This window comes from Salmo salar, chromosome 01 (genome assembly GCF_965601325.2).
Source record: "Salmo salar chromosome 01, fSalSal1, whole genome shotgun sequence".
NCBI classification, from domain to species: Eukaryota; Metazoa; Chordata; class Actinopteri; order Salmoniformes; family Salmonidae; genus Salmo; species Salmo salar.
In genome coordinates this window covers 95,367,949-95,656,306 of record NC_138291.1, presented here as the reverse complement: position 1 = coordinate 95,656,306, position 288,358 = coordinate 95,367,949, and the positions used below count along the sequence as shown (strand labels likewise).

The 288,358-nt window shown below is 43.0% G+C and overlaps 1 protein-coding gene across 1 annotated transcript; it reads right to left on the bottom strand.

The window, feature by feature from the left end:
* Positions 1-63,419: 63,419 nt before the first annotated feature.
* On the bottom strand, positions 63,420-185,607 carry LOC106610530 (heparan sulfate glucosamine 3-O-sulfotransferase 3A1). The gene is made up of 2 exons (XM_014209920.3): positions 184,856-185,607; positions 63,420-65,599 (listed from the first exon to the last, which is right to left on the bottom strand). Exons 1-2 carry the CDS (start codon positions 185,497-185,499, stop codon positions 64,978-64,980), a joined length of 1,266 nt encoding a protein of 421 aa, XP_014065395.1. The 5' UTR covers positions 185,500-185,607; the 3' UTR covers positions 63,420-64,977.
* Positions 185,608-288,358: the final 102,751 nt, after the last annotated feature.

Genomic DNA, 288,358 nt, shown 5'->3' with positions numbered 1-288,358 from the left:
TCTATCCATATGTAATAAGTATATGCATATTCTAGTTACTGGGTAGGAGTGGTAACCAGATGAAATCGGGTATGTTTTTTATCCAGCCGTGTCAATACTGCCCCCTAGCCCTAACAGGTTAACAGGAAATGTGTGGAGTGGTTGAAAAGCAAGTTTTAATGACTCCAACCTAAGTTTATGTAAACTTCTGACTTCAACTTTATGTATATGAGTTCCTGCGAGAAAGGACATCTCCATAATTATCTGAAATGACAGTAAATACTGTAATTGCTGTATAGTAAAGTTCACTGGTGACATCAATGAGTCTCTAATGTTTCAAGAGTGTAATACTAGTACATGACTTGCACATATTCGTAGAGTATCCTTCACTCTTTGTGAATTCCCTTCAAATTGGACTCTGTAGATTTGCTTCATCCGGGAAATGGTGTTTCTTAAGGCGGGCTAGGATTGATAAGCTCACTATGATTTTATGGAAGTTGGCAGGGTTTTAAATAATCTGTTGTTGGATTTCCCGCAGTCTTATGGCATTAATTTCAACTACAATTTGCACAATAGCAGCCTCCTGTTCGTCTGTAAATAGATGCGTTCTACCACCACGTGGTGGTCGTCTTTCAGTTCTACAAAAACAAAATAGCATACAGTACAGTAAACACTACAGTAATACAGTATACAAGATTAACATGTTACAAAATAGTATAGCTCCCAATTTCATAAATACAGTAATACATGAAACATTTACTGTGATTTCCCTTACAGTATGTATTGGAATCTACAGTCTCTACTGTGTTTTATGCTGTACTACTAGTTTAAGGCCTTGTAAGTAAGCATTTCATGGTAAGGTCTATTACACCTGTTATATTCAGCACATGTGACAAATACAATTTGATTTGATTTGATTTCCTCCATCTCCACCTCCAACTCTACCTCCACCTCTACCTCTACTTCCACCTTTCCCTGCTGTTTGCCTCCTTTCCCTGCTAAGTAGAGTACTCCCCTATAGCCTTTTTATCCATACCAAAAGTCTGATTTCAAAGTGAACATTTACGCAATTAGTGTTTGCACATGTGAAGAGTGAAAGTGATCAGTTGGTAATTGAGCTTAGCTTGTTGAACAGTGTTGCTTTTCATTTGCACACAGTATATTTTAGTTGTGAAGGTTGTGCCAAACGTAGAGAACTGTGTCTTGCCAAATAGTTGTTATGGAATTGCAATCTGAAAGTAAAGCAAAACATGTTCCAGTAGTATTGCAGATTTAGTGTATGGTTCTACAAAATGAGCTAAATGCATTTAGAATCATATAATGCCCATATTTTGAATCATATGATGTTGCATTTTGAATCATATGGTGCTGCATTTTGAATCATATGATGTTGCATTTTGAATCATATTATGCTGCATTTTGGATCATATGATGCTGCATTTTGAATCATATGATGCTGCATTTTAAATCATATGATGCTAAATGCATCACACCAGCTGTATTGCTGTATTTTGAAAGTTATGTACACTACAGGTCACAAGTTTTAGAACACCTACTCATTCAAGGGTTTTTCTATATTTTTACTATTTTCTACAATGTAGAATAATAGTGAAGACATCAAAACTATAACACTTACGGAATCAATTAGTAACCAAAAAATATATTTGAGATTCTTCAAATAGCCACCCTTTGCCTTGATGACAGCTTTGCACACTCTTGGCATTCTCTCAACCAGCTTCATGAGGTAGTCACCTGGAATGCATTTCAATAACAGCTGTGCCTTCTTAACCCTTGTGTTTTGTTAAGGGTTAAAAATGACCCTCCACTATGTTTAACGGCAGAGAAAACCCACTAAATGATCTTTTTTCAACTTGAAATTTTATGAATTATCCTAGAGTGACCCCAACATTAGAAAAAGTGAAACATTGCCTTTGTTCATATTTCCATGAAAGCTGTACACCACCAGGGTACAAAGATTGACTTAGGGTCATTTTTGACCTGGCATTTATAAAATAATTTACACACCACAAAAACCACAAAGATGCCCCCCCCCCCACACACACACACAATTTGAAATTGAGATTGTGTGCTTCTAATTGAATCACCCTGGTTGGCACAGTTAGAAAGAACAAGCCTGAGCTCCCCCTGCACTCCTCACAACAAGGGGAGAGAGGCCTTCTCATCAAAGTTTGCCTTCACCCACACCACCACTCTAGTTTCTTAGCTCCCAAAGAGGAACAAGAATATGGTCCTCCAGAGGACACTGCACAAAACGGCTGAGATCAGTGATTGGGAGGACAGGATGCCAGCCATCATCCTGGAATACAATCACAACAAAGGAGGTGTGGACAACCTGGTGATTGGAACTTACAGCTGCAGGAGGATGACTGCCCGCTGGCCCCTGGTCATCTTCCATAACATCATTGATGTGTATTCATACAATGCCTTCGTGACATGGAAGAAGATCAACCCTACCTAGGTGCCTGATAAGCAGAACAAGAGGAGGGGGATCCTGGAGCAGCCGGGAAAGGCACTTGTAACCCCACACATTCAAAGAAGGGAGAGCCTCCCCTGCACAGCAACCTTTGCAGCACTTGTGAAAGCTGTTCCGGGGGCTGCATCTTGTCCTGATCTACCTGAGGCTGCAGCTGTGGCAGGCAAGAGGGGGAGATTCCAATTCTGCCCCCCCCCCAAAGAAGGACTGTAAAACAAATACTATGTGCTGCACATGTCAGAAATACATCTGCAAAGTCCACGCACACACACTTGCATACTGTCCTACATGTGCTAGTTAAAGTTGATTGATTTATGTTCTTCATGTTTTTGTTTTGTATCTATTATCTTAGTTTATTCTTATTTATTGTTGTTGTTTATACACCTTGTGGGTGGGTGCAATGGTTAAAAAAGAAGAGAAGACTAGTATTTTGTAGTTCAATTTGTCATTGCAAGTATATAACAATATATCACTATTTTGCCAAAAAAGTTCAAAACTGTTATTGTTTACCTTCAATAAAAATGCATTCCAATCTACTTTCTGCACATTACTGCTACTTTCTTAGGCTGTACAAGCGCTATCGCTTGCAATTTTTTTTTATGTTTACACCCATGCAGTACCCTCAGCAGTAATAATAATAATAAACCTCTACTTTACTAAAGAAAACAATTATGACAGGTGTGTTGTAATAAAAACGAGTGGTATCCTCTGATTAAATGCAGTCATTCTGCATTGTGAAGAGGGAAAACACAGATATTCACAAAGTTTGTGAGGAACGACATGTTGTTTCTTCATGCAATATTGATTTGGGGTTAAAAATTCAATTAAGCTGCTTCTTTTAAGGGTTTAGTGAAGGCGGGTCATTTTATAACCTTAGGACAAGGGGAGTAAACAGAATGCTAAAACAAATATTTTTAACTTCACACACTCTTGCTATTCTCTCAACCAGCTTCATGAAGAAGTCAACTGGAATGCATTTCAATTAACAGTTGTGCCTTGTTAAAAGTTAATTTGTGGAATTTCTTTCCTTCTTAATGCATTTGAGCCAATCAGTTGTGTTGTAATAAGATGGGGGGGGGGGGGGGGGGGGGTATAGAGAACATATCCCTATTTGGTAAAAGAACAAGTCCATACTATGGCAAGAACAGCTCAAATAAGCAAAGAATAGGACTGACCGAATCTTTAATGTATAGGACTGACTGAATCTTTAATGTAGAGGACTGACTGAATCTTTAATGAAAAGGACTGGATGAATATTTAATGTATAGGACTGACTGAATCTTTAATGTATAGGACTGACTGAATCATTAATGTATAATACTGTTTGAAACTTTAATGTGTAGTACTGACTGAATCTTCAATGTGTTTTACTGACTGAATCTTTCATGTTTAGGACTGAGTGAATTTTAATGTATAGGACTGATTGAATCTTTGATGTATACATGTAAGACTGACTGAATCTTTAAAGTGTAAAAGTAACACTGACTGACTCTTTAATGTATAGGACTGACTGAATGTTTAGTGTGTAAGACTGACTGAATCTTTAATATATCGAAATGACTGAATCTTTAATGTATTCCTATAAGACTGACTGAATCTTTAATGTGTTGGACTGACTGAATCTGTAATGTGTTGGACTGACTGAATATTTCATGTCTAGGACTGACTTAATGTGTAGGACTGATTGAATCTTTGATGTATACATGTAACACTGACTGACTCTTTAATGTATAGGACTGACAGAATTTTTAGTTTGTAAGACTGACTGAATCTTTAATATATCGGATTGACTGGATCTTTAATGTATACTTGTAAGACTGACTGAGTCTTTAGTGTGTAGGACTGACTGAGTATTTAATGTATTTGTTTGAATGAATCTTTAATGTATTTGTTTGACTGAATCTTTAATGTGTAGGACTGACTGAATCTTTAATGTGTTGGACTGACTGAATCTTTAACTTATATGACTGACTGAATATTACATTTGTAGGAATGTTTGAATCTTTAATGTATACGACTGACTGAATCTTTAATGTGTATAACTGACTGAATCTTTAATGTATAGGACTGACTGAGTCTTTAATGTATATTGACTGACTGAATCTTTAATGTGTAGGACTGACTGAACCTTTAATGTATACATGTAAGACTGACTGAGTCTTCAATGTAAAGGACTGACTGCATATTTAATGTGCAGGACTTACTGAATCTTTAATGTTTCGGATTGCCTTAATTTTTAATGTGTTGGACTGACTGAATCTTTAATGTGTAGGATTGACTGAATCTTTAGTGTGTAAGACTGACTGAATCTTTAAAGTATAATACTGACTGAATCTTAATGTGTAGGACTGACTGAACCTTTGATGTATAGGGCTGATCGAATCTTTGATGTATCCATTTAAGACTGACTGAATCTTTAATGTGTCGGATTGCCTGAATGTTTAATGTATACATGTAAGACTGACTGTATAAAACTGACTGAATCTTTAATGTGTAGGACTGATTGAGTCTATAATGTTTAGGACTGACTGAATCTTTAATGTATAAAACTGACTGAATCTTTAATGTGTAGGACTGATTGAGTCTATAATGTATAGGACTGACTGAATCTTTAATGTGTAGGACTGACTGAATCTTTAATGTGTAGGACTAACTGAATCTTTAATGTGTAGGACTGACTGAATCTTTAATGTGTAGGACTGACGGAATCTTTAATGTGTAGGACTGACTGAATCTTTATTGTGTTGTATCTGTTGGATAATGTTATTTATGTTAAAAGGACATGACAACGCTAGAAAGGGAGATCAGGTACAATTTCTCAATTTGCCTTCGAACATGTAGGCTGCGTTAAAACTGGAAGCCAAATTCTGATATTTTTTTCTTCACTAATTGGTCTTTTGATCCATCAGATGAACTCTTTCGCCAAATTTAGTGTAAAATATCAGAATTCGGTTGCCTGTGCAAACACAGCCTTAGATGTTCCACATTCAAGTTATATCATGTCACGTGTAAGTAAGAACGTGACACATTTTATGCCATGCCACGTTTGATGTCACAGTTTCAAATTGTCACTCGCTCACGTTTCAATCGAGCACGGCATATGTAAGCAAGCAAGCCTCAATTCAGGATAAAACGGTTGAACTGTAACCCACACTGATAATTATACAATTCTGTTTACATGATGTGTTCAAGTGTTGGAGTCTGCAACTTCTTTTCTGCAATTTCAGCCACTTACAAGACATCCAGAGGCTAGAGTGATTACTCTTTCCTTCCTGCAAATTTCATTAGGCCTTCAGTTTGTAAATTGGACCAACTCAATAGTCAAATTGTGTTTCCTTTTTGAATTACACTCTCTTTGTTCTGTCTCACTAGAATGACCCACCAACACGGTATCATGAAGATCAATAAAATGTAGCTCTGTAATTCTTACAATACAGTATGTCTAAACTTCTCATTAATTCTGTCCACCCCCAGCCCTTACATTTTTTAAATACAAAAAATCCTATCCTCTGAAGTAGATCTCTAAACATATCCTTAAATAGGTTACTCCTGGGGTCGAAACATCCCCAGAGCCCTTAGAAGCCTGTAGATGAAACAACCTTCCATGAGGGCAGCATATGTTAGTGGTGAGGAGGAAAAGAAAAACTCTAAACATCAAGGCAAGGAGAAGTTGTTCTGGAGGAGGAGAAGAGAGCAGGTGGCTGCTGAGTTCAGACTGTCAGGACAAAGCTGCTTTCAGGATGAGGCTGTTTTCTTTTCTCCCTCACTTTTTCTTCCTTCCATCAAGTCTTGTCCTGCTAGGCTTCCAATGTTCTTCCTTCTGTCTGTCTGCCTGCCTGCCTGCTCTGTCCGTCTGCCTGTCCGTCTGCCTGTCCGTCTGCCTGTCCGTCTGCCTGTCCGTCCGTCCGTCCGTCCGTCCGTCTGTCTGTCTGTCTGCCTGCTCTGTCCGTCTGCCCGTCTGTCTGTCTGCTCTGTCCGTCTGCCCGTCTGTCTGTCTGCTCTGTCCGTCTGCCCGTCTGTCCGTCCGTCTGTCTACCTCTATTTGCCTGCCTGCCTGCCTGCCTGCCTGCCTGCCTGCCTGCCTGCCTGCCTGCCTGCCTGTGCCTTCCTGTCTGTCTGTTCTGCTTCAGAGTGGCATTATTATCAGTAAAGTGCTTCTAAATCCTTCTAGCGCTCAACAACAGGATGTCTTCTGCATGGTAATCCCCTAGGATACTGATCCGTCACTCCTCCCTCACTCTCTCTTGCCTTGCATGCCTAAGACAGCTGGGAAAGCAGTCTCTGCCCAATGATCCCCGCACTGCACACAATGGGGATCTCTCAGACAGGGCAGGCCATTGAGGCCACGGACCAGACAGAACACTGACTGGTCTGTACAGTGGTTTTACAGTAGGGTTGTCTGTGTGCTTGAGAAGAATAACATGAACTCTTCACAGAGTCAAGGGAGACTCTGGGGGAATCAAGGCAGGACAGGAGGGGTATCAAAGGACAGACACTGATGTCCAGCCCATCATCCTCAGATCCCTCAGAGAAGATCATGGAGTTCTTGGTCTACGTCCCAAATGGCACCCTGTTCCCTAATAGTGCACTACTTTAACATAGGTTAGTGTAATCCTAGCTCCACCATAATGACCAGAAACTAAGAACAATCACTTCAGCGGTATATACTTTATTCTGCCCGGTAACACCACTATACCTTCCCCTAATACTTTTCAGTCAATGATCTGAATGTCTTCTATTGAGAAGCCTACAGCAGTGTTGTCAAACTCATTACAGGGCTGAGTGTCCGCAGGTTTTAGTTTTTTCCTTTCAGTAAAGACCCAGACAACAAGGTAAGGGGAGTTCCTCTCTAATTAGTGACCTTCAATCAAGTACAAGGGTGGAGCGAAAACCCACAGTTTGACACGTGATATAGAGGATGGCTGTAGAAGAGAAAGTGATAGTCTACTCAGGACTCCTTAGGACTGAAAAACATCCACTGAGATTGAGAGTGAGAGCAGTAGAGAGAGAGAGAGAGGTGGAGAGGGGGAGAGAGAGAGACGGAGAGACAAATTAAAGAGGTATTCATCTGTACTCTAAGCATATTTATACACAGTATTATTAGGAGTAAGGAGATGAGTGGAGTCTACACAGAAAGCCTCTCCTCTGCTCCCCTATCTTGGCATAACGCCCAGCCCTATCATTCTTAAGTACTTAAGCCAGTTTCAAGGTTTTTGCTGATTCAGTCTTTCAGCTGATAAATAGGCCATTGAAAGAGTCACAAATTAAAGATATGATGTGTAAGTAAGAGTTTTATTTCCGCTCCCTTCCCCTCCCTTCCACTCCTTCTACTCTTTTTATTGTCCTGTCTCTCATTTGTTCTGTATTAGTTGAGCTGTCGTTTGCTTATCAGGGACTCTTTGACTTAGTCTGTGAACTCGGTCTTTGAGTTTGTCTTGAAAGCTTTGCTTGTTCATGAAACCTGCATCCTTTCTTGAACATCAATATTCAACCAAAACATAGACACAAACCACACTACCAAGAATGTGACCAAGGACAAACGGATATCTAACTTCATAAAGACAAACTACAGGATCCTGTCTACACAACATGATCCTTGTTGTTTGACTGAGAAGATAATGCCACAATGAATCTGACAGATAGGGGGCAGCGTACTCAAAGGGACTATACTCATCCTTATAGCAGCCAAACGTGGCTTTGATAGAAGAGAGAGCTTCAGAGGGCTACAACAGTCCTTGGAGAACAAACAGAGCATTTTATCCAACTCCATTAACACAACAGTGTGGTTAGGTGGCAACTTAAAGAGTGTATCAGAGACTTTAAAACATACATGGTAAAGACTTCTCAACTGCACTGCACAAAACTGATTCCGTTTTACTAAAATATGCATTGAAATTACCTTGTAATTAATCTGTAATAAAAATGTACATTAACATTATGTGTAAATCATATTAAATGCTTTAATATTGTCCTACTTGTGTCATCTATGAGAGACCCCAATCATATCAGATGTAGTGACTGGTTTATGTGTGTATGAGCTCCCGAGTGGAGCAGCGGTCTATAAGGCACTGCATCTCAGTGCAAGAGGCGTCACCACAGTCCTTGGTTTGAATACAGGCTGCATCACATCCGGCCGTGATCGGGAGTCCCATAGGGCGGCACACAATTTAACCAGCGTCCAGGTTTGGCTGGGGTAGGCTGTCATTGTAAATAAGAATTTGTTCTTAACTGACTTGCCTACTTAAATGAAGGTTACATTTCATTTTTCACTGCAAGCAGTAGGCTGAGAAGAACATCACTGAAAAAAGGGCCAGAGGCAAAACCTTGCTATATCACCACTCACAGGAACGCCTTACCTTCACAATTCTGCTCATGGCTGAAATGAACCATACACATCTAACTTGCTATATTATGTTCATTATATATAATTTTATTATCAGTATGTTTGCATCCCAAATGGCACTCTATTCACCATAGGTATCTGGTCAAAGGTAGTGGACTATTTAGGAAAAAGGGTGCCATTTAGGACACATTCCATAAAACAAACAGGAAAAGGGTGAATTTGCATCAGTGGGCTGGCTTCGCCTTGAAGCTCAGTTGAAATGCATGATTGGAGGATTTAATTATAGAGTATAGAGCAGTGGATGCTGCTGAGGGGAGAATGTCTCATAATAATGTCTGGAACAGAGCTAATGGAATGGCATCAAACACCTGGAAACCATGTCTTTGATGTATTTGATACCATTCCAGAACTGTGAACTGTGTAGGTAGAGATATAATCTCCTATAGCTTACCATCAGAATGGTGTACTGTACTGTAGGTAGATATATCATCTCCTATAGCTTACCATCAGAATGGTGTACTGTACTGTAGGTAGAGCTATCATTTCCTATAGCCTACCTTCAGAACAGTATACTGTAGGTAGAGATATCATCTCTTATAGCCTACCTACCATCAGAATGGTGTACTGTAGGTAGAGATAATATCTCATATAGCCTACCATCAGAACGGTATACTGTAGGCAGAAATATAATCTCTTATAGCCTACCTACCATCAGAATGGTGTACTGTAGGTAGAGATATCATCTCTCTCTCTCTCTCTCTCTCTCTCTGTTTCTCTCTCTTTCTGTGTGACACGGGTCTAGCCTCTCGAGGTCACTCCAAGTCACTGAAGTCATTGGCCACAAATGACTTAGAGCACACTAGTTATAGAACACATTGAGTTCAGCTTGGAAATGTTTCCCTCCTCCTAGATGTGACTAGCCACTGTTATCTCCAACCCTGTGTCTCTCCCCTGTAGCCTACCCCAGGTGTTCCTCTACCACAGCCCCTCATAAGTCCCTCATCCCATCAACCCAATACCTGCTGCTGCTGTGACTGAACACACACACACACACACACACACACACACACACACACACACACACACACACACACACACACACACACACACACACACACACACACACACACACACACACACACACACACACACACACACACACACACACACACACACACACACAGGGTGCATTGACGTCCCAATAGGCAGTCTCTATTCCCCCTGCTATCAACTTACATGCTATAATCATAGCCAATCATATTGGATCAGGCTTGTCTGCCTGAACAGCCCAGCGCAGCATCTGCTGCCTCCATGTGTGTGCGTTCATTCACCTGCTCCAACAGGCTGCAAGCCAGGGATGCTCTGATAAGTCCCATAATTAATAAACCTGATAATTGTGTTTGTTGAAGGGGGAGGAGAGGTATGTTAACAGGTACGATATGTAGACATATAGCTGTGGTATGTTTTTGTAACAGGTGCTCTGAGGCAGTGCTTATCTTTATCTTTATGCCAGTGTAACGGTATGTTTTAATTACATATGGAAAATGATTTAGGGCATTGAGTAAAAAAAAAAGTATGGAATATTTGAATCACAATAAAAGGAATAGTTACTGCTGTGAAACTGTTCTGAGTTGTTTACCTATGAGAGCGAGGTTACCTAAGGAGTTGTTTACCTAGGGGAGCTAGGTTACCTAAGAAGTTGTTTACCTAGGGTAGCTAGGTTACCTAAGGAGTTGTTTACCTAGGGGAGCTAGGTTATGTTAGGGATAGGGGGAAGTATTTTCACGTTCGGATGAAAAGCGTGCCCAGAGTAAACTGCCTGCTACTCGGGCCCAGAGTCAAATATTTGCGTTAGTAGATTTGGATAGAAAACACTCTGAAGTTTCTAAAACTGTTTGAATTATGTCTGTGAGTATAACAGAACTCATATGGCAGGCAAAAACCTGAGAGAAATCCAACCAGGAAGTGGGAAATCTGAGGCTTGTAGTTTTTCTTTCTTATCCCTATCGGAACTACAGTGTCTGTGAGGTCATATTGCACTTCCTAAGGCTTCCACTAGATGTCAACAGTCTTTAGAACCTTCTTCTACTGTTACTGGGCAGAGAATAGGAGCTCAGTTAATCAGTGGACTGCCTGGGACCAGTGAGTTGTTTACTGCGCGAGCAAGCAGGTGCGCCGCTCCTTTTTTCCTCTGTAATGAATACGCTATTGTCCGGTTGGAATATTATCGAAGATTTATGTTAAAAAGACCCTTAGGATTGATTGTAAACATCGTTTGACATGTTTCTACGAATGGTAATGGAACATTTTGACTTTTGGTTTCTGGTTTTACGTTCGCACATTTTGCCTTTGGATAGTGATCTGAACACGCGAACAAAAGGAGGTATTTGGAGTTTTTCGAACAAAAATAACATTTCTTGTGGAAGTGGGAGTCCTGGGAGTGCATTCCGATGAAGATCAGCAAAGGTAAGTGAAGATTTATAATACTAATTCTGATTTTAGTTGACTCCAGAACTTGGCGGGTAACTGTATAGCTTGCTTTGATGGCTGAGCTCTGTACTCAGAATATTGAAAAATGTGCTTTCGCCGTAAAGCTATTTTGAAATCTGACACATCGGTTGCATTAAGGAGAAGTGTATCTATAATTCTTTCAATAACAGTTTTAAAGTTGATCAACGTTTATGATGAGTATTTTTGTAAATTGATGTTCTCATTCACCGGAAGTTTTGGGAGGCAATACATTTTCTGAACATCACACGCCAATGTAAAATGTTTTTTTTTTATATAAATATGAACTTTATCGAACAGAACATGTATGTACTGTATAACATTGAGTCCTGGGAGTGTCATCTGATGAAGATCGTCAAAGGTTAGTGATACATTTTAGCTGTATTTCTGGTTTTTGTGATGCCTCTCCTTGCTTGGAAAATGGCTGTGTGGTTTTTCTTGTGAAGTTGATGTCCTAACATAATCTAATGTTTTGCTTTCGCCATAAAGCCTTTTTGAAATTGGACAATGTGTTTGGATAAACGAGAAGATTATCTTTAAAACGGTGTATAATAATTGTATTTTGAGAAAATTGAATTATGAGATTTTTGCTGTTTTGTATTTCGCACCCTGCTATTACATTGGCTGTTGGCGAGGGGTTCCGCTAGCGGAACTCCTGTCCATAACTTAAGGAGTTGTTAAAACCTCTTAGGGCTAGGGGGCAGTATTTTCACGGCCGGATGAAAAACGTGCCCATATTAACCTGTTAGGGCTAGGGGGCAGTCTTGACACGGCCGGAAAAAAACGTACCCGATTTAATCTGGTTACTACTCCTGCCCAGTAACTAGAATATGCATATAATTATTGGCTTTGGATAGAAAACACCCTAAAGTTTCTAAAACTGTTTGAATGGTGTCTGTGAGTATAACAGAACTCATATGGCAAGCCAAAACCTGAGAAGATTCCATGCAGGAAGTGGCCTGTCTGACAAGTTGTGTTTCATCTTGGCTCTTTTTATTGAAGACTGAGGATCTTTGCAATAACGTGACACTTCCTACGGCTCCCATAGGCTCTCAGAGCCCGGGAAAAAGCTGAACGATATCGAGGCAGCTTCTGGCTGAAACACTTTATCGCGTTTGGCAAGTGGCCGATCAGAGTACTATGGGCTTAGGCGCGTGCCCGAGTCGACCCCATGCTTTATTTTCTTTCGTCTGTTTACCTAAACGCAGATTCCCGGTCTGAATATTATCGCTTTTTTATGAGAAAAATGGCATAAAAATTGATTTTAAACAGCGGTTGACATGCTTCGAAGTACGGTAATGGAATATTTAGAATTTTTTTGTCACGAATTGCGCCATGCTCATCACCCTTATTTACCCTTTCGGATAGTGTCTTGAACGCACGAACAAAATGCTGCTGTTTGGATATAACTATGGATTATTTTGAACCAAACCAACATTTGTTATTGAAGTAGAAGTCCTGGGAGTGCATTCTGACGAAGACAGCAAAGGTAATAACATTTTTCTTATGGTAAATCTGACTTTGGTGAGTGCTAAACTTGCTGGGTGTCTAAATAGCTAGCCCTGTGATGCCGGGCTATCTACTGAGAATATTGCAAAATGTGCTTTCACCGAAAAGCTATTTTAAAATCGGACATATCGAGTGCATAGAGGAGTTCTGTATCTATAATTCTTAATATAATTGTTATGCTTTTTGTGAACGTTTATCGTGAGTAATTTAGTAAATTCACCGGCAGTGTTCGGTGGGAATGCTAGTCACATGCTAGTCACATGCTAATGTAAAAAGCTGTTTTTTGATATAAATATGAACTTGATTGAACAAAACATGCATGTATTGTATAACATAATGTCCTAGGTGTGTCATCTGATGAAGATCATCAAAGGTTAGTGCTGCATTTAGCTGTGGTTTGGGTTTATGTGACATTATATGCTAGCTTGAAAAATGGGTGTCTGATTATTTCTGGCTGGGTACTCTGCTGACATAATCTAATGTTTTGCTTTCGTTGTAAAGCCTTTTTGAAATCCGACAGTGTGGTTAGATTAACGAGAGTCTTGTCTTTAAAATCGTGTAAAATAGTCATATGTTTGAAAAATTGAAGTTTTAGCATTTTTGAAGTTTTTGAATAACGCGCCACAGGATTACACTGGCTGTTACGTAGGTGGGACGATTTGGTGCCACCTACCCTAGAGAGGTTAAACTGTCTCCTACTCAAACTCAGAAGCTAGGATATGCATATTATAAGTAGATTTGGATAGAAAACACTCTGAAGTTTCTAAAACTGTTTGAATGATGTCTGTGAGTATAACAGAACTCATATGGCAGGCAGAAACCTGAGAAAAGTTGAACCAGGAAGTGGGAGATCTGAGAATTGTAGTTCTTCTTTTGAATCCCTTGAGAAACTACAGTGACATAGGGGTCACGTTGCACTTCCTAAGGCTTCCATTGGCTGTCAACAGTCTTTAGAAACTGGTTTCATCCCTCTCCTGTTACCGGGCAGAAAATAGTAGCTCAGTCAATCAGTGGCCTGTCTGAGGACAGGTGTCTCGTGATGCGCATGCCCGCGAGCTCGCTGTTCATTCTTTTTCTTCTGGGATGAATACCTATTGTCCGGTTGGAAAATTATCGCAATTTTACGTAAAAAAATACCCTAAAGATTGATTGTAAACATTGTTTTACATGTTTCTACAAACGGTAATGGAATTTTTGAACTTTTCGTCAATGGATTTGCGCCCACGACTCATGGCTTTGTAATAGTGTTCTGGATGCGCCAACAAAACGGAGGTATTTGGACATAAATGATGGACTTTGCAGAACAAATGAACATTTCTTGTGGAAGTGGGAGTCCTTCCGAGTGCATTCCGCCGAAGATCAGCAAAGGTAAGAAAATATTTCGAACATATTTCAGAGATTTGTCGACGCCGTGGTTGTAGGCTAACTGTATAGCTTAGCATTGAAGGCTAAGTTCTGTACTCAGAATATTGAACAATGTGCTTTCTCCGTAAAGTTATTTTGAAATCTGACAAAGCGGTTGCATAAAGGAGTAGATTATCTATAATTCTTTAAATAATTGTTATAAATTTTGTCAGCGTTTATGATGAGTATTTCTGTAAATTGATGTGCCCATTCACTGGAAGTTATGGGGAGAATACATTTTCTGAACCTCACGTGCCAATGTAAAATGGGGTTTTTGGATATAAATATGAACTTGATCGAACAAAAAATGCATGTATTGTCTGACATGATATCCTAGGAGTGTCATCTGATGAAGATTGTCAAAGGCTAGTGCTAAATCTTAGCTGTATATCTGGTCCATTGTGACGGCTATCCGTGCTTGGAAAATGGCTGTTTTTTTTTTTTTGCTAAAGTGCTATCCTAAAATAATCTAATGTTTTGCTTTCACCGTAAAGCCTTTTTGAAATCGGACAATGTGGTTGGATTAACGAGAAGATTATCTTTAACCTCTTACATCTAGATGTTCCGCTAGCGGAACACCTGCTCCAATATCCAATGATGGGCGTGGCGCAAAATACAAATTCCTCTAAAATCCGAAAACTTCCATTTTTCAAACATATGACTATTTTACAGCATTTTAAAGACAAGACTCTCGTTAATCTAACCACACTGTCCGATTTCAAAAAGGTTTTACAGCGAAAGCAAAACATTAGATTATGTCAGCAGAGTACCCAGCCAGAAATAATCAGACACCCATTTTTCAAACTAGCATATAATGTCACAAAAACCCAGAAGACAGCTAAATGCAGCACTAACCTTTGATGATCTTCATCAGATGACACACCTAGAACATTATGTTATACAATACATGCATGTTTTGTTCAATCAAGTTCATATTTATATCAAAAACCAGCTTTTTACATTAGCATGTGACGTTCAGAACTAGCATACCCCCCGCAAACTTCCGGGGAATTTACTAACAATTTACTAAATTACTCACGATAAACGTTCACAAAAAGCATAACAATTATTTTAAGAATTATAGATACAGAACTCCTCTATGCACTCGATATGTCCGATTTTAAAATAGCTTTTCGGTGAAAGCACATTTTGCAATATTCTCAGTAGATAGCCCAGCCATCACGGCTAGCCATTTAGACACCGACCAAGTTTAGCCCTGATCAAACTCCGATTTACTATTACAAAAGTTTCATTACCTTTGTTGTCTTCGTCAGAATGCACTCCCAGGACTGCTACTTCAATAACAAATGTTGGTTTGGTCCAAAACAATCCATCGTTATATCCAAATTGCGGCGTTTTGTTCGTGCGTTCCAAGACACTATCCGAAATGGTAAATCAGGGTCGCGAGCATGGCGCAATTCGTGACAAAAGATTTCTAAATATTCCATTACCGTACTTCGAAGCATGTCAACCGCTGTTTAAAATCCATTTTTATGCCATTTTTCTCGTAAAAAAGGGATAATATTCTGACCGGGAATCTTCGTTTAGCTAAACAGACAAAGGAAAACAAAGCTTTCGGTCGACGCGGGCACGAGCCTGAGTCTCACAGTACTGTAACCAGCCACTATCCAAACGCGCTACTTTGTTTCAGCCAGAGCCTGCAAAGCCACGATTCAGCATTTTGCCGCCTTCTGAGAGACCATGTGAGCCGTAGAAAGTGTCACGTAAGAGCAGAGATCCCCTGTAATAGATAGAGATAATCAACAAGGCCAAGAAATGGTCAGACAGGGTACTTCCTGTACAGAATCTTCTCAGGTTTTGGCCTGCCAAATGAGTTCTGTTATACTCACAGACACCATTCAAACAGTTTTAGAAACTTTGGAGTGTTTTCTATCCAAAGCTAATAATTATATGCATATTCTAGTTTCTGGGCAGGAGTACTAATCAGATTAAATCGGGCACATTTTTTATCCGTCCGTGAAAATACTGCCCCCTAGCCATAACAGGTTAAAGATGTGATTGACAGACAATGTCATACAGACAAACACAAACCTCCCGGACCACAGTGCAACACTGGAGAGGGAAACCCCTCTTTCTCTGTCAGGGACGATACACAAACACCTCCCAACTAAAATCTAATATTGTCTGTGAAGCCAGAGGTTTTACCATAGACTGTATTTATGAATGGACGAAGCCATTTATATTTTATTTTTTATTTAACCTTTGTTTAAAAGGTCAAAGAGTTCAATTTTGGTTTCATCAGACCAGAGAATCCGACCATTGAGTTCAGAGAAAATGATGGTTATCATCCCAACACCCCTGAGACATTGACGTTAGCCTTGAGAGTAGAGGATGGACTTGATGATAACCCTGAGTGCTAGCCTAAACTCAGCATTTAGGAAAACTCCATCATATAACCCTCAGGGTGTTGGCTGTGTCTCTGGATTCATATGGTTCTTCTAAAGAACTGGAGATGTGGATTTAGTATATAATGATAATACAATATGCCATTTAGCAGACGCGTTTATCCAGAATGAATTACAGTCATGCGCACAAACATTTTACAAATGGTTAGTCCTTGGAATCGAACCCACTATCCTGGCATCACAGGTGCCATGCTCTACCACCTGAGCTCCATATATACATCTTCACTGGATCAAAAAATGGATTTTCATTCATGGCAGTTGTATGGGGTGTCAGGTGGTTAAGAGTTTTGGACATTTAACTAAAAGGTTGTTGGTTCGAATCCCTGAGCGAACTAGGTGAAAACTCTGTCGATGTACCCTTGAGCAAGGCACTTAACCCTAATTGCTCCTGTAAATCGCTTTGGATAGGAGCGTGTGTAAAACATAGTCATTTGCATACTAGAGAGCATTTTACAACATACACTTTAAATATGCATGGCATCAAAATCCATTCTGTCTCCACGAAATGTGGAATCAGATTAACAATGAGAAAAAGCCTTTCCAGATTTCTGGGGAAATGTGATTAATTTGCTAACTGGGGTAGGGGAATGGGCTACAGTTTAGTAACACACAAACACAGAAAAAGTGTTGGACCCTGAAAAATACAGTTCTCTCAATCGTAACCATCTTTAAGTATTGTAAAGCATGTTGCATGTTAGCCATCTATCTCCCCTTTCCCTTTTTCACTGCACTCATCATTATTCTATGGCTAGTTGTTTTTCCATCATGGTCACTGGCAAGCTGCATGTAACAACAAGGAAGTGTCATTTGCTTTGTCTCAGCTCCTCAATCCTGTGAGGACGCATTCACGCACGCACGCACGCACGCACGCACACACACACAAAACCAACCCCCCCACAAACACACACCCCAACCCTCCATCTCACACAACAAATTAGTCTGTGTTGATTTTTCTTTGTAACATTTCTAGCGTTGATTCAGGAGTTAAATTCACCCTGTAAGAGTGAAATTAACACTCAGTGGTGTAAAAGAACCCGAGAGTTGGCATTAATAACTAGAGCTGGTGTTAATAACCAGAGTTGGTGTTAATAACTAGAGCTGGTGTTAATAACCAGAGTTGGTGTTAATAACTAGAGTTGGTGTTAATAACCAAAGTTGGTGTTAATAACCAGAGCTGGTGTTAATAACTAGAGCTGGTGTTAATAACCAGAGTTGGTGTTAATAACCCGAGTTGGTGTTAATAACTAGAGCTGGTGTTAATAACTAGAGTTGGTGTTAATAACCAGAGTTGGTGTTAATAACCAGAGTTGGTGTTAATAACCAGAGTCACTGTTTAAACAGTCCCATCAAAACCACACCCACATCATTATCATATATCCCAGCATGCACAAAAAAACACCCACATGCTGTAGGAATCTATGGTCTGATGTCCGGTTGAAGTCCTCCTCCCAGCCCAGAGCTTGGACTGAGGCCTGCTCTAATCCCTCTGCTTAAGAGTTGCACCACCCTGGATTTTTCTGCACCACCACAGGTATGTTGCTGGCCACATGGAGCCCCAACCCTGCCCCTACCCCTACCCTTACCCCTACCCCACCCTTACCCCTGCCCCTGCCCCTGCCACTGCCCCTGCCCTGCCCCTACCCTTGCCCCTGCCCCTGCCCCTACCCCTGCCCCTGCCCCTACCTTTACCCATTACACGCTTACACTAGCTCTACTCTATATGGGCTGCCTCTTAACTGGCAACCTTTTCCCTAGTCAAAAGGCTATGTAGGGAATAGGTTGCCATTTGGGTTGTAGTCAAGGATATCCTCTGACACCTGATCTACTCTTGCATCGGCAATGTCCATACCCTTCACTGCATGAGTGCACAACTTGATAGCTATCTGGATAAAACCTTTAGTCACAGCACCTGGGTTGGTGCGGCTCAGGTAACTGCTCCTCTTCCTGGACACTGTTACTACCTCTACACTATTACATTCATTAGGGAAAGGGGATACCAAGTCAGTTGCACAACTGAATGCATTTATCCAAAATGCGTCTTCCACATTTAACCCAACCCCTCTGAATCAGAGAGGTGTGGGGACTGCCTTAATCAAAGTCATCGGCACCCAGGGAGCAATTGTTGTTTGGTGTTAACTGCCTTGCTCAAGGGCAGATTGGCAGATTTTTTCCCACCTTGCCGGCTCGGGGATTCGAACCAGCAACCTTTCGGTTACAGGCCCAACACTCTTGACCGCTTTGCTCCCTGCCATCCCTACTATAACTTGTTACATAATGCTTCAGTGGACTGATTGTCAGCGCTTCATGTTCTCTTCAGCCAGTTCGGAACCTGCCATCTCCTAAAGCCTAACCACAAGTCTCAAACAGAACCAGAGACTGACAGGCGCAGAGGTGGGACGTAAAGTGACAGGAATGCTGGGTAAAAGCTAGGCTAGCTCCAATAGCCACCAAGCAAAGTTAACTGAGTGAGGACCTAGTCTGCTCTAAACAAACAGACCACAGAGGAAAACATACACTGTACAGTCTCCTCCATGCCACTGCTTCCAGCCGCCACCACCACAAAACAAGGCATGAAATACTACTGCCTGCCAACTACACAACACATGAAATACTACTGCCTCCCAACTACACAACACATGAAATACTACTGCCTCCCAACTACACAACACATGAAATACTACTGCCTCCCAACTACACAACACATGAAATACTACTGCCTCCCAACTACACAACACATGAAATACTACTGCCTCCCAACTGCACAACACATGAATCATCTCAGCATGACATCACTCAGCGCCCAGAGCCAGATTCTCATCTTCCGTCCCTTCCTCCCTCCGTCTCGTAAATGAACCAGGGGAGAGAGAAAGCCAGAGCCAGGGCAGGGGGAGAGAGAAAGCCAGGGCAGGGGGAGAGAGAAAGCCAGAGCAGGGGGAGAGAGAAAGCCAGGGCAGGGGGAGAGAGAAAGCAGAGCAGGGGGAGAGAGAAAGCCAGGGCAGGGGGAGAGAGAAAGCCAGGGCGGGGGGAGAGAGAAAGCCAGGGCAGGGGGAGAGAGAAAGCCAGAGCCAGGGCGGGGGGAGAGAGAAAGCCAGAGCCAGGGCATGGGGAGAGAGAAAGCCAGGGCAGGGGGAGAGAGAATGCCAGGGCAGGGTGAGAGAGAAAACCAGAGCCAGGGCAGGGAGCTTCTTTCCACTTCTGTGCTGCAGTGATGAACCAAGGGAGTTGAAGGGTCATACAGGAGTTAGGCAGCACAAAAACAGCCCCCCAAAAGAGGCATCCTGACTCAAGTAGTGTCATATCAAGAGACACAGGCCCATGATGTGATTGTCTCTACACTTTCAGTAGATTACTATGTGGGATGGACGGATGGACTCTCACTTGAAGAGATAGCCAGGGTGTCCTTTCTGTCTGCTGGATGAGTTACACGTCTAAGCACATTTTAAATCCTCCACTTATCACTGGAGCTGTAAAAGACATGGTAAGCTCTCTACGAGGAACACTCAAAATGAGACCGGATATCTCTCCCTCGAAAGATGCTCGAAAGAATTGTAAAGTAAGCAAAACATAAGGATTTGGCTTCTTCTCCTTGCTGAAGAATCAATAGGTTTTGCAGTGTTCTTGACAAAGCGTACTGGACCATGCTCAGGTTAATGGTCCAGAAAGCTCCCATCTGTCTGCAAAAGAGATCCCAGCATGTCCTCTCTCTGCTGTGTGTGTGTGTGTGTGTGTGTGTGTGTCACAAGATGTGATGACTTTCATTGGATTTCCAAATGCAGGTCAAGCACACGGCCATTAACCTTGAAACCATGAGGCAGAAAGAAACAAAAAACACGTTTATGAGAAGAAAGAAACCAGGATGTTATTATTCATTGTTGTTTTGGTTTGTCTTGTCTTTCTCTCTCATGATGGTGGTGGATCCCAGTTCAAATGTCCCACACCTGTTGTTACTGTTTGACATCCAAAGCAGGATCCACGTCTCTCTCTCTCTCTCTCTCTCTCTCTGTCTCTCTCTCTCTCTCTCTCTCTCTCCCTCTCTCTCCTCTCTCTCCTCTCTCTCTCTCTCTCTCTCTCTCTCTCTCTCCTCTCTCTCTTCTCTCTCTCTCTCTACTTTCTCTCTCTCTCTCCCTCTCTCTCCCCTCTCTCTCTCTCTACTCTCTCTACTTTCTCTCTCTCGTTCTCTCTCTCGATCTCTCTCTCCCTCTCTCTCTCTCTCTCTCTCTCTCCCTCTACTCTCTCTCTCTCTCTCCCTACTCTCTCTCTCTCTCTACTTTCTCTCCTCTCTTTCTCCTTCTCTCGCTCTTTCTCTCTCTCCCTCTTTCTCTACTCCCTCTCTCTAGCCCTCTCTCCCTCTCTCTCCTCTCTTTCTCCTTCTCTCTCTCTCTCACTCTTTTTCATCTCTCCCTCTCTCTCTACTCCCTCTCTCTAGCCCTCTCTCTCACTCTCTCTCTCTCTTTATCTCCCTCTCCACTCTTTCTCTCTACTCTCTCTCTCGCTCTCTCTACTCTCTCATCTTTCTTTCTCTCTCTCTACTCTCTCCCTCTCTCTCTCTCCCTCTCTCTCTCGCTCTCCCTCTCTCTCTACTCCTTCTCTTTAGCCCTCTCTCTCTCTATCTCTCCACTTTTTCTCTCTCTTTACTCTCTCATCTCTTTCTCTCTCTCTCTACTCTCTACTCCCTCTACTCTGTCTCTCTGTGCCTCTTGTCATTCGGTCTTCATTCTCATTATGGTATCTATTTGTGGTTCTTTTGTATGATAGATAGAAAAATCATATGTCCATCTGTCCCTGTCCTAACTATCCTTGTCTCTTTCTGTTTCAGCCACAACACATGTTTCCTTTGGCACCTGCTCTTCCTATCCCTTTTCTCCATGGCTTCGGAAAACCTCACGAAAACTCCACAATCACAGGATACAGCATCAATGGGACTATAGCATACTACTTTTAACCTATGTGCCCTGGTCAAAAGTATGCAGTGCCTTAATGAGTTAACAGGGTGCCATTTGGGATGCAGCCCATGTAATGATTACCCTGATGTAATGATGCTGTGCCACAGCCCTGTCACAGGATAGACATGCAAGGCAGAACTCTAATTATTTAACCAAGACACAACACGACCAGACCATCACATCACGGAACATCCCCTCCACCTCTCCTCACCTTAGCCTGGTCCTTCTCCCTTCCCTTTTCAGGGGTTCCATTGAAACATTACACTGCGACATGTTCTAAAAGGAAACTCCAAGCTAAGAGGGAATATCCCTCATTAACCAAGAAACCAGGATGTTATTATTCATTGTTGTTTTGGTTTGTCTTGTCTTTCTCTCTCATGATGGTGGTGGATCCCAGTTCAAATGTCCCACACCTGTTGTTAATGTTTGACATCTAAAGCAGGATCCACCTCTCTCTATCTCCCCCTCTCCCCTGCTGTGCCCTTCCCTGGGCCTGTAATAGATGGCCTCACCCTGACATGGGGTTTTAACAGTATTGCAAACATTCATCTGAAGGACTGTCCTTTATTCATGAGTCTGAAACTTGGAGCTATCTGCCATTGATGAAAGAGACGGTGAGAGGGAGGGAGAGAGTAGAGAGGAGAAAGACATTGTGGTCTCTCACCAAACAGCAAGTGCGGAGAGACAAACATGTTCCCACTGACTGCATAAGGCTTTGATGGGATATGACTGGATGACCTGATTATCTGATGTAGGAGGCATGGGGAGATAGGAGATACAGTACATGGCATTCCAAAATTCTGGTAACTTTCCCAATATTCACAGGTTTTACCGAAATCCTGGTTGGAAGATTCCTGGAATCAGGAAAGAATCAACCAGGTGTAATGGCTGTCTGGAAGAGGGAACCAAGGTGCAGCAGAGGATGTGTTCATCATTAGAATTTTAATTCAAATAAACAAGAGAACACTACAAAATGAACAAACGACAGCAAACAGTCCTGTTAGGAAAATACTCAAAAACAGAAACAATTACCCACAAAACCCAAAGGAAAAACATGCTCCTTATGTGTGACTCCCAATCAGCAGCAACGAGCTTCAGCTGTGCCTGATTGGGAGCCACACACGGCCCAAAACAAAGAAATACCAAAACATAGAAAAAGGAACATAGAACGCCCTGCTCAATGTAACACCCTGGCCTAACCAAAATAAAGAACAAAAAACCCCTCTCTATGGCCAGGGCGTTACAGTACCCCCCCCCCCAAAGGTGCGGACTCCGGCCGCAAAACCTGACTCTGAAGGGGAGGGTCCGGGAGGGCCTTCTTACGGCGGCGGCTCAGGTGCGGGACGTGGCCTCTGCTCCACCCTTGACGTCGCCCTCTTAGGTGGCGCACCTGGCCGCGCCGAAGGTCTGGTGGGCGACGCTGACTGCGCCCGGCTGGCGGGCGGCGATGGCTGCGCCCGGCTGGCGGGCGACCCTGGTTGCGCCCGGCTGGCGACCGGCGATGGTTGCGCCCGGCTGGCGGGCGGCGATGGTTGCGCCCGGCTGGCGGGCGACCCTGGCTGCGCCCGGCTGGCGGGCGACCCTGGCTGTGCCCGGCTGGCGACCTTGGCGGCACCCGGCTGGCGGGCGTCCCTGGCGGCGCCCGGCTGGCGGGCGTCCCTGGTGGCTCCGACTGCACTGACCCAGGATTCACCAGGCTGGGGAGACATGATGGATGCCTGGCCCTGGGCACCGGCACAGGACTCACCAGGCTGGGGAGACATGACAGAGGCCTGGCCCTAGGCGTAGGCACAGGACTCACCGGGTCTGGCCACTCCGGCAGTTCAGCGCAGTCTGGCCACTCCGGCAGTTCAGCGCAGTCTGGCCACTCCGGCAGTTCAGCGCAGTCTGGCCTCTCTGGCGACTGTTGACTGGCGGGCAGCTCTGACGACTGTTGACTGGCGGGCAGCTCTGACGACTGTTGACTGGCGGGCAGCTCTGGACAGGTGAGACCCACTGGAGGCCTAGTCCTGGGAGGTGGCACAGGATGGACCAGGATGGGGAGACCCACTGGAGGCCTGGTCCTGGGAGGTGGCACAGGATGGACCAGGATGGGGAGACCCACTGGAGGCCTGGTCCTGGGAGGTGGCACAGGATGGACCAGGATGGGGAGACCCACTGGAGGCCTGGTCCGAGGAGGAGGCACAGGATAAACCGGGCTGTGGGGGAGCACTGGAGTTCTGGTACGGACACTCTTTACCGACACTCCAGGCTGAATGCCCACTTTGGCCCGGCACGGGCGGAGAGCAGGTATTGGGCGAACTGGACCCTCCCAGCGCTCTGGAGACACAGTGCGCAACGCCGGCGCAGGATAACCTGGACCGAGGAGGCGCACTGGAGACCAGACGCGCTGAGCTGGCACCATCCGCCCTGGCTCGATGCCTGCACTCGCATGGCACTTGCGGGGGGCTGGTATGTAGCGCACCGGGCTTTGAACGCGCACTGGGGACACCGTGCGCTCCACAGCGTAACACGGTGTCTTACCAGTACCACGCTGCTTCCGGTAAGCACGGGGAGTTGGCTTAGGTCTACCACCTGACTCTGCCAATCTCCCCGTGTGCCCCCCCCCAAAAAAATAGTGGGGCTGCCTCCCGTGTCCGTTGCACTCCCTCTCCTCATACCAGCGCCTCTCAGCTCTCGCCGCCTCGATCTCCCACTGTGGGCGGCGATAATCCCCAGCTTGAGTCCATGGTCCTTTCCCGTCCAGGATTTCCTCCCAAGTCCATGACTCCAGATAGCCTTTCTCCTGGTGCCTCTCCTTGTGCTGCTCCTTCCTCTGCTGCTTGGTCCGTTGTTGGTGGGTAATTCTGTAACGGCTGTCTGGAAGAGGGAACCAAGGTGCAGCAGAGGATGTGTTCATCATTAGAATTTTAATTCAAATAAACAAGAGAACACTACAAAATGAACAAACGACAGCAAACAGTCCTGTTAGGAAAATACTAAAAACAGAAACAATTACCCACAAAACCCAAAGGAAAAACATGCTCCTTATGTGTGACTCCCAATCAGCAGCAACGAGCTTCAGCTGTGCCTGATTGGGAGCCACACACACACACACACACACACACACACACGGCCCAAAACAAAGAAATACCAAAACATAGAAAAAGGAACATAGAACGCCCACCCACTTTAACACCCTGGCCTAACCAAAATAAAGAACAAAAAACCCCTCTCTATGGCCAGGGCGTTACACCAGGATTTCTGGAAAACCTGGGAATATTGGGAAAGTTAACAGAATTTTGGATCCCAACTTCCAGAACATTGTGGCCCTAACCCTAAACCCTTTGTATCTATATTTCATGCTCCTCTTAATTAAATGTGAAAGGCTAATCAAAGTGTCTGAGCCAAGGCAAAATGCCTGAGGGTGTAACGCCCTGGCCATAGAGAGGTTTTTTTTGTTCTTTATTTTGGTTAGGCCGGGGTGTTACATTGGGTGGGCGTTTTATGTTATTTTTCTAGGTTTTTTGTATTTCTTTGTTTTGGGCCTTGTGTGGCTCCCAATCAGGCACAGCTGTAGTTCGTTGTTGTTGATTGGGAGTCACACATAAGGAGCATGTTTTTCCTTTGGGTTTTGTGGGTAATTGTATTTTGTTAGTGTGTTTCTGTTTACTTTTGTACCTAGCAGAACTGTAGTCTGTCGTTCATTTTCGTGTTTTGTTTAAAGTGTTTCTATTAATTAAATATTGAATATGAACATTCACTCCGCTGCGTATTGGTCCACCTTTTCCGACGATGACTTCTCTGTTTCATCTGACGACGAAGATAGCCGTTACAGAGGGTCAGGACAGCACAGATTTTCTCGGATATTGACATCTCTTTGTGGAGGGTTCCCCTATGCTGTTGGATCATCTGTAAGAGGCTGCTGTTCTGCTGTTCCTTCCCATCAGTCCCTTCACCTCTTCCTCACCATCTGTGATGTCATCAGCCACTAAGCCTGCCACTAAGCCTGCCTTGTTTATTTGGACAGGCCTTTCCAAACAGGAATGGCTACGATGAATCAGCAAACAGGATAACATGACGCAGATGTGGTGGGTCGATGGTCACGGGCAGGTTTGATGGTCAATTAATTAAGACCCGGTAATAACCTGGTTCCTCTCTGCCCCAGGGTTCCATATGTAGGGAATAGGGGTGCCATTTGGGACAAAAACAGTGTAATGGAATGTCTGTGTCGTGAGGCTGGTTTCCTGGTTTCCTGGTCTGTAACCCCAGCAGGACTAATGGGATCAGCAACACTGTGGTCTATTGACTGGCTTAACTCTGCCTTAATCCATCCTGCATGTTCAGCCCCCCCTAGCTCAGTCCTGCTCGCTCTCTCATATGCACACACACACACACACACACACACACGCACACAAAGCACACACACTACACATACACACACACACACACACGATTGCCTGCCACTGTCACAGCTCTGACGCCCACTCCACTTGCTCCTCACCTCCCCTGTCCAACATGTGGTCCACAACTATACGCACAGGGGACCAGGGTTGCTTTTACACACTCCTACCCACCTTCCCCTTACCCATAAACGCCCACCCGGCTTCCCTCTACTTCCAGCATGCTTCCCTGCCCCGCCAATCTTCACTCCAGGCTAGCACAGAACCGTAGCCTGGATTACTGAGGTAATGCATGCATGTTTTGATGTGTGCAGCGAACAAAATGTTGTTATCTCAGTGCCAAGCCTCTGCCCCACCAGCAGCTCTGCAACTTGTGTGATCCACATTCACCACAACCTGGACCCTCTCTCTATACATAATGTGGCATCCACTTAATTAAGCTCCTCTCAACCCCTCCATGCTCTTGTTCACCTGTCAACCTTTCCTTTATCGTCCTTTCAACATTCATACCGTCATCTCTTCACATAGTTCAGGCATCGCTCAGTGCTCTGATAGAGTCATCAACAGCTCCACCCATGAGACCAGTTGTGTTTCTGTTTTGTCACACAGCCACTCCCTCTGACCATTTGGAAATGGTGCCTTTGTTCTGAGTCTGTGAAAGAAAGGATGAGGGGAACTAGGCCTCAGAGAATATTAAACATCAGTGTTAACGCAGGCAGTAAGCTGTGGAGACTGCGCTGTGCCAAGGTGGCACTGTGTGTCTGTGTGCGTGCATGCATGTCTGTGTGCCTGCGTGCGCATGTGTGCTTGTGCCCATGCCTTTGTTCCTGCATGTGTGTGTGTGGATGAAGAAAGTGAATGAGTGGTTGAACATCAGCACTTCTTCCTCATCTGTCCTCACCTACATGTGTTACATGTAACTAAAGCATCTAGATCAATATGGCAGATGTATATATATATATATATATATATATATATATATGAGAGAGAGAGAGAGAGAGAGAGAGAGAGAGAGAGAGAGAGAGAGAGAGAGAGAGAGAGAGAGAGAGAGAGAGAGAGAGAGAGAGAGAGAGAGAGAGAGAGAGAGAGAGAGAGAGAGAGAGAGAGAGAGAGAGGAGAGAGAGGAGAGAGAGAGAGAGAGAGAGAGAGAGAGAGAGAGAGAGAGAGAGAGAGAGAGAGAGAGAGAGAGAGAGAGAGAGAGAGAGAGAGAGAGAGAGGAGAGAGAGAGAGAGAGAGAGATCACCCTGAATAACACTGACTCCATGCTGCAGCTCATCAATTCCCTAACGTAACAATATTCATTGTATTCTCTCCCATTATGCGTGTCACAGCATCATCAGAGAGACAAATAATTCTGCCATTTAGACATAGAAAGTCTAGACTATATCCGGGCCAGAGGCTCATTCTGACATTCAACAGGCCATTCATGGGATATCACCAGTAGGTCCTCTAAACTCATATCAACATCTGTACCTGTAGGACCTCAACATAAACTCATATCAACATCTGTACCTGTAGGACCTCAACATAAAATCATATCAAGCATGTTCAGCAATTATGAAGGGATTAATATTGTAGCTAAGTCAACTATAGGACTTGTTGTCTTGTCTCTCTACATGATTGTCCCTTCCAGTGTCAGGAATCCCTCTTCCTGAGTTTTTTGTTTGGAGTGTTGTCTAAGGTTCCTGAACGCACCCTGTCTGGTTGCTAGGCAACGAAGTTAGGCGGGAGATCTAGTAATTACCTGCATCTCATCAACCTTCTGCACACCTGGTCCTGATCATCACCTCTTCTTAACCTGTTTGGGCTAGGGGGCAGTATTGACACGGCCGGATAAAAAACATACCCGATTTAATCTGGTTACTACTCCTGCCCAGTAACTAGAATATGCATATAATTATTGGCTTTGGATAGAAAACACCCTAAAGTTTCTAAAACTGTTTGAATGGTGTCTGTGAGTATAACAGAACTCAAATGGCAGGCCAAAACCTGAGAAGATTCCATGCAGGAAGTGGCCTGTCTGACAAGTTGTGTTTCATCTTGGCTCTTTTTATTGAAGACTGAGGATCTTTGCTCTAACGTGACACTTCCTACGGCTCCCATAGGCTCTCAGAGCCCGGGAAAAAGCTGAACGATATCGAGGCAGCCTCTGGCTGAAACACATTATCGCTTTTGGCAAGTGGCCGATCAGAGTACTATGGGCTTAGGCGCGTGCCCGAGTCGACCGAATGCTTTATTTTCTTTCGTCTGTTTACCTAAATGCAGATTCCCGGTCGGAATATTATCGCTTTTTTATGAGAAAAATGGCATAAAAATAGATTTTAAACAGCGGTTGACATGCTTCGAAGTACGGTAATGGAATATTTAGACATTTTTTGTCACGAATTGCGCCATGCTCGTCACCCTTATTTACCCTTTCGGATAGTGTCTTGAACGCACAAACAAAACGCCGCTGTTTGGATATAACTATGGATTATTTTGAACCAAACCAACATTAGTTATTGAAGTAGAAGTCCTGGGAGTGCATTCTGACGAAGACAGCAAAGGTAATAACATTTTTCTTATAGTAAATCTGACTTTGGTGAGTGCTAAACTTGCTGGGTGTCTAAATAGCTAGCCCTGTGATGCCGGGCTATCTACTGAGAATATTGCAAAATGTGCTTTCACCGAAAAGCTATTTTAAAATCGGACATATCGAGTGCATAGAGGAGTTCTGTATCTATAATTCTTAAAATAATTGTTATGCTTTTTGTGAACGTTTATCGTGAGTAATTTAGTAAATTCACCGGCAGTGTTCGGTGGGAATGCTAGTCACATGCTAGTCACATGCTAATGTAAAAAGCTGGTTTTTTATATAAATATGAACTTGATTGAACAAAACATGCATGTATTGTATAACATAATGTCCTAGGGTTGTCATCTGATGAAGATCATCAAAGGTTAGTGCTGCATTTAGCTGTGGTTTGGGTTTATGTGACATTATATGCTAGCTTGAAAAATGGGTGTCTGATTATTTCTGGCTGGGTACTCTGCATACATAATCTAATGTTTTGCTTTCGTTGTAAAGCCTTTTTGAAATCGGACAGTGTGGTTAGATTAACGAGAGTCTTGTCTTTAAAATGGTGTAAAATAGTCATATGTTTGAAAAATTGAAGTTTTTGCATTTTTGAGGTTTTTGAATAACGCGCCACGGGATTACACTGGCTGTTACGTAGGTGGGACGATTTGGTGCCACCTACCCTAGAGAGGTTAAGCCCTGACCTGAAATCCATTCCCTGCCGGATCGTTAGCAACGAACAGTATGTTGTGCCAGCGTATCAGCCTCATGTTTCCTGAGCTAGTTTTGTTGTGTTGTGCTTGTTACTGGTTACTCACTCCCGTTTACTCTGTCTACAGTCATTCTCACGGAACATTCAACTCCCTTGCCTGGCCATCGGTGGATACAGTGACTTCATTGGCTCAACCCATTTACTCACATCAACTCACTTCCGCTGCCGCTCCGTCTCCTGGATTACTCAAATTACACATCAAGACTACCAATAAATACTCACCTTCATTTTACTCACCTTGTCCTGGTCTGCTTCTGGGTTCTGTCTTAGAGAATCGTGACATCCAGAGTACTTAACAAAGTCTGGGTTGGAATAACTCCCGCAATAATAATACATGTCATTTAGCAGAGGCTTTTATCCATCAATGAATAAATCAATCAATCAATCATCAGTTTATAAAGCCCTTCTTCCATCAGCTGATGTCACAAAGTGCCGTACAGAAACCCAGCCTAAAACCCCAAACAGCAAGCAATGCAGGTGTAGAAGCAACTTGCGTACATACATTTTATGAATGGGTGACGCTGGAATCAAACCCATTACCATGGTGATTTAAGCACCATGCTCTACCAACTGAGCCGTACAGGACCAATCGATAGTTAGGAAACAACAATCACCAGAGGAAGGGAATTCAATCTGTAACTGGCTTCGACTTCAGGGGTCACTGCTGACAAATTAGTCTGTTGACGGTGGGAAAGGTCGTGACCTACAGGAAGAAGGATCAGGATCCGGTTTCTGTAGACACAGTGACACAGGCTCCACACACGTACATCAGTCACAGTCAGAAACTTTCTTAGACTTCATCTTCGTCAACATCATTACCGTAGTAATATTTATCATCATCCTTAGCATCGTCATCATCATCATCATCATCATCATCATATTCACAGAATAGAAAGGGGTCAGAGGTCAACTTCAGTTGATTTCATTTGCCATTCAAAAACGAAATAAGGAGAAAAAAAACAAATGAAGCTGCAACATTATTGACAGAATATATTTAGCGGTGGCCTGTTAAATTCCCTAATCCACTGGGGGCCTATAGTCTATAGTCTAGCTATCCAGTCAAGGCTGACAGACAGAGGACTGAGGTATTTAAACTGTGTAGGGCCTAGCTAGCCAGTCAAGGCTGACAGACAGAGGACTGAGGTATTTATACTGTGTGGGGACTACAGTAGCTAACCAGTCTATCACTAGGCTGACAGACAGAGGACTGAGATATTTAAACTGTGTACGGCCTAGCTAGCCAGTCTATCACTACACTGACAAAAAGAGGACTGAGGTATTTCTACTGTGTAGGGCCTAGCTAGCCAGTCTAGGCTGACAAAAAGAGGACTGAGGTTTTTCTACTGTGTAGGGCCTAGCTAGCCAGTCTAGGCTGACAAAAAGAGGACTGAGGTTTTTCTACTGTGTAGGGCCTAGCTAGCCAGTCTAGGCTGACAAAAAGAGGACTGAGGTTTTTCTACTGTGTAGGGCCTAGCTAGCCAGTCCAGGCTGACAAAAAGAGGACTGAGGTTTTTCTACTGTGTAGGGCCTAGCTAGCCAGTCTAGGCTGACAGAAAGAGGACTGAGGTTTTTCTATTGTGTAGGGCCTGGCTAGCCAGTCTAGCCTCTATGGGCTAGGTGGGACGCACAGCCACTGCCAGCCTGTGGCGCGATTTTCAAAACCTTAAAAATCCTATTACTTCAATTTCTCAAACATATGACTATTTTACAGCCATTTAAAGACAAGACTCTCGTTAATCTAACCACACTGTCCGATTTCAAAAAAGCTTTACAACGAAAGCAAAACATTAGATTATGTCAGCAGAGTACCAAGCCAGAAATAATCAGACACCCATTTTTCAAGCCAGCATATAATGTCACCAAAACCCAGAAGACAGCTAAATGCAGCACTCACCTTTGATGATCTTCATCAGATGACAACCCTAGGACATTATGTTATACAATACATGCATGTTTTGTTCAATCAAGTTCATATTTATATCAAAAACCAGCTTTTTACATTAGCATGTGACGTTCAGAACTAGCATACTTCTGGGGAATTCGCTAACATTTTACTAAATTACTCACGATAAACGTTCACAAAAAGCATAACAATTATTTTAAGAATTATAGATACAGACCTCCTCTATGCACTCGATATGTCCGATTTTAAAATAGCTTTTTGGTGAAAGCACATTTTGCAATATCCTAAGTACATAGCCCAGGCATCACGGGCTCGCTATTTAGACACCCGGCAAGTTTAGCACTCACCATAATCATATTTACTATTATAAAAGTTTGATTACCTTTTGTTGTCTTCGTCAGAATGCACACCCAGGACTGCTACTTCAATAACAAATGTTGGTTTGGTCCAAAATAATCCATCGTTATATCCGAATAGCGGCGTTTTGTTCGTGCGTTCCAGACACTATCCGAAATAGTAAAGAAGTGTCGCGCGCATGGCGCAATTCGTGACAATAAAATTCTAAATATTCCATTACCGTACTTCGAAGCATGTCAACCGCTGTTTAAAATCAATTTTTACGACATTTTTCTCGTAGAAAAGCGATAATATTCCGACAGGGAATCTCCTTTTCGGCAAACAGAGGAAAAAATCCCAAAGGCGGGGGCGGTCGGGGTCACGCGCATAAGCCCAGTGTCCCTTGATCGGCCACTTGAGAAAGGCGATAATGTGTTTCAGCCTGGGGCTGGAATGACGACATTCTGTTTTTTCCCGGGCTCTGAGCGCCTATGGACGACGTAGGAAGTGTCACGTTAGAGCAGAGATCCTTAGTAAATGATAGAGATGGAAAAGAAGTTCAAGAAATGGTCAGACAGGCCACTTCCTGTAAAGGAATCTCTCAGGTTTTGACCTGCCATTTGAGTTCTGTTATACTCACAGACACCATTCAAACAGTTTTAGAAACTTTGGAGTGTTTTCTATCCAAAGCCAATAATTATATGCATATTCTAGTTACTGGGCAGGAGTAGTAACCAGATTAAATCGGGTACGTTTTTTATCCAGCCGTGAAAATACTGCCCCCTAGCCATAACAGGTTAACACAGTGTCCAAAGAAGGGTCAGAAGTTTACAGAATGGTGTCATCTGCGTAGAGGTGGATCAGAGAATCATCAGCAGCAAGAGCGACAACATTGATGTATACAGAGAAAAGAGTCGGCCGAGAATTGAACCCTGTGGCACCCCGATAGAGACTGCCAGAGGTCCGGACAACAGGCCCTCCAATTTGACACACTGAACTCTGTCAGAGAAGTAATCGGTGAACCAGGCGAGGCAGTCATTTGAGAAACCAAGGCTGTTGAGTCTGCCGATAAGAATGTGGTGATTGACAGAGTCGAAAGCCTTGGCCAGGTCGATGCATATGACTTATGATATTGTTTATGAACTTGAGCATGGCTGCGGTGCACCCATGACCAGCTCGGAAACCAGATTGCATAGCGGAGAAGGTACGGTGGGATTCGAAATGGTCGGTGATCTGTTTGTTAACTTGGCTTTCGAAGACCTTAGAAAGGCAGATAGGATAGATATAGATCTGTAGCAGTTTGGGTCTAGAGTGTTACCCCCAAGCTAGTAATAGGGGTTGCAACAATTTTGGCTGATAATTTTAGGAAGAGAGGGTCCAGATTGTCTAGCCCTGCTGATTTCTAAGGGTCCAGATGTTGCAGCTCTTTCAAAACATCCGCTATCTGGATTTGGGTGAAGGAGAAATGGGGAGGCTTGGGCAAGTTGCAGTGAGGGGTGCAGGGCTGTTGACCGGGGTAGGGGTAGCCAGGTGGAAAGCATGGCCAGCCGTAGAAAAAAGCTTATTGAAATTCTCAATTATCGCGGATTTATCGGTGGTGACAGTGTTTCCTAGCCTCAGTGCCGTGGGAAGCTGGGAGGAGGTGCTCTTTTTCTCCATGGACTTTACAGTGTCCCAGAACTTTTTTGATTTGTGCTACAGGATGTACATTTCTGTTTGAAAAAGCTAGCCTTAGCCTCTCTGGGCTAGGCGGGACGAATTCGTCCCACCTACGCAACAGCCAGTTGAATCCCGTGGCGCGATTTTCAAATACCTTAGAAATACTATTACTTCAATTTCTCAAACATATGACTATTTTACAGCATTTTAAAGACAAGACTCTCGTTAATCTAACCACACTGTCCGATTTCAAAAACGCTTTACAACGAAAGCAAAACATTAGATTATGTCAGCAGAGTACCCAGCCAGAAATAATCAGACACCCATTTTTCAAGCTAGCATATAATGTCACAAAAACCCAAACCACAGCTAAATGCAGCACTAACCTTTGATGATCTTCATCAGATGACAACCCTAGGACATTATGTTATACAATGCATGCATGTTTTGTTCAATCAAGTTCATATTTATATCAAAAACCAGCTTTTTACATTAGCATGTGACGTTCAGAACTAGCATACTTCCGGGGAATTTACTAACAATTTACTAAATTACTCACGATAAACGTTCACAAAAAGCATAACAATTATTTTAAGAATTATAGATACAGAACTCCTCTATGCACTCGATATGTCCGATTTTAAAATAGCTTTTTGGTGAAAGCACATTTTGCAATATTCTAAGTACATAGCCCAGCCATCACGGGCTAGCTATTTAGACACCCAGCAAGTTTAGCCTTCACCAAAATCAGATTTACTATTACAAAAGTTTGATTACCTTTGTTGTCTTCGTCAGAATGCACTCCCAGGACTGCTACTTCAATAACAAATGTTGGTTTGGTCCAAAATAATCCATCGTTATATCCAAATAGCGGCGTTTTGTTCGTGCGTTCCAGACACTGTCCGAAATGGTAAATCAGGGTCGTGCGCATGGCGCAATTCGTGACAAAAAAAAATCTAAATATTCCATTACCGTACTTCGAAGCATGTCAACCGCTGTTTAAAATCAATTTTTATGCCATTTTTCTCGTAAAAAAGCGATAATATTCCGACCGGGAATCTCCGTTTAGGTAAACAGAGGAAAGAAAACAAAGCTTTCGGTCGACGCGGGCACGAGCCTGAGTCTCACAGTACTGTAACAAGCCACTACCCAAACGCGCTACTTTGTTTCAGCCAGAGCCTGCAAAGCCACGATTCAGCGTTTTGCCGCCTTCTGAGAGCCCATGTGAGCCGTAGGAAGTGTCACGTAACAGCAGAGATCCTTTGTAATGGATAGAGATAATCAAGAAGGGGAAGAAATGGTCAGACAGGGTACTTCCTGTACAGAATCTTCTCAGGTTTTGACCTGCCATTTGAGTTCTGTTATACTCACAGACACCATTCAAACAGTTTTAGAAACTTTAGGGTGTTTTCTATCCAAAGCCAATAATTATATGCATATTCTAGTTACTGGGCAGGAGTAGTAACCAGATTAAATTGGGTACGTTTTTTATCCAGCCGTGTCAATACTGCCCCCTAGCCCTAACAGGTTAACTTTCCTAACTGCTTGTGTATATTGGTTCATAACTTCCCTGAAAAGTTGCATATCGCGGGGGGCTATTCGATGCTAATGCAGAACGCAACAGGATGTTTTTGTGCTGGTCGCTTGACCACAGACCCATTACGGACGCAGGCAATGAGGCAGTGATCACTGAGATCCTAGTTGAAGACAGCAGAGGTGTATTTCGAGGGCAAGTTGGTTAGAATGTGTCACGACTTCCGCCAAAGTCGGTCCCTCTCCTTGTTCGGGCGGCGTTCGGCGGTCAACGTCACCGGTCTTCTAGCCATCCCCGATCCACCTTTCATTTTCCATTTGTTTTGTCTTTGTTTTCTACACATCTGGTTTCATTCCCTAATTACATGTTCATGTATTTTACCCTCTGTTTCCCCCATGTTTTTGTGCATGATTGTGTCTATGTTCATTCTGTACGTTATGGCTGGTTTTCGACAGGTGCTGTTTTCACCCTTGCGTAATTGATTACCGTTTATTGTTGGTCAAGTGTATTGTTACCTTGTGCCTTTATTTTGAGTAAAGTACATTGCTCACTCATTCGGCTCTCCTGCGCCTGACTTCATGCACCAGCTACACCCACCTTCTGACAGAATCACGCACCACAATCATATGGAGTCAGCAGGAGCAGACACCCCCGTATTAGGGGTCGAGGAGCGCGTCCAGCAGCATGCGGCCATGCTACAACATCTCGGCACTGACATGGATCACGTCCTGCAGACTATGGATCGCTGGGAGAGAAGAGGAGTTCCTTCAGCGCCTCCACCAGCACCACCAAGGGCACCACTACACACCCCTCCTTCACCCGGTCCCAGTGGGATTCGGCTCACTCTTCTGAGGGAGTATGATGGGCCGGCTTCGGGATGTCAGGGGTTCCTACTCCAGCTGGAGCTCTACCTGGCAACCGTCCACCAGGCTCCTTCGGGCCGTGACAGCGTGTCCGCCCTCGTCTCCTGCCTCTCAGGGAAAGCCCTGGAGTGGGCCAACGCCGTATGGGGGGAAGGAGAAGCGGTGTTGGACCAATTAGAGGATTTCACCCGCCGCTTCCGGGCAGTTTTCGACCATCCGCCTGAGGGTAGAGAGGCGGGTGAACTTCTCGTCCACCTTAGGCAGGGGACGAGGAGTGCACAGGAGTTCGCTTTGGACTTTCGGACTCTGGCTGCCGGCGCGGGATGGAACAACAGGGCCCTGATCAATCACTACCATTGTAGTTTGCATGAGGACGTCCGTCGGGAGTTGGCCAGCAGGGACACCACTCTCACCTTTGACCAGCTGGTGGACCTGTCCATCCGGTTGGATAACCTGCTGGTTACCCGCGGACGTCCAGATCGCTGTCTGGCGATTCCATACCCCAGCACCACCGCTCCTACTCCCATGGAGCTGGGATGTGCTGCACTTAGGGCAACCGGAGGAGGTGCCGGTCCATGCACCATCTGTGGCCGCAGAGGGCACACTGCCGGTCGGTGCTGGGGAGGTTCCTCTGGGAGTCGAGGCAGCAGGCAGGGCACTCTCGTGTCACCCCAGGTGAGTCAGCACCAGGCTCACCCAGAGCCCTCTGTTGCACACATGTTTTTGTATATTAATTTTCCTGAGTTTTCCCCGCATTCCCAGCATAAGGTGCTCGTAGACTCAGGTGCAGCTGGGAACTTTATTGACAGCTCATTTGCGCATAGTTTAGGGATCCCTATTGTTCCAGTGGATATGCCCTTCCCAGTTCACGCCCTAGATAGTCGACCATTAGGGTCAGAGCTAATTAGGGAGGCCACCGCTCCACTGGGCATGGTGACGCAGGAGGGTGACAAGAAGAGAATCAGTCTCTTCCTTATTGATTCTCCTGCGTTTCCCGTGGTGCTGGGCCTACCCTGGTTGGCCTGTCATGACCCCACTATTTCGTGGCAACAGAGGGCTCTCACGGGGTGGTCACGAAAGTGCTCGGGGAGGTGTTTAGGGGTTTCCGTTGGTGCGACTACGGTGGAAAGTCCAGACCAGGTCTCCACCGTGCGCATCCCCTCTGAATATGCCGATTTGGCTCTCGCCTTCTGTAAGAAGAGGGCGACTCAATTACCACCCCATTGACGGGGGGATTGTGAGATAAATCTCCTGGTAGACGCAGCACTCCCAGGAGGCACGTGTATCCCCTGTCACAGGAGGAGACGGCAGCTATGGAAACATATGTCTCCGAATCCCTGGGCAGGGGTACATTCGGCCCTCCATTTCACCTGCCTCCTTGAGTTTATTTTTTGTGAAGAAGAAGGATGGTGGTCTGCGCCCGTGCACTGTTAGGTACAGTTACCCGCTACCTCTCATAGCCAGTGCGATCGAGTCAATGCACGGAGCGCGCATCTTCACCAAATTGGATCTCAGGAGCGCTTACAACCTGGTGTGTATCCGGGAGAGAGACGATTGGAAGACGGCTTTCAGTACCACCTCAGGGCACTATGAGTACCTCGTCATGCCGTACGGGTTGATGAATGCTCCATCAGTCTTCCAGGCCTTTGTAGGCAAGATTTTCAGGGACCTGCACCGGCAGGGTGTAGTGGTGTATATAGATTACATCCTGATATATTCCGCTACACGCGCCGAGCATGTGTCCCTGGTGTGCATGGTGCTTAGTCGACTGTTGGTCCATGACCTGTATGCCAAGGCTGAGAAATGTCTGTTCTTCCAACAGTCCGTCTCCTTCCTAGGGTACCTCATTTCCACTTCAGGGGTGGAGATGGAGAGTGACCGCATTTCAGCCGTGCGTAATTGGCCGACTCCCACCACGGTAAAGGAAGTGCAGAGGTTTCTAGGGTTTGCCAACTACTCCCGGAGGTTTATCCGGGGCTTTGGTCAGGTAGCGGCTCCCATTACCTCACTGCTGAAGGGGGGACCGGTGCATTTGCAGTGGTCAGCTGAGGCAGACAGGGCTTTTGGTCACCTGAGGGCTCTGTTTACCTTGGCTCTCGTGTTGGCTCATCCGGATCCCTCTTTGGCATTCGTAGTGGAGGTGGACGCGTCCGAGGCTGGGATAGGAGCCGTGCTCTCTCAGCGCTTGGGTATGCCACCAAAGCCACGCCCAGTGCAAGGCCCCAAGGCACCTGCCCAGAGGGAAGTTACAACCCTTACCCGTTCCACAACGGCCGTGGTCGCACCTGTCGGTGGATTTCCTAACGGATCTTCCTCCCTCACAGGGTAACACCACGATCCTGCTCGTTCGGTTTGGATCGGTTTTCTAAGTCCTGCCGTCTCCTCCCGTTGCCCGGTCTCCCTACGGCCCTACAGACTGCGGAGGTCCTGATAACACACGTCTTCCGGCACTACAGGGTGCCTGAGGACATAGTATCTGATCGAGGTCCCCAGTTCACGTCAAGGTTATGGAGGGCATTCATGGAACGTCTGGGGGCTCGGTCAGCCTTTCCTTGGGTTTTCACCCCGAGAGTAACGGGCAGGTGGAGCGAGTAAACCAGGATGTGGGTTGGTTTCTGCAGTCTTATTGCCAGGAGAGTGGGCGGCGTTCGTGCCCTGGGCAGACATGGCCCAGAACTCGCTCTGCCACTCCTCCACTAACCTCTCCCCCTTCCAGTGCGTACTGGGGTACCAGCCGGTTCTGGCGCCTTGGCATCAGAGCCAGATTGAGGCTCCTGCGGTGGACAACTGGATTAGGCGCGCTGAGGAGACATGGGGCGCCGCTCATGTGCACCTTCAGCGGGCCGTGAGGCGCCTGAAAACCAGCGCAGATCCCCACCGCAGAGAGGCCCCGATTACAGCTCCCCTCTGATTGTCGTATTAACCCCTCGTTCCATGTGTCTCTCCTCAGGCCGGTGGAAGCTGGTCCACTCCAGGAGTCTGAGGTGCGGGAGGTTCCTCCGCCCCCTCTGGGGGGGCCCCGGCGTATGCAGGGGGCCCCGGCGTATGCAGTTCGATCCATACTGGATTCGAGGCATCGGGCGAGGGGCCTCCAGTACCTCATGGAGTGGGAGGGGTACGGTCCGGAGGAGAGATGCTGGGTGCCGGTGGAGGTCGTGTTAGACCTGTCGATGCTGCGTGATTTCCACCGTTTCCATCCGGATCGCCCTGCACCTCGCCCTCCAGTTCGTCCCCATGGCCGGTGACGGCGCGCTGCTGGAGCCGCGTGTCAAGGGGGGTACTGTCACGACTTCCGCCGAAGTTGGTCCCTCTCCTTGTTTGGGCGGCATTCGGCGGTCGACGTCACCGGTCTTCTAGCCATCGCCGATCCACCTTTTATTTTCCATGTGTTTTGTCTTTGTTTTCTACACACCTGGTTTCATTCCCCAATTACATGTTCATGTATTTTACCTATCTGTTTCCCCCATGTTTTTGTGCGTGATTGTTTCTATGTTCATTCGGTACGTTATGGCTGGTTTTCGACGGGTGCTGTTTTCACCCGCGTGTAATTGATTACCATTTATTTGTTGGTCAAGTGTATTGTTACCTTGTGCCTTTATTTTGAGTAAAGTACGTTGCTCACTCATTCTGATCTCCTGCGCCTGACTTCATGCAACAGTTACACCCACCTTCTGACTAGGATGATATCTATGAGGTTGCCCGTGTTTACGGATTTGAGGTTGTACCTGGTGGGTTCATTGATCATTTGTGTGAGATTGAGAGCAGATTGTGGGATGACTGGGGTTTTAGGCATGTCCCAGATTAGGTCACCTAACAGCACGAGCTCTGAGGATAGGGGGGCAATCAATTCGCATATGGTGTCCAGGGCACAACTGGGGGCAGAAGGTGGTCTATAGCAAGCGGCAACGGTAAGAGACTTGATCCTGGAGAAGTGGCCACACCCACCACCCTGCCCATGTTTAAATACAATACCCACAATCCTACCCATGTTTAAAGAATACACCCACTACCTTACCCATGTTTAAAGAATACACCCACCAACCTGCCCATGTCTAAAAACAACACCCACCACCCTACCCATGTTTAAAGAATACAACTACCACCCTGCCCATGTGTAAATACCACACCCGCCCACCTACCCACATTTAAAGACCACACCCACCACTCTGCCCATATTTAAATATAACACCCACCACCCTGCCCATGTTTAAATACAACACCCACCACCCTGCCCATGTTTAAAGACTACACCCACCACCCTGCCCATGTTTAAAGACTACACCCACCACCCTGTTCATGTGTAAAGACTAGACTACACCCACCACCCTGCCCATGTTTAAAGACTACACCCACCACCCTGTCCATGTGTAAAGACTAGACTACACCCACCACCCTGCCCATGTTTAAAGACTAGACCAGACCAGACTAGACCAGACTAGATGACATTAGACCAGACTAGACCACACTAGACTAGTCCAGACTAGACCAGACTAGACTAGAACAGACTAGACCAGACCTGACCAGACTAGACCAGACTAGACTAGACTAGACTAGAACAGACTAGACCAGACCAGACCAGAACAGATCAGACCACACTAGATTAGACTAGACCAGATCAGACCACACTAGACCAGACCAGACCACACTTGACCAGACCAGACTAGACTAGACTAGACTAGACTAGACTGGAACGGAACGGAACACACAAGACTAGACTAGACTAGACTAGACTAGACCAGACTATCTAACATGAAAACACTTTAAAGTAGACAGATGCGAATTATTCAGAGCCTGTTTGAAGACTTTATTAAGTCTCCTCTTCCATCTGTCTTTCAAATGTTCCCTTCTTCTCTCCGTTTTTCCCCAGCAGTCTTTGTTGCTTAGTGCTCACAACACACACATATGTTACCGAGGACTGATGTGGAGTATTTTTCAAAAACAGCTGGTGCTGTTTACATGTCTGATGAGATGGAAAGTAAATAGAAGGGAGAACGATGGGCCGCTGATGGCAAACGTGCATTTGTGTGCCTTTACACTACCTGACTAAACACTTTAGTTTGTTTGTGAACATGTTTCCAAATCCTGTATGTCCCATGATGTTGTGAGTGAAATGAACTGTTGACTAATTCCATAAAAAAATCATACAGACAGGGTGTCTGCACACGTGTGTGTGTGTGTGTGTGTGCCATTGCGCACGTGTGTGCATGTGTGCCTGTGCTCTCATGTTCTGAGGTTTTGAGACATTGTGTGTACGTCTGTGTGAATGCTTGTGTGTCTGTGTGGGCAATGCTTGCATGTGTGTGTGTTGGTTCTGAGAGACTGTTCCATCTAATTTAAAGCTTCTGCACTGGGACCTGTTGTTTTGTTCAGACCCGTCCCACAACCCACCCTACCCTGTGGTGTAGTGGTGAACACTTACAGCCAGGCAGGTGGATTCTCTCTCTCTCGCTCTCTCTCGCTCTCACTCTCTCTCTCGCTCTCACTCTCACGCTCGCTTTCTGTCTCTCTCTCTCGCTCTCTCTCTCTCTCTCTCGCTCTCACTCTCGCTCTCACTCTGTCTCTGTCTCTCTTGCTCTCACTCTCGCTCTCTGTCTCTCTCTTTCTGTTTGTCTCTCCTCCAACGTGTCACACACCAACACACATTCGTCGCCAAACCCACTGGCTCCAGGTCATCTATAACATTTACATTACATTTAAGTCATTTAGCAGACGCTCTTATCCAGAGCGACTTACAAATTGGTGTCTGGTTAGACTGTAAAGTCTCCTTCCAGACTCACATTAAGCATCTCCAATCCAAAATTAAATCTAGAATCGACTTCCTATTTCGCAACAAAGCATCACCATCTGCTCATCTATCACTCCAGTGTTAATTTGCTAAATTGTAATTACTTCGCTACTATGGTCTATTTATTGCCTTACCTCCTCACGCCATTTGCACACACTGTATATAGACTTAATTTTTTTGTATTTTGTTATTAACTGTACGCTTGTTTATTCCATATGTAGCTCTGTGTTGTTGTTTGTGTCGCACTGCTTTGCTTTATCTTGGCCAGGTCGCAGTTGTAAATTAAAACTTGTTCTCAACTAGGTTAAATAAAGGTGAAATAATTTTTTTTTTAAAACACCAAACGCCAATGATTGACTGTGATTGACATGCATGCTTGTTTGCAAAGGAAAGTGGTTGCAAATCTTGTAACCAGATGCAACCTGTAATATACCTCAGGCCTCCCATGTTGTCAGTTTGATGTGCCTCAGAATGCCGTCTCCTCTCCCTTTGTTTTGACGGGGCTTCTTCTCCCCAAAATTGTCGATAGACATCAGTGCAAACCCATGCTTCTTATTTCCTACTGTTGACATATTTAGTCCAAAATAGCATAACTTATGTTTAAGTATAATATATTTCTGCTACTGTCAGAGGACTCCCCCTCGATCATTTGCTTGTACAATTCAGTTGCAGTGATGCTGTCAAATGAGCGAGTGCACACACACACTGAAATGGCTGATGCTTTCCAGAGCACCTTATAGATTGACATAAAGCAGCATTCGCACGGAAGCGCCGCCACCCCTCCCCATGAATCAAAGAGTGGACCAGGGAAAGGTTAAAAGCTGCTGAGGCCCACAGATACATCTTGCGTAATAAGATCAGGGCTTCCATAAATCTGGTGAAGAGCAATTCCTCCCTCATTTCTGCCTGTTCAGCCTTCAAAAAGAAAGCCAAGATGGTGTAGCAGTCAGACATCTTTGTCCTCGTCTTTGTAGTGTCCCATGTATATATCTTTTATATCTTTTTTCTTCGCATATCTTTTTTATATTTTTTTCTAAACCTCAACTTCAAAATACTATACTGCAACCTGCCTCACGCAATGTGGTGTGGATCTGCTTTTTTCTAAAGTATTTTCTTTACTCCTGAATCGGAACCCCAACAGTAGCTAGCCAGCTGACTAGCTACTAGCTAGTAGTCAGCTAACCCCTGCTAGCGGTCATCAGCTAACCTTTAGCTTGGAAAACTCGCCAGTTTGCACAACGCGATTCAAACCAGAGCATACTGGACCTATTTTCTCTCCATATCCCCGGACTCCCACCGCAAGCTCTGAAACTTATCACCTGCATCATCGCAGCTGGCTAGCTGCGATCCGAGTGTCTACTCCTGGCTAACGTCTCTGTTCCGAAGCAAGCACCAACGAGCCTGGAGATAGCCCATGCTAGGCCCATCTCCTGGCTAGCTGAAGAGTTCCATCAGCCACTCCTGGGCTACAATACCTATTTTTCCAATTGGCCTGGACCCATTTTACTGCCGGTGTGGAGCCCCACCGGTACTTCACGACTGGACTACCAACGTAATCTGCCCGAGGGGGTTATTCAACTGGCCCCTCCGTTGCGACGGCCCCTGAATGCCCATCTGCTAGCCTGCTAGCCGCGGCCCGCTAGCTGTCTAGAGCATATCAGCTGTTAGCTTAATAGGTCCATCGGACAATTTCTTGGTCAACTATACCTATTTTGCCAATTGGACTGGTCCCCTTTACCACACGTAACCCTACTAATCCATCACAACTGGTCTACCGATATAAACGCACGAGGAGGCTATAAACAGACTTCCCCGTCGCAACGTCCCTCTGAGACCCTTCTGCTAGCTTGCTAGCCCTGGCCTGCTAGCTGTCTGAATCGCCGTGTCTCCAACCAGCCTCATTACTCACTGGACCCTTATGATCACTCGGCTATGCATGCTTCTCCTTAATGTCAATATGCCTTGTCCATTGCTGTTCTGGTTAGTGATTGTTGTATCATTTCACTGTAGAGCCTCTAGCCCTGCTCAATATACCTTAGCCAACCCTTTAGTTCCACTTCCCACACATGCGATGACATCACCTGGTTTAAATGATGTCTCTAGAGACAATATCGCTCTCATCACCACTCAATGCCTAGGCCTACCTCCACAGTATTCACATCCTACCATACCTCTGTCTGTACATTATGCCATGAATCTATTCTATCGCACCCAGAAACCTATTTTTTTTTACTCTCTGTTCCGGACGTAATAGATGACCAGTTCTTATAGCCTTTAGACGTACCCTTATCCCACTCCTCCTCTGTTCCTCTGGTGATGTAGAGGTGAATCCAGGCCCTGCAGTGCCTATCTCCACTCCTATTCCCCAGGTGCTCTCATTTGTTGACTTCTGTAACTGTAAAAGCCTTGGTTTCATGCATGTTAACATTAGAAGCCTCCTCCCTAAGTTTGTTTTATTCACTGCTTTAGCACACTCTGCCTTCCCGTTTCTGAATCCTGGCTTAGGAAGACCACCAAAAACCCTGAAATTTCCATCCCTAACTATAACATTTCCCGACAAGATAGAACTGCCAAAGGGGGCGGTGTTGCAATCTACTGCAGAGATAGCCTGCAGAGTTCTGTCTTACTATCCAGGTCTGTACCTAAACAATTCGAGCTTCTACTTTTAAAAATCCACCTTTCCAGAAACAAGTCTCTCACTGTTGACGCTTGCTATAGACCACCCTCTGCCCCCAGCTGTGCTCTGGACACCATATGTGAACTGATTGCCCCTCATGTATCTTCAGAGCTCGTGCTGCTAGGTGATCTAAACTGGGACATGCTTAACACCTCGGCCATCCTACAATCTAAGCTTGATGCCCTCAATCTCACACAAATGATCAATGAACCCACCAGGTACAACCCCAAAGCCGTAAAACACGGGCACCCTCATAGATATCATCCTAACCAACTAGCCTGTTCAACTTCTCTTTCTTATCATCTGGGATTCCCAACAATTGGAAAGCAACCACGGTCATCCCCCTCTTCAAAGGGGGTGACACTCTAGACCCAAACTGCTACAGACCTATATCTATCCTACCCTGCCTTTCTACTGTCTTTGAAAGCCAAGTTAACAAACAGATTACCGACAATTTCGAATCCCACCATACCTTCTCCGCTATGCAATCTGGTTTCAGAGCTGGTCATCGGTGCACCTCAGCCACGCTCAAGGTCATAGACGATGTCATAACCGCCATCGATAAGAGACAATACTGTGCAGCCATATGCATCGACCTGGCTAAGGCTTTCGACTCTGTCAATCACCACATTCTTATCGGCGGACTCAACAAACAGCCTTGGTTTCCCAAATGACTGCCTCGCCTGGTTCACCAATTACTTCTCTGACAGATTTCAGTGTGTCAAATCGGAGGGCCTGTTGTCCGGACCTCTGGAAGTCTCTATGGGGGTGCCACAGGGTTCAATTCTCGGGCCGACTCTTCTCTGTATACATCCATGATGTCGCTCTTGCTGCTGGTGATTCTCTGATCCACCTCTATGCAGATGACACCATTCTGTATACTTCTGGTCCTTCTTTGGACACTGTGTTAACTAACCTCCAGACGACCTTCAATGCCATACAACTCTCCTTCCTTGGCCTCCAACTGCTCTTAAATGCAAGTAAAACTAAATGCATGCTCTTCAACCGATTGCTGCCCACACCTACTCGCCCGTCCAGCATCACGACTCTGGACGGTTCTGACTTAGAATATGTGGACAACTACAAATACCTAGGTGTCTGGTTAGACTGTAAACTCTCCTTCCAGACTCACATTAAGCATCTCCAATCCAAAATTAAATCTAGAATCGGCTTCCTATTTCGCAACAAAGCATCCTTCACTCATGCTGCCAAACATACCCTCATAAAATTGACCATCCTACCGGTCCTCGACTTCGGTGATGTCATTTACAAAATGGCCTCCAACACTATACTCAACAAATTGGATGCAGTCTATCACAGTGCTATCCATTTTGTCAACAACGCCCCATATACTACCCACCACTGCAACCTGTACATTCTCGTTGGCTGGCCCTCGCTTCATACTCGTCGCCAAGCCCACTGGCTCCAGGTCATCTACAAGTCTTTGCTAGGTAAAGTCCCGCCTTATCTCAGCTCACTGGTCACCATAGCAGCACCCACCCAAAGCACGCGCTCCAGCAGGTATATCTCACTGGTCACCCCCAAAGCCAATTCCCCCTTTGGCCGCCTTTCCTTCCAGTTCTCTGCTGCCAATGACTGGAACGAATCGTAAAAATCACTGAAGCTGGAGACACATATCTCCCTCACTAGCTTTAAGCACCAGTTGTCAGAGCAGCTCACAGATCACTGCACCTGTACATAGCCCATCTGTAAATAGCCCATCCAACTATCTCATCCCCATACTGTATTTATTTATTTATCTTGCTCCTTTGCTCCCCAATATCTCTACTTGCACATTCATCTTCTGCACATTTGCCGTTCCAGTGTTCTATTGCTATATTGTAATTACTTTGCCATCATGGCCTATTTATTGCCTTACCTCCCTACTCTTACCTCATTTGCACACACTGTATATAGACTTTTTGTACTGTATTATTGACTGTATGTTTGTTTATTCCATGTGTAACTCTGTGTTGTTGTATGTGTCGAACTGCTTTGCTTTATCTTGGCCAGGTCGCAGTTGTAAATGAGAACTTGTTCTCAACTAGTCTACCTGGTTAAATAAAGGTGAAATAAAAAATAAAAAAGAATAAATAAAATTACAAAAAGGTTGGTGTGTCTGTGAAAGGCTTTGTCATGAGGAAAAAAGCGTATTTTTCGGTCGCAAACTCAATTTCCTCGGTACACTGGAGAGACCACACTTTAAAACCCAGGTCATGAAGCTCTTTTAATTTGTCCCATGTTATCCCTACTGAACCTCTCACCCTGGTTTAGGGAGGGTGAGCACAGATTGAAGGATCTTGACAACCCAAATAGATGGAATGGAATCTGTGTGAAGTATATAACCCTGCCTGTCTGTCCTACTGTGGACCCCTTTCAACAATTCCCTGTCAGGTTCTGTCTCATGTTCCTCTGTCAAGTTATCTAGTTACCATTTAAGAGTGAGGGAACTAGTTAGACCACACTGCTTTAGCATCTCAATCATCAATCATCTTCTGCAAATATTATTTCATGACTGACTGATTATGACATGTCAAAAATTGTAGATATCCATAAAAATAACTGGTGTGTATTACAGATGGTCAAGTTCCCTAAGTACTGGAAAGTCCTGAAGCAAAGAGTGAGGGCCTCAGGTTGAGGCCAGGCATTTGTGGAGGTCAAAAAGAAGTCCATACAGGGCCCCATACTGTGCTCTGCACAACAATACTCAAGTCTCCTGAATCCATGGAGCAGACCAATCCCAACACAGACTTTCCCAAGACACCTACTGTGTAGGAATGACACGGGGCTGACCTTGACCTCAGTCTAACACAGGTCTGACCTTGACCTCAGTCTAACACAGTGCTGACCTTGACCTCAGTCTAAACCTCTGGGTTGGCCCTATTTGTTGCCTTTTGGTCTAGGGAAACCCATTGCGGAAGCCTGGTGTTGAAGCCTGTTGTGGAAGCCTAGTGTGGAAGTCCGGTGTGGAAGTCCGGTGTGGAAGCCCGGTGTGGAAGCCCATTGTGGATGCCCGTTGTGGAAGCCTGGTGGGGAAGCCCAGTGTGGAAGCCTGGTGTGGAAGTCCGGTGTGGAAACCCGGTGTGGAAGCCTGGTGTAGCCTCGGCTCTGCAGCGTCATTTGTCATGGTAGTGAGGGGCCTGTCAGTACTGAGTATGTTAGCTGTATAGAGGTCCAACATCGGGGAGAGAGAGTGATGCTTCAGGCAGGCAGACAGGCCAGGTTAGTCAGACTTTCGCTGTTGAAAGAGACTTCAGCATGTTGTTGGTTATGACAAGCTGGCCCTGTAATATGGCCCAGATAGAGTGGCTAAGTAACCCCAGACTAAGGGGGTCGATGTCTGTGGGACGCTCCAAAAGGAACTACAACTCCTATTCATTCATATTTGGCCCGATCATGGCTTCTATGGCCCAGGTTCTAGATTTCTTAAACACTTCACATTTCATCAACGAAGAAGCCGGTGTGGTAGTTGGTTGTAACTATCTTTGTCTACCAGGTCATTGTTTAACCCAGTCTATCAAATGATCAGTTATCATAGTACCTGAATGGCTGTACTGTAAGTCCTGTGACAGGGACATACACCTCTCCCTCATCCATCTCTCCCTCATCATCACTGGAGCGAGGGAGGCCTTCATCCATTGCCCGCTAATTAAAAGAGCTCCACTGTCACGTGGACAAACTACTGCTCTCCTCTGTGTGGCAGCTCAGATCAGATGACTGTGATGACAGGTGATGGTGGAGTGGAGCTATAGAGCCAGGAGGCAGTGGGGTGACCTCGGGAGGGAGGGGGGGGGGGGGGTCGGGGTTGCTACGCTCAACACCTGTTTTCTGAAACGAGAAACCCTTACGATCCACCTGGATCACCTGGACTCACCTGCACACATACACAGCACCGCCCATCCTGACTACAAAGTTCATGTCCTAAACAGACATTTTACAGTGTCTTGAAAAATGTTTTAGTTAAAGAATGCGATAAATTCATTGGATTCACATTCTCATACTGCATATACTAGCAACATAGACTAGCAATACACTCTTACTGATTACTACTTCAGTCACTTTCAGAAAAATATTAATCGCTGGTCACATACTAAGAGCTAAAGAAACACACTCCTTTGGAAAGAAATAACAAAGTGCCGTACCTGTGGTATTTCTGAGTCTGAGGCCTGAGCTTAAAACAGTCACAGCTAGTACATGCTTCCCAGAAAGACCCCTCGGGACACTCATCTGTCATTATAACAAGCCCTAGCTTAACATAGAACAGGGGAGTGGGGGAACGGAAGAATGAAAGAGTGGAGAACCCCCACAGGGTGAGTGTAGTGGGTGATCTGAAAGTGATGTTAGATAAACAGACAGATATGTTACGATGTGTGTGTGTGTGTACGTCGTTGGATAAAAACACACAGAGCTACATGTTACGGCTGTATCAGATTGCCTGACATATTCAGTATTAAACCCCAACAGGTTGACACACACACACACACACACACACACACACACACACACACACACACACACACACACACACACACACACACACACACACACACACACACACACACACACACACACACACACACACACACACACACACACACACACACACACCCCCACAACTTCAGAAGGCACAAAGATAGAAGTCAGGGCTAGCTTCAACCACACCTGCATTCCCCCCATTTGGCTTAGTTCAGATTTATCATGGCATTGACTCCAGCCATACATACAGTGCTTTCGGAAAGTATTCAGACCCATTGACTTTTTCCACATTTTGATAGTTTACAGCCGTATTCTAAAATGGATAACAAAAGATACACTTCAGCAATCTAAACACAATACACCATAATGACAAAGCGAAAACAGGTTGGTAGAATATTTTAGCAAATGTACTACAAATAAACAACATAAATACCTTATTTACATAAGTATTCAGACCCTTTGCTATGAGAAATTGAGCGGAGGTGCATCCTGTTTCCATTGATCATCCTTGAGATGTTTCTACAACTTGATTGGAGTCCAGCTGTGGTAATTTCAATTGATTTGTCATGATTTGGAAAAGCACACGCCTTTCTATATAAGATCCCACAGTTGATAGTGCATGTCAGAACGAAAACCAAGCCATGAGGTCGAAGGAATTGTCCGTAGAGATCCAAGACAGGATTGTACCTCGGCACAGATCTGGGGAAGGCTACCAACATTTTTTTGGGAAATTATTATAAGACTCTTCCTAGAGCTGGCCGCCCGGCCAAGCTGAGCAATCGGGGGAGAAGGGCCTTAGTCAGGGAGGTGACCAAGAACCCGATGGTTACTCTGACAGAGCTCTAAAGTTCCTCTGTGGAGATGGGAGAACCTTCCATAAGGACAACCATCTCTGAAGTACTCCACCAATCAGGCCTTTATGGTAGAGTGGCCAGAGGGAAGCCACTCCTCAGTAAAAGGCACATGACAGCCCGCTTGGAGTTTGCCAAAAGGCACCTAAAGATGAGAGGAAATAATGATTTAATACATTTTGGAATAAGGCTGTGACCTAACATCGCATTGTACCATGTCTTTTTGAAACATGCATTCATCATTCCATATGGTATGTAGGGTTATGTAATGTTGCCTCCTTCTTGAGCCGCTTTATAAGTATTTCTGTTTATCAAATAAATTGATTAATTTCATATTGATTCGTTTTATTTATGCTCCAACTCCACCAATGTCCAGCGTACATGTCTGGAGTCATGTATTGAGGCCACCTTACAGTAAACAACTTATAGTATTCCTAATAACCCTACTCTGCCATGTCGACTCTGTAACATATTACCTCGACCCACCTGCCACACTTCTAAACTAACACATTACCCCGACCCACCTGCCCCCAAGGCCCACCTGCCCCCACAGCCAGCTCAGCTAATGAATAATTACTAATTGAGGCACTGACTTTTCTTCTGGCCTGTTTTTATGTTGCCCCTTTGTGCAGCACTTTGGCGTTCTGATGGCAGTAAATATTGATAACCTCCAATGCCTTGGGGAACTTTCTGTGTGTTTGGAGTTTAGCTGTGTACAGAGTGGAAGTTGGTGGTTTGTTTGGAGTCTAGCTGTGTACAGAGTGGAAGTCGGGGGTATGTTTGGAGTCTCGATGTGTACAGAGTGGGAGTCTGGGGTTTGATTGGGGTCTAGCTGTGTACAGAGTGGAGTCTGGGGTTTGTTTGGAGTCTAGCTGTGTACAGAGTGGGAGTCTGGGGTTTGTTTGGGGTCTAGCTGTGTACAGAGTGGGAGTCTGAGGTTTGTTTGGAGTCTAGCTGTGTATAGAGTGGGAGTATGGGGTTTGTTTGGAGTCTAGCTGTGTACAGAGTGGGAGTCTGGGGTTTGTTTGGGGTCTAGCTGTGTACAGAGTGGGAGTCTGGGGTTTGTTTGGAGTCTAGCTGTGTATAGAGTGGGAGTCTGGGGTTTGTTTGGAGTCTAGCTGTGTATAGAGTGGGAGTCTGGGGTTTGTTTGGGGTCTAGCTGTGTACAGAGTGGGAGTCTGGGGTTTGTTTGGAGTCTAGCTGTGTATAGAGTGGGAGTCTGGGGTTTGTTTGGGGTCTAGCTGTGTACAGAGTGGGAGTATGGGGTTTGTTTGGAGTCTAGCTGTGTATAGAGTGGGAGTCTGGGGTTTGGTGGTAGTCTAACTGTGTGCAGAGTGGGAGTCTGGGGTTTGTTTGGAGTCTAGCTGTGTACAGAGTGGGAGTACAGAGTGGGAGTGCAGCTGTGAGTGCAGATGTACATGTGAGGACAGCTGTGAGTGAGTGTTTGAGATAGAGAGAGTGGGTAAGAGAAGGGCTGGATATAAGGCACAGTGGTTGGTGAAATAGTGTGTGTGTGTGTGTGTGTGTGTGTGTGTGTGTGTGTGTGTGTGTGTGTGTGTGTGTGTGTGTGTGTGTGTACCTCATTACACAGTCTGTAATGAGGGGGAGGGGCAAATATAAACTGCTCACTGAATAGGAAAAAGTGTTGTTGATTTCTTTACAGCTATTAGTTTCAGACCACCAAGGATGACTTTTTCCGGAGAAATAATACAACTGTAATGTTTCTATCTGTGGATCTCTATCACCTCGTCGTTCTCTGTTGTCATACTTTCAATACATCAAACAAAACTAGGGTACAGTCAAATAACATATATTTTCAGTCTATGTTTGTCCTGAGCTATGGTATTGTATTGTACTTTCACTCTAATAGAAATACACAAGAAATCAACTAAGATGACAGTCAACAATTTGAAAAGCTGTCTAGTCAAAGGTAACTTATGAGAAAAGGAGAAAGAATAACATTAGCAGCCCCTTACTGTGCTGTCACCAGGGCCAGTGGGATGTCATGTCAGTCAGGACCACAGAGGATTCAGGGAGAGAGTGGCAGGGCTACACAAGGCCTGACAGAGCCTTCAGCTGACTGAGCAGGGCCCCTCTGTCTCTGGGGAGCCTTCCACTACCCCAGGCCCCTCCAGCCTACCTGTTTAGACTACTGTCCCCCTGGTTTTCATCCCAGGGAAGGAACATGTCAGTTTAACATGAATACGGCTTTCATCAAGTGTCAGGACAAATTAAGCCTCTTCTGAAGAGGAGTTGTTTCTTCTCCTTAGGAAGGATGCGTGAAAACTACTGCAGAAGTCGAAACGCATATGTTTGGAAAGTGTCCTGCTCTCCAGATTAATTTAATTGCCCAATGTTTTGGTGTGCTGTCTAGTAGGCACAGAAGTGCCCATTGAAAAGGAGACCAGAGATATTTTTTTCCCCGAGTTGCATGCAAAACATTAGTGAAATGTTCTTTTGATCATACACAAACAATTGGGCATTTCATGAGAACCACCAATGCATCTTTAAATGCTAAACCAACAATTATTTTGACAGGGAGAGAGACACATATTTCCAATGTATTTCACAGCAGGCCACTGTCCTTCTCTTCTGTCACGATAGGGAACATATGCATGTGGTGGTGTTTGCTGCTCCGGTCCTTCAGACAGAGGCTGCATCCCAAATGGCAGCCTGTTCCCTTTATAGTGAACTACTTTTGACCAGGGCAGTGCGCTATATAGGTAATAGGCTGCTATTTGGGACAGGAGAAACACCAAAGAGAACAGAACAGAGAAAACAGAACCCTGTAGGTAGTGTAGGGCCCTCAGTCTCTTCCTGTTTTATTAATGCAGGGTCTGGAGCATGCCTCACACAGATATTTTCTCAGATGATTAGAGTCTAAGCCCTGTCTAAGGTCATACCAAGGATAATTTTTCAATTTGATTTAGAATTGTAAGACCAATTTAAGTAAAATAAAATGTGTATATACATTTAATTAAGCATTTTATTTGGGCTTAGTGCTATCAGCCCATACAAATGCATTGAATAACAGATTCACTACATGGAACAACAGATTGTCCTCCAAAGAAAAATGTAAAGGAAGTTTGCTCTGAAGTGTCTATCCTACATCTGAGAGATCTAAGAAAGATTAGGAAACGTTTGTTATTTCTTTCTAAATGTATTTAACCTCTTCAGATGAGTCTTGTGAGGCCTGTGGGCATCCTAGAGCTACAGACAGAAGTTGGCAGATCGGCTGTACCGACTTCAGACGAGTCCCAAGACATTTGTGGGGATTGTAGAGAAAAACAGAGAACATGATTGTGTTTGTGAGAGTCTCATCGACCTTAGGGGGTTAAAGGGCTCTTTCCTGACATCAAGAGAAAACAGAAGGCTGATCTCCTCCATGTTCCTCTGCGGGGCAGGACCAAGCTGTGTGGTGGTGAGTTTGGCGCTCTGTGTGTGTGTGTGTGTGTGCGTGAGTGAATGCGTGTGTGTCTGTGTGTGAGTGTGTGTGTGTTTCTGTGTGTGTGCGTACATTTCTCTGTGTGCGTCCCTCTCCAACTCAGGCAACCACAACAGTCTCTCCTCCATCCTTCAAAAGGGCTGTTCTCTGATCCGCCCGTCTCATCAGATTACTGGTGGCGGAGTGACATATCTGGAGCCCCCGGCAGGCACTTCAATGGAGCGCCACATGCAGGACCCAGTTTTCTGGGGAGCCGCCTGGACTGTTTCTGCTCTGCTGTGTGGAAAACGAAAGGCAGTGTGCGTGTGGAGAGTGGAGGGTCTGTGTGATCAGAGAGGCTGAGAGGGGCTGGTGGCTTACTCAGGGCTCTGGGGGCTCTGGGGAAGAAGGGAGGGTTAATTGTGCACAGGTGACTCTGTGCAGGTGCTTCAGCACACCAGATGCTGCCCTGGCATGCACAGACACAAACAGATGGAGGGGAGAAGAGAGACGATTTGTTTGTGTGTGTGTGTGTGTGTGTGTGTGTGTGTGTGTGTGTGTGTGTGTGTGTGTGTGTGTGTGTAAGAGAGAGAGAGAAAATAAAGACAGAGGGATAGAGACCCAGCTGAAAAAACAGCATAGACCTGCATACATTTCAGGCTGGTCCATGCTGGTCCATGCTGGTCTATGCTGGTCCATGCTGGTCCATGCTGATCCATGTTGGTCCATGCTGATCCATGCCGGTCCATGCTGATCCATGCCGGTCCATGCTGATCCATGCTGGTCCATGCTGATCCATGCCGGTCCATGCTGCTCTATGCTGGTCTGTGCTGGTCCATGCTGGTCAGATGCTGGTCAAGCTGATCGGATGCTGGTCAAGCTGGTCGGAAGATGTCAAGGTAGTCCATGCCGGTCCATGCTGCTCTATGCTGGTCTGTGCTGGTCCATGCTGGTCGGATGCTGGTCAAGCTGATCGGATGCTGGTCAAGCTGGTCGGATGCTGGTCAAGGTAGTCCATGCTGGTCCATGCTGGTCAGATGCTGGTCAGATGTCACCCTATTCCCTTATGTTTTTCACTCTCAATTGCCCGTAGACAAACAAAGAAATGTGATATTCTGAGTCCATGTCATGGCATAAATCACATTAGAATAACTTTTTTTTTAAGCCTTGAAGAAAACAATTGTAATTTTTTTGTGTAATTCCCCTTTAACTGCACATCTGGCACTTTAATTGCGCATCTAGTGAGGAACGTGCCATCTAATGTGCTGTCTAATGTGTCAGTCTAGTGATGGTTCTGTACTGCTGCTACTCATTTCAAGTTAAGGTTTGTAAATAACAAATAATAGATTCACATGATATACTCACTCATGATATACTTCTGCCAGGTAAGCCTACTTGAAGGTAACATTTAATTGAGTAGGTTTTGGGGAAAATATTTCTGTCAGCTCACAAGAAGCTTATCACTTCAACTGGCTACACACAGAGTGATGGACAAACGTGAACACCACATAGACATACAGGGGCAATATTGCTGGGAATTAATTGGCAGATATTGCATTGTTTGGCTTTTTAAGCCAATGGTGGCTAACCAGGGTTGGGACAATGTTACCTTGATTAGATAGTAGCTGGGGGCTTGCTGTATCTGATACTTGTGAGATTTGATTATGACAGTTTACAGTGGAACATGTGAAATGAATGGTCCAGCTGGTTATGCTGGCAGACCAGCCTTCATTGTGTTCTTGCTAGTGACCAGCATTCGAAAGCACAACAAAGGCTGTTCACGAAGGCTGGTCACCAGTGAAAGCACAAAGAAGGCTGGTCACCAGCCTATGCTGGTATGTGCTGTTTTTTTACGCAGGGGAGAAGAATAGCAAAACATAAATGCCTTTCTTTCAGACTGTTTAAAATCAACCACATGCAGTCAAGCTCATTGAACAAACAGTGGTCTTGTTTTCTCTCTGTTCGTGCTGCTGTTGATATTGAGCTGAATATTCTCTGACAGTGGTGGTCTGTCTCTGTCTGTCTGTACAGAACATAGCTATATCCCAAATAGCATCTTATTCCCTACGTAGTGCACTACTTTAAAGCAGGGCCCATAGGTCTTTGGTCAGAATAAGTGCACTATGAAGGGAATAAGGTTTAGGACACAAGCCCATATCACACAGTAGATGTTACGCTTTCATTTCCTCCTTCTTGCTTCGTTAACCTCTCCCTCCTTCAGAGAGTTAGACAAGAACATATAGTATGCATCCCAAATGGCACCCTATTCGCTATATAGTGCACTATGTAGGGAATCGGGTGCTATTTGGGATTCAGTTGCTGTTTATGTCCCTGACAGATTTCTCTGAAGAGGCTCGCTGTCCCAGTCAGAGAGGAATAAGAAACAGCATCCAGAATGCTAATGATCTAACTCAACAAATGAACATACGCCTTTAGGTCTGGCTCGTGTAGTCTCCATCTCCATGATGATCAACACGGTTTAGCTTCACAGCTGTATTCATACGCTTCGATGTTCAACAGACTTCCTTCTGTCTACTAAGGGCTTCCCACAGTGTCAGACAGTGACAGGCTTTTATTATGTATTCAACTCAACCGTAAGTGATTTGAAAGTGCAGGTGTTAAGGGTGTAATTAATGTAACATCTTCTAAATTTGGAGCAGAAGAAGAGGTAGAAATGATATGATGCTGAGATTCCTTGTGCATATGAAAACAAAATTGAGAGAGAGCGAGAGATAGATTCAATCCTCACACTGTATAGCGTGATTGAAATTTAAAGGCAACATTCCTGGGTTCACGGAGACTGCATTCACGGTAAACACTGTGTCCTTTGTGTCCTATGGCCTTTACAAGATGGCGCCAATAGAGACGGCAGCTTCGCTTCAAGTTCTTAGGAAACTGTGCAGTATTTCGTTTTTTTTAATGTATTATTATTTCTTACATTGTTAATGTGAGTGTAGCGAAATGCCAGATTTGCCAGAAGGATGGCAGGGGAGGGCCTTGTATGCATCGCAGAAGTTTGAGTAGCTGTGGTCGAGTGTGTTACTCGCTCGTGTACTGCAATCGATATGCTGATAGCATTTAGGTAGCCTTGTTTTCAGATTAGCATTGTTAAAATGACCATCTACAATCAATGCAGCCTCAGGATATATGGTTTCCAGTTTGTATAAAGTCCAGTGGAGTTCCTTGATGGCCATCTTGGTATCCGCTTGCAGGGGGATTTACACGGCTGTGACGATAACCGAGGAGAGTTCTCTTGGGAGATAATACGGTCAGCATTTGCTTGTGAGGAATTCTATGTCAGGTGAACAAAAGGAGTTGAGTTATTGTATGTTGTTACAATTACACCATGAGTCGTTAATCATGAAACATACACCCCCGCCCTTCTTCTTACCAGAGAGATGTTTGTTCCTGTCGGCACGAAGCACTGAAAATCCCGTTGGCAGTACGGACTCTGACAGCATGTCCCCAGCTAGCCATGTCTCCGTGAAATAGAATATATTACAATCCCGGATATATCTTTGGACAGCAACTCTGGCCCTAATTTCGTCGACTTTGTTAACTAGTGACTGTACATTATTGAGTAATATACTCGGAAGCGGTGGGTGGTGTGTGCGCATCCGAAGCCTCACTAGAAGACTGCTCCGGCACCCTCTCATCCGACGCCATTGTTTTGGGTCGGCCTCTGGAATCAGTTAAAATGCCCTCGGAGGACAAAGGATTCGCTTTGGGAAAGTCGTACTCCTGATCGTAGTTCTGGTTGTGCTGTTAATTAAGGTAACGTCTCTCTGATATCCAATTGTTCTTCAAGGCGATATGTAATAAGACTTAAGGTTTTCTGGGTTAACCTCTTACATCTAGACGTTCCGCTAGTGGAACAGTTGCTCCAATATCCAATGATAGGCGTGGCGCGAATTACAAATTCCTCAAAAATACAAAAACTTCAATTTTTGAAACATATGACTATTTCACAGCATTTTAAAGACAAGACTCTCCTTTATCTAACCACACTGTCCGATTTCAAAAAGGCTTTACAGCGAAAGCAAAACATTAGATTATGTCAGCAGAGTACCAAGCCAGAAATAATCAGATACCCATTTTTCAAGCTAGCATATAATGTCACAAAAACCCAGAAGACAGCTAAATGCAGCACTAACCTTTGATGATCTTCATCAGATGACACACCTAGGACATTATGTTATACAATACATGCATGTTTTGTTCAATCAAGTTCATATTTATATCAAAAAACAGCTTTTTACATTAGCATGTGACGTTCAGAACTAGCATACCCCCCGCAAACTTCCGGGGAATTTGCTAACAATTTACTAAATTACTCACGATAAACGTTCTCAAAAAGCATAACAATTATTTTAAGAATTATAGATACAGAACTCCTCTATGCACTCGATATGTCCGATTTTAAAATAGCTTTTTAGTGAAAGCACATTTTGCAATATTCTAAGTACATAGCCCAGCCATCACGGGCTAGCTATTTAGACACCCGGCAAGTTTAGCACTCACCAATATCAGATTTACTATTATAAAAGTTTGATTACCTTTTGTTGTCTTCGTCAGAATGCACTCCCAGGACTGCTACTTCAATAACAAATGTTGGTTTGGTCCAAAATAATCCATCGTTATATCCGAATAGCGGCGTTTTGTTCGTGCGTCCCAGACACTATCCGAAATGGTAAATCAGGGTCGCGCGCATGGCGCAATTCGTGACAAAAAAATTCTAAATATTCCATTGCCGTACTTCGAAGCATGTCAACCGCTGTTTAAAATCCATTTTTATGCCATTTTTCTCGTAAAAAAGCGATAATATTCCGACCGGGAATGTCCATTTAGCTAAACAGAGGAAAGAAAACAAAGCTTTCGGTCGACGCGGGCACGAGCCTGAGTCTCACAGTACTGTAACCAGCCACTACCCAAACGCGCTACTTTGTTTCAGCCAGAGCCTGCAAAGCCACGATTCAGCATTTTGCCGCCTTCTGAGAGCCTATGGCAGCCGTGGGAAGTGTCACGGGACAGCTAAGATCCTCACTCTTCAATAAACAGAGATAAGAAGAACGACACCTTGTCAGACAGGCCACTTCCTGCATGAAATCTTCTCAGGTTTTTGCCTGCCATATGAGTTCTGTTATACTCACAGACACCATTCAAACAGTTTTATAAACTTTAGGGTGTTTTCTATCCAAAGCCAATAATTATATGCATATTCTAGTTACTGGGCAGGAGTAGTAACCAGATTAAATCGGGTACGTTTTTTATCCAGCCGTGAAAATACTGCCCCCTAGCCATAACAGGTTAACCTCTTACATCTAGACGTTCCACTAGCGGAACACCTGCTCCAATATCCAATGATAGGCGTGGCGCGAATTACAAATTCCTCAAAAATCCCAAAACTTCAATTTTTCAAACATATGACTATTTTACACCATTTTAAAGACAAGACTCTCCTTTATCTAACCACACTGTCCGATTTCAAAAAGGCTTTACAGCGAAAGCAAAACATTAGATTATGTCAGCAGAGTACCAAGCCAGAAATAATCAGACACCCATTTTTCAAGCTAGCATATAATGTCACAAAAAACAAAACCACAGCTAAATGCAGCACTAACCTTTGATAATCTTCATCAGATGACACTCCTAGGACATTATGTTATACAATACATGCATGTTTTGTTCAATCAAGTTCATATTTATATCAAAAACCAGCTTTTTACATTAGCATGTGACGTTCAGAACTAGCATTCCCACCGAACACTTCCGGTGAAATTACTAAATTACTCACGATAAACGTTCACAAAAAACATAACAATTATTTTAAGAATTATAGATACAGAACTCCTTTATGCAATTGCTATGTCCGATTTTAAAATAGCTTTTCGGTGAAAGCACATTTTGCAATATTCTGAGTAGATAGCCTGGCCATCATGGCTAGCTATTTTGACACCCACCAAGTGTGGTACTCACCAAACTCAGATTTACTATAAGAAAAATTGGATTACCTTTGCTGTTCTTCATCAGAATGCACTCCCAGGACTTCTACTTGAATAACAAATGTTGGTTTGGTTCCAAATAATCCATAGTTATATCCAAATAGCGGCGTTTTGTTCGTGCGTTCAAGACACTATCCGAAGGGTAAAGAAGGGTGACGCGCCCGGCGCGTTTCGTGACAAAAAAATTCAAAATATTCCATTACCGTACTTTGAAGAATGTCAAACGCTGTTTAAAATCAATTTTTATGCGATTTTTCTCGTATAAAAGCGATAATATTCCGACCGGGATACCCTGTTTTCGTTCAAAGACGAAAAAATTAAAACATGGAGTCGTCTCGTGCACGCGCCCCCAGTCTCATTGTTCTCAGATCGACCACTATCTAAATGCGCTACTGTTTTTCAGCCATTGCCTGCAAAGTCATCATCCAATGTTCTGCCGCCTTCTGAGAGCCTATGGGAGCATTAGAAAATGTCACGTTACAGCAGAGATCCCCTGTTTTGGATAGAGATGATCAAGAAGGCCAAGAAATAGTCAGAGAGGGTGCTTCCTGTTTGGAATCTTCTCAGGTTTTGGCCTGCCAAATGAGTTCTGTTATACTCACAGACACCATTCAAACAGTTTTAGAAACGTTGGAGTGTTTTCTATTCAAAGCTAATAATTATATGCATATTCTAGTTTCTGGGCAGGAGTAATAATCAGATTAAATCGGGTACGTTTTTTATCCGGCCGTGAAAATACTGCCCCCTATCCATAACAAGATAACATCTGCTAACTGTGTCTTTGTTGATTTGATTTGATGTCAGCTTAATCAAAAATGTCCTTCACATTTCAATAGGGTCTCTGCGATAAGTGTTGAATCTAGCCCAAGGTCTAAACACTAGCAGAATAAGCGAAGGTACCAAGCGGTGTTGTAGAGTGGTGAGGTGTCTCTCTTGAAAGAAGACAAACCTTTCTTCCCCTGGAGCATCCCCTGGAGTGTCATCTGTGTTTGCCAGTGCAACCTCTTAACCATACACATTAGCAACCAGTTCCACACAGTGTTTCAGAGCCAGGGGACATGAGGAGTGCTGTTACCAACTTCCTAATCAAATCAAATCAAATCAAATGTATTTACATTGCCCTTCTTACATCAGCTGATATCTCAAAGTGCTGTACAGAAACCCAGCCTAAAACCCTCTTAAGGCTGTGCTCTACAAGCCTCCTGGACTAGGTCCTCACCCCACAAGGGATAGCAGCAGTCCAAAAATAAGCCTTTTAGATAGAAAGCATATTTTAGCATGGTTGGAGCCTCCCAGGGGCGAAAATCTGATATCAACTTTGGAGGGAACAATTACATGAAATTTTCTCAAGAGCAATTCCTGAGGGGGACACCAAAAGTAGTGCTGTAACACATAGCCTACATTGTAATATGGTAAATGTATATTGAGGAACCAAAGAAATAAGGTGTTTGCCGTACTCCTAACTACCGGTACCCAAAACTACACAACTAATCACCACAGCAATACCATTGCCTTTAACACATCTTAGTTCAGTCACCAGTTTAAGTTGAGAGTGGGGGTATCCATGGCATTTTCCAATTATGCTCCTATTTTACAAGTCAAAAAACTGAGAACCTTTCATAATGTTGTCAAACAAAGACTCAACAAACTTACCTGAGACTCCCTGTCTCTGCTAGTCTGTCCCTGCATATCTGTCCCCAACTCTGCTGTCTGTGTGCCATCTGTAGCCTGCTCTGCCTAATGACATCATTGTGAAACATTTCCATTAGAATTTCATTTCTTTCTTATGAACATTTTATCAACTTGTCTTTGAGATATTAGGCTACTAGGGTTCTTACTATGCGTTTTGGTGTATTGAAAAATACTCTGATGTCCGTCTTTTATTTTTCTGCCATTTTTCTACCTGGCTGGCTGGCTGGCTACACACACAGTGTGTAGGTTATTTACAGTAGGAGATGGGCTTCTATCATCTTCAATCATTCTATTTGGGCTTCGATCTAAAAGGTAGCTAGCAAATGTGAAATGGATTAAAATGACAAGAGTTGACAGCTGTATGAGTTCACCATTTACACAACATTTGCTGCAACCTTTTGTAATTTTAATAGTTTGTTTCATATTGGCTGGCTTCCAACAATAGCTGAATTTGCAAAGCTAGCGAGCACCAATTCAGTTTCAGTGGTGTTTGCTATAATCTTTGCTACCCGGGTTAAATAAAGGTGAAATAAAATAAATAAATAAAAGTTCCCTTGCGACAATTTAGCTTTTGCAACGAGACCATTAAATATATTTAAGACAATGGTAGAAGAGAGTGTAGTTCTGTTCAGTTTGGATTTCAGTTTATCGCTAACCTTATCACAGGGACTTTGAAGCACTAACTTACATCATCTGCATGCTGATCTTGGAATAAATTGATGATAGCAAAGATTCCATCTTTGACGACGCCACATAAATGGAATAGGTACTAGCTAGCTTAATAGTTAATATTTGCGCGCTAGCTCTGCATATTCAGCTAGTGTGTGTGCGCGATTGACTGGATTAACCTCACGTCAGTTACGTGCATTGAGTGCCTTTCAGACAGTAGATACGACCTCTCTGTTACCTAGCAAGCTAAGGAACTGGCAGTGGATCAAACCATTGTGAGGCAAAGGGTGGGGCGCTATTAACCTCTATGGGCTAGGTGGGACACTAGCGTGCCTCCCGTGGTGTTCTCCATCTACAGCTGGTGCATTTCAAGAGCGGCAAATTTGAATCCAAATAAATGTCAAAATTCAAATTTTTCAAACATACAACTATTTTACACCCTTTGAAAGATAAACATCTCTTTAATCTAACCACGTTTTACGATTTCAAAAAGGTTTTACGGCGAAAGCATAAATTTAGAGTATGTTAGGACAGTACATTTACAAGAGTTGTGTGTAATGTTTTGTCAATTCAAAGACAGGGTCACCAAAACCATAAAACCAGCTAAAATGATGCACTAACCTTTTACAATCTCCATCAGATGACACTCCTAGGACATTATGTTAGACAATGCATGCATTTTTAGTTCTATCAAGTTCATATTTATATCCAAAAACAGCATTTTACTATGGCATTGATGTTGAGGAAATCGTTTCCCTCCAATAACCGGCAGTCAAGTCAGCGTCACAAATTAAATAATTAAAATTAGAAAACATTGGTAAAATATTATATTGTCATTTAAAGAATTATAGATTTACATCTCTTGAACGCAATCAACTTGCCAGATTTAAAAATAACCTTACTGGGAAATCACACTTTGCAATAATCTGAGCACTGCGCCCAGAAAAATACGCGTTGCGATACAGACTAGACGTCATGTTGGGGAGATCTAAAATCGAAAATACTATGTAAATAATCCATTACCTTTGATTCTCTTCATCAGATGTCACTTCCAGGTATCACAGGTCCATAACGAATGTAGTTTTGTTCAAAAAAGCTCATCATTTATGTCCAAAAATCTCCGTCTTGTTAGCACATGATCTAAGCCAGCCGGACTTCTCGTCATGAACGAGGGGAAAAAATATATTTACGTTCGTTCAAACATGTCAAACGTTGTATAGCATAAATCATTAGGGCCTTTTTTAACCAGAACATGAATAATATTCAAGGTGGACGAATGCATACTCTTTTATAACGTATTGGAACGAGGGTACCCAACATGAACTCGCGCGCCAGGTGTCTAATGGGACATCATCGTTCCATGGCTCTTGTTCGGTCAGATCTCCCTCCAGAAGACTCAAAACACTTTGTAAAGGCTGGTGACATCTAGTGGAAGCAATAGGAAGTGCCAAAATATTCCTCAGCCCCTGTGTTTTTCAATGGGATAGGTTTAAAGGTAATACAACACATCAGGTATCCACTTCCTGTCAGAAAATGTCTCAGGGTTTTGCCTGCCAAATGAGTTCTGTTATACTCACAGACACCATTCAAACAGTTTTAGAAACTTTAGAGTGTTTTCTATCCATATATAATAAGTATATGCATATTCTAGTTACTGGGTAGGATTAGTAACCAGATTAAATCGGGTACATTTTTTTTATCCAGACGTGCAAATGCTGCCCCCTAGCCCTAACAGGTTAAGTGTCTATAATCAGCACAATTGCTTTCATTGTGTATTATTAATATTATTTAAATTACATAGTTATGTTTCAGTGATATATTCGGGGGGGACAAATCATATTTTTCCCAGGAAGGGGGGGTCGTGTCCCCCCCGTCCCCCCCGGGATTTCCGCCCCTGGAGCCTCCTTTGACATCCTGTAAGCTTGGTAGAGATGAGCAGAGACAACTAGAGAAGGTGTAGTGGGGAGATGGGAGAGGGTTTATAATTGAGGGGCTGCACACAGATCTTTGCTACGCAGGATCACCATTTCGCCTAGCTAGTTGTAGTTCTTTGCTGTGTAAATAAGCCTTTACTCAAAATAACTTTGACGCAACAGTACCTTAACACTGTAACCTCATAGGAATACATCTGCTGTACTGTGGTCCATTGAGTGACTGTTCTGAAGCATACCAACAGGCCCACTGGTGAGGATGATAAGGCAGGATCAGGACTTCACAAATGTCACTCACCATATGTTTATAGAACTGTTTATAAAGTGTGATTAGAAATCCAACATGACTTCAAATGAAATAGACAAAATTATAACGTACGTATGATAAAGAGTGATGGCAAATTGATATGTTTCCCCCTGAACTCATATTGAAAACACTGAGCATGATGAAGTTTCCCTTTGAGGAACATTTGAAAGGGGAGAGGCTCTTTGGAAGCTCACAACCAGGCAGATACAAATCAAAAACACAACTTCACAATTGTTCTCTGGCTCCTTTATAAAGACACAGAGAGACACCTCCATCCACGGATGCCTCCTAGGCAAGGAAAGGCTGGATGACAGCAACTGTTTTCAGTTCACAAGGAGGCATGATAAAGAGGAAATCTGAGAAATCGTTTGGTTAGGCCCACTAGAGGTCTCATTATAACATTAGTTGAGGAGTTGCTGTTACTGATACAACAGTTGATTCACTATGCATCCCAAATAGCACCCTATTCCCTATGGGCCCTAGTCAAATGTCACCCTATTCCCTATGGATGCTGGTCAAATGGCACCCTATTCCCATGGGCCCTGGTCAAAAGTAGTGCATTCTATAGAGAATAGGCTGCCACTGGACACTTCCATTGAGTGCTATCTTTACTCTGTCTCGCTCTCTACACTGTAATTCAATCAACTCCATTAACTCAGCGTGGGGAAACTGCCCTCAGAATAACAAACCTTCGCAGGGTTATAATTAGAAGCTCAGCAGGAAAATAGTGCGGGAATCGCATATACAGATTAAAATGAATAACCTAAATAAACATGATAAAGAAAAACAATGTGTACAGTATAAAACAACATTCTATAAGCACAGAAAACATAAAGCATATCAACATGTATATTATATACTGCATGTGTACACCATCTTAAATAAATTACATGTATTTTTAACTTTTCAAAATGTTTCTAGAAAATGCAAATCTTTGAATAGCATCTGGGTTTGCTTTAAAATATGGTATAGAATCACTCAGACTTTTTATCCAAAGTCTCTGTGTGATTTCATATAACCTCCTATACAGTAACAACATATTTGTCTTTTGCAACACTGAAAGGTTCCAAAACAGAAAGCCCTCTGACAGGAACTACAGGGAGAGGTAGAGATGCAGTATCTCTCTGTATTAGAACCACCACATGCACTATAAGGGATAATCCGGCTCCATTTCCTTCAACCAGCCTCAGCTGATATTGGTTCTGAGACACAGTAAACACGTTAAGTATCTGGATTGCCAGTAAGAGCAGATAAGGCTTTTTCCCCGCTCTCACAGACACATAATGCCTCTAGGCTTAGTGTTGTTGCTGTCCCACGGTTATACTACAGTGTCAACAGTCATCTGTGTTCTCTGGTCATCTGTATTCTGGGGCGGCAGGTAGCTTAGCGGTTAAGAGTGTTGGACCAGTAACTGAAAGATCGCTGGTTTGAATCCCTGAGCCGACTAGGTGGACAATCTGTTGACCAAGGCACTTAACTATAATTGCTCCTGTAAGTCACTCAATATGAGTATCTGCTAAATGACTAAAATGTAAATCCACCAATGCAAAATCAGTCGTCCCAACCAAACATACGTCCCGTCATCTGGTAGAACTTCATGTTGAAAGGCCTGTAGAAGTCCCGTAGCCTCTGCACCACCTCTGGGTGGATGTTGGGGTGGATCCGCCCTTTGGTTTTTCCCAGGCAATGGGGCTTGCTGCTGCCCTCAGCCTTCTTGAGGCAGGAGAAGCCCTTGGTCTGGTTGAAGTAGAAGTGTTTGTCTGTGATGATCCTCTTGAGTCCCAGGAAGTCCTGCACCCGGCCCAGCTCTCCGGCCGGGTCGCTGATCAGACGCTCCCCGCTCACAAACAGGATCTGGCCCATGGGGAAGTACTGCAGCCAGTTGTCTAGGTGCTTGGCATAGATGCCGATCTGGATGGCGCTCCAGGATGTGTCGATGAGCCGCGTAGTCCTGTTTTTGAAGGTCAAGCTCTCGAAGGTGGGAATATTTGGGTTCTTGGACAGCGTCTGTGTGTAGTCAGAGATGGCCCTGGTGATGGGGTCCCTCACAACCACGATCAGCTTGGTGTCCCGGGACATGGCGGAGATCCGGGCCGGGGCCTCTCTGGTCACAAAGTAGCTGGGGGTCTTCTCCATGGTGATCTGGCCCTCCAGGGTCTTGGGCATCAACTCCCTGAAGAGAGGAGAGGGATACGTTGAGAAGACCATGATTGACTGACTGTCAGACCTACGTATAAACTTTGACAAGAACAACAAGTACAACAAACATGTGAGACTGAGAAAACCCAAAACAAACACATCTAACACTTTATTTTCATTGGATTTGACTTGAATTTTCTTTATCATGCAGCTACAGAGTCTGCAAGCTTTAAAACCAGCCAGAAAAGCAGGGCCAAATGTACAGTATCACATCTACACTTGTTGATAGTTGTGTAGTGCATCTGAGAGTATTGATAGATGTGTAGTGTGTCAGAGTATTGATAGCTGTGTAGTGCATCAGAGCATTGACAGTTGTAAAGTGAGTCAGAGTTTTGATAGTTGTGTAGTGCATCAGAGTATTGATAGTTGTGTAGGGTGTCAGATTATTGATAGTTGTGTAGTGCGTCTGAGAGCATTGATAGATGTGTAGTTCATTGCGACTGCACTACGACGACCACGACTGGACTACGACGTAATCTGCTCGAGGGGGTACTTAACTGGCTTCTACATCGCGTCGTCCCTCTAAGGCCCTTCTGCTAGCTTGCTAACGCCGGTCTGCTAGCTTGCTAGCCCCGGTCTGCTAGCTTGCTTGCCCCGGTCTGCTAGCTTGCTAGCGACGGCCTGCTAGCTGTCTGAATCGCTGTGTCTCCTGCCAGCCCAACCACTCACTGGACCCCTATTGATCACTCGACTACGCATGCCTCTCCCTAATATCAATATGCCTTGTCCATTACCGTCCTGGTTAGTGATTATTGTCTTATTTCACTGGAGAGACTCTAGCCCTGCTCAATATGCCTTAACCTGTTAGGGCTAAGGGGCAGTATTTTCACGGCCGGATAAAAAACGTACCCGATTTAATGTGATTATTACTCCTGCCCAGAAACTAGAATATGCATATAATTATTAGCTTTGGATAGAAAACACTCCAAAGTTTCTAAAACTGTTTGAATGGTGTCTGTGAGTATAACAGAACTCATTTGGCAGGCAAAACCCTGAGACATTTTCTGACAGGAAGTGGATACCTGATGTGTTGTATTGACTTTAAACCTATCCCATTGAAAAACACAGGGGCTTAGGAATATTTTGGCACTTCCTATTGCTTCCACTAGATGTCACCAGCCTTTACAAAGTGTTTTGAGTCTTCTGGAGGGAGATCTGACCGAACAAAAGCCATGGAACGATGATGTCCCATTAGACACCTGGCGCGCGAGTTCATGTTGGGTACCCTCGTTCCAATACGTTATAAAAGAGTATGCATTCGTCCACCTTGAATATTATTCATGTTCTGGTTAAAAAAGGCCCTAATGATTTATGCTATACAACGTTTGACATGTTTGAACGAACGGAAATATATTTTTTCCCCTCGTTCATGACGAGAAGTCCGGCTGGCTTACATCATGTGCTAACGAGACGGAGATTTTTGGACATAAATGATGAGCTTTTTTGAACAAAACTACATTCGTTATGGACCTGTGATACCTGGAAGTGACATCTGATGAAGAGAATCAAAGGTAATGGATTATTTACATAGTATTTTCGATTTTAGATCTCCCCAACATGACGTCTAGTCTGTATCGCAACGCGTATTTTTCTGGGCGCAGTGCTCAGATTATTGCAAAGTGTGATTTCCCAGTAAGGTTATTTTTAAATCTGGCAAGTTGATTGAGTTCAAGAGATGTAAATCTATAATTCTTTAAATGACAATATAATATTTTACCAATGTTTTCTAATTTTAATTATTTAATTTGTGACGCTGACTTGACTGCCGGTTATTGGAGGGAAACGATTTCCTCAACATCAATGCCATAGTAAAACGCTGTTTTTGGATATAAATATGAACTTGATAGAACTAAAAATGCATGCATTGTCTAACATAATGTCCTAGGAGTGTCATCTGATGGAGATTGTAAAAGGTTAGTGCATCATTTTAGCTGGTTTTATGGTTTTGGTGACCCTGTCTTTGACTTGACAAAACATTACACACAACTCTTGTAAATGTACTGTCCTAACATACTCTAAATTTATGCTTTCGCCGTAAAACCTTTTTGAAATCGTAAAACGTGGTTAGATTAAGGAGATGTTTATCTTTCAAATGGTGTAAAATAGTTGTATTTTTGAAAAATTTGAATTTTGACATTTATTTGGATTCAAATTTGCCGCTCTTGAAATGCACCTGCTGTTGATGGAGTGCACCACGGGTGGCACGCTAGCGTCCCACCTAGCCCCAAGAGGTTAACCTCTCTAGGGTCGGTGGGACGAAATCGTCCCACCTACGTAAAAGTCAGTGGAATCCTGTGGCGCGTTATTCAAATACCTTAGAAATGCTAATATTTCAATTTCTCAAACATATGACTATTTTACACCATTTTAAAGACAAGACTCTCGTTAATCTAACCACACTGTCCGATTTCAAAAAGGCTTTACAACGAAAGCAAAACATTAGATTATGTCAGCAGAGTACCAAGCCAGAAATAATCAGACACCCATTTTTCAAGCTAGCATATAATGTCACATAAACCCAAACCACAGCTAAATGCAGCACTAACCTTTGATGATCTTCATCAGATGACACACCTAGGACATTATGTTAAACAATACATGCATGTTTTGTTCAATCAAGTTCATATTTATATCAAAAACCAGCTTTTTACATTAACATGTGACGTTCAGAACTAGCATACCCCCCGCAAACTTCCGGTGAATTTACTAAATTACTCACGATAAACGTTCACAAAAAACATAACAATTATTTTAAGAATTGTAGATACAGAACTCCTCTATGCACTCGCTATGTCCGATTTTAAAATAGCTTTTCGGTGAAAGCACATTTTGCAATATTCTAAGTAGATAGCCCGGCATCACAGGGCTAGCTATTTAGACACCCACCAAGTTTAGCCCTCACCAAAGTCAGATTTACTATAAGAAAAATGTTATTACCTTTGCTGTTCTTCGTCAGAATGCACTCCCAGGACTTCTACTTCAATAACAAATGTTGGTTTGGTTCAAAATAATCCATAGTTATGTTCAAATATCCTCTGTTTTGTTCGTGCGTTCAAGACACTATCCGAAGTGTAAAGAAGGGTGACGCGCACGACGCGTTTCGTGACAAAAGAATTCTAAATATTCCATTACCGTACTTCGAAGCATGTCAACCGCTGTTTAAAATCAATTTTTATGCCATTTTTCTCGTAAAAAAGCGATAATATTCCGACCGGGAATCTGTGTTTTAGTACAAAGAGAGAGAAAATAAAAACATGGGGTCGCCTCGTGCACGCGCCTCAGTCTCATAGTACTCTGACCGACCACTATCCAAACGCGCTAATGTTTTTCAGCCAGGGCCTGCCTCGACATCATTCAGCCTTTTCCCGGGTTCTGAGAGCCTATGGGAGCTGTAGGAAGTGTCATGTTACAGCAAAGATCCTAAGTTTTCAATAAAAAGAGTCAAGAAGCTCAAGGAATGGTCAGAGAGGGCACTTCCTGTACAGAATCTTCTCAGGTTTTTGCCTGCCATATGAGTTCTGTTATACTCACAGACACCATTCAAACAGTTTTAGAAACTTTAGGGTGTTTTCTATCCAAAGCCAATAATTATATGCATATTCTAGTTTCTGGGCAGTAGTAATAACCAGACTAAATCGGGTACGTTTTTTATCCGGCCGTGTAAATACTGCCCCCTAGCCCTAACAGGTTAACTAACCTCCAGATGAGCTTCAATGCCATACAACTCTACTTCCGTGGCCTCCAACTGCTCTTAAATGCAAGTAAAACTAAATGCTCTTCAACCGATTGCTGCCCGCACCCGCCCGCCGATCCAGCATCACTACTCTGGACGGTTCTGACTGAGAATATGTGGACAACTACAAATACCTAGGTGTCTGGTTAGACTGTAAACTCTCCTTCCAGACTCACTTTAAAAATCTCCAATCCAAAATTAAATCTAGAATCGGCTTCCTACGTCACAACAAAGCATCCTTCACTCATGCTGCCAAACATACCCTCGTAAAACTGAACATCCTACCGATCCTCGACTTCGGAGATTTCATTTACAAAATAGCCTCCAACACTCTACTCAACAAATTGGATGCAGTCTATCACAGTGCCATCCTTTCTGTCACCAAAGCTCCATATACTACCCACCACTGCGACCTGTACGTTCTCGTTGGCTGGCCCTCGCTTCATACTCGTCGCCAAACCCACTGGCTCCAGGTCATCTACAAATCTCTGCTAGGTAAAGCCCTGCCTTATCTCAGCTCACTGGTCACCATAGCAGCACCCACCCGTAGCACGCGCTCCAGCAGGTATATCTCACTGGTCACCCCCAAAGCCAATTACTCCTTTGGCCGCCTCTCCTTTCAGTTCTCTGCTGCCAATGACTGGAACGAACTGAAAAATCACTAAAGCTGGAGACACTTACCTCCCTCACTAGCTTTAAGCACTAGCTGTCAGAGCAGCTCACAGATCACTGAACCTGTACATAGCTCATCTGTAAATAGCCCATCCAATCTACCTCATCCCCATACTGTATTTATTTATTTATCTTGCTCCTTTGCACCCCAATACCTCTACTTGCACATTCATCTTCTGCACATTCTACCATTCTTGTGTTTAATTGCTATATTGTAATTACTTCACCACCATGGCCTATGTATTGCCTTACCTCTCTTATCCTACCTCATTTGCACATGCTGTATATAGATTTTCCTACTGTATTATTGATTGTATGTTTGTTTATTCCATGTGTAATTCTGTGTTGTTGTATGTGTCTAACTGCTTTGCTTTATCTTGGCCAGGTTGCAGTTGCAAATGAGAACTTGCTCTCAACCAGCCAACCTGGTTAAATAAAGGTGAAATAAAAAATAAAAATAAAATCAGAGTATTGATAGTTGTGTAGTGCATCAGAGTATTGATAGTTGTGCAGTGTGTCAGAGTATTGATAGCTGTGTAGTGTGTGGGAGTATTGATAGGGGTGTAGTGCATCAGCGTATTGATAGTTGTGTAGCATGTCAGAGTATTGATAGTTGTGTAGTGTGTCAGAGTATTGAGAGTTGTGTAGTGCGTGGGAGCGATATCTGTTCTACGGTAGTGTTTCCTAATGCAGCCTATTCCCTGATTATATAGTGCACTACTTTTGACCAGGGCGCATCACAAGTAAAATATTGCAGTTTTCAGCTAAATTCCTTCAGTTCTACACATTTAGGCATGATTTTTGTTATGTTAATCTGATATCTGAGTGAGAATGACTAACAAAATCAATGGGGGCCCACTGGAGGTCAGGGCCCAGGGGACGTGCCTGGTCAGCATTTGGTCATGATTACAACAAGTTTAGATACCTGGCTAGACTAACTACCATTGTTAGCTGACATGTTTAATAATACAATATGGCATCTAACAAATCATAGGTAGTCAGTGAGTGACTGTCTGTGACTGACATAACAAGAGAAAACCTGCCGAATGATGAACAACCACATTTCTAAATTGCATCTGATGTATTCTACTATTCTTACTCTCTACAGTAGTTGAGACCCCGACTGAGTTCCCCAAAAAGCTTTTGTCTCTTATGCTTGGAGCCGGCCCTGAATGCCCTGTACCACTATAAAAATACAACAGCGTTAACAACCTTTCCAAAGCAGAAAAAAACTCATCCTTCGTTCGTGACACGCAGCAGTGGAAGAACATGTTTCTAAGCTTATCTGAATCTGGATCTGGAACGTCATCAAATAGACTATTTTAGAACCACAATTTGATTAATTGCTGCATGGACCTATTCGCTGTTTCTTATTCAGTAGATATTAAAAATGAAAAGTGTTCGTATCAGGCCGCATAATATTGTGATTAGAGATTTTTTTTCTTCTCAGTTTTAATATCACATTTATTGGACACTTGATTTGGAAAAGAGAAACCCTATGTTTCGGGGCGCCTTCTAAACAGCTGCAGATGAGTGAACAGACCATAGCAGAGACATGGTAGTCACAGCAAAAGCCCTTGAGTCCTGTTGGACTCAAGGGCTGTTTCCACAATGGCATCACATTCCCTATATTGTGCACTACTTTAGACTTCTGGTCAAAACCAGTGTACTATGTAGGGAATAGGGTGCCATTTGGGACAAAGCCTAGGAAATGAAATCCTGGTGATGAAAGAATACCCATAAATCCCACCTCAAATATTTACAGCAAAAAAGTTAAAGTGGGAAGGCCGCTCAGCCTTAATATTTGCTTTAACATTTTCTTTGGCAATATTTCTTAATCTGTGCGGGCCCATTTTTCACAAAATCTATTCGGCCATGACACCCCACCTTTCCAGCTTCTCTCCCCTGTCTCCCCTTCCTTCTCCACCCTCGCCTCTCCTCCGCTGCCCCGAGTGCCTTCAGGACAGTGACCTGAACCAAAGCAGATAAAAGCAGCCCATGAATCATTAACGTCTCCTTCTCCCAGCCATTTAGAGCCTCTGCAGAATGCACACTTCAATTATTCATCCTAGCTCTCTCTATCACTCTGCTGGTGTGGCTCTGCTTAAAACCTCTTACATCTAGACGTTCCGCTAGCGGAACACCTGCTCCAATATCCAATGATAGGTGTGGCGCGAATTACAAATTCCTCAAAAATACAAAAACTTCAATTTTTCAAACATATGACTATTTCACAGCATTTTAAAGACAAGACTCTCCTTTATCTAACCACACTGTCCGATTTCAAAAAGGCTTTACAGCGAAAGCAAAACATTAGATTATGTCAGCAGAGTACCAAGCCAGAAATAATCAGACACCCATTTTTCAAGCTAGCATATAATGTCACAAAAAACAAAACCACAGCTAAATGCAGCACTAACCTTTGATGATCTTCATCAGATGACAACCCTAGGACATTATGTTATACAATGCATGCATGTTTTGTTCAATCGAGTTCATATTTATATAAAAAACCAGCTTTTTACATTAGCATGTGACGTTCAGAACTAGCATACCCCCGCAAACATCCGGTGAATTTACTAAATTACTCACGATAAACGTTCACAAAAAACATAACAATTATTTTAAGAATTATAGATACAGAACTCCTCTATGCACTCGATATGTCCGATTTTAAAATAGCTTTTCGGTGAAAGCACATTTTGCAATATTCTCAGTAGATAGCCCAGCCATCACGGCTAGCCATTTAGACACCGACCAAGTTTAGCCCTGATCAAACTCCGATTTACTATTACAAAAGTTTCATTACCTTTGTTGTCTTCGTCAGAATGCACTCCCAGGACTGCTACTTCAATAACAAATGTTGGTTTGGTCCAAAATAATCCATCGTTATATCCGAATAGCGGCATTTTGTTCGTGCGTTCCAGACACTATCCGAAATGGTAAAGAAGGGTCGTGCGCATGGCGCAATTCGTGACAAAAAAATTCAAACTATTCCATTACCGTACTTCAAAGCATGTCAACCGCTGTTTAAAATCAATTTTTATGCCATTTTTCTCGTAGAAAAGCGATAATATTCCGACCGGGAATCTCCTTTTCGGCAAACAGAGGAAAAAAATCACAAAGACGGGGGCGGCCAGGTCACGTGCCTAAGCCCACAGTCCCTTGATCGGCCACTTGAGAAAGGCGATAATGTGTTTCAGCCTGGGGCTGGGATGACGACATTCTGTTTTTTCCCGGGCTCTGAGCGCCTATGGACGACGTAGGAAGTGTCACGTTAGAGCAGAGATCATTAGTAAAAGATAGAGATGGCAAAGAGGTTCCAGAAATGGTCAGACAGGCCACTTCCTGTAAAGGAATCTCTCAGGTTTTGACCTGCCATTTGAGTTCTGTTATACTCACAGACACCATTCAAACAGTTTTAGAAACTTTAGGGTGTTTTCTATCCATATATAATAAGTATATGCATATTCTAGTTACTGGGTAGGATTAGTAACCAGACTAATTCGGGTACGTTTTTTATCCAGCCGTGAAAATACTGCCCCCTAGCCATAAGAGGTTAAAGCCCAGGGTGTGTGTGTGTGTGTGTGTGCTGACAAAGTGGCCTGCCTGCGCTGCTCCCATGGCAGATGCATTTTACTGTCCATGACGGAACTACTGAGCTGTGCTAGGGGAAGGAGGCGGGCCCAGCCTCTGTCAGGTCCCCTGGCTGGTCAAAATGGGGAGGAAGAAAAGATGAGAGGAGGGTGAGGCCTACTCATCTTTTCAATCTCAGGGCCTTTATAAAGCGACACACAGTAGCAGATATGCCTCGGCTCCCCACAGCCATCCTCCGCCACCAAACTTGCTACTTTCCTAATGTGATGGCAGCACCGTTTTTCTGTCTCACAAACAGGCAGGTAAAAGATTATGCTCAGTTTAACCTCCATGCAGCTAAAGAAAACGAGGCATCTGAGATGCCACTAAAGAGATGTGTTTATCAGAGTGAGAGTGCTTCTGAGAGATGCCAGCTGTCAGACTGTGAAGTGGATGACTTCACCACGCCCTTAAGCTTGTCTCCAAGATTTTCCTCTTGCTCTGATGCTGGGAAAGTCAAGATATTTGAATAAATGTCAATATCCAGCCTGAAAACAGAGGATTTGGTTTCACCCAAAAAATGACCACGTTCAATTTGGCCAGTGTCTTTTTGGTTCCACTATGACACCTAAATGTGTTTAAAATCGTTTATGTTTTGCCAAGATTTATCCACCACAGGAGGCTACTGAGGGGAGGACTGGAAGTCAAGAATGGAGTGAATGTAACTGTATCAAACACATGGACACCATGTGTTTGATATATGTGAGACCCGTCCTCCCCAATTAAGGTGCCACCAACCACCTGTGTGATACACAGAGAGCTTTCACTTTGAAGTGTCCCTCCATGGTTTATGTGCCTTTCCTGCCCTTCAGGGTGCAGATGCTTCCAAGGTATAAAAGGCTTAGCATCCTGAGTGACTCTAACCGGGCAGCCTCATGTCACAAGATCAGGGTGAGGCAGCACACCTACACACAGTTAGTTCTCCAGTTTTAAAATATATATTTACACTAAGAGTGTTAAATCAACACTGAAGGTTTTGAGTCTGTGGACCCATTTTGACACCGGAACAGTGTTAAATTAACACTCTGCCTCATTCAAATATTTCACAGAGTGTCTTGCCTTTCGAGTTTATTGTAACAGTTACCGCCCATGACTGTACTTGTTAGTGACAGAGACATGGTTGTTGCACTAATTTTCAGTCTTATGGACTTCACCAAGTGAGATCCTAAGCGAATATGTTATTGTAAAAAATATATTTACTGTATTTAACATAATACCATACATATTTTGTGAGGACTTATTTTGAGGGCCTAGTTTTACCATAATACTGGGGCCTAAAACTAATACACATCACTTTGAATCAAAACCACACCCATCATCATACCCATCACTATCATATTTCCCAGCATGCTCTATTGCATGCTGTATTGCAGAGAGATTTTTGAAATAGTTTGTTTCAATATCTATGTTTCTGCCTGGAATTCTTTGCCCCATCACCTCCGTGGCCTGGCTATCACCCTGGTCCGTGGTCTGCTCTCCTATGTGCAGTGCAGAGTTACAACATTCTGGTAACTTTCAAAAAATTCCAGGGTTTTTCAGATATCCTGTTTGGATGAATTCAGATTTCCTGCTTATTCCCTCCTGATTCCAAGAATATTCCAATCAAGATCTCTGGAAAAACTGGGAGTTTTGGGAAAGGGGGGTACTGAAGGAGGTGCAGAGTACAGGAATGGGACTGTGGTTCTTTGAGGCTATCCACCAGCCCCTGAACATAAGCATCAGATATAAGTTGTGTTGCAAATGGCACACTGAGCCCTATGGGCCCTGGTCAAGTGTAGTGCACAGTGCACAATAAAGGAAATACGGTGCAGTTTGGAATCCAACCACTGAGGTTAATGCAACCTGATTACAGTAAGAACAGAATCAGAATAGAATCAGTACAGTATCAGGACAGTATCAGGACAGTATCAGGACAGTATCAGGATTGTATCAGGACACTATCAGGATAGTATCAAGATAGTATCAGGATAGTATCAGAATAGTACGAGGATAGTATCAGGACAGTATCGGAACAGTATCATGATAGTATCAGGATAGTATCGGGTTAGTAACAGAATAGTATGGGTATAGTATCATGAGAGTATCTAGATAGTTTTAGGAGAGTATCAGGACAGTATCAGGACTGAATCAGATCAGTATCAGGATAGAATTAGGATAGTTTCATGAACATATCAGGAATGTATGAGAATAGTATGAGAAAAGTATCAGAATAGTGTCAGGATAGTATCAGAATAGTATCAGGATAGCATCAGAATAGTATGAGGATAATATCATGATAGTATCGGATACTATCAGGATAGTATAAGGATAGTAGCAGGACAATAATAGAATAGTATCAGGAAAGTATCAGGATTGAATCAGAAGAGTATCTGGATAGTATCGGGTAAGTACCAGAATGGTATGAGGATAGTATCATGATAGTAACATGATACTATCTGGAGAGTATCAGGACATAATCAGAACAGTATCAGGATAGTATTAGGATAGTATCATGATAGTATCAGGATAGTATCAGGATACCATGAGAATAGTATCAGGATAGTAACATGATGGCATCAGGATAGTATCAGAATATTATGAGGATAGTATTATGATAGTATTGGGATACTATCAGGATAGTATAAGGATAGTATCAGGACAGTATCAGAAAAGTATGAGGATAGTATCAGGATAGAATCAGAAGAGTATCAGGATAGTATCGGGTTAGTATCAGAATGGTATGAGGATAGTATCATGATAGTATCATGTATCATGATCATGATAGTATCGGGATAGTATAAGGATAGTAATAGAAAAGTATCAAGATAGTTTCAGAATAGTATCAGGATATAATCAAAATAGTTTTAGAAAAGTATCAAGATAGTATCAGGATAGTTTCAGAAGAGAATCAGGATTGTTTCTGAATAGTATCAGGATAGTATCAGGATACTATCAGAATAGTATCAAGATAGTATCAAGATAGTATCAAGATAGAATCAGAAGAGTATCAGGATAGCATCAGGTTAGTATCAGAATGGTTAGAGGATAGTATCATGATGGTATCATGTATCATGATCATGATAGTATCGAGATAGTATCAGGATAGTGTCAGAAGAGAATCAGGATTGTTTCTGAATAGTATCAGGATAGTATCAGGATCAGTATTATATCAGTATCAGGATAGTATCAGATAAGTTTCAAGATAGTATCATAATCGTATCAGGATAGAATCAGAAGAGTTTGAGGATAGTATCATGATAGTGTCATGATACTATCAGGAGAGTATCAGGATAGAATCAGAACAATATCCGGATAGTATAAGGATAGTATCATGATAGTATCAGGATAGTAACAGGATAGATAGTATGATAATATTATCAGGATAGTATGAGAAAGGTATCAGGATAGTATCAGGATACTATCAGAATAGTGTTAAGATAGTATCAGGATAAAATCAGAAGAGCATTAGGATAGTATCGGGTTAGTATCAGAATGGTATGAGGATAGTACCATGATACAATCAGGAGAGTATCAAGACAGAGTCAGAACAGTATCAGGATAGTATTAGGATAGTATCATGATAGTATTAGGATAGTATGAGAATATTATCAGGATAGTATGAGAATAGTATCAGGATAGCATCAAGATAGTATCCATAAACTATCCCAATACTATCAGAAAAGTATCAAGTTAGTTTCAGAATAGTATCAGGATATAGTCAAAATAGTTTTAGGATAGTATCAAGATAGTATCAGGATCGTGTCAGAATAGTATCAGGATATAAGCAGAAGAGTATCAGGATAGTATCGGGTAAGTATCAGAATGGTATAGGATAGTATCATGATAGTATCATGATACCATCAGGAGAGTGTCAGGACAGAATCAGAACAGTATCAGGATAGTATGAGAATAGTATCAGGATAGTATGAGAATAGTATCAGGATAGTATCAAGATACTATCAAGATAGTATCAAGATAGTATCAGGGTGGTATAAGGACAGTTTCAGAAAAGTATCAAGATAGTTTTAGAATAGTATCAGGATATTATCAAAATAGTTTTAGGATAATATCGAGATAGTATCATGATACTATCAGGAGAGTATCAGGACGGAATCAGAACAGTATCAGGATAGTATTAGGATAGTATCATGATAGTATCAGGATAGTATGAGAATTGTATCAGGATAGTATGAGAATAGTATCAGGATAGTGTCAGGACAGTATCAGGATACTATCAGAATAGTATCAAGATAGTATCAAGATAGTATCAGGGTAGTATCAGGATGTATCAGAATAGAAACAGGATAGTATTGGGATAGTTTAAGGATAGTATCAGAAAAGTATCAAGATAGTTTTAGAATAGTATCAGGATATAATCAAAACAGTTTTAGGATAGTATCAAGATAGTGTCAGGATAGTGTCAGAAGAGTATCAGGATTGTATCTGAATAATATCAGGATAGTATCAGGATCAGTATCAGGATAGTATCAGGATAGTATCAGAAATGTATCAAGATAGTATCAGATTAGTATCAGGATATTATCAAAATAGTTTTAGGATAGTTTCAAGATAGTGTCAGAATAGTATCAGGATGGTATCTGAATAGTATCAGGATAGTATTAGGATAGTATCAGGATAGTATCAGGATAACATCAGGATAATATCAGGGTACTCTCAGGATAGTATCAGGATAGTATCAGGACAGTATCAGAAGAGTGTCAGGACAGTATCGGGTTAGTATCAGAATAGTATGAGGACAGCATCATGATAGTATCAGGATATTATCAGGATAGTATCAAGACAGTATCAGAACAGAATCAGAACAGAATCAGAATAGTGTTAGGATAGTATCAGGATAGTATCAGAATAGTATATTAATAAACATAATACTATTCATAGCCATTAAAGTAATAAAATAAAAAACGTAATAATAACCATAACCATTACAGTAATATAATAATAAACATAGTAATAACCATAACCATTATAGTAATATAATAACAAACATGATAATTACCATAATTGTTATTTAATACACATAATAATAATAACCATAACCATTATAGTAATATATGAATATTCGTAACCATTATAGTAATATAATAATAAACATAATAATAAACATAACCAGTATAGTAATATAATAATACACATAATAATAACCATAACCATTATAGTAATATAATAATACACATAATAATAACCATAACCAGTATAGTAATATAATAATACACATAATTATAACCATAACCATTAGTTATAATTAACAGCCATAACAATTATAGTAGTATAATAATACACATAATAATAATCATAACCATTATTGTAACCATAACCAGTATAGTAATATAATAATGCACATACTAATAACCATAGCCATTACAGTAACACATTAATAACCATAATAATAACCATCACCTTTATGGTAATATATTAATAACCATAACCATTATTGTAATATAATAATAACCATAACCATTATAGTAATATAATAATAACTATACCCATGGTCTTCTTCTACAAAGCAGAACTTTCCAGATGTTTGGCTCCCATGCATATTTCAGTATATGGAGGATTTGTAGTTTGAATAAACTCTGCAATGCTAAAGAAAGACAATCATCTCTAAATGTCTTCCCAAGGAATAAAGACTGGGGATTGAGTGGGGATAGAGTTTGAAGTTGATCAATGATAGATTCATTCACAGGTCTGGGATGACTATACATGGAAGAGAAAAGAGAGTGGCTGTTGTTCATGTAGGCTACACAAGAGCATTTATTTCAATTCCAACAGGAACCGCATGCAGTCTAATTAAACTTTATTGGCAGCGTAGGTGATGTAACGAACGAGGTACCTTCCAAGTGCCTAAGATTTACTGCATCTCCAAAGAGCTGCTTTGATGTCTTCTTTGCACTGCTAAAATATGACTCCCCATACACACTGATGCATGAAATACAGACAGCAGGCATCAACTCATGAAACAACGTGACTACAGAGCAGAATGGAGTACGGATATACAGTATGTAAGTCTAAGCAGTTTTTATATTAACATTTTGATGCTGAAACTCACTTAAAGATATGGCGGAAAGTGGAAAGTGAATTGAGGATTTATGGTGTCAGATTTTCATTAGAAAATGAACATGACAGGTTGAGTGGGAAATTTATGAGAGCACAAACAAATAACCAACATCATTTTTATGGAGAAAGTATGTGCGACAGAACATGGCATAAATTGTACTCTGTGAGAATACCCTCATATGGTTCTACTAACTAGGCAATGTAGCCTGCCAAAACTCATTGGGGGTTACTCTATTCCCTGTTTGAACACATTCTGAAGGACAAGGTAATGCTAGAGGAGATCAGTCAATGAGTCCTTTGTAAGGTTGTCTATAAAAAGAGTACTTTGGCACAAGTGGTCTGATGCATCACGGCTTTTGTTTCCCCTGCCTCCCTCCATCCATGTTACTTCGCTTACAAAACCCATGCAGCCGATATATATGTAGTGGTAAAAATGAGGAGGAAGAGTGGGTAGTGGTACTGTATGATGGGGGATCCCTAATAAATACAAATATATACAGTACCAATACCCATTCCTCCTCCTTCTACTCCTCATCTTCCTCTTCATTCTCCCTCCCTCCCTCCCTCCCTCCCTCCCTCCCTCCCTCCCTCCCTCCCTCCCTCCCTCCCACTACATACAATTTTTCAGGCTGCATAGAGTACATATTGAGGTATAGCACAAATTATGAACAGAAACAAATATATAACAAAAAAACTAAACTAGCAAGTAAGCAAATCCCTCCTGCTTTACTCACAGATCAATCAGAAAGGGTCTGGGGTTTGACTGGGGCTGGGTTTGGATTGGGTCTCTGGTTATACTGGGTCTGGTGTTGGACTGGGTCTGTGGTTGGACTGGGTCTGGGTTGGACTGGGGCTGGAGTTGGACTGGGGTGGAGTTGGACTGGGTCTGGGGCTGGAGTTGGACTGGGTCTGGAGTTGGACTGGGGCTGGGGTTGGCTTGGGTCTGGGGTTGGACTGGGGCTGGAGGGTGACTGGGGCTGGGGTTGGATTGGGTCTGGGGTTGGACTGGGTCTGGGGTTGGACTGGATCTGGGGTTGGACTGGGGCTGGAGTTAGACTGGGGCTGGAGTTAGACTGGGGCTGGGGTTCATGGGGTTCATCTGGCTGCGTCTGGGTCTGGGGTTGGATTGGGTCTGGGGTTGGACTGGGGCTGGGGTTGGATTGGATTGGGGCTGGGGTTGGACTGGGGCTGGGTTTGGATGGTGGCTGCGTCTGGGTCTGGGTCTTGGGCTGGGTCTGGGGTTGGACTGGGTCTAATGTCTGGTCCAATTAATGTGTGTCTGGTGACCTGCAGAGAAGGGGGTCCCTCATTTACGTCTACAGATGTAGGATCTTAATTTGATCGTTAAATGAAAAACTGCACTAACACACGGTTAAATTAACAGTACTCCACTTTTAATTTAGCCTCATTTGACCAGCTAATAGCCTAACCACCAATCCCGCAACATTATGAACTAAACGTTAAAATCCTGTAGGATTATTTTTGTTGTAACAATACAGGTCATATTAAAGACCTCTCTAGGCTAGGTGGGACAGTAGCGTCCCACCTGACCAACATCCAGTGAAAGTGCAGGGCGCCAAATTCAAACTACAGAATTGTAAATATTTAACATTCTTGAAAATACACATGCAATATGTCAAAATAAAGCTTACCTTCTTGTTAATCCAGCCGCGGTGTCAGATTTCAAAAAGGCATTATGGCAAATGCAAACCATGTGATTATCTGAGGACAGCACCCCACCATACAAATGCATAACAATAATTTTCAACCAGGCAGGTGGCAACACAAAAGTCAGAAATAACGATATAATTAATTCCTTACCTTTGAAGATCTTCTTCTGTTGGCACTCCAATATGTCCCAGAAACATCACAAATGGTCCTTTTGTTCGATAAACTCCTTTTTTTATATCCCCAAAATGTCCATTTATTTGGCGAGTTTGATTCAGAAAAACGCCGGTTCCAACTCGCCCAACATGACTACAAATTATCAAATAAGTTACCTGTAAACTTTGTCCAAACATTTCAAACAACTTTCCTAATCCATCCTTAGGTATCCTAAAACGTAAATAATCGATACAATTTAAGACGGAATATACTGTGTTCAATAGCGGATAAAATCAAAGTGGAGCGAGCTACAGGTCGTGCGCCCCAAACAAAAGAGTTAACTTGGCTTGACTCTCATTCTGAATAGCCATACCTTTTCATTTCTCAAAGGAAAAACATCAACCAATTTCTAAAGACTGTTGACATCTAGTGGAAGCCATAGGAACTGCAACCAGGTGCCTCATAAATCTAGTTTACCATAGAAACCCAATTGAAAACACAGTGAACTAAAAACAAAAGATATTGGATGGTTTGTCCTCTGGGTTTTGCCTGCCAAATAAGTTTTGTTATACTCACGGACATAATTGTAACAGTTTTAGAAACTTTTGACTGTTTTCTATCCAAATCTACCAATTATATGCATATCCTAGCTTCTGGGCCTGAGTAGCAGGCAGTTTACTTTGGGCATGCTTTTCATCCGGACGTCAAAATGCCGCCCACTATCCCAAAGAAGTTTTAAGATCCTACATCTGTACATGTCTGTCAATGGAGGTATAGAGGGGCACTAAGAACCATCCCGGTCCACTTGTCCCCATGTAGAAGCCTTTGATTCTTTCTTCTATTCCAGTGTGAAGCATACTGTACATCCACTCATCCACTCCCAGAGTGTTTTCCACATGGCCGCCATGGCCGGTGTTGTGACCAGATAATCATCTGGTAAGTGTCTCAGTATTTCTGCTGTTTGCAGGGGAGGGAAGGGGAGGGAGAGAATAGCTCTGCTTAGCAGACATTTTCCAGGTCACTGGTTTCTAGCTGAAGTCATGAGGAGGATGGAGCTGGGGAGAGGAGGGTCAGTCAGTGATTTAGAGTAATGACTGCTGTGTGTGGTGGTATGTCTGCCTGCGTCTGTTCTGTTGGTTCTGTTGGGCGTGCTGCTTTACTGCTCTGTCAACCTCTCTGGTAACAGTGTAGCACCTCAACTGACCCTGGAGGCAGCAAATGCCCCAGGCACTGGAACTGGGCCGGGCTGGCATAGGAGCTGTGATGTGAGAGGGGAGTATGCTATGGTGGGAGAAACACCTGTTTTCTCTAACCTCTTATGTATGTTACTAAACATCAGGGATTCCAACTGTAAAATCCAACGAATGACAAAATAAAAGGACAGGTGAGCTAGCTATAAAATTAAATCTATCTTCTTTTCATTCCAGCCCACGGTTATTTAGATATAGCTGTGCTAGTAGTTGGTGTATAAGCTATGGTACTGGGCAATGGTAGTCCAACAGCTCCGGTGGTGAGAGATCCATCCGTTTATCATGCTGGTAGGGGTCAGGGGATTACAGGTGTGAGCTTAACCCCAAATCCTACACTCCATTTGGGTTTAGTGTCGCTCCTTGTGCCCCTGTCAGCTGTGACACACCTTGAAGGGGCTTCATTGCCAAAATCCCAAAGTATCCCTTTAATATATTGTTGAACATAATATACTCTACGGGTATATCAAAGTTCAGGAGTGGGATCTCTGCTACTTTTAGAGTTCTGATCCAATGTCTAAGCATTATGGTTTGCTCAGCTATACCAGATACGGTCCTTATATTGCCAATTTGAAATGTCTTTCTCATGCAATTATTTTTATTTATTTATTTTTTATTTAACTTTTATTTAACTAGGCAAGTCAGTTAAGAACAAATTGTTATTTACAACGACGGCCTAGGAACAGTGGGTTAACTGCCTTATTCAGGGGCAGAGCGACATATTTTTACCTTGTCAGCTCGGGGATTCAATCTAGCAACCTTTCAGTTACTGGCCCAACACTCTAACCGCTAGGCTACCTGCCACCCCTAGACTGAGTCTAGTTGACTGGCACTTTGAAGAAAACAACATTTGACAAAAAAATGACCTACAAACACATGAGTGATTCCATTTCTAACGAGTACGAAAAAAAAGATCCATAAAATGGCCTTTAGATTGACATACTAAATGGCATACTGTATATCTAAAAGCATAAAAGCATAATTGAGAAATAATGTTCCAAAGTTGGCATATTTGTGACATTTTGGCCTTACCCAAGCCTACTTTAATACACCATAGTGTTTCATCTGTAGCTACTTTAATACTCCATATTGTTTCATCTGTAGCTACTTTAATACTCCATAGTGTTTCATCTGTACCTACTTTAATACACCATAGTGTTTCATCTGTAGCTACTTTAATACTCCATAGTGTTTCATCTGTAGCTACTTTAATACTCCGTAGTGTTTCATCTGTAGCTACTTTAATACTCCGTAGTGTTTCATCTGTAGCTACTTTAATACTCCATATTGTTTCATCTGTAGCTACTTTGATACTCCATATTGTTTCATCTGTAGCTACTTTAATACGCCAAAGTGTTTCATCTGTAGCTACTTTAAAACTCCATATTGTTTCATCTGTAGCTACTTTAATACTCCATAGTGTTTAATCTGTAGCTACTTTAATACTCTGTAGTGTTTCATCTGTACCTACTTTAATACACCATAGTGTTTCATCTGTAGCTACTTTAATACTCCATAGTGTTTCATCTGTAGCTACTTTAACACTCCATAGTGTTTAATCTGTAGCTACTTTAATACTCCGTAGTGTTTCATCTGTAGCTACTTTAATACTCCGTAGTGTTTCATCTGTAGCTACTTTAATACACAATAATGTTTCACCTGTAGGTGATGTCATATGAAGCTTTACCACTGGCTCTGTAATTTCAGTAGTATTTTGAGTTCAATAAAATTATTTTCTTTTGATGGATGAATATTGAAAAATATAATCAGTAATATTATCCTGAGGCATATCAAAGCTCCGCTAGTTGTAAAGTTTTACACATAGAAATTGGCACAGTAGGCAATGTAACCGATCACAGCCCTCCTTTTAGTTCTAGCGTTGCACATCCTGCAAATCACCAGGGCGATCATTTTGAATCCATTTTCACAAATTGTTCATACATGTCACGTCCTGACCATAGTAAGTGGTTATTTTCTATGGTAGAGTAGGTCAGGGCGTGACAGGGCGTGTTTGTCTATGTTTTGTATTTCTATGTTCAGTTTCTAGTTTTGTATTTCTATGTTGGTTTTGTTTGGTATGATCTCCAATTAGAGGCAGCTGGTCATCGTTGTCTCTAATTGGAGGTCATATTTAAGGTGATGTTTGTCCCACCTGTTTTTGTGGGTGATTATTTGTGAGTAGTGTTTGTTTCTCCTCTGCGTCACGGTTTGTTATTTTGTAGATTTCAGTTATTTGATGTATTGCATAGTTTTCACAGATTAAATAAATATGTGGAACGAAACACACGCTGCACTTTGGTCCGATCCTTTCGACAACCGTGACAGAATCACCCACCACCAAAGGACCAAGCAGCGTAGTATGGATCAGCAGGACAAATGGACTTGGGAGGAGATATTGGACGGGAAAGGACCCTGGAGGCAGGCTGGGGAGTATCGCCATCCTAAGGAGGAGATCGAGGCAGCAAGAGCGGAGCGGTGATACTACGAGGCGCTATATCCACCAAGAGGCAAGTGCAAGAGGCACCCTCAAAAATTGTTTTGGGGGGGGGCACACGGAGAGATTGGCAGAGTCAGGTTGGTGACCTGAGCCAACTCCCCGTGCTTACCGTGGGGAGCGAGTGACCGAGCAAGCACAGTGTTATGCGGTGATGCGCACTGTGTCGCCAGTGCGCACTCACAGCCTGGTGCGCTCGGTGCAAGCTCCTCACCGTTGCCGTGCTAGAGTTGGCCGTCAGCCAGGAAGAAGTGTGCTGGCTTAGCGTATTTGGTCTCCAGTGCGTCTCTTCGGCCCAGGTTATCCTGCGCCTGCTCTACGCACGGTACCCCCCGTTCACCAGCACAGCCCAGTTCGTCCTGTACCAGCGCTCCTCCCTTGCTGGGCTCAAATAACCATCCAGCCAGGATGGGGTGTGCTTCAGACCTCCAGGGCGCCTCCACGGCCCAGTATACCCTGTGCCTGCTCTGCGCACCCAGTCTCCTGTGCGTCTCCCCAGTCCGGTGAGACCGGTTCGAGCTCCACGTAGGAAGCCTCCAGTGATGATCAATGGTCCGAAGCCTCCAGTGATAATCCATGGCACGAAGCCTCCAGTGATGATCTATGGCCCGGAGCTTGTAGTGATAATCCATGGCACGAAGCCTCCTGGCAGATCTCCAAGGCATTCGTAGTCAATCACCAAACATTTCTGAAAAAACCCAAAGATAATGCCTTGCGTTCCTATTTTTTTATTCATTTCGCGTTATTGGCGGTAGGTGCACTTGATTCAGCTGCCCTGCGCGCCGGGTAGGTGAAGTGTTCCCATTTTGAACGGCATAACAAAAAGCTAAAGCAAAGTTGATACTGTGAGATTTCACAACTTTTAAAAGTATGACTAGAGAGACTGTCTGTCATGCCTACTCCCGCTCCAGCGCTTGATGTCGCCGGTCTACTTACCACCTGTCACGCCTGACCTTGGAGATCCTTTAGTCTCTATTTTGGTTAGGTCGGGGTGTGACTAGGGTGGTTTCTTTATTTCTATTTTGGCCTGGTATGGTTCCCAATCAGAGGCAGCTGTTTATCGTTCTCTCTGATTGGGGATCATATTTAAGTAGCCATTTCCCCACTGGTTTTTGTGGGATCTTATTTTGAGTAAGTGCATGCAGCACCTCTGTCATCACGGTTCGTTGTTTGTTTATTTTGGTTGTTTCTAAAGTTTCACTAAATAAATATGTGGAACTCAGAGCACGCTGCGCCTTGGTCCGTCTCTACACACAAACGTGACACCACCGGTCCTGGCAACCATTATTACCCCCACCTGCTCCCCATCGTTACACACACCTGGACCTCATCATCACCTTGATTACTCTCCATTTATTTAGCCCTCAGTAGCCTCAGTGATCAGGCAGTCTTGGTTTTGGTCACGTTCAGTACGCTTCCCCTGTTTTGTTAATCTGCCTTTTTCATTAAACTCTCCTTCTGCACCTCCTTCCTGACTCTCAGCGTATACGTTACATTGTCAAAAAATACAACAAAGAGCTGCTATTTTTATGTGTGTTTAAGTTTTTACTCAGCACTGTCCACACTTTTTATTCAACACTTTTACGAACCATAAAACGCACATTCTATTTCCACTCATGCTACAACCAGCACTGCAGCTGTAATGAATGAGTAGGAAAGTGTATCTACTGTATAGGCTTCTGTTGTTATTATTACTGGCTTGGGTCTTTTTTTATTATCAAGGAATATTTCACTTTCTCAACATGAATTTGTGCATGAAGCAGAAATAATGCGGTGCGACTCTCGTTTCACCATCAGCTGGAAGACGGTGTCCATTTTTGATCACTGTCAGCGGAGGAAAGGTAGGGCTGAGGGATGTTGAGAGGCGGACCCTTAGTCTGCTGCTCTCTCCCTCCGCTGAGACTGTCCATCAGAGGCAGGCACCATCAGCCCAGTAAAATAAAAATAAAAATAAAATGATTTAAATGTATGCTCATTCAGCTGTGCCTCACAAGTAATACAACATTAATATATTATCGGTGTGATCATATAGCCAACCTCATATACTGAAATATAATAAAAAATGGCCCGAACAATAATGCATTGGCAGGGCAATTCAAGCAAAGCCAATATTCGGTGGTAAAAGGAGCACACACCCATTTTCATGGACGGTGCTGTAGTGGACCAGGTTGAGAGCTTCAAGTTCCTTGGTGTCAACATCACCAACAAACTATCATGGTCCAAACACACCAAGAAAGTCAAGAAGAGGGCACGACAAAGCCTATTCCCCCTCAGGAGAGTGAAAAGATTTGGCATGGTTCCTCAGATCCTACAACTGCACCATCGAGAGCATCCTGACTGGTTGCATCACTGCCTGGTATGGCAACTGCTCGGCCTCTGACTGCAAGCACTACAGAGGGTAGTGCGTACGGCCTAGTACATCACTGGGGCCAAGCTTTGCAATACACCAGTCTTAACGTCAACAGTGAAGAGGCGACTCCGGGATGCTGGACTTCTAGGCTGAGTTCCTCTGTCCTGTGTCTGTGTTATTTTTCCCATCTTAATCATTTATTTTTAATTGCCAGTCTGAGATATGGCTTTTTCTTTGCATGCTGGAGTCACCTCTTCAATGTTGATGTTGAGACGGGTGGTTTTTTTGCGGGTACTATTTAATGAAGCTGCCAGTTGAGGACTTGTGAGGCATCTGTTTCTCAAACTAGACACTCTAATGTACTTGTCCTCTTGCTCAGTTGTGCACCTGGGCCTCCTACTACTCTTTCTATTCTGGTTAGAGCCAGCTTGCGCTGTTCTGTGGGGGAAGTAGTACACAGCATTGTATGTGATCTTCGGTTTCTTGGCAATTTCTTGCATGGAATAGCCTTCATTTCTCAGAACAAGAATAGACTAATGAGTTTCAGAAGAAAGTTCAATGTTTCTAGCCATTTTGAACCTGTAATCGAACTCACAAATGCTGATGCTCCATATACACAACTAGTCTAAAGAAGGCCAGTTTTATTGCTTCAGAACAACAGTTTTCAGCTGTGCTAACATAATTGCAAAAGGGTTTTCTAATGATCAATTAGCCATTTAAAATTATAAACTTGGATTAGCTAACACATTGTGCCATTGGAACACAGGAGTGATGGTTGCTGATAATGGGCCTCTGTACGTCTATGTATGTCACGTCCTGACCAGTGTAGGGGTTATTTGTGATTGTAGTTTGGTCAGGATGTGGCAGAGGGTATTTGTTTTATGTGGTTCGGGGTGGTGGTTTGTTTAGAAGGGTGTTTGATTTATTATTTCCGGGTTATGTTCTTTCTAGTTTAGTAATTTCTATATTAGGTAATTGGGTGTTGGACTCTCAATTGAAGGCAGGTGTTTGTAGTTGCCTTTGATTGAGAGTCCTATATATAGGGATGTGTTTTGTTTGTTAATTGTGGGTAGTTGTCTTTAGCACTGCTGTTAAGTGTATAGCATGCTAAACTGTTTCCTGTCGTCGTTTCTTTCTTTGTTTGTTGTTTTTCCGTGTTCACAGTCTTTATTTAAAATATAAATTAAGATGAGCACGCAACCCACTGCGCCTTGGTCCTCTCTACCCGAAGACAGCCGTTACAATGTAGATATTCCATAAAAAATATGTTGTTTCCAGCTTCAATGTCTACATTGTATTTCTGATCAATTTGATGTTATTTTAATGGACAAAAAGTTATTTTCTTTCAAAAACAAGGACATTTCTAAGAGACCCCAAACTTTTGAACTATAGTGTAGTTGTTGCATTTTTTTGAAACTTCCAATTATCCAGCAAATGCAGCAAGCTAGATTAGCCTACTCAAACACCCAGCTCAAACAGAGAGAGAGGCTATGTTAGCTAGCTGGCTATGGCTATCCAACACTGGAACTCTTCCAAGTCAAGGTAAGCTTTTGGTTTTATTAATTTATTGCCACAGGGGTCCGCCGGTGAAACTGCTTTCTGAATGAACACTGTACTGCATGCTAGTAGTGGGTTTACTAACACATTAGTTCTTGTAGTTCTAGTTGACTAAGACATGACGATGTAGGCTGTGTGTAGCGGTTATCGTCATGATATGAAGGTTTGGCTTGGAAAGGTTTTTTTGCCTGGTCACAGACAGCTGATGTGTTGTGCACTGAATAAAAAAGATGAGAGGAGGAGAGCATCAAGGTAAGCTTGCGAGATGGAATTATATTATATATATATATATATATATATATATATATATATATATATATATATATATATACAACAAGCAAAGTGATCATGCTATTTGTATGTTTATGCTATGAAAGTGAACTGTTTGCGCGTGATCAGGGGTGTATTCATTTCACCGATTCTGTTAAATCGGTTCTTACAACGGAAGCAAACGGAACAAAATGGGGATAAACATACCTGAATTGGTCCAATATAATACAATAGGTAATGCGTACAAAGCAGAAAGGCGACCGTTGCCAAATAGTCTGCAGGACAACAAAAACATATTCATCCCAAAGTTGTCTGACCTGACCGCCCACTTCCAACCGCAACATGAAACATGACGACCATGCAGCAATGATCTCTTTCGGGACCTGCAGGTCCTGCGGGAATGCAGCCCTCTACACCATTAGACAATCGACATTGACAAATGGATTCATGATTTTCTGCACCAGTTTAGTGAAACCTTTTTGAGTTGGGTTTAGTCTGGCAACACCCTGAAAAAGAACAGAGGAAAAATAATGTATCCCCTCCACACAAACTCATAATATGAGAAAATGAATCAATTTTGAACAGAGATGGAGGAAAAAATAGAACCCTATCTGGTCTTTTAAGGTTAATATTGGGCATACATTGACGAGAGGGTGGTGTAATAATACCCTGCCTTAAAATAAAAAAATACCCAACACATACAGTAGATGTACATTTCCCTGTTAGACACTCTCTGTTAGACACTCTCTGTTAGACACTCTCTGTGAGACACGCTCTGCTAGACACTATGTTTTAGACACTCTCTGCTGGACACTCTCTGCTGGACACTCTCTGCTGGACACTATGTTTTAGACACGCTCTGCTAGACACGCTCTGCTAGACACGCTCTGCTAGACACTGTTTTAGACACTCTCTGCTAGACACTCTCTGCTAGACATTTTCGGCTAGACACCCTCTGCAAGACTCTCTCTGCTAGACACCCTCCGCTCTGCTGAGAGCTGAGTGGTTTTTGTCTCCTTTTTATTCTTCCATATTAACTACTGCCATGCAATTCAGTCATTTTTTTATAGAGTTAGCTTTCCAGCATGTTCTTGTAAATTCATCAGTGTTTTAAGTAGACCAGTTTTTCCTGAGGGAATGTAAGTCCCCAGTTTATTAAGGGAATAATAACTAAGGCTTATCTTTGCGGTAACCCAGCCTGGTCTCATAGAAGTAACCTGCTAGTGATTTATTCAGCCATTAACTGTGAAGCAGGAAGAAGAGAGATGGACTGAGAAGACAGAGAGGCTACCTTATACACTCGATCCATCCCAGAACTCAACAACCCTTTAGACATTGAATAACAGCAGAGATGAGATGCTTAGTTCCAAACGGCACCCTTATTCCGTTTATAGTGCACTTATTTTGATCAGGGCTCTTGATAAGGTTTTAGATAGGGCTCTGGTCAAAAGTAGTGCACTACATAGGGATAGGGTACCATTTGAGACTAGACCGAGTGGAGGATAGATGAGTCCCCACACTTTTAGTTCCTTACTGGAGTTCAGCATCCACTGTAGAGAGTAAACTTTCCTAATTCACTATCCAACTCAAACAAGGTCTCACTCTGTGACCGTTCTCTCCTCTCTCTCAAGGGAACGCTGAACTAGGAGCTGAACTAGGAGCTGAACTAGGAGCTGAACTAGGCTACAGTATAGGACCTGAAAGGTCATTTACCTGAGTTGAGTGTGACTGAGGACAGAAGATCAATCCATGTTTCGTTCCTTTAAACTGTGACCCCACAGAGTCTCAAATGTGACCCCACGGGGTCTCTGAAACAAACATAACAGAAAAAGGTATTGTTTGAACAGTTGTGTGTATGTCTGTGTCTGTGTCAGAGGAGACTGGTGGGAGGAGCTATAGCAGGACAGGCTCATTGTAATGGCTGGAATGGAATTAATGGAATGCTATCAAACACATCAAACATATAGAAACAAAATGTTTGACTCTCTTCCATTAATCTCATTCCAGCCACTACAATGAGCCTGTCCTCCTAGCTCCTCCCACCAGCCTCTTTGTTTTGTGTGTAGTGTGTAGTGTATGTTATGTGCAGGTTTTAAGACATGGCGCGCACACACACACACACACACACACAGTTGTAGGAGGTTTTAAATGGGGTTGAGTGGAGGAAGGATTCAGTACAGAGCTACGGGAATCAGCTTCAGTAACAGGAGGGCCACAGTACAGATCTATGGGAATCAGCTTCAGTAGCAGGAGGAAGGCCACAGCACAGATCTATGGGAATCATCATCAGTAACAGGAGGAAGGCTGCAGTACAGAGCTATGGGAATCAGCTTCAGCAATAGGAGGAGGACCACAGTACAGAGCTATGGGAATCAGCTTCAGTAACAGGAGGAAGGCCACAGCACAGATCTATGGGAATCAGCTTCAGTAACAGGAGGGCCACAGTACAGATCTATGGGAATCAGCTTCAGTAACAGGAGGAAGGCTGCAGTACAGAGCTATGGGAATCAGCTTCAGCAATAGGAGGAGGACCACAGTACAGAGCTATGGGAATCAGCTTCAGTAACAGGAGGAAGGCTGCAGTACAGAGCTATGGGAATCAGCTTCAGTAACAGGAGGGAGGCTGCAGTACAGAGCTATGGGAATCAGCTTCAGTAACAGGAGGGAGGCTGCAGTACAGAGCTATGGGAATCAGCTTCAGTAACAGGAGGGAGGCTGCAGTACAGAGCTATGGGAACAGCTTCAGTAACAGGAGGGAGGCTGCAGTACAGAGCTATGGGAACAGCTTCAGTAACAGGAGGGAGGCTGCAGTACAGAGCTATGGGAATCAGCTTCAGTAACAGGAGGGAGGCTGCAGTACAGAGCTATGGGAACAGCTTCAGTAACAGGAGGGAGGCTGCAGTACAGAGCTATGGGAACAGCTTCAGTAACAGGAGGGAGGCTGCAGTACAGAGCTATGGGAACAGCTTCAGTAACAGGAGGGAGGCTGCAGTACAGAGCTATGGGAACAGCTTCAGTAACAGGAGGGAGGCTGCAGTACAGAGCTATGGGAACAGCTTCAGTAACAGGAGGGAGGCTGCAGTACAGAGCTATGGGAACAGCTTCAGTAACAGGAGGGAGGCTGCAGTACAGAGCTATGGGAATCAGCTGTAAATTGAGCCTGTTACAGAGAGTGATCGTTTGAATTTCACGGGATTTTAAAGTGTGATTTTCAACTAAAGTGTCATACGCATGGGAGCATAATTAAGTGGGAATTAGTAGAAGGCTGTTAGTAGAAGGCTGTTCCTCTGTAATTACCCATGATAAAAGGAAACCGCTTCTGTCTTTGGGAACATTACCATGGTATTTCCACCCCACTCAAATATTGCATCTAAATATTCCATTCCAGTCTTTGGTGAATGTATCTAACTGCCACTACAAGCTATCACTGAAAGACATCTGTTTCAAGACATTTTTTGGCCAGCACAGATCCTCAATACCATCCTCGACCCCATCCTCCATGATGTTTAGAATTACAAGACAGAGGAAGAAATAGAAGCAGTTAAGCTTCAGGAAGATCCCACAAAAAGCTTGTGATTTATTAATATTAGTGCTAACTGAGTCTGATAGCAGATTACCCCTCTGTGAGTCAAGATGTGTTTTCTCTGAGTGAATTTCTAGAATATATCCGTAAAAATATGCGCTGCCAGAAAGATAATCCAATCCTCCTTATCTGGGTACAGTGTGATGCAGTCTATTACTTCTACATCCACAGTAGAGCTTTATATTGAGAGAATATAAGTCGTATCCACTGTATGTATGCTGTTTACTTTTCTGCTGCTGAATGTTCTGGGGGGGGGGGGGGGGGGGGCGTTCCAATCATCTCTCATAGCTTCCTGTCTGATTGTGGTGGGGTTCTGGTTCATCCTCTTTGATCGTCTGTGTTTTAGGAGGTTCACTAAATACATGACTGAAGAGGAGGAGAGTATAAAGGCTTGTTTAGAAGTTTAATCTCAGCCCATTCTGTTTCCTTTCAATGGTTCAGTAGAGGGGTGTCTACCCCGGCCACTGCTTCATGGTTCCTCTCTCCCAACCCCTTCCTCTATGATCTTAAAGGTATTCCAGCGTGCAGAGGCCCTATTGGTCTGGGTAACATTCCACCCCTTGCCACTGTTTGTCATATGACAAGGAGTGGGAAGGAGCGGAAAGTCAGCACAAACATGTCTGGTACCCAGGCTAGGACATTATGCCAAGTATCATTCAGTATAAAATGCCTCAATCAATGGTACAAAAAGGGCACCTTCTTCAATGATTTGTTCCTTCCTCAATTATTCAATCACTCCAGTAGCCCTGCACATTGTAATAATGGGATTGATATTATTTTCTTATTTGTCCTTCTTTTTTCATTCACCTGCTTTTTATCTGTATCATTACCTTTACTGTGCATTGTTAGGAAAGAACTTTCAAGATAAGCATTGTAATGTTTTACACCTGCTGTATCCTGTGCATGTGACAATAAAACTTGAAATTGATTGCAAATGTATCCAATAAGAGTTTACTTCATAGAACCCAAGTAAATATATCTAAATTTACTTTCCTGGTTAAATAAACACAACATTTTGTTAATTTAATCATATGTGTATGCTATTCCCACTACATTACATGATTTATTCACGACATTATTAACCAACCATTATGTTAGCCTACTGTGGTCGCTATCAAACCTTGTGCACTCTCCCCATCCCCTTCTAAACAGCAAACATAATGTAAAATAATACACTGCGTAACATTCAAACCCTGGCTTACCTACATTCAACAGTACTTTCTAACCATCATTGGTTTCAGTTTTCACCTGCATCTTTTTGACATTCGAACAGGGACATAACAATAGAACACGAATAGCTTTTCGGCGTATCAAATGGCACCTTATTCCCCACAGGGCTCTGGTCAAAAGTAGTGCACTACTGTACTGTAGATGGAATAGGGAGCCATTTGGGATGCATATCATAAACTCAGCAACAACAAAAAAGTCCCTTTTTCAGGACCCTGTCTTTCAAAGATAATTTGTAAAAATCCAAGTAACTTCACAGAACTTCATTGTAAAGGGTTTAAATACGGTTTCCCATGCTTGTTCAATGAACCATCAACAATTAATGAACATGCACCTGTGGAACGGTCATTAAGACACTAACAGCTTACACACATCAGGCAATTAAGGTCACTGTTATGAAAACTTAGGAGACTAAAGAGGCCTTTCTACTGACTCTAAAAAACACCAAAAGATGCCCAGGGTCCCTGCTCATTTGTGTGAACATGCCTTAGGCATGCTGCAAGGATGCACAAGGACTGCAGATGTGACCAGGGCAATAAATTGCAATGTCCGTACTGTGAGACGCCTAAGACAGCACTACAGGGAGACAGGACGGACAGCCGATCACCCTCACAGTGGCAGACCACGTGTAACAACACCTGTACAGGATCGGTACATCTGAACATCAAACCTCTCGGACAGGTACAGGATGGTAACAACAACTGCCCGAGTTACTCCAGAATCGCACAATCCCTCCATCAGTGCTCAGACTGTCCGCAATAGGCTGAGAGAGGCTGGATTGAGGGCTTGTAGGCCTGTTGTAAGGCAGGTCCTCACCAGACATCACCGGCAACAACATTGCCTATGGGCACAAACCCACCATCACTGGACTATACAGGACTGGCACAAAGTGCTCTTCACTGATGAGTAGTGGTTTTGTCTCACCAGGGGTGATGGTCGGATTCACGTTTATCGTCGAAGGAATGAGCTTTACACCGAGGCCTGTACTCTGGAGCGGGATCGATTTGGAGGTGGAGGTTCCGTCATGGTCTGGGCTGGTGTGTCACAGCATCATCGAACTGAGCTTGTTGTCATTGCAGACAATCTCAATGCTGTGCGTTACACGGAAGACATCCTCTTCCCTCATGTGGTACCCTTCCTGCAGGCTCATCCTGACATGACCCTCCAGCATGGCAATGCCACCAGCTATACTGCTCGTTCTGTGTGTGATTTCCTGCAAGACAGGAATGTAAGTGTTCTGCCATGGCCTGCGAAGAGCCCGGATCTCAATCGAATTGAGCAAGTCTGGGACCTGTTGGATCGGAGGGTGAGGGCTAGGGCCCCCAGAAATGTCTGGGATCTTGCATGTGCCTTGGTGGAAGAGTGGGGTAACATCTCACAGCAAGAACTGGCAAATCTGGTGCAGTCCATGAAGAGGAGACGCACTGCAGTACTTAATGCAGCTGCTGGCCACACCAGATACTGACTGTTACTTTTGATTTTGACCCCCCCCCCCCCTTTGTTTAGGGACACATTATTCCATTTCTATTAGTCACATGTCTTTGGAACTTGTTCAGTTTATGTCTCAGTTGTTGAATCTTGTTATGTTCATGCAAATATTTACACATGTTAAGTTTGCTGAAAATAAACACAGTCGACAGTGAGAGGATTTTCCATTTTTTGCTGAGTTCATGTCTTTATCACACTGGAGTTATATTCCATGAAGGTGGAGCTCCAGCAAATATGAAGGAATTACTGTCGCTGGAGTTATATTCCATGAAGGTGTAGCTCTAGTAAATATGATGGAATTACTGTTACAGTTTCCTACTGTCACGTCCTGACCCTTGTAAGAGGTCATTTTCCATAGTAGCGCGGTCAGGGCATGACAGGTGGGTGTTTTGGGTGGTTTTGGTTTTCTGTTTCTATGTGGGGTTTTCTAGATTTCTATTTCTATGTTTTTGTTTTCTATGTTTTGGTCAGGTATGGTTTCCAATCAGAGGCAGCTGTCTATCGTTGTCTCTGATTGGAAGCCATACTCAGGCAGCCTGTTTTTCATGTGTGGGTAGTTGTTTTCCGTTTTGTCAAAGTGTACCTTACAGAATTGTTGTCGGTCGTTTTGTTGTTTTGTTCAAGTGTCTTCATTAAAAGTCAAATATGAGCACTATACACGCTGCGCCTTGGTCTCCTTTAGACGACCCTTGTTACAGAACTACCCACCATGACTGGATCAAGCGGCGTGCCCAGGCAGAAATAGACACCTGGTCACATACGGAATGGATGGAGAGGAGGAACTGGACTTGGGGCCAGGTAATCGATAGATATCGGAGCCTACCTGGGAAAAACGAGAGGCAGCCCCCCCCCCCCCACACGGGTAGTTTGGCTGGGCCGGGGGTGAGGCCTGAGTCAACTACCCGTGCTTTTTGTGGTGAGCATGTGCCTGCCTCTCGCACTCTCTCTCCAGTGCGCCTCCATAGCACAGTACGTCCTGTGCCTGATCCTCGCGCTCTCCCTTCAGCGCGCCTCCAGAATCCAGTACATCCTGTGCCTGTTCTTTGCACTCTCCCTCCAGTGTGCATCCAAACCCAATACGGACGGACGGTGCCTGCTTTGAGCACATGGCCCTCAGTGTGTCTCCCCAGTCCGGTGAGACCGGTTTCCTGCTCCACGTACAAAGCCTCCAGTGATAATCAATGGTCCGACGCTTGTAGAGATGATCCATGGCACTAAGCCTCTAGTGATGATCCATGGCCCGGAGCCTGTAGGGATATTCCATGGCACAAAGCCTGAAGAGGTAATCCATGGCCTGGAACCTGAAGAAATAATCCTTGGCAAAAAGCCTGGTGGGATTATAAATGGTCCGGAGCCTGTAGGGATAAAACATGGCATGAAGCCTGTAGCAATAATCCATGGCCCAGCACCTATAGAGATAATCCATGGTAAGAAGCCTCCAGTGATGATCCTTGGCGCGGAACCTGTAGAGATGATCCATGGCATGGAGCCAGCAGCAACGGTCACTAGTCCGGAACCTGTTACAACGCCTCCCAGTCCGGAGCATCCGGCGACGCTTTTCCGTCCGGAGCCTCCAGCGACACTCCTCAGTTCGGAGCCTCCAGCGGCGCTCCTCAGTCCGGAGCCTCCAGCGGCGCTCCTCAGTCCGGAGCCTCCAGCGGCGCTCTTCAGTCCGGAGCCTCCAGCGGCGCTCTTCAGTCCGGAGCCTCCAGCGGCGCTCTTCAGTCCGGAGCCTCCAGCGGCGCTCTTCAGTCCGGAGCCTCCAGCGGCGCTCCCCAGGTCAGAGCCTTCAGCGGCGGCCCGCAGCCCAGAACCTTCAGCGGCGGTCTACAGCACAGAGCTTCCGGTAATGATCTACAGTCCGATTCCTCCGATAATGATCCACAGGCCAGTGTTACAGAAGCGGAGGGATCTGCGGGCGGAATGGGGGGGGGGGGGGGGGGGGGGGGGGGGTACTGTCATGTCCTGACCCTTGTAAGAGGTCATTTTCCATAGTAGAGTGGTCAGGGTGTGACAGGTGGGTGTTTTGGGTGGTTTTGGTTTTGTGTTTCTATGTGGGGTTCTCTAGATTTCTATTTCTATGTTTTGGCCAGGTATGGTTTCCAGTCAGAGGCAGCTGTCTATCGTTGTCTCTGATAGGAAGCCATACTTTGGCAGCCTGTTTTTCATGTGTGGGTGTGGGTAGTTGTTTTCCGTTTTGTCAAAGTGTACCTTACGGAACTGTTGTCGGTCGTTTTGTTGTTTTGTTCAAGTGTCTTCATTAAAAGTCAAATATGAGCACTATACACGCTGCACCTTGGTCTCCTTTAGACGACCCTTGTTACACCTACGGAAAAACATGTGAGAAGGTGTTTCTGTCATTGCCGATTCACATCAACAAAGTGAATAAAGTCTAAGGTTTTCTCTCACAGAGAATATATATAAACTGAGGAGACGTGGAAACCATGGGGGATATATTCAAACTTTGTTCTATGAGGAATGAGAAAGAGAGACAAACCGAGAGAGAGAAAAAAAAGAGCGTGTGTGTGCATGTGTGCGTGAATGTACGCAGCTGCAGGTAATACGATTACATAGTGCTTTAGATTGCACTTTATCTGTCAATTACAGAAGGCTTTAGAACCTGACTCTTGTCTGTTAGTTGCATTACAGAAAGCTTTAGGACCTGACTCTTATCTGTTAGTTACAGAGAGCTTTAGGACTTCACTTTTCTCTGTTAGTTACACTACAGAAAGCTTTAGGACCTGACTCGTATCTGTTAGTTAAATAAATCTTTAGGACCTGACACATATCTGTTAGTTACAAAAAGCTTTAGGACCTGATTCTTATCTGTTAGTTACATTACAGAAAGCTTTAGGGCCTGACACTTGTCTGTTAGTTACATTACAGAAAGATTTAGGACCTGACTCTTGTCTGTTAGTTACATTACAGAAAGCTTTAGGACCTGATTCTTATCTGTTAGTTACATTACAGAAAGCTTTAGGGCCTGACACTTGTCTGTTAGTTACACTACAGAAAGCTTTAGGACCTGATTATTTTCCGTTAGTTAAATTACAAAAAGCTTTAGGACCTGACACTTACCTATTAGTTACACTACAGAAACCTTTAGGACCTGACTCTTATCTGTTAGTTACATTACAGAAAGTTTTAGGACCTGACACTTATCTGTTTGTTACAGAAAGCTTTATGACCTGAAACATATCTGTTAGTTAGACTACAGAAAGCTTTAGGACCTGACTCTTATCATTTAGTTAAATTACAGAAAGTTTTAGGACCTGACACTTCTCTGTTAGTTACCCTCAAGCTTTATGACCTGTCGTGTCTTTGGCTATGCCGGATTAAGTGACATGACATGCTATTCTATTAAATCCTTTCTCTGTAATTAATATTACTTGATTGACTAATCATGTAAATGTAATTAATTAACTAGAAAGTCGGGACACCACGGAAGAGTGTTTATAGAGCCGTTATCTTACGAATAAACTCTTAAAGACCTAGTAATATTTTACATCAATAGCAGTCATTATTAATCGTCACCTTATTTTCAGTCTCATATGAAAGTTGTAAAATCTTGGTTCTCTTCACGAACCCTTGCTAACAAGTTGAATCAGTAATACAAAATTGGGTTTAATTATTTACTTACCAAATACCTAACTAATCACACAGAATTACATATACACAGAATACAAACTATGTCAGACAGAAAACGTCCCTGGTGGACGTTACCTGTATGAGGCTTGTTTCACAAAGAAAGGGGGTTGGGCTTGAATGAAAGAGCGGGAAGACTGAGGAACAAAGGAAGCAGCTATGCTATCATAAATAAATCTCATGCATTATAAATTACCGCCCATTTGTAAAAGGAAAATGCAATAAATATTTACTCTGAGCTGCGCTTCGGTAGGTTGGTCGTACACTTCCTGTCCTCGGAAGAATGTCACTGGTGGTAAATTGGATACGTCCTTTCCTAGCCCACGTTTACAGCGGCCGCTGCTAACTCAACGGCTAGGAAGTATCACTTCTGTAGTGAATAAGAGTTCAAAGTTCATACCATTCACAACCAAAGCTCACGCTGAGGTTGGCTTAGTTCTGTACTTGACATGTTAGTCCTTTTAACGCAGAGGCTGCAGACCTCACGTACCCGGAACAGGCTGGTTACATTTTCGTCAAAGGCTTATATAGTGGAGAGGGGAGGAGGGTGTGTTTCATCGTTTATAACCCATGTCTTTTCACAGGGGCGGGCCACTGATTGAGTAGGGCTCTTTCCTTATGAAAACCCAATTCTCTCAATTGGAAGCTAAAATTACATTTAATCTCCTAACAAACAGTTTCAATATCAAACACTTAAATTGCACAACAATTCCATGTGAATCTGATAACTAGAATGTGTAGACTTTCCCAGGTACAGTTTGTCGTCCTGTCATCAGTCATAATGTCTCAGATGTCAACCGAACTGACATCCATACTCATTAAGTACCTGGTATATTTCCAACTGGTTCTATTACCGAAATATGGTTCCTTTCCCCCCACTTGTTTGATGTTCCCAGACTCTCTATGTTTAACAAAGGCTATTCGAGAGTCCTTCAGTAGGGTCAGAGAGAGAGGGGAAGGGAGAAAGGTATTTATGGGTGGTCATAAACCTTACCCACAGGCCAACGTCATGACAGACCTGACTCTTATCTGTTATTTACATTACAGAAAGATTTTAGGACCTGACTCTTATCTGTTAGTTACATTACAGAAAGCTTTAGGACCTGACACTTATCTTTTGGATACAGAAAGCTTTAGGACCTGAAACTTCTGTTAGTTACACTACAGAAAGCTTTTAGGACCTGACTCTTATCTGTTAGTTAACCTGTTAGGGCTAGGGGGCAGTATTTACATGGCCGGATAAAAAACGTACCCGATTTAATCTGGTTATTACTACTGCCCAGAAACTAGAATATGCATATAATTATTGGCTTTGGATATAAAACACCTTAAAGTTTCTAAAACTGTTTGAATGGTGTCTGTGAGTATAACAGAACTCATATGGCAGGCAAAAACCTGAGAAGATTCTGTACAGGAAGTGCCCTCTCTGACCATTCCTTGAGCTTCTTGACAAATTTTTATTTAAAACGTAGGATCTTTGCTGTAACGTGACACTTCCTACGGCTCCCATAGGCTCTCAGAACCCGGGAAAAAGCTGAATGATGTCGAGGCAGCCCCTGGCTGAAAAACATTAGCGCGTTTGGATAGTGGTCGGTCAGAGTACTATGAGACTGAGGCGCGTGCACGAGGCGAACCCATGTTTTTATTTTCTCTCTCTTTGTACTAAAACACAGATTCCCGGTCGGAATATTATCGCTTTTTTACGAGAAAAATGGCATAAAAATTGATTTTAAACAGCGGTTGACATGCTTCGAAGTACGGTAATGGAATATTTCGATTTTTTTGTCACGAAACGCGTCGTGCGCGTCACCCTTCTTTACACTTCGGATAGTGTCTTGAACGCACGAACAAAACAGAGGATATTTGAACATAACTATGGATTATTTTGAACCAAACCAACATTTGTTATTGAAGTAGAAGTCCTGGGAGTGCATTCTGACGAAGAACAGCAAAGGTAATAACATTTTTCTTATAGTAAATCTGACTTTGGTGAGGGCTAAACTTGGTGGGTGTCTAAATAGCTAGCCCTGTGATGCCGGGCTATCTACTTAGAATATTGCAAAATGTGCTTTCACTGAAAAGCTATTTTAAAATCGGACATAGCGAGTGCATAGAGGAGTTCTGGATCTATAATTCTTAAAATAATTGTTATGTTTTTTGTGAACGTTTATCATGAGTAATTTAGTAAATTCACTGGAAGTTTGCGGGGGGTATGCTAGTTCTGAACGTCACATGCTAATGTAAAAAGCTGGTTTTTGATATAAATATGAAGTTGATTGAACAACATGCATGTATTGTATAACATAATGTCCTAAAATTGTCATCTGATGAAGATCATCAAAGGTTAGTGCTGCATTTAGCTGTGGTTTGTGTTTATGTGACATTATATGCTAGCTTGAAAAATGGGTGTCTGATTATTTCTGACTGGGTACTCTGCTGACATAATCTAATGTTTTGCTTTCGTTGTAAAGCCTTTTTGAAATCGGACAGTGTGGTTAGATTAACGAGAGTCTTGTCTTTAAAATGGTGTAAAATAGTCATATGTTTGAGAAATTGAAGTAATAGCATTTCTAAGGTATTTGAATAACGCGCCACGGGATTCCACTGGCTGTTACGTAGGTGGGACGAAATCGTCCCACTGGCCCTAGAGAAGTTAAAGAAATCTTTAAGACCTGACACATATCTGTTAGTTACATTACAGAAAGCTTTAGGATCTGACTCTTATCTGTTAGTTAGAGAAAGCTTTAGGACCTGATTATTTTCTGTTAGTTCAATTACAGAAAGCTTTAGGGCCTGACTCTTATCTGTTAGTTACAGAAAGCTGTAGGACTTCACTCTTATCTGTTAGTTACATTACAGAAAGCAACAGGACCTGACTCCTGTCTGTTAGTTACATTGCAGAAAGCTTCAGGACCTGATTCTTGTCTGTTACTTACATTATTTAAAGCTTCATGACCTGACTCTTATCTGTTAGTTACAGAAAGCTGTAGGACCTGACTCATATCTGTTATCTACATTACCGAAAGCTTTTGGACCTGAGTCTTATCTGTTAGTTACAGAACACTTTAGGACTGACTCTTATCTGTTAGTTACAGAAAGCTTTAGGAACTGACACTTACCTGTTAGTTACTGTCATAATCTGTGTATGTAGGTGGCAGAGAAGTCAGGCACAGGAGATACCAAAGTGGTTAAAAAATAGTATTAAAAAAAATTCAACAACTCCAAAACCAAGGTTGAAAATAATCCGGGTAAACAATAACCCGTCGCACACCGATACATAAACAACAGGTACATAACATAACAAACAATCACCGACAAGGATATGAGGGGAAACAGAGGGTTAAATACACAACATGTAATTACTGGGAAAGGAAACAGGTGCGTAAAGGAGACCAGACAAAACCAATGGAAAATGAAAAACTGATCAATGGTGGCTAGAAGACCGGTGACGTCGATCGCCGAGCACCACCCGAACAAGGAGGGGCATCGACTTCGGCAGAAGTCGTGAAAGTTACAGAAAGCTTGAGGACCAGACTATTCTCTGTAAGTTACATTACAGAAAAGATCAAGACCTGACTCTTATCTGTTAGTTACATACATGAAGGGCACTTTTTGGCATTTGCTGTATGATCGATGAGAAACTCTATTGCAAATGTACGGTCTAGATGTCCGCGAATGTTTGTAAAATTCGCGGACGGCGGCGAGCCATGCACCGGGGCCAGATCTTCCGGGATGTCATCGAACGAAGTCTCTCGGACATTCGGTTTCCGTTTTATAAAATGTTCAAATATTGGTTATTTTTCTGCTGTCCCGGTAAATTCCAGCAGATGGCGAATGGAATCTTATTGCAAATGTACAAAACATCACCAATCACGACATGGCCATTTCTCCTAAACGGAAAAGACTTTGAAGACGAAACTTGGTGAGCATAGGTTTGGCATAATGGGCAGTTAGCCCCGAACAAGATGGCATTGAGGCCTCAACGCTTTTTGAGTTAAGGCCATTCTTCTGGGATTAAAGGTCAAAAACTAAAATAGAGCGCTAATTTGACCGCTTCACGTCAAAGTACATGAACCAACGGTGTCAGGAAAAAAAGAACCAGCATTTATCTATCGTAATTTAAGAGAATTCGTACAATGTACAATTGGTGATGATCAAATAAATGTGTTTTTTTCCCCAAAAGTTTACTGATCCAGTTGCGGCATGTTCAGATGAATCCGTTAAGGTGGGTTTCGGAACTCTACGTGATTTCTTTGATTTTCTGTGATTTTCTGAAATAACACTGAATCATTCAACCCTCTGTAAATAAGTCAGTTCTTAATAACGTAAAGACTTAAAACTCACAATTCTGTAAGAGCCTACCCCAAGGAGGATATGTGCCTTAAAACCTGTTGGGGCTCGGGGGCAGTATTGAGACATTTTGATAAAAATATGTGCCCATTTTTAACTGCCTCCTACACCAACTCAGAAGCTAGGATATGCATATTATTAACACATTCGGATAGAAAACACTCTGAATTTTCTAAAACAGTTTGAATGGTGTCTAAGTATAACAAAACTCATATTGCAGGCAAAAACCTGTGAAAAATAGATGAAAAAAAATGTGAATTTTGTGACTGTACTATTTAGTGTCATTGTTTTATAGATACCATAGTGAGAAAGGATTCATTTCGCAACACCTACGGCTTCCACTAGATGTCAACGATCTTTATAAAGTTGTTTGAAGCGTCTATGATAAACAGAGAGAAAATTAGAATGCAAGGAAGTTGACATGTCATCACTTCATTTTTTTGCGCCTGCGCATAAATCTGAGAAGCGTGAGTTTGTCATCATTGTTTATCTAGACATAGGATAGGTTGTGTGAAAATATTACTGATGTTTAACGTTAAAAATGGACCAAAAGATTAATGCTAAACAACATTTGACATGTTTGAACGAACGTAAATAGATTATTTACTAGTTTTTTTTAGCTTTTCGGCGTGATTTTACACCCCCCCACCACGTTTTGTGGGAGCATAATGAACGCTAAGTACTTGGTGTTATTTGGACATAAATTATGAACTTTGTCAAAAGAAACCACATTTGTTCCGGACCTGGGAAATCCTGGCAGTGCCTTCTGATGGAGATAATCAAAGGTAAGGGGATATTTACAATGTTATTATCGATATTAGATGATGCTAACTGTATAGCATAGCTTATTGTTCTTAGCATAGCACCCCGTTTATTGCAAAATGTGATTTCCTAGTAAAGTTATTTTGAGATCTGGCCATTCGGTAGCAATTACGAGATGATAATATATTATTCTTTGAATGACAATATTATAATTTACCAATGTTTTCGAATAGTAATTTTGTTATGTTCACCGGAAGCATTTCAGAGAAGAAAAAAATCTGAATTTCACGCTACTGTAAAATGCTGTTTTTGGATATAAATATGAACTTGATGGAACAAAAAATGCATGTATTGTATAACATAATGTCCTAGGAGTGTCATCTGATGGAGATTGACAAAGGTTAGTGCATAATTCTAGCTGGTTTCTGCTTTTGGTGACGCCTGACCTTGAATTGAAAATGGATGTTTGTACTTTTGTGGCTATGTACTGTCCTAACATAATCTAACTTTATGCTTTTGCCGTAAAGCCTCTTTGAAAATCGAACAATGTGGTTAGATTAAGGAGATGTTTATCTTTTAAATTGTGTAAAATAGTTGATTGTTTGAGAAATTGAAATTATTAGATTTTTGATGTTTTGAATTTCCAGCCTTGTTAGCAATCCCGACTCGGGGTTCATTGCTAACCTGTAGCCCCAACAGGTTAAACATATTGCAAATGTACAAAAGTCAGCCAGCAAGTCACCATCCATCAGTCAATTAGATATCATTCTGACACCAAACTGATACCATCTGACACCAAACCCACTTTTTCCAACTTGTTTAGAAGCCAACTATCACATATTTCAGAGCAGGCCCATAATTCACAGCTCCTTCAGTTTAAACCATGATAAAAACATAAAGTACGTAGTTACATTCTAACTGCCAGTCCAGTTCTGACATTATGTGTAGGCCTATGTGAGGCGACCCCGAATCCTGAGTTTCAGCTCGATAGGTCATTCGGTGCCCGAGCAACGACCTTAATTGGTGCTGAAAATCCACTTTTTCCGGGCGTTGCTATGGGGTCCTTGAATGAGCTATAGGACAGAAACGTTGAGGTCCGTCTCTATGGGCCGAGGCGGTTTCAATGCACCTAGTCTTGCGACTCTGGGACTTTTCTAAATGTTGTTGTTTTCGTAATGGTCAAAATGAATTGAAGTTAAAGCAAATGTACGAGGCTGTTTCTCAGTCTGACAACCTTCTAGAGCAACATAACTCACCACACACTATCGATGTGAGCTCTAGAACAGGTTTCTAAAGTTTCAGAGCTCTAGGTCTGACGGTTCTTTGATAGTTCGAACGAAGGTAACTGTTGCAGGCGCTGTGTGTCTGTAAGCCCCACACTGTCACTCCGTCCTTGCTGTGTGTGTGTGTGTGAGTTTTTCTTGGAAATCTGATGGGAGACATGACTGATTTACAGTTCATGAGGGTTGCCTAATCACACATATGAAGTTTTGGGAAGGTGACTTTTTTAACCCTTCGAAACAGCCCCTGTGCCCCCAATTTAAGGCATTTCCGGTTGGCACAGGAAGCTAAAATTAAACACATATCCTCATTGGGTTAGGCATTTACAGAATGCTGAGTTTAAAGTTTTTATGTTAAGTATTGGCTGATTTACACAGGGTTGAATGCAGTGATTTTCACAAACTGCAGGTTTGGTACATCAAAACACCTTTAGGGTAAATTTAACCACTTCTGGTTGCTCCAGGAAGCTTAGAATCGACACAGGTAGACCTCATAGTGGCCTGATGGATTGTTATCAAAGACAGGTTCATAAGGCATTCATAACTCACATAGGTTTGAGGTTGAATTTAGGGGAGCAGGCAATGTATTCCTATGGGGAGAGAAGACATTGCAAACTGTTTGATGTAAACACCTTCTTTTCACTATTAAGGGTTAATGCCACATGGTCAAGGTTAGGCTTGCACAGATCGGGACGACCTTAGGAATGTTCATGAGGTCGAATTGTGCTTCTAACCCTAAGGGTTCTCCTGCTGTCACCCAAAAGCACCTGCAATTTAGGGCCAGGCTTCATTTTGGGCCTTCTTTTTTTCACGGTCGCTGAGCTCAGACCGAGCGAGCTATGGTCAAGCGGAGCATCTCGTTGAACTCGTCCCTGCCTAGAGTATGGTAATGCCATTGCAGGCTCTGTGTGTCTTTAAGCCCCGCACTGTGTCACTCCATCCTTGCTGTGTGTGTGTGTCTGTGTGTGTGTGTGTGTGTGTGTGTGTGTGTGTGTGTGTGTGTGTGTGTGTGTGTGTGTGTGTGTGTGTGTGTGTGTGTGTGTGTGTGTGTGTGTGTGTGTGTGTGTGTGTGTGTGTGTGTGTGTGTGTGTGTGTGTGAGAGAGAGTTTTTTCTTTGACATCTGTTGGGAGAAAAGACTGATTTACAGTTCATGAGGGTTGCCTAATCCCACATATTAAGTTTTGAAAAGATCTGACCTTTTTAACCCTTCGAAACAGCCCCTATGACCCCATAGTGACAGGGGGCAGTATTCGGAAATTTGGATGAATGACGTGCCCAAATTAAACTGCCTACTACTTGGGCTCAGAAGGTAGGATTTGCAAATTATTAGTAGATTTGGATAGAAAACACTCTGAAGTTTCTAAAACTGTTTGAATGATGTCTGTGAGTATAACAGAACTCAAATGGCAGGCAAAAACCTGAGAAAAAATCCAACCAGGAAGTGGTTTGTAGTTTTTCAAGACTGGGCCTATTCAGTATACAGTGACTTAGGGTTCATTTTGCACTTCCTAAGGCTTCCACTAGATGTCAACAGTCTTTAGAAAGTTGTTTGAGGCTTCTATGGTGAACAGAGAGTGAACAAAGGAAGTTGGAAGTTGTTGACTCAGGAGTGGACATGAGTTCATTGGTGCGCGTTCACGTGAGAGTTAGCTGTGTTCCATTACATTTTTCAAGACAATAGAATCGTCCGGTTGGAATATTATTGAAGTTTTATGTTAACTGTTAAGGATAGGGGGCGTTATTTCACGTTCGGATGAAAAAATCTGCCCAAATTAAACTGCCTCCAACTCAGACTCAGAAGGTAGGATATGCATATTATTAGTAGATTTGGATAGAAAACACTGACGTTTCTAAAACTGTTTGAATGATGTCTGTGAGTATAACAGAACTCATATGGCAGGCAAAAACCTGAAAAAAATCCAACCAGGAAGTGGGAAAATCTGTGAATTGTAGTTCTTCTTTTGAATCCCTATCGAAACTACAGTGTCTGTGGGGTCACGTTGCACTTCCTAAGGCTTCCATTGGCTGTCAGCAGCCTTTAGAAAGTTGTTTCATCCTTCCCCTGTTACTGGGCAGAGAATAGTAGGTCAGTCAATGAGTGCACTGCCTATGGACAAAGGGCTTGGTTATGCGCGAGCCCGCGAGGGCACCGTTCCTTCTTTTCATTCTGGAATGAATACGCTATTGTCCGGTTGGAATATTATCGCATTTTTATGTTAAAAATACCCTAAAGATTGATTGTAAACATCGTTTGACATGTTTCTACGAACGGTAATGGAACATTTTGACTTTTCGTGTCTCTATTTACGCTTGCGCATTATGCCTTTGGATAGTGATCTGAACGCACGAACAAAACGGAGGTATTTAGACATAAATATGGAGTATTTCGAACAAAACAAACATTTGTGGAAGTAGGAGTCCTGGGAGTGCATTTTGATGAAGATCAGCAAAGGTAAGGAATGATTTATAACACTAATTCAGAGTTTTGTTGATGCCAGAACTTGGCGGGTAGCTGTATAGCTTGCATTGATGGTTGAGCTATGTACTCAGAATATTGAACAATGTGCTTTATCCGTAAAGTTATTTTGAAATCTGACTCAGCGGTTGCATCAAGGAGTAGTGTATCTATACTTCTTTAAATAATTGTTATATATTTTGTCAATGTTTATGATGAGTATTTCTGTAAATGCATGTGCTCATTCCCAGGAGTTTTGGTGGGAATACATTTTCTGAATATCACAGGCCAATGTAAAACGCTGTTTTTGGATATAAATATGAACTTGATAGAACAAAACATACATGTATTGTGTAACATGATGTCCTATGAGTGTCATCTGATGATCGTCAAAGGTTAGTGCTTCATTTTAGCTGTATTTTGGGGTTTTGTGACACATCTCCATGCTTGGAAAATGGCTGTGTGGTTATTGTTTGTCAATGTACTGTCCTAACATAATCAAACGTTTTGCTTCCGCCGTAAAGCCTTTTTGAAATCGGACTATGTGGTTAGGTTAAACAGTGATGAACCATCTCCAAAATAACAAACTGAAATCAACACAAAAAATGGCATCACCATGGTCTCTAGGCAGGGACGAGTTCAACGAGACACCCCACTTGACCGTAGCTCGCTCTGAGCGCAGCGAACGTGAAAAAAAGTAGGCCCAAAATGAAGCCTGGCACTACATTTCTGGAGCTTCCTTGGCATCAAAACAACTCGCCGTGTTTGGAGGAGGAATGCTGCCTATGACCCCAAGAACACCATCTCCACCGTCAAACATGGAGGTGGAAACATTATGCTATGGGGGTGTTTTTCTGCTAAGGGGACAGTACAACTTCACCGCATCAAAGGGACGATGGACGGGGCCATGTACCATCAAATCTTGGGTGAGAACCTCCTTCCCTCAGCCAGGGCATTGAAAATGGGTTGTGGATGGGTATTCCAGCATGACAATGACCCAAAACACACGACCTAGGCAACAAAGGAGTGGCTCAAGAAGAAGCATATTAAGGTCCTGGAGTGGCCTAGCCAGTCTCCAGACCTTAATCCCATAGAAAATCTGTGGAGGAAGCTGATAGTTCGAGTTGCCAAATGTCAGCCTCGAAACCTTAATGACTTGGAGAAGATCTGCAAAGAGGAGTGGGACAAAATCCCTCCTGAGTTGTGTGCAAACCTGGCGGCCAACTACAAGAAACATCTTACCTCTGTGATTGTCCACCGGGGGTTTTGCCTCCAAGTGCTAAGTCAATCAATTTATAAAATTTTTGACATGCATTTTTCTGGATTTTTTTGTTGTTATTCTGTCTCTCACTGTTCAAACAAACCTACCATTAAAATTATAGACTGATCATTTCTTTGTCAGTGGGCAAACGTACAAAATCAGCAGGGGATCAAATACTTTTTTTCCCTCACTGTATCAACACCAACTGCTCAGAGGAGACTGTGTGAATCAGGCCTTTGTGGTCAAATTGCTGCAAAGGAAGCACTACTAAAGGACAACAATAAGAAAAAGAGTCATGCTTGGGCCAAGAATCACGAGCAATGGACATTAGACCGGTGGAAATCTGTCCTTTGGTCAGATGAGTCCAAATTTGAGATTTTTGGTTTCAACCGCCGTGTCTTTGTGAGACACAGAGTAGGTGAAAGGATGATCTCCACATGTGTTGTTCTCACCGTGAAGCACATAGGAGGAGGTGTGATGATGTTGGGGTGCTTTGCTGTTGACACTGTTGGTTTATTTAGAATTCAAGGCACATTTAACCAGCATGGCTACCACAGCATTCTGCAGCAATACACCATCCCATCTGGTTTGTGCTTTTATTTAACCTTTATTTAAGGACTATCAGCGTTTTACTGTGGCGTTTTACTGTGGCGTTGATGTTCAGGAAATCGTTTCCCTCCAATAACCGGCATTCAAGTCAGCACCACAAATTAAATAATTAAAATTAGAAAACATTGGTAAAATATTATATTGTCATTTAAAGAATTATAGATTTACATCTCTTGAATGCAATCAACTTGCCAGATTTAAAAATAACCTTACTGGGAAATCACACTTTGCAATAATCTGAGCACTGCGCCCAGAAAAATACGTGTTGCGATACAGACCAGCCGTCATGTTGGGGAGATCTAAAATCGAAAATACTATGTAAATAATCCATTACCTTTGATTCTCTTCATCAGATGTCACTTCCAGGTATCACAGGTCCATAACGAATGTAGTTTTGTTCAAAAAAGCTCATCATTTATGTCCAAAAATCTCCGTCTTGTTAGCACATGATCTAAGCCCGCCGGACTTCACTTCATGAACGAGGGGAAAAAATATATTTACGTTCGTTCAAACATGTCAAACGTTGTATAGCATAAATCATTAGGGCCTTTTTTAACCAGAACATGAATAATATTCAAGGTGGACGAATGCATTCTCTTTTATAACGTATTGGAATGAGGGTACCCAACATGAACTCGCGCGCCAGGTGTCTAATGGGCCATCATCGTTCCATGGCTCTTGTTCGGTCAGATCTCCCTCCAGAAGACTCAAAACACTTTGTAAAGGCTGGTGACATCTAGTGGAAGCAATAGGAAGTGCCAAAATATTCCTCAGCCCCTGTGTTTTTCAATGGCATAGGTTTAAAGGTAATACAACACATCAGGTATCCACTTCCTGTCAGAAAATTTCTCAGGGTTTTGCCTGCCAAATGAGTTCTGTTATACTCACAGACACCATTCAAACAGTTTTAGAAAATGTAGGGTGTTTTCTATCCATATATAATAAGTATATGCATATTCTAGTTACTGGGTAGGATTAGTAACCAGATTAAATCGGGTACATTTTTTTATCCAGCCGTGCAAATACTGCCCCCTAGCCCCAACAGGTTAAGAAGCACATAAAATTAGTGTCTTTTGTCACGAATTAAGCCACACAAAAACGCACGAAATTTGCTGTGATGAATTATGTGCATATATGCACGAATTGATTGTGAGACTGTGTTGGTTATTTCATAGTTTTGATGTCTTCACTTTTATTCTACACTATAAAATATTACAAATAAATAAAAAACCTAGAACGAGTTAGGTGTGTCCAAACATTTAGCTGGTAGTGTATATATTATTATTATTATTATTATTATTATATCCATTATTATATCCAGAAGCTGAGGTTAGTACAGGTGCATCAAAGCTGGGAACAAGAGATTGAAAAACAGCTTCTATCTCATGGCCAACAGACTGCTTAACAGCAATCACTAACTCAGAGGCTGCTGCCTACATTGAGACCCAATCACTGGACACTTTAAGTGGATCACTAGTCACTATAAACAATGCCACTTTAGATAATGCAACTTTAATCATGTTTACATATCTTACATTACTCATATCACATGTTTATATACTGTATTTTATACCATCTATTGCACCTTGCCTATGCCGCTCGGCCATCGCTCATCCATATACTTACATGTACATATTCTCATTCAACCCTTTATATATGTGTGTATTAGGTAGTTGTTGGGGAATAGTTAGATTACTTGTTAGATATTACTGCACTGTCAGAACTAGAAGCACTGTCATGTATACTCCCTCTCCGGCCTCTTGGTCATCAGGCTGCTGATTATCCCGCACAACTGTCACCATCGTCAAGCGCACCAGCGCCTCATGACACTCCCCTGGACTCCATCACCTCCTTGATTATCTTCCCTATATCTGTCACTCCCCTTGGTTCTTTCCTCAGGTGTTATTGACTCTGTTTCATGTCTTTGCGTTGTTTGTGTTTCGTGTTTATTGTTTTGTTTATTTATTTAAAACACTCACTCCCTGTACTTGCCTCCCGATTCTCAGCGCACTCGTTACAAGCACAAGCATTTCGCTACACTCGCATTAACATCTGCTAACCATATGTATGTGACCAATAAAACGTGATTTGATATATTAGGGTGCCATTTGGCACACAGCCTGTCTCTTCCTTACAGTCAATGTGTGCCCTCTGCCTTAAGATGCGTCCGAACACAACTAATTATCATATGTCACAGAGCAGAGCGCCATAACACAGCAAAGGATTGAAACGAAATAATATCACAATGCAATGATACATGATAGATTTAAAGACAACTGCTCAGCATTCATTATTTGATATGGATAAGTGAGCTTTGTAAATTAAGATGCTAATATGTATCTAGCTCAACGAAAAACTGTTAAGATAACATATTGCACATGAGCCCTTTGCCCATCTGGGGGGGGGGGGGGGGGGAAGCTCCCTCACATCACCCTCCTCATCCATATGCCAGCCCTTACCATCCCTCACAAGCCTCTCTTTCCATCCCCCCTCTCCTCACCCTCCATCCCCTCTTAGCAAACTGTTGGAGAAAATCTATTAAAATGGCTACCCCCCCCCTTCTACGTTGTTACTACTCTCTGTTATTATCTATGCATAGTCACTTTAATAACTCTACATACATGTACATATTAGCTCAATTACCTCAACATCGGTGCCCCCGCACATTGACTCTGTACCGCTGCCTGTGGTATATAGCCCAGCTATTGTTATTTACTGCTGATCTTTAATTACACTGCGTGCACAATTATTAGGCAAATTGTATTCCTCTGGATTCATTTTATTGTTGAACAAACACAATGCTCTCAGTCATTCCAAAATATTATTGAATCTCAAACCTGAATGTTTAACAAAGGAAAGGTGAGTTTTGTCTTTCTCAGGGAAATATATAAGTGTGCACAATTATTAGGCAACTATTAGTGTGCAGAATTATTAGGCAACTAAATTATAAAAATAATTTCTCTCAACTCACTTGTTTATTCTAAATTTTTAGAGTAAGTGTAACAGATAAGTAACACAAAATGACAATTATATTACATTTTTGGCCTTTAAAAAATATTCAGTGACCAATATAGCCACCTTTATTTTCAATAACTGCCATGAGCCTTCCATCCATGGAGTTTGTCAGTTTCTTGATCTGTTCACGATCAATTTTCGCTGAAGCAGCAACCACAGCCTCCCAAATGCTGTTCAAAAAGGTGTATTGTCTTCCATCACTGTAAATCTCACGTTTGAGAAGGGCCCACAAGTTCTCAATAGGAATTAAGTCAGGTGAGGAAGGGGGCCAGGTCATTATTTAGGCATCTTTGAGGCCCTTGCTGGCTAGCCAAGCAGTGGAGTACTTGGATGCATGTGATGGAGCATTGTCCTGCATAAAGATCATGGCCTTCTAGAATGCTGAGGACTTCTTCCTGTACCACTGTTTGACGAAAGAATCTTCCAGAAACTGGCAGTAGGTTTGGGAGTTGAGTTTCAGTCCATCTTTAACCCGAAAAGGTCCAACTACCTCACCCTCAATGATAGCAGCCCATACCAGTACCCCTCCTTCACCTTGCTGGCACCTGACTCAAAGTGGTGCCTGTGTCCATTACTGATCCAGCCATAGGTCCATCTATTTGGTCCATCAAGAGTCACTTTCATTTCATCTGTCCATAAAACCTTTGAAAAATCTGTCTTCAGGTATTTCTTTGCCCAATCTTGACGCTTCAACTTGTGAATCTTATTCAGTGGTGGTCTTGTTTCAGTCTTCTTGACCTTGGCCATGTCTCTGAGCACTTGACCCCTTGTACTTCTGAACACTCCAGGTAGGTTGCAGTTCTGGAATACGGTGGCACTGGAGGATAATGGGTTCCTGGTAGTTTGACGTTTAATTCTTCTCAAGTCTTTTGCAGTTAATTTGCGCCTTTTCTTCCCCATGCGTTTTTGCGCCCCAGTTGACTATTCGCAACAAAACGTTTGAATGTCCGGTGGTCACACCTCAATAGTTTAGCTATTTAAAGAGTGTCGCATCAGTCTGAAAGGCATTTTACATTTTTGGCTTTTCAGTGTCAGTTAAATTTCTTTTTTGGCCCATTTTACCTGAGGTAATGAGGCTGCCTAATAATTATGCACACCTTGATATAAGGTGTTATTCACTTTCACCACACCCTCCCTCATTACACAAAGACATATCACCTGAAAATTATTAAATCCAATAAGCATTCAAGTTTATATGGTTTGGAGTTCGAAAATGTGAATAGAAACAATGATAAGATCAGAATACTCACTTGACTAATAATTGTGCACGCAGTGTATTTTGTATTTTTATCTCTTACTTTTTTTATAGGTATTTTCTTAAAACTGGGCTTGTAAGTAAGCATTTAAGGTAAAATGTATTTGTACCTGTTTGTATTTGGAGCATGTGACAAATACCATTTGATTTGATTTGATTTATAGAGAAGGGGACTGATGACTGGTTGAAAGAAATGGATAATAAGAATATTGTGGGAGCTGTACTGTTAGATTTCAGTGCTGCCTTTGACATTATTGACCATAACCTGTTGTTGAGAAAACTTTTAAGGCTTTTCAACCTCTGCCATATCGTGGATTCAGCACTGTCTATCTAATAAAACTCAAATGGTTTTCTTCAATGGAAGCTTCTCTAATATCAAACATGTAAAGTGTGGTGTACCGCAGGGCAGGTCTCTAGGCCCTCTGCTCTTTTCTATTTTTACCAATAATCTGCAACTGGCATTAAACAAAGCATGTGTGTCCATGTATGCCGATGATTCAACCAAATCAACTCAGCAAAAAAAGAAAAGTCCTCTCACTGTAAACTGTGTTTATTTTCAGCAAACTTAACATGTGTAAATATTTGTATGAACATAACAAGATTCAATAACTGAGACATAAACTGAACAAGTTCCACAGACATGTCACTAACAGAAATTGAAAACGTGTCCATGAACAAAGGGGGGTCAAAATCAAAAGCAACTGTCAGTATCTGGTGTGGCCACCAGCTGCATTAAGTTGCATTAAGCTGCATTAAGTACCACAGTGCATCTCCTCCTCATGGACTGCACCAAATTTGCCAGTTCTTGCTGTGCGATGTTACCCCACTCTTCCACCAAGGCACCTGCAAGTTCTCAGACATTTCTTGCAGGAATGGCCCTAGCCCTCACCCTCCAATCCAACAGGTCCCAGACGTGCTCAATGGGATTGAGATCCGAGTTCTTCGCTGGCCATGGCTGAACACTGACATTCCTGTCTTGCAGGAAATCATGCACAGAATGAGCAGTATGGCTGGAGGCATTGTCATGCTGGAGGGTCATGTCAGGATGAGCCTGCAGGAAGGGTACCACATGTGGGAGTAGGATGTCTTCCCTGCAATGCAGAGCGTTGAGATTGCCTGCAATGACAACAAGCTCAGTCCGATGATGCAATGACACACCGCCCCAGACCATGACGGACCCTCTACCTTCAAATCAATCCTGCTCCAGAGTAGAAGCCTCGGTGTAACACTCATTCCTTCGACGATAAACTGAATCTGACCATCACCCCTGGTGAGACAAATCCTCACCTCGTCGCTGAAGAGCACTTTTTGCCAGTCCTGTCTGGTCCAGCGACGGTGGGTTTGTGCCCATAGGCGACACTGTTGCCAGTGATGTCTGTTGAGGATCTGCCTTACAACAGGCCTACAAGCCCTCAGTCCAGCCTCTCTCAGCCTATTGCAGTCTGAGCACTGATGGAGGGATTATGCACTCCTAGTGTGACTTAGGCGGTTATTGTTGCCATCCTGTACCTGTCCCACAGGTGTTATGTTCGAATGTATCGATTCTGTGCAGGTGTTGTTACACATGGTCTGCCACTGCGAGGATAATCAGCTGTCTGTCCTGTCTCCCTGTAGCGCTGTCTTAGGCGTCTAACAGTACGGACATTGCAATTTATTTCCCTGGCCACATCTGTAGTTCTCATGCCTCTTAGCAGCATGCCTAAGGCACATTCACGCAGATGAGCAGAGACCCTGGGCATCTTTTTTTCGTGTTTTTCAGAGTCAGTAGAAAGGCCTCTTTAGTGTACTAGGTTTTCATAACTGTGACCTTAATTGCCTACCGTCTGTAAGCTGTTAGTGTTTGAACGACCGTTCCACAGGTGCATGTTCATTAATTGTTTATGGTTCATTGAACAAGCATGGGAAACAGTGATTGAAGATCTGTGAAGTTATTTGGATTTTTACAAATTATCTTTGGTGTCCTGAAAGTTTGTGTTTATGTGACCCGTTTTAGGAAACTAGGCGTATGTCGCAGGTCACTACTTCATAGGAGAGCTGTTTGAACATACATTTCTTTTTTATAAAAATGTGATTTTGTTTGACAGAAATGCCTTTTCGAACACATTAACTTTCATGTGCCTTAATAACAAACGTGTATGCCATCTGTAAATACGAATACAATTGTTAACCTGTTGGGGATAGGGGGCAGTATTTGCACGGCCGTATAAAAAACTTACCCGATTTAATCTGGTTACCACTCCTGCCCAGTAACTAGAATATGCATATAATTGTTTGATTTGGATAGAAAACACCCTAACGTTTCTAAAACTGTTTGAATGGTGTCTGTGAGTATAACATAACTCATATGGCAGGCCAAAACCTGAGAAGATTCCAAACAGGAAGTGCCCTCTCTGACCATTTCTTGGCCTTCTTTGTCATCTCTATCCAAAACAGAGGATCTCTGCTGTAACGTGACACTTTCTAAGGCTCCCATAGGCTCTCAGAAGGCGCCAGAACGTTGAATGATGACTCTGCAGTTACTGGCTGAAAACCAGTTGCTCATTTGGTAAGTGGTCGATCAGAGAACAATGAGACGGGCGCGCGCGTGCACGTGAAGAGTCAAAATGTCACGTTACGTGTACTGTTACCTAGCTACCGTTAGCTGGCTGGCTCGCTAGCTAATGTTACGTGTATGATCTTATTATTCGTATCTCAGAGCCATTTGCTTAAAACCTGTTTGGGCTAGGGGGCAGTATTGAGAATTTTGGAAAAAATATGTGCCCATTTTTAACTGCCTCCTACACCAACTCAGAAGCTAGAATATGCATATTATTGTTCAGGTTTGGATAGAAAACACTCTAAAGTTTCTAAAACTGTTTGAATGGTGTCTGTGAGTATAACAGAACTCCTATGGCAGGCAAAAACCTGACAAGGTTTCATGCAGGAAGTGGCCTGTTTGACAAGGAGTCGTGCGTCTTGCATCTGTTTATTGAAGAGTAAGGATCTTAGCTGTAACGTGACAATTCCCAGGGCTCCAATAGGCTCTCAGGACCCGGGAAAATCATGAAGGTTGACGAGGCAGCCTCAGGCTGAAACAGATTATCACCTTATCCAAGTGTCCCATTAGGTGACAATGGAATGAGGCGCGTGCGCGATTAGCCCCCGTGGAGTATTTTAATTCGGCTGTTTAGTTTATTGCAGATTCTGCAGAAATTGAAGTAATAGTATTTCAAACGATTCAAAAATCGCGCCACTGGATTAGACTGGCTGTTACGTAGGTGGGACGAATTCGTCCCGCCTAGCCCATAGAGGTTAAACCTCTTACATCTAGACGTTCCGCTAGCGGAACACCTGCTCCAATATCCAATGACAGGCGTGGCGCGAATTACAAATTCCTCCAAAATACAAAAACTTCAATTTTTCAAACATATGACTATTTCACAGCATTTTAAAGACAAGACTCTCCTTTATCTAACCACACTGTCCGATTTCAAAAAGGCTTTACAGCGAAAGCAAAACATTAGATTATGTCAGCAGAGTACCAAGCCAGAAATAATCAGACACCCATTTTTCAAGCTAGCATATAATGTCACAAAAACCCAGAAGACAGCTAAATGCAGCACTAACCTTTGATGATCTTCATCAGATGACACACCTAGGACATTATGTTATACAATACATGCATGTTTTGTTCAATCAAGTTCATATTTATATCAAAAAACAGCTTTTTACATTAGCATGTGACGTTCAGAACTAGCATACCCCCCACAAACTTCCGGGGAATTTGCTAACAATTTACTAAATTACTCACGATAAACGTTCACAAAAAGCATAACAATTATTTTAAGAATTATAGATACAGAACTCCTCTATGCACTCGATATGTCCGATTTTAAAATAGCTTTTTGGTGAAAGCACATTTTGCAATATTCTAAGTACATAGCCCAGCCATCACGGGCTAGCTATTTAGACACCCGGCAAGTTTAGCACTCACCAATATCAGATTTACTATTATAAAAGTTTGATTACCTTTTGTTGTCTTCGTCAGAATGCACTCCCAGGACTGCTACTTCAATAACAAATGTTGGTTTGGTCCAAAATAATCCATCGTTATATCCGAATAGACACTATCCGAATGGTAAAGAAGGGTCGTGCGCATGGCGCAATTCGTGACAGAAAAATTCTAAATATTCCATTACCGTACTTCGAAGCATGTCAACCGCTGTTTAAAATCAATTTTTATGCAATTTATCTCGTAAAAAAGCGATAATATTCCAACCGGGAATCTCCTTTTCGGCAAACAGAGGAAAAATCACAAAGACAGGGGCGGCCAGGGCACGCGCCTAAGCCCACAGTCCCTTGATCGGCCACTTGAGAAAGGCGATAATGTGTTTCAGCCTGGGGCTGGGATGACGACATTCTGTTTTTTCCCGGGCTCTGAGCGCCCATGGTAGACGTAGGAAGTGTCACGTTAGAGCAGAGATCCTTTGTAAAAGATAGAGATGGCAAAGAAGTTCAAGAAATGGTCAGACAGGCCACTTCCTGTAAAGGAATCTCTCAGGTTTTGACCTGCCCTTTGAGTTCTGTTATACTCACAGACACCATTCAAACAGTTTTAGAAACTTTGGAGTGTTTTCTATCCAAAGCCAAAAATTATATGCATATTCTAGTTACTGGGCAGGAGTAGTGACCAGATTAAATCGGGTATGTTTTTTATCCAGCCGTGAAAATACTGCCCCCTAGCCATAACAGGTTAACTAGTTATAGCCTAATGGGTAGTAAATGGGTAATAAGTTAACATCATGAGTTGGGATTATGGTTCATTGCTTAGCCAGCTAGCTACATGTCTTAACAAATACACCACTATGCAAGTATCCATTTCAATAGAATGTCTCTGCAACAACTGTTGATAGACATACTTGGCTATCTATTCCGATTTCAGACCACGGGTAAGACAGTCTAGCAAACTACATTTTCAGATATTACATGTTTCTAATTTTGACATCCAGTCTTTTCATTTCATTTTAAGAGTTCTGTTAACTAGCTAGCTACCATTAGCTTGCTGGCTCGCTTGCTAATGTTATGTGCATGATTCAGATTCATGCAGGGTAGTAACGTCATGAGTTGGGATTATGGTTCATTGTTTACCTAGCTAGCTAAGTTACATGTCTTAACAAAAGACTCTCGTCTGGGTGTGCCAGAGCGCAGAATAACTGATGAATTTACGAACGCTCAACAACCGTTGAATATGGCCGGTGCCAGTAAACATCTCTCAAAAAGCGCAATTAAATTGTTGCCAGCAGCACAGTTACAGTCATCAAAGCTCTGGATAACATGAAACAGCCTAACCAGCTCTGCTAGGGCAAGTAAAATAGTTAGAGTGGGGTGTTCTCTCATTATGTGTCTGGAAGTAGCTAGCAAGCTTGCCAATGTTAGCCAGTTAGCTTGGGTGCTTGACTGCCATTGTGAGGTCAGAACGCTCTGATCAACCCTACTCCTCGGCCAGAGCGTCCAGTGTGCGCTTGAATGCTCCGAGAGAAAAATGCTCTGAATTTATGAATGGACAGCACAGTTGCAGTCACCTATGCTTTGGATAACATAACAACCTAACCAGCTCTGCTAGGGCAAGTAATGTTCAGTGAGCTGTTCTCTCATTTGTGTCTGGAAGTAGCAAGCAAGTTAGCTTGGGTGCCTGACTGCTTTTAATTTAATTTTTATAATTATTATTATGAACAAAACAAATACAAAAACAGAAATATACAAACAAGAGTACATAAACCTAACAGACTTATTACAAATCAAGATACTTTTTCAATTTGTCAAAAAGTTTTATGGTATGTATTGTTTTTTTGTTTGTACACTTACTAATTTCAAAATAATATTTATATTTTATCTTAAACAATGTGAAAAGGGGTTTGTTATTCACCCACATCATTTTATGGTTAAAGAATCTGCCATGAAAAATAAACGAACAACGAAAGTTAAGTCAAGGTCCATATCATTTGGATCAAAATAAAACATAATATCAATCTTTCAAATTAACATTAATAATAGTTTATTTTAAAATAAAATCTTCTAACTCACTCCAAAATCTTCTGACATAAGAACAGTCCAAAAAAATAAATGGTCAAGAGTCTCCCACAAAAATACACGTTTGTTATCAATAGCTATTTTGAATCTGTGTATAATAAAGGTCTTTACAGGTGTGTTTGACTGCTGTCGTTAGTACAGAATGCTCAGATCAACCCTTAAAGAGATGGGTGGGGCTAAAGCTTGTGAGGGTGTGAATGATGCTGAATGAGTGTAGACAAAGAAGGGCTCTCCAGTAATAGTACCAGAACATTCAAAGGCCATTTTCTCAAAAGTGAGTTTACCATTTTATCAACTTTCAAAGCAAAATTACTTCCCCATTGTTCCTCAACTGTAGTGTATGATATACCATTTTGTATCTCTGAATCTCTCCTTTTATCCAATGTAAAAAAACACAATTTCAAATCTTAACATAAGACAGATTTGAGCCGGTCGGTCACATATGCATCAGCAACCAGAGCTAATGAAGTCACTGAAACCCTCAACAAAGAGTTGCTGTCACTTTTAGAATGGGTGGCCAGTAATAAATTGGTCCTGAACATCTCTAAAACTAAGAGCATTGTATTTGGTACAAATCATTCCCTAAGTTCTAGACCTCAGCTGATTCTGGTAATGTGGCTGTTGAAGAAGTTGAGGAGACAAAATTACTTGGTGTTACCTTAAATTGTAAACTGTCATGGTCAAAACATAGAAATTCAATGGTTGTAAAGATGGGGAGAGGTATGTCTGTAAAAAAGACATACTCTGCTTTTTTGACACTACACTCCAAAAAGCAAGTCCTGCAGGCTCTAGTTTCGTCTTATCTTGATTATTGTCCAGTTGTGAGGTCGAGTGCTGCAAGCAAATACCTTCTTAACCTGCAGCTGGCCCAGAACAGAGCGGTACTTCTTGCTCTTCATTGTAATCGGAGTGCTAATATAAATACTATGTATGCCAGTCTGTCTTGTCTAAGAGTTGAGGAGAAACTGACTGCATGACTTCTTATTTTTATAAGAAACATTAATGTGTTGAAAATCCCAAATTGTTCACATAGACAACTTACACACAGCACTGACACACACACTTACCCCACCAGACATGCCACCAGGGGTCTTTTCACAGTCCCCACATCCAGAACAAATTCAAGAAAGCGTACACTATTATATAGAGCCATTGTTGCATGGAACTCCGTTCCATCTCATATTGCGCAAATTAACAGCAAACCTGGTTTAAAAAAACAGACAAAGCAACACCTCACAGCACAAAGCCTCTCCCCAATTTGACCTAGACAGTTTGGATATAGATATATATTGATATGTAGGCTACATGTGTCTTTTTTAAATTGATGTAGTTCTGTCCTCTATTATTGTTCGGTATTATGTCATGTTTCCTGCTTTGTGTGGACCCCAGGAACAGCTAATGGGCATCCTAGTAAAATAGCAAATACCAAAAAATGCCCTCACCCTCCATCCCCCCACTCTTCCCCCCCCCTCCCCCCACTCCTCATCCTCCATCCCCCCACTCCTCACCCCCCACTCCTCATCCTCTATCCCCCACTCCTCATCCTCCATCCCCCACTCCTCATACCCCACTCCTCATCCTCTATCCCCCACTCCTCACCCTCCATCCCTCACTCCTCACCCTCCCTCCCCCACTCTTTATCCTCCATTCCCCCACTCCTTACCCTCCATCCCCCCACTCCCCACCCTCCATCCCCCCACTCCCCACCCTCCATACCCCACTTCTCATCCCACATCCCCCACTCGTCACCCTCCATCCCCCCACTCCTCACCCTCCATCCCCACTCCTCACCCACCATCCCTCCACCTTCCCCACCATCCTGGCATCACTCCCTCTGGAAGCAGCTCTGGAGAGGGGTTCAGATTAGCATGTCTAAAACTGGCTTCTTATCGCTTCTCTCGACATTACACTCACGCCAGGCTTCTCATTATACCCACGCCAGGCTTCTCATTACACCCACGCCAGGCTTTTATCCTCTCTCTAGGCGAGAGAGAGCGGCTGAGGCAGAGCGGAGCGATAGAGGGACAGAGAGAGAGACGGACGGAAAGGGACGGACGGAGAGAGACAGACAGAGATGGATGGAGACAGATGTATGGAGAGGTGGAGAGAGAGACAGAGAGAGAGACAGAGAGAGAAAGAGGGATGGAAGGAAGGAGAGGAACAGATAGGCTCTTTACTGGATCCAGACAAAGAGCGAGAGAGAGAGAGAGACAGAGAGGCTCGTTGCTGGATCCAGACAAACAGAGAGACTCTCTCTACTGGATCCAGACAGTCACAAACATTCTTTTCAGCTTTAACATCTGAAACGTGTTTCCGTTTAACATTGGGAGGAATAAATCAAGAGATGCGGTAATAATAATTACTAAATTAATGTATTCTTAAATGTAAATGTAGCACTGCATGGAGGGTTGGCAGTGGTGGGGGAGGCAAGCAGGGTTAACAACATGGTTGGATGCACGATTTCCATTCTGAGCCCCCTGCATTATCCATTCAGTTAATAGCCCGGGAAAAAAAGGAACTTAAAGCACCTCTTTTGTTTCTGTCGAGGCAGCTAACAGTGGTGCTGGCACTGTGCATAACGAACAGGTGATTATGAGGTATGAGAAGGGGGGGCCCATGCTATCATGATAACAGTAAGTAATGCCAATAGAGGGACAAGGAGGAGAAGGGATGAGAGGATGGAGTGAAGGAGGGAGGAAAGGAAGGAGAGGGTGTCCACTGCAGAACAAGTCTACTGTAGAATGTCACAGTTGGTAAAATGACACAAATGGCTAAAGCAGAACCAGGCTGGGCAGCAGTTGACTGGGCTCCAGCCCAACTCAATAGACCCTGGTAAGAACCTGAAAGCCACAGCACCCTATCGGCAGGCTAAACTGACCATGTATGCATCCCAAATGGCACCCTATTCCTATGTAGTGCACTACCTTTGACCAAGGACCATATGGCTCTGGTCAAAAGTAGTGCCCAATATAGGTAATAGGATGCAATCTGGGGTGTAGCCTATACCATCTGGGATGCAGCCTATGCAAACAACAGATAGACAGGATTGTGAGTTTCTTTGCAGAGCTACCCCATACAGAAGAAAACACATGCAAAGCAATGTGGACAAAGAAATGAATAAAAACATTATCTTTAGCTCTCATGCTCTGCATCAGCATCTAATGGGTTAACCCTCACAACACAAATGGTACGCAAAATTGACAAGGTCCTTTAACATGAACTACTAGGCTATAGATGAACAGTTATCTGCATGAGGGATGTTTCCCTTCATTCATTTACCAGCAGGTCTCTGTATTTATGTATGGCCTTATAATATTCAGTCCCTTGTAACTGTCTGCCTGTATTATCTGGCTAGTAACTAATTCTGACCAACCCAGCCCACACACACCCTGATCTCTGGTGAGAAGGTGATCATATGCACACACACACACACACACACACACACACACACACACACACACACACGCACACGCACACGCACACGCACACGCACACGCACACGCACACGCACAGGCACAGGCATGGATGTACACACACACATACACACACTGCTCCCTATATGTTGACAGCACGATGCTAAATGAGGTGTTCAAGAAGCATCGGACAGCTTCTTGATGATTCATATGATCAATCAGGGTGTCATTTATTTATTTTTTCACATTGATGTAATGGTCCTAAAACATATTAACATTGAGGGAGTATTCTGGAGAGGGATAATGTGTGAATATTTTAAGTGTTATTGAGTCATACTCTGCCAGCCTTGAATGACGTCTTCCATACCACACAGTATACCCCCATTAATAAATATACTCCATCAAAACTGTGATTAGAAAATGTTTTAAGTAGTGTGGAAAGAAAAAAATAATGGGCTATGGTACAAAATAATATGAGTGTCACGACTTCCGCCGAAGTTGGTGCCTCTCCTTGTTCGGGCGGCGTTCGGCGGTCATCGTCACCGGCTTTCTAGCTGCCACCGATCCATGTTTCTTTGTCGATTGGTTATGTCTTGATTGTTCACACCTGGTTCCCATTTGGTTATGATTACTTCCCTATTTAAACCCTCTGGTCATCATGATGTTTTGTGCGTTATTGTTTTACTGTTGGTATTGTTCGTTGTGTTTGTAGTTCTTGTTTTCCCTGCGTGGATTTTGTACACTGAATTTTTATTTGAGTAAATTACTTAATTTTTACTCAGTTCGGTGTCCTGCAATTGACTCCTTTCCTCATCACCTATACACGGACACTGACAATGAGTACAAGAACAGAATGCATAGTCCCATTAATATTCATCATAAATGAATCACATTGGCATTTACATTAGTGTTCCAACATGTAAATACTAAACATTCAGTATTGGAAGAAGGAATTTGTGCATCAGGACAGTACCTTGGGGCTAGAGACTATACGTGTGGAAATGTCATGTGAAATCATGTGATTTTGCACATGTGAAATCAGATTGTTTTTCCATTAGGGACGTTTCCATAAGTGACTCAATGCATTATTTAAAGATACTTTCTGCTGTAATGCGCATGGAGGTGATCACTAGGAGAGTTAGACATGAACAGGACTACCACATGGCAGATCCAAAAAGGTTTGTGGGATAGGGAAAGTCTGGTGGGTTTAAGCCTTGGCAAAGCAGAGCAGACCTCGGTTAAAGTAGAAGCCAGTTGGACAGAAGAGAAAAGGAGAAAGAGAAAGAGAGGAGAAACATAAGAGATAAACAGGGCAGTAAAAGGAATGATTCACTGGTGCTGGCTAAGTGGAAAATAATATGATGTAATGAATGGTATGTCAGAAACAGCCCGGCCCATGGCCTCCTGAGTGGCGCAGGGATCTAAGTCACTGCATCGCAGTGCTAGCTGTGCCACTAGAGATCCTGGTTTGAATCCAGGCTCTGTCGCAGCCTGCTGCAACCGGGAGACCAACGGGGCGGCACACAATTGGCCCAGTGTCGTCCAGGTTAGGGGAGGGTTTGGCCGGCAGGGATGTCCTTGTCCCATCGTACTCTAGGGACTCCTGTGGCGGGCCGGGCGCATGCACGCTTACAAGGTCGCAGGTGTACGGTGTTTCCTCTGACGCATTGGTGTGGCTGGCTCCCAGGTTAAGTGGGTATTGTGTCAAGAAGCAGTGTGGCTCGGTTGGGTTGTGTTTCGGAGGACGCAGGGCTCTTGACCTTCGCCTCTCCCGAGTCCGTACGGGAGTTGCAGCGATGAGACAAGACTGTAACTACAAATTGGATACTATGAAATTGGGGAGAAAAAGGATTAAAAAATAACTGCCAGGCCCAATGCCCAATGAAGCAGGAGGTGTAGGGTGGTGTGTCCGTGCTTGTGAATGTGTGTGTGAGAGGAGGTTCCCCCACATTAGCCCGCCCATTACCGCTGGCCGGGAGGAGGGTGAAGTGAAAACCCAATGGCAGGCATCATGCTTTGGGGGACACTACTCCTGAGACATCACAGTGACCATCTAAAATAACGATAATTTCAACTGTCTCTTTCTCAGCAGGCAAACTAATCATTGGTTGGGAAGGATCTCTACAACCTAATCAATACTAAGCTTCTCAAGGAGGACCGCCCATAATAAGAATGTAGTTCATGGTGAAAGTTCTCAATCACCCACTGATTGGTTCATCAAAGCTGACTTACAACTCAATAAGGTGTGAAACAATACAAACACACTATCAAGCATACACACAGAGTAACTGCTAACTGGTATTAGTTAACGCTAGAATCCTTCATTGAAACATAACAAAGCAGCCGCCATCAAGCCTCTGTTTGGGCAAAAAGCTGAAGGACGGGCCTGGAGAAATGTAACAACTATCAAATTCATAAACAGAGCTATGGATGCAAGGACTGACCATCCATGATATCAACATTCTATTTTTAACCATGTTTTGAAGCTATAAATTGTTTGTTTAAATTTACATTGTTTACAAACATTGGAGCAAAGCAAGCTTATATTTTGGATTCTGATGGGGTACAACGGTTAAACTACCTGGTTTTAGTTTAAGCTAAAAGCATACATTTTTAGGTCCAGAAATGTATGTAGCAACAAAGGATTTTAGCTTTAAGGAGGTCCAACTAGAAGCACATTTTTATATAGAAATATAAAAAATTACATTTCCAAGACCCTCAGTGGTGATATGCAATTAAAAATAATCTTTCTCTCTCTCCAAACACTGTAATGTAAATGTAATAACCAGCTATGAAAAATATCTGCTTCATGACTTAAGATAATAATGTGAAAAAAACTATTTGATTAAATGGATTCCATTTGTTATTGCTAAATAATTGGATTTAGAAACTTTTTTCACTGTAAGAAAATGTTTCCTCAGTTACCAAAGTGAGATAAATACATCGGACCTCGGCCAAGTGATTTCTTGGCTTTTATTCAGTTACTCACTTTTCATTTGACTTATTTCCCAACATATTATACATTCATAGATTTGGAACGAAACATCATATTGTGTTTTTACACAGTGTAACGCTATGCTGTTTGGCACACGGAAATCTTTTGTAGCACTCTTTCACCATTTCCACCCTCATTCATTGAAATCCCCCAGAAAGGGATATGTTATGTTTACTGTCAGAGACAAATATTTATCTAAGAGATAAATAGACAGACAAATAATGAGATTCCTTCCCTCCTTACATTCTGCCCTCTGTGTTAGAGAGTTGGTTATTAATGACCCTAGGCCAAGGCCTTGCTTGGCTCAGACAGAGATAATGTAAGAAACAGTGAAGAATGTGTCGACGTGAGAAACAGTGAGGATCAACTAAGGCCGTCAATGTGTGGGAACAACATGGGATACGCAGTGGGGAGCCTTGAACTCTCATTTGTGTTAATAAAACTTATCTAAATTGTTTGTGTAATGAAATGAACGTTGTCAGGGCCAGGGGGGCCTGGGGGACATCAATTAAGCAGATAAGGAAATTAAAATAAATCCCTTCTGATGGTGACTTGCCGGCTGGTCGCTGTGCCGACTGCACATCCAGTAAACAACAGGGAGGAAACAGGAAGCAGGAAGTAATTTTGCTGAGCGATTTGATCTTTAAGACATCGAGCAGCAGCCTAGATACTAGTCTGTCTACTAGTCTGTCTATAGTCTGTCCTCTCTTCAGGACAGCTTTTACTACTTACTCATCAGAGATCAACAGTGTGGTCATACTGTGTCTGTCTCTAAAAATGACTTGATCCTTGAGGCCATGACACCATACATGAGTTTACATAATATAATGATGATAATGAGTGAGGTAATAGTCTATAGATGTAAATGTGTGGGGACACAGATTGACAGAGTGAAACGGGTTATCCTAGTAGAGACCAAGAGGACAGGATCAGCTTTTCCTCTCCCAACCATAACCTTAACCATTAGTGGGCAAAATGCCAAACTGACCCAAGATCAGTGTCTAGGGGTAACTTCACCGTAGTGTGTCCCCTGAGTGGGGATTTCTGGGATGTGTAGAAGTGGGTGGTGGAGATGATTACAGCATCTGCTGAATGGGCCGCGATCCACAGTTAAGGCGAGGCAATGCAACAACCAATGGTTGAGTGCCACGTCATCGACTGTGTTATCAACTGACAGATTTTTATAACATGTGACGTGGTAAGCTGATACTTAAAATACCTATCCAGGCATTGTAACATCAGCAACTTCTAAGCTCTGGAATGCTGCCAATAATGCAGGTCACCTAATTGGCAAAATTAATAATGTATGGCGGTGTGTTTGGGGAGGAGGTGGTGGTGAGAGCCAACATAGTTCAGAAAGAGGAACTACCACTGCTGCTGAACTTGTTCTAGGTACTGTCGTAGGAGAGAACTGGAGTTGATAGGCAGAGTTGATAGGTGTGACGAAGGAATGAATGGGACACAAGAGGGTAAGAACATTTTTATTTTACTGCAAACGTGAATTAATTGCCATTCTCAAGGTGTCCATTGTCAAGACGATGCATAAAAACCAGCTAATAAAAACGCCCTCTCTTCCTGTCTCTAGGAGTCAGCACCTTAGATCCATTGTTTTACCCTCCATTCAAAATGTCACGTGCGCTCCCTCTCCGGCCTCTAGGTCACCAGGCTGCTCGTTATGGCGCACACCTGTCACCATTGTTACGCCCATCTGCGCATAATGACACTCACCTGGACTCCATCACCTCCTTGATTACCTGCCCTTTATGTCACTCCCTTTGGTTTCTTCCCCAGTGGTCATTGTTTCTGTATCTGTGTCATGTTGGTGCGCTGTTCATGTTTCTTGTTGTGTTTGTTTATTTATTAAATGTATTCACTCCCTGAACATGCTTCCCGGCTCTCAACGTACATCATTAAAAAAAAAAAAGGATCAACATTATTCAAAGGATTTTCAGGGGTGGTTTAAAGCATTTGTTGTCAAGACACAAAGGGACCGAAAATGATGGATGTTAAAACCTGTTAGGGCTAGGGGGCAGTATTGACACGGACGGATAAAAAACGTACCCGGTTTAATCTGGTTACTACTCCTGCCCAGTAACTAGAATATGCATATAATTATTGGCTTTGGACAGAAAACACCCTAAAGTTTCTAAAACTGTTTGAATGGTGTCTGTGAGTATAATAGAACTCATATGGCAGGCCAAAACCTGAGAAGATTCCATGCAGGAAGTGGCCTGTCTGACAAATTGTGTTTCATCTTGGCTCTTTTTATTGAAGACTGAGGATCTTTGCAATAACGTGACACTTCCTACGGCTCCCATAGGCTCTCAGAGCCCGGGAAAAAGCTGAACGATATCGAGGCAGGCTCTGGCTGAAACACATTATCGCTTTTGGCAAGTGACCGATCAAAGTACTATGGGCTTAGGCGCGTGCCCGAGTCGACCGAATGCTTTATTTTCTTTCGTCTGTTTACCTAAACGCAGATTCCCGGTCGGAATATTATCGCTTTTTTTATGAGAAAAAATGGCATAAAAATTGATTTTAAACAGCGGTTGACATGCTTCGAAGTACAGTAATGGAATATTTACAATTTTTTTGTCACGAATTGCGCCATGCTCGTCACCCTTATTTACCCTTTCGGATAGTGTCTTGAACGCACGAACAAAACGCCGCTGTTTGGATATAACTATGGATTATTTTGAACCAAACCAACATTTGTTATTGAAGTAGAAGTCCTGGGAGTGCATTCTGACGAAGACAGCAAAGGTAATAACATTTTTCTTATAGTAAATCTGACTTTGATGAGTACTAAACTTGCTGGGTGTCTAAATAGCTAGCCCTGTGATGCCGGGCTATCTACTGAGAATATTGCAAAATGTGCTTTCACTGAAAAGCTATTTTAAAATCGATCATATCGAGTGCATAGAGGAGTTCTGTATCTATAATTCTTAAAATAATTGTTATGCTTTTTGTGAACGTTTATCGTGAGTAATTTAGTAAATTCACCGGCAGTGTTCGGTGGGAATGCTAGTCACATGCTAGTCACATGCTAATGTAAAAAGCTGGTTTTTGATATAAATATGAACTTGATTGAACAAAACATGCATGTATTGTATAACATAATGTCCTAGGTGTGTCATCTGATGAAGATCATCAAAGGTTAGTGCTGCATTTAGCTGTCTTCTGGGTTTTTGTGACATTATATGCTAGCTTGAAAAATGGGTGTCTGATTATTTCTGGCTGGGTACTCTGCTGACATAATCTAATGTTTTGCTTTCGTTGTAAAGCCTTTTTGAAATTGGACAGTGTGCTTAGATTAACGAGAGTCTTATCAATAAAATGGTGTAAAATAGTCATATGTTTGAAAAATTGAAGTTTTTGCATTTTTGAGGAATTTGAATAACGCGCCACCGGATTACACTGGCTGTTGAGTAGGTGCTAGCCCATAGAGGTTAAACACAAAAGAAAAAGAAAAGAATAATAAAACATTTCATAAGTTGGCATGTGTTCTAAATGACAAAATTCAAAAAACGATAATAGATATTAACAGAAATTATCCAATATAATTTCTTGCAATAGCTCTTTGTGATTGAAAAAAAATATTTCTCTCAAAATTGTGATTCCTAAAAGATGTGTCTAGAGATTTTGATCAAATCTTTAAGATTTGTCTAAAATGTATCAGGAATGAGCAGGGTCAGCTATACCAAGCCTACCAGCGTTTTTCCCCTTGCTCCTGTCTTTTTCTATTTCCTGTTTTCTAGTTTTCCCGGTTTTGACCATTCTGCCTGCCCTGACCCCTGCTGTTCTCTACCTTATGGACTCTGATCTGGATTACTGACCTCTACCTGTCCTTGTCCCCAGATGAACGGCTATACTTCACACGAAAAGTTACCTGTATTGCGAGGTTCCTGATAATTTTGTGGCCACCTGTCCACTAAAAGACCAGGCTCACCAGTTGGAGCAAGCACTCTGGTGGGCCATATGGAGAACTTTTCCTCTCCCCTTACTCGCACCCTTTTTCAAGCCATCTTGCTGTGGGGGAACCACTCAAAATCACTCCGGGTACTCATCGACTCTGGGACCGATGAGAGCTTTATCGATGCTACCCTGGTGTCCGAGCTGGGCATCCCCACTCAGCCCCTCTCCATTCCCATGGATGTTAGAGCACTGGACGGGCGCTCTATAGGCCAAGTCACCCACAATACCACCCCCATCAACCTACGTGTGTCAGGGAACCATAGCGAGACGATCAAATTCCTGCTTATTAAGTCTTCTCAGGTTCCCGTGGTATTGGTATTATCTTGGCTCGAGCGACACAATCCCCTTATTGACTGGTCTGCTGGTGCCATCATGGGCTGGAGCCCTATCTGCCACGCTCATTGCCTGAAGTTAGCGCAGCCTGCCCTGGGACGTCTTCCTGGGTACTCGGAAATTGCTCCGGACCTCTCCACCATTCCCGCAGAGTACCAGGAACTCCGGGAGGTGTTCAGGAAAGGCCCAGGTCACTTCGTTTCCACCGCACCGACCATATGACTGCGGGATCAACCTTCTCCTAGTCACCACTCTGCCCCGGGACGACTGTACTCTCTGTCGGCTCCGGAGACCAAGGCTATAGAGACCTACATTGTGGAATCCCTAGCTGCAGGGTTCATCCGTCCTTCTGCCTCCCCTGTCAGCGCAGGGTACTTCTTTGTGGAGAAGAAGGACAAAACCCTGTGATCATGCATCGACTACCGGGGCTCCGCGTTTGTCACATGCACGATCTGTGTGCAGAACAAGACTCCCCGGCAAGCTCCGGCTGGTCTCCTTCAACCTCTGGTTGTTCCTCACCGTCTCTGGTCTCACATATCACTGGACTTTGTCACGGGTATCCTCCCGTCTGATGGCAGCACCACTATCCTGACAGTAGTGGACCGGTTATCTGAAGCCGCCCACTCTCCCCAAGCTACCTTCTGCTAAAGACTCTCCATGGACTCCAATACCGTTGGCCTGGATATTTGTCCGCCGCTGTCGTCGTACCTGCAAGAGACCTCGGTCGGCTCTTCTCAAGAACACCTCCAGGTATCGATGAGAAGCGGATCGCCACTGGACCCCAGTATCGTCTCGGGCAGAGGGTATGGCTGTCCACCCAAGATCTGCCCCTCCGGGTGGAGTCCTGCAAACTTCCCCCCGGTTTTTCTGCCCTTTCCCCATCTCCAAGATCATTAGCCCCTCTGCTGTTCGTCTTCTGTTACCTCGTACCCTCTGTATACAAACCACTTTTCATGTGTCTATGATCAAACCTATGTCTCACAGCCCTTTGTGTCCTGTTTCCTGTTTCAATTCTGTCTGCCCTGACCCTGAGCCTGTCTGCCGTTCTATACCTTGTCACACCAACCTGGATTATTGACCTCTGCCTGCCCTGACCCCGAGACTGCCTGCTGTTCTGTACCTTATGAACTCTGATCTGGATTACTGACCTCTGCCTGTCCTTGACCTGTTGTTTTGCCTGCCTCCTGTTCTTGTAATAAACTTTGGTACTTCGACACTGTCTGCATCTGGGTCTTCTCCTGAAATGTGATAATATTTAAATGATCAAATGTTATAATTAAACAATCAAGGCCTTTAAACAGTAGTTGGACAATTATTGGAAAAATGAAATACCTTTTATGGGGTCTGACGGAGTTTAGATACCCCATTTTTATAATTATCCCTCATATTTTCTTCTCTTCATTTCTCTGCAGTATCACAGCCTATCCAAGCCTCTTGCTCTGATCCAAGCTTCATTTATTAGTATGCAATAGCTCATATTTAGGAGAAAGGAGAGACAGAGCCCTATGACACCAGGACCAAGAAGTCAGACCACATCACCCTCACACTTTAAATGTATGTTCTTTCTTTTTTCTCAGTAGAGCTCTGAGATAACTCTAATGAAAAGTGCTATGCAAATTCAATGTATAATAATAATAATTATTATTACTACATTGCAGAAAGAACCTATTTTGTTCAGGAACTGGATCTCTGGAACATTGAAGATGTTCCTTGTCTCTATCACCATCCGGGTACAGCGACATGCTTTTGTGGCAGCAGCAATCTCCCCCTGCCTCAGCCTCATGTATAGTCAGGGCTAGTTACATTAGCAATTACAAGTGTTCAGGTTAAAATTCACTGAATTACTGGGTGACTTCCCCCATGCCCCACTGTGGCCATATCAATCACATCCTGGGAGCCAGAGAGACCCTGAATCACCACACACACACACGCATGCGCATACGCAATCACACAAAACACACACACACAAAACACACACACACACACACACACACACACACACACACACACACACACACACACACACACACACACACACACACACACACACACACACACACACACACACACACAACAGCGCCTCTTCAACCTCAGAAGGCTGAAGAAGTGTGGCTTATCACCCAAAACCCTGACTAACTTTTACAGATCTACACTTACAGAGCATCCTGTCTTGCTGGTATGCTGGTATGGCAACTGCTACACCCTCAACCGCAAGGCTCTCCAGACGGTGGTGCGGTGTGCACAACAGCTCACCAGTGGCAAACTTCCTACCCTCCATGACACTTATAGCACCCGATGTCACAGGAATGCAAAAAAGATCATCAAAGACAACAACCACCCGAGCCACTGCCTGTTCACACCGCTATCATCCAGAAGGTGAGGTCGATACAGATGCATCAAAGCTGGGACCGAGAGACTGAAGAACAGCTTCTATCTCAAGGCCATCAGACTGCTAAATAGCAATCACTAACTCAGAGAGGCTGCTGCCTACATGGAGACCCAATCACTGGCCACTTTAACAAATGGATCACTACTCACTTTAACAATGACACTTTAAATAATGCCACTTTAATAATGTTTACACATCTTCTGTTACTCACATGACATGTATATACTGTATTTTATACATCTATTGCACCTTGCCTATGCAGGTTGGCCATCGCTCATCCATATATTTATATGTACATATTCTCATTCACCCCTTATATATTTGTGTGTATTAGGTAGTTGTTGGGGAATTGTTAGATGACTTGTTAGATATTATTGCACTGTCGGAACCAGAAGCACAAGAATTTCGCTGCACTCGCATTAACATCTGCTAACCATGTGTATGTGACCAATAAAATTTGATTTGATTTGACACACACTCCCTCCAACTTTATGGAAAATGGCTGAGCTGCTGCTCTCTATCTGTCAATAAACAACCCCTTTCTAACACATTTTTCTCTTTAATCAAGCCACTGTATGGCACAGGGGGAGTCAGCAAGGATCTTCTATCCTTTTTCTTTCAAAGGATTAAAATAAGGCAACGAATGAAGAAGAAACAGAGCAGTTGTGGCTCTGTGTATAAATGTATGAGAGATCAAGGGTAAACATAGGCCTGTACACAAACCTCTAACATTCACCGACACAGCTCTGTTTACCAATATACTAACAATCTTTCCATAGTTAATCTTGTAAACCCGACCCTAGGCAAAGTGACGTAGCATTGATACACTGTGGGATGCAACAAGTCTGCCTATGGAGGTTATAATATGACTGACTGTCTCTTAAAACATGTAGATTTATTTTATTTCAGTCCAATACAATACATATTGTGAACAGCTGGGTTTCTACTTGAGAGAAACCCAGGTATGTCTTTCAGAAACCACAAATGTAATGAATCTATGGTGCTTCTGTTTTATAAAATGCCTTGCAGGCCTGCTGGAGGTCATTTTGCAGGGCTCTGGCAGTGCTCCTCCTGCTCCTCCTTGCACAAAGGTGGAGGTAGCGGTCCTGCTGCTGGGTTGTTGCCCTCCTACGGCCTCCTCCACGTCTCCTGATGTACTGGCCTGTCTCCTGGTAGTGCCTCCATGCTTTGGACACTACGCTGACAGACACAGCAAACCTTCATGCCACAGCTCGTATTGATGTGCCATCCTGGATGAGCTGCACTACCTGAGCTACTTGTGTGGGTTGTAGACTCCGTCTCATGCTACCACTAGAGTGAAAGCACCGCCAGCATTCAAAAGTGACCAAAACATCAGCCAGGAAGCATAGGAACTGAGAAGTGGTCAGTGGTCACCACCTGCAGAACCACTCCTTTATTGGGGGTGTCTTGCTAATTGCCTATAATTTCCACCTGTTGTCTATTCCATTTGCACAACAGCATGTGAAATTTATTGTCAATCAGTGTTGCTTCCTAAGTGGACAGTTTGATTTCACAGAAGTGTGATTGACTTGGAGTTACATTGTGTTGTTTAAGTGTTCCCTTAATTTTTTGAGCAGTGTATATACAGTACCATTCAACATTTTGGACACACCTACTCATTCAAGGGTTTTTCTATATTTTACTATGTTTTACATTGTAGAATAATAGCGAAGACATCAAAACCATGAAATAGCACATATGGAAACATGTAGCAACCAAAAAGTATTTTTTATTTATATATTTTATATGTGTGATTCTTCAAAGTAGCCACCCTTTGCCCATCTTAATTGGGTTGAAGTCGGATGATTGTGGAGGCCAGGTCATCTGACTCCATCACTCTCCTTCTTGGTCATATAGCCCTTACACAGCCTGTAGGTGTGTTTTGGGTCACATGATTCCATATGTGGTATTTCAGACTTTTGATGTCTTCACTATAATTCTACAATGTAGAAAATAGTAAAAATAAAGAAAAACCCTGGAATAAGTACTCCATACTTTTATACTGTATATATACAGTTGAAGTTGGAAGTTGTCACAACGTCGACTGAAGGTGGCGCCTCTCCTCGTTCGGCGGTCGTCGTCGCCGGCCTACTAGCTGCCACCGATCCTCTTTTCATTTTCTTTTGGTTAGATCTGGTTAATGTGTGTACCTGTATCGTGTTAGATCATTAGTGGGGGGGGGGGGGGGGGGGTATTTAGTCTTTCTGTTTATGTTTGGGTATTGTTCGTGATTGTTTTTTGTCTGGTTCGGTTAGGTTGAGTTTAAGGCATTTTCCTCTGCCTTTTGTGTATGTAAGGCTGTGTGTTTTGGGATGCGACCCTACGCAGTTTTCGGGCTATTCTGTGTTTGTATTTTTGCCCTGCCTACATGTTGTTGGCAGTTTTTGGACTATTGCCTATTAAACGTGTGTTCACGGACCTTGGTCTCCTGCACCTGACTTCACCCCTCCTGCTGCTTTGAGTCCCCTGACTGAAGTTTACATACACTTAGGTTGGAGCCATTAAAACTTGTTTTTCAACCACTCCACAAATGTCTTGTTAACAAACTATAGTTTTGGCAAGTCGGTTAGGACATCTACTTTGTGCTTGACACAAGTGATTTTTCCAACAATTGTTTATACAGACAGATTATTTCACATATAATTCACTGTATCACAATTCCAGTGGGTCAAAGGTTTACATACACTAAGTTGACTGTGCCTTTAAACAGCCTGGGAAATTCCAGAAAATGATGTCATGGCTTTAGAAGCTTCTGATAGACTAAATTACATAATTTGAGTCAATCGGAGGTGTACCTGTGGATGTATTTCAAAGCCTACCTTCAAATTCAGTGCCTCTTTGCTTGACATCATGGGAAAATCTAAAGAAATCAGCCAATATCTCAAAAAAATATTGTAGACCTCCACAAGTCTGGTTCATCCTTGGGAGCAATTTCCAAACACCTGAAAGTACCACGTTCATCTGTACAAACAATAGTACGCAAGTATAAACATCATGGACTACGCAGCCATCATACCACTCAGGAAGGAGACACGTTCTGTCTTCTAGAGATAAACGTACTTTGGTGCGAAAATTGCAAATCAATCCCAGAACAACAGCAAAGGACCTTGTGAAGATGCTGGAGGAAACAGGTACAAAGTATCTATATCCACAGTAAAACAAGTCCTATATCAACATAACCTGAAAGGCCGCTCAGCAAGGAAGAAGCCACTGCTCCAAAACGCCATAAAAAAGCCAGACAAAGATCATACTTTCTGGAGAAATGTCCTCTGGTCTGATGAAACAAAAATATAACTGTTTGGCCATAATGACCATCGTTATGTTTGGAAGAAAAAAAGAGGAGGCTTGCAAGCCAAAGTACACCATCACAACCGTGAAGCACAGGGGTGGCAGCATCATGTTGTGGGGGTGCTTTGCTGCTGGAGGGACTGGTGCACTTCACAAAATAGATGGCATCAGGAGGATGGAAAATCGCATGGATATACTGAAGCAACATCTCAAGACATCAGTCAGGAAGTTAAAGCTTGGTCGCAAATGGGTCTTCCAAATGGACAGTTACCCCAAGAACACTTCCAAAGTTGTGGCAAAATGGCTTAAGGACAACAACGTCATGGTATTGGAGTGGCCATCACAAAGCCCTGACCTCAATCCTATAGAAAATGTGTTGGCAGAACTCAAAAAGCGTGTGCAAGCAAGGAGGCCTATAAACGTAACTCAGTTACACCAGCTCTGTCATGAAGAATGGGCCAAAATTCACCCAACTTATTGTGGGAAGCTCATGGAAAGCTACCCGAAACGTTTGACCCAAGTTAAATAATTTAAAGGCAATGCTACCAAATACTAATTGAGTGTATGTAAACTTCTGACCCACTGGGAATGTGATGAAAGAAATACAAACTGGAATAAATCATTCTCTCTACTACTATTCTGATATTTCACATTCTTAAAATAAAGCGGTGATCCTAACTGACCTAAGACAGGGATTTTTTACTAGGATTAAATGTCAGGAATTGTGAAAAACTGAGTTTAAATGTATTTGGCTGAAGTGTATGTAAACTTCCCACTTCAACTGTGTATTTTTTTAACTGCCAAGTTTTCTTTGCACCCCATGACAATGTGTAGAATTGCAGGAAAATAGCATTAAACCTGCAATTTTCTCTCCACCAACAAGAGGGGTGTGAACAGTTTGTGTCATGAACAGTGCTTGTGCCCACAGAAATATACCCACAGTGAAGAGGATGACTGTTTGTCCCTACAGGTTCTGCGACAGGACTTACTGCTAGACTCTATCAGATACGCTCTAGCCGACACCTGCATGGTGGCTGTTTTGGCAGTGTTTGGGGTGGAACTGCGTTAGAGCTGTCAAATCCACAAGCGGCTCCCAGCATTATACCTAAAGCGGACATTGCCATTGGTTGCACCGAGTCGCATTATGAGAAATCCCATGCAGCCTTGTTTACAAGTTTGAACACTGGAATGTGAAATAATCTACACATTGATTAAGCTGATACAAATCCTAATTATCTTGTTTGTGATTTTGTATTTGAGGGTCATCATTTCAATATGGCCCACACTTTCTTGTTCTGAACTTCTAACGTGACGGGTGTGGCTTCCTGACAATGATCACTAGAGCAGCTGCTCGCTGATTTGACGGATCTAAAGCAGTTACACCTCCAACACAAAAATAAGCAATGCAGGTGTTGGCTTTCGCCGGTTAACGATTGATCTGATTGAATCTAGGCCTTACTCAAAGACAGTCTGACTGTATGGTACATCCCTAGTGTGCTCGTACAGTAGATAGAGGTTGTGCAGTGGGTGTATGTCTGAGGAATAGAGGGTTTTCTCTCCATGTTCTAGCAGAGTCTGGCCTGCAGAAAGGAGCAGGGGAGGTTCAGACTCTGCCAGAGCATCTGGCTGGCTCTCCACATGCCCCTCTGGAGCAGGAGGGGAAAAGGAAGTATGGTTTGAAGGTTTGGAGGCATTCTATTGCAACACGGACGGCTGCAGATAACACACACATGACAAATATGTCAGCATCCAAGCCTCCAGGGAGGCAGGGAGGCGGGCAAGCACTAAAAGCAGAGTGTGTTGTTTTCATGTTTGAACAGATGAATAGGACCAGTGGAGGAGAAGAGAGCAACAACTTCACTGTAGAGGTAATTAAGGAGCTGTGGACTTGTAACCTCTTGAGAAGTCATTATTTATCTGACCAAAACTGCTGTTAATTTTTACAGGCACTCCAAAAACTGTGCCAAATAGCTGGACACATTGGAAGAGTGGCAAAGTCATTATGGTCAAAACTGAAAACAGAACACTCAAAAGTTGAGGGCTTCCTTCTTTTTATTAGTTGCCAGGCTTTCCAAAGCTCCGGGTTCTCTCTTTCTCTCTCTCTCTTCTCCCCCCACCTCTTTTTTTTCTATTTCATGGAAAACACGGTGGACGGCTCCCTGTCCTGTGATAAAGCTGTTGCCTGTGTGATGGGAGAGAGAGATCCATCATACCGAGGCGGAGAGTTTATTCCATAACACGTATGTATCACGCATCATTTACCCGGCCTTCTCTCTGACTAAATAACACGGTTTTGGCTCACCTCTATGTGCAAAAATATTGTAGCTTTCTGGCTAAAGAAATTCTCCGTTTGCATAAATGTTTTTGTTACTTTAGCGGTTTGTTTAGTGGAGAGACCATAGAGACCATGCATGTAGCCTCAAGCGCTCTCAGAGGCTGTGGTCCAAACACTTAAAAGACACACCCTATCCCCTCAGCCCTTAAATTAAATGGACACTTCTGATGACGTATCATGAGCATCACTGACGAGTAAACACTTGCAGAGTAAGGGGCGAGGGAGGAAGGAATGATTTTTAAATGGACCACCCTTGGCCTGAAATCTGTCACTCGTTTATCCCACAATGATTGTGATTTCAGCCACCGGTGACTTGCTTTATATGCGCTACATTCAGTTATGAGTGCATGTCAACTTATATTAAATATATAATTATTAATATAGGACTACTGTATGATAGCTACCAAATTAATTTGCTAACTAACGTTAGCCTGCCTAGCTGGATAACCAAACAAAAACATATTTACTTTTTCCATAGTAGCAAAATGTCAAACTTATTTTGCATTTGTTTTTACTTACACTTGTATGTTGACTTCTCCATTGATGTTGTTTTTAAGTTTTCGCTGACTTTTCTTAGCAGATGTACAGTAGTTGTAAATTGAATTATGGGGAGTTTCAGGCCCCGGAGTGAACACAATTGTACACTCGCAAAGCGGACTTAAAACGAGTGACGAGGGGCTTACGTTGCAAACTTCCCTTGCTTGACTAATCATTTGGACCACCCTCCATGATGGTGACGGGGATTCCCCCAAGGGCATAAGGCGAGGGTAAGTGGACGAGGGTGTGTCTTTTAAGTGTTTGGACCACAGCCAGAGACTTGAACGCAACTATTCTCCCATGCCAAATGATAGGTTTAAGATTTCACTTTACTCCCATCCTTCTCGGGTTGCCAGAAAAACTGAAATACCAGAGGAGGGAAGTATTAATGGCAGTGAGTGAAATTACTGACATGGGTCCTTTTCATTCAGACTCATATCAAGTGGATACACTGATTTATAAGAGAAGTGCCACAGACGGAGCTCAAGAAGAATAAATAACTTTGACATTTACGGACATGCCCTGAAAAAGTAACGCTATGACTATAACTGATGTTCCCTGAAGGAGGGAAACAAGGTACAGCATACTATGGGGAGTCACACTCTCGCGACTTCTGTTGAAGGAACTATAATCATGCCTGACAAGGCCAATGAAATCCACGCCTTGCTGGAAGCCCAGCCTTCCATAGGTAATAAGAATGAGGCACGGATTCATTCCTTCAATTTAATAATGTTCTCCACTGAGCCCAGGAACAGACGGCGCAGGCCCAAACCGGTCTACAACTACTGTTCCCTCCTTCAGGGAACAGTAGTTGTAGTCATAACATTACGTTCCCTTTCAGTCAGTCAACTTTGGTAAAACATTCTACGGGGAAATATAATCACGCCCCAAGCCAACCCCAACGGATACTAAATGAAAGGGCTATCTGACCCCGCCAGATATGGCAGAATGGGTATTGCGGGAAACGGCACTGCCTAGTGACTTTCCCCTTTCCCAGTCGTAGGCACACTGTGTGCTATACTGGGAGAAGTGACATCCAAATGATCAAATTTCACACGATTGTGTGGTGACGCCCAACTTGCAACGGCACAAATATCTCCTCCAGTTAACCCTTTAAGCAAAGCCCAAGATGCTGCCAGACCCCTGATGGAATGGGCGCAAACACCTCTAGGTAACCCTTGCCCCTTGATGTTATATTCCAGGGAGGTCCAGTGGGAGAGATGCTGCATAGAGAGCACCTTGCTGCGAGCTGGATTAGCAAAACAGACCAAAAAATTGGGCACATAACCAGGGTCCTTCAATGTTTTTTTTTAACTAGGCAAGTCAGTTAAGGACAAATTCTTATTTAGAATGGCGGCCTAGGAACAGAGGGTTAACTGCCATATTCAGGGGCAAAATGACAGATTTCTACCTTGTCAGCTCTGGGATTTGCACTAGCAAGCTTTCGGTTACTGGCCCAACACTCTAACCACTAGGCTACCTGTATGCCTGTAAAGCTCCCACTGGACACAGAGCATGTAACCTCTGTTGCTCTTCAGAAGCAAAAGGAGGAGGTGAAAAGGGAAATAGCTTAAATCTAAGGACCTGTAGGACATTGCCACGACTTTCAGAGCACGGGCCACATTTGGATTCAACGTCACCTTAAGAGTCACCCGGTGCGAACTGAGTACAGGACGGGTGTACGGATAACGTGTGGAGGTCCCCAATACATTTAGCCGAGGCCAAAGCCATGAGCAGGGAGGTTTTGTAGTAGAGGATCTTCAGATTCACCGACTCCAGAGGCTCAAAGGGGGCTGCACACAGTGCTTCCAAATCCAGCGCCAAGTCCCATGTGGGCACAATAGGTTTAGATACCGGTCTGAGAGGACGTACACCTTTCAGTAACCGCACAACCAAGTGGTGGGCCCCCGGTGTGGCTCTGTCAATTTCCACACGGCACGCTGGGATAGAGGTCATGTAAACTTTGAACATGAAGAATGCCTGCCCCTGCTCGAAAAGCTCCAGTAGGAACATAAGGATGTCCCTCACAGAGCACTGAAAAGGAACCAGTCCTTTATCTTGGCACCAGAGCTCAAAGCTTGCCACTTATACCCATACAGCCCTATCATGTAGGGAGCCCTTGCGGACTGAATGGTAGATATAGCATTTGGAGGTACAACTCTAGGCATCAGATTGACCCTCTCAGGGGCCATGCCCATAGGAACTAAACCACCGGCCTCGCATGCCAAGCCTACTCCTAGGAGTTGGAGTTGCCATGGGTCCCCACCTAAAAAGGGAATGATCTCCATGAACCAAGGCTCCCTGGGCCAACAGAGAGCCACAATAATCAATGGTAAGCCCTCCGGGTGCACCCTCTCCAACATGGGCTGAATCAGAATCACTGGCAGAAACACATAAAGGAAGGTTTGAGGCCACTGGTGCATCAGAGCGTCCGTTCCCAAAGGGGAACTCTGGTCCCTCATTCGAGAAAAATAGACGACGCTCTGCATTTTCTCGTGTTGCGGAAATATCTGCGTCGGCCCTGTCACACCTCTTCCATATCTGTACAAACACCCAGGGGTGAAGTCTCCACTCCTGAGGAAGAGGGCCCCACCTCCAAGACATACAAGACAACAACGTGACTATCATTGGGGCATGGTCACGAACCCGAACCCAGCTTGTTAGCCTTCGTCGTTTTGGTCGCATTATAGTCTTCTTACTTTTTAATATAGCCAGACCAAGCAATTCCAAGGAAAACTATTTCTTAATGATTAGGAAACTTATGAGAATTATAGAAACTTCAGCACCCAACATCCAAGGAGTGAGCACACTCAACCACTTTAGTTGGCACAACATAAGACAGTCTCGTGTTACAGTTGTTTGTTTTAGTAGCTTGATTTTATCCTGTTCACAATGAGGTGAAGAGCGGAATAATTGAAGGAATGAATCCGAGCCTCACTCTTATCACCTGTGGAAAATGGGGCTTCCAATCAGGCATGATTGTAGGGCCTTCAACCGGGCCTTCAACCGAGAGTGTGACTTCCCATAGTATGTTGTACCGAAGTTGACAGAAATGTTGATGAAACATGGTGAAGCTCCAAAATTGCCTACCCTGGAAGCCTGTGTTTCAGACATAAGGAAGTGGATGGTGGCAAATGTTCTAATTTTAAACTCGGACAAAACAGAGATGCTAGTTCTAGGTCCCAAAAAACAAAGGGATCTGCTGTTTGATCTGACAATTCATCTTGTTGCTTATACAGTCGTCTCAAATAAAACAGTGTTGGAGCGTTACTCTGGTCCCTGATCTCTCTTTTGTTGAACTAATCAAGAATATTTCAAGGGCAGCTTTTTTCCTTCTTCGTAACATTGCAAAAGTCTGAATCTTTTTGTCAAAACATTATGCAGAAAAGCTAATCCATGCTTGTCACTTTTAGATTAGACTACTGCAATGGTCTATGATAAATAAACTTAAGTTATAGCTAAATACAGCTGCTAGAATCTTGAGTAGAACCAAAACATTTGATCATATTACTCCAGTGCTAGCTTCTCTGCACTGGCTTCCTGTTAATGCTGGGGATGATCTCAAGGTTACCTGCTAACCTACAAAGCAATACATGGACTTTCTCCTACTCCTATCTCTTCGATTCGGTCCTGCTGTACATACCTACATATATGCTACAGTCACAAGACGCAGGCCTCCTTATTGTCCTTAGAATTTCTAAGCAAACAGCTGAAGGGAGGGCTTCCTCCTATAGAGCAACATGTTTATGGAATGGTCTGCCTATTCAATGTGAGAGATGGAGACTCTGTCTCGACCTTTAACCTGTTATGGCTAGGGGGCAGTATTTTCACGGCTGGATAAAAAACGTACCCGATTTAATCTGGTTACTACTCCTGCCCAGTAACTAGAATATGCATATAAGTATTGGCTTTGGATAGAAAAGACCCTAAAGTTTCTAAAACTGTTTGAATGGTGTCTGTGAGTATAACAGAATTCATTTGGCAGGCAAAAACCTGAGAAGATTTCATGCAGGAAGTGGCCTGTCTGATAAGGTGTCGTTCTTCTTGTCTCTGTTTATTGAAGAGTGAGGATCTTAGCTGTCCCGTGACACTTCCTACAGCTGCCATAGGCTCTCAGAAGGCGGCAAAATACTGAATCGTGGCTTTGCAGGCTCTGGCTGAAACAAAGTAGCGCGTTTGGGTAGTGGCTGGTTACAGTACTGTGAGACTCAGGCTCGTGCCCGCGTCGACCGAAAGCTTTGTTTTCTTTCCTCTGTTTAGCTAAATGGACATTCCCGGTCGGAATATTATCGCTTTTTTACGAGAAAAATGGCATAAAAATGGATTTTAAACAGCGGTTGACATGCTTCGAAGTACGGTAATGGAATATTTAGATTTTTTTTTGTCACGAATTGCGCCATGCGCACGACCCTGATTTACCATTTCGGATAGTGTCTGGGACGCACGAACAAAACGCCGCTATTCGGATATAACGATGGATTATTTTGGACCAAACCAACATTTGTTATTGAAGTAGCAGTCCTGGGAGTGCATTCTGACGAAGACAACAAAAGGTAATCAAACTTTTATAATAGTAAATCTGATATTGGTGAGTGCTAAACTTGCCGGGTGTCTAAATAGCTAGCCCGTGATGGCTGGGCTATGTACTTAGAATATTGCAAAATGTGCTTTCACCAAAAAGCTATTTTAAAATCGGACATATCGAGTGCATAGAGGAGTTCTGTATCTATAATTCATAAAATAATTGTTATGCTTTTTGTGAACGTTTATCGTGAGTAATTTAGTAAATTGTTAGCAAATTCCCCGGAAGTTTGCGGGGGGTATGCTAGTTCTGAACGTCACATGCTAATGTAAAAAGCTGTTTTTTGATATAAATATGAACTTGATTGAACAAAACATGCATGTATTGTATAACATAATGTCCTAGGTGTGTCATCTGATGAAGATCATCAAAGGTTAGTGCTGCATTTAGCTGTCTTCTGGGTTTTTTTGACATTATATGCTAGCTTGAAAAATGGGTGTCTGATTATTTCTGGCTTGGTACTCTGCTGACATAATCTAACGTTTTGCTTTCGCTGTAAAGCCTTTTTGAAATCGGACAGTGTGGTTAGATAAAGGAGAGTATTGTCTTTAAAATGCTGTGAAATAGTCATATGTTTGAAAAATTGAAGTTTTTGTATTTTTGAGGAATTTGTCATTCGCGCCACTCCTATCATTGGATATTGGAGCAGGTGTTCCGCTAGCGGAACGTCTAGATGTAAGACTGAAGACTAATCTCTTTAGTAGTGTCACATCCTGATCTGTTTCACCTGTCCTCGTTATTGTCTCCACCCCCTCCAGGTGTATTTATCCCTGTGTTTCCTGTCTCTCTGTGCCAGTTCGTCTAGTATGTCTAAGCCTACCAGCGTTTTTCCCGTTTTCCTTCTTTGCCTTTTCTCCTTTTTCTAGTCCTCCCGGTTTTGACCCTTGCCTGTTCTGGACTCTGTACCCGCCTGTCTGACCATTCTGCCTGCCTGACCTCGAGCCTGCCTGCCACTCTGTACCTCCTGGACTCTGATCTGGTTATGACCTTTTGCCTGTACGCGACCATTCTCTTGCCTATTCCCTTTGGATTTATTAAACATCTTAAACTCCAAACATCTGCCTCCTGTGTCTGCATTTGGGTCTCGCCTAGTGTCATGATAAGTAGGTCCTATGATTGAGCGCAGTCTGGACCAGGGTTGCGAAGGTGAACGACACGGCCCTGGAGTGACAAACTGCCGTTACTGTCTCTGCCTAGCCGGAGGAGATCTCCATGGTCTATACTCAGCCTTGTCTCAGGGTAGTAAATTGTTGGTCTGCTGATATCCATTTAGTCGTGTGGGTGCTGTGCTTTGGCAAAGTGGGTGGGGTTATATCCTTCCTGGATATCCCTGTCTGGGGGTATTGTCGTACACTTAGTCTATGTGTAGGGGGATAAGGTCAGTCTGTCCTATCTGGTGAAATTCTCCTGCCTTATCTGGTGTCCTGAGTGAACTTAAGTGCTCTCTCGCTCTCTCTCTCGCTCTCTCTCTCTCTCTCTCTCTCTCTCTCCACCTCTCTCTCTCTACCGCTCTCTCTCTACCTCTGAATGCTCAACTATGAAAAGCCAACAGACATTTACTCCTGAGGTGCTGACCTTTTGCACTCTCTACAACCACGGTGATTAATATTTGACCCTGCTGGTCATCTGTGAACGTTAGAACATCTTGAAGAACGATCTGTCCTTAATGGCCAGGTACTCTTATAATCTCTACCCGGCACAGCCAGAAGAGGACTGGCCACCCCTTAGAGCGTGATTACTCTCTAGGTTTCTTCCTATGTTCCTGCCTTGCTGGGGAGTTTTTCCTAGCCACTGGTGCTTCTACATCTGCATTGCTTGCTGTTTCTGGTTTTAGGCTGGGTTTCTGTACAGCACTTTGTGACATCTGCTGATGTAAAAAGGGCTTTACAAATACATTTGATTGATTGATTGATTGATTGATTGATTGATTGATTGATTGATTGATTGATTGATTGATTGACTGATTGACTGAAAGGGAACCGGTAAATCACTATCGTTCTATTTAGGAGTTACACATATTGCCTTACAGTGGAACAGAGTTGCAGACTTGTAGGCAAAGGCTAGAGAGGTCTAATGTTGGGACTATTGCTTCAGTAAATTGCTTCAGCTCTATAACATTTCAAACAGTCAGATTAGAGTTGCAGGTCTTGTACTTTTGTTGGCCTAAAAAAAATTTTTCCTTTTGTAATCTGAGTCCTAGCACAGATAATGCTAAGTACTGTAACTCATACCCCATAAAACAAGAACAACAGCTGTTTAACTGAAGTGGTCTAAAGTTCAGAAAGGGACAAACAGGTTTCTGCCTGACTAGTGTACGCAAATCTCCAAAGCAAATAAACAATAAGCAGAATGCAGCAAGAAGTGTAACTCTATTCCCAAGATGACCATCTGCTGTCTGCTATAGTGACGTCTGAACTCTGTGAGGTGGCACATTCTGTTGGTAGACATCTAGGTGGCCCTCGCTGACCTAACCCTGATCAATTATACTTTCTCTCATCAAAGCCTCTCAGCGGTCCCAGGCTTCGGACATTTGTACCAAAGTTACCATTAGACCCCCACGGGGACGAACGACAGATTGATGGAGAGACAACAAACAGGTTGTTATTTTGGTTGCCTTGGTCCGTCAGACCGTCAGTCAGGTGAAAACATCAGGTGTGAGTGTCGGGGGATTCTGAGGGTGTCTGAGGAACACCCTGTACCTCCTGCCTGTCCTCACCCTCCCATTCCCTACATGCCAGAGAGCAGCTGCTGACAGCCAGGACTGTGGCCCAACCTACACTGCCTCCTCTATATGGGGGCCTCCTAGGGGTGTGCAGGGGTGGTGGTGTGGGTTCGAAGTGTGTGTGTGTGTGTGGTGTGTGTGTGTGTGTGTGTGTGTGTGTGTGTGTGTGTGTGTGTGTGTGTGTGTGTGTGTGTGTGTGTGTGTGTGGGGCGTGCGTGCGTGGTGTTGGTGGGTTACATTCCTCCAGCGGGAGATGAGGGGCCTTCTGTCCCATTGTAGAATTATACTCCATAATAATCACTTTACAACCCTGACGTGGGCAGGGGCTCATGCTCAGGAGGTCTCTCTATCTCTCACTCTTTCTCTCTCTCTCAATTCAATTCAATTTCAATTTAATGGCTTTATTGGCATGGGAAACATATATTTACATTGACAAAGCAAGTAAAGTAGATAATAAACAAAAGTGAAATAAACTATAAAACTTTACATTAAACATTACACTCACAAAAGTTCCAAAAGAATAAAAACATTTCAAATGTCATTATGTGCAAATATTTAAAGTACAAAAAGAAATAAACATAAATATAGGTTGCATTTACAACCTATATTTACCTGCCACCCCTGAAGTTTTAAATGTACAACATTTAAAACTTCAGGGGTGGCAGGTAGCCTAATGGTTAGAGTGTTGGACTTGTAACTGAAATGTTGCAAGATCAAATCTCTGAGATGACAAGGTAAAAATCTGTTGTTCTGCCCCTGAACAAGGCAGTTAACCCACTGTTCCTAGGCTGTCATTGAAAATAATAATTTGTTCTTAAGTGACTTGCCTAGTTAAATGAAGGTAAACAAAAATAACTGGTTGCCCTTTTCTTGTGGCAACAGGTCAATAATCTTGCAGCTGTAATGGCACACTGTGGTATTTCACCCAGTAGATAGAGTTGATCAAAATTGGGTTTGTTTTCAAATTCTTTGTGGATCTGTGTAATCTGAGGGAAATATGTGTCTCTAATATGGTAATATATTTGGCAGGAGATTAGGAAGTGCAGCTCAGTTTCCACCTCATTTTGTGGGCAGTGTGCACATAGCCTGTCTTCTCTTGAGAGCCAGGTCTGCCTACGGTGGCCTTCTTCAATAGCAAGGCTATGCTCACTGAGTCTGTACATAGTCAAAGCTTTCCTTAATTTTGGGTCAGTCACAGTGGTCAGGTATTCTGCCACTGTGTACTCTCTGTTTAGGGTCAAATAGCATTCTAGCTTGCTCTGTATTTTTTGTTAATTCTTTCCAATGTGTCAAGTAATTATCTTTTTGTTTCTCATGATTTGGTTGGGTCTAATTGTTTTGCAGTCCTGGGGCTCTATGGGGCCTGTTTGTGTTTGTGAACAGAGCCCCAGGACCAGCTTGCTTAGGGGACTCTGCTCCAGGTTCATCTATCTGTAGGCTTTTTATGGAAGGTTTGGGAATCGCTTCTCTCTCTCTCTCTCTCTCTCTCTCTCTCTCCCTCTGGGGATCTGTTACCACCCTGTCCAGCACTGTTCTGGGTACCTCAATGCAGCTTTGTGTTTCCCAGTAAACCAGTAGACCAGCACCTTCATGCCAAGGAAAATCAGATAAATCAACTGAGCCATAGTATTGAATCTATACCAAACACCCAGAGAGACTGTACCGTATGTGAGTGAGAGAGAAAGCCGTAGTATTGCATCTATTTCAAACACCCAGTGAGATAATACTGTACGTGAGTGAGTGAGAGAAATACAGAAAAAGAAAGGGAGGAGAGAGACGGTGGACATTGAGCCCATTTTCAACTCAATGGCTCTGTTTAAAACTGGAAGGAATATGTCATAGTTGCACTCTTGACCAAGCCAGATCAAAGACCAACGTCGACTGCCAGCTGTACACTGCGGATGCATACAGCACATATGTAGCAAGTACACACACGCATGCACACATACACACACACACACACGCAAACACACACACACGCGCGCACACACACGCGCATGCATGCACACGCGCAAAAACACATACACACACGCACACACACATACACACATGCACACACACATACACACACGCACACAAACACACACACACGCGCGCACACACACGCGCATGCATGCACACGCGCAAAAACACATACACACACGCACACACACATACACACATGCACACACACATACACACACGCACACAAACACACATAAACAAACAGGTAGGACTCCATGTTTCAGCTGGTGTCCTGCATTCACATGACTATCTGCAGCAAGCAGGGACTCTCAGTCAGCCAGGTACAGAGCCACTGGAGGAGGGGGGTGGGGGGATGCACACCATATCTCATTTCTGGAGGACGTCAAGTAGTCAAGACATTACTTGAGTACAGAGATAACTGCCTGCCTGCTTTATCATGATTTGTGACAAAGTACAAGGGTAGACCTACTATTACTGAACCTTACAGTCTGTTTCAGACTACCACAATAAAGGCTAACTAATTCATTTTTGGACTATAGATAATTGCAAAGTCCCATAAATGCATTGTTTCTGTGGGCCTGTATAAACTTTGCTATAATGGAAAACTCTAGAAATTCCTCCCACCACTCAAGGCATCCACAGTAATGGAGCTAACTACTGAGATGCTTCTCCTCCCGACCAATAAGTTGCCAGCATTTCCTTTCCACAGATCCTCCAGACCTCTTCACAGGCCCAATGACGAGTGAGATGTCTGACAGCAACAAACAAGGCTACACTCTCAACTCTGCCACCCATTTAATTTATACCTAACCTTGACAAAATATGAACAACTTGGAAGTGGAGCTCAAAGCAAATGCTGGGAATTTAAACCACTTTTCACCAACAGCTCTGACGACTGAGTGAATGTATTTTCTTGGTGCAACTTTTCATACATGGAACAGCATCAGTGAAGCTCTTTGGCTTGACGAGTAGACTGATCTAGGAAAGAATGATAATCACAAAAAAGTTATACAAATTAATGTTTCAAAAATTCATACATGGGAGGAGACAAAGTAATATTCCACATATTTACATCTGGATCTTGTAATGTATGCCTGGCATTTGGAGCACAAACCAGCATTACATACTTTGATATTTGCACCGTCTACCTCCACATCTGACGGCATCTCACCACAGGCCACTACAGAGACAGGGCCAGCCAGAAGAACAGAGAGTAGCACTACAGAAAATCCACAAAGAACCATTCAATACGGGTCCCGACTGGGTCACTGTTTTTATTACCAAGAATACTTTTAGTGCCATTAATGAATTTACTACAAAATACAGCCAGTTCAGTTAATAGGGAAAGGCCAGTTCAGTTAACAGGGAAAGGCCCGTTCGATTAACAGGGAAAGGCCTGTTCGATTAACAGGGAAAGGCCAGTTCAGTTAACAGGGAAAGGCCAGTTCGATTAACAGGGAAAGGCCAGTTCGATTAACAGGGAAAGGCCAGTTTGATTAACAGGGAAAGGCCAGTTCAGTTAACAGGGAAAGGCCAGTTCGATTAACAGGGAAAGGCCAGTTCAAGTAACAGGGAAAGGCCAGTTCAAGTAACAGGGAAAGGCCAGTTCAGTTAACAGGGAAGGCCAGTTCGATTAACAGGGAAGGGCCCGTTCGATTAACAGGGAAAGGCCAGTTCGATTAACAGGGAAAGGCCAGTTCGATTAACAGGGAAAGGCCAGTTCAGTTAACAGGGAAAGGCCAGTTCGATTAACAGGGAAAGGCCAGTTCAAGTAACAGGGAAAGGCCAGTTCAAGTAACAGGGAAAGGCCAGTTCAGTTAACAGGGAAGGCCAGTTCGATTAACAGGGAAGGGCCCGTTCGATTAACAGGGAAAGGCCAGTTCGGTTAACAGGGAAAGGCCCGTTCGATTAACAGGGAAAGGCCCGTTCGATTAACAGGGAAAGGCCCATTCGATTAACAGGGAAAGGCCGTTCGATTAACAGGGAAAGGCCAGTTCAGTTAACAGGGAAAGGCCAGTTCGATAAACAGGGAAAGGCCAGTTCAGTTAACAGGGAAAGGCCAGTTCGATTAACAGGGAAAGGCCAGTTCAAGTAACAGGGAAAGGCCAGTTCAGTTAACAGGGAAAGGCCAGTTCAAGTAACAGGGAAAGGCCCATTCGATTAACAGGGAAAGGCCAGTTCAGTTAACAGGGAAAGGCCAGTTCAAGTAACAGGGAAAGGCCAGTTCAGTTAACAGGGAAAGGCCCGTTCGATTAACAGGGTAAGTCCATTTCAGTAAACAGGGAAAGGCCAGTTCAGTTAACAGGGAAAGGCCAGTTCAGTTAACAGGGAAAGGCCCGTTCGATTAACAGGGAAAGTCCATTTCAGTAAACAGGGAAAGGCCAGTTCAAGTAACAGGGAAAGTCCATTTCAGTAAACAGGGAAAGGCCAGTTCAGTTAACAGGGAAAGGCCAGTTCAAGTAACAGGGAAAGGCCAGTTCAGTTAACAGGAAAAGGCCAGTTCAAGTAACAGAGAAAGGCCAGTTCAGTTAACAGGGAAAGGCCCGTTCAGTTAACAGGGAAAGGCCAGTTCAAGTAACAGGGAAAGGTCAGTTCGATTAACAGGGAAAGGTCAGTTCAATTAATTTTACTCCATTTAAATTTTTGGGAGATTAGCTTTTTCATTGATACTACAGTCCTTCATTCCTTGTTTTTGGTACAACAAACTTTCCATCCAAACAACTGAATCCAAAACAATACTAGCAAAACGTGGAAAGACAAAAACATGGGTTTCTGGAAGTATACTATGCATGGGATGGAGTATGCAATGTATGGGATGGAGTATACCATGGGATGGAGTATGCTATGTATTGGATGGAGAACACTCTGGGATGGAATATACTATTGGATGGAATATACTAAACTCAGCAAAAAAAGAAACGCTGAGCCTGCAGGAAGGGTACCACATGAGGGAGGAGGATGTCGTCCCTGTAACGCACAGCGTTGAGATTGCCTGCAATGACAACAAGCTCAGTCCGATGATGCTGTGACACACCGCCCCAGACCATGACAGATCCTCCACCTCCAAATCGATCCTGCTCCAGAGTACAGGCCTCGGTGTAACGCTCATTCCTTCGACGATAAACGAGAATCCGACCATCACACCTGGTGAGACAAAACCACGACTCGTCTGGTCCAGCGACGGTGGGTTTGTGCCCATAGGCAACCTTTTTGTCAGTGATGTCTGGTGAGGACCTGCCTTACAACAGGCCTACAAGCCCTCAGTCCAGCCTCTCTCAGCCTATTGTGGACAGTCTGAGCACTGATGGAGGGATTGTGCATTCCTGGTGTAACTCGGGCAGTTGTTGTTGCCATCCTGTACCTGTCCCACAGGTGTGATGTTCGGATGTACCGATCCTGTGCAGGTGTTGTTACACGTGGTCTGCCACTGCGAGGACGATCAGCTGTCTGTCCTTTCTCCCTGTAGCGCTGTCTTAGGCGTCTCACAATACGGACATTGCAATTTATTGCCTTGGCCACATTTGCAGTCCTCATGCCTTCTTGCAGGATGCCTAAGACACGTTCACACAGATGAGCAGGGACCCTGGGCATCTTTCTTTTGGTGTTTTTCAGAGTCAGAAGAAAGGCCTCTTTGGTGTCCTAAGTTTTCATAACTGTGACCTTAATTGCCTACCGTCTGTAAACTGTTAGTGTCTTAACGACCGTTCCACAGGTGCATGTTCATTAATTGTTTATGGTTCATTGAACAAGCATGGGAAACAGTGTTTAAACCCTTTACATTGAAGATCTGTGACGTTATTTGGATTTTTATGAATTATCTTTGGTGTCCTGAAAAAGAGACGTTTCTTTTTTTGCTGAGTTTATATGACCCGTTTTAGGAAACTAGGCGTATGTCGCATGTCACTAATTCATAGGAGAGCTGTTTGAACATACATTTCTTTCTTTTTTTAAATGTTATTTTGTTTGAAATGAATGCCTTTTCGAACACAGAGTTATCTTTGAAAGACAGGGTCCTGAAAAAGGGACATTTCTTTTTTTGCTGAGTTTATGTATGGGATGGAGTGCAATACGGGATGGAGTAAACTATGCATGGGATATAGTATACTATGGGATGGAGTATAATATGGGATGGAGTATAATATGGGATGGAGTATACTATGAATGTGATGGAGTATACTATCGGATGGAGTATACTATGTATGTGATGGAGTATAGTATGGGATGGAGTATAGTATGTATGGGAAGAAGTGTAGTATGGGATGGAGTACACTATATATGGGGTGGAGTATACAATGGGATGGGGTATTCTATTGGATGAAGTAAACTATTGGATGTAGAATATTGTGGGATGGAGTAAACTATGGGATGGAGTAAACTATGGGATGGAGAACACTATGTTTCAGTTGGAGTATACTATATATGTGATGGAGTATTCTATGGAATGAGCATACTACATATTGGTTGGCGTATACTAAGTAAGGGCTGGAGTATACTATGTATTAAATATACTATATTACGGGATGGAGTATACAATGTATGGGGTGAAGTGTACTATGTGATGGAGTACACTAAGTGTGAGTTGGAGTATAGCATGTATGTGATGGAGTATACTATCGGATGGAGTATACTATGTATGTGATGGAGTATACATTGGGATGGAGAAAACTATGTATGGGATGAAGTGTAGTATGGGATGGAGTTATACTATATATGGGATGGAGTATAAAATGGGATGGATTATTCTATGGGATGAAGTAAACTATTGAATGTAGAATACTGTGGGATGGAGTAAACTATGGGATGGAGTAAACTATGGGATGAAGTATACTATGTATGACTTGGAGTATACTATGTATGTAATGGAGTATGCTATGGGATGGAGCATACTACATATGGGATGGAATCAGAATCAGAATTTCACATTGAGCTAGCTAAATAAGGCAGGTCGTAGCTAGTGTTTCTATATGGATATAGAAAAGGTCTAACGTTTTAGATATGACTTGTCCGTGGCTCAATTCATACCTGCATGCTACCGATTGTATACTCCTAAGTAAGGGCTGGAGTATACTATGTATTAAATAGAGCATATTACGGGATGGAAAATACAATGTATGGGATGAAGTGTACTATGGGATGGAGTATACTATATATGGAATGGAGAACACTATGGGATGGACTATAATATGTATGTGACAGAGCACACTATATATGGGATGGCTCATACTAAGTACTGGATGGAGAATACTATGTACGGGATGGAGTATACTATTTATAGGATGGAGTATACTAGTTTATAATCCATCCAATACATAGTATACTCCAATCTATAGTATTCTCCATCTCATGTATATTATACTCCATCCGATATTATACTTAAACCAACACAAAGTATACTATATACCATATATAGTAAAATCCCCTTCCGAAGTATACTCCATCCCATATGTTGTATACTCCTTCCCACACATACTATACTCCATCATATGGTTCACTCCATACCATACACAGTATACTCCATACCATACTTAGCATACTCCATGAACATAAATAGTATACTACATCCTATACATAGTAAACTACATAATACACATAGTATACTCCATCCCATACGTAGTATACTCCATCCCATACTTTGTATACTCAATCCCATACATACTATAAGCATATTATGGGATGGAGTCTACTATGTATTACCGGAGTGTATTATGGGATGTAGTACAGAATGTATGGGATGGAATATACTATGGGATGACGTATAATATATATGAGATGTAGTATAATATGGGATGGAGTATACAATGTATGGGATGAAGTATACAACAGGATGGAGTATCCCATGGGATGGAGTGTTCTATGGGATGAAGAAAACTATTGGATGTAGAATACTGTGGGATGGAGCAAACTATGGGATGGAGTATACCATGTTTGAGTTGGAGAATACTATGAATGTGATGGAGTATACTATGGGATGGAGCATACTATGTTTGTGATAAAGTGTATTAAGTAAGGGCCGGAGTAAACTTTGTATTAAATATAGTATATTATGGGATGGAGTATACCATGTATGGGATGAAGTGTACAATGGGATGGAGTATACTATATATGGGATGGAGAACACTATGGGATGGAGAATAGTATGTGATGGAGTATACTATATCTGGGATGGCGTATATTAAGTATTGGATGGAGCATACTTTGTATGGGACGGAGAACAATATTTATAGGATGGAGTATAACACTTTATAATCCATCCAATACATAGTATACTCCATTCTGTAGTATACTCTAACCCGTACATAGTATACTCCATCCCTAAGTATACTCCATCCCATATGTTGTATACTACTTCCCATACATACTATACTCCATCACACACATAGTATATTCCATCCCACAAATAGTATACTACATCCCGTAAATAGCACGCTACATCATATACGTAGTATACTCCAAAACCTAAATAGTATACTCTATCCCATGGTATACACCATCCCATACATTGTATACTCCATCCCATACATACTATACACCATCCCATACATAGTATACTACATCACATACATACAGTAATATACTCCATCCCACACTCTGTAAACTAATTTCCATTAATAGTATACTCCATCTCATACACAGCATACTCCATCCCATGGTATAATCCATCCCATACATAGTTTACTCCAACCCATACTTAGCATACCCCATTTACATAAATAGTATACTACATCCCTTTAAAAGTATACTACATCATATACTTAGTAAACTCCATCTCATATGTAGTATACTCCATCCTATACGTAATATACTCCATCACATAAATAGTATAATCCAAATATAATACATCACATAAATAGTATAATCCATCTCATACATTGTATACTCCACCCCCTAGTATACTCCATCCCATACATTGTATACTCTATCCCATACATAATATACTACATCCCATACTAAGCATATTATGGGATGGGGTATACAATGTGTTAATGGGGTATACTATGGTATGGAGTATACTATGGGATGAAGTATTCTATGTATGAGATGGAATATAATATGGGATGGAGTATAACATGGGATGGAGTGTACTACTATGTATGGGATGTAGTATACTATGTATGGGATGGAGTATACCACGTATGGGATGGAGTGTACAGTGTGATATACTACACTATGGGATGGAGTACACTATGGGATGGAGTATACTATGCGATGGAATATACTATGGGATGGAGTATAATATGGGATGTAGTACATTATGTGATGGAGTATACTACGGGATGGAGTATACTATGTGATGGAGTTTACTACGGGACAGAGTATACTATGGGATGGATTTTAATATGAATGGGATGGACAATACTATGGGATGGAGTATAATATGTGATGGACTATACTATGGTATGGAGTATATTATGGGACGGATTTTAATATGTATGGGATGGAGTATACTATGTGATGGACAATAACATGGATGGAGTATAATCTGGATGGAGTATACTATGGGATGTAGTATACTATGTATGGGATATAGTGTACTATGGGATGGATTATACTATGTATGGGTTAGAGTATACTATGTGATGGAGTATATCATGGGTTAGAAAATACTATGGGGTGGAGTATACTATGGAATGCAGTGTATTATGTGATGGAGTACATTATGGAATGGAGTACACTATGGGATGGCGAATATTACGGGATGGTGAATAATATGTATGGGATGGAATAAACTATGGGATGGAGTATATTACGTGAAAGAATATGCTATGTGATAGAGTATACTACGGGATGGAGTATACTATGGGATGGAGTACTAGGGGGGGGGGGCTATGCGGGATGGAGTATACTATGGGAGGAGACGGAGGTGGAGTATACAATAGGATGGAGTTTTCTATGTATGGGATGGCGTATTATATGTATGGGATTGAGAATAACATGGGATGGAGTATACTAGGGGATAGAGTATACTATGGGATATAGTATACTAAAGGATGGACCGCTAGTGGAATTCCTGCGATAGAGTAACGGGTAATGTGAATGGATGTTAATTATTTGACTCCTCTACCTGTATTTGACATTGTGTGGATATTTCAATGAACAGTAGATGGTTTAATTTTATTTTTGGCAGTGAAACGAGGCTACTCAGGCAGGAAAAAAACTCACACAGGAAAATATAAATGGACTGTTTGAAAATCTGAAAAAATAAATAAATATATACACTGCTCAAAAAAATAAAGGGAACACTTAAACAACACAATGTAACTCCAAGTCAATCACACTTCTGTGAAATCAAACTGTCCACTTAGGAAGCAACACTGATTGACAATAAATTTCACATGCTGTTGTGCAAATGGAATAGGCAACAGGTGGAAATTATAGGCAATTAGCAAGACACCCCCAATAAAGGAGTGGTTCTGCAGGTGGTGACCACTGACCACTTCTCAGTTCCTATGCTTCCTGGCTGATGTTTTGGTCACTTTTGAATGCTGGCGGTGCTTTCACTCTAGTGGTAGCATGAGACGGAGTCTACAACCCACACAAGTGGCTCAGGTAGTGCAGCTCATCCAGGATGGCACATCAATGCGAGCTGTGGCAAGAAGGTTTGCTGTGTCTGTCAGCGTAGTGTCCAAAGCATGGAGACACTACCAGGAGACAGGCCAGTACATCAGGAGACGTGGAGGAGGCCGTAGGAGGGCAACAACCCAATTAGCAAGAAACCCACAATAAAGGAGTGGTTCTGCAGGTGGGGCCCACAGACCACTTCTCAGTTCCTATGCTTCCTGGCTGATGTTTTGGTCACTTTTGAATGCTTTCACACATATATATATATATATGTGTGTATTTTTATTTTTTTTATGTGAATCACATTTTTATTTGGCAAATCCCCGAGAACACCCCCAGTTTGGGAATAACTGGAGGATAATATTGGATGGAATATAATATGTATGGGATGGAGAATACTATGTATGGGATAGGGTGTACTATGGGATAGAGTATGCTATGGAATGGAGTATACTATGGGATGGATTATAATATATATGGGATGGAGTATATTATGTATAGTATGGAGTATAATATGTGATGGAATATACTATAGGATGGGAATACTATTTATTGGATGGAGTATACTTTGGGATGGAGTATACTATGTATGGGATTGAGTATACTATGGGATGGAGTATACTAAGTACGAGATGGAGCATACTATGTGATTGAGAATACTATAGGATGGAGTATAGTATCTATGGGATGGAGTATACTATGGGATGGAGTATACTATGTATGGGATAGAGAATACTATGGGATGGAGTATACTGTGTATGGGATGGAGTATACTATGTATGGGGTGGAGTGTACTATGTATAGGATGGAGAATACTATGGGGTGGAGTATAATATGTATGGGATGGAGTATACTATGGGATGGAGTATACTATGTATGGGATGGGATATACTATGGGATGCAGTATACTATGTATGGGATGGAGTATACTATGGGGTGGAGTATACCGTACATGGGATGGAGTATACAGTGTATGGGATGGAGTATACTATGGGATGGAGTTTACTATGTATGGGATGGAGTATACTATGGGATGGAGTATACTATGTATGGGCTGGAGTATACTATGTACGGGATGGAGTATACAATGGGATGGATTATAATATACATGGGATGGAGTATATTATGTATAGTATGGAGTATAATATGTGATGGAATATACTATAGGATGGGTATACTATTTATGGGAAGGAGTAAACTATGGGATGTATACTATATATGAGATGGAGTATACTATGTGATTGAGAATACTATTTGGATGGAGAATAGTATCTATGGGATGGAGTATAATATGGGATGGAGTATACTATGTATGGGATAGAGAATACTATGGGATGGAGTATACCGTGTATGGGATGGAAAATACTGTGTACGGGATGGAGTATACTGTGTACGGGATGGAGTATACTATGGGATGGGGTATACTATGTGGTGGAGTATACTATGTATGGGATGGCGTATAATATGTATAGGATGGAGCATACTATGGGGTGGAGTATACTATGTAGTGGAGTATACTATGTATGGGATGGAGTATACAGTGGGTGGAGTATACTATGGGATGGAGTATACTATGTATGGAGAGGAGTATACTATGGGATGGAATATACTGTGTATGGGATGGAGTATACTATGTATGGGGTGGAGTATACTATGTATGGGATGGAGTATACTATTGGATGGAGTATACTATGGGATGCACTATACTATGTATGGGAAGGAGTATACCGTTCATGGGATGGAGTATACAGTGTATGGGATGGAGTAAACTATGGGATGGAGTATACTATGTATGGGATGGAGTATACTATGTATGGGATGGAGAATACTATGGGATGGAGTTTACCGTGTATGGGATGGAGTATACTGTGTATGGGATGGAGTATACTATGGGATGGAGTATACTATGGGGTGGGGTATACTATGTGGTGGAGTATACTATGTATGGGATGGAGTATACCATGGGGTGGAGTATACTATGGGATGGAGTATACAATGTATGGAGAGGAGTATACTATGGGATGGAGTATACGATGTATGGGATGGAGAATACTATGGGATGGAGTATACTGTGTATGGGATGGAGTATACTATGTATGGGGTGGAGTATACTATGTATGGGATGGAGTATACTATTGGATGGAGTATACTATGGGATGCACTATACTATGTATGGGAAGGAGTATACCGTTGATGGGATGGAGTATACAGTGTATGGGATGGAGTAAACTATGGGATGGAGTATACTATGTATGGGATGGAGTATACTATGGGATGGAGTATACTATGTATGGGATGGAGAATACTATGGGATGGAGTTTACCGTGTATGGGATGGAGTATGCTGTGTATGGGATGGAGTATACTATGGGATGGAGTATACTATGGGGTGGGGTATACTATGAGGTGGAGTATACTATGTATGGGATGGAGTATACTATGGGGTGGAGTATACTATGGGATGGAGTATACTATGTATGGAGAGGAGTATACTATGGGATGGAGTATACGATGTATGTGATGGAGAATACTATGGGATGGAGTATACTGTGTATGGGATGGAGTATACTATGTATGGGGTGGAGTATACTATGTATGGGATGGAGTATACTATTGATGGAGTATACTATGTATGGGATGGAGTATACTATGGGATGCACTATACTATGTATTGGAAGGAGTATACCGTACATGGGATGGAGTATACAGTGTATGGGATGGAGTAAACTATGGGATGGAGTATATTATGTATGGGATGGAGTATACTATGGGATGGAGTATACTATGTATGGGCTGGAGTATACTATACACGGGATGGAGTATAAAATGGGATGGATTATAATATATATGGGATGGAGTACATTATGTATAGTATGGAGTATAATATGTGATGGAATATACTATAGGATGGGTATACTATTTATGGGATGGAGTAAACTATGGGATGGAGTATACTATATATGAGATGGAGTATACTATGTGATTGAGAATACTATTTGGATGGAGAATAGTATCTATGGGATGGAGTATAATATGGGATGGAGTATACTATGTATGGGATAGAGAATACTATGGGATGGAGTATACCGTGTATGGGATGGAAAATACTGTGTACGGGATGGAGTATACTGTGTACGGGATGGAGTATACTATGGGATGGGGTATACTATGTGGTGGAGTATACTATGTATGGGATGGCGTATAATATGTATAGGATGGAGCATACTATGGGGTGGAGTATACTATGTAGTGGAGTATACTATGTATGGGATGGAGTATACAGTGGGTGGAGTATACTATGGGATGGAGTATACTATGTATGGAGAGGAGTATACTATGGGATGGAATATACTGTGTATGGGATGGAGTATACTATGTATGGGGTGGAGTATACTATGTATGGGATGGAGTATACTATTGGATGGAGTATACTATGGGATGCACTATACTATGTATGGGAAGGAGTATACCGTTCATGGGATGGAGTATACAGTGTATGGGATGGAGTAAACTATGGGATGGAGTATACTATGTATGGGATGGAGTATACTATGTATGGGATGGAGAATACTATGGGATGGAGTTTACCGTGTATGGGATGGAGTATACTGTGTATGGGATGGAGTATACTATGGGATGGAGTATACTATGGGGTGGGGTATACTATGTGGTGGAGTATACTATGTATGGGATGGAGTATACCATGGGGTGGAGTATACTATGGGATGGAGTATACAATGTATGGAGAGGAGTATACTATGGGATGGAGTATACGATGTATGGGATGGAGAATACTATGGGATGGAGTATACTGTGTATGGGATGGAGTATACTATGTATGGGGTGGAGTATACTATGTATGGGATGGAGTATACTATTGGATGGAGTATACTATGGGATGCACTATACTATGTATGGGAAGGAGTATACCGTTGATGGGATGGAGTATACAGTGTATGGGATGGAGTAAACTATGGGATGGAGTATACTATGTATGGGATGGAGTATACTATGGGATGGAGTATACTATGTATGGGATGGAGAATACTATGGGATGGAGTTTACCGTGTATGGGATGGAGTATGCTGTGTATGGGATGGAGTATACTATGGGATGGAGTATACTATGGGGTGGGGTATACTATGAGGTGGAGTATACTATGTATGGGATGGAGTATACTATGGGGTGGAGTATACTATGGGATGGAGTATACGATGTATGTGATGGAGAATACTATGGGATGGAGTATACTGTGTATGGGATGGAGTATACTATGTATGGGGTGGAGTATACTATGTATGGGATGGAGTATACTATTGATGGAGTATACTATGTATGGGATGGAGTATACTATGGGATGCACTATACTATGTATTGGAAGGAGTATACCGTACATGGGATGGAGTATACAGTGTATGGGATGGAGTAAACTATGGGATGGAGTATATTATGTATGGGATGGAGTATACTATGGGATGGAGTATACTATGTATGGGCTGGAGTATACTATACACGGGATGGAGTATAAAATGGGATGGATTATAATATATATGGGATGGAGTACATTATGTATAGTATGGAGTATAATATGTGATGGAATATACTATAGGATGGGTATACTATTTATGGGATGGAGTAAACTATGGGATGGAGTATACTATATATGAGATGGAGTATACTATGTGATTGAGAATACTATTTGGATGGAGAATAGTATCTATGGGATGGAGTATAATATGGGATGGAGTATACTATGTATGGGATAGAGAATACTATGGGATGGAGTATACCGTGTATGGGATGGAAAATACTGTGTACGGGATGGAGTATACTGTGTACGGGATGGAGTATACTATGGGATGGGGTATACTATGTGGTGGAGTATACTATGTATGGGATGGCGTATAATATGTATAGGATGGAGCATACTATGGGGTGGAGTATACTATGTAGTGGAGTATACTATGTATGGGATGGAGTATACAGTGGGTGGAGTATACTATGGGATGGAGTATACTATGTATGGAGAGGAGTATACTATGTGATGGAATATACTGTGTATGGGATGGAGTATACTATGTATGGGGTGGAGTATACTATGTATGGGATGGAGTATACTATTGGATGGAGTATACTATGGGATGCACTATACTATGTATGGGAAGGAGTATACCGTTCATGGGATGGAGTATACAGTGTATGGGATGGAGTAAACTATGGGATGGAGTATACTATGTATGGGATGGAGTATACTATGTATGGGATGGAGAATACTATGGGATGGAGTTTACCGTGTATGGGATGGAGTATACTGTGTATGGGATGGAGTATACTATGGGATGGAGTATACTATGGGGTGGGGTATACTATGTGGTGGAGTATACTATGTATGGGATGGAGTATACCATGGGGTGGAGTATACTATGGGATGGAGTATACAATGTATGGAGAGGAGTATACTATGGGATGGAGTATACGATGTATGGGATGGAGAATACTATGGGATGGAGTATACTGTGTATGGGATGGAGTATACTATTGGATGGAGTATACTATCTGTGGGATTGAATATACTATGTGATTGAGAATACTATAGGATGGGGTATAGTATGCTTGGGATGGAGAATACTATGGGAAGGAGTATACTATGTATGGGATGGAGAATACTATGGGATGGAGAATATTATAGGATGGAGAATAGTATCTATGGCATGGAGTATAATATGGGATGGAGTATACTATGTATGGGATAGAGAATACTATGGGATGGAGTATACCGTGTATAGGATGGAGTATACCGTGTACGGGATGGAGTATACTATGGGATGGGCTATACTATGTGGTGGAGTGTACTATGTATGGGATGGAGTATAATATGTATAGGATGGAGCATACTATGGGGTGAAGTATACTATGTAGTGGAGTATACTATGTATGGGATGGAGTATACAGTGGGGTGGGGTATACTATGGGGTGGAGTATACTATGGGATAGAGTATACTATGTATGGGATGGAGTATACTATGGGGTTGAGTATACTATGGGATGGAGTATACTATGTATGGAGAGGAGTATACTATGGGATGGAGTATACGATGTATAGGATGGAGAATACTATGGGATGGAGTATACTGTGTATGGGATGGAGTATACTATGTATGGGATGGAGTATACTATTGGATGGAGTATACTATGTATGGGATGGAGTATACTATGGGATGGAGTATACTATGTATGGGATGGAGAATACTATGGGATGGAGTTTACCGTGTATGGGATGGAGTATACTGTGTATGGGATGGAGTATACTATGGGATGCACTATACTATGTATGGGAAGGAGTATACCCTTCATGGGATGGAGTATACAGTGTATGGGATGGAGTAAACTATGGGATGGAGTATACTATGTATGGGATGGAGTATACTATGTATGATATGGAGAATACTATGGGATGGAGTTTACCGTGTATGGGATGGAGTATACTGTGTATGGGATGGAGTATACTATGGGATGGAGTATACTATGGGGTGGGGTATACTATGTGGTGGAGTATACTATGTATGGGATGGAGTATACTATGGGGTGGAGTATACTATGGGATGGAGTATACTATGTATGGAGAGGAGTATACTATGGGATGGAGTATACGATGTATGGGATGGAGAATACTATGGGATGGAGTGTACTGTGTATGGGATGGAGTATACTATGTATGGGGTGGAGTATACTATGTATGGGATGGAGTATACTATTGGATGGAGTATACTATGTATGGGATGGAGTATACTATGGGATGCACTATACTATGTATGGGAAGGAGTATACCGTACATGGGATGGAGTATACAGTGTATGGGATGGAGTAAACTATGGGATGGAGTATACTATGTATGGGATGGAGTATACTATGGGATGGAGTATACTATGTATGGGATGGAGAATACTATGGGATGGAGTTTACCGTGTATGGGATGGAGTATACTGTGTATGGGATGGAGTATACTATGGGATGGAGTATACTATGGGGTGGGGTATACTATGTGGTGGAGTATACTATGTATGGGATGGAGTATACTATGGGGTGGAGTATACTATGGGATGGAGTATACTATGTATGGAGAGGAGTATACTATGGGATGGAGTATACGATGTATGGGATGGAGAATACTATGGGATGGAGTATACTGTGTATGGGATGGAGTATACTATGTATGGGGTGGAGTATACTATGTATGGGATGGAGTATACTATTGGATGGAGTATACTATGTATGGGATGGAGTATACTATGGGATGCACTATACTATGTATGGGAAGGAGTATACCGTACATGGGATGGAGTATACAGTGTATGGGATGGAGTATACTATGGGATGGAGTATACTATGTATGGGCTGGAGTATACTATGCACGGGATGGAGTATAAAATGGGATGGATTATAATATATATGGGATGGAGTACATTATGTATAGTATGGAGTACAATATGTGATGGAATATACTATAGGATGGGTATACTATTTATGGGATGGAGTAAACTATGGGATGGAGTATACTATATATGAGATGGAGTATACTATGTCATTGAGAATACTATAGGATGGAGAATAGTATCTATGGGATGGAGTATAATATGGGATGGAGTATACTATGTATGGGATAGAGAATACTATGGGATGGAGTATACCGTGTATGGGATGGAGAATACTATGGGATGGAGTATACTGTGTATGGGATGGAGTATACTATGTATGGGGTGGAGTATACTATGTATGGGATGGAGTATACTATTGGATGGAGTATACTATGTATGGGATGGAGTATACTATATATGAGATGGAGTATACTATGTCATTGAGAATACTATAGGATGGAGAATAGTATCTATGGGATGGAGTATAATATGGGATGGAGTATACTATGTATGGGATAGAGAATACTATGGGATGGAGTATACCGTGTATGGGATGGAGAATACTATGGGATGGAGTATACTGTGTATGGGATGGAGTATACTATGTATGGGGTGGAGTATACTATGTATGGGATGGAGTATACTATTGGATGGAGTATACTATGTATGGGATGGAGTATACTATGGGATGCACTATACTATGTATGGGAAGGAGTATACCGTACATGGGATGGAGTATACAGTGTATGGGATGGAGTATACTATGGGATGGAGTATACTATGTATGGGCTGGAGTATACTATGCACGGGATGGAGTATAAAATGGGATGGATTATAATATATATGGGATGGAGTACATTATGTATAGTATGGAGTACAATATGTGATGGAATATACTATAGGATGGGTATACTATTTATGGGATGGAGTAAACTATGGGATAGAGTATACTATATATGAGATGGAGTATACTATGTCATTGAGAATACTATAGGATGGAGAATAGTATCTATGGGATGGAGTATAATATGGGATGGAGTATACTATGTATGGGATAGAGAATACTATGGGATGGAGTATACCGTGTATGGGATGGAGTATACTGTGTACAGGATGGAGTATACTATGGGATGGGGTATACTATGTGGTGGAGTATACTATGTATGGGATGGAGTATAATATGCATAGGATGGAGCATACTATGGGGTGGAGTATACTATGTAGTGGAGTATACTATGTATGGGATGGAGTGTACAGTGGGGTGGGGTATACTATGGGGTGGAGTATTCTATGGGATAGAGTATACTATGTATGGGATGGAGTATACTATGGGGTGGAGTATACTATGGGATGGAGTATACTATGTATGGAGAGGAGTATACTATGGGATGGAGTATACGATGTATAGGATGGAGAATACTATGGGATGGAGTATACTGTGTATGGGATGGAGTATACTATGTATGGGGTGGAGTATACTATCTATGGGATGGAGTATACTATTGGATGGAGTATACTATGGGATGCACTATACTATGTATGGGAAGGAGTATACCGTTCATGGGATGGAGTATACAGTGTATGGGATGGAGTAAACTATGGGATGGAGTATACTATGTATGGGATGGAGTATACTATGGGATGGAGTATACTATGTATGGGAAGGAGAATACTATGGGATGGAGTTTACCGTGTATGGGATGGAGTATACTGTGTATGGGATGGAGTATACTATGGGATGCACTATACTATGTATGGGAAGGAGTATACCGTACATGGGATGGAGTATACAGTGTATGGGATGGAGTAAACTATGGGATGGAGTATATTATGTATGGGATGGAGTATACTATGGGATGGAGTATACTATGTATGGGCTGGAGTGTACTATACACGGGATGGAGTATAAAATTGGTTGGATTATAATATATATTGGATGGAGTACATTATGTATAGTATGGAGTATAATATGTGATGGAATATACTATAGGATGGGTATATTATTTATGGGATGGAGTATACTTTTGGATGGAGTATACTATCTGTGGGATTGAATATACTATGTGATTGAGAATACTATAGGATGGGGTATAGTATGCTTGGGATGGAGTATACTATGGGAAGGAGTATACTATGTATGGGATAGAGAATACTATGGGATGGAGTATACCGTGTATAGGACGGAGTATACCGTGTACGGGATGGAGTATACTATGGGATGGGCTATACTATGTGGTGGAGTATACTATGTATGGGATGGAGTATAATATGTATAGGATGGAGCATACTATGGGGTGGAGTATACTATGTAGTGGAGTATACTATGTATGGGATGGAGTATACAGTGGGGTGGGTTATACTATGGGATGGAGTATACTATGTATGGAGAGGAGTATACTATGGGATGGAATATTCTGTGTATGGGACGGAGTATACTATGTATGGGGTGGAGTATACTATGTATGGGATGGAGTATACTATTGGATGGAGTATACTATGGGATGCACTATACTATGTATGGGAAGGAGTATACCGTTCATGGGATGGAGTATACAGTGTATGGGATGGAGTAAACTATGGGATGGAGTATACTATGTATGGGATGGAGTATACTATGTATGGGATGGAGAATACTATGGGATGGAGTTTACCGTGTATGGGATGGAGTATACTGTGTATGGGATGGAGTATACTATGGGATGGAGTATACTATGGGGTGGGGTATACTATGTGGTGGAGTATACTATGTATGGGATGGAGTATACCATGGGGTGGAGTATACTATGGGATGGAGTATACTATGTATGGAGAGGAGTATACTATGGGATGGAGTATACGATGTATAGGATGGAGAATACTATGGGATGGAGTATACTGTGTATGGGATGGAGTATACTATGTATGGGGTGGAGTATACTATCTATGGGATGGAGTATACTATTGGATGGAGTATACTATGGGATGCACTATACTATGTATGGGAAGGAGTATACCATTCATGGGATGGAGTATACAGTGTAGCTCAGTTGGTAGAGCATGGTGTTTGCAACACCAGGGTTGTGGGTTCGTTTCCCACGGGGGGCCAGCACAGAAAAAAAAAATGTATGAAATGTATGCATTCACTACTGTAAGTCGCTCTGGATAAGAGCGTCTGCTAAATGACTAAAATGTAAAATGTAATGTATGGGATGGAGTAAACTATGGGATGGAGTATACTATGTATGGGATGGAGTATACTATGGGATGGAGTATACTATGTATGGGAAGGAGAATACTATGGGATGGAGTTTACCGTGTATGGAATGGAGTATACTGTGTATGGGATGGAGTATACTATGGGATGCACTATACTATGTATGGGAAGGAGTATACCGTACATGGGATGGAGTATACAGTGTATGGGATTTAGTAAACTATGGGATGGAGTATATTATGTATGGGATGGAGTATACTATGGGATGGAGTATACTATGTATGGGCTGGAGTATACTATACACGGGATGGAGTATAAAATGGGTTGGATTATAATATATATTGGATGGAGTACATTATGTATAGTATGGAGTATAATATGTGATGGAATATACTATAGGATGGGTATATTATTTATGGGATGGAGTATACTTTTGGATGGAGTATACTATCTGTGGGATTGAATATACTATGTGATTGAGAATACTATAGGATGGGGTATAGTATGCTTGGGATGGAGTATACTATGGGAAGGAGTATACTATGTATGGGATAGAGAATACTATGGGATGGAGTATACCGTGTATAGGACGGAGTATACCGTGTACGGGATGGAGTATACTATGGGATGGGCTATACTATGTGGTGGAGTATACTATGTATGGGATGGAGTATAATATGTATAGGATGGAGCATACTATGGGGTGGAGTATACTATGTAGTGGAGTATACTATGTATGGGATGGAGTATACAGTGGGGTGGGGTATACTATGGGGTGGAGTATACTATGGGATAGAGTATACTATGTATGGGATGGAGTATACTATGGGGTGGAGTATACTATGGGATGGAGTATACTATGTATGGAGAGGAGTATACTATGGGATGGAGTATACGATGTATAGGATGGAGAATACTATGGGATGGAGTATACTGTGTATGGGATGGAGTATACTATGTATGGGATGGAGTATACTATTGGATGGAGTATACTATGTATGGGATGGAGTATACTATGGGATGCACTATACTATGTATGGGAAGGAGTATACCGTACATGGGATGGAGTATACAGTGTATGGGATGGAGTAAACTATGGGATGGAGTATATTATGTATGGGATGGAGTATACTATGGGATGGAGTATACTATGTATGGGCTGGAGTATACTATGCACGGGATGGAGTATAAAATGGGATGGATTATAATATATATTGGATGGAGTACATTATGTATAGTATGGAGTATAATATGTGATGGAATATACTATAGGATGGGTATATTATTTATGGGATGGAGTATACTTTTGGATGGAGTATACTATCTGTGGGATTGAATATACTATGTGATTGAGAATACTATAGGATGGGGTATAGTATGCTTGGGATGGAGAATACTATGGGAAGGAGTATACTATGTATGGGATGGAGAATACTATGGGATGGAGTTTACCGTGTATGGGCTGGAGTATACTATGCACGGGATGGAGTATAAAATGGGATGGATTATAATATATATGGGATGGAGTACATTATGTATAGTATGGAGTATAATATGTGATGGAATATACTATAGGATGGGTATATTATTTATGGGATGGAGTATACTTTTGGATGGAGTATACTATCTGTGGGATTGAATATACTATGTGATTGAGAATACTATAGGATGGGGTATAGTATGCATGGGATGGAGAATACTATGGGAAGGAGTATACTATGTATGGGATGGAGAATACTATGGGATGGAGTATACCGTGTATGGGATGGAGTATACTGTGGGATGGAGTATACTATGGGATGGGGTATACTATGTGGTGGAGTATACTATGTACGGGATGGAGTATACTAAGTATAGGATGGAGTATACTATGGGGTGGAGTATACTATGTAGTGGAGTATACTATGTATGGGATGGAGTATACTGTGGGGTGGGGTATACTATGGGGTGGAGTATACTATGGGATGGAGTATACTATGTATGGGATGGAGTATACTATGGGGTGGAGTATACTATGGGATGGAGTATACTATGTAAGGAGAGGAGTATACTATGGGATGGAGTATACAATGTATGGGATGGAGTATACTATGGGATGGAATACTATGAATGGGGTGGAGTATACTATGTATAGGATGGAGTATACTATGGGGTGGAGTATACTATCTATGGGATGGAGTATACTATGGGATGGAGTATACTATGTATGGGATGGAGTATACTATGGGATGCAGTATACTATGTATGGGATAGAGTATACTATGGGGTGGAGTATACAGTACATGGGAAGGAGTATACAGTGTATGGGATGGAGTATACTATATATGGGATGGAGTATACTATGTATGGACTGGAGTATACTACGTACGGGATGGAGTATAAAATGGGATGGATTATAATATATATGGGATGGAGTATATTATGTATAGTTTGGAGTATAATATGTGATGGAATATACTATAGGATGGGTATACTATTTATGGATTGGAGTATACTTTGGGATGGAGTATACTATCTATGGGATTGAGTATACAAGAGATGGAGTATACTATGTGATTGAGAATACTATAGGATGGAGTATAGTATGCATGGGATGGAGTATACTAATGGAAGGAGTATACTATGTGTGGGATGGAGAATACTATGGGATGGAGTTTACCGTGTATGGGATGGAGTATACTGTGTATGGGATTGAGTATACTATGGGATGGAGTATACTATTGGATGGGGTATACTATGTGGTGGAGTATACTATGTATGGGATGGAGTATACTATGTATAGGATGGAGTATACTGTGGGGTGGAGTATACTATGGGGTGGAGTATACTATGGGATGGAGTATACTATTTCTGGGATGGAGTATACTATGGAGTGGAGTATACTATGGGATGGAGTATACTATGTATAGGATGGAGTATACTTTGTATGGGATGGAGTATACTACGTATGGGGTGGAGTATACTATGTATAGGATGGAGTATACTATGTTGTGGAGTATACTATGTATGGGATGGAGTATACTATGGGATGGAGTATACTATGGGATGCAGTATACTATGTATGGGATGGAGTATACTATGTATGGGATGGAGTATACTATGTATGGGATGGAGTATACTATGGGATGGAGTATACTATGTATGGGATGGAGTTTCCTATGTATGGGATGGGGTGTACTATGGGATAGAGTATGCTATGGGATGGAGTATACTATGGGATGGATTATGATATATATAGTATGGAGTATACTATGTGATGGAGTATACTATAGAATGGGTATACTGTTTATGGGATGGAGTATACTATGGGATGGAGTATACTTTATATGAGATGGAGTATACTATGCGATTGTCAGGTGCATCGTAGAAAGTGGACCAAGGCGCAGCAGGTATTGTGCTGATCATCTTTTATTTATATAAGTGAACACTTAAACAAAATAAAATCTATATACTATGTATACTATGTAGTGGACTATACTATGTATACGATGGAGTATACTGTGGGGTGGGGTATACTATGGGGTGGAGTATACTATGGGGTGGAGTATACTATGTATGGAGAGGAGTGTACTATGGGATGGAGTATACGATGTATGGGATGTAGAATACTATGGGATGGAGTATACTGTGTATGGGATGGAGTATACTATGTATGGGGTGGAGTATACTATGTATGGGATGGAGTAGACTATTGGATGGAGTATACTATGTATGGGATGGAGTATACTATGGGATGATCTATACTATGTATGGGAAGGAGTATACCGTTCATGGGATGGAGTATACAGTGTATGGGATGGAGTAAACTATGGGATGGAGTATACTATGTATGGGATGGAGTATACTATGGGATGGAGTATACTATGTATGTGCTGGAGTATACTATGCATGGGATTGAGTATAAAATGGGATGGATTATAATATATATGGGATGGAGTACATTATGTATAGTATGGAGTATAATATGTGATGGAATATACTATAGGATGGGTCTACTATTTATGGGATGGAGTATACTTTTGGATGGAGTATACTATCTGTGGGATTGAATATAATATGTGATTGAGAATACTATAGGATGGAGTATAGTATGCATGGGATGGAGTATACTATGGGAAGGAGTATACTATGTATGGGATGGAGAATACTATGGGATGGAGTTTACCGTGTATGGGATGGAGTATACTGTGTATGGGATGGAGTATACTATGGGATGGAGTATACTATGGGGTGGGGTATACTATGTGGTGGAGTATACTATGTATGGGATGGAGTATACTATGGGTTGGAGTATACTATGGGATGGAGTATACTATGTATGGAGAGGAGTATACTATGGGATGGAGTATACGATGTATGGGATGGAGAATACTATGGGATGGAGTATACTGTGAATGGGATGGAGTATACTATGTATGGGGTGGAGTATACTATGTATGGGATGGAGTATACTATTGGATGGAGTATACTATGTATGGGATGCAGTATACTATGGGATGCACTATACTATGTATGGGAAGGAGTATACCGTACATGGGATGGAGTATACAGTGTATGGGATGGAGTAAACTATGGGATGGAGTATATTATGTATGGGATGGAGTATACTATGGGATGGAGTATACTATGTATGGGCTGGAGTATACTATGCACGGGATGGAGTATAAAATGGGATGGATTATAATATATATGGGATGGAGTACATTATGTATAGTATGGAGTATAATATGTGATGGAATATAATATAGGATGGGTATATTATTTATGGGATGGAGTATACTTTTGGATGGAGTATACTATCTGTGGGATTGAATATACTATGTGATTGAGAATACTATAGGATGGGGTATAGTATGCATGGGATGGAGAATACTATGGGAAGGAGTATACTATGTATGGGATGGAGAATACTATGGGATGGAGTGTAACGTGTATGGGATGGAGTATACTGTGTATGGGATGGAGTATACTATGGGATGGAGTATACTATGGGATGGGGTATACTATGTGGTGGAGTATACTATGTATGGGATGGAGTATACTATGTATAGGATGGAGTATACTATGGGGTGGAGTATACTATGTAGTGGAGTATACTATGTATGGGATGGAGTATACTGTGGGGTGGGGTATACTATGGGGTGGAGTATACTATGGGATGGAGTATACTATGTATGGGATGGAGTATACTATGGGGGTGGAGTATACTATGGGATGGAGTATACTATGTAAGGAGAGGAGTATACAATGGGATGGAGTATACAATGTATGGGATGGAGTATACTATGGGATGGAGTATACTGTGTATGGGATGGAGTATACTATGAATGGGGTGGAGTATACTATGTATAGGATGGAGTATACTATGGGGTGGAGTATAATATCTATGGGATGGAGTATACTATGGGATGGAGTATACTATGTATGGGATGGAGTATACTATGGGATGCAGTATACTATGTATGGGATAGAGTATACTATGGGGTGGAGTATACTGTACATGGGATGGAGTATACAGTGTATGGGATGGAGTATACTATGGGATGGAGTATACTATATATGGGATGGAGTATACTATGTATGGACTGGAGTATACTATGTACGGGATGGAGTATACAATGGGATGGATTATAATATATATGGGATGGAGTATATTATGTATAGTTTGGAGTATAATATGTGATGGAATATACTATAGGATGGGTATACTATTTATGGATTGGAGTATACTTTGGGATGGAGTATACTATCTATGGGATTGAGTATACAAGAGATGGAGTATACTATGTGATTGAGAATACTATAGGATGGAGTATAGTATGCATGGGATGGAGTATACTAATGGAAGGAGTATACTATGTGTGGGATGGAGAATACTATGGGATGGAGTTTACCGTGTACGGAATGGAGTATACTGTGTATGGGATTGAGTATACTATGGGATGGAGTATACTATTGGATGGGGTATACTATGTGGTGGAGTATACTATGTATGGGATGGAGTATACTATGTATAGGATGGAGTCTACTGTGGGGTGGAGTATACTATGGGGTGGAGTATACTATGGGATGGAGTATACTATTTCTGGGATGGAGTATACTATGGAGTGGAGTATACTATGGGATGGAGTATACTATGGGATGGAGTATACTTTGTATGGGATGGAGTATACTATGTATGGTGTGGAGTATACTATGTATAGGATGGAGTATACTATGGTGTGGAGTATACTATGTATGGGATGGAGTATACTATGGGATGGAGTATACTATGGGATGCAGTATACTATGTATGGGATGGAGTATACTATGGGGTGGAGTATGCGTACATGGGATGGAGTATACTATGTAAGGGATGGAGTATACTATGTATGGGATGGAGTATACTATGTATGGGATGGAGTATACTATGTATGGGATGGAGTATACTATGGGATGGATTATACTATGGGATGCAGTATACTATGTATGGGATGGAGTATACTATGGGGTGGAGTATGCGTACATGGGATGGAGTATACTGTGTATGGGATGGAGTATACTATGTATGGGATGGAGTATACTATGTATGGGATCGAGTATACTATGGGATGGAGTATACTATGTATGGGATGGAGTTTCCTATGTATGGGATGGGGTGTACTATGGGATAGGGTATGCTATGGGATGGAGTATACTATGGGATGGATTATAATATATATGGGATGGAGTATATTATATATAGTATGGAGTATACTATGTGATGGAGTATACTATAGAATGGGTATACTGTTTATGGGATGGAGTATACTATGGGATGGAGTATACTTTATATGAGATGGAGTATACTATGCGATTGTCAGGTGCATCGTAGAAAGTGGACCAAGGCGCAGCAGGTATTGTGCTCATCTTCTTTTATTTATATAAGTGAACACTTAAACAAAATAAAATCGACGTCAACCAACAGTTCCGTAAGGACACAAGGACTATACGAAAAACAACTACCCACAAAACCCATGAAGGAAAAAACCCTACTTAAATATGATCTCTAGATTTGGATAGAAAACAGTCTAAAGTTTCTAAAACTGTTTGAATGGTGTCTGTGAGTAAAACAGTACTCAAATGGCAGGCCAAAACCTGAGAAGATTCCATACAGGAAGTGCCTTGTCTGACAATTTTTTGTCCTTCTGTTGCATCTCTATCGACATTACAGCATCTGTGCTGTAACGTGACACTTTCTAAGGCTTCCATTGGGTCTCTGAAGCCTCCAGAAAGTGGAATGGGGTGTCTGCTGTTTCTGGGCAAAGAACAGCAGCAGAGATTGTAAGTGGTCAGCCCGGGGACAGTGACACTAGAGATGCGCATGCACGAGAATTCTCCATTTTTTTCTTTCAGCCTTTGAATGAATACAACGTTGCCCGGTTGGAATATTAACGCTATTTGACGAGAAAAATAGCATAAAAATTGATTTTAAACAGCGTTTGACATGCTTCTAAGTACGGTAATGGAATATTTTGACATTTTTTGTCACGAAATGCGCTCACGCGTCACCCTTCGGATAGTGACCTGAACACACAAACAAAACGGAGGTGTTTGGATATAACTATGGATTATTTGGAACCAAAACATTTGTTGTTGAAGTAGAAGTCCTGGGAGTGCATTCTGACGAAGAACAGCAAAGGTAATCAAATTTTTCTAATAGTAATTCTGAGTTTAGGTTGTCCCAAACTTGGTGGGTGTCAAATTAGCTAGCCTGTGATGGCCGAGCTATGTACTCAGAATATTGCAAAATGTGCATTCGCCGAAAAGCTATTTTAAAACTGGACATAGCGATTGCATAAAGGAGTTCAGTATCTATAATTCTTAAAATAATTGTTATGTATTTTGTCAACGTTTATCATGAGTAATTTAGTAAATTCACCGGAAGTTTTCGGTGGGTATGCTAGTTCTGAACATCACATGCTAATGTAAAAAGCTGGTTTTTGATATAAATATGAACTTGATTTAACAAAACATGCATGTATTGTATAACATAATGTCCTAGGAGTGTCATCTGATGAAGATCATCAAAGGTTAGTGCTGCATTTAGCTGTGGTTTTGGTTTTTGTGACATTATATGCTAGCTTGAAAAATGGGTTTGTGATTATTTCTGGCTGGGTACTCTCCTGACATAATCTAATATTTTACTTTCGTTGTAAAGCCTTTTTAAAATCGGACAATGTGGTTAGATAAAGGAGAGTCTTGTCTTTAAAATGGTGTAAAATAGTCATATGTTTGAAAAATGGAATAGTCTGTCCTCAACAGGTTAAACAAAATAAATCGACGTCAACCAACAGTTCCGTAAGGACACAAGGACTATACGAAAAACAACTACCCACAAAACCCATGAGGAAAAAAACCCTACTTAAATATGATCTCTAATCAGAGGCAACGAGATTCAGCTGCCTCCAATTAGAGATCAACCCAAAATACACAACATAGAAATATAAGAACTAGTATAAACACATAGAAACAGATAACATAGAACATAAACCAAAAACCCCGAAACACACAAAAGAAACCTTCCCTGCCACGCCCTGACCAAACTACAATAACAAATAACCCTTTTTACTGGTCAGGACGTGACAGTGATGAGAATACTATAGGATGGAGTATAGAATGTATGGGATGGAGTATACTATGGGATGGAGTATACTATGTATGGGATGGAGAATACTATCGCTCTGGATAAGAGCGTCTGCTAAATGACCTGAAAATTTTTTTTTGAAAATGGATGGAGTATAATATGGGATGGAGTATACTGTGTATGGAATGGGGTATACTATGGGATGGAGGATACTATGTATGGGATGGAGTATACTATGGGGTGGAGTATACTATGGGATGGAGTATACTATGTATGGGATGTAGTATACTTTGGGGTGGAGTATACCGTACATGGCATGGAGTATCCTGTGTATGGGATGGAGTATACGATGTATGGGATGGAGGATACCATGGGATGGAGTATACTGTGTATGGGATGGAGTATACTATGAGATGGAGTATACTATGGATGGGATGGAGTATACTATGGGGTGGAGTATACTATGTATGGGATGGAGAATACTATGGGATGGAGTATACCGTGTATGGGATGGGGTATACTATGGGATGGAGTATAATATGGGATGGAGTATAATGTGTATGGAATGGGGTATACTATGGGATGGAGGATACTATGTATGGGATGGAGTTTACTATGTGGTGGGGTATACTATGGGGTGGAGTATACTATAGGATGGAGTATACTATGTATGGGACGGAGTATACTATGGGGTGGAGTATACTATGGGATGGAGTATACTATGTATGGGATGGAGTATACTATGAGATGGAGTATACTATGGATGGAGTATACTATGGATGGGATGGAGTATACTATGGGGTGGAGTATACTATGTATGGAATGGAGTATACTGTGGGGTGGGGTATACTGTTTGGTGGAGTATACTATGGGATGGAGTACACTATGTATGGGATGGAGTATACTATGGGATGGAGTATACTATGGGATGGACTATACTATGGGGTGGAGTATACTATGGGATTGAGTATACTATGTATGGGATGGAGTGTAGTATGGGGTGGAGTATACTGTGTATGGGATGGAGTATACTGTGGGGTGGGGTATACTGTTTGGTGGAGTATACTATGGGATGGAGTACACTATGTATGGGATGGAGTATACTATGGGATGGAGTATACTATGGGATGGAGTATACTATGGGGTGGAGTATACAATGGGATTGAGTATACTATGTATGGGATGGAGTGTTGTATGGGGTGGAGTATACTGTGTATGGGATGGAGTATACTGTGGGGTGGGGTATACTGTTTGGTGGAGTATACTATGGGATGGAGTACACTATGTATGGGATGGAGTATACTATGGGATGGAGTATACTATGGGATGGAGTATACTATGGGGTGGAGTATACTATTGGATTGAGTATACTATGTATGGGATGGAGTGTAGTATGGGGTGGAGTATACTGTGTATGGGATGGAGTATACTATGGGATGGAGTATACTATGGGATGGAGTATACTATGTCTGGGATGGAGTATACATTGTATGGGATGGAGTATACTATGAATGGAGTATACTATGGGATGGATATACTATGTATGGGATGGAGTATACTATGGGATGGAGTATACAATGTATGGGATGGAGTATACAGTGTATGGGATGGAGTATACTATGGGATGGGGTGTACTGTGTATGGGATGGAGTATACTATGGATGCAGTATACTATGTATGGGATGGAGTATACTATAGGATGGAGTATTCTATGTATGGGATGGAGTATACTATGGGATGGGGTATACTGTGTATGGGATGGGGTATGCTATGGATGGAGTATACTATGTATGGGATGTAGTATACTATGGGGTGGAGTATACTATGTATTTTCTATTAAATATGATGGAAATAATGACAATGTATCTTGGGAACTCCTACACAAACAATGACAACGTTACTTGTGGATTTGGGGGCTTCAATATGTCTGTCTATGTTTCCACTGGGGAAGCAGGATGAACACAGACGGCTAGATGTTGTTGTAACCACGTCACATTAGGGCTGAGAAGTCTTGACAAGTAGAATTATTTAACAGTGTCGTGACAAGTAGAATGAATTAACAGTGTCTTGACAAGTAGAATGAATTAACAGTGCCTTGACAAGTAGAATTAATAAAAAGTGTCTTGACGAGTAATGTGAATTAATAGTGTTTTGACAGGTAGCATGAATTAACAGTGTCAATACAAGTAGATTGAATTAAAAGTATTGGCAAGTACACTGAATTAACAGTGCGTTGACAAGTAGAATTATTTAACAGTGTCGTGACAAGTAGAATGAATTAACAGTGTCTTGACAAGTAGAATTATTTAACACTGCCTTGACAAGTAGAATGAAATAATAGTGCCTTGACAAGTAGATTTATTTAACAGTGTCTTGACAAGTAGATTTATTTAACAGTGTCTTGACAAGTAGAATGAATTAACAGTGTCTTGACAAGTAGATTTATTTAACAGTGTCTTGACAAGTAGAATGAATTAACAGTCTTGACAAGTAGTATGAATTAACAGTGCCTTGACAAGTAGATTTATTTAACAGTGTCTTGACAAGTAGAATGAATTAACAGTGTCTTGACAAGTAGATTTATTTAACAGTGTCTTGACAAGTAGAATGCATTAACAGTGTCTTGACAAGTAGAATGCATTAACAGTGTCTTGACAAGTAGAATGAATTAACAGTGTCTTGACAAGTAGATTGAATTTACAATGGCTTGACAAGTAGAATGAACCTACAGTGTCTTCACAATTACTAAGAATTAACAGTGTCTTGACAATTATTATGAATTAACTGTGTCTGGACAAATCAAATGAATTAACAGTGTCTTGACAAGTATAACTAATTTACTATGTCTTGATAAGTAGTATGAATTAACAGTGTCTTGACAAGTACATTTAATTAACAGTGTCTTGACAAGTATAATTAATTGACTGTGTCTTGATAATTATTATGAATTAACAATGTCTTGACAAGTATAATGAATTAACAGTGTGTTGACAATAAGCATGGATAAATTAACAGTGTCTTGACAAGTAGAATAAATTAACAATGGCTTGACAAGTTTCAGGAATTAACAATGTCTGAACAAGTAGCAAGAATGAATAGTGTCTTGACAAGTAGGATGAAGTAACAGTGTCTTGACAAGTGGTGTGAATTAACCTCTATGGGCTAGGTGGGACGATTGCGTCCCACCTACTCAACAGCCAGTGTAATCCCGTGGCGCGTTATTCAAATTCCTCAAAAATGCAAAAACTTCAATTTTTCAAACATATGACTATTTTACACCATTTTAAAGACAAGACTCTCGTTAATCTAACCACACTGTCCGATTTCAAAAAGGCTTTACAACGAAAGCAAAACATTAGATTATGTCAGCAGAGTACCAAGCCAGAAATAATCAGACACCCATTTTTCAAGCTAGCATATAATGTCACATAAACCCAAACCACAGCTAAATGTAGCACTAACCTTTGATGATCTTCATCAGATGACAACCCTAGGACATTATGTTATACAATACATGCATGTTTTGTTCAATCAAGTTCATATTTATATTAAAAAACAGCTTTTTACATTAGCATGTGACTAGCATGTGACTAGCATTCCCACCGAACACTGCCGGTGAATTTACTAAATTACTCACGATAAACGTTCACAAAAAGCATAACAATTATTTTAAGAATTATAGATACAGAACTCCTCTATGCACTCAATATGTCCGATTTTAAAATAGCTTTTCGGTGAAAGCACATTTTGCAATATTCTCAGTAGATAGCCCGGCATCACAGGGCTAGCTATTTAGACACCCAGCAAGTTTAGCACTCACCAAAGTCAGATTTACTATAAGAAAAATGTTATTACCTTTGCTGTCTTCGTCAGAATGCACTCCCAGAACTTCTACTTCAATTACAAATGTTGGTTTGGTTCAAAATAATCCATAGTTATATCCAAACAGCGGCGTTTTGTTCGTGCATTCAAGACACTATCCGAAAGGGTAAATAAGGGTGACGAGCATGGCGCAATTCGTGACAAAAAAATTCTAAATATTTCATTACCGTACTTTGAAGCATGTCAACCGCTGTTTAAAATCAATTTTTATGCCTTTTTTCTCATAAAAAAGCGATAATATTCCGACCGGGAATCTGCATTTAGGTAAACAGACGAAAGAAAATAAAGCATTCGGTCGACTCGGGCACGCGCCTAAGCCCATACTACTCTGATCGGCCACTTGCCAAACGCGATAAAGTGTTTCAGCCAGAGGCTGCCTCGATATCGTTCAGCTTTTTCCCGGGCTCTGAGAGCCTATGGGAGCCGTAGGAAGTGTCACGTTATTGCAAAGATCCTCAGTCTTCAATAAAAAGAGCCAAGATGAAACACAACTTGTCAGACAGGGCACTTCCTGCATGGAATCTTCTCAGGTTTTGGCCTGCCATATGAGTTCTGTTATACTCACAGACACCATTCAAACAGTTTTAGAAACTTTAGGGTGTTTTCTATCCAAAGCCAATAATTATATGCATATTCTAGTTACTGGGCAGGAGTAGTAACCAGATTAAATCGGGTACGTTTTTTATCCGACCGTGTCAATACTGCCCCCTAGCCCTAACAGGTTAACAGTGTCTTGACAAGTATAATGAATTAACAGTATCTTGACAAGTAGTATGAATTAACAGCAGAGATGGGACCAAGTCATTGTTTTACAAGTCACAAGTAAGTCTCAAGTCTTAGTACTCAAGTCCCAAGTCAAGTACAAAGTCAAGACAGGCAAGTCCAAGTCAAGTCTCAAGTCAAGACCAACAAGTCTCGAGTCAAGTCTCAAGTCCTAAACTTTGAGTTTCGAGTCCTAAACAAGTCATAATGTGCTTTTCACAAAATGTAATACCATTTCATAGTTTTAACACGAGTAATAGTTAGTATATTACATTTACGCAAATCACGAATGCTTTTAAAAATATATTTATTACTTTCCAAATAAATGTTATATTTCCAAGGAAATACATGGGTAGCCATAAGAAAGATCCCCTCCCCCCATAGAGATCGACTATCGAGGATCGCTATGGGGCGCAATCGGGCGATGTAGGCTTGTACACAATCGCCCAAGCTTAACACACACACACACACACACACACACAATGGCTTTAGGAACAGCAGTAACATCAGGCAGGATTTAGGCTACCAACAGCCTAGCCAGTTGTAGCTCAATCTTGGGTGCAATGATCATGTTCCCACACTGACTGACTGTGTGGAGGCTCATTGATTTAACATTACTTTAGCCAACATGCTACACTAGCAAAGTTATGAACTTACCGTTCTTTGTGCAGCTTCACATGTCGAACAAAGTTGGAAGTTGATGTGCCTCCTTCTGTCATTTTCTTCCCGCATGTTTTGCAAGTTACAATCCGTTTTTTGTTGATACAACGTAGTCTTTATATCCGCAAATAATAATTTGGGGTATCATCTTTCCAAGGGCTCCATCTGAATTCACTCGCCGACGTTCCTCTGCACTGCCACGCACAACTTTTTCTCAGCTGGCACAATTTGATTGGCTGCTGTCCGATTCAAACTGTAATCCGTTAAATTAAGAGTTGATGCGCTGCACACTTTTTTTAATAGCATAATTTTTTATATTTGGTCTTGGGGAGGGTATCAAGTCAGTTCGAGTCAAAAGGCTCAAGTCCAAGTTAAGTCACGAGTCATTGGTGTTAAAATCAAAGTCGAGTTGCAAGTCATCATATTTGTGACTCGAGTCTGACTCGAGTCCAAGTCATGTGACTCGAGTCCACACCTCTGATTAACAGTGTCTTGACAAGTAGGTTGAATTAACAGTGTCTTGACAAGCGGAATGAATTAACAGTTTCTTGACAAGTAGGATGAATTAATAGCGCTGGACCGTTTGTTTGCGTATTTCTTATTCATTTGCACACATCCATCAAATTGTTGTCTGTTGTACAATCTGTGGAACATTGTTTTTGCCATTCCATTCAGCAGTTCAAAAGACAAAAAAAGAGAAGTAAAACATTTCCAGAGCTTTTTGGTTCTTCCTATCAAAAGCGTCCACACACAGACTATTAATAAAGGGTCTCTCTCTCAGACTCCCTGAAACAGAGTTGACAGGAGTGTTCCTCCACACAGCAGATCCACTCCCTCAGGTTGACTAGTCAGTCACGTTGTTGTAGCTCTTCTTTATGTCTTCTGCTCCGGCCATTTTAATACAAGGGCACGTTCCCCATTTTAATGGAAGGCACTAAGCGTAACTGGCCCTGACGTTGAGTTTGTTCAGTTTCTCCTTGGAGCCCATGGACCCAATTCCATGCAATAGCATCTTGGCACCTCCTCGGAAAAGATGGAACCTTCATGTATATACACTCCCACAATGAATGAATAGGTAAACAGAAGGGTGTGAAAGAGTGATGGCCAAAATATATAGTATTCACTCTCAGAGAGGCACAAAGAGGGATGTATCTGTGTGTGGGGAGAGGGTAGGTGTGCTAATGTATGAGAGGGGGCTAAGGCTGGATGGGGAGTTTGGGGGAGTTAGAGGGAGGGGCCCGGGTGAGAGCAGAAGTTTCTCCAGGCTTTTAAAGTGAGCTGCTTGGTGTTAACTCAATCAAAAGGTGAATTATAACTCTGGAGACACTCAGCTAACCCTTCATTATAACCCTAATCCTTCTTACAACCCTTAGCCTTCTTACCAACAGAGCTGCAGTGTGGGCAATGCCCCGTTACACACAGACACAGTGAGAGGGGAGAGACATTATTCCCTGGAGAGAAAACACACACACACACACACACAGACACACACACACGAAAATGAAGCTACTGATAAAAATCAATCACAAATCCATTTAACACAGAGAGAGAAAAGTGAGATAAAATACGCTAACTCTCAAAGAAGAGAGGGGATTGAGGGGGAGCGAGTGTCTGTGTGTATTTATGTGTATCTAGAGTTTGTTCAGAATATTTATTTCAGGTCAGACATTGACCCTACTCTATCAGCACTTTAATAAAGTGCTACTCACTTTGGAAGCGGTATTTTGCTTGTTACTTAAATCTGGGCCTTTTCCATATAATCCTTGAAATTGAAAATGATTACTTTTAGCTCCCAATTCAACTGTTGATGTTGAATAGGCCTATGAAAAACAGTTGTTCTATTGTATTTTTTAAAAATATTATTTCATATTAAATTCTTTACAAGTCAGCAGTTAGGTAAAACATTTTACATTGAATGTATTTACTTTATTTCATATCGAAAGTGTCCTGATTTATGTTAATAGTCATATATTTCTGTAGGAAACTTTTTTCGATACATTGTATAAGGTGATATTATAGCAGAGCTCTGCCATTAAGCCTAGACAGTAGATTACTTTAACGAAATTCACCAAGATAAGTTTTGATAAATTAATAAAATATTTACTTATTGCTTAGGTTGGCTACTTAGGCATGTACACTACTGTTACAAATGAACATGTAAACAATATGTAATTGGGTAGGACAACCATCTCATTAGTCTATAGGTCATAATTATGCAGTGTTCATTTTAGGCTACAGAAAATATCGAATGAATCCGTAGTGAATTACAAGTTATATGTTGGCGTGATTAGAGCTTTCCCACAACTTTGACACTGGTTGAACAGCTGAATAAAGTAGAACTATAGAGCACCAGGTTGTCCATGATTTCCAAGTAAATATCTTTATATATATATATATATATATATATATAGTAATCAAAAGATGATCATATACTGTAATAAAAGGCAATTCAAACAGAAAATGCAACAAAGTAATAGCAAAGAAGCGTGCTATAAAACCTGGGCCATTTGAATTATTCCAATGGTGAACAAGTGTTGCCAGTGAGAGGCACTGGCGTTGCGTTTAACAGCACAACTTTGAAAACTTTTCAGCAAACACTATTTAACTCAGCAGTTAGTTTTGGAAAAGTATACATAAGGCACAGGCTGCACATAATCGTATAATATTACTACTAATACTACTACTACTACTACTCATAATAATAATAACAATAAAAGTATTATTATTTCACCTATATTTTTTTAATTTTTTTTTTACATTTACCTGTACCACTCCAGTCCATTCTCGTAGTTACGGTCGAAGAAGTGCGGTTCGGCTCCCACGGCTCTGAGGTCTGGGTGTACACGGAGGAACTCGAGTAGCGCGCGCGTCCCTCCTTTCTTTACCCCGATGATTAGCGCCTGGGGCAGCTCCTTTCTCCCCTCTCCAAGCGGACTGAGTTTACCGGTACTTCCAGTCTTCACTGTAAACTGATGTGACAATCTCTTCGAAGAAACGATGTCATCCAAAGAAAGCTGTATATCACGCGACAATTCCCGGTTCTCGCTATCGCTGTCTACCTGAGGTCCCGATTTGTACAAAACCTGTCCCTTATCAGTATCGTCGAACCGGGAGTCCTCAGAGATCAATTTAGTGTCGTCAGCGCTCTCGTAGCTCAAGCGCGCCTTGGACTCCGTGGTCCATTTCTTTAACAGTCTTTTCCTCCTCAGCGACTTCAAGTCTTGTAGTTCCGATGTGAAGAAGCCCACGACTTGGCTGGAGGCTTTCACCAGCGTGGGCATGCTGCTACAGCGGTCCGTGAGGCAGTGGAGGAGGTACAGGGAGGTGAGGAGAGAACACAGCATAACCACGAATTTCTTGAAAATGCTTCGGGACAGGGGGTCCGAATAGACTCTTCTAAAAGCCATAACGGTCCTTGGGTCGCCGGTTCAGGAGCCACAGCCATGCTAAGCAGACATTCTTGGGTCTTGCCATTAAGAAATAGAGAGGACAGCTCTTAGGCTACCGGAGCTCGCTCCGCATCCAGCAGTGGATTAGACCTTGCACGCGCATCACACCAAAATAACCCTCACATGTGTCCCAGAGCTCGAGCTGTTATTCTCCTTATAATGAATAATATTGTAAGTCTATGTCAACATTAAAAAAAAAATGTTGAATATGCAGTGCAATTCTAAATGTCAAATTCTGTTTATATAGGCTAGCAATCCCGCATAAAACGAATCCTTTATTAAGAAAACAGAATTATAAGTAGCCTAGCCACGACTAAAATATGACATGTAGGCTATGTTTGTTTATTGTTTAAATGAAATGACCATGCATAATGCCAGGTCAAAAAGACAAGGCAATGGTAACTTCAGCACCTCTGTCTACTCCACATTGCGGTTGTTGTATCAAACTTCTGCAAAACATCAGAGGTAGAATGTCATGTCTTCTGCCATGTCTTCTGCCACACACACACACAGTTACATATTGCTATGCTTGTGGGGACCAAATAATTGATTCCCATCCAAAATCATATTTTCCCTAACCTTAACACTTAACCTAACCCTGACCTTAACCCTAAGCCTAACATTAACTCCAAATCCCTAACCCTAAAATGATACCTAACCCTATACCTAACCTGAACCACAACCTTAATTCTAATCTTAACCCTAATTGTAACCCTAAACCTAACCCCTAAGCATAAAATAGCATTTTACCTCATGGGGACCGACAAAATGTCCCCACTTATCCGAATGTTACATGTTTTACTATCCTTGTGAGGACTTTTAATACCCACAAGGATAGTTCAACAAAAACACACACAGACACACACACACACACACACACACACACACACACACACACACACACACACACACACACACACACACACACACACACACACACACACACACACACACACACACACACACACACACACACACACACAGTTGTATTAAGTCATTGTTAACATTTTCCTTATAGTATAATTAAATGACTGTGGTTTACCCTTGTTCTGGAGCTAAATGTTTTTGTTTTTTTCACTGAGTCAACCTAAGAACGATTGGGACTGTCTCTCCATCACTCTCCTTAGATTTTCCATTTCCCAACAGTCACAGTCACACGTAAACTCAAACCTCTCTCTGCGTCAGGCCACCTAAGAAGATGGCCTCCATTGTAAACTTTCTGTCTCTCTGTTTTATAATACAGAGCGGAACAGCAGAAAGTAAAATAATGATAACAGGCACATTATTACTTTACAAGTGAACAAGAACCAAATGTTTCCCATCTGCTGTCAGCCATTTGTGTATTAGCATGAGAATGCCTGGGCAGTGCTTCAAGGCTGCACAGCTCACTGGTCGAGAAAGAGGACAGATACCACAGAGACCATTACACAGGGCTGTATTACTAATGCCAGATGCCCCCACAATACAGGCAGTGCCGCCTGCCTTATTTACCTTCCTAAAGAAGGAGGGTGCTTCCCGGCCCCCATGCCGCCCCGCGGATGCCCGTGGGTCAAATCACATCGTTACCATCAGGATGGAGGAATGCAAAAGAGAAAGATAATCAAATCAAATGTTATTTGTCACATGCGCCAAATACAACAGTTGAGGTTATCGTGAAATGCTTACTTACGACACCTTAACCAACAATGCAGAGTTTTAAAAAGGTAAGTAAGAAAAATGTGCTATATAAACTAAAGGAAAATAACAATAACTATAATGAAGATACAGTGCAATTGGAAAGTATTCAGACTCCTTGACTTTTTCAAATTGTTGTTACTTAACAGCCTTATTCTAAAATGTAATGAATTGTTTTGTTCCATCATCAAAGGAAATATCACATTTACATAAGTATTCAGACCTTTTACTCAGTACTTTGTTGAAGCACCTTTTGAAGCCATTACAACCTCAAGTGTTCTTGGGTATGACACTACAAGCTTGGCACACTTGTATTTGCGGAGTTTCTCCCATTGTTTTCTGCAGATCCTCTCGAGCTCTGTCAGGTTGGATGGGGAGCGTTGCTAAACAGCTATTTTCAGGTCTCTCCAGAGATGTTCGATCGGGTTCAAGTCCGTGCTCTGGCTGGGATACTCAAAGACATTCAGAGACTTGTCCCAAAGCCACTCCTGCGTTGTCTTGGCTGTGTGCTTAGGGTTGTTGTCCTGTTGGAAGGTGAACCTTCACCCCAGTCTGAGGTCCTGAGCGCTCTGGAGCAGGTTTTCATCAAGGATCTCTCTGTACTTTGCTCCATTTATCTTTTCCCTCAATGACTAGTCTCCCAGTCTCTGCCGCTGAAAAACATCCCCACAACATGATACTTCCACCACCATGCTTCACCGTAGAGATGGAGCCAGGTTTCCTCCAGACGTGATGCTTGGCATTCAGGACAAATAGTTCAATCTTGGTTTCATCAGACCAGAGAATCTTGTTTCTCATGGTCTGAGAGTCTTTAGGTGACTTTTGGCAAACTCCAAGAGGGCTGTCATGTGCCTTCTACTGAGGAGTGCCTTCCGTCTGGCCAATCTGGGTGTGAGAAGAGTGTGAAGGAATGTGAATGCATGTGTGTTTGTGTTTTGTGTGTTTGTCCATGTTTGTGTGTGTGTTGGAGTGTCAGTGTATTATGTGTGGGTGTGTGGTTATAGTCCACTGAGTGTACATTGAGCCTGTGCAACAAAGTCAGTGCATTTTTTTTTTATAGATAATAAGAAAATAAGGGGGGGGGGGGGGGGGGGTCAATGCAAATAGTCTGGGTAGCCATTTGATTAACTGTTCAGCAGTCTTATGGCTTGGGGGTAGAAGTTGTTAAGGTTCCTTTTTGTCCCAGACTTGCCATGCGGTAGCAGAAAGAACAGTCTATGACTTGGGTGGCTGGAGTCTTTGACAATTTTTAGGGCCTTCCTCTGACAGGGTCTGGACGGCAGGGAGCTCGGACCCAGTGATGTACTGGGTCATACGCACTACCCTCTGGAGCGCCATTGCGGTCGGATGCTGAGCAGTTGCCAAACCAAGAGGTGAGGCAAACCAGTTAGGATGCTCTCGGTGGTGCAGCTGTATACATTTTTTGAGGATCTGGGTGAACAGAGTACAGGAGGGGACTAAGCACGCAGCCCTGAGGGGCCCCTGTGTTGAGGGTCAGCATGGTGGATGGGTTGTTGCCTACCCTTACCACCTGGGGCAGCCCATCAGGAAGTTCCAGGAGGGAGGTGTTCAGTCCCTGGGTCCTTAGCTTACTGATTAGCTTGGCGGAGTAAAAGAGCTTGATGGCGCTGGAGAAGAAGGTGCATGTTTTACGTGCCCCCAGCTGATTGTGTTTTTTTGTTAGTTTATTTGCCACCCACTAATGCTGATGCTCCAGACACTCAGTTGTATTGCTTCTTTAATCAGGACAACCGTTTTCAGCTGTGCTAACATAATTGCAAAAGGGTTTTCTAATGATCAATTAGCCTTTTTAAATGATAAACCTGGATTAGCTATCACAATGTGCCATTGGAACACAAGAGTGATTGTTGCTGATAATGGGCCTATGTACGCCTAAGTAGATATTCCATAAAAAATCAGCTGTTTCCAGCTACAATAGTCATTTACAACATTAACAATGTGTACACTGTATTTCTGATCAATTTGATGTTATTTTAATGGAGAAAATTTAGCTTTTCTTTCAAAAACAAGGACATTTCTAAGTGGCCCCAAACTTTTGAACGGTAGAATGTATTCACCCCCTTAGCATTTCTCCTATGTTGTTGCCTTACAGTGGTTCCTCCTTTAAAAGTTGCGAGCTTACACCGTGAGACTTAGCGGTACCCAGCATCACGGTTTCATTGCTCCAGACTACCACAAGGGGGATTTAGACCACTTATAATGCATTTGGGTCTCAAGGTTTTTACATGACCAATCATATCCCATGGTTCCAATGATGAATTTGATGCGAGCCACCCGTCCCTGGTGACTTTCTTCAGCAACAATGGCTGACAAAACATTATACGGGGGAAACAAATGTAAGTAGTTATAACGTCATAATGAGTCAATCAAAATATGTACAATTGATAAGAATGTGTTATTTAATGTAGAGATACACGATTGTGCATATTCTTTTGTCATAAAGTTAATTTACGAAAATCGCTATTTAGCAAGTTTTTTTTCAGTCATATCCAATACCAGGTGTATCAAACTCCATTATTTGAATGATGCTGAGTTTGCATGTATGCAATTATACACTTCAACAGTGTTTACCAAACCTGCTCCTGGGACATCAAGGATTACACATTGTAACTATACAATAGACTAGAACAATGATTTAAGTAAAGGCTGATTTGTAATTCATATATTCAGAAGAAAAAACACAGTACATCCTGCCAGCACACCCACAGTGTGCTGAATGACGCGTGGAAGAGAGCGAGGGACGAGATGGGAGTAACAATCCAGGCTATTTGCTCTGAGACCGGCATAATAATGTAAAGAAACAAGCAGGGAGCAGGTTTCGAACCCTCAACATTCAAGCCCGAAGTCCAGCACGCTATCGACTGTGCCTAAATGTATTAGCCCTGCTCAATATGCCTTAACCAACCATGTTGTTCCACCTCCTTCATATGCGATGACATCACCTGGTTTCAACGTCTCTAGAGACTATATCTCTCTCATCATTACTCAATGCCTAGGTTTACCTCCAATGTACTCACATCCTACTACACTATGCCTTGAATCTATGCTATCGTGCCCAGAAACCTGCTCCTTTTACTCTCTGTTCCGAACGTGCTGGCCTGCCAGTTCGTATAGCCTTTAGCCGTACCCTTATCCTACTCCTCCTCTGTTCCTCTGGTGATGTGGAGGTTAATCCAGGTCCTGCAGTGCCTAGCTCCACTCCCACTCCCCAGGTGCTCTCATTTGTTGACTTCTTTAACCGTAAAAGCCTTGGTTTCATGCACGTTAACATTAGAAGCCTACTCCCTAAGTTTGTTTTACTCACTGCTTTAGCACAACCCGGATGTCTTAGCCGTGTCTGAATCCTGGCTTAGGAAGACCACCAAAAACCCTGAAATCTCCATCCCTAACTATAACATTTTCCGACAAGATAGAATTGCCAAAGGGGGCGGTGTTGCAATCTACTGCAAAGATAGCCTGCAGAGTTCTGTATTACAATCCAAGTCTGTGCCCAAACAATTCGAGCTTCTACTTTTAAAAATCCACCTTTCCAGAAACAAGTCTCTCACTGTTGCCGCTTGCTATAGACCACCCTCTGCCCCCAGCTCCGCCCTCGACACCATATGTGAATTGATTGCCCCCCATCTATCTTCTGAGCTCGTTCTACTAGGTAACCTAAACTGGGACATGCTTAACACCCCGGCCATCCTACAATCTACCGTAATTTCTGGACTATAAGCTGCAACTTTTTCCCCACGCTTTGAACCTCGCGGCTTAAACAATGACGTGGCTAATATATGGATTTTTCCAACTTTCACATTTCTTTTCTCCAAAAAAACACATTCTGTGACGTGCTCAGTTTTTTGGCGGCATGAAGCTTTCATTAGACCAATGAAATTGCCGAACGGGTTAAGGTCAAACAACTTTTTTGTTTACTGTTTAGATTAAATTGAGTGCTCTCAAACTTCCCATCATTCTGATTACGGTAGTCATTTTGTCACCCTCATCATGGCAAAGACACAGAGAAATGCATATGATGCAGCTTTCAAGTTGAAGGCGATTGATCTGGCTGTTGGAAAAGGAAATAGAGCTGCTGCACGGGAGCTTGGTCTTAAGGGTGAGAAATGGACAGAGGACAACTGAACTGCACATGACCTGGTTATTACTCTGAAAACTGATAACAGGAAAGAGGGCCCTTCCTAGGCCTCTCTAATCTGGGGAGGAGAGGAACGGCGAGAAACTGCCAAGAATGGAAGAAAAGTGTGTGTGTGCGTGTGTGCGTATGTGTGTGTGTGTGTGTGTGTGCGTAGGTGGGGATGAGAGTTATAAAATGACTGTGTATGCATTTTTGACGGGAGAACGTTCTCTGAATAAAGAGTTTACCTTTTGCAGTATGAGACTTTGCCTAATTCTTATTTTGAACCCGGGACTTACAACCCCGGGTGAATTGGTCAATGCTATAAAATAGTTCGATTAGAACATTGAGGTAAAATTCTCGTGACACTAACCTCCAGACGAGCTTCAATGCCATACAACTCTCCTTCCGTGGCCTCCAACTGCTCTTAAATGCAAGTAAAACTAAATGTATGCTATTCAACCGATCACTGCCCGCACCTGCCTGGCCGTCCAGCATCACCACTCTGGACGGCTCTGTCTTAGAATACGTGGACAACTACAAATACCTAGGTGTCTGGTTAGACTGTAAACTCTCCTTCCAGACTCACATTAAGCATCTCCAATCCAAAATTAAATCTAGAATCGGCTTCCTATATCGCAACAAAGCATCTTTCACTCATGCTGCCAAACATACCCTCGTAAAACTGACCATCCTACCGATCCTCGACTTCGGCGATGTCATCTATAAAATAGCCTCCGACACTCTACTCAACAAATTGGATGCAGTCTATCACATTGCCATTCGTTTTGTCACCAAAGCCCCATACACTACCCACCACTGCGACCTGTACGCTCTCGTTGGTTGGCCCTCGCTTCATACTCGTCGCCAAACCCATTGGCTACAGGTTATCTACAAGTCTCTGCTAGGTAAAGCCCCGCCTTATCTCAGCTCACTGGTCACCATAGCAGCACCCACTTGTAGCACGCGCTCCAGCAGGTATATCTCACTGGTCACCCCCAAAGCCAATTCCTCCTTTGGTTGCCTTTCCTTCCAGTTCTCTGCTGCCAATGACTGGAACAAACTGCAAAAATCACTGAAGCTGGAGACTCATATCTCCCTCACTAGCTTTAAGCACCAGCTGTCAGAGCAGCTCACAGATCACTGCACCTGTACTTAGCCCATCTGTAAATAGCCCATCTATCTACCTCATCCCCATACTGTATTTATTTTATTTATCTTGCTCCTTTGCACCCCAGTATCTCTACTTGCACATTCATCTTCTGCACATCTACCATTCCAGTGTTTAATTGCTATATTGTAATTACTTTGCCACCATGGCCTATTTATTGCCTTAACTCCCTTATCTTACCTCATTTGCACTCAATGTATATATACTTTTTGTTTTCTTTTTTCTGCTGTATTATTGACTACATGTTTTGTTTATTCCATGTGTAACTCTGTGTTGTTGTATGTGTCGAATTGCTATGCTTTATCTTGGCAAGGTTGCAGTTGCAAAGGAGAACTTGTTCTCAACATGCCTACCTGGTTAAATAAAGGTGAAATAAAAAAATTAATACAAAAATTAATTGGGATTGGGGCCGATTGTGGCTAAAAACACTTTATCAATTGGAATCTTTAACATGTGGAAAGGGGGAAAAGTATTATGATTCATTTTTCACAAGCGTAGCAGGATGGGCTATTAGCTGAACAATAGACTATTCAACCTTTACTAAAGAATTGTCTAATAACCAAGCTAGGTGTGAACTAGGTGTCAACCCCCCCCCCCCCCCCAACAAATCGTTTTTATCTATTTCACATTTACATTTAAGTCATTTAGCAGACGCTCTTATCCAGAGCGACTTATCTTTCCACATCAACATACCTACAAACATTTTTTTTGCTAAGTTTCTGAGAGAGAGAGAGAGAGAGAGAGAGAGAGAGAGAGAGAGAGAGAGAGAGAGAGAGAGAGAGAGCGAGAGAGAGACAGAGAGAGAGAGAGAGAGAGAGAGATGGGGCTCTTCCTCCTTCATGGCTGCATATCTTACCCCATAGAGTTGCTGCTTCCTTATGCAGGAGTACAGTCGAGTAAGACACACAGATTTTGTAGTGATTCAGGAGAACTATCCATCTAGCAGCTTTTCTATATTTTTCGAGACTTAGCCTGTGTGATCTGGGGTTTGTCTTTGTAACATAGTCATTTGGAGAATGTAAAATGTTTGTTCAAGGAGTGCAAGGATACACATTTTCTTAAAAAACAAAAAACAGCATTTAGAGTGTAATTATACACCCAGACTTTGGTGCTTAAGCAAAAATGTGCAAACAGTCTAGAAGGCATGTTAGAACGAAATCCCACTTTCATCTTTGCTATTTATCCAAATTACTGTACTATGGTTACATCGACGGAGCCTTGTTGGAATCTTGGATGCAGAGTTGAGTTTTAAGTTTAAAGGGAGTGCAAAACACAAAGCTGTTTATTATCCTCAGAATAAAGACTTACACTTTACTTTGCATACTGAATAAATTCAAAGGGCCACGGCGAGGCAAAGTCAACACTGTCCACAAAGAAGACAAATACCAACATCATTAAATAATCTGTCCCTGATTGTTGTTTTAAGTTATAGTTCTACAGATTTTTATGTTTTCCTGTTAATAATACTATGTATTAATAATAATGAAACCGTGGTTGCGCCAACATTATTGCATTGGCCCAGTAGTCTTGGTACAGCAAAATGGCACCCAATTCCTTATATAGTGCACTACTTTTGATCAGGGTTCATAGGGCTCTGGCCAAAAGTAGTACACTAAAGCCTAATGGGCCTTGGTCAAAAGTAGTGCCCTGTACACTGAGTGTATAAAACATTAGGACACCTTCCTAATATAGAATTGCCACCCCTTTTGCCCTCAGAACAGCCTCAATTCGTCATGGCATAGACTCTACAAGCGTTCCACAGGGATGCCGGCCCATGTTGACTACAATGCTTCCCACAGTTGTGTCAAGTTGGCTGGATGTACTTTGGGTGGTGGACCATTCTTGATACACATAAGAAACTGTTGAGCGTGAAAAACCCAGCAACGTTGCAGTTCTTGACAAATACTGATGCACCTGGTACCTACTACCATACCCCGTTCAAAGGCACTTCAATCTTTTGTCTTGTCCATTCACCCTCTGAATGGCACACATACACAATCCATGTCTCAATTGTGTCAAATCTTAAACATCCTTCTTTAACCTGTCTCCTCCCCTTCATCTACGCTGATTGAAATGGATTTAACAAGTGACATCAATAAGGGATCATAGCTTTCACCTGGATTCACCTGGTCAGTCTGTGTCATGGAAAAAGTGGTGTTCTTAATGTTTTGTATAATTGTGTATAATGTCAGTGTATAGTGAACAGGGTGACATTTGAGATGCGGACTGTGCATCTCAGGCCTGCATATCATTGTCAGCTTTATGAGATTTGGGACCTGTCTGTCACAAGAGACATCTTTACTGCCACATACTGCTGGAGGTTTCTGGAAATTCAAGGCTGTAAAACAGAAATACTAATTTCATCAGAAATGTGGACAACAACACAACTCCCTGGTGGGATTTGGACGTGGTCAGACGTTTCCTACTGTTAGAAGACGCTGAACAGCTTCCACCCCCAAGCCATAAAACTGCTAAATAGTTAGTTAAATAGTTAACCAAATAGCTGCCCAGACTATCTGCATTGGCACTTTTTAAAAACTTTTTTGACTAATCACATAAACTGCTGCTACTGTTTATTATCTATCCTGTTTGTTGCCTAGTCACTTTATTCCTAGTTATATGGACATATCTACCACAATTACCTTGTACCCCTGCACATTAAGTTGGTACTGGTACCCTGTGTATGAAGCCAAGTTAACATTACTCATTGTGTATTTATTATTACTTTTATTATAAAGCATTTTACTTTTCTATTAGTTCTCTATTTTCTTTCTCTGCATTGTTAGTCTACCTGTTATTTACAAAGCATGTGACAAATACAAATTGATTTGATTGGATTTGAGGATGACACAGGATAAATAAGTCTGAGGCCTACACAGTGTAAACATTGTTATACGAATATACTACCATTAAACTTTGGATGAATGGATGAATTTAAATTATGATTCACAATATGTTCCCTGGGGTGAGTTATGAGCAACATTAAACACTTTCCAAACAAGCTCAGTATTTGTTCTTTGGCTGAAACAGAGCAACTCAGCAATAAAAAAAAGGAAAACGTGAATTGAAGTGCCATCGTACACTTAAGAGTTCAATTAAGACAGTAAGAGCTAAGTAAAAGACAGAGCTTAAAATGTCACCCAGTGTGATATCATACCCTCTTCAGCACCCAGTAATGAACTACTTTATATTATGTGAGTGGTGATTAAAGCAGACCTGACTTCAAATAGTATTTGAAATCTGTTGTTATAGTCTGTCTGGAATGCCAGATTGTTTTGCCCTTTTGTAACTATTCTTTTGGTTCCAATGGTCCAGGCAAGCTCAATCAAGCCCAGCTAAAGTACTTAAAATGATTTCAAATAGTATTTGAACCCAGGTCTGGATTAAAGTAACAGGCTTCAGGGAATAATGAAATCCATCTTTCCTGATACACAACATATTTATCACATGATATAATACCAACATATCATTCACTGTATATCCTGGTGGGCAGACCTAAAGTGTTGCATAGCTGCGTATTGCAGGCTTTTTTTCTGTGGAGACAGGGAGGAAATCTATTGGGTTGTATATACACAGCTGTGGGCCAGTCACTGGGGTGGTGTTTTCACTGTCATCATCTTGGCCTGAATAGGAGGAAGGGTTCCTATTAAGTAACCACAGAAACACAAATAAATCAAACTCTAAATCAGATTACTGCTCAAGTGAAGTTGATTGTTTTGCCATGGATTTACAATACAATTTACAATGTCTTTACTATACGTCAAAAACAATATAATTAATCTGTGACTTATCTTGAAAGTTTGTAACTGTGTGTGTGAGCGGTAGGCACCCGGCAGGGGATTAAAGATGCTACTTGATCAGGAAGATTCTTTTTTTAGAATGGGAGGATATGATGGAGGTCCGTTCACTACTTCCCATGGACTCTAAAGGTCTATAGCTCATCAATTTAAAGAGGTCTTCAAAAAGATCTAGATTGTTTTATTTATTTGTGTTTGCATGACCTGTATCACAGTGTCACAAATATATATTTTATGAAGCAAGGTACCCTGCAATTTTTGTCAGTTGAATTGGGTTAAAAGGATCGGACTCTTTTTTTAAATTTTTGCCTAAAATGACATAACCAAATCTAACTGCCTGTAGCTCAGGACCTGAAGCAAGGATATGCCTATTCTTGATATAATTTGAAAGGAAACACTTTGAAGTTTGTGGAAATGTGAAATTAATGTAGAAGAATAGAACACATTAGATCTGGTAAAAGATAATACAAACAAGAAAATATGCTTTTTATATATATTGTTTTGTTCCAACATCTTTGAAATGCAAAGAGAAAGACCATAATGTAAATAGGAGTTTAGGCGCAATATAGATTTTGGCCACTAGATGGTAGCAGTGTGTATGCAAAGTTTCAGATTGATCCAGCGAAGCATTGCAATACTGCACAATTTCTTTTTAATCAAGTCTGCCCAAATGTGCAGAATTGATCAATTAATACATTTTCAATTACATAACTATAGAGAACATAGAAAAATGATAAGGGAATACAAAATTGCAGTTTACACACTCCCAGGAATGTCATACATGATGGATCATTAACTTACGCACTAACTTTCACACATCTAGATGGCCAGGCAAGGTGGGTGTGGAGACAGAGACAGTAGGGGTTCAAACTGTAGAACCCAGTTCCTACATTTGAATATAAAAATGGATTTTATCAAACAAAACTATGCTACATTTTATCTCTGAGACCCTCAGGATGACAAATCAGAGCAAGATTACTGAATATAAGTGCATTATTTACCTTCAGAGGTGAATGTATCAAACAGGTTGCTGTGATAATTTGTTTGTTGTTGTTATGCATTCTCTTCAAACAATAGCATGGTATTTTTTCACTGTAATAGCTACTGTAAATTGGACAGTGCAGTTAGATTGAAAAAATAGTTAAGCTTTCTGCCCATATAAGACATGTCTAAGTCCTGGAAAGTTTTCTGTTACTTACAACGTCATGCTAGTCACATTAGCGCACATTAGCAACAACAATCCCGTTATAGGGACACCAATCCCGTAGAGGTTAATTAATTATTCCCAGTGTTTCGATTGGATAATATCTTAAAATGACAAGACCTCATTGGTTCACTCATGCTTTTACAACAAAGACCTAATAACATGAATTGTTGACAGTATTATTGCAGAACAGAAAATAACATTCACCACATCATTAACATTCAAATCTAAGACTGTTTGTTCAGTGTGTGTGTGCGTGCATGTTTGTGGGTGTGTGTGGGTGGGTGTGTGTGGGTGTGTGTCCCATTCCGTAACTTAAGATGAAGCGGGATGCAGAGAAAGAGAGAGAGAGAGAAAGAGAGAGGGTGGGTGGAGGTTAGGGAGTCCTTCCAGCACGGAAGGCCCCCATATTCAAGTAAGCAGCACAAGGTTAAAAGACAAGCTGGTTTGAGTCACAGAAGGCTAACAACACATATGGTATATTATATCAAAACAGGAGAACAATCTCCAAATGCACTCTGCAAATCACGGTTCAAACGTCACGGTGACATTAACTTTACTGTCTCTGCATAACAACGTAACCTTAAAATGTTCCATGTGGGTGGTGGGTGGTGGTTGGTGGTGGTGGGTGGTAATGGTGGGTGGTGTTGGGTTGTGGTGGTGGGTTTTGGAGGTTGATGCTGGAGTGTTTTCATGGTGGGTGGTAGTGGATGGGTGGTGGTGGTGATGGGTTTTGGGTGTGTGTAGTGGGTGGTGTTAACAGATGGATCCTGATGCCTAAATGGCGGTCATTTGATGGCGATAAATGATGATGCGTCACATGCTAGTCCATTATTGTGCAGCTGGACAGAGCTGGTGATCCATTATAGTGCAGCTGGACAGAGCTGGTGGTCCATTATAGCGCAGCTGAACAGAGCTGATGGTCCATTATAGTGCAGCTGGAAAGAGCTGGTGGTCCGTTACAGTTTAGCTGGACAGAGCTGGTGGTCCATTATTGTGCAGCTGGACAGAGCTGGTGGTTCATTATAGTATAGCTGGACATAGCTGGTGGTCCATTATAGTGCAGCTGGACAGAGCTGGTGGTCCATTATAGTGCAGCTGGACAGAGCTGGTGATCCATTATAGTGCAGCTGGACAGAGCTGGTGGTCCATTGTAGTGCAGCTGGAAAGAGCTGGTGGTCCGTTACAGTTTAGCTGGAAAGAGCTGGAGGTCCTTTATAGTTTAGCTGAGAAGAGCTGGCGGACCATTATAGTGCCGCTGGAAAGAGCTGGTGGTTCATTACAGTGCAGATGGAGAGAGCTGGTGGTCTAATATAGTTCAGCTGGACAGAGCTGGTATTTCATTATAGTGCAGCTGGACAGAGCTGGTGGTCCATTATAGTGCAGCTGAACAGAGCTGGTGGTCCATTACAGTTTAGCTGGAAAGAGCTGGAGGTCCTTTATAGTTTAGCTGAGAAGAGCTGGCGGTCCATTATAGTGCCGCTGGAAAGAGCTGGTGGTTCATTACAGTGCAGATGGAGAGAGCTGGTGGTCTAATATAGTTCAGCTGGACAGAGCTGTTGGTCCATTATAGTGCAGCTGGGAAGAGCTAGTAGTCCATTATAGTGCAGCTGGACAGAGCTGGTGGTCCATTATAGTGCAGCTGGTGGTTCATTATAGTTCAGATGGACAGAGCTGTTGGTTAATTGTAGTGCAGCTGGATCGCACTGGTTGTTCATGATAGAGCACGTGGACAGCTCTGGTGGATTTTTATTGTGCAACTGGAAAGCACTGGTTGTTTATTAAAGAGCAGCTGGACAGTGCTGTAGGTCCATTATAGTGCAGCTGGACAGAGCTGGTGGTCCATTATAGTGCATCTCGAAAGCGCTGGTGGGTCATTATAGTGCAGCTGGAAAGCGCTGGTGGGTCATTATAGTGCAGCTGGACAGAGCTTTTGGTCCATTACAGTTTAGTCGGACAGTACCGGTGGTCCATTATAGTGCAGCTGGACAGAGCTGGTGGTCCATTGTAGTGCAGCTGGACAGAGCTTTTGGTCCATTACAGTTTAGTCGGACAGAGCTGGTGGTCCATTGTAGTGCAGCTGGACAGAGCTTTTGGTCCATTACAGTTTAGTCGGACAGTACCGGTGGTCCATTATAGAGCATCTGGACAGTGCTGGTGGTCCATTATAGTACAGCTGGACAGAGCTTTTGGTCTATTATAGTACAGCTGGACAGAGATTTTGGTCCATTATAGTACAGCTGGACAGAGCTGGTGGTTCATTATAGTATAGCTGTACAGAGATGGTGGTCCATTATAGTGCAGCTGGGCAGAGCTGGTGGTCCATTATTGTGCAGCTGGAAAGAGCTGGTGGTTATTACAGTGCAGATGGAGAGAGCTGGTGGTTCATTATTGTGCAGATGGAAGAGCTGGTGGTATAATATAGTTCAGTTGGACAGAGCTGGTGGTCCATTATGGTGCAGCTGGACAGCACTGGTGGATTATTATAGTGCAGCTGGACAGCACTGGTGGATTATTATAGTGCAGCTGGACAGCAATGGTGGATTATTATAGTGCAGCTGGACAGCACTGGTGGATTATTATAGTGCAGCTGGATAGCACTGATGGATTATTATTGTGCAGCTGGACAGCACTGGTTGTTCATTATAGTGCACCTGGACAGTGCTGGTGGTCCATTATAGTGCAGCTGGACAGAGCTGGTGGTCCATTATTGTGCAGCTGGACAGAGCTGGTGGTCCATTATAGTGCATCTGGACAGAGCTGGTGGTCCATTACAGTGCAGCTGGACAGAGCTGGTGGTCCATTACAGTGCAGCTGGACAGAGCTGGTGGTCTGTTATAGTGCAGCTGGAAAGAGCTGGTGGTCCGTTATAGTGCAGCTGGACAGAGCTGGTGGTCCATTATAGTGCAGCTGGACAGTGCTGGTGGTCCATTATAGTGCAGCTGGACAGAGCTGGTGGTCCATTATAATGCAGCCCGACAGAGCTGGTGGTCCATTATAGTGCAGCTGGACAGAGCTGGTGGTCCATTATAGTGCAGCTGGACAGATCTGATGGTCCATTATAGTGCAGCTGGACAGAGCTGGTGGTCCATTATAGTGCAGCTGGACAGAGCTGGTGGTCCATTACAGTGCAGCTGGACAGAGCTGGTGGTCCATTATAGTGCAGCTGGACAGAGCTGGTGGTCGATTATAGTGCAGCTGGAAAGAGTTGGTGGTCCATTATAGTGCAGCTGGACAGAGCTGGTGGTCCATTATAGTGCAGCCCGACAGAGCTGGTGGTCCATTATAGTGCAGCTGGACAGAGCTGGTGGTCCATTATAGTGCAGCTGGACAGAGCTGGTGGTCCATTATAGTGCAGCTGGACAGAGCTGGTGGTCCATTATGGTGCAGCTGGACAGCACTGGTGGATTATTATAGTGCAGCTGGACAGCACTGGTGGATTATTATAGTGCAGCTGGACAGCAATTGCGGATTATTTTAGTGCAGCTGGACAGCACTTGTGGATTATTATAGTGCAGCTGGATAGCACTGATGGATTATTATTGTGCAGCTGGACAGCACTGGTTGTTCATTATAGTGCACCTGGACAGTGCTGGTGGTCCATTATAGTGCAGCTGGACAGAGCTGGTGGTCCATTATAGTGCAGCTGTACAGTGCTGGTGGTCCATTATAGTGCAGCTGGACAGAGCTGGTGGTCCATTATTGTGCAGCTGGACAGAGCTGGTGGTCCATTATAATGCACCTGGACAGAGCTGGTGGTCCGTTATAGTGCAGCTGGACAGAGCTGGTGGTCCATTACAGTGCAGCTGGACAGAGCTGGTGGTCCATTACAGTGCAGCTGGACAGAGCTGGTGGTCCATTATAGTGCAGCTGGACAGAGCTGGTGGTCCATTATAGTGCAGCTGGAAAGAGCTGGTGGTCCGTTATAGTGCAGCTGGACAGAGCTGGTGGTCCATTATAGTGCAGCTGGACAGTGCTGGTGATCCATTATAGTGCAGCTGGACAGAGCTGGCGTCCATTATAGTGCTGCCCGACAGAGCTGGTGGTCCATTATAGTGCAGCTGGACAGAGCTGGTGGTCGATTATAGTGCAGCTGGAAAGAGTTGGTGGTCCATTATAGTGCAGCTGGACAGAGCTGGTGGTCCATTATAGTGCAGCCCGACAGAGCTGGTGGTCCATTATAGTGCAGCTGGACAGAGCTGATGGTCCATTATAGTGCAGCTGGACAGAGCTGGTGGTCCATTATAGTGCAGCTGGACAGAGCTGGTGGTCCATTATGGTGCAGCTGGACAGCACTGGTGGATTATTATAGTGCAGCTGGACAGCACTGGTGGATTATTATAGTGCAGCTGGACAGCAATGGCGGATTATTTTAGTGCAGCTGGACAGCACTTGTGGATTATTATAGTGCAGCTGGATAGCACTGATGGATTATTATTGTGCAGCTGGACAGCACTGGTTGTTCATTATAGTGCACCTGGACAGTGCTGGTGGTCCATTATAGTGCAGCTGGACAGAGCTGGTGGTCCATTATAGTGCAGCTGTACAGTGCTGGTGGTCCATTATAGTGCAGCTGGACAGAGCTGGTGGTCCATTATTGTGCAGCTGGACAGAGCTGGTGGTCCATTATAATGCACCTGGACAGAGCTGGTGGTCCGTTATAGTGCAGCTGGACAGAGCTGGTGGTCCATTACAGTGCAGCTGGACAGTGCTGGTGATCCATTATAGTGCAGCTGGACAGAGCTGGTGGTCCATTATAGTGCAGCTGGACAGAGCTGGTGGTCCATTATGGTGCAGCTGGACAGCACTGGTGGATTATTATAGTGCAGCTGGACAGCACTGGTGGATTATTATAGTGCAGCTGGACAGCAATGGCGGATTATTTTAGTGCAGCTGGACAGCACTTGTGGATTATTATAGTGCAGCTGGACAGAGCTGGTGGTCCATTATAGTGCAGCTGGAAAGAGCTGGTGGTCCGTTATAGTGCAGCTGGACAGAGCTGGTGGTCCATTATAGTGCAGCTGGACAGTGCTGGTGATCCATTATAGTGCAGCTGGACAGAGCTGGTGGTCCATTATAGTGCAGCTGGACAGAGCTGGTGGTCCATTATGGTGCAGCTGGACAGCACTGGTGGATTATTATAGTGCAGCTGGACAGCACTGGTGGATTATTATAGTGCAGCTGGACAGCAATGGCGGATTATTTTAGTGCAGCTGGACAGCACTTGTGGATTATTATAGTGCAGCTGGATAGCACTGATGGATTATTATTGTGCAGCTGGACAGCACTGGTTGTTCATTATAGTGCACCTGGACAGTGCTGGTGGTCCATTATAGTGCAGCTGGACAGAGCTGGTGGTCCATTATAGTGCAGCTGTACAGTGCTGGTGGTCCATTATAGTGCAGCTGGACAGAGCTGGTGGTCCATTATTGTGCAGCTGGACAGAGCTGGTGGTCCATTATAATGCACCTGGACAGAGCTGGTGGTCCGTTATAGTGCAGCTGGACAGAGCTGGTGGTCCATTACAGTGCAGCTGGACAGAGCTGGTGGTCCATTACAGTGCAGCTGGACAGAGCTGGTGGTCCATTATAGTGCAGCTGGACAGAGCTGGTGGTCCATTATAGTGCAGCTGGAAAGAGCTGGTGGTCCGTTATAGTGCAGCTGGACAGAGCTGGTGGTCCATTATAGTGCAGCTGGACAGTGCTGGTGATCCATTATAGTGCAGCTGGACAGAGCTGGTGGTCCATTATAGTGCTGCCCGACAGAGCTGGTGGTCCATTATAGTGCAGCTGGACAGAGCTGGTGGTCGATTATAGTGCAGCTGGAAAGAGTTGGTGGTCCATTATAGTTCAGCTGGACAGAGCTGGTGGTCCATTATAGTGCAGCCCGACAGAGCTGGTGGTCCATTATAGTGCAGCTGGACAGAGCTTGTGGTCCATTATAGTGCAGCTGGACAGAGCTGGTGGTCCATTATAGTGCAGCTGGACAGAGCTGGTGGTCCATTATGGTGCAGCTGGACAGCACTGGTGGATTATTATAGTGCAGCTGGACAGCACTGGTGGATTATTATAGTGCAGCTGGACAGCAATGGCGGATTATTTTAGTGCAGCTGGACAGCACTTGTGGATTATTATAGTGCAGCTGGATAGCACTGATGGATTATTATTGTGCAGCTGGACAGCACTGGTTGTTCATTATAGTGCACCTGGACAGTGCTGGTGGTCCATTATAGTGCAGCTGGACAGAGCTGGTGGTCCATTATTGTGCAGCTGGACAGAGCTGATGGTCCATTATAATGCACCTGGACAGAGCTGGTGGTCCGTTATAGTGCAGCTGGACAGAGCTGGTGGTCCATTACAGTGCAGCTGGACAGTGCTGGTGATCCATTATAGTGCAGCTGGACAGAGCTGGTGGTCCATTATAGTGCAGCTGGACAGAGCTGGTGGTCCATTATGGTGCAGCTGGACAGCACTGGTGGATTATTATAGTGCAGCTGGACAGCACTGGTGGATTATTATAGTGCAGCTGGACAGCAATGGCGGATTATTTTAGTGCAGCTGGACAGCACTTGTGGATTATTATAGTGCAGCTGGACAGAGCTGGTGGTCCATTATAGTGCAGCTGGAAAGAGCTGGTGGTCCGTTATAGTGCAGCTGGACAGAGCTGGTGGTCCATTATAGTGCAGCTGGACAGTGCTGGTGATCCATTATAGTGCAGCTGGACAGAGCTGGTGGTCCATTATAGTGCAGCTGGACAGAGCTGGTGGTCCATTATGGTGCAGCTGGACAGCACTGGTGGATTATTATAGTGCAGCTGGACAGCACTGGTGGATTATTATAGTGCAGCTGGACAGCAATGGCGGATTATTTTAGTGCAGCTGGACAGCACTTGTGGATTATTATAGTGCAGCTGGATAGCACTGATGGATTATTATTGTGCAGCTGGACAGCACTGGTTGTTCATTATAGTGCACCTGGACAGTGCTGGTGGTCCATTATAGTGCAGCTGGACAGAGCTGGTGGTCCATTATAGTGCAGCTGTACAGTGCTGGTGGTCCATTATAGTGCAGCTGGACAGAGCTGGTGGTCCATTATTGTGCAGCTGGACAGAGCTGGTGGTCCATTATAATGCACCTGGACAGAGCTGGTGGTCCGTTATAGTGCAGCTGGACAGTCCTGGTGGTCCATTACAGTGCAGCTGGACAGAGCTGGTGGTCCATTACAGTGCAGCTGGACAGAGCTGGTGGTCCATTATAGTGCAGCTGGACAGAGCTGGTGGTCCATTATAGTGCAGCTGGAAAGAGCTGGTTGTCCGTTATAGTGCAGCTGGACAGAGCTGGTGGTCCATTATAGTGCAGCTGGACAGTGCTGGTGATCCATTATAGTGCAGCTGGACAGAGCTGGTGGTGCATTATAGTGCTGCCCGACAGAGCTGGTGGTCCATTATAGTGCAGCTGGACAGAGCTGGTGGTCGATTATAGTGCAGCTGGAAAGAGTTGGTGGTCCATTATAGTGCAGCTGGACAGAGCTGGTGGTCCATTATAGTGCAGCCCGACAGAGCTGGTGGTCCATTATAGTGCAGCTGGACAGAGCTTGTGGTCCATTATAGTGCAGCTGGACAGAGCTGGTGGTCCATTATAGTGCAGCTGGACAGAGCTGGTGGTCCATTATGGTGCAGCTGGACGGCACTGGTGGATTATTATAGTGCAGCTGGACAGCACTGGTGGATTATTATAGTGCAGCTGGACAGCAATGGCGGATTATTTTAGTGCAGCTGGACAGCACTTGTGGATTATTATAGTGCAGCTGGATAGCACTGATGGATTATTATTGTGCAGCTGGACAGCACTGGTTGTTCATTATAGTGCACCTGGACAGTGCTGGTGGTCCATTATAGTGCAGCTGGACAGAGCTGGTGGTCCATTATAGTGCAGCTGTACAGTGCTGGTGGTCCATTATAGTGCAGCTGGACAGAGCTGGTGGTCCATTATTGTGCAGCTGGACAGAGCTGGTGGTCCATTATAATGCACCTGGACAGAGCTGGTGGTCCGTTATAGTGCAGCTGGACAGAGCTGGTGGTCCATTACAGTGCAGCTGGACAGAGCTGGTGGTCCATTACAGTGCAGCTGGACAGAGCTGGTGGTCCATTATAGTGCAGCTGGACAGAGCTGGTGGTCCATTATAGTGCAGCTGGAAAGAGCTGGTGGTCCGTTATAGTGCAGCTGGACAGAGCTGGTGGTCCATTATAGTGCAGCTGGACAGTGCTGGTGATCCATTATAGTGCAGCTGGACAGAGCTGGTGGTCCATTATAGTGCTGCCCGACAGAGCTGGTGGTCCATTATAGTGCAGCTGGACAGATCTGGTGGTCCATTATAGTGCAGCTGGACAGAGCTGGTGGTCCATTATAGTGCAGCTGGACAGAGCTGGTGGTCCATTACAGTGCAGCTGGACAGAGCTGGTGGTCCATTATAGTGCAGCTGGACAGAGCTGGTGGTCCATTATAGCGCAGCTGGAAAGAGCTGGTGGTCCGTTACAGTTTAGCTGGACAGAGCTGGTGGTCCATTATTGTGCAGCTGGACAGAGCTGGTGGTTCATTATAGTATAGCTGGTCAGAGCTGGTGGTCCATTATTGTGCAGCTGGACAGAGCTGGTGGTTCATTATAGTATAGCTGGACAGAGCTGGTGGTCCATTGTAGTGCAGCTGGACAGAGCTTTTGGTCCATTACGGTTTAGTCGGACAGTACCGGTGGTCCATTATAGAGTATCTGGACAGTGCTGGTGGTCCATTATAGTACAGCTGGACAGAGCATTTGGTCCATTATAGTACAGCTGGACAGAGCTTTTGGTCCATTATAGTACAGCTGGACAGAGCTTTTGGTCCATTATAGTACAGCTGGACAGAGCTTTTGGTCCATTATAGTACAGCTGTACAGAGCTGGTGGTCCATTATAGTGCTCTGGAAAGAGCTGGTGGTCCGTTACAGTTTAGCTGGAAAGAGCTGGAGGTCCTTTATAGTTTAGCTGAGAAGAGCTGGCGGTCCATTATAGTGCTGCTGGAAAGAGCTGGTGGTTCATTAGATTGCAGATGGAGAGAGCTGGTGGTCTAATACAGTTCAGCTGGACAGAGCTGGTATTTTATTATAGTGCAGCTGGACAGAGCTGGTGGTCCATTATAGTGCACCTGGATAGTGCTGGTGGTCCATTATAGTGCAGCTGGACAGAGCTGGTGGTCCATTATAGTGCAGCTGTACAGTGCTGGTGGTCCATTATAGTGCAGCTGGACAGAGCTGGTGGTCCATTATTGTGCAGCTGGACAGAGCTGGTGGTCCATTATAATGCACCTGGACAGAGCTGGTGGTCCGTTATAGTGCAGCTGGACAGAGCTGGTGGTCCATTACAGTGCAGCTGGACAGAGCTGGTGGTCCATTACAGTGCAGCTGGACAGAGCTGGTGGTCCATTATAGTGCAGCTGGACAGAGCTGGTGGTCCATTATAGTGCAGCTGGAAAGAGCTGGTGGTCCGTTATAGTGCAGCTGGACAGAGCTGGTGGTCCATTATAGTGCAGCTGGACAGTGCTGGTGATCCATTATAGTGCAGCTGGACAGAGCTGGTGGTCCATTATAGTGCAGCTGGACAGAGCTGGTGGTCCATTATGGTGCAGCTGGACAGCACTGGTGGATTATTATAGTGCAGCTGGACAGCACTGGTGGATTATTATAGTGCAGCTGGACAGCAATGGCAGATTATTTTAGTGCAGCTGGACAGCACTTGTGGATTATTATAGTGCAGCTGGATAGCACTGATGGATTATTATTGTGCAGCTGGACAGCACTGGTTGTTCATTATAGTGCACCTGGACAGTGCTGGTGGTCCATTATAGTGCAGCTGGACAGAGCTGGTGGTCCATTATAGTGCAGCTGTACAGTGCTGGTGGTCCATTATAGTGCAGCTGGACAGAGCTGGTGGTCCATTATTGTGCAGCTGGACAGAGCTGGTGGTCCATTATAATGCACCTGGACAGAGCTGGTGGTCCGTTATAGTGCAGCTGGACAGAGCTGGTGGTCCATTACAGTGCAGCTGGACAGAGCTGGTGGTCCATTACAGTGCAGCTGGACAGAGCTGGTGGTCCATTATAGTCTAGCTGGACAGAGCTGGTGGTCCATTATAGTGCAGCTGGAAAGAGCTGGTGGTCCGTTATAGTGCAGCTGGACAGAGCTGGTGGTCCATTATAGTGCAGCTGGACAGTGCTGGTGATCCATTATAGTGCAGCTGGACAGAGCTGGTGGTCCATTATAGTGCTGCCCGACAGAGCGGGTGGTCCATTATAGTGCAGCTGGACAGAGCTGGTGGTCGATTATAGTGCAGCTGGAAAGAGTTGGTGGTCCATTATAGTGCAGCTGGACAGAGCTGGTGGTCCATTATAGTGCAGCCCGACAGAGCTGGTGGTCCATTATAGTGCAGCTGGACAGAGCTGGTGGTCCATTATAGTGCAGCTGGACAGAGCTGGTGGTCCATTATAGTGCAGCTGGACAGAGCTGGTTTTCCATTATGGTGCAGCTGGACAGCACTGGTGGATTATTATAGTGCAGCTGGACAGCACTGGTGGATTATTATAGTGCAGCTGGACAGCAATGGCGGATTATTTTAGTGCAGCTGGACAGCACTTGTGGATAATTATAGTGCAGCTGGATAGCACTGATGGATTATTATTGTGCAGCTGGACAGCACTGGTTGTTCATTATAGTGCACCTGGACAGTGCTGGTGGTCCATTATAGTGCAGCTGGACAGAGCTGGTGGTCCATTATAGTGCAGCTGGACAGAGCTGGTGGTCCATTATTGTGCAGCTGGACAGAGCTGGTGGTCCATTATAATGCACCTGGACAGAGCTGGTGGTCCGTTATAGTGCAGCTGGACAGAGCTGGTGGTCCATTACAGTGCAGCTGGACAGAGCTGGTGGTCCATTACAGTGCAGCTGGACAGAACTGGTGGTCCATTAAAGTGCAGCTGGACAGAGCTGGTGGTCCATTATAGTGCAGCTGGAAAGAGCTGGTGGTCCGTTATAGTGCAGCTGGACAGAGCTGGTGGTCCATTATAGTGCAGCTGGACAGTGCTGGTGATCCATTATAGTGCAGCTGGACAGAGCTGGTGGTCCATTATAGTGCTGCCCGACAGAGCTGGTGGTCCATTATAGTGCAGCTGGACAGATCTGGTGGTCCATTATAGTGCAGCTGGACAGAGCTGGTGGTCCATTATAGTGCAGCTGGACAGAGCTGGTGGTCCATTACAGTGCAGCTGGACAGAGCTGGTGGTCCATTATAGTGCAGCTGGACAGAGCTGGTGGTCGATTATAGTGCAGCTGGACAGAGTTGGTGGTCCATTATAGCGCAGCTGAACAGAGCTGGTGGTCCATTATAGCGCAGCTGGAAAGAGCTGGTGGTCCGTTACAGTTTAGCTGGACAGAGCTGGTGGTCCATTATTGTGCAGCTGGACAGAGCTGGTGGTTCATTATAGTATAGCTGGACAGAGCTGGTGGTCCATTATTGTGCAGCTGGACAGAGCTGGTGGTTCATTATAGTATAGCTGGACAGAGCTGGTGGTCCATTGTAGTGCAGCTGGACAGAGCTTTTGGTCCATTACAGTTTAGTCGGACAGTACCGGTGGTCCATTATAGAGTATCTGGACAATGCTGGTGGTCCATTATAGTACAGCTGGACAGAGCTTTTGGTCCATTATAGTACAGCTGGACAGAGCTTTTGGTCCATTATAGTACAGCTGGACAGAGCTGGTGGTTCATTATAGTATAGCTGGACAGAGCTTTTGGTCCATTATAGTACAGCTGGACAGAGCTGGTGGTTCATTATAGTACAGCTGGACAGAGCTTTTGGTCCATTATAGTACAGCTGGACAGAGCTTTTGGTCCATTATAGTACAGCTGTACAGAGCTGGTGGTCCATTATAGTGCTCTGGAAAGAGCTGGTGGTCCGTTACAGTTTAGCTGGAAAGAGCTGGAGGTCCTTTATAGTTTAGCTGAGAAGAGCTGGCGGTCCATTATAGTGCTGCTGGAAAGAGCTGGTGGTTCATTAGATTGCAGATGGAGAGAGCTGGTGGTCTAATACAGTTCAGCTGGACAGAGCTGGTATTTCATTATAGTGCAGCTGGACAGAGCTGGTGGTCCATTATATTGCAGCTGGACAGAGCTGGTGGTCCATTATAGCACAGCTGAACAGAGCTGGTGGTCCATTATAGTGCAGCTGGAAAGAGCTGGTGGTCCGTTACAGTTTAGCTGGACAGAGCTGGTGGTCCATTATTGTGCAGCTGGATTGAGCTGGTGTTTCATTATAATGCAGTTTGTCAGCACTGGTGGTCCATTATATTGCAGCTTGACTGTGCTTTTGGGTCAATATAGTGCAGCTGGACAGCGCTGGTGGGTCATTGTTTTGCAGCTGGACGGCGCTGGTGGTCCATTGTAGAGCAATTGAAAAACGCTGGTGGTTCAATATCATGCAGCTGTACAGAGCTTGTGGTCTATTATAGTGCAGCTGGTCTGCACTGGTGGTTCATTATAGTGCAGCTGGACAGAGCAGGTGTTTCATTATAGTTTAGCTGGACAGAGCTGGTGGTTCATTATAGTGCAGCTGGACAGAGCTGGTGGTCCATTATAGTGCAGCTGTACAGTGCTGGTGGTCCATTATAATGAAGGTGAACAGATCTGGTGGTCTATAATATTGCAGCTGGACAGAGATGGTGGTCCATTATAGTGCAGCTGGACAGAGCTGGTGGTCCATTATAGTGCAGCTGGACAGAGCTGGTGGTCCATTATAGTGCAGCTGGACAGAGCTGGTGGTCCATTATAGTGCAGCTGTACAGTGCTGGTGGTCCATTATAATGAAGGTGAACAGATCTGGTGGTCCATAATATTGCAGCTGGACAGAGATGGTGGTCCATTATAGTGCAGCTGGACAGCACTGGTGGATTATTATAGTGCAGCTGGACAGCACTGGCGGATTATTATAGTGCACCTGGACAGCACTGGCGGATTATTATTGTGCAGCTGTACAGCACTGGGTGTTCATTATTGTGCAGCTGGACAGCACTGGTGGATTATTATTGTGCAGCTGGACAGCACTGGTTGTTCATTATAGTGCAGCTGGACAGCACTGGTGGATTATTATTGTGCAGCTGGACAGCACTGGTTGTTCATTATAGTGCAGCTGGACAGCACTGGTGGATTATTATTGTGCAGCTGGACAGCACTGGTCGATTGTTATTGTGTAACTGGAAAGCACTGGTTGTTCATTAAACAGCAGCTGGACAGCACTGGTCGATTATTATAGTGCAGCTGGACAGTGCTGTGGGTCCATTATAGTTTAGCTGGACAGAGCTGGTGGTCCATTATAGTGCATCTGGACAGAGCTGGTGGTCCATTATAGTGCAGCTGGACAGAGCTTGTGGTTCATTATAATGCAGTCTGTCAGCACTGGTGGTCCATTATATTGCAGCTTGACTGTGCTTTTGGGTCAATATAGTGCAGCTGGACAGCGCTGGTGGGTCATTGTTTTGCAGCTGGACAGCACTGGTGGTCCATTGTAGAGCAGCTGAAAAGCGCTGGTGGTTCAATATCATGCAACTGTACAGAGCTTGTGGTCTATTATAGTGCAGCTGGTCTGCACTGGTGGTTCATTATAGTGCAGCTGGAGAAGCTTGTGGTTCATTATAGTGCAGCTGGACAGAGCTGGTGGTCCATTATAGTGCAGATGGACAGAGCTGGTGGTCCATTAAAGTGCAGCTGGACAGCGCTGGTGGTTCATTGTAGTGCAGCTGGAGAAGCTTGTGGTTCATTATAGTGCAGCTGGAGGAGCTGGTGGTCCATTATAGTGCAGCTGGACCGAGCTGGTGGTCCATTGTAGTGCAGCTGAAAAGAGCTGGTGGTCCATTATCGTGCAGCTGGACAGAGCTGGTGGTCCATTGTAGTGCAGCTGGACAGTGCTGGTGGTCCATTGTAGTGCAGCTGTACAGTGCTGGTGGTCCATTATAGTGCAGCTGGACAGTGCTGGTGGTCCATTGTAGTGCAGCTGTACAGTGCTGGTGGTCCATTATAGTGAAGTTGAACAGATCTGGTGGTCCATAATAGTGCAGCTGGACAGAAATGGTGGTCCATTATCGTGCAGCTGGACAGCACTGGTGGTCAATTATAGTGCACCTGCACAGCACTGGCGGATTATTATTGTGCAGCTGGACAGCACTGGTTGTTCATTATAGTGCTGCTGGACAGCACTGGTGGATTATTATTGTGCAGCTGGACAGCACTGGTTGTTAATTAAAGAGCAGCTGGACAGTGCTGTAGGTCCATTATAGTGCAGCTGGACAGTGCTAGTAGTCCATTATAGTGCATCTGGACAGAGCTGGTGGTTCATTATTGTGCAGCTGGACAGAGCTGGTGGTTCGTTATATGCAGCTGAACAGTGCAGGTGGTCCATTATAGTTTAGCTGGACAGTGCAGGTGGTCCATTATAGTACATCTGGAAAGCGCTGGTGGGTCATTATAGTTCAGCTGGACAGTGCTGGTGGTTAATTGTAGTGCAGCTGGACAAAGCTTTTGGTCCATTATAGTTTAGCTGGACAGTGCTAGTGGTCCATTATAGTGCATCTGGACAGAGCTGGTGGTTCATTATTGTGCAGCTGGACAGAGCTGGTGGTTCGTTATAATGCAGTTTGTCAGCACTGGTGGTTCATAATATTGCAGCTGAACTGAGCTGGTGGGTCATTATAGTGCAGCAAAACAGTGCTGGTGGTTCATTATATTGCAGCTGAAAAGCACTGGTGGTTCAATATACTGCAGCTGTACAGAGCTGGTGGTCCATTATAGTGCAGCTGGTATGCACTGGTGGTTCATTATAGCGCAGATGGACAGAGCTGGTGGTCCATTATAGTGCAGATGGACAGAGCTGGTGGTCCATTATAGTGCAGCTGGACAGAGCTGGTGGTCCATTGTAGTGCAGCTGGACTGAGCTGGAGGTCCATTATAGTGCAGATGGACAGAGCTGGTGGTCCATTATAGTGCAGATGGACAGAGCTGGTGGTCCATTATAGTGCAGATGGACATAGCTGGTGGTCCATTATAGTGCAGCTGGACAGCGCTGGTGGTTCATTGTAGTGCAGATGAAGGAGCTGGTGGTTCATTATAGTGCAGCTGGAGAGCTTGTGGTTCATTATAGTGCTTTTGGACAGAGCTGGTGGTCCATTATAGTGCAGATGGACAGAGCTGTTGGTCCATTATAGTGCAGCTGGACAGCGCTGGTGGTTCATTGTAGTGCAGATGGAAGAGCTGGTGGTTCATTACAGTGCAGATGGAAGAGCTGGTGGTTCATTCTAGTGCAGCTGGCGGAGCTGGTGGTTCATTCTAGTGCAGCTGTAGGAGCTGGTGGTTCATTATAGTGCAGCTGGACAGCGCTGGTGGTTCATTGTAGTGCAGATGGAAGAGCTGTTGGTTCATTGTAGTGCAGATGGAGGAGCTGGTGGTTCATTGTAGTGCACCTGCACAGCACTGGCGGATTATTATTGTGCAGCTGGACAGCACTGGTTGTTCATTATAGTGCTGCTGGACAGCACTGGTGGATTATTATTGTGCAGCTGGACAGCACTGGTTGTTAATTAAAGAGCAGCTGGACAGTGCTGTAGGTCCATTATAGTGCAGCTGGACAGTGCTAGTAGTCCATTATAGTGCATCTGGACAGAGCTGGTGGTTCATTATTGTGCAGCTGGACAGAGCTGGTGGTTCGTTATATGCAGCTGAACAGTGCAGGTGGTCCATTATAGTTTAGCTGGACAGTGCAGGTGGTCCATTATAGTACATCTGGAAAGCGCTGGTGGGTCATTATAGTTCAGCTGGACAGTGCTGGTGGTTAATTGTAGTGCAGCTGGACAAAGCTTTTGGTCCATTATAGTTTAGCTGGACAGTGCTAGTGGTCCATTATAGTGCATCTGGACAGAGCTGGTGGTTCATTATTGTGCAGCTGGACAGAGCTGGTGGTTCGTTATAATGCAGTTTGTCAGCACTGGTGGTTCATAATATTGCAGCTGAACTGAGCTGGTGGGTCATTATAGTGCAGCAAAACAGTGCTGGTGGTTCATTATATTGCAGCTGAAAAGCACTGGTGGTTCAATATACTGCAGCTGTACAGAGCTGGTGGTCCATTATAGTGCAGCTGGTATGCACTGGTGGTTCATTATAGCGCAGATGGACAGAGCTGGTGGTCCATTATAGTGCAGATGGACAGAGCTGGTGGTCCATTATAGTGCAGCTGGACAGAGCTGGTGGTCCATTGTAGTGCAGCTGGACTGAGCTGGAGGTCCATTATAGTGCAGATGGACAGAGCTGGTGGTCCATTATAGTGCAGATGGACAGAGCTGGTGGTCCATTATAGTGCAGATGGACATAGCTGGTGGTCCATTATAGTGCAGCTGGACAGCGCTGGTGGTTCATTGTAGTGCAGATGAAGGAGCTGGTGGTTCATTATAGTGCAGCTGGAGAGCTTGTGGTTCATTATAGTGCTTTTGGACAGAGCTGGTGGTCCATTATAGTGCAGATGGACAGAGCTGTTGGTCCATTATAGTGCAGCTGGACAGCGCTGGTGGTTCATTGTAGTGCAGATGGAAGAGCTGGTGGTTCATTACAGTGCAGATGGAAGAGCTGGTGGTTCATTCTAGTGCAGCTGGCGGAGCTGGTGGTTCATTCTAGTGCAGCTGTAGGAGCTGGTGGTTCATTATAGTGCAGCTGGACAGCGCTGGTGGTTCATTGTAGTGCAGATGGAAGAGCTGTTGGTTCATTGTAGTGCAGATGGAGGAGCTGGTGGTTCATTGTAGTGCAGCTGGAGTAGTTGCTGGTTAATTATAGTGCAGTTGGAGGAGCTGGATGTTCATTGTAGTGCAGATGGATTAGCTGATTTTCATTATAGTGCAGCTGTAGGAGCTGGTGGTTCATTGTAGTGCAGATGGATTCGCTGGTTGTTCATTATAGTGCAGATGGACAGAGCTGTTGGTCCATTATAGTGCAGCTGGACAGCACTGGTGGTTCATTGTAGTGCAGATGGAAGAGCTGGTGGTTCATTACAGTGCAGATGGAAGAGCTGGTGGTTCATTCTAGTGCAGCTGGCGGAGCTGGTGGTTCATTCTAGTGCAGCTGTAGGAGCTGGTGGTTCATTATAGTGCAGCTGGACAGCGCTGGTGGTTCATTGTAGAGCAGATGGAAGAGCTGTTGGTTCATTGTAGTGCAGATGGAGGAGCTGGTGGTTCATTGTAGTGCAGCTGGAGTAGTTGCTGGTTAATTATAGTGCAGTTGGAGGAGCTGGATGTTCATTGTAGTGCAGATGGATTAGCTGATTTTCATTATAGTGCAGCTGTAGGAGCTGGTGGTTCATTGTAGTGCAGATGAATTCGCTGGTTGTTCATTATAGTGCAGCTGTAGGATCTGGTGGTTTATTGTAGTGCAGATGGATTAGCTGGTTGTTCATTATAGTGCAGCTGGAGGAGCTGGTGGTTCATTGTAGTGCAGATGGTTTAGCTGGTTGTTCATTATAGTGCAGCTGGAGGAGCTGGTGGTTCATTGTAGTGCAGATGGTTTAGCTGGTTGTTCATTATAGTGCAGCTGGAGAAGCTGGTCGTCCATTCTGGGATTTTTGTTGTATTTCAATTTTAAACAGCTTTGGACTGACTGAAAACTAGCATATTTTCTTGCTGTTTTTCTCATATCTAATGAATGAAGCCAAATATGATCAATTTAGGCAGTCAATTGTTGAATCAGTTGTTTTTCTTCCTGAATTAAATGATTGCGTTGCATCACTGTGACTCAGGAGTAGGGTTGAATAATAATAAGGTAATTGATGAAATATCATGCAACATGTATGAAATTGTATTAATTTTATGTTATGGATGTGGATGTGGAGATGAGGGTTTAAGCCAGCTGTCTTTCGCTAATATAACTAGTGCTGAGGGATTAGGACTTTTTGAGGTCGGCTCGGTTTCAGTTCAGTTATTAACAAATATTCACAGTTTTTTCGATTTCGTTTTCGATTTTTTTTAATTACATTAAATGCATTATGCATTACGTGGATTGAATCCTGTAACACAGAATAAAACAATTAATACAATTCCTATGATGGTAGTGACTGCCCATTACTCCTTATTAACCATAATTTATTCACATTACTTTACATTAATAAAACATTTCAGTTGTTGTGTATTTACATTTGTTTTATATGATGACTTTATTTCATTCCAAGTCATCATCTCATCTCTATAGAGCTGCTCCCTACTGTATGCTGTCTGACAAAATCACTATTTTAGTAGTTCTTCAAAGTAAATAATACATGCTTTTATGACTGCTGAATACCAACTATCAATCACTTAGATCATGTATTTTCAGGTAGAAGCAATTGCTCTTTATCCTTCTGGATCTAGCTTTCTTCTCTCCATCTCCATGTCTGGCCCACACCACAGATAATCCATTATATTGGCCAGATACTCTAGTCGCCGCTCTAACAATGAAAATAAAATGTCTTCAAAAATGGAAGGAGTAGGGAGGAGCCAAGATCAGGTGGGACCATTCTAGCCAATGAAAGGGCAGATATATGTGTGAACAACAGGCACAACTACAATATAAAGTGTTTTTTCTCAAAGGATGTCACTTGTCCTACTTATATCAGTACACTTGTAACAACCTAAGCAATATGAAAAGTATATTTGATCGAATAAGTCACACAGAAAATAAGCCATTACATTTTTTGTTAACAAAATTCGACACTCTCATTGACATCCATAAAAAAACTCCTCGCTTGGTTAGCGAAAAGAATAAAAAAAATGCCACATGTTGGAGAAGACTAGGTTTGGGTCCAGTTATCCCTCTCTGCCCACACTAATCTAATGTAGCAGATGTAAAAGAAACACACTGACTGGGGAAGTAGGCACGCAATGGATTATGGTCATTGTATATAATGACGACATTTTCTGCACTTAACTATGTAGAATATTGGCCTATTGGAAACTACAACTCCCGACTACATCTCTTCTAAAAAAATAGATGAATGGAATTCAAATAATTGATCTGACGTGGTGTAAAAAATAATTACAACATTTTGGTTAATCGTTCAGCACTAAACAGAACAGAAGTCTTACCCACCATAGATGACATCATATGATTGAGCCCCATTACAATAACAGTCAAGAATTAGCTTGAGCAGTATATATTTTGATAAACATTATCTTTCCTTAGTTGGACATGGTCTCTTACCTATTTCCTTTACATGAGCTCCTATGAGTGTACTTCAAAAGAAGCCTGAGGTGTTCAGGTGAAGTATAGTTTTCACTGGTAGGCCTGGACTGAGGTGCTAGACCAGTCAATCCCAACATTTCTGTTGATGATGGACACTGGAGAGTCCAGACAAGCTCCAAGACAAACACACTTCTCAGTCTGTGTGATTATTTTGCCACAGTAACAATAATTATCTGTGAAAGCAAAGACAGCGGAGACTGGGGAGAGGGGCCAGCTGCAGTCAAACTGAAGGATCTGAAGGTGTCAGGCATGATACAGTATATGGGTAGATGGGAGACCGGGATCTGGTGCTGCTGTGTTTACAGACTCACCCAACAACCCCCATCCTCCCCCGTTCTCCCCCATAATGAACTCCCTCAAGGGTATATGGGCAGGAGAGATGCTGAAGATAGAGAGAGATGGGGCTCTATATCTGGACATGGAGGATTTTGCCTTAACTCTGGTGAGAGGTCTAATCTTAATAAAATTAAAGACAAAAAACGATGGTTTAATTGAGAAGTAGGCATTGGTCTGAAGCCAATAAAGAAAGAAAATTCACATGAGCACCACAATACCTACTCCACCCATGCTCTACCAAGGTTTTCCAGCACACTGCTTTGACCTACCACAATAGCTATGTTGGTCTATGGTACTTTAAACAATGTGTATGAAGGTTGCTTAGGATTCAAACCTTCTCAAACAGTCTAATTCATACTCTTAAAGGAGATGCTCCTACATTAATGTGATTTGAACTGCATACAAGTTAATGTATTGGATTCCTGACACACCACAACAATCCCGTTCCACTACCTTTCAAGCTTTTTTTTTATTATATGAAAGCAAGCTTTGCTTTTATACAAGACCCCAGGCTCTGGGTATTGCTTCATAGACATGACTATTTACATTTATGCAAAACTTATGGATTCTCCATTTAAAGAGGGGAGGGGGTGAATATCATCCAGTCAGTGACTTAAAATACTTAAGTTGGCTGAGTGAGCATTTAGAAATAAATATTTTGGAAAAAATCTGGGGGAGTTCCCCCAGACCCCCCTCCATTTTTTTTAAATTTGTTTATTGGCAGTTCCCACAAAGGGGACCTACGCCAATGTCTTTTGAACGTCTTTATTTTTATTTGTTTGGTGCGGTCCAGTCCGGTCTTGATTTCGACGTCCACGGATGGGACTCCCTAAACCAAGGCACTTCAATACAAGTGACATCTCGTAGCAGGTTAGGAGAGCATTTTTGCTAACCCTAACCCTTTTCCTAACCTTAACCCAATTCTCCTAACCTGCTACTTAAAGCATCCCAACCTGCTGCGTTAATCATCCTAACCTGTTGCGTATATTCTTCCAACCTGTTATGAAAAAGTTGTAGCTATATCAATGTGCGGTGTTTTTAGAGAATCTCGTTCACGGATGTTGATTTTTGTTCTGGTCCGGACCCAATCTGAACCAATCGTAGATGTCTATGATTTACAAGTTTGTACAGCTAGCTAGCTATGCTTTATGGAAGAATGTAGCTAGCTAGGCTATATTGTCAACGCTGAGTTGTGGTTGGTGATATACAGCTATTGTACAGTCTCGTTGGCTTGTAGCTACAGTGAGGGGAAAAAGTATTTGATCCCCTGCTGATTTTGTACGTTTGCCCACTGACAAAGAAATTATCAGTCTAGAATTGTAATGGTAGGTTTATTTGAACAGTGAGAGACAGAATAACAACAAAAATATCCAGAAAAACGCATGTCAAAAATGTTATAAATTGATTTGCATTATAATGAGGGAAATACCTGAAAATACATGATCTAAGTGATTGATAGTTGGTATTCAGCAGTCATAAAAGCATGTATTATTTACTTTGAAGAACTACTAAAATAGTGATTTTGTACAACTGGCTCATGGCAAGCTAACTGGCTATAATAGCAGCCAAGGACATTCGCTAGCTTATTTGTTTGTGCTCTGATTTAGTTTACACAGATGACTTTAGCCATATGAAAAACCTTTCATAGCAAAATATACCTAGCAAGCTAGCTTCCTTTGCTTCTCGTCTACTGGTGTTAGCTAATGTTAGCTAGCTACAACTGCTAGCCTGCTACTAGCTAGCTGCTGCTGTTGCACACAAACCACATTTTTTTGTCCATGTTATATAACACATCATTGGTTCTTACGGGACTGAAATGTGCACGAGAGCGAAAAATTTGACATTTAATAAAAAATGTTGCATCTACAAACATATTCAGTCCAAATGGATCCAAGTCTAATTGTCACCTTATAGACTCTGTAGCCTCACTTTAATTCGAATTCTAGAATTTCAGCTAGGTTTGGGAAAAAAATGTGTCTGACGACCCTATTGCTAATGACTTTAAAAATCCGGTATAGTGGTTCTCTGTAACCATTATGACGAGAGACAGGGAGTGTGTTGTGTACCTCCAATCAAGTTGATTTGCTGATTTTCCTCGACATTGGTGTCATATTGGCTTAGACATGATCGTAGGGAGATTTGAATTTAACATTGAGCTTCAATCAATCCCTACTATAGCGTGACGGTAATCAATCAAAATCTTGATTTCCAATGTAAGAAAAAGATAAGAAACAGTTATTGTTCTATAAGTGAGAGTATGAGGATTAGAATTCAGTCATAGGTGTATGGGAAGAGATGACTCTATGGCTCCCCAACTTCTGTTAGCCAGAACTGTATAGAAAGTCTATGAACGTATGTAACAATAGATTATTATAACATAGATTATTGTAACACAGATTATTGTAACATAGATTATTCTCCAGTATTGTTTTTACCTCTACACCTATCTCTCTATCTCTCTCTCTCGCTCCTCAGTCAATCTCAGTCTCTGTTTGAGGGAGACCCTGGAACGCTGGAATTGAAACCCCACACTATGAAAACACCTGAGCTCTCCCCGTCTCTGTGGAAACACACTAAGGTTATGAAAACAGGGTTGATTGGCAGCAGAGTGTGTGTGTGTGTGTGTGTGTTGGTGTATGTGTCTGTGTTTGGGGTGATGTCTGGTGGGGTGATTGGCTGTGTGCGCGTGTTTGAGGTGATGTCTGGTAGGATAGCGTTACAACTGTACTCTATGGGCAACCGCATGTGGACACCTGCTCGTCGAACATCTCATTCCAAAATCATGGGCATTAATATGGAGTTGGTGGTGCTTTTGCTGCTACAACAGATTATACTCTTCTAGGAAGGCTTTACACTAGATGTTGAAACATTGCTGCAGGGACTTGCTTCCATTCAGCCACAAGAGCATTAGTGAGGTAGGGCACTGATGTTGGGTGACTAGGCCTGGCTTGCAGACGGCGTTCCAATTCATCCCAAAAGTGTTCGACAGGGTTGAGGTCAGGGCTCTGTGCAGTCCAGACAACTTCTCCCACACCAAACTCGACAAACCATTTCTGTATGGACCTCGCTTTGTGGTCAGGGGCATTGTTATGCTGAAACAGGAAAAGGCCTTCCCCAAACTGTTGCCACAAAGTTGAAAGCACAGAATCGTCTGGAATGTCATTGTATGCTGTCGCGTTAAGATGTCCCTTCACTGGAACTAAGGGCCCTAGCCTGAATCATGAAAATCAGCCCCAGACCCTAATTCCTCCTCCACCTAACTTCACAGTAATTAATATGCATTCTGGAAGGTAGCATTCTCCTGGCATCCACCAAACCCAGATTCGTCCGTCGGACTGCCAGATGGTGAAGCGTGATTCAACACTCCAGAGAACGTGTTTCCACTGCTTCAGAGTCAAATGGCGGCGAGCTTTACACCACTCCAGCCAACACTTGGCATTGCGCATGGGGATCTTAGGCTTGTGTGCAGCTGCTTGGCCATGGAAACACATTTTATGAAGCTCCCAACAAACAGTTCTTGTGCTGACGTTGCTTCCAGAAGCAGTTTGGGACTCGGTAGTGAGTGTTGCAACTGAGGACAGACAATTTGAGCTGTTGTTGCACCTAGATGTTTCCACTTCACAATAACGGCACTTACAGTTGACCGGGAAAACTCTAGCAGGGCAGAAATTTGTTGGAAAGGTGGCATCCTATTACGGTGCCAGGTTGAAAGTCACTGAGCTCTTCAGTAAGGCCATTCTACTGTCAATGTTTGTCTATGGAGATTGCATGGCGGTGTGCTCGATTTTATACACCTGTCAGCAACGTGTGTGGATGAAATAGCCAAATCCACTAATTTGAAGTGGTGTCCACATACTGCTGTGTACGTATATATTGTATCTTCAAGTGTTTTTGAGTATGTTGAAATAGCATGGTTGTGTAACTGCAAAAACCTATAACTCCATTACTTAATGACATTAATGAATGAGGTGGCGCTTGATGTGTTAAAAGCTTATGAGAAGGAAATTATGTTCCAGAGGTTATTTTTCATCATCGTCAATTGGGCAATAAACTCACCATCACTCACTGGCCGATAAGCTTCCGCTCACCATCTTTCACGTTTAAGCGTGAATCCAGCTAACCCCTCGCCTCTCGTCTCACAATATTTACATTCTGGAGAAGCCGGCTTGGTAATTCGGTAAATAGTGAACACTATTTGTTAACGTCAGCATCTGCGGCCTGGAATAAGCTTAGCCTTCCTTTATTTACCTACTTCTAGAGGCCCCACAGGCCTAATTAAATCTCTGCATTCAATGACTTGTTAATATCAGCCAGAGCGTGAGAAACCTTGTTAGCCACACTGCATGGGGCTCCCGAGTGTCGCAATGGTCTAAGGCACTGCATCTCAGTGCTTGAGGCATCACTACAGTCCCTGGTTCAAATCCAAACTGAATCACATCTGGCTGTTCTTAACAGACTTGCCTAGTTAAATAAAGGTTAAATAAAGAAAATAAAAAATAAAAATAGTCAAGGGCAGAGCCAGTTTATTCCAGCTATGTGTCTGAATGGTGGGTGCCAAGTGTAGAACTTCTGTAGTCTTGGAGTTTTCTTTGTGACCAAGATACTGTCCAAGATGTCTTACTCCAGGCTTTGAACAATGACCACATTATCAGTTTATGTCTTACTCTTACCCAGGAGAGTGGATGCTACTTGGAACTCCTGGAGTTTTTATAGGTTTAATGCTCAGACAAATTTTGGGGCCAAATAAAACCACCCGCGAGCCAAATTCAGCCTGCGGGCCGCAAGTTGGGTAACCCTGTTTTATCGCATCCACTCCTGTACGTGTACATCTTACTGGTATATAAAATGTTTATACTACTATCTTTGAAATTTCCTCTGAAATTGCTGGTGGTATACCAACATGGGTTCTATTGAAGAGATAAGTGTAACTGTTGTGTTGGAACCCCTTCTGCCATCAGAATAGCCTCAATTCATCAGGGCATGGACTATAAGGTGTTGAAAGTGTTCCACAGGGATGCTGGCCAATGTTGACTCCAATGCTTCCCACAGTTAAGTCAACTTGGCTGGATGTCCTTTGGGTAGTGGACCATTCTTGATACACACGGGAAACTGCCGAGCGTGATAAATCCAGCAGTTGCAATTTTTGACACAAACTGCTGCTCCTAGCATCTACTACCATACCCCGTTCAAAGGCACTTAAATCTTTTGTCTTGCCCTTTCACCCTCTGAATGGCACACATACACAATCCATGTCTAAATTGCCTCAAGGTTGAAAAAAAAAATTCTTTAACCTGTCTCCTCCCCTTCATCTACACTGATTGAAGTGGATTTAACAAGTGACATCATTAAGGGATCATAGCTTTGACCTGGATTCATCTGGTCAGTGTATGTCATGGAATGTTTTGTACATTCGGTGTATATCGCTGATGAGTCTCCTAGCGACCAGAGAAAATTGTTTGGTACATGCATAAACATTAAGACAGGGCAGACTCCAGTAAACATGTGGTCATTGGCAGCAAGACAAATATAGAAGTCCTTCCTAATAATGTATACTTATTGTTTGCATTAGTTTGGTACTCTGTTAGTTTGCTAATTATAGGATACATGCTGTGTATGTGTGTTTGATTGTTGTAATTTAGTCCTTTATTGGTCTGAATGCTTTTATAAAGACAGTATTTTGAACTCGAAAGGGCTAAAAAGTCTCAATGGCTGACATGAAAACTGTAAATAAATGAATCCATTAAAACCAAGCTTTCATTACAAGGGCACTTGAATTATTTAATTTAAGTGGTAAGATTACTTGTTCTCTTTGTGTCTCTAATGTCTCCCTGTGAAACTGAACAACTTCAACTGGAGAAGTAATCATCATACCAAGTAAGTAATGACAATTGTCTAACCACCAACTAAATTCCATGGGATTCTAACCACCTTCTAACCCCCATGGGATTCTAACCACCTTCTAACCCCCATGGGATTCTAAACACCTTCTAAAGTCCAGGGAATTCTAACCACCTCCAAAACTCCATGGAATTCTAACCACGTAAACTCAATGGAATTCTAACCACCTAAACTCCACGGAATTCTAACCACCTAAACTCCACGGAATTCTAACCACCTAAACTCCATGGAATTCTAACCACCTAAACTCCATGGAGATCTAACCACCGTCTAAACAACATGGAATTCTAACCACCTAAACTCCATGGAATTCTAACCACTTTCTAACCCCATGGAATTCTAACCACCTTCTAAACTCTATAGAATTATAACCACCTTCTAACCCTTCATGGAATTCTATCCACCTTCTAACACCCATATAATGCTACCTAGCTTCGAAACTCCATGGAAATGTAACTTCCTTCTTAACTCTGGAATTCTAACCATCTCTAACCCCTATGGAATTCTAACCACCTTCTAAATGCCATGGGATTCTAACCACCTTCTAAATGCTATGGACTTCTAACCACCTAAACTCCATGGGGTTCTGACCACCTTCTAAACTCCATGGAATTCTAACCACCTTCTAATGACCATGGAATTCTAATCACATTCTAATCACCTTCGAACCCCCATGAGATTCTAACCACCTTCTTACCCCCATGGGATTCTAACCACCTTCTAACCCCCATGGGATTCTAATCACCTTCTAACCCCCATGGGATTCTAATCACCTTCTAACCCCCATGGGATTCTAACCACTTTCTAACCCCCATGGGATTCTAAACACCTTCTAGAGTCCAGGGAATTCTAACCACCTCCAAAACTCCATGGAATTCTAACCACCTAAACTCCACGGAATTCTAACCACCTAAACTCCGTGGAGATCTAACCACCGTCTAAACAACATGGAATTCTAACCACCTTTTAATAACCATGGAATTCTAATCATCTTCTAATCCCACATGGAATTCTAATCACCTTCTAAACTCCATGGAATTCTAACCATCTTCTAACCCCCATGGAATTCTAACTAGCTTCTAAACTCCATGGAATTCTAGCTTCCTTCTAAACTCTATGGAATTCTAACCCACATGGTCATCTAACCACTTTCTGAACTCTAATGAATTCGAACAACCTTCTAAACTCCACAGAATTCCAACCACATAAACTCCATGGAATTCTAACCACCTCCAAAACACCATGGAAATATAACCATGTAAACTGAATGGAATTCTAACCTCCTAAACTCCATGGAAATCAAACCACCTAAACTCCATAGAATTCCAACCGCTAAACTCCATGGAGATCTAACTACCATTTAACCCCCATGTAATTATAACCATCTTCTAAACCCCCCATGGGATTCTAACCAATTTCTAAACTCTGTGGAATTCTAACCACCTTCTAACCCCCATTTAATTATAACCACCTTCTAACTCCCCATGGATTTATAACCACTTTCTAAACTCCATGGAATTCTAACCACCTTCTAAACTCCATGGAATTCTAAACACCTCCAAAACTCCATGGAATTCTAACCACCTAAACTCTACAGAGTTCTAACTACCTCCTAAACTCCATTGAATTCTAACCGCATAAATTCCATTGAATTTTAACCACCTTTTAAACTTCAATGGACTCATACACACACACACACACACACACACACACTCAGGAGTGCCCTGCATTCTCTATTCTCTGCCCTCTAACGTGGTGAACGTGTTACATGCCACACACACACCTCATCATAAAGCTCCTTACTAAACAAGATATCCCTTCTCTCTCTGATGAGCTGCCAGGAGGAGATGCAAATGTGAATACAAATTGGAATCATAGCCCACTCCCTCACATCAGTTCTACCTCCCATGAGATGAGGGTGATAAAATGTGAGTCTGGCCAAGGTGGTTTAACTGTAACTCCCTTCTACATGTAATGAGAATGACGAATGCAGACGTCCTCTACGTGATATACAGAGTTTCTTGTAGAGCACTAATTATTGAAATGATTTAGGCTGAGTCCTAAATGGCACCCTATTCCCTATACAGTGCACTACTTTTCAGTGCACTATATAAGGGATAGAGTGCCATTTAGGATGCGGGCCTACACATTTGTGATGCTTGGATGTGAGGAGTCGGTGAGATGGAAATCAAGACCGTACCTTACTTAATTGACTTCTCTCTTTGGAGTTAAATGTCAACTCCGTGTATCTGTTCTCATCTGCGGCGTCGGTCCTTTCACAGAAATAAGGTTTATTACGCAATGTATTCACAGGCACTCTTTGATAGACGCTTCTCCTTTATTATTATTATTATTATTATTATTATTATTATTATTATGTCCTGGCTGGGTAGTATTTTCCTGGGTGTCATTAAAGACCAGGTCTACATTAGTTGTGTCAGATTGCAACGGCCGAGATGCAGGGCCCGATCTGAACATCGAAATGTGTTGGCAGTGTCAGGGTGCTGGATTGATGGCAGGCACAATGTTCAACCAACACAGTTACAGACAGCAGCATTAGGGTTCAGCTCAGGGAAAGTGAACATATTTCCCATTAAATTATAGCTTTTTTCAGTCTGTATGTTAACTAGACACGTGCATCCCAAATGAGCCCTTACTGCCTTTATAAGGTACTACTGTCCTAAATTATCCTTTGTAGCTCAGTTTGTAGAGCATGGTGCTTGTAATGCTAGGGTAGTCGGTTTGATTTCCGGGACCACCCATATCTAAAATGTATGCACGCATAACTAATTCACTTTGGATAAAAGTATCTGCTAAATGTTATTTGGCAGTCTCTCTCCCTTCTGGGTTCCTGGGTTGCAATTAACAAGGGCAGAGAAAATGAGTTGTGGATCACATACATATGGACTGATGTAGTTAAGTGGTTAACTAGGAACAGACAAAGAGCAAGACAGGAACAGCGTTAGCACACGGATACACAATGACAAACGTCAATCAATGCAGCAGCCGGGAACAGAGATGGGGAACTGACAAATATAGGAGAAGCAATAAACAGGTGATTGGGTTCAGGTGAGTCCAATAATATGCTGATGCGCGTGACGGGGAAAGGCAGGTGTGCGTACTGATGGTGGCAGGAGTGTGTAATGCTGAGGAGCCTGGCACCAGGGAGGGGGAGCAGGAGCAGGTGTGACACTGCCTGACAGTGTCACACCTGCTCCTGTGACACTGCAGTCTGTGACACTCCTGTGACACTGCAGTCTGGGACTAAGTCAGCCTTCTATGGAAAGGGAGAAGGAAAGGGAGTTTGGCTGAATCCTAAAATGCACCACATTCCTTATATAGTGCACTACTTTTGACCAGAGCCCTATAGTGCACTACATAGAAAATAGGGTGCCATTTGGGATGCAGGTGGAATCTGTGTGCTGTGGAGGCTCTGCTGCCTGCCTGTTATCACAGTGCTGGTTAGCAGAGCATTAATATGCTGTTTAATTACATTTTAATAAGGTAAAGCTGACAGCACAGTCTAGGGCTCTAACACAAACACATAGTTGTTTCAGAAAGACCTTGGCTTCAAAACATAGGAATAATACATGTGTTTTTACTGCAGAATGGTAGTGGAGTTAAGAAAAATGATATTGTTTATGTTTTGAATATGTATGCCCCCTCCAGTGTTCACTACAAACACACAAACACACACACACCTTCTCCGAAATGTTAGCTGAAGACTGCCCCCCATAAATATTTTCCAAATGGCGTTAACTGGGTTCAGCTGCAAAGCTATTTTGGATCTCATCTCCACTTTCTGTTCTGTCTGTTTCTGTTCTTGTTTTACTGACTGTTCTCACCAGCCACCAGTCACCAGTCACCTGTCACCTGTCACCAGCCACCTGTCACCAGCCACCAGCCACCAGCCACCAGTCACCAGCCACCAGTCGCCAGCCAGCAGCTATTAGCCACCTGCCACCAGTCACCAGCCACCAACTATCTGTCACCTGTCACCAGCAACCAGCCACCTCTCAAAGTCCCCATTGTACTCCAGAATGGCAGGGTGATGTCATTGGCTCCGGAACACCTGGGAAATCCTTGAACTTATGATGTCAGAGATTGTTTGGACGAGGCTTTTCATGGGTTGCATCCCAAATGGCACCCTATTCCCTATATAGTGCACTACTTTGGACCAGAACCCAATGGATCCTATTTACTATATAGGGAATAGGGTTCCATTTGGGACACACATAGGCTGCTTGGTGGGGAGCCTGGTAGAGGACCAAATAAAATAAAATAAAATAAAATTTTATTGGTCACATAAACATGTTTAGCAGATGTTATTGCGGGTGTAGATACATGCTTGAGTTCTTAGCTCCAACAGTTCAGTAGTATCTAAAAATGATTCACAACAATACACACAAATGTAAAAGTAAAATAATGGAATTAAGAAGTATATAAATATTAGATTGAGCAATGTCGGAGTAGCATTGAATAAAATACAGTAGAATAGATTACAGTATTTACATACGAGATGAGTAAAGCAGTATGTAAACCTTATTTAAATGTTATTAAAGTGACTAGTGTCCATTATTAAAGTGGCCAGTGATTCCCAGTCTATGTATATAAGGTGTAAGGTGCAGGGTTGCGTAACTGGGTGGAAGCCGGCTAGTGATGGCTATTTAACAGTCTGATGGCCTTCAGTTAGAAGTTGTTTGTTAGCTGTGATTAATGGAGGCACCGGATGGGCATACTCTATTGTATGGTTAGTGTCACGTGTGCTCCCTCTCCGGCCTCTAGGACACCAGGCTGCTCGTTATGGTGCTCACCTGTCACCATCGTTACGCGCACCGCGCACCTGCGCGTCATCTCACCTGGACTCCATCACTTCCCTGATAACCTTCCCTATAAATGTTTCTGTTTCAGTTTCATGTCTGTGCGTTGTTCGTGTTTCGTTTATTGATTAAATCACTCACTCCCTGAACTTGCTTCCCGACTCTCAGCGCACGTCTTTACAGGTAGTAGTATTAGTCGGCATCCCAAATGGCACCCTATTCCCGAAATAGAGAACTACTTTTGACCAAAGCTACTAGGGTTTTGGTTAAAAGGGTTCTGTGTGGCTCAGTTGGTAGAGCATGGTGTTTGCAATGCCAGGGTTGTGTGTTCAATTCCCACGGGGGACCAGTACGGGAAAAAAATTATAATAATGTATGAAATGTATGCACTCACTACTGTAAGTTGCTCTGGATAAGAGCGTCTGCTAAATGACAAAAATGTAAAGTTAGTGCACTATGTAGGAAATAGGGTGCCATTTGTGACTAAGCCTGAGAAAGAGCAACAGAGGGAGCTGGATGGTTTGCCAGCTCTATATAATGGAACCTTGTGTCATTACAGTAGTGTGTCTGAAATTAAATATCTAGCTGTCACTTCTTGGTGTTGTAGACATTCATCTATTCCAACTCAATCAGTAACACACCAGTTATTATGACTACCATTAAACTGATCATTAGATGAGCTATTCCACTGTGTCTACTCTGCAAATCTGTTTCCACTCCAATTTTGTCAGTCAAATATAATGGCTCCTGTTACTGGGTTGGAGGCAGACAGACGAGAAAGCATATGGCTCCAGTAGGGCTGGAAAAACATCACATTCATTGAACACACAGAGCCCCGTCTAACTTTCAACAACATAACACAACCACAATTCCTCATCAAAACACCCATTGACAGTTACTGTAGTTATCTCTATTTGAGTTCTCCAGAGCCACCGCATCAATAAGGATTTGAATGGGTATTAGGAGTATGTTTGTCTGGGTCCCCTGTACCTTCAGAAATAATGTATGATCCACCTCACAAGCTGAGCCTCACAGACTGAGCCTCACAGACTGAGCCTCAAAGGGAACAAATAGAAGAGCCAGGGCTTCAGGAAGACTACAGTTTTTGTTTTACTCATGCAATACGTCCCAAATGGCACCCTATTCCCCATAGGGCTCTGGTCAAATGTAGTGAACTATATAGGGAATAGGGTGCAATTTGGAAAAACTTCTATTGCATCAGATTTAGGACAGCCTGAGCACTAGCAGCACATGAGCTTATTCAGAAATAAAGAGGAGTACAAATAATTAACAATGACCATTGAGAACACATACCGACTATACCACTGAGCTAAGCTAAGAATGACATATAGTTAATATACTGGCAAGTTCGATTTATTAGTAGCCAACAAATGTTAGGTAGCTAGCTAACATACCGGTACTTACTGCTGTAATGATATACTGCAATTCGTATGGAAAGCACAGAAATAATGTCCACTGCTTGTATACTTTGTATTTTGGCGAATTTAGTACAACATCCGGGAACTTTTGGCATACTAACTATATCCATACCATGACCAATAAGCATACTACATACTCAATTTACATCACAAATAATACAGTTACTGCTGTTAGTATGGCTAGTATAAGTATTCGAACACAGCTCAGGGCTGTTCAATTCCAGTCCTGAAGGGCCAAAACACTTCTGGTTTTGTTCCTACCTAGTAGTTAATTCAAATAAAATGAAATACAATGATATTTCTCACATAAACCGAATACAACAGGTGCAGACCTTACCGTGCTTACTTACAAGACCTTAACCAACAATACAGTTCAAGAAATAGAGTTAAGAAAATATTTGCTAAATAAACTGATGTAAAAAAAATGTAATAAAAAGTAACACAAGAAAATTACATAACAATAACAAGGCTATATACACGGGGCACCAGTACCAAGTCAATGTGCGGGGGTACAGGTTAGACAAGGGAATTTGTACATGCAGGTAGGGGTAAAGTGACTATGCATTGATAATAAACAGCGAGTAGCAGCAGTGTAAAAACAGAGGGAGGGGAGTCAATATAAATAGTCTGGGTGGACATTTGATTAATCATTCAGCAGTCTTGTGGCATGGGGTAGACTTGGTGCTTCAGTACCGCTTGCCGTGCGGTAGCAGAGAGAACGGTCTACGACTTGGGTGACTGGAGTCTTTGATTATTTGTTGGGCCTTCCTCTGACACCGCCTAGTATATATGTCCTGGATGGCAGGAAGCTTGGCCCCGGTGACGTACTGGGCCATACACACGATTGTGCAGCTGTAGAACTTTTTGAGGATATGGGGACATCTTTTCAGTCTCCTGAAAGGGAAAAGGTGTTGTCGTGCCCTCTTCTCGACTGTCTTGGTGTGTTTGGACCATCATAGTTTGTTGGTGATGTGGAAAACAAGGAACTTGAAACTCTCGACCTGCTCCATTACAGCCCCGTCGATGTTAATGGAGGGCCGAACAGCCGATCAGCTCCTTTGTCTTGCTCACATTGAGGGAGAGGTTGTTGTCCTGTCTCTGCACTGTCAGGTCTCTGACCTCCTCCCTATTGGCTGTCTCATCATTGTCAGTGTTCAGGCCCACCACTGTTGTGTCGTCAGCAAACTTAATGATGGTGTTGGAGTCATGCTTGGCCACACGGCCCTGGGTGAACAGGGAGTACAGGAGGGGACTAAGCACACACCCCTGAGGGGCCCCAATGTTGAGGATCAGCATGGCAGATGCGTTGTTGCCTACCCTCACTACCCAGGGGCGGCCCGTCAGGAAGTCCAGGATCCATATGCAGAGGGAGATGTTTAGTCCCAGGGTCCTAAGCTTAGTCATGAGCTTTGTGGGCACTATGGTGTTGAATGCTGAGCTGTAGTCAACGAACAGCATTCTCACATAGGTGTTCCTTTTGTCCAGGTGGGAGAGGACAGTGTGGAGTGCGATTGAGATTGCTTCATCTGTGGATCTGTTGGGGCGGTAAGCGAATTGAAGTGGGACTGGGGTTCCTGGCATGATGGTGTTGATGTGATCCATGACCAGCCTTTCAAAGCACTTCATGGCTACTGACGTGAGTGCTACTGGGCCAATCATTTAGGAAGGTTACCTTCGCTTTCTTGGGCACAGGGACTATGGTGGTCTGTTTGAAACATGTAGGTATTACAGACTCAGTCAGGGAGAGGTTGAAAAAGTCTGTGAAAACACTTTCCAGATGGTCTGCGCATGCTTTGAGTACATGTTCTGGTAATTCGTCTGGCCCCACGGCTTTGTGAATGTTGACCTGTTTAAAGGTCTTGCTCACATCAACTATGGAGAGTGTGATCACACAGTCATCCGGAACAGCTGGTGCTCTCATTGCATGCTTCAGTGTTGCTTTCCTCAAAACCAACAATAAATACATTTAGCTGGTCTGGTATGCTCGCGTCACGTTTCCCTTTGTAGGCCGTAATAGTTTGCAAGTCCTGCCACATCCTATGAGCTTCGGGGCCTGTATTGACGCTTTGCCTGTTTGATGGTTTGTCTGAGGGCATAGCAGGATTTATTTTGAGCATCCAGATTAGTGTCCTGCTCCTTGAAAGTGGCAGCTCTAGCCTTTAGCTTGGTGCGGATGTTGCCTGTAATCCATATCTTCTGGTTGGGATATGTATGTACGGTCGCTGTGGGGACGACGTTGTCGATGCACTTGTTGACAAAGCCGGTGCACTTGTTGACGAAGCCGGTGACTGAGGTGGTATACTCCTCAATGCCATTGGATGAATCCTGGAACATATTCCAGTCTGTGCAAGCAAAACAGTTCTGTAGCGTAGCATCTGCATCATCTGAGCACTTCTGTATTTAGTGAGTCACTGTTATTTCCTGCTTTAGTTTTTGCTTGTAAGCAGGAATCAGGAGTGTAGAACTATAGTCAGATTTGGCAAATGGAAGGCGAGGGAGAGATTTGTATGCATTTTTGTGTGTGGAGTAAAGGTGGTCTTGAGTTTTATTTCCTCTGCTTGCACATGTGACATGCTGGTAGAAATGATGTAAAACAGATTTAAGTTTCCTTGCATTAAAGTCCCAGGCCATTAGGGTCACCCATTCTGGATGAGCATTTTCTTGTGTAATTATGCCTTCTACAGCTCATTGAGTGCTGTCTTAATGCCAGCATTGATTTGTGGTTGTAAATAGATGGCTATGAATATATTAACGGAGAACTCTATTGGTAGATATTGGGGTCTACAGCTTATCATGAGGTATTCTACCTCAGACGAGCAATACCTCGAGACTTCTTTAATATTAGACATCACGCAACAGCAGTTATTGACAAATAGACACACACCCCCACCCCTCGTCTTACCAGACATAGAGTTGAAGTCAGAAGTTTACATACACTTCAGCCAAATACATTGAAACTCAGTTTTTCACAATTCCTGCCATTTAATCCTAGTAAAAATTCCCTGTCTTTAGTCAGTTAGGATCACCACTTTTTTTTTTTATTGTGAAATGTCAGTTAAATAGTAGAGAGAATTATTTATTTATTATTTAATTTCTTTCATCACATTCCAAGTGGGACAGAAGTTTACATACACTCAATTAGCATTTGGTAGCATTGCCTTTAAATTGTTTAACTTGGGTCAAACGGTAGCCTTCCCTCAAGCTTCCCTCAATAAGTTGGGTGAATTTTGGCCCATTCCTCCTGACAGAGCTGGTGTAACTGAGTCAGGTTTGTAGGGTTCCTTGCTCGCACACGCTTTTTCAGTTCTGCCCACAAATTTTCTATAGGATTGAGGCCAGAGCTTTGTGATGGCCACTCCAATATCTTGACTTTGTTGTCCTTAAGCCATTTTGCCACAAAGTATGCAAAAAGTACAATCTTTGTCCCCATGTGCAGTTGCAAACCATAGTCTGGCTTTTTTATGGCGGTTTTGGAACAGTGGCTTCTTCTTTGCTGAGCGGCCTTTCAGGTTATGTCGATAATGGACTTGTTTTACTGTGGATATAGATACTTTTGTACCTGTTTCCTCCAGCATCTTCACAAGGTCCTTTGCTGTTGTTCTGGGATTGATTTGCACTTTTCGCACCAAAGTACGTTCATCTCTAGGAGACAGAATGCATCTCCTTCCTGAGCGGTATGATGGCTGTGTGGTCCCAAGGTGTTTATACCTTGTGTACCAGATGAACATGATACCTTCAGGCATTTGTAAATTGCTGCCAAAGATGAACCAGACTTGTGGAGGTCTACAGTTTTTTTTCTGAGTTCTTGACTGATTTCTTTTGATTTTCATGTTGTCATTCCATGATGTCAAGCAAAGAGGCACTGAGTTTGAAGGTAGGCCTTGAAATACATCCACAGGTACAGCTCCAATTGACTCAAATGATGTCAATTAGCCTATCAGACTCTTATTAAGCCATGACATACATTTTTGGTGTTTTCCAAGCTGTTTAAAGGCACAGCCAACTTAGTGTATGTAAACTTCTGACCCACTGGAATTCTGATACAGTGAATTATAAGTGAAATAATCTGTCTGTAAACAATTGCTGGAAAAATTACTTGTGTCATGTACAAATTAGATGTCCTAACCGACTTGCCAAAACTATAGTTTGTTAACAAGAAATTTGTGGAGTGGTTGAAAAACGAGTTTTAATGACTCCAACCTAAGTCTATGTAAACTTCCGACTTCTGTAGCTGCTCTGTCTTGCCGATGCACGGAAAACCCAGTCAGCTCTATATTATCCGGGTCGGCCACGACTCGGTGAAACATAAGATATTACAGTTTTTAATGTCCCGTTGGTAGGATAGTCTTAATCGTAGATCATCCAGTTTATTTTCCAATGATTGCACGTTGACCAATAGTACGCAGGGTAGTGCTGGTTTACCTACTCAGAAGTGTTTTGTCTCTCCAGGACCGACATTGAACAGCCCTGGGTTAGACCTATACCTGAAATCGCTCATGATATTGGTCCTCCTCTGTGTCTGTAACAGTAAAAGTAACTCTTCCTGGTTTGTAAGTTTGTGATTTCCATATCTCATTATTAGGTGACGGTCAGTCCCCTGGTAAGCCTTGCCTAGACAGGATGAATCCCTGCTTAACACGTCAGCAAGACACCACGCCTAAGCCAGGCCTCCAGTCCACACATCCCCATACACAGCTGTCACCTTTCCTGTAAAACACACTTCCTGTAATACTTGGTTACATAATATATAATAATCATACACATAATCACAGCATATGAGTCATAAATCCAGCGGTGGCAAGCTGTCAAATCAAAACCAATGTGTGAGGAAAATTACTCAGAAGACGAGCTATGATATGGAATTTCTAATAAAATATACCAACAACAATGGTAGACCTCAAGGGTTGCCATGGGTACACACTGCTTCATCATTGTTTCCGGTTGGTTGTGACCCATAGCCTGGTTAAACCAGACTGAATGCTGTGCTCATATGGTCCGGTTTAACCCGCAGCAGCATTCAGTCTGGTTAAACCAGGCTACAAAACCCGGACAGCTTCACATTAAACACACATGACAGCTGACTGCTGCTACAGGCAAATCAAACCCAGATCATTAAAGGGGACTGGGATAATAGGGACTAATGGATGAGGGCGTGGTGTCAGATGTGAAACCCTGAATTACCCCATTGTGGGGTAAACCCTGGCATTCTGAAGCCCTCAATGTCCATTAAAATAGTTTTAAGCGTGGCTGTGTTTAGTAAATACATGTGAGCTAATGACAATGTATACACTGTATTTATGTGTGTTGTAAGGGCATCACCGTGATTTAACGCTGTCTTTCAAGTACAATTTTCCATTGTGATCTCTGTCCCAAACTTGTATTTCTTTTCTGAACCACTTTGAGCACTTATCGAGTCCTATTGATAACAGGCATATAGTACAACAGCACACAGCCGGTCCAGCTATAACTGTAACTGATCTGGCTGCCCTCTAGAGATGTCAGCTCTCCCTTAACAAACGTGAAAGCTTTCCATGAAGACTGCTGCATCGTGTCACGTACAGCTCCCGCTCATCAATCAATGTCATCCTACAGTCTTCTTTTCTGTTCTCTCCTCTTCCACTCTCCTCTTCTCCTCTCCTCTCCCACTCTCCTACTCTCCTTTCCCACTCTCCTCTCCCACTCTCCTCTTCCCCCTCATCTTCTCCTCTCCGCATCTCCTTTTCTCCTCTCCCCATCTCCTTTTCTCCTCTTCCCCTCTCCTCTTCTCTCACCCTCTCCTTTTCTATCCCCTCTCCTCTCCTCTCCTCTCCTCTCCTCTCCTCTCCTCTCCTCTCCTCTCCTCTCCTCTCCTCTCCTCTCCTCTCCTCTCCTCTCCTCTCCTCTCCTCTCCTCTTCTCTTCTCTTCTCTTCTCTTCTCTTCTCTTCTCTTCTCTTCTCTTCTCTTCTCTTCTCTTCTCTTCTCTTCTCTTCTCTTCCTCTCCCTCTCCTCTCCTCTCCTCTCCTCTCATCCTTCTCTTCTCTTCCTCTTCTAGTCCCCTCTCCTCTCCTTGCCATACTGTAACAAAGATACACTGGTCCACTTCGCCTCCCATCTATTCAAAATAAGGACTCCGATATTAGTCAAGGGAACATCACAAATGGACTCCTGTTCCCTATATAGTGCCCTTCTTTTCACCAAAGCCCCATGTGCCCAGGTCAGAAGTATTACACCATAAAGGGGATAGGGTACTATTTGTGACACAAACAACATCTTTGATCAACAGTAAGCATATTACTTGCCAGCTTTGTGGGTCCAGAGCCAGCTAATCCCTGACATCCTAAATGAGTAACGGGTTTACTAACCTTTGATCTGTTGCGTTAGGACACGCACCAGGCCAATTACACCCCTGGCTTATGAGAGGGGAACAAGGGGCTCATTGAGACACAGAAGGATTTGGGCTTTGTTTTACAATGTGAGGGTCGTTTCGGTAGACTGTCAGCACGTCCTAAACATATGGGAGTTGTGGGATTGGAATGCTAAAGTAAAATTGGGGTTTTGTTCATTAATGTATAAAAGCATGTATATGGCTTCGCTGCACACCATAGTTTAACACTAAAAACTCTGGCCTTGAAGGATGTTAAAAACACACCATCACCACCACCATCACTACCACCACCACCACCACCACCATCACCACTACTACATCACCACTACCTTCAGCACCACCACTACCACTACCATCACCACCACCTCCATCACTTCCACCACTACCATCACCCACTACTACATCACCACCATCACCACTATTACATCACCACCACCACTACCATCACCACCACTACCTTCAGCACCACCACCATCACCACAATCACCATCACCATCACCACCACCACTACCACCACCATCACTATCAACATCACTACTGAGATTTCAGATAAACTGTTTGTGGTTTGGGTTTCTGGCAGTGGGCAACGGTATGGCCCCAGAAAATAGCTGCCCTAGGACAGTACTTTGAGTGCATAATAACGCTTTTTATTGGAGTAAACTCAGATTTATGTAATGGATGGCTGTTAGTGATCTGCTCTGAAATATGCATTGGCTTTGTCTTTGTGCCCTAGGAAAGGCTGCATTTCCACCAGCTGGGCTGCTATGATACCAGGACACCCAGGAGTACATTGAGCTGTAATGGGCAGAGAAGTGACGAACACTCCCTGACAGCCGGCCAGCCCCAATGTTGGGGTAGTGTAGCTGGGGGATGGCTGGAGGGTGGTTGGCGAGTAGATAGGTGTTCACTAGGGGCTCAGTCAGTCAGTCAAAAAACAAGACTGTGATAGGAAACCTCTCCAACCCTCTGTTCAAACATGTCAAACCCCTGTTTATAACTAACCACATTTGCTGGAAGATTAAAAAAGTCACAGAAGATCCAAAGCACTAATTTAGTTTCTAAAACTCAATCCGTCAGCAGATGGATTTGCATAGCTAATTAGAGAAAGTGGTACTCTTTCTCTCTCATCCTCTCCTCGTCCTCCACTGCCTCCACCTTTTCTGCGGGAACTCAGTTTTGTAGTGACAGCAAAGGGAGGTTGAGACTTGTGCAAAGACCTTCTAAACTAATCTTATCTGGTAAAATTAAACACCATGCTTCCAGTGTAAATTATTATTGTAACAGGTCTTTCTCTGTCAATGTCAGTTTATACTTTCCTGGTGTTATGTTATTGTATATGCAAAGACGTTTTTGCTGATCTACTTTTGTGCAGGCCATGTTTGTTTTATTTTGTCCTGGATTGCTTGTTTGGGTTGTGTCGTTGATTCATTTTAATGTCATATTGTGTGGGTTGGAGCAGTGGGATTTGACGATGATGAGGCTTGCATCCCAAATACCATTTGCAACCTAACTAAGATCCCTCTGTCTTCTGGCCAACCATACTGACTGATTAGCCATCTTCTGAGATTAGCATTATGAAGACATATTAAGATGTCTTTAACAGCGTTCCCATATCTCTAACTCCGCTCAGCTCTCTGTCAGTCTGTAGCCCACTCCAGTACTCTCCTCTTGCTCTCTCTCTCTATCTCTCACTCTCTCTCCTCAGCTCTCTCTACCTCTCCCCTCAGTGCTCTCTCCATCTCTCTCTCTCTCTCTCTCTCCTTTCTCTCTCTCTCTTTCTCTCACCCCCTCTCTCTCTTTCTTTCTCTCTCTACTCTCTCCATCTCTCGTTCTCTCTCTCTAAATCTCTCTCTACTCTCTCACAAACAGAGCTCACTTTTATAGAACTACATACAAACATCGTGATCCATTTGTTGGTTGTATAATTCCTTCTCGAATCGACGCGCTCTCCTGATTTCACTTTTTCCCTTCACTTGTGGACTTCAGTGCACAACAAATCATATGTCTGTGACAGGGCAAAAAAATACTTTCCAAACCAAACCTTCATATCATAAACACTAACCGCTATACACAGCCTACATCGTTGTCAACATATTAGCTAACGTCATAGTCAACATAGCTACAAGAACTAACACGTTAGTAAACCCACTACAATCATGAAGTACAGTGTACAGTCAGCAATCAGTTTAGCAGTTACACATGGCAATCCCTGATCCAGAGCAGTGGTGGCAATACATTAATAAACCCAAAAGCATACCTTGACTTGGAAGAGTTCCAGTGTTGGATAGCCATAGCCACCTAGCTAACATAGCATCCCTCTCTGTTTGAGCTAGGTGTTTGAGTAGGCTAAACTAGCTAGCTGCATTCGCTAGCTAAGTGAAAGGGAACACAATACAATGAAATATCTCTCTCTCTCTCTCTCTCTCTCTACTCACCACATTTTATGCACTGCAGTGCTAGCTATCTGTAGCTTATGCTTTCAGTAATAGATCAAATCAAATCAAATCAAATTTATTTTTATATAGCCCTTCGTACATCAGCTGATATTCTCAAAGTGCTGTACAGAAACCCAGCCTAAAACCCCAAACAGCAAGCAAAGCATGTGAAAGAAGCACGGTGGCTAGGAAAAACTCCCTAGGAAAAACTCCCTAGAAAGGCCAAAAACCTAGGAAGAAACCTAGAGAGGAACCAGGCTATGAGGGGTGGCCAGTCCTCTTCTGGCTGTGCAGGGTGGATATTATAACAGAACATGGTCAAAATGTTAAAATGTTCATAAATGACCAGCATGGTCAAATAATAATAATCATAGTAGTTGTCGAGGGTGCAACAAGCACGTCCGGTGAACAGGTCAGGGTTCCATAGCCGCAGGCAGAACAGTTGAAACTGGATCAATAGATCAATTCTCTGATCCTTTGGGTGGATCAACATGTCAGCTCATGCTGCAAGAGCTCTGATAGGTTGGAGGACGTCCTCTGGAAGTTCTCATAAATACAGTGTAAGTCTATGGAGGGGGTGTGAACCATGAGCCTCCTAGGTTTTGTATTGAAGTCAATGTACCCAGAGGTAGATAGAAACTAGCTGTCCTCCAGCTACACCATGGTACTACCCTACAGAGTGCTGTTGAGGCTACTGTAGACATTCATTGCAAAACAGTGTGTCATTCACTTAATTGGTGACATTTGAATATATTTTGTATAATTTTATCAAAAATATATACATTTTTAATGTTGCACTATTTAAAAAAAATATGAAATTCACTGAGGAGGATGGTCCTTCCATTCCTCCTCTGAGGAGCCTCCACTGCTATGAACAATATCTGTTATGGAAGTTATATACTATATTGTACATGCGAGAATGACACAAATATACATTTTCACAAAGTTTGCTGCTTCAGTGTCTTTAGATATTTTTGTCAGATGTTACTATGGAATACTGAAGTATAATTACAAACATTTCATAAGTGTCAAAGGCTTTTATTGACAATTACATGAAGTTGATGCAAAGAGTCAATATTTGCATTTTTTACCCTCCTTTTTCAAGACCTCTGCAATCCGCCCAGGCATGCTGTCAATTAACTTCTGGGCCACATCCTGACTGATGGCAGCCCATTATTGCATAATCAATGCTTGGAGTTTGTCAGAATTTGTGGGGTTTTGTTTGTCCACCTGCCTCTTGAGGATTGACCACAAGTTCTCAATGGGATTAAGGTCTGGGGAGTTTCCTGACCATCGAACCAAAAGATCAATGTTTTGTTACCCGAGCCACTTAGTTTTCACTTTTGCCTTATGGCAAGGTGCTCTATCATGCTGGAAAAGGCATTGTTCATCACCAAACTGTTCCTGGATGGTTGGGAGAAGTTGCTCTCGGAGGATGTGTTGGTACCATTATTTATTTATGGCTGTGTTCTTAGCCAAAAATGTGAGTGAGCCCACTCCCTTGGCTGAGAAGCAACCCCACACATGAATGGTCTCAGGATGCTTTACTGTTGGCATGACACAGGACTGATGGTAGCGCTCACCTTGTCTTCTCCAGACAAGCTTTTTTCCGGATGCCCCAAACAATCGGAAAGGGGATTCATCACAGAAAATGACTTTACCCCAGTCCTCAGCAGTCTAATCCGTGTACCTTTTGCAGAATATCAGTCTGTCCCTGATGTTTTTCCTGGAGAGAAGTGCTTCTTTGCTGCCCTTCTTGACACCAGGCCATCCTGCAAAAATCTTTGCCTCACTGTGCGTGCAGATGCACTCACACCTGCCTGCTGCCATTCCTGAGCAAGCTCTGTACTGGTGGTGCCCCGATCCCGCAGCTGAATCAACTTTAGGAGACGTTCCTGGCGCTTGCTGGACTTTCTTGGGCGCCCTGAAGCCTTCTTCACAACAATTGAACTGCTCTCCTTGAAGTTCTTGATCATCCAATAAATGGTTTATTTAGGTGCAATCTTACTGGCGGCAATATCCTTGCCTCTGAAGCCCTTTTTGTGCAAAGCAATGATGACGGCACGTGTTTCCTTGCAGGTAACCATGATTGACAGAGGAAGAACAATGATTCCAAGCACCACCCTCCTTTTGAAGCTTCCAGTCTGTTATTCGAACTCAATCAGCAAGACAGAGTGATCTCCAGCCTTGTCCTCGTCAATGCTCACACCTGTGTTAACGAGAGAATCACTGACATGATGTCAGCTGGTCCTTTTGTGGCAGGGCTGAAATGCAGTGGAAATGTTTTTTGGGGGGATTTAGTTCATTTGCATGGCAAAGAGGGACTTTGCAATTAATTGCAATTCATCTGATCACTCTTCATAACATTCTGGAGTATATGCAAATTCCCATCATACAAACTGAGGCAGCAGACTTTGTAAAAATTAATATTTGTGTCATTCTCAAAACATTTGGCCACGACTGTACACATACCTTGGGTTCTCGTGGCTGTAAATGTCCTGTCGCCTATTAAGTCACTTACATGACCCATACTGAAACCAATGGCTCCATCCAAGAACTGTTTGTAGTCTGTCTGTAGCCCAAACCAGTACTCTCTCTCTCTCTCTCTCTCTCTCTCTCTCTCTCTCTCTCTCTCTCTCTCTCCCTCTCTCTCACTCTCTCATCTGAGATGAAGTCTGGATTGTGAAAAAACACTTGATAAACTCAGCCATACCATTTGTTGTTTATTTTCATTGCCAGGGAGAAAGTGTGGTGTCTTTATGCACTGTTAGTGTTTGTGTATGTTAAAGATCCTCAGTGATAGCCTGTACCTCTCTTTCTCAATCTCTCTCTGAGTCTCACTGGCTCTTTTTCCCTTTCTCCATGTCTCTCTCTAACTCTCCCTTTTCTATTTCTCTCTCTCTTTTTCTGTGTCCTTGACTGTGGGACGGACTCCTCCTGTAAACAAGCCAGGAATCACATTCCTGAAACAACTCTGGATTTAATTTTACAACCCAATTAAAGTGTGGCTGTAAATCAGTTGCGCTGCGCTGCTCAGTGTTCCATTTAGTTTCTTTCTCCTCTCTCTTTTTTCCCCTCTTGTTTTCAGCGAGCCCCCATGGGCCACAAACTGAACGGGTCCCTTTAAAACCAATAAGGCAGAGAATGGGAGGTGCCTGACGAGGGTGTTTACAGGCCACCCCGGGTGTCTCCTCTTCTCCCAGCTGGGTATGTCACACACACTTGGTATGCCACACGCACATGCACACTGTTGTGATAGTCATGGTATCCAATTGGTAGTTTCAGACTTGTCCCATCGCTGCAACTCCCATATGGACTTGGGAGAGGCGATGGTCCAGAGCCATGCGTCCCCCGAAACATAACCCTACCAAGCCGCAATGCTTCTTGACACACTGCTCGCTTAACCCAGAAGTCAGCCGCACCAATGTGTCAGAGGGAACACCGAACAACTCAAATCAATTTTTCCAAATACAACAGGTGACTGAATGGTTACAGACCTTTTTATTTTTACTTTATTTAACTAGGCAAGTCAGTTAAGAACAAATTCTTATTTTCAATGACAGCCTAGGAACAGTGGGTTAACTGCCTTGTTCAGGGGCAGAACAACAGATTTATACCTGTATAAAATATCAATACTGAGGCTATATACAGAGGGTACCAGTACATAGTCAATGTGTGGGGGCACCGGTTAGTCGATGTAATTGAGGTAATATGTACATGTAGGTAGTGTATTAAAGTGAGTATGCATAGATAATACCAGAGAGTAGCAGCAGTGTAAAAAAGGGTGGTGGGGAATGCAAATAGTCTGGCTACAAGAGTCAGCATGCATGCACCCGGCCTGCCACAAGGAGTCACTAGAGCGCAATGGGAAAAGGACATCCCAGACGGCCAAACCCTCCCCTAACCCGGACGACTCTGGGCCAATTGTACGCCACCTCATGGGTCTCCCAGACATGACTGGCTGTGACACAGCCTGGGATCGAACACGGGTCTTTAGTGACGCCACTATCACTGCGATGCAGTGCCTTAGACCGATGTGCCACTCAGGAGGGTCAAAAGGAAGCTTTTGATTCATAAGTAAAGTCATTATAGGAATATTATTCCACTCTACCAGCCTCACATTAATCAATAGAGGAATACTCTTTGACTATGCCAGCTTCACATTAGTCATAAGAGGAATTTTCTTCCACTCTGCCAGCCTCACATTAATCAATATAGGAATATTCTTCCACTCTGCCAGCCTCACATTAATCTGAGGGGAGATTAATGTGTCACGCAGAGCAGTGGAGGAGGCGACCGCCCGGCAACCAAGGATTGTTTTTCATACCCGTCGTACGTCCCAGACAGTAATTGTATAAGCTAATCAATCTAAAGGGATGTGCACGATTGTCATTTTTCATTAAAGAGACAACAGGATACTGGAGCCTGTCAAACAAGAGAGAAATGTGTGTTAACATCTTGTCAATAACTGGAGGCTGTATCTATTACTCATGGTGTAACGATGAATGACTGAATGGTTACATCTCAAATGGCACCCTATTCCATATATAGTGCACTACTTTTGTCCAAGGTCCACAGGGTCAAAAATAGTACACAATGTAGGGAATAGGGTGCCATTTGGGATGTACACTTGACTCTGTCACTGAGCAGTTCCAGGCCTATTGCCCTTATAATTTTTCCTCTTTCAAATTAGAGGAAAGACTTCACGTGCCTCTACAGGAAAGCCTGACACAATGCAATTACTGGAATGCATTCAGTTTATTGTAATGTTTAGGCAGAAGTCAGATATCAGCTGAAGGATGTTGGACATCTTTTTAAATGGCAGTAGACAGAGTTCTGACTTGAAAACTAAACTCAACAGAGATGCAACAATTGTAGACTGACAGTGAAAATCATATTCTGTTTCTTAATTTGTTGTTGATGGGCAGCATAAATTGCAGTTGGTAGTTAATGTCGTAGCACACACACACACACACACACACACACACACACACACACACACACACACACACACACACACACACACACACACAGACACACACACACACACACACCAGATTTGTGTACATACAGTATCTGGCATTCTGTTATAAGTGATTCATATGCCAGGCACCTTACAAAGACTGGATGACAAAATTAATTTGGCCCTGGTAGACTTGTCAGAGAAATGACTTTCCGTGTTGCTGCAGTTGCCTCACAAAGGCTCCATTATAGCTAGCAGTTGTTAGTCCTTCGGGCTGCTAAAACTGAAGGCTCCCAGCTCTCTCTCTCTCACACGCAACACACACATACATACACACACATGCACACGCTCAACACACAACACACACACAATGTATTTCAGGAACTGTTGTCTTAATGTTGGAGGCGTCACCGACAGAGGCATGAGACTAATCAACTTCCATCTCAACTCTGAATGCCAAACAACTGCCAAGGCACTTATAAAGGACACATCCTTCAAAATCAATGGGTGAATTTGTGCTGTATCCATATTATTGCTATGTTTTGGTTTGAATAGTGAGCATTGCATGGATGAAATTAGAAATGGCAATTAGCAAAATGTAGAATGACAAGGTCTGTAATGCATCAGAATTTCAGCACCCCCACAGCAAATGAGCAATTCCCTTAGAAAATGAATTTAGTGTTTCTTTCTCTTTTCGTAGGTGTTACGTGTTAGATTGGAATGTCTCACTATTAGGTAAATTAAAGAGTTTCAGGGACCAGGTTTTTAATTTCAAATAGCTTTTTGTATAGCATCTTTCTCTCACCCAGTGCCCACTCTATGTTTGGCTTTTTAAAGGAGCCCCCTCGACCCACCAACCTCTATGGTAGGAGGACCTCGCTGGTCAGGGGTTGCAAGGAGAGCGAGGCTAGACAGGTATTTCAACATTATGTGGCTTTGTCTCTTCTACACAAGACTGATTTCATATGAATCTCAAGTCAATGTAGGCCAACTTCTTGATGCATGACTGAAATGATGGATAACCATTGGATTCAAAGACTGATTCAACTAGACTGATAGGCCTACTCCCTTGGTTTAATCTACAATCTAACCTAGGCCTACTCCCCTGGGTTAATCTAGAGTCTAACCTAGGCCTACTCCTCTGGGCTAATCTAGAGTCTAACCTAGGCCTACTCCCCTAGGTTAATCTAAAGTGCCATAGTTGAGAACCTACCCATTACACTGTTTTCAATGGAGTGTGAAACACCAGATGAGTTAAGTACGTGACGTGTTGTTACAGCTGTGTCCTTCACAGAAAATAATATTTCTATAGAGCAGCATGTCAGCCGAGCAGAGTCCCAACTGTGCATATAGTCATAGGGAGCGCTGGCTGAATAGTGTTAGATACATAGATATAGAGACTGAGCCACACGGGACCTTATAACAAATAAAGAAGATGAGCATGATACCCGCTGCGCCTTGGTCTAGCTTTTACGACGCACTTGACAGTCAGTCTATTCTTGTTCTGAGAAATGAAGGGTATTACATGTGAGAAATTGCAAGGAAACTGAATGTCTTGTACAACGCTGTGTACAACTCCCTTCACAGAACAGTTCAAATGGGCTCTAACCAGAATAGAAAGAGGAGTGGGAGGCCCCGTTGCACAACTGAGCAAGAGGACAAATACATTAGAGTGTCTAGTTTGAGAACAGACGCCTCATAAGTCCTCAACTGGCAGCTATATTAAATAGTACCCGCAAAACACCAGTCTCAATGTCAACAGTGAAGAGGTGACTCCGGGATGCTGGCCTTCTAGGCAGAGTTCCTATGTCTAGTGTCTGTGTTCTTTTGCCCATCTTAATCTTTTATTTTAATTGTCCAGTCTGAGATATTACTTTTTCTTTGCAACTCTGCCTAGAATGCCAGCATCCCGGATTCGCTTCTTCAGTGTTGACATTGTGTCAAGAATCCCACCGAAGGTGGCTCCCCTGCCTGCTCGGGCGGCGCTCGGCGGTCGTCATCACCGGCCTACTAGCCGCCGCTGATCCCTTTTTCCTTTTCGTTTGGTATGTCTTATTGTTTGCACCTGTTCCTCATTTGGTTCTCTTGATTTATGGTTATTTAAGCCTGTTTAGCCCGCCCAGGTTTGTGCGGGATTATTTTGCGTCAGAGTGTGTTTTTGTTATTGGATGTGCTGGCGATCGACAAGTGTTATTTTATATGCATGCTGTGTACCTGTTGTTCTGGGCACTTTGCATTTTTCACGCCGGTTGTGTTGGCGTCGACCGTTTTGTGTTTTATGGAATAAACACAAATTTCCTTACCTCTGCTCTCTGCGCCTGACTCCTACCACCACTCCTAGCAGTTACTGACACATTGAGACTGGTGTTTTGCGGGTACTATTTACTGAAACTGCCAGTTGAGCATTGTGAGGCATTTGTTTCTCAAACTAGACACTCTAGGGAGCGCTGGCTGTCTTTCAACATGACAAGCCACCAGGGTCTGACAATATGGATGGGAAATTACTGAGGATAATAGCGGATGATATTGCCACTCCTATTTGCCACATCTTCAATTTAAGTCTACTAGTAAGTGTGTGCCCTCCGGTCTGGAGGGAAGCAAAAGTCATTCCGCTACCCAAGAATAGTAAAGCCCCTTTTACTGGCTCAAAAATCCGACCAATCAGCCTGTTACCAACCCTTAGTAAACTTCTAGAAAAAATTGTGTTTGACCAGATACAATGCTATTTCAAAGTAAACAAATTGACAACAGACTCAGCATGCTTATAGGGAAGGACACTCAACAAGCACAGCACACAAATGACTGATGATTGGCTGAGAGAAATGGATGAATAAATGATTGTGGGGGCTGTCTTGTTAGACTTCAGTGCAGCTTTTGACATCATCGATCATACTCTGTTGCTGGAAAAATGTATATGTGTTATGGCTTTACACCCCCTGCTATAATGTGGATTAAGAGTTACTTGTCTAACAGAAGGGTTTTCTGTAATGGAAGCATCTCAAACATAATCCAGGTTGAATCAGGAATTCCCCAGGGTAGCTGTTTATGCACCTTACATTTTTCAATCTTTAGTAAAGCCAGTGTGTCTATGTATGTGGATGACTCAACACTATACATGTCACCTACTACAGCAACTGAAATGACTGCAACACTTAACAAAAAGCTGCAGTTAGTTTCGGAATGGGTAGCAAGGAATAAGTTAGTCCTAAATATTTCACAAACTTAAAGCATTGTATTTGGGACAAATCATTCACTAAACCTCAACTATATCTCGTTATTGTCACGCCCTGACCTGAGAGAGACAGTTTATTTCTCTATTTTGTTAGATCAGGGTGTAGGGTGGGCATTCTATGTTTTATATTTCTATGTTTTGGCCAGGTATGGTTTCCAATCAGAGGCAGCTGCCTATCATTGTCTCTGATTGGGAACCATACTTAGGCAGCCCTTTTTCCCTCCTTGAGTTGTGGGATCTTATTTTTGTACTGCTGTGTAAAGCCTGCAAGACTTGATGGTTATGTTCCAATGTTTATTATTTTGTTTAAGTGTTCAGAGTTCAAATAAATATCAAGATGAACACATACCATGCTGCACCTTGGTCTACTCCTTTGGACAACTGTTACAGTTATGAATAATGTGGAAATTGAGCAAGTTGAGGTCATGGTCAAAACATATTTATACAACAGTAGCTAAGATGAGGTGAAGTCTGTCCATAATAAAACATTGCTCTGTCTTCTTAACAACACTTTCAACAAGGCAAGACCTACAGGTCCTAGTTTTGTCACAACTAGACTACTGTTCAGTAGTGTGGTCAGGTGCCACAAAGGGGGACTTGGGAAAATTGCTGTTGGCTCAGAACAGGACAGCATGTCTGGCCCTTAAAAGTACATGGAGAGCTAACATTAATGACATGCATGTCAATCTCTCATGTCTCAAAGGGGAAGAGATATTGACTTCATCACTACTTGTTTTTGTAAGCGGTGTTGACGAGCTGAATGTACCGAGCTGTCTGTTTAAAATACTAGCACACAGCTCGGACACCCATGCATACCCCACAAGACATTCCACCAGAGGTCTCTTCACAGTCCCCAAATCCAGAACAGACTATGGGAGGCGCACAGTACTACATAGAGCCATGACTACATGGAACTCCATTTGACATCAGTTAACTGATGTAAGAAGTAGAATCAGATAAAAAAACTGGTAATAATACACCTTGTGGAACAACGGGGACTGAGAAAAGACACACAAAAAGGTGAAGACACAAGCATACGTACACATTGTGATATGGTTGTATGGTGGTATTAAACATGTTGTATTGTACAGATATAGGGGTTTAATAATGTTACATGTTGTACTGTGTAATCTTTTTTTATATGTAATGTAAGTGCTTTAATATGCCAAGGCAGCAGCTAATGGGTATCCCTAAAAATTACAAATACAAATGAAGCTTATTCAAATATGATTCTACAGAAGGGCAGGGCAACTACACTGCTCAAAAAAATAAAGGGAACACTTAAACAACACAATGTAACTCCAAGTCAATCACACTTCTGTGAAATCAAACTGTCCACTTAGGAAGCAACACTGATGGACAATAAATTTCACATGCTGTTGTGCAAATGGAATAGACAACAGGTGGAAATTATAGGCAATTAGCAAGACACCCCCAATAAAGGAGTGGTTCTGCAGGTGGTAACCACAGTCCACTTCTCAGTTCCTATGCTTCCTGGCTGATGTTTTGGTCACTTTTGAATGCTGGCGGTGCTTTCACTCTAGTGGTAGCATGAGACGGAGTCTACAACCCACACAAGTGGCTCAGGTAATGCAGCTCATCCAGGATGGCACATCAATGCGAGATGTGGCAAGAAGGTTTGCTGTGTCTGTCAGCGTAGTGTCCAGAGCATGGAGGCGCTACCAGGAGACAGGCCAGTACATCAGGAGACGTGGAGGAGGCCGTAGGAGGGCAACAACCCAGCAGCAGGACCGCGACCTCCGCCTTTGTGCAAGGAGGAGCAGGAGGAGCACTGCCAGAGCCCTGCAAAATGACCTCCAGCAGGCCACAAATGTGCATGTGTCTGCTCAAACGGTCAGAAACAGACTCCATGAGGGTGGTATGAGGGCCCGACGCCCACAGGTGGGGGTTGTGCTTACAGCCCAACACCGTGCAGGATGTTTGGCATTTGCCAGAGAACACCAAGATTGGCAAATTCGCCACTGTCGCCCTGTGCTCTTCACAGATGAAAGCAGGTTCACACTGAGCACATGTGACAGACGTGACAGTCTGGAGACGCCGTGGAGAACGTTCTGCTTCCTGCAACATCCTCCAGCATGACCGGTTTGGCGGTGGGTCAGTCATAGTGTGGGGTGGCATTTCTTTGGGGGGCCGCACAGCCCTCCATGTGCTCGCCAGAGGTAGCCTGACTGCCATTAGGTACCGAGATGAGATCCTCAGACCCCTTGTGAGACCATATGCTGGTGCGGTTGGCCCTGGGTTCCTCCTAATGCAAGACAATGCTAGACCTCATGTGGCTGGAGTGTGTCAGCAGTTCCTGCAAGAGGAAGGCATTGATGCTATGGACTGGCCCGCCCGTTCCCCAGACCTGAATCCAATTGAGCACATCTGGGACATCATGTCTCGCTCCATCCACCAACGCCACGTTGCACCACAGACTGTCCAGGAGTTGGCGGATGCTTTAGTCCAGGTCTGGGAGGAGATCCCTCAGGAGACCATCCGCCACCTCATCAGGAGCATGCCCAGGCGATGTAGGGAGGTCATACAGGCATGTGGAGGCCACACACACTACTGAGCCTCATTTTGACTTGTTTTAAAGACATTACATCAAAGTTGGATCAGCCTGTAGTGTGGTTTTCCACTTTAATTTTGAGTGTGACTCCAAATCTAGAACTCCATGGGTTGATAAATTGGATTTCCATTGATTATTTTTGTGTGATTTTGTTGTCAGCACATTCAACTATGTAAAGAAAAAAGTATTTAATAAGATTATTTCATTCATTCAGATCTAGGATTTGTTATTTTAGTGTTCCCTTTATTTTTTTTAGCAGTATATATTACTGATATAGCATGCAGCTATGCTGGGTAATTACCACTAGATGCACAATTTTAAATCCCTTAAACCCTGTACTAACACCACATCACAACTCCTTTTCTCTTTCTCTCCGCTAATCCTTTGCTAAATTCTTGAGTGAGATGCCCGTTTAAAGATAGAGACCACTGGTTAGTTCGCCATGAGATTATAGTAGGTGTGAAGGAGACCACTGGTTAGCTTGCCATGGGATAATATTTGGTGTGATGAATACCACTGGTTTGTTCGCCATGGGATTATAGTAGGTGTGACGGGGACCACTGGTTAGTTTGCCATGGGATTATAGTAGGTGTGAAGGAGACCACTGGTTAGTTCACCATGGGATTATAGAAAATGTGAAGGAGACCACTAGTTAGTTTGCCATGGGATTATATTAGCTGTGATGGAGACACTGGTTAGTTCACCATGTGATTATAGTAGGTGTGACAGAGACCACTGGTTAGTTCGCCATGGGATTATAGTTGGTGTGACTGAGACCAATGGTTAGTTCGCCATGGGATTATAGTAGGTGTGAAGTTGTGAGATGCTCTGGATTTGAGAGTTTTACTTGATTTAATTCTCAATGATATGCAACGTGGATAATGGGTTTGACTTTTGTAAAAAGATCTGAGGGGTGAATGTAAGAGTGTAAAAGACTTTAAAGAGAGTAAACCTCTGCCTGAGGGAAACCAACAATGCTAACTCCTTGTTTCATTTGTATTTAGTCATATCTAAGTAATATGTTATAACTCCGTAGTCAGGGGATATCTGATCATGGAAATATGTTCCATGTATATACTCTATATTTGGAGTTTTTAATTTAAGTAGTAGAACTATTTTGACTTGTCAAAAGGAACACACAATTCATGTCCTCTGCGGCAAAATGAAAATATTCAATGTTTTGGATTCTGTTTTTCACTGCTGAAATGGTTCCATTCTTCTATTCTTAAATTGTTTTACAACAGATGACACAGCACATACCAGGAATCACAGTCCATTCCTACACTTTCATGGGAGACCCCCAATGAAGAATTAAGTACACATTTAAAACGTCAGCAGCATACCACCATGCATCCCACTGCTGACTTGCTTCTGAAGCTAAGCAGGATTGATCCTGGTCAGTCCCTAGATGAGAGACCAGATGCTGCTGGAAGTGGTGTTGGAGGACCAGTAGGAGGCACGCTTTCCACTAGTCTAAAAAAATATCCCAGGGCAGTGATTGGGAACGTTGCCCTGTGTAGAGTGCTGTCTTTTGGACGGGATGTTAAATGTGTGTCCTGACTCTCTGTGGTCACTAAAGATACCATGGCACTTACTGTAAGAGCAGGGGTGTTAACCCTGGTGTTCTGGCTAAATTCCCAATCTGGCCTTCATACCATCATGGTCACCTAATCATTCCCAGTTTAGAATTGTCTCATTCATCCACTCTCCTCTCCCCTGTAACTATTCCCCAGGTTGTTGCTGAAAATGAGAATGTGTTTTCAGTCAATTTACCTGGAAAAATAAGGGTTAAATAAATGCAAATAAAAATAAAACATCTAAAACTCACATTCAAAAGCTTTTGCTGTCTGTAATCATTTTTTGGTCAAGTAGGAAATTCTTCCCGTTTCAAGGTCTCACCACAGATCCATTGCTGTCCCACAACACAGAGAGGTCAATAAGAAGAATTCAAGAATGCTTGGAAATAAAGAGGGATTGATGTGAAGACTTTCCAAAAACAAAACGTGTTACAATGTCAGCAGAAATAGACTTTGCTGTGCCGCAATAAAGCGACCACATTCTAAATATTATGCTAGGGCAGCTGCTAACAACGCCTCTGTGAAATTCTTTAGAAATAGCAGCTAATTGGTGTTATGAAAACAGTGGTCTATGGGATTATGTTCACTCACTACTAATCCACATCACATCCACAACATTATCCATTACACTGGCACTAGACAGTAATATATGCACTAGTGACAATTCCACATCATAACCATCATACATTTTTTGTTGCTATTACATTTTGTTGCCTTCAAATGGTAGGGGTTCCTCGATCTACCCCCTACCCAGCCACACTCCAGGCCTGGACACCCTGTCAACCCCCTGGAGGGGGGGTAACCAGGACAGGAACACTTACATTTCGACCTAATAGTAGACAAAACAGGAGAGACAAAAGGAGACCTGACAACCTCTCCTCCCTTGCGCTCTTCTGTCCTTCTCTATCTCCCTCTATCTCCCTCTCCTCCAATCTCTCTCTCTTTAGCTCTCTGTTCTGCTCTTCAAACAGAACAAATTATGCTTAATGTGTTTTCTTTAATTAATATGTATCCACTAGATTAGAAACAGGGTTTTACGATTTTGTCCCTGAACAGACACGTTACCTTACAGTGGCTTGCGAAAGTATTCACCCCCCCTTGACATTTTTCAATTTTTTTGCCTTACAACCTGGAATTAAGATTTAAGATTTTTGGGGGGTTTGTATCATTTGATTTACACAACATGCCTACCACTTTGAAGATGCAAAAATGGTTTTGGTTGTGAAACAATCAAGAAATAAGACAAAAAAACGGAAAACTTGAGCGTGAATAACTATTCAACCCCCCAAAGTCAATACTTTGTAGAGCCACCTTTTGCAGCAATTACAGCTGCAAGTCACTTGGGGTATGTCTCTATAAATCTTCTTAGGGATAGGGTCTATTTTTCTCCATTTCCGCCTGACTGACATGCCCAAAGTAAACTGCCTGTTACTCAGGCCCAGAAGTCAGGATATGCATATAATTGGTAGCATTGGATAGAAAACACGTTGAAGTTTGTAGCAATGTTAAAATAATGTATGAGACTATAACAGAATTGATATGGCAGGCGAAAATCCAAAGAAAAACCAGCTGGTTAATTTTTGTTTTAGGTCCCAGGCTCTTATAATGGAAAGCTATAGGTCCTATGTAATTCAAGCTCCCAGATTGCCATTCCCATGGCTTCCACTAGATGTCAACAGTCTATGTTCATTCTTTCAGGCTTGTTTCTTCAAAAACAAGCAAGAATTTTGAGTTTTCGTACAAAGAGTCCCAGTTGAAAATCAGTCTGTCGGCGCACGACGAAGAGGACGCACGCTTACTCATTTTATATTTGTATTGAACATACTTCTTTCTGTATTAAATATTATAGTTTATTTACATTTTAGGAAACCTGAGGATTAAATAGAAATGTAGTTTGACTTGTTTGAAAAAAGTTTAGTGGTTGTCACGATTCCCACCGACGGTGGCGCCCCCTCCTGCTCGGTGGCGCCCCCTCCTGCTTGGACTCCTTTGTCTGCAGGTTGAACGAGTGGATAACTGAAATCGATGGCGCCAACTAAACTGACTTTTTGGGATATAAAGATGGATTTTATCTAACAAAACAGCCATTTATATTGTAGCTGGGACCCTTGGGATTGCAATCAGAGGAAGATTTTAAAAAGTAGTTGATTTATTTAAATTGCTATTTGTGATTTTATGAAGCCTGTGCTGGTTGAAAAATATGTCGATGTGGGGCGCCGTCCTCAAACAATCATATGGTATGCTTTCGCTGTAAAGCCTATTGTAAATTGGACATTGCAAATAGATTAACAAGAATTTAAGCTTTTAAATGACATAAGATACTTGTATGTTCATAAATGTTTAATATTACGATAATTTATTTGAATTGCGCGCCCTCCAATTTCACCAAATGTTGTCGACAGGTGTCCCGCTAGCCTTACCACTCGAGTGTTGCTTTAGCAGTATGCTTAGGGTCATTGTCCTGATGGAAGGTGAACCTCTGTCCCAGTCTCAAATCTCTGGAAGACTGAAACAGGTTTCCCTCAAGAAATTCCATGTATTTAGCACCATCCATCATTCCTTCAATTCTGACCAGTATCCCAGTCCCTGCCGATGAAAAACATCATCCCCACAGCATGATGTTGCCACCGCCATACTTCACTGTTTGGATGGTGTTCTCGGGGTGAACAGAGGTGTTGGGTTAGCGCCAGACATAGCATTTTTCTTGATGACTAAAAAGCTCAATTTTGTCTCATCTGACCAGAGTACCTTCTTCCATTTGTTTGGGGAGTCTCCCACATGCCTTTTGGCAAACACCAAACGTGTTTGCTTATTTCTTTCTTTAAGCAATGGCTTTTTTTCTGGCCACACCTCCGTAAAGCCCAGGTCTGTGGAGTGTATGGCTTAAAGTAGTGCTATGGACAGATACTCCAATCTCCACTGTGGAGCTTTGCAGCTCCTTCAGGGTTATCTTTGGTCTCTTTGTTGCCTTTCTGATTAATGGCCTCCTTGCCTGGTCTGTAAGGTTTGGTGGGCGGCACTCTCTTGGTAGGTTTGTTGTGGTGCCATATTCTTTCAATTTTTTATAATGGATTTAATGGTGTTCAGTGGGATGTACAAAGTTTCTGATATTCTTTTAGGGCTAGGGGGCAGTATTTACACCGCCGGATAAAAACGTACCCGATTTAATCTGGTTACCACTCCTGCCCAGTAACTAGAATATGCATATACTTATTACATATGGATAGAAAACACCCGAAAGTTTCTAAAACGTTTCTAAAACTGTTTGAATGGTGTCTGTGAGTATAACAGAACTCATTTGGCAGGCAAAAATGTGAGAAGGTTTCATTCAGGAAGTGGCCTGTCTGACAAGGTGTCGTTCTTCTTGTCGCTAGCTTGAAAAATGGGTGTCTGATTATTTCTGGCTTGGTACTCTGCTGACATAATCTAATGTTTTGGTTTCGTTGTAAAGCCTTTTTTTCAGCCAGAGCCTGCAAAGCCACGATTCAGCTTTTTACCGCCTTCTGAGACCCTATGGCAGCCGTAGGAAGTGTCACGGGACAGCTAAGATCCTCACTCTTCAATAAACAGAGACAAGAAGAACGACACCTTGTCAGACAGGCCACTTCCTGCCTGAAACCTTGTCAGGTTTTTGCCTGCCAAATGAGTTCTGTTATACTCACAGACACCATTCAAACAGTTTTAGAAACGTTAGGGTGTTTTCTATCCATATGTAATAAGTATATGCATATTCTAGTTACTGGGTAGGAGTGGTAACCAGATTAAATCGGGTACGTTTTTTATCCAGCCGTGAAAATACTGCCCCCTAGCCATAACAGGTTAAGTATAGTTTGGCCCAGGAGTGTGAAGGTGAACGGAAAGGCTGGAGCAACGAACCGCCCTTGCTGTCTCTGCCTTGCCGGTTCCCCTCTTTCCACTGGGATTCTCTGCCTCTAACCCTTTTACAGGGGCTGAGTCACTGGCTTACTGGTGTTCTTCCACGCCGTCCATGGGAGGGGTGCGTCACTTGAGTGGGTTGAGTCACATACGTGGTCTTCCTGTCTGGGTTGGCGCCCCCCCTTGGGTTGTGCCGTGGCGGAGATCGTTGTGGGCTATACTCGGCCTTGTTGTTGTTTTTAGAAGGAATTTCCCACTTCACTGGCCTCTTGAATCTGCTGTTTTGCCTGCGCCTTGTTATTTCATACATTGAGCCACAGTCAGTTTCAAGGTAGGTTATACACTACATGACCAAAAGTATGTGGACACCTGCCAGTATAACATCTCATTCCAAAATCATGTGTAAATATTTAACTCTATTTTCTTAAAACTGTATTGTTGGTTAAGGGCGTTTAAGTCAACATTTCACGGTAAGGTCACACAGGTTGTATTCGGCGCATGTGATAAATAACATTTGATTTGATGGCGGTGAGCTTTACTCCACTCCACCCGAAGCTTGGCCTTCTGCATGGTGATCTTAGGCTTGTGTACAGCTGCTAGGCCATGGAAACCCATTTCATGAAGCTCCTGACAAACAGGTCTTGTGATGCCATTGATTCAAGAGGACATACAACTTTTACGGGCTACCTGCTTCAGCACCCGGAAGTCAAGTTCTGTGAACTTTGCAGTTGAGCCATTTTAATGAGGGAAATAAGTATTTGACCCCTCTGCAAAACATGATTTAGTACTTGGTGGCAAAACCCTTGTTGGCAATCACAGAGGTCAGACGTTTCTTGTAGTTGGCCACCAGGATTGCACACATCTCAGGAGGAATTTTGTCCCACTCCTCTTTGCAGATCTTCTCCAAGTCATTAAGGAACGAGGCTGATGTTTGGCAACTCGAACCTTCAGCTCCCTCCACAGATTTTCTATGGGATTAAGGTCTGGAGACTGGCTAGGCCACTCCAGGACTTTAATGTGCTTCTTCTTGAGCCACTCCTTTGTTGTCTTGGCCATGTGTTTTGGGTCATTGTCATGCTGGAATACCCATCCACGACCCATTTTCAATGCCCTGGCTGAGGGAAGGAGGTTCTCACCCAACATTTGACAGTACATGGCCCCGGCAAATGATGCGGTGAAGTTGTCCTGTCCCCTTAGCAGAAAAACTCCCCCAAAGCATAATGTTTTCACCTGCATGTTTGACGGTGGAGATGGTGTTCTTGGGGTCATAGGCAGCATTCCTCCTTCTCCAAACACGGCGAGTTGAGTTGATGCCAAAGAGCTCCATTATGGTCTCATCTGACCACAACGCTTTCACCAGTTGTCATCTGAATCATTCAGATGTTCATTGGCAAACTTCAGACGGGCATGTATATGTATTCTTGAGCAGGGGGACCTTGCCTGCACTGCAGGATTTCAGTCCTTCACGGCGTAGTGTGTTACCAATTGTTTTCTTGGTGACTATGGTCCCAGCTGCCTTGAGATCATTGACAAGATCCTCCCGTGTAGTTCTGGGCGGATTCCTCACCGTTCTCATGATCATTGCAACTTCACGAGGTGAGATCTAGCATGGAGCCCCAGGCCGAGGGAGATTGACAGTTCTTTTGTGTTTCTTCCATTTGCGAATAATCGCACCAAATGTTGTCACCTTCTCACCAAGCTGCTTGGCGATGGTCTTGTAGCCCATTCCATCCTTGTCTAGGTCTACAATCTTGTCCCTGACATCCTTGGAGAGCTCTTTGGTCTTGGCCATGGTGGAGAGTTTGGAATCTGATTGATTGCTTCTGAGGACAGGTGTCTTTTTTACAGGTAACAAGCTGCGGTTAGGTTAGGAGCACTCCCTTTAAGAGTGTGCTCCTAATCTCAGCTCCTTACCTGTATAAAAGACACATGGGAGCCAGAAATCTGTTTGATTGAGAGGGGGTCAAATACTTATTTCCCTCATTAAAATGCAAATCAATTTATAACATTTTTGACAAGAGTTTATCTGGATATTTTTGTTTGTTATTCTGTCTCTCACTGTTCAAATAAATCTACCATTAAAATTATAGACGGATCCTTTCGTTGTCAGTGGGCAAACGTACAAAATCAGCAGGGGATCAAATACTTTTTTCCCCCACTGTATAGGCTGGGGGAAACCTCCACTCTAAAAAATGATAGATTAAAAACAACCCAATTTGTGTTTTTTGGTAAAACAGCGCTGGGTAAATACTGGACAAGTGTGTTCTACACACTGGGATATTTTGACCCAGCCAGTTGTGTTGCGTTAATAACCCAACATGTTGAGTTTTTGGGACTAGCCAAAGATGGGTTAATTTAACCATAATTTGGGTATTTTTTAATTCTCATTCTGGGTTGACCTAGCAGCTAGGTCTTTTTGAATGTAATGCTTAGGTTATTTTTCAGGAGCTGTGGCTTATTAGATTAATTACTTTGAGATGGATCTTATCTGCCGAACGTGTGAGTAAATGTCATTCCTGTTCATTATGTTACGTTTCTATATGTCAAATACACATTTTGTTTTTGCATTTTACACATTCTTCTAGAATATTACAATTCTTTTTTACATATTATAAAAAAGTGGTATCTATCCCAACAATGGGATTTGAATGGAATTTTATGGAACTTTTATGGATTTTATGGAAATCATACACCTGTTATAGCTATACAACAGAACAGATGAAAATAAAGGACATTAACACTCACGGGTGGCTAAAAATAAATATCTGAAAGCCATGCCCCTATTTGTATGCATACAATGCATTCGGAAAGTATTCAGACCCCTTGACTTTTTGCACATTTTGTTACGTTACAGCCTAATTCTAAAATTGATAAAATTGTTTTTTTCCTCATCAATCTACACACAATACCCCATAATGACAAAGCAAAAACTGTTTTTAATACATTTTCACAAATGTATAAACAATGTAAAGATTAAATATCACTTTTACATAAGTATTCAGACCCTTTACTCAGTATTTTGTTGAAGCGATGTCAGCGATTACAGCCTCAATTCTTCTTAGGTGTGACGCTACAAGCTTGGCACACATGTTGTCAGGTTGGATGGGGAGCGTCACTGCACAGCTATGTTCAGGTCTCTCCAAAAATATTAGATCGGGTTTAAATGCCAGGCTCTGGCTGGGCCACTCAAGGACATTCAGAGACTTGTCCGGAAGCCACTCCTGCATAGTCTTGGCTGTGTGCTTAGGGTCGTTGTCCTGTTGGAAGGTTAACCTTTGCCCCAGTCTGAGCTCCTGAGTGCTCTGAAGCAGGTTTTCATCAAGGCTCTCTCTGTACTTTTCTTTGTTCATTTTCCCTCAATCCTGACTAGTCTCCCAGTCCCTGCTGCTGAAGAACATACCCACACCATGATGGTGCCACCACCATGCTTCGCCATAGGGATGGTGCCAGGTTTCCTCCAGACATGATGCTTGGCATTGAGGCCAAAGAGTTCAGTCTTGGTTTCATCAGACCAGAGAATCTTGTTTCTCATGGTCTGAGTCCTTTATATGCCTTTTGGTAAACTTCAAGCGGGTTGTTATGTGCCTTTTACTGAGGAGGGGTTTCCGTCTGCCCACTCTTCCATAATGGCCTGATTGGTGGAGTGCTGCAGAGGTGGTTGTCCTTCTGGAAGGTTCTCCCATCTCCACAGAGGAACTGTAGAGCTCTGTCAGAGTGACCATCGGGTTCTTGGTCACTTCCCTGACCAAGTCACTTCTCCCCCAATTGCTCAAGGAAGAGTCTTGGTGGTTCCAAACTTTTTCCATTTAAGATTGATGGAGGGCACTGTGTTATTGGGGACCTTCAATGCTGCAGAAATGTCTTGGTACCCTTTTCGCAAATCTGTGCTTCGACACAATCCTGTCTCGGAGCTCTATGGACAATTCCTTCGACCTCATGGCTTGGTTTTTGCTCTGACATGCACTGTCAACTGTGAAACCTTGTATAGACAGGTGTGTGTCTTTCCAAATCATGTCCAGTGAATTTAATTTACCACAGGTGTATTCCAGTCAAGTTGTAGAAACATCTCAAGGATGATCAATGGAAACAGGATGCAGCTGAGCTCAATTTCGAGTATCATAGCAAAGGGTCTGAATACTTGAGGTAAATGAGATATCGGTTTTTTATTTTTAATACCTTTACAAACATTTCTAAAAACCTGTTTTCGCTTTGTTATTATGGGATATTGTGTGTAGATTGATGAGGAAAATGTTTACTTTAATCAATTTTAGCGCAAGGCTGTAACATAACAAAATGTGAAAAAGTCAAGAGGTCTGAATACTTTCCGAATGCACTTTATGGTAGAGGCGGAGTGAACTAATACTATAGACTTGCCTAGTTAAATAAAGGTTAAATATATAAAAAAAATATATATAAAGCAGGGTTTTCAAAGAGGAAAAAAATGGACTATCAAATACAGAAAGAGAGACAGGGGAAAGAAAGAGAGAGACAGATGCAGGGAAAGAAAGAGAGAGATAGGGGAAAGAAAGAGAGAAACGGGGGAAAGAAAGAGAACGACAGAGACAAGGGAAAGAAAGAGAGAGATAAGGGAAATAAAGACAGACACCGGGACAGGGGAAAGAATGAAGCAACTGAATGAATGCCTGGTAAGAGAAAACTGCCAACATCAGAACTATCTCTGAACTACACAGACCCCAACTATTCTACTCCAATTTCCCTCAACTATATACAAATAAAACAATTTCTTACTGCATGTCTTGGAGATACATTAAAGTCCCAAAGTGAATGAGTTGAAGTGGACTCTCCAATGGGCTTTACCCTGGCAGTCTGAACTGAATGTGTCCCAAATGGCACCCTATTCCCTATGTAGTGCACTACTTTTGACCAGAGCCCTATTGGCCCTGGACAAAAGTAGGGCACTAGATAGGTAGTAGTGTGCTATGTGGGATACAATCCCTGAACTCTGCACCACTGTCTGCTGCAGCCTCATAACTCTTTCATGAAACAGACTGGAGGGGCTGATAAAAACACTCTTCGTCCTTTATGTCCCTCAGGGATTTCCTTCATTCCCCTCATCACACAGACTGTTTGCTCAGTCGGAAGGATTCGCGACAGAACATTGTGCGTCTCAAATTACACCCTATTCCCTACTTAGTGCCCTACTTTTGATCAGGACCTATACATTCTTGTAGTGCACCATATTGTGAACAGGGTACCATTTGAGATGCACGCCACCACTTCCCATTCCTTTGACCCTCTATGGCTCTCCTCTCACTATGGAAAGCATCTGCAGCCTCTCTCCTGGTACATTGTGCCAGAGATTGCTTTAAACGATGAGCCCCCGAAGAGCCCTTTGTGCCTGAGGAAGTCACTGTGAGTAGTTTTGGATAGTTTTTTTTCTGGGACAGGGAGAGCGTTGAGATGGCCATACAGGTCTTCCCATTCTGGTCCTTTCCCACACATCGTGATGTCCACCACTGGGAGGAAAGGAGAGATGGGGGGAGTAGAGAGAGAGAGAGAGAGAGAGAGAGAGAGAGAGAGAGAGAGAGAGAGAGATGGGAAGAGAGTGTCATGACGTTGCCCTCTGGGTTTTCTATGCACCATCCCCCGACCTCTATACTTCTGACACAAGGCTATGTGAAGGCGGTCGTAAATTCCAAAGGGAATGTCCTGCCTTACAGGCCACAGTTTTGAGACAGAGTGGTTTTCCTATAGAGAACAAAGGATTCTTCCACCTCACAGGAATGGAGAACCGAACGACATTTAGGTTCTGGAGAAGGTATAAAAGATTGGTTGAAGAATCCAGCTACGTAGTGGTCCGTTTGGTACAATTTTGTGAAACTCATTAGAGACAATATGGCCATATTACCATGCTAAGGTTTATATACTAGCCTCAGCGATGAGACTTACATCTAATGGTTGTATAACATTTATGAATAAGGATAAAGCTATTTGGAATATGTTGAGATGCTATGTAATTATGTTAATGTGAGAGAATTGTATGTCTGTTCAAAGCTTAACTAAGTCATCGGCACACCCCCAGGGACACAGACAGGACAAGGCATCATGTGACAGCCTTTTCTACGTTCAGTATATAAGCCCCACCCAGGGTTTCTTTCTGCAGACCAGCTTACCTCGAGAAGAGAGAGAGCCAAGGTTTGACCATGCATTCCTCTACTGAACTTTAACCATACCACGTGGTTAAACTTTTAGACTATCGATACCGACAGAATAATAACAAGTCTTTGATATTAATAACTAGTCTGCAGCTAGAAATTTGGTGTCAATGAACGCGAAGACCAACGAAACAACCATTCTATAACGACATGAACGAAAGTCGCTTTGAAAGATCCATTCTAACCGAGAGAGAGAGAACGCGGACAAAACTCTCCAACAGAACCAAACTCTCCAACAAGGATCCCGACGACACACTGAGCGTAAATATATATTGATTGCAATTGTTCCCGAATTCGTGAGCGTTCATGTGCAAAGGATTAGCATATCAATTGTTAATATTTATCAACTCTGTAGGGTCTTCTCAGCTGACCCCCCACTACTCTTTTGTTTAACAAGCCGCCATGCCGGTTTAGCCCACTAGGGCACATTCCTCTACCATTGCTTTGTAACGATACCTATTGTTTTGTATGCTTTCTGTGAATTACTTAGTTTAGTAAATAAATGATTTTAAGACAATTGATGTATGGATGACTTAGTGAAGACTGTGTTCGTGCAGATAACAACAATTTACGACTTTTGGAATGAGACTGGACGCAAGGTAATAATATGTCATTAACCTCTATGGGCTAGGGTGTTTTCTATCCATATGTAATAAGTATATGCATATTCTAGTTACTGGGTAGGAGTGGTAACCAGATTAAATCGGGTATGTTTTTTATCCAGCCATGTCAATACTGCCCCCTAGCCCTAACAGGTTAAAACAAGAAGATAATAGATCAGATCTTATAATATAAAATATAATGTTATAATATCTGACAGTTACATTAGGAAAATTATAACTGTGTAATCTGAATATTTTCCTTGGTGCCCTGACCTCCTAATTAATTACAGTTACACGATTAATCAGTTAATCGCGTAATAATAATTACAGAGAGTTATTTGATAAACATGTCTTCAAGTTAATGATGCCCAAAGACACGACAAGAGAGAGAGAGATGGGAAGAGAGAGAGAGAGAGAGAGAGAGAGAGATGGGAAGAGAGAGAGAGAGAGATGGGGAGAGAGAGAGAGAGAGAGAGAGAGAGAGAGAGAGAGAGAGAGAGAGAGAGAGAGAGAGAGAGAGACGGGAAGAGAGAGACACAGACAAAGAAAATTAGAGTCTTCCATTAGGTGTTAGAGTGCTAGGCTAGAATGGACACATATCCCCTACCAGCTCCCCCTACACCTCCAACCCTCTCATCTAACCTTCTCCTAGTTTTCAATTCAATTCAAAGAGCAAAGGAAACTTATGGTTTACATTGTCAAAGGAAGTGAAATAGATAATAAACAAGAGTGAAATAAACAATCAAAATGAACAGTAAACATTACGTTCAAAGGAATAGAAACATTTTAGATGTCATATTATGGCTATGTAGAGTGTAATAACGATGTGGAAGTAGTTCAAGTGCAAAAGGGAAAATAAATAAACAGAAAAATGTATTCAGAATGATGTTTGTTCTTCATTGGTTGCCCTTTTCTTGTGGCAACAGGTCACAAATCTTGCTGCTGTGATTGCACACTTTAGTAGTTCACCCAAAAGATATGGGAGTTAATCAAAATTCAATTTTTTTTTCAAATTCTTTGAGTCTGTGTAATCTTAGGGAATATGTTTCTCTAATATGGTCATACATTTGGCAGGAGGCTAGGAAGTGCAGCTCAGTTTGCACCTCATTTTGTGGACAGTGTGCACATAGCCTGTCTTCTCTTGAGAGCCAGGTCTGCCTACGGCGGCCTCTCTCAATAGCAAGGCTATGTTCACTGAGTCTGTACATAGTCAAAAGCTTTCCTTAATTTTTGGTCAGTCACAGTGGTTAGGTATTATGCCACTGTGTACTCTTTGTTTAGGGTCAATTAGAATTCTTGTTTGCTCAGTTTTTTTGTTTATTCTTTCCAATGTGTCAAGAAATTATCTTTTTGTTTTCTCATGATCTGGTTGGGTCTAATTGTGTTGCTGTCCTGGGGCTCTATGGGGTCTGTTTGTGTTTGTGAAAAGAGCCCCAGGACCAGCTTGCTTAGTGGACTCTTCTCCAGGGTAAAGGGATAGGTATTTGTTTATCCCGCTAGCGGGACACCTGTCGACAACATCCGGTGAAATTGGAGGGCACGCAATTCAAATAAATAATCGTAATATTAAACATTCATGAACATACAAGTATCTTATACCATTTAAAAGCGTAAATTATTTTTAATCTAACAGCGTTGTCCAATTTACAATTGGCTTTATGGGGAAAGCATACCATGCAATTGGCTGAGGACGGCGCCCCAAATTAACGTATTTTTCAACCAGCACAAGCTTCATAAAATCACGAATAGCGATTTAATAAATCACTTACTTTTGAAGATCTTCCTCTGTTTGCAATCCCAAGGGTCCCAGCTACAACATGAATGGCCCTTTTGTTAAATAAAATTCTTCTTTATATTCCAAAAAGTCTGTTTAGTTGGCGCCATTGATTTCAGTAATCCACTCGTTCAACATGCAGACAAAGGATTCCAAAAAGCTACCGCTAAACTTCGTCCAAACAAGTCAAACGACATTTCTATTTAATCCTCAGGTACTCTAAATTTAAATAAACTATAACATTTCATACGGAAAGAAGTATGTTCAATAGGAAAGCAAAATTAGTAAGCGTGTGTCCCCTCCCTCGTGCACCAACAGACTGATATTGTTCCGGTGCTCTCCTCACCAAAACTCCAAATTCTTCCTTGTTTTTCAAAAAACAAGCCTGAAACCTTGCACAAAGACTGTTGACATCTAGTGGAAGCCATAGGAATTGCGACCTGGGAGACAGAATTACATAGGACCCATAGCTTTCCATTGTAAGAGCCTTGGACCTAAAAAAGAAAACCATTCCGGTTAGTTTTTCTTCGGATTTTCACCTGCTATATCAATTCTGTTATAGTCTCAGGCATTATTTTAACAGTTTTAGAAACGTCAAAGTGTTTTCTATGCAATACTACCAATTATATGCATATCCTGGCTTCTGGGCCTGAGTAACAGGCAGTTTACTTTGGGCATGTTAGTCAGGTGGAAATTCAGGAAACTAGACCCTATCCCTAAGAAGTTTTAATATCTCTGTAGGTGATGGCTTTGTTATGGAAAGTTTGGGAATCGTTTCTTTTTAGGTTGTTGCAGAATGTAATTTCCCTTTCCTGGATTTTGATAATTATCAGCCTAATTCTGCTCTGCCTGCATTATTTGGTCTTTTACGTTGTGCACGGAGGGTGTTTTTGCAGAATTCTGCATGTGGAGTCTTAATTTGGTGTTTGTCCAATTTTGTGAATGATTAGTTGGTGAGCGGAACCCAGACCTCACAACCATGAAGGGAAATGGGTTCTATAACTGATTCAAGTATTTTTAGCCAGATCCTAATTGGTGTCACATTTTGTGTTCCTTTTGTTGTAGAAGGCCTTTATTGCCTTGTCTCTCAGATTGTTCAGTGTTGTGGAATATTGCTGATGTTTTTGTGTGCTATAGGGCAACAGTGACTAGATGGAATTTGTATTTGTGGTCCTGCAATTTAACCTTTTTTTGGACATTATTTTTGTCTTCCTGAGATTTACTGTCAGGGCCCAGGTCTGACAGAATATTGGTTGAAGATCTAGGTGTTGAAGTATGTCCTTCCTTCGTTGGGGACAGAAACACCAGATCATCCTGCTACACCGGCACTGACACTTGTCGGATGTGGCAGGACATGAAAACTATTACGGACTATAAAGGGAAACCAATCCGCAAGCTGCCCAGTGATGCTAACCTACCAGATGAGCTAACTGCCTTTAATGCTCTCTTCGAGGCAAGCAATACTGAAGCATGCATGAGAGCACCAGCTGTTCCAGATGACTGTGTGATCATGCTCTCCGTAGCCGATGTGAGCAAAACCTTTAAACAGATCAACATTCATAAAGCCGCAGGGCCAGACGGATTAGCAGGACGTATACTCAATGCATGCACGGACCAACTGGCAAGTGCCTTCATTGACTTTTTCAACCTCTCCCTGGCCGAGTCTGTAATACCTACATGTTTCAAAAAGACTACCAAAGTCCCTGTGCCCAAGAAAGCGAAGGTTACCTGCCTAAATGATTACCACCCCGTAGCACACACGTCGGTAGCCATGAAGTGCATTATAAGGCTGGTCATCGCTCACATCAACATCATCATGCCAGAAACCCTAGACCCTTGTCCAATTCGCATATCACCCCAACAGACCCAGAGATGACACAATCTCAGTCACACTCCACACTGCCCTTTCCCACCTGGACAAAAGGAACACCTATGTGAGAATCCAGTTCATTGACTACAGCTCAGCGTTCAACACCATATTGCCCACAAAGCTCATTACTAAGCTTAGGACCATGGGACTAAACACCTCCATCTGCAACTGGATGCTGGCCTTCCTGACAGGCCGCCCGCAAGTGATCCTCAACACTGGGGCCCCTCAGGGGTGCGTACTTAGTGCCCTCCTGTACTCCTCCAGTCCCATCGATGTGGGTGGGGGGTGCTCTCTCTGCTGTTTCCTGAAGTCCACGATCAGCTCCTTTGTTTTGTTGACATTGGGTGAGAGGTTATTTTGGCACCACACTCCAAGGGTCCTCACTTCTTCCCTGTAGGCTGTCTCGTCATTGTTGGTAATCAGGCCTCTAACATCTGTTAGATTTGTCTGATTGATCATCTCTGTTAGATATGTCTGATTTATCATGTCTGTTAGATGTGGCTAATTTATCTGCCTGTTGGATGTGTCTGATTAATCCGTCTGTTAGATGTGGTTGATTAATCTGTATGTTAGATGTGGCTGATTAGTCCGACATGTCTGTTAGATGTGGCTGATTAATCCGCCTGTTAGATGTGGCTGATTAATCTGACATGTCTGTTGGATGTGGCTGATTATTCCGTCTGTTAGATGTGTATGATTAATCTGACTATTAGATGGATGGATAAATTGCAAAACCATGGCATCTGGTCTGCTGGATGGATGGATAAATAGAAATACCGTGGCATCTGGTCTGCTGGATGAATGGATAAATAGCAATACTGATCTGTGCGTGTTGGTACGTGCAAATTATATGTAGGCCTACGGCAGCTACAGCTGCATTTCAGATACATCCCTATGTTCTTGTGTTATTATATAAAACAATGGTTGTTTAACGTGTATGTCATAATCTTCGTCGTCTGAAGAGGAGAAATCATCGCACCAATATGCAGCGGGTATATTGCTCATCTTCGTATTTATTGAAGGTAAACAGACTCAAACAAAATAACAACAACAGTCCAGTAAGGTGCACAGACTAAACCGGAAACAACCACAAGTGAAAACAAAAAGACTTAAATATGGCCTCCAATTAGAGACAACGACAACCAGCTGTCTCTAATTGGAGGTCATTGAAAAAACAAGCATGACAGGAACTACTCTGGAAACAACAGTACAGCCAAGCATTATCATTACAACAACAACAACAATTTCAAGGCACACTGGTGCTCCCATATAAAACATTCCAGAATTTAGGAGCATTTGAACCCAAAATGGTCACTAGAGACCTGGCTGGGTACAAGGCCATCATTGATCCTGCCAAGCCCTTTACTTTTCTTGAATAGCAGTCCATTGAATGGAGGCCCTCAGGTCTAGTTAAAATGACACTCTCCAATATAGCATCATAATGGTCCATCTCTGAGAGGAGAGATGAGAGGGCTTGATTGATGCTAAGATGCCTAGTCACAGTCATATTGTTGACCTCTACCAGTCTCCCTAACACAATCTCACTCCTTTCTGAGACAAAGCTCTCTCTTCGCCTCCCCAAACCCCAGCCCATTGATTGTCCATAAAACTCTATAAGGCCCCATTTGAACAGGCTCCAACCCACTGGCACAGCCTCCTGTAATGCATAATGATGGACGAATCCCGGAACCCTGTGGAATTCCAGAATCCCAATCATGCTCCAAAGAATATTGGCCAATTAAAATGTCTAAGCTTGTTCAGAGCTAAAGAAAGCCATTCATGGGTAAGGGAGAGGAAGGTTTCCTTTGGTTGGACCTGTCTCTAGGTTCCATTCATGCACCTCATCCATTACTGAGCTCCACCAAACAGATTTCCGTTTGGCAGATACAGCATGTCCGACGCTGGATGGCTGGGTGGTAATCAATGCTTTTATGGGACTGTTTTGTTTCACTGCGTTTGTGTTCTGTCTGAAGCCTACAACATGTAATCACACTCAGCTCTGTTCTGTTCTCAGAGCTGGAGGTGAGTGAGACCTTGGGAGTATTTTTTCCATGAAGGTTTAAAGCTTGAAACACTGCCAGTAAACATTGTATTTGTATACGTATATCTAAGAAGAAGTTTGAACCTGGGAACCAGAATGTCTTATTGAGCAGTTCAAACAGTCTGACATGATTCAGTCACTTTGTTAACAATGATTAATACAAGAATGTTGTCATGCCTGGGAGCGTCACAGTAAAAACAACATTTCACATTGTCAGGAACAAGCCTCACCAAGCCCTTTTGTGAAGGAGGAAGAAAAATGGCCCTAGATGAAAACCTCAATCAGTGATTTCTGATTCTTGTTCAGCAGTTGAATAGGTTGAATAGCCCAGAAGAAGAGAGCTGATACTCTGTGTGGGTGAGTGCGGTGAGCGACACACACACCCCCCCACACACACACACGCACACACACGCACACACACGCACACACACATACAAACAGGCATACAGACACACGCACACACACACACACATACTCACACGCACACACACACACACACATACTCACACGCACAAGTGTCATGAGAACACCATTCCGCCAAGCTGATAAATCAACCAGAGAAACAGGCTGTTGACGGAGGCCCCTCACACGGTAATTAGAGGTCGAAACGCTACGGTGGCAAAACATGAACAATCCTCTCCAATTCCCTCACGTCTCATGAGGCGCAACCCCTGGGATTGGTGCAGGGGGCAAGAGAGGGGGTCCTTAGAGAGGGATTTCCCTTCCTCCCTGGTGATGTGTCCCAATAGACCACAGAGAGGGTCTGAGAAGGGGGGTTTCCTTCTTCTTCAGCTGTTGCTATCTCAAAAAAAAGAGCAAAAGGAGTAAGAAGAACAATTGAGCACACCCTCCAGTGTGTCCTGGCACAACCTCTCAGGAACATTCTTGCACTCAACATTATTTCTATCTCTGTCATAATAAACGAATACATAATTTGATTAATTATACAAATAAATCATACAGTATGAAAATAAATAAACAAAATATACCACCAGTACAGGGGGTGAAGTGTGGTACAATCACTCTGTGAGGAAGGGAGGGGGTAATGTTTTTCCTGTTCATTAAATAACAGAGAACACTGAAGCAACGTGGAGCTGAGGGGAACAGAACACAGGTGTTCCAAACCTGCTAACAATTTCTCCAACTCCAAACTGAAGCCTGATGAGCAGCAAGTGTGACAAAAGGGCCAGACTATCAAAGAGCCTTCTGTATCCTGCTAAAAGAAAAGCAGCTGGACATGATGGACCACTGCAATAAAAACCCTACAGTACTCAACCTGGCTACCAGGCCCAGTACACAGCCATTTGTAATACACACAGGTCAAAACTTGTTTCCATTTCAGTTGAAATCAATCACTATTTATAGGTGGCTTCTCACTGTTTGCGCTCAAACATGGGTTTGACCAGGATATATCCAAGATATATCCTATATACACTCACATACTGTACATTACATAAAGTGCTTGGAGGAATGTCGCCATTGGCGTCGGCTAATGGGCATCATAAGACAAAAATAAAATACAGTAGATCAAGATAGGCTACAGTACTGTATCTACGTCACGTCCTACCAGAGCCCAGAGATTACATCCCAAATGGCACCCTATTCCCTAAATAGTGCATTCCTTTTACCAAAGTGGCTAGAAGTAGTGCAATATAGAGAATAGAGGGCCACTTGGGACACAACAGTAATGGCTCTGCCTCACAGTAAGTTTTTATACATCTTCTCAGCTTGATGTACCCTTGTGGGGAGCATCCGACCCAGACCCAAACACGGGGTGTTGCTGAGGTCTCAGAGGGGGACGAATGGTTAGGGTATAGGGCTCTTATTCACTGACCGTCTGGGACACAGAAGAACCACATCCCAATAAAATATCCCAGCATTCCTGAGTATATGGACTGTCCGTTGGTATCCCTCTCGTCTTCCTCCCTTCCAAATATCTGTGTAGTGTACCGAGCCTCCACATAATGACAATTCCACCTGGCACATTTTGTTGTAAACAAAAACAGAATCATGTTAGAAAACAAAATGAATCTAAGTTGTTCTGCTGTCATCTACGCCTGAAGACATCTCCTCATGGGTCTCTCTACTTCAGCCATGATGAACTGGTCTTCAGTGAAGAAAAGGAAAGTGCAATGCAGTCAGAGAGAAGGTGATTTAGGTAGCAAGGATAAAAACATCATGACACTGTGATTACAGATGTAGAATCTTAATTTGATCACTATTTTGTTGCCCACAAATTTTTCTGCAAAGCAGGAAATGCAAATGTGTAGTGTATTTGAGTTTTAAAAAGGCTTCTAAAGTTTGACATTTTCACTTTGAAATTTGGGTTCCATTTAGGAGGTAGTCTGGATGGGTATAGGACATGAAAGAGTGCCTTAATAAGGATCCAACTGACCCCTGCAGTGTCACGTTTCAAACAACCACTTCTAACCCCTATCTCATCATATATGCACATACACACTCACGCAGGGACACACACACACACACACACACCATTCCTATGTAAAACAAAGTGTGTTGCAAAGTGGACACGTAGACATCAGGTAGACCATGGTCAGTTTCTGTATCAAGCAGAGGAATTCAGCCAAATGAAACATTTAAATTAACTCTGTAAAGGAGGTCAAGTAAACCCAGAGGTCTTTAGAAAGACACTTAGGAAGAGAGGGCTACAAAGAGACAGAGATGGATCACTGGCTAAAAGATACTTTGAAACCACCTCATAAAGTAAAAAAGCTACTTTTCAAAAAAAACTACCAGCAAGAAATGTGAAATCCTGTCAGATTGCCAACGCTTCTCAAGAAATGTTAAATCCTGTCAGATCACCAATGCTTATGAAGAAATGTGAAATCCTGTCAGATCGCCAATGCTTCTCAAGAAATAGAACAGAACAAACAACACACACTGTTACACGGAAACCAAACCGGCTGCGCGCGTGCGCTATCATGTATAAATGTATTTTGTCCCCCTACACCAAACACGATCACGACACGCAGGTTAAAATATCAAAACAAACTCTGAACCAATAACATTCATTTGGGGACAGTTCGAAAAGCATTAAATATGTATGGCAATTTAGCTAGTTAGCTTGCACTTGTTAGCTAATTTGTCCTATTTAGCTAGCTGCTGTTGCTAGCTAATTTGTTGTTATTTTACCTGAAATGCACAAGGTCCTCTACTCTGACAATTAATCCACAAATGAAACAGCCAACCAAATCATTTCTAGTCATCTCTCCTCCTTCCAGACTTTTTCATCTTTGAGCTTATATGGTGATCACATCTAAACGTTCATAGTATTACCACGACGACTGGCAAAACAGTTCGTCTTTCAATCACCCACGTGGCTATAACCAATGATGAGATGGCACATGGGTACCTGCTTCTATAAACCAATGAGGAGATGGGAGAGGCAGGACATGCAGCGTGATCTGCGTCAGAAATAGGAAGGAGTTCTATTTTAGCCCTTGGCATCGCAGACGCTCGTTGGCGCACGGGAGCAGTGTGGGTGAAATAATTGAATATCATGGATTTCTAAATATAATTTGAGACCATCGCGCACGCGACGTGTCCGGTCTGGTCAGCATGTTAGGGTGAAAAGAAACAACATTACAGATAACATTAGAGATAACATGAGAAACAACATGAGACATAACATTAGAGATAACATTAGAAACTACATTAGAGATAACATTAGAAACAACATTAGAGACAACATTAGAGACAACATTAGAGATAATGTTAGAGATAACATTAGAGATAATATTAAAGACAACATTAGAGATGACAGAGATAACATTGGAAACAACATTAGAAACAACATTAGAGATAACATTAGAAACAACATTAGAGATAACGTTAGAGATAACGACAGAGATAACATTAGAAACAACATGAGAGATAACATTAGAGATAACATTATAGATAACATTAGATATAACATAAGAGATAACCTTAGAGATAAAAATGTGAGATAACATTTGTTGGTGCTTTAATCTAACACCACATTTCAGTTTAGTTCTACAACTTATCCAGAACTGTATGTCCCTGGCACTCTTAAAAAGGACATAAGCAATGCTGGGCTCGAGACCACAGCCTACAAGAAATGAATTTGGAGGAAGGACAGGAAACTAACTATAGTGTAGTGTCACTCTGCCATCCATTACAGAAGAAGAAGAGAACAACTATTGTAGGTGTGGAGGGATAGAACACAGCATAGAAGCTGATTCCAACCACCTGTGCTGTGCTCCTCCCGGGCAGAGGCCTGCACATTCCTTTTCAGTGACACACACGGCACACATAATTCCCACTATGCAAATGTTTTCTGTTAAAAATTAATTACTGACCATTGTTCAGAGAAATGTAGTGCCATATGAAAAAGAACAGAAAAAGGAGGAGGGAGGTAGGCGGAAGATGGAAGGAGAGGTTTTTCATAGAGAAGTTTAAATTAGAAAAAGTGCAATGAATGAATTATAAGAGAGCCCATTGCATGTCCACCTTTTCCACATTATTCCAAACCAGCGGAGGGGTAATTCCATTCATGCACTGATAGGATCCTCTCATTTTCTGCCACCCTGCCTCTCTGGTGCTCTCTGTCATTCTGGCACTTCCTCCGCAACCAGGATGTCTGGTGAGGGTCGTGGTAAATGAAGTAATGTAGACTACAGTCAGTAGAACACCAGTGGATCAGGGTGGAGTGGAGTCGGTGGAACATGATGTAGACTACAGTCTGTAGACCACCAGTACAGGGAGTGGAGTGGGGTGCAGTCAATATATCTAATGTGAAACAACTTGGTCCCTGTTGAATGAGAGCAGAATCCAGGAATGTTCCCTAGCTGTCGCACTCTGACATACAGAACTCTATGGACCACAGCTGCTCAGATTCATCCTTCTTAAGGCTAACCATGTACACTGACCTGGGGTCATAGTGGTGGGATGAGTCCTAAATGGCTCCCTATTACCTATGTAGTGCACTACGTTTGACCTGAGCTCTATTGTTTCTGGTCAAAACTAGTGCACTTTAAAGGGAATACAGTGCTATTTGGGATGCATCCAACTGAAATGGTCAATGCCTTTTCATACAGGACCAGCATGTAGGACCAAGTGGATTGCATCAATACTGAAAGATGAAGCCCACATATTTTTCCAACTATCAAATAGAGCCAAACTTCACATATCTCTTGTCCAGAGGAATATTCTGCTAACAATATGCTTAACATTGATATAATACAGAAGAGCTTGGTTTCATGTAGCCTACATTTTGCATTTATCATACAGACATTTAGATTGCCCCGGGATGTAAAATGTGATTATGGAGATGTCAACAGCTGTTTCTGAAATCCAAACTGAAAAGAGGATTAGGTTAAGGTTTATGGTTTTATTGATGGGAAATGATCTCTCTCTTGAACCAATAAACATCAGAAAAACTAGGGACAGACTCTTCTATAAAAACAACATTTTACTACGGGATCTGTTTTTGTGTTTCGTCGATTCTCCATGTCTGTGAATTCCATTTGTTTTACCTAAGAGGGCTAAAAAGTGACAAGCAGTTAGACAGATATGTTTCCCATCTGCTAGTTGTCATTATGTTTACTATTGTGGTAGAGACATTGGTCGAGTCCTATAATCAGAAGCATTTAGCTATGTTTATAGACCAAAACTCATTTAATTGAAAAAAGTAAGCTTCAGAATGAAATGTACCGTATGCAATAATTGAAAGCATGCATGTTGTTCTCATAATTTTCTGTTGTTGTGATTCAAGCTACAGTACAAGCCCCCAGCCTCGAAATCTGCATTCAATCGCACACCAACATCGTCTCAAAAATCCCATTTTATTTCAGCAGCTACCAGGAGAATATAGACAAATTCCTTACTGCAAATGGACTCTATCAGAAGCAATATCCTTGCTTGTTCCCCCTCGGTTCATTCTGGGAAAATATACAGCAGAGAAAACTGATTCTGTTAGAGATGGTTGTGGATTTATGACATGGAGGAGAGAACTAGTGTTTTGTTTTTTAACAGGACGACTGGACCAAGGTCGGCCGTGTTGCAGAATGTGCTCTCCTCTGATGCTGCCCTCGTCCTCCCCACATCCTAACCTTATCCTCCAGAGAGAGTTGTCTTTCCCCCCTCCCCCTCCCACTCCCCCACCCTACCTCCACCTAACCCCGCCCCCTCCACCGAACCCCCGCCACACACCCTGGAGTACCAAGGCTGGGTTGTTGGACAAATACAGGTCAACTCATTAGGGTCAGTAAATAACATGTGTACAGACTGATGGGAAAGCCATATTGAGGCAAGCCAGGGTTGACAGTACACATGCAGGCAGTCTCTCTCTGGATGGATGTGGAGAAATGTGGAGAGCTTGCTGCGACCCCAGCAGAAACCTCATGTGCTGTTCAAATGTGTAAGCCCTTCGTTGCAACGTTTCACTGTGCGTGGTCTCAAACCCTGGACTGACAGTGAGAGTCCAGCTAAACCAAATAGATCCAGAACCGAACAGTGGCTGTGGGGTAACCCCTTTAGACCCAGTAATATGGTTCTGCTAATGGGCTGGACTCGTTGACCCTATAAGTCCATAGGCTGTCTCCTTGTCCAGCACCACATGGAACGGCCCTCAAGGCCCTCCACCCACTTACAGCCACAGGTCCAGCTAGCATCCAAACCAAGATGATAAACTGCCCTCAAGGCACTCCACCCACTTACAGCCACAGGTCCAGCTAGCATCCAAACCAAGATGATAAACTGCCCTCAAGGCCCTCCACCCACTTACAGCCCCAGGTCCAGCTAGCATCCAAACCAAGATGATAAAGTGAAATTAAATACAACACTCTCGTTGTCACCCAGTTAATACATCAGATGGCAAACGACTTCAAGTGAAAACAGCCAAATAAAGGACTAGTGGATTGGAGTCAGATGTTCAAATCCTTTCCTTCTGAAAGACAATTTTGGAGGCATTATGATCAAATTCAATCTGGAAATCAAAATCATTTTTTGGATCTGTGTAATAAGGAGGGTAATGAGGCTGTGGTCCACCCTCAGACTGTGTAATGAGGCTGTGGTCCACCCTCAGACTGTGTAATGAGGCTGTGGTCTGCCCTCAGACTGTGTAATGAGGCAGTGGTCAGCCCTCAGACTGTGTAATAAGGAGGGTAATGAGGCTGTGGTCCGCCCTCAGACTGTGTAATGAGGCTATGGGCCGCCCTCAGACTGTGTAATAGGGAGTGTAATGAGGCTGTGGTTAGCCCTCAGACTGTGTAATAAAGAGGGTAATGAGGCTGTGGTCCGCCCTCAGACTGTGTAATGAGGCTATGGGCCGCCCTCAGACTGTGTAATAGGGAGGGTAATGAGGCTGTGGTCAGCCCTCAGACTGTGTAATAAAGAGGGTAATGAGGCTGTGGTCCGCCCTCAGACTGTGTAATGAGGCTATGGGCCGCCCTCAGACTGTGTAATAGGGAGGGTAATGAGGCTGTGGTCAGCCCTCAGACTCTATTTCTGACTGTGTTCCTCTGCATTTCTGTCTGCCACCCTTCCTCGAGATGCAGTGTGGGGCAACATGTCTTCTATATATATGAAGAAAATTCACTAAGAAAGAAGATGACTGTCAGGAGAGAGCGAGAGAGAGAACAGATGGACATGTCGGATGATGTCAGCTTCGTGCGAACATTTGGTTTCCTCCCAAAACCACTCGGTCAATCCAGCCCGAGGCCTGATCCATTTAGGGCCTTCAGGAGACTTACAACCTAGCATCCATTCCATGTTGTCTCGTTCCTCTTTCTGCCGTTGGGATGGGGACTGTGTGTGTGTGTGCGTGTTGCTCTGCTAGATTGATGATCCATAGCCAATTAGAAGCTTAGCCTCAGAGACACACGAAGACAGCCTGATGATCTCAGACAATAACACTGGGAGATAAGATACACTATATCTTATTTCTAAATAACACAAGCCCTGTTTGGGAGGTTTCAAATACTTCATTGGCTCAAAGTACTTTTGACTAAAGTCGTCATGTCTCCTTTTTCCCTCTTCAATAAGATGAAACCAAGGCAAGAGACAATGCCAGCCTCAGACTAATTCCATGGCTGATCCCTGTATTCCGGTATGGTGCCATCATCTCTGACAGGGGGGGGTGGGGGGGGGGGGTGGGTAGTCCATTTGACACTCTGTAGTTGATGAGCTCCAGGGGCCACAGAGTTTGTTTGTTAGACAAACTCTGACAACAAGACGCTGCCCTTGAAAAACTATTATAAACAGGGAGCTTCCCTCCCTGCCTGCATAAAAAAAATATGTTTCTGCTTGGGACTTTAGTAGCCATCCGTCCTTCTCTGTCTGTCTCTGTCTCTCTCTGTCTTTCTCTGTAATTCTAACTGTCTGTTTGTCTCAGTCTGTCTGTCTCTCTCTGTCTGTCTGTATGCCTGTCTGTCTGCCTATGTCTGTCTCTGTCTGCCTCTGTCTGTCTGTGTGTCTCTGTCTGACTCCGTCTGTCTCTCTGCATCCGTCTGTCTGTCTGTCTCCGTCAGTCTATCTGTCTGTCTCCGTCTGTCTGTCTCTGTTATTCTGTCTGTCTCCATCTGTCTCCATCTGTCTGTCTCTGTCATTATGTCTGTCTCTGTCATTCTGTCTATCTCTGTCCGTCTGTCTCTGTCTCTGTCCGTCTGTCTCTGTCATTCTGTCATTCTGTCTGTCTGTCTGTCTGTCTGTCTGTCTGTCTGTCTGTCTGTCTGTCTGTCTGTCTGTCTGTCTGTCTGTCTCCGTCATTCTGTATGTCAGTCTGTCTCCGTCCATCCATCTGTCTGTGTATGCCTATGTATGTCTCTGTCTGCCTATGTCTCTTTAACTGTCTGTATGTCTCTGTCTGCATTTGTCTGTCTGTATGTCTCTGTCTGCCTCCGTCCGTCTGTCTGTCTCCTTCCATCTGTCTCTGTCATCCTGTCTGTCTCTGTCTCCGTCTGTCTCTGTCATTCTGTCTGTCTCTGTCATTCTGCCTGTCTCCGTCTGTCTGTCTGTCTCTGTCATTCTGTCTGTCTCCATCTGTCCGTCTCTGTCATTCTGTCTAACTCCGTCCGTCTGTCTGTCTGTCTCCATCCGTCTGTCTCTGTCATTCTGTCTGTCTTTGTCTCCCTCTGTCTGTCTCTGTCATTCTGTCTGTCTGTCTCTGTTTGTCTCTGTCATTCTGTCTGTCTGTTTCCATCTGTCTGTCTCCATCCATCTGTTTGTCTGTCTGTCTCAGTCTCGGTCTCTGTCTGTCTCCGTCCGTCTGTCTGTCTCTGTCCGTCTGTCTCTGTCATTCTGTCTGTCTCTGTCATTCTGTCTGTCTCTGTCATTCTGTCAGTCTCCATCTGTCTGTCTCTGCCATTCTGTCTGTCTCCGTCATTCTGTCTGTCTCCGTCATTCTGTCAGTCTCCGTCTGTCTGTCTCCGCCATTCTGTCTGTCTGTGTCTGTCATTCTGTCTGTTTGTCTCTGTCATTCTGTCTGTCTCCGGTTGTCTCTGTCATTCTGTCTGTCTCCGTCTGTCTGTCTCTGCCATTCTGTCTGTCTGTGTCTGTCATTCTGTCTGTTTGTTTCTGTCATTCTGTCTGTCTCCGTTTGTCTGTCTCTGTCATTTGTCTGTCTCTGTTTGTCTGTCTCTGTCATTCTGTCTGTGTCTGTCTCCGTTTGTCTGTCTCCGTTTGTCTGTCTCCATTTGTCTGTCTCTGTCATTCTGTCTGTCTGTCTCCGTCATTCTGTCTGTCTCCGTCATTCTGTCAGTCTCCGTCATTCTGTCATTCTCCGTCATTCTGTCATTCTCCGTCTGTCTGTCTCTGCCATTCTGTGTCTGTCATTCTGTCTGTCTGTGTCTGTCATTCTGTCTGCCTCCGTCTGTCTGTCTCTGCCATTCTGTCTGTCTGTGTTTGTCATTCGGTCTGTTTGTCTCTGTCATTCTGTCTGTCTCCGTTTGTTTGTCTCTGTCATTCTGTCTGTCTCCGTTTGTCTGTCTCTGTCATTCTGTCTGTGTCTGTCTCCGTTTGTCTGTCTCTGTCATTCAGCCTGTCTCCGTTTGTCTGTCTCTGTCATTCTGTCTGTGTCTGTCTCCGTTTGTCTGTCTCCGTTTGTCTGTCTGTCTCCGTTTGTCTGTCTCTGTCATTCTGTCTGTGTCTGTCTCTGTCATTCTGTCTGTCTCCGTCTGTCAGACTCCGTCTATCTGTCTCCGTCTATCTGTCTCTGTCATTCTGTCTGTCTCCGTCTGTCTGTCTCTGTCATTCTGTCTGCCTCCATCTGTCTGTCTCTGTCTGTCTGTCTCTATTGGTGCCTCTGTCCCACTCTGTTATACACGCCTCTTGGAGGAGGGAACGCAACACCCTGCTACACTCATCTCCCCATGGAGTGAAAGAGGTTTGTGACTTCGGGTGCAGGTAAGGATGACTGAGACAGAGAATTTTACCGTTTACATGGAATTTATTCCTTCACACGGTAATTTGGGGAAAAGGGGCTGGACGGAACCAAAGCAAAGAAAGTAAAAGTTAAAGAGCCCCCTCTCCTACCTTACCTACCCACAACTTACCTAACTAGCACCACCTGGCGCACTAACCAAAATACAGGGGATGGTCCGCCCAGGTCTTACCTAGTGTGCATAGACATAGTACATACTATGGGTATATGTATGACCGCAGGCCTCTTGCATAAACACTCCCAAGTTGCATTCCCCTTTCCCCCTGGGAACAAATGAAACAGAATAATACAAACTTAAAGTGAACAATTTCACTAATGAAAAACACAGTCCTACAGTCCTACACAAACGTCAGCAGGACCGGCTACAAAATACTTCACAAATATTCATACAGACCAACAACACACAGGACATACCAAGAAGCTCTCTCCTCCTAAGAAAGAAACACTGGCTTTTAAAGCTACCGAAGGAGTCGGTAATTGAAAACAGCTGTATCTCCTGACGAGAGGGCGTGGTCAGAGCGCCAATCATCAATGGGGCCGAACAATCAGCTGCTTAGTATCCAGGAAGCCTTTTCATGAAACACACACATACGAACCCAACAACATTACAGAAACTGGGGAACGTAACAGTCTGTCTGCCTCTGTCTGTCTGCCTCTGTCTGTCTGCCTCTGTCTGTCTTTCTGTCTGTCTGTCTCCGTCATTCTGTATGTCAGTCTGTCTGTCTGTCTGTCTGTCTGTCTGTCTGTCTGTCTGTCTGTCTGTCTGTCTGTCTCCGTCATTCTGTATGTCAGTCTGTCTCCGTCCGTCCGTCTGTCTGTGTATGCCTATGTATGTTTCTGTCTGCCTATGTCTCTTTAACTGTCTGTATGTCTCTGTCTGCATTTGTCTGTCTGTATGTCTCTGTCTGCCTCCGTCCGTCTGTCTGTCTCCTTCCATCTGTCTCTGTCATCCTGTCTGTCTCTGTCTCCGTCTGTCTCTGTCATTCTGTCTGTCTCTGTCATTCTGCCTGTCTCCGTCTGTCTGTCTGTCTCTGTCATTCTGTCTGTCTCCATCTGTCCGTCTCTGTCATTCTGTCTAACTCCGTCCGTCTGTCTGTCTGTCTCCATCCGTCTGTCTCTGTCATTCTGTCTGTCTTTGTCTCCCTCTGTCTGTCTCTGTCATTCTGTCTGTCTGTCTCTGTTTGTCTCTGTCATTCTGTCTGTCTGTTTCCATCTGTCTGTCTCCATCCATCTGTTTGTCTGTCTGTCTCAGTCTCGGTCTCTGTCTGTCTCCGTCCGTCTGTCTGTCTCTGTCCGTCTGTCTCTGTCATTCTGTCTGTCTCTGTCATTCTGTCTGTCTCTGTCATTCTGTCAGTCTCCATCTGTCTGTCTCTGCCATTCTGTCTGTCTCCGTCATTCTGTCTGTCTCCGTCATTCTGTCAGTCTCCGTCTGTCTGTCTCCGCCATTCTGTCTGTCTGTGTCTGTCATTCTGTCTGTTTGTCTCTGTCATTCTGTCTGTCTCCGGTTGTCTCTGTCATTCTGTCTGTCTCCGTCTGTCTGTCTCTGCCATTCTGTCTGTCTGTGTCTGTCATTCTGTCTGTTTGTTTCTGTCATTCTGTCTGTCTCCGTTTGTCTGTCTCTGTCATTTGTCTGTCTCTGTTTGTCTGTCTCTGTCATTCTGTCTGTGTCTGTCTCCGTTTGTCTGTCTCCGTTTGTCTGTCTCCATTTGTCTGTCTCTGTCATTCTGTCTGTCTGTCTCCGTCATTCTGTCTGTCTCCGTCATTCTGCCAGTCTCCGTCATTCTGTCATTCTCCGTCTGTCTGTCTCTGCCATTCTGTGTCTGTCATTCTGTCTGTCTGTGTCTGTCATTCTGTCTGCCTCCGTCTGTCTGTCTCTGCCATTCTGTCTGTCTGTGTCTGTCATTCGGTCTGTTTGTCTCTGTCATTCTGTCTGTCTCCGTTTGTTTGTCTCTGTCATTCTGTCTGTCTCCGTTTGTCTGTCTCTGTCATTCTGTCTGTGTCTGTCTCCGTTTGTCTGTCTCTGTCATTCAGCCTGTCTCCGTTTGTCTGTCTCTGTCATTCTGTCTGTGTCTGTCTCCGTTTGTCTGTCTCCGTTTGTCTGTCTGTCTCCGTTTGTCTGTCTCTGTCATTCTGTCTGTCTCCGTCTGTCAGACTCCGTCTATCTGTCTCCGTCTATCTGTCTCTGTCATTCTGTCTGTCTCCGTCTGTCTGTCTCTGTCATTCTGTCTGCCTCCATCTGTCTGTCTCTGTCTGTCTGTCTCTATTGGTGCCTCTGTCCCACTCTGTTACACACGCCTCTTGGAGGAGGGAACGCAACACCCTGCTACACTCATCTCCCCATGGAGTGAAAGAGGTTTGTGACTTCGGGTGCAGGTAAGGATGACTGAGACAGAGAATTTTACCGTTTACATGGAATTTATTCCTTCACACGGTAATTTGGGGAAAAGGGGCTGGACGGAACCAAAGCAAAGAAAGTAAAAGTTAAAGAGCCCCCTCTCCTACCTTACCTACCCACAACTTACCTAACTAGCACCACCTGGCGCACTAACCAAAATACAGGGGATGGTCCGCCCAGGTCTTACCTAGTGTGCATAGACATAGTACATACTATGGGTATATGTATGACCGCAGGCCTCTTGCATAAACACTCCCAAGTTGCATTCCCCTTTCCCCCTGGGAACAAATGAAACAGAATAATACAAACTTAAAGTGAACAATTTCACTAATGAAAAACACAGTCCTACAGTCCTACACAAACGTCAGCAGGACCGGCTACAAAATACTTCACAAATATTCATACAGACCAACAACACACAGGACATACCAAGAAGCTCTCTCCTCCTAAGAAAGAAACACTGGCTTTTAAAGCTACCGAAGGAGTCGGTAATTGAAAACAGCTGTATCTCCTGACGAGAGGGCGTGGTCAGAGCGCCAATCATCAATGGGGCCGAACAATCAGCTGCTTAGTATCCAGGAAGCCTTTTCATGAAACACACACATACGAACCCAACAACATTACAGAAACTGGGGAACGTAACAGTCTGTCTGCCTCTGTCTGTCTGCCTCTGTCTGTCTGCCTCTGTCTGTCTTTCTGTCTGTCGCTCTGTCTGTCTGTCTCTGGTTGTTTCTTTCATTCTGTCTGTCTGTCTGTCTGTCTGTCTGTCTGTCTGTCTGTCTGTCTGTCTGTCTGTCCTGTCTGTCTGTCTGTCTGTCTGTCTGTCTGTGTCTGTTGATCTGTCTGTCTCTGTCTGTTTGTCACCGGTTGTCTCTTTCATTCTGTCAAGACTGATCGATCTTACTTTGCTACCTGACGGTTTTTTACTTTTTCATTACCGTATATTTTTACTTTTTCCCTCACTCAACTTTTTTCATTCAACTTTTTCACCCCGGAGGTTTTATCTGGACATGGTTCGTCAGGACTTCAAACAGCCGAAGCTAAGTAACATTAACATGATGCCTTCTAATTGCAGTCGTTGTACTTATAATATACAGGAGAACGATCGCCTTACGGCAAGGATAGCTGTGCTGCAAGCCCAGCTTCAGACGCAATCGTTAGGCAAGGGTAATTTCAGTGTAGGAAAGGATGAAACAGCGTCTGTGCCACCAGTAAGTACAGATAGTAACGTTAGTATAAACCCCCTCGCACGGTCCACACAGCCGGACAACTTTCTCATGGCTTCTGGAGGGAAATGCTGTAGGAATGCTCAACCGGTGTCGCTTATTCAGCCAATAGAAACTTTCAACCGGTTCTCCCCATTAAGCTAGTCGGAGTCGGAGGCCGAGACTTCTCTGGTCTCTGCTCCTCCCGTTGTGGGGTCTGAGACGCCGACGGCTCCCACCATTAGCTCTGACAAATTGAAAACCCTAGTCATTGGCGACTCCATTACCCGCAGTATTAGACTTAAAACTAATCATCCAGCGATCATACACTGTTTACCAGGGGGCAGGGCTACCGACGTTAAGGCTAATCTGACGACGGTGCTGGCTAAAGCTAAAACTGGCGAGTGTAGAGAGTATAGAGATATTGTTATCCACGTCGGCACCAACGATGTTAGGATGAAACAGTCAGAGGTCACCAAGCGCAACATAGCTTCAGCGTGTAAATCAGCTAGAAAGATGTGTCGGCATCGATTAATTGTCTCTGGCCCCCTCCCAGTTAGGGGGAGTGATGAGCTCTACAGCAGAGTCTCACAACTCAATCGCTGGTTGAAAACTGTTTTCTGCCCCTCCCAAAAGATAGAATTTGTAGATAATTGGCCCTCTTTCTGGGACTCACCCACAAACAGGACCAAGCCTGGCCTGTTGAGGAGTGACGGACTCCATCCTAGCTGGAGGGGTGCTCTCATCTTATCTACGAACATAGACAGGGCTCTAACTCCTCTTGCTCCACAATGAAATAGGGTGCAAGCCAGGCAGCAGGCTGTTAGCCAGCCTGCCAGCTTAGTGGAGTCTGCCACTAGCACAGTCAGCGTAGTCAGCTCAGCTTTCCCCATTGAGACCGTGTCTGTGCCTCGATCTAGGTTGGGCAAAATTAAAAATGGCGGTGTTCGCTTTAGCAATCTCACTAGTATAAAGACCTCCTCCATTCCTGCCATTATTGAAAGAGATTGTGATACCTCACATCTCAAAATTGGGTTAATTAATGTTAGATCCCTCACTTCCAAGGCAGTTATAGTCAATGAACTAATCACTGATCATAATCTTGATGTGATTGGCCTGACTGAAACATGGCTTAAGCCTGATGAATTTACTGTGTTAAATGAGGCCTCACCCCCTGGTTACACTAGTGACCATACCCCCCGTGCATCCGGCAAAGGCGGAGGTGTTGCTAACATTTACGATAGCAAATTTCAATTTACAAAAAAAAAAACAATGACGTTTTCGTCTTTTGAGCTTCTAGTCATGAAATCTATGCAGCCTACTCACTCACTTTTTATAGCTACTGTTTACAGGCCTCCTGGGCCAAATGCAGGGTTCCTCACTGAGTTCCCTGAATTCCTATCGGATCTTGTAGTCATAGCAGATAATATTCACATTTTTGGTGACTTTAACATTCACATGGAAAAGTCCACAGACCCACTCCAAAAGGCTTTCGGAGCCATCATCGACTCAGTGGGTTTTGTCCAACATGTCTCTGGACCTACTCACTGCCACAATCATACTCTGGACCTAGTTTTGTCCCATGGAATAAATGTTGTGGATCTTAATGTTTTTCCTCATAATCCTGGACTATCGGACCACCATTTTATTACGTTTGCAATCGCAACAAATAATCTGCTCAGACCCCAACCAAGGAGCATTAAAAGTCGTGCTATAAATTCTCAGACAACCCAAAGATTCCTTGATGCCCTTCCAGACTGCCTCTGCCTACCCAAGGACGTCAGAGGACAAAAATCAGTTAACCACCTAACCGAGGAACTCAATTTAACCTTGCGCAATACCCTAGATGCAGTTGCACCCCTAAAAACTAAAAACATCTGTCATAAGAAACTAGCTCCCTGGTATACAGAAAATACACGAGCTCTGAAGCAAGCTTCCAGAAAATTGGAACGGAAATGGCGCCATACCAAACTGGAAGTCTTCCGACTAGCTTGGAAAGACAGTACCGTGCAGTATAGAAGAGCCCTCACTGCTGCTCGATCATCCTATTTTTCCAACTTAATTGAGGAAAATAAGAACAATCCAAAATTTATTTTTGATACTGTCGCAAAGCTAACTAAAAATCAGCCTTCGCAAATGGAGGATGGCTTTCACTTCAGCAGTAATAAATGTATGAACTTCTTTGAGGAAAAGATCATGATCATTAGAAAGCAAATTACGGACTCCTCTTTAAATCTGGGTATTCCTCCAAAGCTCCATTGTCCTGAGTCTACACAACTCTGCCAGGACCTAGGATCAAGGGAGATACTAAAGTGTTTTAGTACTATATCGCTTGACACAATGATGAAAATAATCATGGCCTCCAAACCCTCAAGCTGCATACTGGACCCTATTCCAACTAAACTACTGAAAGAGCTGCTTCCTGTGCTTGGCCCTCGTATGTTGAACATAATAAACGGCTCTCTATCCACCGGATGTGTACCAAGCTCACTAAAAGTGGCAGTAATAAAGCCTCTCTTGAAAAAGCCAAATCTTGACCCAGAAATTATAAAAAACTATCGGCCTATATCGAATCTTCCATTCCTCTCAATTTTTTTTGAAAAAGCTGTTGCGCAGCAACTCACTGCCTTCCTGAAGACAAACAATGTATATGAAACGCTTCAGTCTGGTTTTAGACCCCATCATAGCACTGAGACTGCACTTGTGAAGGTGGTAAATGACCTTTTAATGACGTCAGACCGAGGCTCTGCATCTGTCCTCGTGCTCCTAGATCTTAGTGCTGCTTTTGATACCATCGATCACCACATTCTTTTGGAGAGATTGGAAACCCAAATTGGTCTACATGGACAAGTTCTGGCCTGGTTTAGATCTTATCTGTCGGAAAGATATCAGTTTGTCTCTGTGAATGGTTTGTCCTCTGACAAATCAATTGTAAATTTCGGTGTTCCTCAAGGTTCCGTTTTAGGACCACTATTGTTTTCACTATATATTTTACCTCTTGGGGATGTCATTCGAAAACATAATGTTAAATTTCACTGCTATGCGGACGACACACAGCTGTACATTTCAATGAAACATGTTGAAGCCCCAAAATTGCCCTCGCTAGAAGCCTGTGTTTCAGACATAAAGAAGTGGATGGCTGCAAACTTTCTACTTTTAAACTCGGACAAAACAGAGATGCTTGTTCTAGGTCCCAAGAAACAAAGAGATCTTCTGTTGAATCTGACAATTAATCTGGATGGTTGTACAGTCGTCTCAAATAAAACTGTGAAGGACCTCGGCGTTACTCTGGACCCTGATCTCTCTTTTGAAGAACATATCAAGACTGTTTCAAGGACAGCTTTTTTCCATCTACGTAACATTGCAAAAATCAGAAACTTTCTGTCCAAAAATTACGCAGAAAAATGTATCCATGCTTTTGTTACTTCTAGGCTGGACTACTGCAATGCTCTACTTTCCGGCTACCCGGATAAAGCACTAAACAAACTTCAGTTAGTGCTAAATACGGCTGCTAGAATCCTGACTAGAACCAAAAAATTTGATCATATTACTCCAGTGCTAGCCTCCCTACACTGGCTTCCTCTTAAGGCAAGGCCTGATTTCAAGGTTTTACTGCTAACCCACAAAGCATTACATGGGCTTGCTCCTACCTATCTTTCCGATTTGGTCCTGCCGTACATACCTACACGTACGCTACGGTCACAAGACGCAGGCCTCCTAATTGTCCCTAGAATTTCTAAGCAAACGGCTGGAGGTAGGGCTTTCTCCTATAGAGCTCCATTTTTATGGAATGGTCTGCCTACCAATGTGAGAGACGCAGACTCAGTCTCAACCTTTAAGTCTTTACTGAAGGCTTATCTCTTCAGTAGGTCCTATGATTAAGTATAGTCTGGCCCAGGAGTGTGAAGGTGAATGGAAAGGCTGGAGCAACGAACCGCCCTTTTGCTGTCTCTGTCTTGCCGGTTCCCCTCTTTCCACCTGGATTCTCTGCCTCTAACCCTATTACAGGGGCTGAGTCACTGGCTTACTGGTGTTCTTCCATGCCGTCCATGGGAGGGGTGCGTCACTTGAGTGGGTTGAGTCACTGACGTGGTCTTCCTGTCTGGGTTGGCGCCCCCCCTTGGGTTGTGCCATGGCGGAGATCGTTGTGGGCTATACTCGGCCTTGTCTTAGGACGGTAAGTTGGTGGTTGGAGACATCCCTCTAGCGGTGTGGGGGCTGTGCTTTGGCAAAGTGGGTGGGGTTATATCCTGCCTGTTTGGCCCTGTCCGGGGGTATCATCGGATGGGGCCACAGTGTCTTCTGATCCCTCCTGTCTCAGCCTCCAGTATTTATGCTGCAGTAGTTTATGTGTCGGGGGGCTAGGGTCAGTCTGTTACATCTGGAGTATTTCTCTTGTCTTATCCGGTGTCCTGTGTGAATTTAAATATGCTCTCTCTAATTCTCTCTTTCTCTCTTTCTGTCTTTCTCTCGGAGGACCTGAGCCCTAGGACCATGCCTCAGGACTACCTGGTATGATGACTCCTTGCTGTCCCCAGTCCACCTGGCCGTGCTGCTGCTCCAGTTTCAACTGTTCTGCCTGCGGCTATGGAACCCTGACCTGTTCACCGGACGTGCTTGTTGCACCCTCGACAACTACTATGATTATTATTATTTGACCATGCTGGTCATTTATGAACATTTTAACATCTTGACCATGTTCTGTTATAATATCCACCCTGCACAGCCAGAAGAGGACTGGCCACCCCTCATAGCCTGGTTCCTCTCTAGGTTTCTTCCTAGGTTTTTGGCCTTTCTAGGGAGTTTTTCCTAGGGAGTTTTTCCTAGCCACCGTGCTTCTTTCACATGCATTGCTTGCTGTTTTGGGTTTTAGGCTGGGTTTCTGTACAGCACTTTGAGATATCAGTTGATGTACGAAGGGCTATATAAATACATTTGATTTGATTTGATTTGGTTCTGCTCTGGACTGGAGTTAGATTAGAGAGAACTGCTGGGTGTTGGAGAAGGACATATGGGGTTCAGCTCTGGACTGGAGTTAGACTAGAGAGAACTGCTGGGTGTTGGAGAAGGACAAATGGGGTTCTGCTCTGGACTGGAGTTAGACTAGAGAGAACTGCTAGGGGTTGGAGAAGGACAAATGGGGTTCTGCTCTGGACTGGAGTTAGACTAGAGAGAACTGCTGGGTGTTGGAGAAGGACATATGGGGTTCTGCTCTGGACTGGAGTTAGACTAGAGAGAACTGCTAGGGGTTGGAGAAGGACATATGGGGTTCTGCTCTGGACTGGAGTTAGACTAGAGAGAACTGCTGGGTGTTGGAGAAGGACATATGGGGTTCTGCTCTGGACTGGAGGCCCCTAAGTATTGAAGTCTATTAATAATGGCCTTTCAGCGCTTTGATTACACACCCTGGGGCCAAAGTTACCTTCAACTGATACAACATGCCACCTTTTCACCGCCGAGCGCAGGGGTTCTGTGTTTAAATTAGCATGCTGGGTAAATTCCTAGGCCACTTGACATTTGCGAAAGAGACCCCTTTTTCCCGCTGGCCGCTTGGCCACACTGATTTCACAGCAGCCAGGACAACTGGAGAGACCCTAACATTGTCCTGGCCCATCAATCTTCTTCAACGACTTCTTTCTCGTTTATAATGGATCATGTTCGTTCACCGTTAATCTTAACGGTCCCACACATTTCATTTTAAAAATGAGAAAAAACTTTTGGGCAAGGTTGGTCTATCGCTAGAGAGAAAAGACAAAAAATCTAAACTCAAACCAGATATTAGTCTAAACTAAACTCAAACCAGATATTAGTATATAGCTGTCTCAGCAATAGCATGCAGAGTAGCCCAGACATGTGGACTTTTATTAATCAATAAACCAACATGTAAATTATCTGCCTGTTCTTAGCAGTTTTATTTCTCTACATAAATCATGTGGAGAATTTATCAAGAATTAATATAAGTTAATGAGAGGTTCTCCAGTGACCAATAGAGGATTACAGTTTTACATTTTAATAGGTTTTCCAAATGTGCTTAGGCCTATAGTTTTTTTTTCTCCCCAATACACAACTATCTCAGTGTTCCCATTTGTTGCCACAAGAGCTGAGTGGGTAAATATTTCTTTCTAAACCCTCTCTGAGAGCTGCACTGTTCCAGTCTTGTTTACCTCAAAGATGCCAACCTGGCAAATCCATCTCGCAACGAAAATATGTTCTGCTTGGACCAGATGTATTTTCCCCTTTCACTGACATAGCCTACTACTGAACATTCCCTCAGCAACCTGTTAAATGACTGTGGTGAAACACTGATCTGTCACCACTCCAAAATGTCTGAATCACAATACACACTATAACCCTCAACGGGCTCCTCTTGTTCCTCAAAGAGGATGTTTACAGTCTTGTCAAGATGCAAAAGCGGCAAGATAAAAGAGCTGCACATTGAGACCACCGTCGGCTGTGGATGAAATCATTGTATAGGCCTTTTGAAAGGCTCCTTGTGTTGAGCAGACCTTTCAAAATCAACCCATTGTTCTTGGGCCTTGTGGGCCATGCATTTCATCAGTGACCATCTGTTCCTTAGGTCCTGGACCTGCCTCGCTGTCGACCCAGTGGCTTGGAGAGGTGAGGAGAAGGAGTGGAGAGGAGGAAGACAGGACACACCACATCTGGAGACGAGGAGAGGTGGTTGAGACCCCACATTATGGAGAGGAGGAGGAGGAGAGGAGACCCCACATCATGAAGAAGAGGAGGAGTAGGAGGAGGAGAGGAGACCCAAGATGATTGGGAGGAGGAGGAGGAGTAGAGGAGACCCCACATCAGGAAGAGGAGGAGGAGGAGAGGAGACCCCACATCATGAAGAGGAGGAGGAGTAGGAGGAGGAGAGGAGACCCCAGATGATGGAGAGGAGGAGGAGAGGAGACCCCACATCATGAAGAGGAGGAGGAGGAGAGGAGATCCCACATCATGAAGAGGAGGAGGAGGAGAGGAGACCCCACATCATGAAGAGGAGGAGGAGTAGAAGGAGGAGAGGAGACCCCAGATGATGGAGAGGAGGAGGAGGAGTAGAGGAGACCCCACATCAGGAAGAGGAGGAGGAGGAGAGGAGACCCCACATCATGAAGAGGAGGAGGAGTAGGAGGAGGAGAGGAGACCCCAGATGATGGAGAGGAGGAGGAGGAGTAGAGGAGACCCCACATCACGGAGAACAGGAGGAGGAGGAGAGGAGACCCCATATCAGGAAGAGGAGGAGGAGGAGAGGTGACCTCACATCATGAAGAGGAGGAGGAGTAGGAGGAGGAGAGGAGACACCAAATGATGGAGAGAGGAGTAGGAGGAGGAGAGGAGAATCCACATCATGGAGAGGAGGATGAGGAGAGGAGACCCCACATCATGAAGAGGAGGAGGAGTAGGAGGAGGAGAGGAGACCCCAGATGATGGAGAGGAGACCCCACATCATGAAGAGGAGGAGGAGGAGAGGTGATCCCACATCATGAAGAGGAGGAGGAGGAGAGGAGAC

Coding starts and splice junctions, on each gene's coding strand:
- LOC106610530 (XM_014209920.3), bottom strand. CDS start 185,499: ATGGCTTTTAGAAGAGTCTATTCGGACCCCCTGTCCCGAAGCATTTTC. Junction 65,600..184,855: donor AATGGACTGGAGTGGTACAG/GTAAATGTAAAA, acceptor TCCTCTCTTCAG/GGAGTTGATGCCCAAGACCC.